The 282,288-nt window shown below is 46.3% G+C and overlaps 8 protein-coding genes, 1 non-coding gene and 5 pseudogenes across 25 annotated transcripts; 6 read left to right on the top strand and 8 right to left on the bottom strand.

Annotated features, from left to right (window-relative positions):
• Positions 1-366: 366 nt before the first annotated feature.
• Positions 367-27,768, bottom strand: POU6F1 (POU class 6 homeobox 1). Of its 4 annotated transcripts, none has more exons than XM_030835042.2 (11): positions 27,475-27,768; positions 17,426-17,518; positions 15,708-15,903; positions 12,051-12,172; positions 10,936-11,161; positions 10,162-10,415; positions 9,409-9,537; positions 8,581-8,784; positions 5,572-5,713; positions 4,829-4,997; positions 367-3,704 (listed from the first exon to the last, which is right to left on the bottom strand). In XM_030835042.2, exons 2-11 carry the CDS (start codon positions 17,471-17,473, stop codon positions 3,359-3,361), a joined length of 1,836 nt encoding a protein of 611 aa, XP_030690902.1. In that variant the 5' UTR covers positions 17,474-17,518; positions 27,475-27,768; the 3' UTR covers positions 367-3,358. The 4 variants fall into 4 exon arrangements, with proteins under 4 accessions (XP_030690902.1, XP_060161850.1, XP_060161851.1 ...); XM_060305867.1 differs by having other exon boundaries at positions 10,162-10,412; XM_060305868.1 differs by lacking the exon at positions 17,426-17,518.
• LOC115841307 (swi5-dependent recombination DNA repair protein 1 homolog pseudogene) lies at positions 18,946-21,085 on the top strand (annotated as a pseudogene).
• A 15,219-nt stretch (positions 27,769-42,987) lies between the features above and the next one.
• Positions 42,988-47,456, top strand: DAZAP2 (DAZ associated protein 2). 2 transcript variants are annotated; one of them, XM_030835047.2, is made up of 4 exons: positions 42,988-43,131; positions 44,120-44,238; positions 44,655-44,823; positions 46,011-47,456. In XM_030835047.2, exons 1-4 carry the CDS (start codon positions 43,119-43,121, stop codon positions 46,331-46,333), a joined length of 624 nt encoding a protein of 207 aa, XP_030690907.1. In that variant the 5' UTR covers positions 42,988-43,118; the 3' UTR covers positions 46,334-47,456. The 2 variants fall into 2 exon arrangements, with proteins under 2 accessions (XP_030690907.1, XP_030690906.1); XM_030835046.2 differs by having other exon boundaries at positions 44,655-44,900; positions 46,011-46,273.
• A 1,009-nt stretch (positions 47,457-48,465) lies between these two features.
• SMAGP (small cell adhesion glycoprotein) lies at positions 48,466-78,443 on the bottom strand. Its single transcript, XM_070046469.1, has 5 exons — positions 77,852-78,443; positions 75,214-75,320; positions 74,240-74,311; positions 50,103-50,183; positions 48,466-49,190 (listed from the first exon to the last, which is right to left on the bottom strand). Exons 3-5 carry the CDS (start codon positions 74,271-74,273, stop codon positions 49,012-49,014), a joined length of 294 nt encoding a protein of 97 aa, XP_069902570.1. The 5' UTR covers positions 74,274-74,311; positions 75,214-75,320; positions 77,852-78,443; the 3' UTR covers positions 48,466-49,011.
• Positions 78,444-79,641: 1,198 nt separating this feature from the next.
• On the bottom strand, positions 79,642-113,030 carry BIN2 (bridging integrator 2). Of its 2 annotated transcripts, none has more exons than XM_030835035.3 (12): positions 112,900-113,030; positions 105,830-105,910; positions 95,172-95,226; positions 94,781-94,875; positions 94,095-94,190; positions 92,711-92,818; positions 92,317-92,402; positions 90,756-90,831; positions 89,385-89,467; positions 84,685-85,435; positions 81,170-81,244; positions 79,642-80,344 (listed from the first exon to the last, which is right to left on the bottom strand). In XM_030835035.3, the coding sequence occupies exons 1-12, from the start codon at positions 112,978-112,980 to the stop codon at positions 80,315-80,317; spliced, it is 1,617 nt and encodes a 538-aa protein (XP_030690895.1). In that variant the 5' UTR covers positions 112,981-113,030; the 3' UTR covers positions 79,642-80,314. The 2 variants fall into 2 exon arrangements, with proteins under 2 accessions (XP_030690895.1, XP_030690896.1); XM_030835036.3 differs by having other exon boundaries at positions 84,685-85,432.
• LOC138842832 (protein DBF4 homolog A-like) lies at positions 103,312-103,879 on the bottom strand (annotated as a pseudogene).
• Positions 104,384-105,037, bottom strand: LOC132597942 (protein DBF4 homolog A pseudogene; annotated as a pseudogene).
• A 4,449-nt stretch (positions 113,031-117,479) lies between the features above and the next one.
• Positions 117,480-132,786, bottom strand: CELA1 (chymotrypsin like elastase 1). The gene is made up of 9 exons (XM_030835034.2): positions 132,747-132,786; positions 131,977-132,059; positions 130,908-131,060; positions 130,714-130,814; positions 129,573-129,698; positions 128,677-128,813; positions 126,601-126,746; positions 118,335-118,484; positions 117,480-117,594 (listed from the first exon to the last, which is right to left on the bottom strand). Exons 1-9 carry the CDS (start codon positions 132,784-132,786, stop codon positions 117,577-117,579), a joined length of 954 nt encoding a protein of 317 aa, XP_030690894.1. The 3' UTR covers positions 117,480-117,576.
• A 2,540-nt stretch (positions 132,787-135,326) lies between these two features.
• On the bottom strand, positions 135,327-173,219 carry GALNT6 (polypeptide N-acetylgalactosaminyltransferase 6). Of its 3 annotated transcripts, XR_009565523.1 has the most exons (13): positions 173,091-173,219; positions 165,845-166,087; positions 160,816-161,408; positions 158,679-158,851; positions 150,286-150,435; positions 149,026-149,260; positions 145,545-145,662; positions 143,738-143,938; positions 143,075-143,206; positions 142,359-142,460; positions 140,865-141,017; positions 137,725-139,607; positions 135,327-135,614 (listed from the first exon to the last, which is right to left on the bottom strand). XR_009565523.1 is itself a non-coding variant. In XM_030835030.2 (12 exons), exons 3-12 carry the CDS (start codon positions 161,304-161,306, stop codon positions 139,494-139,496), a joined length of 1,869 nt encoding a protein of 622 aa, XP_030690890.1. In that variant the 5' UTR covers positions 161,307-161,408; positions 165,845-166,087; positions 173,091-173,219; the 3' UTR covers positions 135,327-139,493. The 3 variants fall into 3 exon arrangements, 1 of the variants encoding a protein (XP_030690890.1); XR_009565524.1 differs by lacking the exon at positions 165,845-166,087 and having other exon boundaries at positions 173,091-173,145; XM_030835030.2 differs by having other exon boundaries at positions 135,327-139,607.
• LOC115841452 (U6 spliceosomal RNA) lies at positions 161,968-162,072 on the top strand. The gene has a single exon (XR_004034824.1). It is a non-coding gene; the product is annotated as a U6 spliceosomal RNA (small nuclear RNA).
• Positions 164,684-185,880, top strand: LOC115841267 (rabankyrin-5-like). The gene is given in 10 exon segments (XM_070046541.1): positions 164,684-164,745; positions 172,832-172,843; positions 173,104-173,131; positions 173,227-173,417; positions 181,567-181,711; positions 181,831-181,840; positions 182,396-183,051; positions 183,053-183,479; positions 183,482-183,602; positions 185,853-185,880. Coding segments are annotated over 10 exon segments (1,680 nt in total).
• Positions 185,881-192,853: 6,973 nt separating this feature from the next.
• Positions 192,854-195,313, top strand: LOC115841297 (small ribosomal subunit protein eS12-like; annotated as a pseudogene).
• Positions 195,314-197,334: 2,021 nt separating this feature from the next.
• SLC4A8 (solute carrier family 4 member 8) lies at positions 197,335-281,423 on the top strand. 10 transcript variants are annotated; one of them, XM_070046532.1, is made up of 26 exons: positions 197,335-197,559; positions 215,370-215,451; positions 221,503-221,542; positions 222,957-223,103; positions 223,631-223,766; positions 225,385-225,545; positions 228,069-228,257; positions 229,283-229,374; positions 230,306-230,463; positions 231,362-231,449; positions 232,454-232,600; positions 233,457-233,557; positions 239,596-239,770; positions 240,381-240,514; positions 241,303-241,548; positions 253,861-253,966; positions 254,557-254,718; positions 257,590-257,703; positions 260,083-260,244; positions 261,151-261,402; positions 264,142-264,210; positions 267,927-268,100; positions 270,406-270,543; positions 272,669-272,760; positions 274,640-274,735; positions 275,881-281,423. In XM_070046532.1, exons 2-26 carry the CDS (start codon positions 215,377-215,379, stop codon positions 275,891-275,893), a joined length of 3,267 nt encoding a protein of 1,088 aa, XP_069902633.1. In that variant the 5' UTR covers positions 197,335-197,559; positions 215,370-215,376; the 3' UTR covers positions 275,894-281,423. The 10 variants fall into 10 exon arrangements, with proteins under 10 accessions (XP_069902633.1, XP_060163013.1, XP_030690889.1 ...); XM_060307028.2 differs by lacking the exon at positions 197,335-197,559 and adding an exon at positions 197,779-197,916; XM_070046531.1 differs by lacking the exon at positions 197,335-197,559 and adding an exon at positions 197,960-198,087.
• LOC115841295 (THO complex subunit 7 homolog pseudogene) lies at positions 211,752-213,102 on the bottom strand (annotated as a pseudogene).
• Positions 281,424-282,288: the final 865 nt, after the last annotated feature.

Raw genomic sequence — 282,288 nt, 5'->3', positions numbered from 1 at the left:
GGGTTCGTGCCCCGGTCCGGGAAGATCCCACGTGCCGCGGAGCGGCTGGGCCCGTGAGCCATGGCTGCTGAGCCTGCGCGTCCGGAGCCTGTGCTTCGCAACGGGAGAGGCCACAACAGTGAGAGGACCACATACCGCAAAAAAAAAAAAAAAAAAAAAAAGGGCATATCCCCTTGACCCTGCACCCAATGAGGAGAGTCCCGGCTGGAGGGCCTGGGCAGGGAAGTAGGAGTTCAGGGCACTGATCCTCTTGCAATGGGATTTTCCCGGCCACAGACTCTGACAGCAAAGCCAGCTCCTCCCCTGGTCTCTGACACTGATTCCCTCACATCACCCTGAGAGGTAGAAGAGAAACAAGCAGACCAGTACAAAAGAAAAAATACCGTTTATTCCACACAACTACATCAAGTGCTTCTCCCCCATTCTCCCCTCCTGACCCCTCACTCCAGCTCTCAGCAGACTTTGTCCCACGTCCGGGATCAGTCAGAACCTCAGCGTCAGAGCCTGGCCTAGGAGACAGGAAGGGAATCTAGGCATCGGAAGGTGATTGGATTTCCAAGGACACAAAAATGTCAGGGTCTCTCATTCCAAAGTCAAATGGGTTCCTTAACCCATTGGACTGAATTCTTTCCCTGGACCCCACCTGGATAAAATGCCTTGATTAGTGCAGGGTCAAAGGCCCCAGCCAATTCATTAAGCCATAGAAAGTTTTGGTCTTTGAAACAATAACAAACAAAACACATGCAAACAGTTAAGCCATTTCTGCCCTTTCTCCTGCCTTTCCATGGTAAGGGAGCCACTGAGATCTGGCTGATAACCAGAAAGGTGCTTTCAAAACAAAATTGATATCAACTCCCTTCAGAACCTGATGCTACTCAAAACAAAAATATAAACAAAACAAAAAACCCACCTCAGGGCCACTGCTGCTCTCTGGGGGCCCTGTGGTAGGGGAAACAAGAGCAGAGATCAGGCCGGTGAGCTCTGGTTTGGGCACACTTCAGGGGCATCCTGTACCCCCCTGCCTGGGGAATTCAGCCTGCAAACATTCTGCCCCTGGACTTGTTCCTCTGAAAGACCGACTCGTCATTCCAGCAGAGGAAAAAATGCTTTAGTTCTAGCCCAGCCTTGGGAAGACACATTTAGATGCGGGAGGAGCTAAGAAAGCATGGCCAGGCCTAATTTAGAGCAGCAGTGCATCCGCTTTTTCCTGCCGTGTCACAGGACAGATGGTGTCCTCCCGCATATCCACTGCCACGGACACGCCCTGGGCTATATGCTACTCCCAGGGCACCAGCCACGACCCACCTGTCTCTCGCAAAAAAGAAAGCATATCTGAACACAAGGGCTTGAGGGTGAAAACCCATATCTGTCTAATTTATTGAACTATAAGTGACTGAATCCTTTACAAACTCTGGCACTACTTTATTCTTACTGAAAACTTGTTTACAACACCCCTCTCAAGTGAGCTCGTCATCTCATTGAGACAGGTTGATAACCCTGAACTTGAGTGCGGAGCCTTACCCTTGGAGACGTAGTCTCTCCCGGGAGGCTGGGGCAGACAAGGTGCCCACCTGCTTCCTCATCCTCCACCACACTCGAGCACGTTTCGCTGGTCAGGATGCAGTGGCGTGGGGTAGGCGGGAGCGGGCCATTGGACACACAACTGCCTTCTCACTGGCAGAGCTACCAAGAGGGCGGCCACACTGGCTTTGTAGGGCCTGGGAGGGGGCAGCTGCAGGCAGGAAAGGAAATACAGCATGCCAGAGGAAGCGAGGCTAGGCTCTGCACCAGTGTCTGACAGAGGTGGTGATGTGCCCTCGCCTGGCAGTCACCTCTTCAGGGTTTATTGTAGAGACCTAGAGACCTGGCTCTGTAAGGACAGGAGTTGTGAAAGGAGGGGGTGGCTCACCCCTGTGACTTGTGTGTGACCCTTTAAGTCTAGTCTACACAGCAAGTCTGGGCTCATCTCAGCAAACCTTGCAGTGCTCTCCTGATCCCCTACTGAATTCCAGGGGAGGCCCAGCCACAGTGAGGCTGGGAAACTCACTTAACAGCTCGGATGAGATGCCAACCCCCAATGTACCATAGCTACCCTCTCTGAAGGCAAACCCCAGCCTGCTCCAGGGGTATTCTTAGCTTAGAAGCGCACTGTGGGGACTGCTTACACAAACACGTGGTCTAAGACTCTGGACAAAGTTAGATTTCTCCTCCAGTATCCAAGACTTCAAGTTCCAAAGAAAATTAGAGTTAAGTCACTTTCCACAAAGAGACCTTCCAGGGCTGCCATCAGCTCTTTCTGGATCTTGGCTTTTTTTCCCCAGGGCCTTGCTGTCTGGCTTCTTGTTTAATTTGCTGCTTCTGAGAAGGGCCCAGGACTGGGGGGGCGGTGAGTGTGAGGACAAGAGAGAGTCAGCATTCCTTTCCTCATTTCCACCCCCCCACCCCCCAACCCAGTGCCTGCTTAGCTGGGCCGGAGGATTTTCCAGGCTGCAAGCTCTCTTAACCACACCATTCTGATGTGGAGATGGCCAGGGACAGAGATCAGATTAAAATCTGGGCAGATGGCCTTATTTACTAAGTTCCCAATCTGCTATAGACCCAGGTCAACTCCAGGACAGCTAGAGTTCACTGTTGCTTCCTTCCAACATGATTTACAAAAGAAAAGATTCTGTTTTAGGGCAATTTTCCACCCTCCCAAAGGAACCAGGGAGAGATGGGGAGAGGAGATCACATGTTCTGGCCCCAGGGCTGTGGAAACCTTCTGACCTTGAGGTCGAGGCAGACATGGCATCTGACCTTCTGAGCAGCGCATCACCCTTTTCAGAATTGTACGTGTTGGGTTCTTTCAGGGGACAGTGTACCTGCAGGCAGAGGGTGGGGGACGGGGGGGGGGGTGTGAGGCTGTGTTTCTGCTGGACTAGCCACCGTACCTGCCAGAGGAGCAAAGGAGGAGGGAGAGTGGAAAGAGAATGCTGTCGGAAACAAGAGCTAATGGCCAGTCGTCCTCAGAGGCTGCAGCAGCCCTGCCCCAGAGAGGGGAGTTTCCGGTTCCCAACCAGAATTCACCCTTCAAAAACCACATTAGCAAAGTGCTTCTTCAAGTGACACCACAAATCCCCTCCCTTGGCATGACCATGCCCAAGCCTGGAGGTCTCAGACGGGCCCCACTGCCCTCCCCAGGATGTGGACGATATGGGGGGAGGGGGAAGGGGCTGAAACACAGGCGCACAGTGTAGTCTCACGACCCAGGGCAAACACAGCCACGTGTGGCAGAATGACAGATGCCGCAGGGCGGTGGCTGCAGCCGGGTGCCAAGGGAAGGTACAAAGTGCTGGAACACAGGGCTGGGGGCTCAGCCCTAAGGGATCTGAAAGACATTCAGCTTGCTGGTGTTCTTGAGCGTCTGACGCCGGTTGCAGAACCAGACACGCACGACCTCCCGGTCATAGTTGAGCTCCTTAGCAATCTCGGTGATCTCCTGGCCTGTGGGCAGCGGGTTCTTCTCGAAGTAGGCGTTAAGAGCCTCTATGGCCTGGGGGGTAAAGGAGGTGCGGCGCTTGCGTTTCTTGGAGGGCTCGCCTCCCACAAATTCCATCAGGTTCTGCTGGCCTTCCTGGTTCCGGAGTTCGGCTTCATTCAGCCACTTCTCCAGCACTGGCTTCAGCTTCTGCGCGCTCTTGGGCGTGATGTCCAGCTTCTCAAACCTGTAGGTGACCCAAGCCCAGGAAGGAACAGTGAGAGTGTCTTACTCCCCACACCGGGCGTGAGCGCTGTCCACAAGGGGCTGCTCCTCTTGGGGCTGGTGGGGCTGTGCTCAGTGTTCCCCTCACCACCCCCACTAAAACGCCCTGGCTCGGCCAAGCCCAGACTCCTCGGACTGTCCTGTATCCCAGGTCATAACAGGGAGACCATTCCCATGGCCTCGGTTCAGTAGTGCGATGATAACAGGGCAACTGCTTTAGTGAGCACCATTCCAGAACTTTCGTATCCAAATTGGTGAGGTCCTCTAAGGAGTCATCTCGAGAGGCCTCCAGGGATGCCAAACGGATGTCGCAAGTACTGTCCTCCTCCAACTGCAGCATCTCTAAGACAGAATACTCTTTCTGGCTGAGCCCCGATGCGACTACAGAATTCCCAACATGCCACGGTAGTCTAATAGTCACTCTAGTCTAATCTATATAATTGGCGGGCAGATGAAACCTCTTGGCCATCCCTGAACCGTGTGTTTTTTCGTGTTTGAAACCCTCGGCTATCCTTCATTTCTTTTCTTTGTTTGTTTGTTTGGTTTGGGCCACGTAACGTGGCTTGCGGGATCTTAGTTCCCCAAACAGGGATTGAACCTGGGACCCTAGCAGTGTCCTAACCACTAGACCGGCAGGGAATTCCCTACCCCTCCTTTAATACCGGCACCAGAACCGGTTTGTACGCTGCACACAGAAAAATCAGCTACATCACTTTATAGTCATGCCTCGAAAGAGGGGGAGATGGGAGCATGATGGGGTGATAGTGGGTTAGAGTTGAGAACCAAGCCAGAACTGAAGTTCCCACTTTTGTGACTAATTTCGTAAGTTGTTCTCCTGTCCCTCTAGGATTCCTAAGTGGATCATGATCCTGGCTTTCCCATAAAAGACAATAGAAATGCTCAGGATTTGGGGCTAAACTTCAGAGGGCCCCCAGAAAGACTTTGGCTACTCGAGGTGTTCATGTCTACCCTTAGAACAGCTTTCCTTGTCCGGAAGAGGGCGGAAGCCAGGGAGAATATGGAAAAGGGCCGGATCACCTGGGCCCCTGTGAGTGCCCTGACCTTGTCCAAGGCAGCCTTACTCACCGGCAGATGGCTGACTGGCTGTAGGCTGGGCCTTCCGTCGCGGTCAGAGCCTGACCCACCTGGGTCTGCGTGAGGCCCAGGGATAGCCGCCGGATCTTAAAGTTCTTGGCAAACTCCCGGATCTCTTCTAAGTTGATCCCGTCCTCATCCAGACTCGGGGTATGTGGCTCTAGGCCAGAGGAAGGGGGCAGGGGTGTGTGTAAGACAGACAACCTTAACTGCTTATCTTGCCCATTGGCCTAGCCTGGTGCTGTAGTGAGGGATAAGGACATTTGACAAAAGACCTATGTACCCTTAAGACCCTCATCACCCCTGTCCCCAAGACATATAAAACTTGGGGGTAAGGGACCAGGACCAATGTGCATAGAGGTAGAGGCCTATTTTCAAGTTCTTCCAGCTCTAACTGTTGACCCTCCCCCATTCTCCCCAGCCTGGCCCCAAGCACACCTGTTGGCCATCCACATTCCTCAAATGCTGGGTGAGAGACCATAGGGGAGACAGCCAATGGCTTGGCTTCTCAGAGAAGCAGCCAGACAGCTGGCTAAGCAGCCTCCACCATCATCATGCATAGAATGCAGCTCCACAGAATGAGAATAAGAAAGCCAGTTCCTGGCAATGGGCCTGTGCCCTTCCCCTGTGGACTCAAGGAAGTTTATTAAGGAGAGCGTCATCTGGTGAGGTCATCTAATGAGGTCAAATAAATGCCTCTCCCCTTCTCCACAGCCTCTCTAGAAGCCACTTACTGGACACCAGCTGGCTGACAGTAGGGGTCTCTGAGCAGGTGATCGGGATAGGAGCAGAGGCAGCTGGCTTGGCCGCTGGGGCTGGGCTGGCGATGACCACAGCTGGCTGGGGCATGGCTGCCGGGGGCTGGATGGGCTGCACCTGCGAGGAGAAGCGCCAACAAACCCCACTGCCCGCCTGCCTGTTTCAGGGGGGTGGAGTCTCTGGTGGGGCCAGAGGCAGGGCAAAAGTGGGCATGGAGGGACTTCCCTGGTGGAGCAGTGGTTAAGAACCCGGCTGCCAATGCAGGGGACACGGGTTTGAGTCCTGGTCCGGGAAGATCCCACATGCCGTGGAGCAACTAAGCCTGCGAGCCACACAACTACTGAGCCCGGGTGCCACAACTACTGAAGCCGTGCACCTAGAGCCTGTGCTCTGCAACAAGAGAAGTCACCACAATGAGAAGCCTGCGCACTGTAACGAAGAGTAGACCCCGCTCGCCGCAACTAGAGAAAGCCCACATGCAGCAACGAAGACCCAACACAGCCAAAAATAAATAAATTAATTTTTTTTAAAAAGTGGGCATGGAATCCTCACTCACCCAGCACACTCCTACCTGTGCCCCACAAAAAGCAAGACTAGAAGCTACGCATTGGCACCCACCCAATGATAATGACCTCCAAAATAAGCATAGAACGTGCCCCACCAAGCCGGGGCCTTGTTGCTGCCTATGACCCGGGCAGGTCAGAGGCTCAGAAAGGTTCAGCACACCTGATCAAAGCCCCAACAAGTGTCCGCCCTTGAGATCACTGCTCTCAAATCTCTGCCCTCAAAGGAGAAACCTCGGGGCTTCCCTGGTGGCGCAGTGGTTGAGAGTCCGCCTGCCGACCCGGTCCGGGAGGATCCCACATGCCGCGGAGCGGCTGGGCCTGTGAGCCATGGCCGCTGAGCCTGCGCGTCCGGAGCCTGTGCTCCGCAACGGGAGAGGCCACAACAGTGAGAGGCCCGCATACTGCAAAAAAAAAAAAAAAAAAGGAGAAACCTAAACCTGATTCTAGAGCCTCCAGGCCCCAAATATCCATTAATAGGGAACTGGCAAATGACTTCTGAGACCTCTCTACATTAAGATACTGTGCAGCCATGACAAAGAATAAGGTTTGTCTCTTAACTGCTGCCATGGAAAGAGCTCCGAGTCACAGTGCTAAGTGAAAGAAAAAAAAGTAAGATGAAAAACAGTTTTTATGGAATAATTCCTTTAAAAAGACATATGAATTACCCGGAAAAAAAAAAATCTTGAGGCATATAAAGCAAACTGTCAACAGAAGTCATCTCTGGAAGTAGAGTTGAAGGGATTTTTACCTTTTGACATCACACATAATGTTAGAATTTTTATAAATAACATGTATCGAATTTATAATCAGGAGAAACTATAAATATATGAAATTAGTATTTTTAGTATGATTCTTTTTTGTTTTGTTTTGTTTTTGCGGTATGCGGGCCTTTCACTGTTGTGGCCTCTCCCACTATGGAGCACAGGCTCCAGACGCGCAGGCTCAGCGGCCATGGCTCACGGGCCCAGCCGCTCCGCGGCATGTGGGATCTTCCCGGACTGGGGCACGAACCCGTGTCCCCTGAGTCATCGGCAGGCGGACTCTCAACCTCTGCGCCACCAGGGAAGCCCTAGTATGATTTTTTTTTAAAGCTTCCTGAAAGTGCAGATTCCTTTAGGATGGGTCCTGTTCCCTGAATTCTACCTCCTGGTAGCTTCAAGTCATTCCCTCGTCATCCCCAGGGCCTTGTTCAGAGCTCCTTGTCTCTGGCTAGAATTGTTTAAGCTGTCTCCTAACAGGGACGATGATTCAAGTCTCACCACAGTCCAATTCTTGACTCCACCTGGATAACGGAGGGAATTTTTTAAATGCAAATCTAATCAGCCACTTCCCTGCTAAAAACCCTCCCGCGACTCCCCACTACCTAATATGAGTGATGACAATAAAAGCACCATTTTTCAAGTGCTCTCTGTGTACCAGAGTATAAACTGCCTTATGTGTAATCTATCCTTTAACATTCATAACCTTCTGAAGTTGGTACTCTTATCACCTCCATTTTATAGATGAGGCTAAGAGGTTATTCAATGAAGCTGGGAAGCTACATACCACTAACTCGTTAGGGATGTGAATTCTTGGACGCCACTCCAGACCTACTAACTCAGAGGCTCTGGGGTCGGGCCCGGGAATCTGCATCCCAGCAAGCCCTCCAGTTGGTTCTGCCGCACACTCCCGTTTGAGAACCTCTGCTCTGGCACACTGTACTTCCTGCAATTCTGTGGAGGTAGAACACTCTCTCATCCAACTCATCCCTTTAGATTCGTTCAGTGTCCTACTCTACGAAGCCTTGTCAAACTCCCCAGTCTGCTGAGAGCTCCCTTCTCTGGGTTCCCAAAGCACCTTCTCCTGACCCTATCACAGCCTTTGCCACGCTGACTTATAATTGTCTCTGATGCTGGGCTACCTAAGGTTAGGAAGGGCATCTTATTCAGCTCTACATCTTCGGCACCTGGAATATAGTAGGCACTCAAAAACTGCTCCTAGAATGAACACATAAATGAATAATCAATGCCACAGTGCAGGGCGGAGGGGTGGAGGGATGAAGGGGTGAAGGGGGAGAGGGTACAGAACGAACCTCCCAGGGCCTTTCGAGCGATTTGTTCACCCTGGAGCTGGCCGAGGCCCAGTTTACTTTGACCACCCCTGCCTGGCTTTCTCAGAGTGCTATTGACCTCTGAGGGCACATATACACATGCTGGGTGTGTGTAGGTAAGGGGTCAGGGGACGGTGGTGCTGTTTTTCCAGGCAGAGAATGCGTGGACTCGTGTGAACCTTCTACCCTGGAATCTCCCCCCGCTTTGGGGAGGTGCCCTGCTTTCCCAGGGGCTTCAGGAAATAGTGTCGTCCCGCTCACAGCCTGGAGGGAGGCCACCCATGCCAGACGGCACTGCCTGCCCCCATCCCCCAACCCAACCCTTGTACCTCACTCTTAGCGGGGGACTCAGGAGTGCTTGGCTTCCGGACAGCCACGGGAGAAGGCAGGGGGCTGCTGGCCAGGGCTGCGATCACCTGGCCCTGGGCGTTCAACAACAGCTGGGGGGTCACAGCCTGGACCTGCAGGCTTTGGGCTGGTGCTGGGGCCGCCATGCTGGCCGAGTTCACTACCCACGGAAGTGTTCCAATAACCTGGGGGGAAACATAGGGACCCCAAGTGTGAGGGCAGCGTCCAGGTCCACCCCCAACCCAAATCCCCACATTGGCAGGAAGGGACTGAGACAAATCACTTAACCCCTCTGGGCCTGTGTCCTCACAGAAAGTGAAGGATTCCCACTCTAGGGGCCGCTTCCTTTATTCTCTCTCCAGAGCCGTGGTGGGGCAGGAGTAGGTTTGCATGTGCATTCAGACAGATCTGGATGTGAATCCCTGCTCTGCCACATTTTAACGGTGCGGCTTAATTTCTCTGAACCTCAGCCTTCTCCCCTGTAAAACGGGAATAAAAATCTCCACCCAGTAGGTGTGTACTCAACAAGAAGTGGGATAATGTACGAGAAAGCACCTAGCACAGAGGCTGGTCACAAAGTGAGTGTTCCGTAAACGAAAACCCCCAGCTAGAGTGAGTACCACCAGGGCTGGATGGGGGCTACGCCCCTGCCTGGCCTCAGCATCAGCAGAGAGCTGTCACACAAGAGGTATGAACAGCAGCTCGTCACCCTAGTTGAGCTCCCATGACCCTCAGCCCACGTCCTGCCCCTCGTCCACAGCCAGCATCTCCACCAGTCCCCACCCCTCGGCCTGGCTTTGACCACTTGCCTGTCCCTGAGCGTTGGTGAGGATCTGACTGCTGATCCCCGGCATGCTGGGAACGGCGTTGGCAATGACCGGAGTTGCAGTGAGGGAGCCCAGGATCTGGGTCTGTCCCCCGAGGGAAGCAGCACTGATCTGTGGGTGGAGGAAGAGCCTTGCTCAGAGGCGATGGGGCGAGAAAGAGCCCAAGGCAGAGGGAAGAAGGCCGAGGGTACTGGGGCAGGGGGGATGGATGCTGGGCAGAGGTAAATGTGGGCTGCAGGCCCAAGTCCACCAGCTGAACAGTGTCCAGGGCCAGGGGCTGCAGGGGGTGAGCAGGGAAGGGCGGGGTCGCAGTCATGGAGGAGTAACTCTGGCTGACCTTTTGGGCTAGCCCTGGGAGAGTAGAAAGGCCAGACTGGAGGGGCTGATGTGACTCTAGTCACATCTAACAGCCTCTAACTCCACCTTAGCGACAGCTCACAAGTTTGCAATCCCCAGACATCATCCCACCCTCCAAGGCTGGTCCAGTGGTTCAGGTTCTGGAGGATTTGCCCAGCCCTCTTGGCAGAGGTTGTCTGCTCTTGTCTGGGACGGATGGGCTGGCAGCTGCAGGGGAAGGCCTCAGAAGGAGCCCATCTGTGCCGAAGTGTTGCAAGAGAGCCGTGTTCAGGGGGCTGGTCCTCTACCTCCTTCCTCCCCCGAGGGAAGGGTCAGGTTCACCCTTGGCCAGAGATTCGGTCCATCCCCGTTTAGCCCCTGGTGGGGGCAGCAGCTTACGATTCCTGGGCTAAACGCGAAGCCTGCAGGCTGAACGGTGATCTGTGGGGGGCTGTCCACTGGCTTGGGGGTGGGGGCAGTCGCGGTGGCAGCAGTGGGCTGCGGCAGAATGGCAGGTGTGGTCTGCAGCAGCGGCTGGGTCTGGATCAGCGTCTGGGGCTGGGCTGGCGGTCGGGGCCGGGTGGGCGAGGAGGCCTGGGCCGGTGGGGCAGCTTGTACAGGTGCCGGGAGAGCGGCGTTCAGCACGGCAGCTGCTACGGAGCAAGGCAGAGACAGAGGTGCTCAAACGCCTAGCCGTAGCCCAGGGAGGCTCCAATCCCAAGGGATCTGGCACGAGAACGAGGGGGGGTTGGGGCAGGGGGGACAGGCAGCTGTGATTCACTTGATCTTGGCGGGGGCGGCACACGCCAACTTCTCTCATCCCCCCTCCCTTGGGCCTGGAGAGGTGTAGATTGAAAACCAGAAGTTGAATCTTCTTGCAGTCCTTCTCAGGAGGCTGGTCACGGGGTGAGTTCTGGCGTAGGGGGGAGGGGTAGTCTCAGACAGTTGGCTGAAGGAAGAGAGGCCTGCTGGGCCAGCAGGGTACCATGGCCTAGAGTCCCAAGGTGGTGCAGCAGCTCTGTGGCTGGGTGCCTGGGACACCAGATCCAGACTCCAGGGCTGTCGCCCTGGGAGGGCCGCGGGTTTGGAGTCCAACATGGCAAGCACACGTGCAGGGATGGTAGTGTAAGGTGGTGGGGAGCCTGGTGCAGTCCTGGGGAGAGTTGCCGTTACCTTGGAGACCGGCTAAAGGTGGCTTGAAAATTCCCCCCGTGGGAGAAGCAGCGGTCAGTCCTGGGAGGGCAGCCACGGTTGCTGTAGGAATTGTCCACACGGCCAGCCCCTGCTGACCAGCCACTTGACCTGCAATACTGATGGGGATAAGAAGAGGTTGAGTAACTGCCCCTGCTGGAACCATAACTCCTGTCAGAACTGTGGCTAAGTTTTCCTGAGTCAAGACCTGCAAAAGCAAACGAGATTTCAGAAAGAAAAGAAAAAATACAAAATCAACATCGACAGCGCAAACACTGGGTCTCTCAGACCCAGCTGAGCACACACAAAGCATTCTGAGGGCAGTGGGAAAAGGCCGCGTGAGGGCGGGGAAGAGACAAGCCCTAGCTGGAGGCCCAACCCCGCCCAAGGGGGCACCTGGACTGGACTATACCGCCTTCAGAGAAGCAGCTCATATCAGGGACAGGGCCTAGCCCTGCTCAAGGGCCAGGAAGGGTCACAGGCCTCTCCCACCACGGTCTGGTGCCTCCCAAGCCTTCCCCAGGCCCTTGCCCACAGGACCAATGCTTTGTGGCCAGGAAGCAGGGGGCAGGGGCTGGTGGAACCAAGTGGTCAAGACCCACAGGGGCCTCCGGGAGGTTCTGATGGAGGACAATCCTGACGGATGCCTTGGAGAACTGTGCTTGCAGTGAAAGGTCACAGGGAGCTCAGCATGCCTGGAGGCCCCTGGAGACAGCTTCTCACTGAGCTGGGGCTGCCCCTGGCTCTAAATGAGGACCAAAAAGCCATGAACTCTTCTAGGCATCCCCTAGAGGGGCTGACAAGGGTATTCACTCACTTAGTCATTAGATGACTTGAAGGAGTTAATGTAATCTCTATAATCCTTCCTGAACCCAAGGAGATTACCTGGCAAATGCAGATCTACTTTTCCCAGGGGGCCTGACCTGGGGCAGGGGAGAGGCCAGGGGTACCTAGTAGGAGACTCCCTCCCTCGAGCCACAGCCCCTTCCCCGTCCTGCCTCATGAAGTTCCCAGATCCCACGGCCAGCCCATGTTGGCTATCCCATGCCTTGCTCCTGCCCACTGCCCTCTGTCCAGCTCCCTGGGGTGGCCCTTACCTGGGGGGCAGCTTGTACAGCCAGTGGCGTCAGGGTCTGCGATGCCTGAGGCTGGCATGGGGCTTGGCTGAAGGTGGCAACGGCAGGGGCAGGGCTCGGAGGCATCCCCGGGAGTGACTTCACTTCACGTGGCATTGGGACAAAGAGGGACAAGGAGTGAGCCTGGGTGAGCGTGAGGACCCTCAGCCCTACCTTGTATTTCTGCATAACCCGAGGCCAATCACTGGCCTTCCCTGGCCCCCAGAGGCAGCTTCCCAAAAGCTATGGGTACTGAGAATAGGAGGCTGGAGAGCCCGGTGCCAGACCTGGAAGGTAGGCCACCCTCTTCTCACAGGTGGATGAAGAAAATGCAGACCCAGGCACAGCTGGGTATCAGTCTCTCATCTCCTGGCTCTGTAGGATGCTAGGACCTATCACATAATCAGTAGTAGAAAGGAACACGTGTCAGGGAGAGAAGGAGCTAGAATCAATGGGATCGACTGGCTCATCCAGCAACTGGATCATTGTTCAACCTTCAGGCTACTTTTTGGACGCAGGTGCTGGCTTGGGGAAGGGGCAGGACTCCTGTAGGGTGAAGTCTTGGAAGTGACATGTCTTGGATACACTCAGGATTAACGGGGCTCTCCGGGCCAGGCAGCTTTTCTTCTTGCCATTCCCTGAGGTCTGAAGTCTGGGTGAGAGCTTCTAGGAAGTTCTAAAGGAACTTCCTATGCATTGGAACTTTTCACCCAGGTGAGAGCTTCCTCTTGCCACCTGGATTTAGTTAGGTACTGGGACCCGTACCAGGAAACCTCTTTAAAGCCACACAACAATGCGGAGAGGGGTTATTATTTAATATATGGTGAGACATTAAAGAGAATCTAGGTGTTGTGTGTTCGACCAGATCAGCGGTTTCTTTTTTAATTTTTTTTTTTATACAGCAGGTTCTCATTAGTTATCCATTTTATACATATTAGTGTATATATGTCAATCCCGATCTCCCAATTCATCACACCAGTGGCTTCTAAATACTGACTGGGTATAGGTTTCCAGGCCCTAGTCTAGGCCTACTGAGTCAGAATGTCCAGGAGTGGAGGCCAGGAACCTTTCATCTCTCTCTTTTTCTTTTAAGCTCCCTTGTGATACAGCATACAGACAAAGTGGGAACCACTGAACTAGATAACCTTCCAAGGCTGCATTCCCAGCCTGTGTTTTAATCTGGAAAGGCACCAACCTAACTAAGGACTAGACTGTTTACAGTATATAATTTAAAAATCCAGATTGCTTAAAGAATGAAAGAGACAAGCAACGACCACAAAAGCCTTATAAAATACTAAAGAAAACAAAATGGCAGATTTATCTCCACTGTGAAGGGGAGATACATTTCTAACTATTGAAAAAAAAAAATCAGAGAAGGATAATCTGAACCTCTGGAAATTTAAAAAATATTTTGCTTGACAAAGTGTAATGAAACCTAAAAAGGAAAGTGAGGAAATGGGAATGTGATAGACACGAGTGATGAAAGCTTACCATGTGTACAGTCATTTCGTTAGGATATGCTGTATTTCCAGAGTAGGACCATGGGCCCTAGGGTCTGCCTACATTTAGGGTTTTTGTAGCTTCCTGCTAGACTGCTTTTCAGGAAGACTGAACAAGTTTATAGCACCATCAACAATGTACCTGTTTCTCACAGCACCACCCAATTTAGGTTTTATCACTGTTTATTTATTTTTCTGGCTTAATAGGCATAGGTGGTACCTCATAGCCAATTACTTTTTCCCTCATTGACGGCAAGATTTTGTATTTTTCCGTGTGATGACTTCCTCCTATGTAAACAATTGGCTTCTCTTCAAAAGGAATTTGGGTGGACTACACCTCAAAGAAAAATAAAATTAAAGGGCCATTCAAAGCAGCACTGTTTATGACAATGAAAAATCAGACAGTTTGATAATAGCCAAAACCAGAATCAGATGAGTGAATCTGTCAATAAAGGACATGGAATATGAAATAATATGGTGGTAAGTGTCATGCTACTTAGCCTGCCCTCAGGGGCCACACCTATAAAAATGTGTATGTGTGACAAGGTTTGGGTAATAATTTAGAGTGACACAAATCACTAGATTCTTTTTTCATCCTGAAAGTTTCCTATTACTTAGTTTTATTTTGTTTTAAGAGGAAACACTTCTCAATATTACATACACAGAAACGTCCCATCAAAGCCACAGTTTAAGCTGGCAGCTCCTTAGGAGGTACCATCAACATACCACCCTTCCCTGCTTGACAATGGCTGAAATTCCTTTATAAAGAAGACTTTGGTGAAAAGCTTAAGTATACAAACCTCTGGAAGAAGATGCACACTATCATGAACGCTCATGCTAAGTTGTAAATAATTGATCTCTGATCAATTCCTGAGAGCAGGTTTTGGATAAGGAGCAGAATTAAGGCGCCAGAGATACGGAAGATGGATGAAAGGGTAAAAAAGGAAGTTAAGGCACTGTGGATAAACCCGGAAAGAAATGGAAAGGGTGGCCGAGATGGAGAATCCTTGTCTTTCCTGTCTGCTCACCAGGGCACTGGCCCATGGGAGCAGGTGGTGGCTCATCCTGGCCTCAACAAGGAAGCAGAACATTTCCAGGCTAGGGGAAAATGGTCACCTCTCTTGTCATTCCTTTACTCAAAAGGAGAAAAGATAACCCGGGTTACCAGGGTCCCAAATGGATCTGCACACTGATTTGCGAGTAGAACGAGGGAGGTGAGATCTGGCAGGGGTTTTGTTAAAGAGTTGCCTGTTCTCTTTGCTCTCTTCTTGTCTCCCCCTCTTGGCCCACACCCTCTCCCCCAACCACATCTCCAATCTAGGGAAGGGGCGAAGTTCAGCAGAAAGCAAGTGGAGATGAATCATGGCTTTCTGGGGGAATTGGCAAGAGAGGCCCCAGGCTTCCTGCAAAAGGTGTTAATAAGGTGTTAATGAGGAAAGTCAATGAAAGGGTGCCCTGTGCCCAGAGAGCAGTGCCTAGGACCAGCCCCAGCTTCTAGAACAGCCCAGGCGGTCTCACAGCTGTACTGCAGGGTCATCAGGGGAGACAGCGTGAGTCAATCAGCCACATACATTCCACATGCAGGAGAATCAAACTCATGCCCTGAAGTCATCTTTGGAGAATAAGAGCACAAATAAGCCCACCAGGCTAGACTCATGCCAGCCCAGCTGGGAGTGAGGGGCTGGGATTCTACAAGGCCCTCCCTAACACACACATCCTTAGTCCAAGGTGGGTGTGATGGCCTCCCATCCCCAACTCCTGGCACCGCCCAGCTCTACCACAAAAGGTACTGATTTGGAAGGGCCGTCAGGATCCTGAAGGCTTAGTCCTCTCCGCCTTGAGCTTGAGGGTCTGGTTTAGACCCGGCAGCCCTCTCTGAGGTTAATTCAATCCCCTCACCCTGACCCATCCCAGTTTAGGTCTGTAAGTGACTGAAACCAGAGCTAAAGTTCCAGGGACAAGGAGTGGCCTAGGAGCTGACCAACAGTACAGATTGTGACCAGGGGCTGTCCAGTGGACAGGATGACAGTGAGACCCTAAAGCCACCTAGCCCCCTCCGGCTTCGTGCTGGCTCTCCAGGGGGGAACACAGGAGGGGACTCAGGCGGAGCAATGCCACATGGGAGCAGGTAGCCTCGTACCAGTTGCCTCTGCGGAGGAGTCTGGGTTGTCTGGCCCAGCTTCACCAGCAGCTTCACCGGCTTTGGTGGGGCCTCCGCTCTGGGAGCCCTCGGCGGCCACACCTTCCAGTGCTTTGCCCTCCTCCTCAGCAGGGATCTGGGCATCCACTCCAACCTCCAGAACTCGGATGGTCTCATGGCCTGACATCACGATGACCTGCAAACAGAGGACGGGGACACTGCTGGGGGGAGGGACGGATCAGCCCTGGGGAACCGGAGCTCTGGGTATGGCTGAGGGAGAGAGGAGAGAGCATGTCAGGATGCAGACCTCCTGGCTCAAGGATTGTGTGCCCTGTGAGAATTCCAGAGCCTGGAGCAGACTGCAGCTCCCTGATTCCAGGGAAGGAGGTACTAGGAGAAAGTAGGCCCTGGTGACAGGGAGAAGGGCCTGACACAAGCTAGGAAAAGTCCCACAGAGTCAGACCACTTGGGGACATTTCTGTTTGTTTCCTTTCTTGGGTTCAGTTCAGGGAGTGGTAAAGTCCTCTCCCACAGCCTTGCAAGGTTGTCTTCTTGGCTGCTAGGATATTGGAGTGTGATTACGATGGCCCCTAACACCATATCCACAGCTTACGCTGGGACAAGAAGCAAATCCCTCTTCACGTCCCTTGAGTTATTATAGGAGTGGAAAATGAATGCTCCACGATACTGAGTAACTTTTTAAGCTCATGGTTCCTTTATTTCCAAAACTCTGGGGTACGGGCCAAGATTTCCCTCCAAGCCAACTTCCTGAAGCGAGGGTCAGGAATCCTGAAGACGTGGCCTCTCGCTGGCCCTCCTGGACTGGAGCTTTGTACCCTGTGGGCCTGCAGCTCCAGTGTGCCTTCTGCTGTGGGCGTGCTCCGACCTGGAGCAGAGCCCCCACGCCCAGCAATGCGTGGGCCTCCTCGGAACACTGGGTCCCCTTTCCTGCTGAAAGAGCCAGCACTCAGTGCTTTACCTCCAGCACTGACATGCTTCCAACTGGGCCATTCAAGAGTCAGGGACACCCGGTACATTAAAAAGCTCTGTGTCAGGCCTTGCTCCGCCTAGGCCTGAAGACACTCCCACAACACGCTCCTTAGGCCTGAAAACTGGATCCAGCCAGAGACTGCTGGAAAAAAGCAACACTGTGACCCATCAGGGGAGTAAGAGTGCAATAACCGCCCCCCCCCCCCAGCAGTTCCCTTTCTGACTCAAACTTGGCCTGTGAAGGACTTTACTCCCATCACATTTTAAGACATGTTAGTTAATCTTTTTTCTCCTTTTAAAAGTTACATAAGTCGGAAATTCCCTGGCATCTCACTGCCAGGGGCCTGGGTTCGATCCCTGGTTAGGGAACTAAGATTCCATAAACCACGCTCTCCAAAGAAAAAAAAAATTACATAAGTAATAAAAGGTCATTGCAAGAAAAATTAGAAAATGATATATAAGCAAGAAAAAAAATTAATTCCCTGATATCCAAATCTTTCCCCATGTTAACTTATACATATTTTCACATTTTAACTTCACTTTTTAAAGTCACAGCTTAAGTCCTCAAACCCAGCCCCTGAGAAATCCTAGCTGGCAACTACATCTGGATAGGTAAAGTGACGATCTGGACGGGTGTTTCTGGTAAGAAACAGATGAGGGGCTCTATGGAGTTTTCCTCCTTGGTCCATTACCCTCACTCCCCCACCTCTTCCTGCCCCAGAAGATACCTGCTCATTGACAGTCAGAGATGAGTCTGGCCCGGCTCCAGGATCCATGGTCACTTGTCAGGGTGGGGTGGGGCTGGCCCACACCTACACATCCTGCAGGGTGAGATGGGATGGGAAAAGCAAAGGCTGATGCGACATAGTAATAAAAGTTCCATGCCATCTCAGAAAGTCAGAAGTAGAATGGAAGGAAGAGAGAGAAGCTAAGGTCTCCCAGGTATGTGTAGAAGTAAAGGAAATAGGATTCTAAGGACTTTAAAACTAAAGTGTCTCACTTCCTACAGCATCCTAGGAGAACCTACACTCAAGAGGAGCGAGTGTGACAAGAGGAAAGAGGGGGCCAGGCATCTTTCCCTGGGAGTTCCCCAGTCCAGTGGGAAAGAGCAGACCCAGTAGAGCCCAAGGTGACTTTGACCCAGACTCTCAGAACCAGACACAAGTAAGGAGCACACTGGGTATCAGGGCATGTCTCAGGGGAGGGGTCTGAGTGGACTTCCTGGAAGAGATGGTAAAGATAGGAATAAATTACAACAGTTGTCTCAGACGAATGTGTCTGATTATCACCTGGAACACATCAAAAATGCAGGACCCCCCCACCCCGATTTCCCCAGACCAAACATCCCCAGAGTCTGATTTAGTAGGTGGGTGCCCCCAAATCAGCACTCAGGGGATTCTGTGGCAGTGGTCCGAGAACCATACTGGCCTTGACATGGGAGGCAGGACAACATCCCAGATGGTGCAGCAGCTGCCACATGCAGTGAGACAGAGTGAAACAAGCCCTTGTAAGAAACAGGCGGTCGTGCTGGAGCCACAAACCACAGTCACAAGAAACAGAGGTAATCAAGGGGACAACTAGTTTTAGGCACTTATATAGAAAAGAGTAAGTTAACCTCTATTCTGGGTGCCCACTGTGCTAAGCATTTTACGGAACACTAATTCACATCATTACTCGTGCCAGCTGGGGGATGGGAGCATTAGTATCGCCATGTTACGGATGAGGACACGAAGCTCGGAGAAGTGTTCCGGATTCCTCACCTTTCTCTTCCTCTTCCTCTTCTATCCCTGGGTCTGCTTCGTTTCTTTTCCTTTTTTTTTTTTTTTTTGTTATCTTATTAATTGAGGTAAAATTCACATAACATCAAATTTACCATTTTAAAGTGTATGACTCAATGGAATTCAGTACATTTACAATGTTGTGCAACGATCACCACTATTTAGTTCCAGAACATTTTCATCATCCAAAAGGAAATCCCATACTCATGAGCAGTGCTTCCCCTGCCAACCTCCAGCCCCTGGCAACCACGAATCTGCTTTGTCTCTGTGGATTTGCCTATTCCCAATATTTCATATAAACGGAATCATACAATATGGGGCCGTTTTGTGTCTGGCTTCTTTTACTTTGCAGAAGGTTTTCAAGGTTCATCTGTGATGCAGCATGTATCAGTGCTTCATTTCTTTTCACAGAAAAGAACTGTGAAAAAATTCCATTGTATGGGCTCTTGCACTCTCTGGGGAAGGCGGAAGCACAGGTAAACCAAGATTTCATTTCCAAGATGGAAAGTCCATCAGACTCAGCTGTGACTTTACCCAGCGCTCCACAGGTCTGTGCCAATCCAACACCTCCCCCACACGAATAGTTCAAGAAAACAATCTGTGAGTGCAACACTTAGAGAACGATTAAGGAAAACAAGATCTTCATTTAATTCCCATAATTAAATGGCGTGGTAAAGTGTCTTAAAGTCAAGAATGAAAAAAACAATCATTTTGACCCACCTCCTAGAGTAATGGAAATAAAACCAAAAATAAACAAATGGGACCTAATGAAACTTAAAAGCTTTTGCACAGCAAAGGAAACTATAAACAAGACGAAAAGACAACCCTCAGAATGGGAGAAAATATTTGCAAATGAATCAAGGGACAAAGGATTAATCTCCAAAATACATAAACAGCCCATGCAGCTCAATATTAAAAAAACAAACAACCCAATCAAAAAATGGGCAGAAGACCTAAATAGACATTTCTCCAAAGATGACATACAGATGGCCAAGAGGCACATGAAAAGCTGCTCAACATCACTAATTATTAGAGAAACGCAAATCAAAACTACAATGAGGTATCACCTCACACTGGTTAGAATGGGCATCACCAGAAAATCTACAAACAACAAATGCTAGAGAGGGTATGAAGAAAAGGGAACCCTCTTGCACTGTTGGTGGGAATGTAAATTTACACAGCCACTATGGAGAACAGTATGGAGGTTCCTTAAAAAACTAAAAATAGGGCTTCCCTTGTGGCACAGTGGTTAAGAACCTGCCTGCCAATGCAGGGGACACAGGTTCGAGCCCTGGTCCGGGAAGATCTCACATGCCTTGGAGCAACTAAGCCCGTGCGCCACAACTACCGAAGCCCGCGTGCCCAGAGCATGTGCTCCGCAACAAGAGAAGTCACCGCTATGAGAAGCCCACGCACCGCAAAGAAGAGTAGCCCCTGCTCGCCACAATTAGAGAAAGCCTGTGCGCAGCAACAAAGACCCAACGCAGCCAAAAATAAAATAAATTTAAAAAAGAGTTCCACTATAAAAAAAAAAACAACTAAAAATACAATTACCATATGACCCAGCAATCCCACTACTGGGCATATACCCAGAGAAAACCATAATTCAAAAAGACACATACACCCCAATGTTCATTGCAGCACTATTTACAATAGCCAGGTCATGGAAGCAACGTAAATGCCCATCAACTGATGAATGGATATAGAAGATGTGGTACATATATACAATGGAATATTACTCAGCCATAAAAAGGAACGAAATTGCGTCATTTGTAGAGATGTGGATGAACTTAGAGACTGTCATACAGAGTGAAGTAAGTCAGAAAGAGAAAAACAATATCGTATATTAACGCATATATGTGGAACCTAGAAAAATGGTACAGATGAACTGGTTTGCGGGGCAGAAATAGAGACACAGATGTAGAGAACAAATGTATGGACACCAAGGGGGGAAAGTGTGGGGGGGTGGTGGTGGTGCGATGAACTGGGAGATTGGGATTGACATGTATACATTAATATGTATAAAATGGATAACTAATAAGAACCTGCTATATAAAAATAAATAAATAAATAAATAAAAATTTTTAAAAATCAGATCTTTTCAGAGAAGCCAGCATCTTTAGCAGAAGAAAACTGGAATTTCAAGAAAATTTTAAACACATAGTGAGGTAGAAGAAAATACACATTTGAAAAATACTTTTAAGAATATCGATGCAAGTGAATCTAAATCACTGGATACTGGGTCACGCAGAGGTCTCCAAAATGATTTTGTGAATGAGAATTCTTCCCAAACAAGGATTAAATGAAGAAAAAGCAAAATAGGTGGAGATTCGGGAGAAAGAAGACCTTCTTCACAGGCTAAAACTAGTCAAAATGTATCACTCAAAGAATGACCTGTCCCAGTTACAGCTGTTAATAAGGAAGTGAAGAAGTTGTAGGCAGGTGTTACTCTGTGAGCTGCAATCAACTATGTCTGAAAAGAACAAGAAACTGAGCCTCACCCATTTGATAGATCACTGTGTGTAAGATGATAAATTGCTACACTCTAACAGAAATGAAGAAGAATTCCTACGAGTTTCATTCATATTTTTTTCTCCAGAGTATCTTTGAGAATGACAACATAATAAAAAAGATCCTTATATATTTTAAAGAGAAGGTATCAACCACTAGAGCTTAGAGAAAGGTATCCTGATGAAAGCCAATTTGGGAACTCTGTTATTATCTAAATATAAACCAAGTTCTAAAATGAAAATTCAGTATTTTGGATAAATTTGCTAAAGGAAACAACATTTAAATAAATATGAAAAATGTTAATAATGATTAAAAAATAATTTGGACAATCCTGGAAGTAGTTTTAATACATTGTTTATTGTGGTAAAAAAAAAAAAAAGTTTTATTGTAAATGTTAAAAAACAGTCCAACCAGGTGAATGTCTAAACCAAAATGGGTCTAAAAATGCCTGCCTCTCTCATTTTATGACCCTTGTTTCCATCCATTTATCACATATTTCCATCTGGCTGGTCTAGTAGATAAACTCATATGTCAAAAAAAAATTCCAACGTATAGATATGCCCTATTTTGTTTATCCATTCATCTGCTGATGGACGTTTGGGTTGCTTCTACCTTTTGGCTACTGTGAATAGGGCATCTATGAAACTTTGTGTACAAGTGTTTGTTGCAACACCTGTTTTCAATTTTGGGGTATATACCTAGGAGTGCAATTGCTGGCTCACCCTAGGGGTTTTAGGGTTTCCACCCCAATGACTGTGGTAAATAGTACGTCTGGATGGCCTCCTTTGAGCTCATGATGCCATGCAGTGCCCACAGCCTGACAGCAGTGAAGAGAGATGATCGACTGTCTGTTTTAAGAGAAGGGGCTCTTATGATCACCCCAGCAGTAGAACTCCAGTACACACATAGATGATGGTTAAAGCTAGGACAGGAAGCAGTGCCCAGACAGAGCCTCCTCCTTTGCCTTCTTTTTTTTTTTTTTTAATTTTTAATTTATTTTTGGCTGCATTGGGTCTTCGTTGCTGCGCGCGGGCTTTCTCTAGTTGCGGCGAGCGGGGGATACTCTTCCTTGTGGTGCGCAGGCTTCTCATTGCGGTGGCTTCTCTTGTTGTGGAGCACGGGCTCTAGGCGTGTGAGCTTCAGTAGTTGTGGCTCGTGAGCTCTAAAGCGCAGGCTCAGTAGTTGTGGCACGGGCCTAGTTGCTCCGCGGCATGTGGGATCTTCCCGGATCAGGGCTTGAACCCGTGTCCCCTGCATTGGCAGGCGGATTCTTAACCACTGTGCCACCAAGGCGGTCCCGGGATTCAGACTTTTAACTCAGACTCATTTCTGTGCTTTTAATCACTTTACACTTAATGTGTCTGAGGTTTTCAAGGTGTAAAGTACCTTCTCATTATAATCATTTTTGGGGGTGGAGAGCACTCTGCTTGTATTGAAAGAATGGCTGGTTAAGCTGGAATGAGTTTTACTGGTATTCACGGGAAAGAAAGTCACATTTGTTATGGGAAATTACCTTTCCAATTTTTGACATAATCCTCTCCAGCAAGGTTGTTTGTTGACATCAGCATCTCCAGCTCTACACCACATTTATATTTAAATTGTGCACCTACTTACCTCCTGCAGAGCTGCCATCTAAAAAGGCCACAAGGACAGGAAGCAGGAGATTAGTATAGATTGGTAGCTGGGCTCCCAAGACGGTCTCACCCAGTCTGACAACCACCAAGTCTAACTCTCCAGCTTAGACCTCACCTGGGAACTTCAGACTCATATATCCAACTACCTACTGACTGCTCACATCATCTCCTACTCAACATGTTCAAAACCAAACTCCTGATTTCTACCCCAGACCTGCTCCATCTGCCTGTACCCTTCCCCATCTCAGCAAACGGCAGCTTCATCCTTCCACAGACGCTCAGGCCCCAAGCCTTGCCATCATCCTTGCCTTCTCTCTTACATCTACCTATACATCTAATAGTAACTCCTTCAAATCGTGTTGGCTGTCTCTTCCAGTGCGCCCAGAATCCCCCCACTTCTTATCACTACCACCATGGTCCATGCGGATGTAGTAGCTGGTGTAAAGAAACATGAGACGGCCTCCCCTCCTGCTTGGCAAGCATCGTCTGCCTTGTTCTTAAGTCGTGAGTCTCCAGGCAGGTTGCTACCTCTTTCAGGTTTTCATTGTCTGATGGATTTTCTGCCTATCCTCCCACCCTTCTCCATTTCTGGCCCCAGGACATAGATTTCCCTTCCCACTTGCTGAAAAATAATCATCATCAATAGTTTATTGGTCTTGGGATAAACCATAATGGAAAGAATATAAAACAGAATGTATATGTGTGTGTAACTGAGTCACTTTGCCGTACAACAGAAATTAACACAACATTGTAAATCAACTATACTTCAATTAAAAAATAAATTTAAAAAATAGTTTATTGGAACCCAGTCCCTTTACACATAGTATTACAGTGAGCACTCTTTGGAGACAGACTTCTGGGTTCACCATCTCAGCTTTGATATTCACTAGCTGTGGGACTCGGGTCAGATGATTTAACCTCTCTGCCTCAGTTTCCTCATCTGTAAAAATGAGAGTACTAACACCTACTTCATAGGGCTATTATGAGGACTGAATAAATTAATGCATGTAAAAAGTTTAGATCCATCCCTGGCACACAGTAAGTGCTCAGAAGATGGTAGGTATTATAAAAATTTACATACATTATCTCATTTAAATTTAGTATAGCAGTTAGGAACCTAGGTTCACCTCTCAGTTTCACCATTTCTTAGCTGTGAGGCCTTGGACAAGGACCTAGCCTCTCCATGCCTCAGTTACCATATTTGAAACGGGGATAGCTAGCGTTGTAGTAAATTGTATAAGGGTTCAATAAATGTTAACTATTGTCATTCAGTTTTGACACCAGCCCCATGAGACCGCAGAGCAAACACATAGTGAAGCTTGACCAATTGTGTCACTGTCTGCAGGTGGGCGGATTACTCTCTGTTTTTTCAGGGATAAATAATAAGAGAGCTTATCTTGGAATTATATCGTACAAAGCACAAATAAAAATTAGCTATTACGATCCCCATTTTTATTGATGAGAAAGCTGATGATCAAAGAGAGGTAAGGGCATAGGCTTAGGATAAAAACCTAAAACAAATCCCAGCTTGGTCATGAAATAGCTGTGCCATCCTGGGCAAATGATTTAATCTCTTTGAAGTTTAATTTCCTTATCTTTAAAATGCTGATTAAATGGGCAAGACTTGTGGGGTTGTTATGATGATGATATGAGATCTGTAAGTAAAATGCTTAACATGGTATTCTTACTATGACTCTCATTTTTATCTACAGGAAGATGGAGGTTGAGAGAGGTCAGGTGACTTGCCCAAGGGCACAGAGAGTCTGTGGCAGATTCAAACTTCAAGGCCACATCCACCTGCTCCAGATTCCTGTCCTCCTGACACCACACTAAGCCTCCATTCAGGAAATGGGAGGAAGGCTGACGGGGGCTGCTCTGGCCCCCAAGGATCAGGACACACTGGAAAATGGAAGCTCTCAGTTCTGCTCCAGGCTTAATTTATTAACTTCCCTCCCCACACCCCGATTCATGGACAGAGATGACTTGCCAAGCTATTGGTAGACCGGCTAGGCACACACATGGGCCAGAAGGGAAGGAAAGGGCAAAAGATAGGAAAGTCGTGAACAACCTTACTTCTCCTTTCCCAACCTACCATTTGTAATCTTACACATATATAGTCAAACAGTAAAGTCTAGTTTAATAGGATAGATTTAGTTTCTGCCCCCATCCCCTTGTGCCCAAACTTGATTCACCCAGGCAGGGGGAAGGGAGGGGGCAAATGAAACGTGAACAATAACAAGTAGGTATGTTCCCCCACTAGACTGTAAGGACCAAGAAGGCATATCCACTTATCATCATATCCCAGAGTCTAGTATAATTCCTGGTACACAACAGAGGTTAATGAATATGAGAGGAAAACATAAATTATGATGTCGGATCATATCATTTAGCCTGCTCATATTTCCTACCTCCTCCTCAAAACACACAGCCTATTTCAAATTTTGTGCCCTCGTTCCCAATGCTAGGGCTGCTTAAAAACGATTTCAAAGTAGTATTAAGTTCTGGAGAACCCCAGTCACACTCGCCCCTTCCTAACGTGCCGGTCCAGCTCCTCATTCCCAAGCCTTCCGTCATTTGTCCAGTTTCTCCCGAGTCCCACTCCATCTGTGGCCTGACTGACCCTCATTTTGACACAGAAGGAGCTTGGGGTTTAAAGGCAGAAGACCCACATTGAGTACTGCTTCTGTTTCAGGTAACCCCTCAAAGCCTCAGTTTCGTTATCTATGAAATGGGGCTAAATTATAGTACCTACCCCATTGGCTATTGTTAAATCGATAACATTTATGGAAGGCTCTTAGAACAGGGCCTGGCACACAGCAAACACTATGTAATTGCTTTAAATTGAAGTAAAGCATGCATATAAAATGTTTTTAATTGTAAAGTGTTACAAAAAATGTGTAAGATTACTACTATGACTTTATAGTGAGTAAATCTTTGGGAGGGGGGGATATGATCTTGTCCCAAGTTCCTTCACAATGCAGAGAAACCTTAGAGAAGCAAATTTCTTCTATTTCTTTTTTTTTTTTTTGTGGTACACGGGCCTCTCACTGCTGTGGCCTCTCCCGCTGCGGAGCACAGGCTCCAGACGCGCAGGTTCAGCGGCCATGGCTCACGGGCCCAGCCGCTCCGCGGTATGTGGGATCTTCCCGGACCGGGGCACGAACACGTGTCCCCTGCATCGGCAGGCAGACTCTCAACTACTGAGCCACCAGGGAAGCCCTGACTCATTTCTTAATTGCTAGGTAGTAACTCCAAGAAGAGAATAGCCCATCTCTCTCTCTCTCTCTCTCTCTCTCTCACTCTCATTCTCTCTCACTCTCTCTCTCTCTCTCTCTCACACACACACACACACACACAGTATCACTCTATATTATCTTGTTTGTTTTCACATTTATGATCTGCCTGTCCCCACCTCCACTCCCAAACCGGAATTAAAACTCCAAGACAGGGGAAGTTCTGTCTGTATTGTTCAGAACTGGCACAGAGTGGATATTTTTGTTGCACTAATGAACAAATGGATGAAGGTATACCGCAGATATGCAAAGAAGTACCAGGTCACAGAAATACCACGCTGAGAACCAACCCGGACTTCAATCAAAATGGAATATACAGGGCTTCCCTGGTGGCGCAGTGGTTGAGAGTCCGCCTGCCAATGCAGGGGATACGGGTTCGTCCCCTGGTCCGGGAAGATCCCACGTGCCGCGGAGCGGCTGGGCCCGTGAGCCATGGCCGCTGAGCCTGCGCGTCCGGAGCCTGTGCTCCGCAACGGGAGAGGCCACAACAGTGAGAGGCCCGCGTACCGCAAAAAAAAAAAAAAAAAAAAAAAAAGGAATATACAAAATTATTCCTCAGAAGGCCCTGCTGGTCAATGGTGGCTGCCTTAGATTATCAAGAAAAGGGAGGTGGGATATTGCCTATGAACAATTGAAGACCAGCCTTCTACTTTTGGAACAAGGAATATGGAAGAGCAGATTCTAGCTCTCTGCAAAGAGCTTCTTTTCATTTGCCCACGAAGGCTGCCCGACCGCGTTTTATTTCCCCCCCACGCGCCCGCACATGAGGCTGTTCTGTGAAGATTTGGGGCTTCCAATGACAAATAAGTAGGGGATCCCAACGCTAAAGTGGAGGTTACAAGGCACCCTGGGGCTCCCCCGGCCTTGCCAGGTGAGAATGCCCAGGGAAGCACATATCAGGTCCATTATGATGACTATTTGTTAATAATAATATTGTCACTAAATATTTATGAAGTGCTCATGCTCAGCTATACGGTGACACTCCCACCACTCCGCCACCCTTCCCGCAGCACCCAGCTCCCTAACCCCGAGACCCACAGTCCTCCCGGTGCACTGTGGTTGGAGAGAATTGTGACAGGTAGCTCTGGCCGCCTCAGTTGACCTTAACTGCTGGGAACCCAGGCGTCCAGGTCCTCCAGTGGCGCGAGAATCCATTCGCGGTCGCCACGGGGTCTTGTAAAAACGTCCCCTTGGTCCGTACCCCACCTGGGCTCCAGGAGCAGAAATGGGGAGGGGCCAGGTCCAAGCTCCCCACGGGGTCCACCTGGCGGCTGCCCCCTCCTCTCCTCAGTCCAGACCAGCCCAGGCAGGCAGGCGAGGGCGCGACCCCCGGGGTCTCCGGTCCACAGCAGGCGGCCGCTAGCCATCCCACTCCCAGAGCTCCCCGCCGCTCCGGCCCAGCATCCAGGAGCCGCGGCCCCGCGGCATTTTTTCTCTTTATCATAAATATATAAATTATGCTAATTACGGGCATTGCATATTAACCAAACCCGAAACCTCCCCTGCCCGGCCCCCTCCCCCTCCGTGCAAACCCCTCCCCGCCCCGGACCCCGCTACTTACCGGAGCCCGAGCCGCCTTCGCCCCGGGTGCCCGGCGTCAACCGATTAGAGATTCATCTCACAGCTCGAGCCAGGGGGCCGGGGGCCGGGGCCGGGGCAGCCGCCGCCCTCAGACAAAGAAGCCAGTGCGGCTTGGCTGGGCTCGGCTCGGCCCGGGAGCCGGTCTGGACCCGCCGCCGCCCCCGGGCCCCCAGCCCGGGCTGGGCAGAGCCGAAGGGGACCCCGCGGGCTGCGCTGGGCGGAGAGGGGACGGGCGGGAAGCGAGAAGGGGGAGCAGTGTGGGGGGCGGTCAGGTATATATATATTTTTCTCCTCTCCCCCCCTTCCACGGCCCCCCCTCCTTTTTCTCCCCCCCCCCCTTTTTTCCCTCCTTCTGCTACTTGGATTTTTTTAGCTGCTGCGTCATGAGCATAATTTATGCAAAGAGCTTTGCCGCATGCTGCACCGCGCGCGCCAGCCGCCGGGGGCGGCGGGCTGGGCGGGCCGGCGAAGAAGGGAGGGGATCTGGGGAGGCGAGAACAAGCGATTGGGGCGGGGAGCCGGGGGGCTCAGACCCTTGCCACCCCGGAGGCCCCAGAGGCGCCCTCCCCGGACAGGAGTGGAAGGCCGGTGGGGCGGGTCACGCAGCTTCAGGTCGTTCCATTTTGGAAGGTGCGGGAGTGGGCGCGGGAGCACAGGAGTCCGGACTGGGGACCCTGTGCCACATTCCCGTCAGCCTAGGATTGGGGCCGTGACTCCCAGCGGCCGCCTTTCCTCTCTGGGTTAGTCAGTTGCCCTCCTCAACGTTGAAAGTCAAGTCCATGTCCATTCCCAAGCCCCAGGCCGGAACCTCACTGCGAGAAAAGGGAGGGAACGCAGACATCGCTCAGCCAGGGCCTAACCAACCTTTTGAGCAGCTGTGCCCCAGCTCCATCTCACGGAGGGGACCCTGGGCCTGAAAGCTCCCTCACCCCCACCTCAAGAGCAGTTGTGGGCTGTCTTGACTAAAGACAGCTTTCCTGCTTTCTTGACCAAGTAGACTAGGAAATGTAAAATATAGACAAAGTTCTGTGGCACGGAGAAAAAACAAGTTTCTGCTTTGGTGGTGGTGATGGCGAGGAGGGTTTGGTTTATTTAATAGAGGCTCTTGAAGGTATGGAAAGGGGAAGGAATAAGACGAGGCACCGTTTGGGGCTGAGGGCAAATGGACGGAGAAGTAGTTGACAAAGAAGCCTGTGCTCCGCCACGGGAGAGGCTACAACAGTGAGAGGCCTGCGTACCGCAAAAAAAATAAAAAAAAAAAAGAAGAAGAAGAAGGAGTTGGAAGAACAAAGGGGAAGAGAAAGAATGAGGGGAGGCGAGTTGGGGAGGAGGGAGCACTGTAAATCCAGTAAGCTGTGGATCCCAACGTTGAGGCAGCCTGCCATCAGCCTGGGCTGCTTCCCCTTTGCCCCTTCCTCCACTGCCACCCCTCCCCCCTTGTGATGAGCTAAGCATAGATGAGTTAGAGGTAGTGTGGGAATAGAGGTGGAGCCCTCAGCCCATTGCTGCTTAACGCCTCCTCCCATGGAAGGGCACTGGGAGGGGAGAGGAGAAGAGAGCTCTTCCACTAGAAGTTCAGGCAGGTAGTTTAACTTCTTCATTACTTTTAACATAAAGAGGGTGATACCTATAATCATTACTTCACAAAGTTAAGAAGTTTAATTGTGAGCCTGTATGTGAAAAAACTTTGGAAATATCTGTACAACAGTTTTAATCTGTTTTTTAGGCTCTAGACGCGCAGGCTCAGCGGCCATGGCTCACGGGTCCAGCCGCTCCGCAGCATGTGGGATCTTCCCGGACCGGGGCACGAACCTATGTCCCCTGCATCAGCAGGCAGACTCTCAACCACTGCACCACCAGGGAAGCCTCAGTTTTAACCTGTTATAACTGGCCTTGTGAAACTAATACATGACATGGTGGTATAGCTCTTGGGCGTTTTTGTTTGGTCTGTAGTCCCTATGGTCCTTCCTCTCAGACTGTAAATTCCTCAAGAGCACAGATTGTGACTTACTAATTTTCGGATTTCCTACTGCTCTTTATGTGAAGAAGAGGCTCAGTATTGTTATTGAATGTTGTCACACGAAGACAAAAACTCTTAGTCTATGTGACTTGGTTTGGTGCTACACACAGATAAATCAAATGCTTTGGATGACACGAACATCAGGGATAGTATGAAGGAAGAAATGGATGCGATCAAAGGGGTTCATGGACACATACATCAAAATGTTAATTGTGGGGCTTCCCTGGTGGCGCAGTGGTTAAGAATCCTCCTGCCAATGCAGCAGACACAGGTTCGAGCCCTGGTCCGGGAAGATCCCACATGCCGTGGATCAACTAAGCCCATGCGCCACATCTGTTGAGGCTGCGCTCTAGAGCTGGTGAGCCACAACTACTGAAGCCCACGCACCTAGAGCCCACGCTCCGCAACAAGACCGCAAAGAGAAGCCCACGCGCCGCAACAAACAGTAGCCCCCGCTCGCTCGCCACAACTAAGAAGCCCACGCATAGCAACGGAGACCCAACACAGCCAAAAGTAAATAAATTGATTATTTTTTTAAATGTTAATTGTGGTTTTCTTTGGGAAAAGGAAGCCTTAATTTTATATTGTATACACTTCTGCTTAAATTTTTGATGCTGAACATATACTACGTTTTTGTTGAAATTTTTTATTGGGGTATAACATGCACACAGCAAAGTACACAAATCTTAAATGTACATCTTGATGAATTATTTATATATATATAAAATATTATCTACATATATTACTTGCATACATCTACATATATAATAGATTACATATATTATTTATATATTTATTATAATCATTATATTTTATTATATCACACACATATATATATTTTATAAATATATACAAAATCGGGCTTCCCAGGTGGCGCAGTGGTTGAGAGTCCACCTGCCGATGCAGGGGACACGGGTTCGTGCCCCGGTCCGGGAAGATCCCACATGCCGCAGAGCGACTGGGCCCGTGAGCCATGGCCGCTGAGCCTGCGTGTCCGGAGCCTGTGCTCCGCAACAGGAGAGGCCGCAGCGGTGAGAGGCCCACGTACCCTCCCCACACACACACACTATATATATATATATATATATATATATATATACAAAATCACCACCCACGACATGATGTAGAGCATTTCCAACAGCTGAGAAGACTCCCCTGTGTTCCTTGTTAAGTAAACTTCCAGTTATCACCATAGCTTAATTTTGCTGGTTCTTGAACTTCATATAAATGGAATCAGACAGCATGTGTACTCTTTTGTGTCTGGCTTCTGTTACTCAGCATATGTTTTTGAGATTCACCCATGTTGTTGTGTCTAACAGTATTATTTGTTCTTTTTTATCGCTGCATATATTCCATTGTATAATTATACCACAGTTTATCCATTCTACTACTGATGGGCATTCGGGTTGTTTCTTTTTGTCTTTTATGAATAAAGCTGCTGTGAACATTCTTGCATAAGTCTTTTAGTGAATGTACGCACATATTTCTCCTGGGTAGATACTGAGGAGTGGGATTGCTAGGTTTGTGGTATATGTTTAACTTTTGTAGATACTGCTAAATACTTTTCCAAAATGTTTGAACCAATTTATATCCTTACTAGTAATGTATGAGAATTCTAGTTGTTCCACACCCTCACCAATACTTGCAATACAGTCTCTGTTTTTTGCAATATTGAAATATAAGATTTTTAGAATAAGTATATATTTTATAATCAGAAAAAAATGTCAACAGTACAGATATTTCCATGGCTGAGTTGGGAGAAGATGTCACTAGTGATATGCCATGCCAAAGAAAACTCATGAACAGTATCCTCAGCCCAGCACATTTTCTTTTTTTCTCCTTCACTCCACTTCCCATGCCTCTGAGCCTACAGTTATTCAACAAATATTTATTGTCTACTATGTGCCAAACACTGGGCTGGATGCTAAGTGTCCAGTGGTAAACAAAACAGACAGCTTTCTTGGAATTTATGGTCTTCCGGGGAAATAGATGTTAAACAAAAAATAAACACAGAAATATATCATTACACGTGATGATTAAGAAAACCAGAAGGTGATATGAGAGAGAATAACACTGGGGGCAGGGAAGGCCTCCCTGAGGAAGTCATATATAAGGCAAAGTTTAAAAGATGTAATAAGCAGGAGACCGAAGGAACAGCAGAGGCAATGAGGCAGGAATAAATTTGCTGTTCAAGAAACTGAAAGAGGATCAATGTGGCTGGAACACAGCAAGTGACAGGGGAGAATTGCACAAAATGCAGTTGGAAAGATAGGCAGGGCCCAGATCAGGAAAGCCTGGCCATGTACACCTCCAATTTTTCCATTCAGTTGGGTCCTTTTTTTTTTTTTTTTTTTTTTTTTTTTTTTTTTTTTTGCGGTACGCGGGTCTCTCACTGCTGTGGCCTCTCCCGTTGCGGAGCACAGGCTCCGGACGCGCAGGCTCAGCGGCCATGGCTCACGGGCCCAGCCGCTCCGCGGCATGTGGGATCTTCCTGGACCGGGGCACGAACCCGTGTCCCCTGCATCGGCAGGCGTACTCTCAACCACTGCGCCACCAGGGAAGCCCTGGGTCCTTTCTTTCTTTCTTTCTTTCTTTCTTTCTTTGCAAACTCTATTCAAGAGGTCTTCTTGAATAATACTGAATTGTTCTAATTAATATTATTATTTTAATTACATCATTGCTCCAATAACTTCATTATATAATTTGTAGTTAATAGGCCTTTCATTCTGTTTCCTGAGACTATATTGGTTTACCCAACAGGTATAGGACAGGGCCTTATGTTTCCTCTTTTACCCAGTCTCCTCCAAGCACCTAGCATATCACGGATGCTCTGTTGACAGTAAGAATCTCCCTTGGCCCCGTACTCTATTCCTAGAAAGCTCTTGGAATCTAAGTAGATAATCCTCAGGATCCTGTTTTACCTGGTTTGAGAACTGACCCAATTTCAAATCTTCAACACTTGCCCTGGAGCAACCACATTTCTCCAGGATCCAGGCATATTTTTCCAAACACCTTCCTTAACTGCGTAGTTAATCTTGCCCCTCCCCCCTCCAATCACCAGATTAAAGGCATCTCTGCTGTTGCTAAGGGAAGGAGGCTTGGGCAGGTGGTGGGAGTGAGTTGAAGGATGATACAGCAGGGAGTCAGGTTGGTCAGCAGGGAAAAAAACCTCTCAGCTGTGAGGAAAGACAGCAATGCAAATGCATTTTCAAGTGCTTCTGGGCCGGGTCCCGCCCAGCCTCCACCCGACCCCCGACCCCCACCCCCGCCCGCCATGTGTTTATCTGCTTGTTCTCTGAAAGCTTTTAGGACTTTCTTTTTTAAAAATCTCTAATGTCTTTAATTTTACAATGTCAATAGTTTGTGGTTAGCCAGCTTTCCTAAAACAAGGAAGCTATTGTCCACCTTGACTGGTTATATTGAAGTCCTTATGAGAAGAATGGGCCATCAAAGAAAAGGTGCTGTTAACAATACAGGGCTATTTAAGGTGAGAAGCCAGAGTTCTGAAAAATTTGCATGTGGCAAGGAGCGTGGCTGGGCATGCTCCATTTTTTATAGACTTCTCACCCTGAAATGCATATATTCTATTTACTTTAATTTTAGCAATGATGTAAAATTATTGCTGGGCTGCTGTCACTCTGACAGATCACCCTACCAGCTCAAAGGGTAAATAAGGTTTTTTTTTCCGTAATTTTTGTACAGTAACAAGGTGAGGAACATTTTAGCTCATAAATTATTCACCAAACCTCACAGGCATAATAGGCTGTGTGCATATTCATCAGGTTATCATCCATTATTCATAAGAAGTTCACTTCAACTGTTAGAAGAAAATGAGGTTGTTGATTGAAATCCTGAAGAAATGTGGGCTTTTATTCTCCCCCCTCCTTTTTCCCATCTGAGTAAGTCTGGAAGTTTCCATCAAAAAATGATATTGTAGGGGAAAAAATTTATTCCTGACATGTAGATGTGTAGATAAGAGGAAATAAAACTTGGAGTAGGAAATAAATTGGCAGGATCAACCATCATTCATTTAACTTGGCTAAAGGCCTCTGACTCCTGCTTCCACAGAAACTGTGTCCAGGAAGTGGCCAAAGGGGGTCCCCTTTCTTGCAGCAAAAGAGTAGCTTCATCAAATCTGATAGACTTAATACTTATATTAAGATCCAGGTTGCCTTCTACAGCCCAAGAAGTATTATCATTTATCTTCTTATTTGACCTTCACATCAAGTCTGTGAGATAGGAATAATTTTCAAGATGAGAAAACTGAGGCTCAGAGAGGTTGAGTGACGTATCTAAAGCCAAACAGCTGGTGAGCAGACCAGGACTGGAACCTACATTTTCTTCCATATTCCATGTTCCTTATACTCTGTCTTCCTAAATCCTCTGGATGATAAAACTCACCACTCCCAAGATAGAGGCATTTCACATTGTTTTCCAAGAACCATTAATTTTATTGTTTTCTCTTTTTATTATTTATTTATTCATTTTAAAATATTTATTTATTTTGGCTGTGTTGGGTTTTCATTGCTGCACGTGGGCTTTCTCTAGTTGCGGCGAGCCTGGGCTACTCTTCATTGCAGTGTGCGGCTTCTTACTGTGGTGGCTTCTCTTGTTGCGGAGCACAGGCTCTAGGCGCACAGGCTTCAGTAGCTGCGGCATGCGGGCTCAGTAGTTGTGGCACATGGGCTTAGTTGCTCGGCAGCATGTGGGATCTTCCTGGACCAGGGCTTGAACCCATGTCCCTTGCATTGGCAGGTGGCTTCTCTTGCACTGCACCCCCAGGGAAGCCCCTGTTTTCTCTTTTTAATACCTTTATTATTTCTGTGAACTACAGAAGCAATATAGGCTTGAAGGCATCAAATAAAACAAAGTTCTATAGAATAGAGAATAACAAATGGACAGTTTGCCACGATTGCCAACCTCCTTCGCCACAGGAGCCAGGAGGAGATATTATAATTCAGTCAGATCCACAGATCTGCGTTCAGATTTGATCATGGTCACTGACTAGCTGTGTAATTTGCGGCAAGATAGCCTCTTTAGGTTGTAGTTTCTCATTTGTAAAATGGGGATAATGCTTACTTCTAGAGTTTTTTGTGTTAAATGAGATAATGTATATGAAACCCAAGTGTCAGCATTTTCCTCCATTTTAAAGGTCCCCTCCTTCTAGCACAGTTGGCCCTCCAGTATCCATGGGTTCTGCATCAGAGGATTCATCCAATCAAGGATTGAAAATATTTGGAAAATAAATTCCAGAAAGTCCCCAAAAGCAAAAGTTGAATTTGCCTCAAACCAGCAACTATCTGCATAGTATTTACATTGTATTTACAACAATTTACATAGCATTTACATGGTGTTAGGTGTTATAAGTAATCTAGAGATCATTTCAAGTTACACATGAGAAAGTGCATAGGTTTTAGGCAAATACTATTTTACCATTTATGCAAATACCATCTTATGTAAGGGACCTGAGCATCCTCGGATTTTTGTATCTGTGAAGGGGAGGGGGTCCTGGAACCAATCCCCCGTGGACATGGAAGAAAGACTGTACGTTTGGGGAAGTGGAATGGAAGGTAAGGCTTGCCGCATGCCTGTCCCCCAAGTCTTTCGCTTGACCCTCTGTTTCATTCTGTTTTCGGCCACTCATTTGGCTGCCAGTCACCTGGTATGGTCCCTCTGCATGAAATGCAGCTGTAGTCACAGTGGGGCACAGCTGTGAATTCTCCCCAACATGACTACACAAGGTGGTTCTTTACTGAAGAGTTAGGGAAAAACTAAAGAGAATTCCAAAGAATAGAGGAGAGCATTACATTTTTTATTTTAACTTTCCCTATAATCCAAGTGAAAACCAGCTGAGAAGTTCAGCTTCATTAGTTGTGGCATGCAGGCTCAGTAGTTGTGGCTCACGGGCTCTAGAGTGCAGGCTCAGTAGTTGCGGCACATGGGCTTAGTTGCTCCGTGGCACGTAGGATCTTCCCGGACCAGGGCTAGAACCTGTGTCCACTACATTGGCAGGCGGATTCTTAACCACTGCGCCACCAGGGAAGCCCAAGGAGCATGGAGTCTTAACCACTGCACCACCAGGGAAGTCCCAACTTCCCTGGTGCAGAAGCACTAAATGATTCTGATGCAGGTGGTTTGGGATTTCACACGGAGAAAAATTGCTCAAAACCCGAAAAGAAGAGACGCTGCCCCAGGATTTACTAGGCTGCTGTAGCCACAGTGGAGTGAGGCCTTTACATTATCAGGCAGAGCAGTGTTAGTGCCTCTCCTACAAAGGCTCTCCAGCAATAAGAAAGGAGGATCCGGGCTTCCCTGGTGGCGCAGTGGTTGAGAGTCCACTGGCCGATGCAGGGGACACGGGCTCGTGCCCTGGTCCGGGAGGATCCCACATGCCGCAGAGCGGCTGGGCCTGTGAGCCACGGCCACTGAGCCTGCGCGTCCGGAGCCTGTGCTCCGCAACGGGAGAGGCCACAACAGTGAGAGGCCCGCGTACCACGAAAAAAAAAAAAAAGAAAAGAAAAGAAAGAAGGATCCATTTCTGAGTCATATATCTTGTAATCCTTGTTCCCTTAGTTACATAAAGACCAGCCAAAGTTTTGAAAAGGCTGCTTCAGAGCCTGACTGGATTCTTCCACAAACCTCCACACTCCCTCTTTGGGCTGGGGAATAGGAGGTCGTTTTGTTCTCTAGTTACACAATTGAAGAGCCCAATACATAGTAGGTGTTCAATAAAGGTACATTAAAAAGTTCTAATCAGCCTAATTAACTGGGACTAGGAGACCCTGCAGGAGGAGGCATGTCATTCTCTGAGTCCTCAGAGGACAGTTTATCCATCTCTACTGTAGCACTTACCGAGTTCTGCTGTAATTTTCTTTTCAGCATCCCTCTTGCCCAAACTCACTAAAAGAGTTCATTAGCCATCATCCTTGGCTATTCTCTCTCCTTCATCCCAACATTATTTTAAAAAACACCTTTATTAAGGCATAACTGACATACAATAAACTACACGTTTAAAGTGTACTATTCGATAAATGTTGACACTTGTACACACCCGTAAAACCATAACTACAGTCAAGATAGTGAACACATCCATGACCCCCAAAAGCTTCCCAAAGTCCATCTCTTCCCTCCTGTTCCTCCCCATCTCTTTACACAGGCAACCACGGCTCTGCTTTTTATCACTATGGTTTGTATTTTCCAAAATTTTATATAAATGGAATCCCTTAGTGTGCACTCTTCTTTTGTCTGGTTTCTTTCCCTCAGCATAACTGAGATTATCTATGTTGTTGTGTGGACCCGCAGTTCATTGCTTTTTATTGTATAGCAACACCACAATGTGTTTATCCATTGACCTGTGGATGGACATTTGTGTTGTTTCCAGTTTTTGGCTGTTACAAATAAAGCTGTAATAAATATCCATGGGTAAGCCTTTGTATGCCCATATTCTTTCATTTCTCTTGGGTTAATAGGAGTGGAAGGACTAGATCACATGGTATATATCTTTTTTTTTTTTTTTTTTTTTTGCAGTACGCGGGCCTCTCACTGTCGTGGCCTCTCCTGTTGCAGAGCACAGGCTCCGGACGCGCAGGCTCAGCGGCCATGGCTCACGGCCCCAGCCGCTCCGCGGCATGTGGGATCTTCCCGGACCGGGGCACGAACGCATGTCCCCTGCATCGGCAGGCGGACTCCCAACCACTGCGCCACCAGGGAAGCCCGGTATATATAACTTTTAAAGTCCTGTCATACTGTTTACAAAGTGGTTGTACCATTTTACATTCTTATCAGCAGTGCCTGAGAATTCTAGTAGTTCCATACAGTCTCCAACACTTGAAGCAGTCAGTCTTTTTAATGCTAACCATTTTAATAGGTGTGCCCACATTGTTTTAATGTTTTGAATTGGTAAGCATTCACATGGTTCAAAAATTTAAAAAAAATTTTTTAAGGTGTATAGTGAAAAGTCACTCCCACCTCTGTCTCCCCACCCTACCCAGTAACCACTTTTGTAGCTATCTTGTGTAATCTTCCAGAATTTCTTTACTCAAATACTAATGAATATAGTTTTCCTGCTCTTTTACACAAAAGGCATCATGCTAAGCACATGGTTCTGAACCTTGCCTTGTTTTCATTTATGAAATATTTTGGAGAGCTTCCTCGTTCTTTGTTACAGCCATGCAGTGTTTAATTATATGGATATACTAAGATTTATTTTATCAGTTCCCTATTGATGGATATATAGGTTATTTCTAATCTTTTGCTATTACAAACAATGCTGCAGTAAACAGCCTTATATACACAGTATTTCTCATGAATGCAAATATAACTGTAGGAATCATTCTTAGAAGTGGGGATGGTAATTTGTAATTTTGATAGACATTTGCCAAATCGGCCCTATAGGAGTTGTACTCCCACCATCAATAAATTAGAGCGTCCGCTTATCCACAGCCTCACAATTGAGGTTAGTAAATGTTTGGATTTTTGCCAATCTGATAATGGTATCTGTGTGGGTTTAATTTGCCTTCTTATTAAGAGTGAGGCTGAACATCTTTTCATATGTTTAGAAGCCATTTGCATTTCCTTTTCTGTGAACTGTCTGTAAATGTCATTTGCTACTTTTTTTTTAATATAAATTTGGTTAAATTTTTTCCCCAGTTTTATGGAGATATAATTGACATATATCACTATATAAGTTTAAGTGTACAACAAAATGATTTGACTTACGTACATCATGAAATGATGACCACAGTAGGTTTAGTTAGCGGATATCCGTCATCTCATGCTGAAACAAAATTTTAAAAAATAGAAAACATGTTTTTCCTTGTGATGAGAACTCAGGATTTACTGTCTTAAGAACTTTCATTTATAATGTACAGCAGTGTTAATGCTCTGTATCATGTTACATTCCCTAGTACTTATTTATTTATTTATTTATTTATTTTTTTGCGGTACGTGGGCCTCTCACTGCTATGGTCTCTCCTGTTGTGGAGCACAGACTCCGGACGCGCAGGCCCAGCGGCCATGGCTCACGGGCCCAGCCGCTCAGCGGCATGTGGGATCTTCCCGGACCGGGGCACGAACCCGTGTCCCCTGCATCGGCAGGCGGACTCTCAACCACTGCACCACCAGGGAAGCCCCCTAGTACTTATTTATAACTGGAAGTCTGTACCTTTTGACTACCTTCATCTAACTCCCCCTCCTCCCAGCTACTTTTTCTAATGGTTGGCCATATACTTATTGATCTCTAGGAGCTATTAATATTTAGGGGAATTAGCCCTTTGTGATGTAAACTGCAAAATTTTTTTCCAATTTGTCATTTTTCTTTTGACTTTATGGAGTTTTCATCCCTGACATTAATCCTGTTAATTAACCCTGGACATTAATCCCAATATTAGTCCAGCTGTTTTGCCTCCTAAATATTTCTGGAATCCCCCCACTTCTTTCTACCCAAATGCCACTTTCCTAGGCCAGTCTGCCATCATCAGTCGCCTAAATTACTGCATTGTATCCTAACTGTGTCTCCCAGGCACACCTCAACTCTTCCCCTTTCTAATCTATTTTACATTTGGTAGCCAGAAAGATATTTCTAAAATAAAAACATAATCATAAAAAAACCCATAATCATGTCACTTTTCTGCTGAAAACTCCTGGTGGCTAACTGGTGCCTGTAGGACAGACTCCATTATCTTAAGATAGAATCCTCCATGGGCGCCAAGGCCCCCTGCATGGAAAGGCACCTGTTTACCTCTTCAGCTTCGTCTCTGACCAGTCCTCACCTCCCATTCCATGTACCGGCCATACTGAACTGTTGTCACATCCTCCCTCTCCATAAGCCCTCCCACTTGTAGGCCTTTGCATACAGTGTTCCCTATTTGGGGACCCCTCTTCACTTGCTTAAATTCCACCCACCCTTCAGATTTCATCTCAGACATCACTGCCAGCATGACACCTTTAGATTAGATACCTCACCCAGGTGTTCTCATAACACCCCATACTGTCCTTATGGCAGCATTAATCACGCTATATTTTGATTATCTGTTTACTTTTCTGTCTCATCCATTAGGTAGACTAAGTTCCATGAGGATAGGGACTAAGTGTGCTTCTTCACTGTTGTTTCCCTAGTGTCTATTACAGGGTCTGGCACATAACAGGTGCTTGATAAACAGTTGTTAAATTAACTCAAGAAAGGATGTTTGATGACTTAATGACATCTTCATCTCATTGGGGGACCAAGGAGAATGAAGAAAACATAAAGGCTTTTGACGCCTGTTCAAGAAAGTAGCCAGATGCCCCTTAATCCCACCTGCCAGAGAAAACAGTGGCTTGTAGCCCCTTCTTTTCTGTTGTTAATCTCATTTGGCTCCACCCTGGCTTTCAGGAGACCCTGGTCCCAGCGTGTTAAGCAAAATACCTAACATCCTGTAGAGGAGGCACTGACCAATCTGAGGGCAGCTTGTCTTAGCTGGAGCTAGGTCCTGCAGGCTTCCTGGGTGTCAAGAGTTAACCCTTTAGGGACTTCCCTGGTGGCCCAGTGGTTAAGAATCCGCCTTCCAATGCAGGGGACGCGCGTTCGATATCTTGTTGGGGAACTAAGATTCCACATGCCGTGGGGCAACTAAGCCCGTGCACTCTAGAGCCCTCGTGCCACAACTAGAGAGCCTGCGCGCTGCAGCTACTGAGCCCGTGCACTCTTGAGCCCTCGTGCCACAACTAGAGAGAAGCCTAGGTGCAGCAACAAAAGATCCCGTATGCTGCAAGGAAGATCCCGACACAGCTAAATTAACTAATTAAAAAACAATTAAAAAAAAAGAGTTAACCCTTTAATTACCGGACCATGGAAAGGTCTGGGGAGGAGGGGTTTCAGTGGAGGGCTGGAGCAGAGGAGGGTATTTGGGGAGAGGGCTTGGGCCAATGGCTGTTTACCATCCAGTAGAAGTATTTGTACTTTTATCTAGGGCCTGATCAGAATTTACAACCTGATTATCAGCTTGGCCTACTTCCCGTCTGCCTTCTCAGGCTCCTCTTTGCTTTTTTCCTTCCCTAAAACAGAGTTTAGATTTAGAGCCTGAGGTGAAACGAGGGTCATGTGAATTTTCTGGCAGATGATGAAACTGAGACCTTTGGGAGGCAGCAGATTAAAAACAATGTAAATAGATTAAACAATGTAAACATTAGAAACAAGGCTTGTAAAATCAAGCAAAGCTGTGTTTGAACACCTGGCTCTGCAGCTGTATAACTTAGTTCAGCTACTTAACCTCTCTGAAATACAGTCCGCTTGCCTGCACTTTTCCTTGGTCTGCTATGGACACGAGGTGGATAATATCTGCAAGGATAGTGGTGCAGTATCTGATTTCTACATGACAAGGAATAAGTGGGAGCTGAGGAGACGAGGACCAAAGTAAGTTAGTTGGTGACACAGTGAGGTCTGGAACTCGCATCCCTCTCCTACACTCTCACTGATGTGGGCTGCTATAGTCATCACAATTTCAGGGTCCCTAACTGAGGGCCCAGTAAGAGAAAAAAGGTAAGTTTCCTTTCTCAGGTTCACTCCTTTATTTTCTGAGGCCCAGAGCACAGGTTAGGATGGGTATAGGTTAATGACCTCTCCAGTTTCAGGCTTTAGGGTGGAATCAGTTTAGGATCTGACTTGTAAAAGTTAGGTTACAAGGAAGAAGATTTGACTGGTCTGACCTCCAAGGATGTTCATTCAAGTTAACCAACTACTGCTTGCAAATTTCACACTAAGAAAAATGCAAGGCCCTGAGGGTAAAAGTCCACTAAAAAAAAAACCCAATGTTTTTCAAACTGTGAGTCCTGACTTGTTACTAGGATGTGAAACCACAACCAGAATTGAAAAAAGGAAATAGGAGAAAATAGAAAATATGACAGTGCATTGTACACAGAAGGAGGTATCAGATCATAAAATTTTCAGTTACGTATATTTATAAATGCGTGTGTACTGGGTCATGATTTAAAGTGTATTACTGTCAATTTGGGTCCCAAAAGTTTGCAAGCCCCTTTACCAGAAGGTTAGATTCAGGAGAGCAAGAGCTTTGTTTTGTTTTAGAACAGTGCCTGGCATTTGTAAGTGTTCTCTGAAGAACTGTTGAATGAGTGAATATCCAACACTGTGCCTGCCTTCAAGATTAGAGTCAGAAATACAGGAAAAGGTAAATATCATAGGCTTTAACATACTAATATTAATCTGAACTAAATAAACAATATGAATCTACTGAAAGGGAAGGAACCTAAAAGAACTCCAAATACAAATAGTCTTGGAAATTGGGCTTTTAGAGTATTTTAGCCATGATAGTCAGAGTGAAGTGATAAGAACAAAACAAAACTGACTTGGGAACCTGGGAACCAGGATACAAGACCTGACTTTGTAACCTGCTCACTGTGTGACTTAGGGCAAATCTCTTTAATCAATTCTCTCATTTGAAAAACAGGAATGATCAAACAAGCCCCGTCTGACACACAGGGCTGCTGTGAAGACCTGTGATGACCCCATAAAATCGTGCATTTTAAGGGTGCTCTGCAAACTGTAATAGGATACTGGAGAGAAAAACAAGGGATTGCTGAATTGAAGTGAGTACAGCTCTTTTCAGTGGTTTAAGTCATTCATCAGCAAGTATTTATCAGGCTTCTAATGTTTACTGAGGACTTTTCTTTCCAAAGCTTTCCCTTTTCAGATGCTTTTCTAATATTCTTCCTACAGTACAGAATGTAAACTCCATGAGGAAATAGTGTTGGGCTGTCTTGTTCAGCTCCATCTCTGCACTTGCACATAGCAAGCACTCAGCAGATATCTTAAAATGGAGAACAGAAGGAAAAACTTAATTGCTGCCTTAAAGGATGGCACCTTTGCCCTTAAGAACAATTAAGTTAGAAGAGAAGTGATAACACGGAGAAAATACACGTAAGATGCCGTACTGGTGCCTGTAACAGGTACCAAAGGAAGGGCCGGGCCACAGGCACTGCTTGGCTACCACGAGTATGCCAGTTTAAATGCTAGCTGCTGCGGGAGGGACACAACACAGCATACCCTTCTTTATGGTGAGAAAGCGACACAAATAAATACCGACTGTCCGCAGGACAGGCAGCGAAGATTCGAGTGAGGGGAACGCGTGATCGATAAATCAAGGGTTGGGGAGGGGAGCGTATCTCAGGCAGTTAGAGACGTTTGTAGAAATCTATGCCCCTTCGTGGAAAGACTGTCAAGGTGAGATGACCTTGAGGTGCTGTGCGTAGGTGGGAAAAGGTTCCGGAGAACAGTTTAATGGTACTGCCTCCGAGCGCCCAAGAGAGAGAAGTTCCTGTTTCGAGACAATACCTGTTATTTGGTTTTCTTCCAGTCGAGAGACAAGGGTAGGGGTTGGAGGACAAGACCCAGTGGGCGGGGCCAACACGAGCGGGCGGGATCACGTGGGCCCTCCCTCCAGCTATTGGAGGCCGGGCGAAGGGGCGGGGTTTCCGGTGGCAGCGGCATTCGGGCGTCGGGTGACGCTAGGCGGACAAATCGTCACGTGACACGGAAGTGACTACGAACAGGAAGAGGACGAAAAAAATAACCGTCCGCGACGCCGAGCCGAACCGGACCCGCAGCCACCATGAACAGCAAAGGCAAGGACAGGGGGCGGCTGAGGCCGCCGGGGGAAGTAATGCTGGCCCGGAGCGAGCGGGCCCGGAGCCCAGGGTCACTGGACGCCAGGCCTGGGGAGAGCTGCGCCGCGCTCCTGGGCCAGCTTCAGTGCCCGGGGCTGCGCCGGACGCCTTTGTCATTCTCGAACTACGGTTGCTTGCTCCCTCCTGGCCCGTTCCCCCTTAAACTCTGTGGCGCAGTTTGGAGCCGCGGGCTCGGGTTGGGGGGGCAGTGGGGGGGGGAGAAGGCTTGTCGAGATGGGCATCTGCAGGAGCAAATGGGGAGCTAGAGGTGAGATTTGGGTGGGCCAATGGAGAGCTGGCAGAGGCGGGGCGCCGCGCTCCGGAACCACAGGCAGGCCCCCGGGCTTAACTAGTGAAGTGCCGGCGCTGGTGAGCGGGCCAGGCGGGCCCGACGGGTCTCTTTCCCCTTACCCTCGCTGGCGGCCAGAACGTCTCCTGGTTCCTGTGTCAGGACATTCCCCTCAACCCCCTCTCCGATCTCAAGGTTCACTTCCACCACTCACTTTATTTGGAAGTCGACCTTGAGTAGGAACCTGTGAGGTCGATGGGCACAACCACTGTTACTCATGAGGTCTTGGTCAGTTACAGCCAGACCTTTGGAGACCACCCAGAGTAGAGAGACAGGACACACTCTTGAAACATCAGCAAGAAGGGGTTCCCAGAGCTGCCCTGCATTCTGGAAGGATCTTGGGCCCAGCTAGACTTTCCCCTGACACCAGTCTTCTCCTGGAAAGAGCTTTTCCTGTCCAGTTAGAATCTAGCATCTTCAGTTATAAGGGTGCAAAGAGGATGCTTATTTTCTTGGCTCCAGGGATCAGGCCCTTCAGGGCAGTCGGTCTGTTTGCAAATCTCTTTCTGCTCGTTCCGGCTAGGCTACCCAGCATGCCTTGCCGTATTTTGGTGACTCTGTATTCTAGGCAACATGCATTGTTTTCTTGTCTTCCAGGTCAATATCCAACGCAGCCAACCTACCCGGTGCAGCCTCCTGGGAATCCTGTGTACCCTCAGACCTTGCATCTTCCTCAGGCTCCACCCTATACTGATGCTCCACCTGCCTACTCAGAGGTGCTTCCAGTTTATTAGACTTTATTAATGGAATACTCTTGGATCACGTTTTCAGTCTTTAGCTAAGTCTGACTCCACACATTTATTTACTCTTCCACAAACAGGAAAGAATGCTCACATGAATAATCTAAAACATTGTATAGTTCAGCAATTTCTGTTGGGGTTGAGAATGCATTATCTGATTATTTTATGTTGTTTGGCACAGGCTGAGGTTAAGAAGATGAGTTTGCGTTCCTTGAGCCTAACATTAGCTATAGCAGGAAGTGATCCAGGAGAATATTTAGTGGCAGTGGAAAGGCAACTTGTGTAACTCAGAGTGTAATCTGCACAAGGAGAATTAAGAATTGACTCATTAAAGAGATCTGAAATACAAATGTCATAAAGTAACTAGTTGCCTTCTCTTCTGCCTCTTTTAGCTCTATCGTCCGAGCTTTGTGCACCCGGGGGCTGCCACAGTCCCCACCATGTCAGCTGCATTTCCTGGCGCCTCACTGTATCTTCCCATGGCCCAGTCTGTGGCTGTTGGACCTTTAGGTTCCACAATCCCCATGGCTTATTATCCAGTTGGTCCCATCTATCCACCTGGTTCAGCAGTGCTGGTGGAAGGAGGGTATGATGCAGGTGCCAGATTTGGAGCTGGTGCTACTGCTGGAAACATTCCTGTGAGTATGACTTTGTCACAAAAAACTCAACCCTTGGGCTTCCCTGGTGGCGCAGTGGTTGAGGGTCCGCCTGCTGATGCAGGGGACGCGGGTTCGTGCCCTGGTCCGGGAAGATCCCACATGCTGCGGAGCGGCTGGGCCCGTGAGCCATGACCGCTGAGCCTGCATGTCCGGAGCCTGTGCTCCACAATGGGAGAGGCCACAGCAGTGAGAGGTCCGCGTACCACAAAAAAACAAACAAAAAAAAACCTCAACCCTTGCGTATTTTAACTTTCTGAAATGACTACATAGTTATCCTTTCATCATCCCTGGGTAATAGTTGCTGGTATTGGTGCAAGCACTGACGTCCAGTAGTCAGGCAGAAAGCACTGGAGGGGGCAGAACTGTGGCAAGTCAGTAGCATCTGGCACATTCACTGGTGTCTGAGTTAATCAGATTCCTTTGTTTTCCTGTCCTAGGAGTCCTGCCTGCTGCTTTTCCAGTTCACTTTTGGTACTGGTCTAGTAACAACTGCTCATTCATTCCATAAGCATTTACTTAATATTTGCCATCTGTATGGCATTGTATTAGGAACCATGATGATTAAGGAAGTAGAATGCACAATCCCCATTAGATTACATTTAGAAAGATACTAGGGCTTTTAGTTATGTCTCCTGCTTATGCTAGGACCATCTACTCAATAACCACAGGCTAGGGATGAGGTGAGAATGCTGTCATCAGGTAGAGCTTTCAGATTATCCAGGGCCATTTGAAAACTGTTGGACCCTGTGACATAAGGCCCTGGACCTAGTACCCGCTCCCTGTATTTTAGAATGTGAGTAGGAGTGATTTTTTGCCCTGAAAATGCCTATAGGTCTGGACTACCCACACTCAGAAGGTATCCATAGGCTTTATCTTAGACCTGAAACCCTTTAAGTGAGTGGGTTTCCTGTTTATATCTTTGGGCTCACAGAGACTAGAGACCTGCTGTACCTGAATTGGTGGCATACTAGCTCTTTGAGATGCCATGGGTTAGCACACTGCCGTCTTTCTGACTGGTCCTCTTTCACCTTTGTCCACTTCCCTTCCACAGCTGCCCTGTGTCTAATCAACCTTGTCTTTTCCTTTCAGCCTCCTCCCCCTGGATGCCCTCCCAATGCTGCTCAGCTTGCAGTCATGCAGGGAGCCAATGTCCTTGTAACTCAGCGGAAGGGAAACTTCTTCATGGGTGGCTCAGATGGTGGCTACACCATCTGGTGAAGAACCAAGGCCACCTCTGTGCCGGGAAAGACATCACATACCTTCAGCACTTCTCACAATGTAACTGCTTTAGTCATATTAACCTGAAGTTGCAGTTTAGACACATGTTGTTGGGGTGTCTTTCTGGTGCCCAAACTTTCAGGCACTTTTCAAACGTAATAAGGAACCACGTAATGGTAGCAGTACCACCCTAAAGCATTTTGAGGTAGGGGAGGTATCCATTCATAAAATGAATGTGGGTAAAGCAGCCCTAAGGATCTTCCTTTAATTCCTCCGGAGTAATACTGTACCATACTGGTCTTTGCTTTTAGTAATAAAACATCAAATTAGGTTTGGAGGGAACTTTGATCTTCCTAAGAATTAAAGTTGCCAAATTATTCTGATTGGTCTTTAATCTCCTTTAAGTCTTTGATTTATATTACTTGTTATAAATGAACTGCATTAGTTATCTGCCTTTTCCTTTCCGTCCTTTGCTCCACGTCCTACCCTCAACCCTCGTCTTCCATTCCTTCCCACCGATCTCCATTGAATCAATGGTGCAGGACAGAAAGCCAGTCAGACTAATTTCCTTCTCTCCTTGCACTTCTCCCCACCTGTCATCTTTTAACTAGTCTTTCACAAAGGATCCTCTGAAACCCCCGTGCCCCAAGCACAGACCCCATTACTTCTGCTTTTGCGTCTCCTCAAGCAAAAGTGGAGGGTGCCTTTTGGACCCTCCTCGTAGGCTGTCTCTTCATACATGAACCAAATTTGCAAACCCAAATTTGCTTTGGTGCCAGAAAAACTGAGCTTTCTTTTAACAAAGGATGCAAACTGTTTTGTAAACAGCAGTTTGTTTATAATTTGAGGGGCAAGGAGGAGGATGCATTTAAAAGCCTGATGACTCTACAGCCAAATTAAGGGGAGTTTTCAGATCAAAAATTGGTTACCATTTCTCGTCAGTGTCTGATGCAGCCACTCATGGCTCCCAAGAATTCCTGAGCTGGGTTAATGGGGTCATATCGTGAATGCCTCACTACTAAATGACTTGAGTCCAGTGAAATCTCATTAGGGTTAAGAATATTTCAGGGATCCTTAATATTTTGATTTTTGTTCTCTAAAATTGGATTTTATTTTATTTTATCTTATAATTTCAGTTCATCTAAATTTTGTGTTCTGTACATGTGATGTTTGACTGTACCATTGACTGTTATGGAAGTTCAGCGTTGTATGTCTCTCTCTACACTGTGGTGCACTTAACTTGTGGATTTTTTATACTAAAAATGTAGAATAAAGACTATTTTGAAGATTTGAATAAAGTGATGAAGTTGCATTACACCTCACTTCAAGGATTCTTTACTCAGCTTGTTTTTAGATCTCTTCTGTATATATCTTCTTTTATATCCCACCTAGAATTCAGATCAGTGCTGCTGTCATTCTGGTTTTTTAAATGAAGCCTTTCAACTAAATGCAGGAATACAAGGCTAAGATTTGACCATTTTCATGAGTTCCATTCTAGATGTTTAGATGTTTAACTTTTCTTCATTTTACTTCCTAAGCTCTTTCAGATTCTTATGAGCCTATTATGCCAGAGGAATTCCGAACATAAACTTAGAAATAAGGGAACAGTTGATTCTAACTGGCCCTTAAGTTTGACTTGAGGAAGATGTTTTTTAGTATTTAACAGTTTGTGTAAGTTCAGGATGACCTTCAGTTTTTCCAAAATCCTGTTGAAGAAATACTGAAAACTCCTGGAACCTAGGTTGCCAAGATTGATCCCTCAACTCTTGGTCTCACCTTGGGTGGACTTGAGCTTGAACAATGGAGGCAATATATTTAAGACCTCGAAAGAGATACAGCTTAATTCCAAAGTAAACAATACCTGAAGAGCTAGTGATTTCTACCAAAACATTGTACCTTTTAAACATACCTCATTTTGAGACGAAGTTAGCTCCAAGAAGCCTCTCTGGGCTTGATATAAAGGGCACTGGTGGGAAAAGTGGTAGGTAGGTTGTTCCTGGTTCCCTCTGTGTGTACGCAGAATGGGTCTGGGAAATTCTGGCCCTTGCCAGGATGGAGGCTAAACAACTAATCCCCCAGGGTATGTTTCTAATGACACTTCTAGGACAAACTTCCCAGGACCATCTTTGTTTCAAGACCCTGAGATTGTTCTGGGAACTTCTGAAACTTCCCTGGGGCCCCCTTTGCTTGGGAGAGAACACAGGCAAAGGAGTTAAGTGAGCAAAAGAAACTGTCAAAGTTTAAGCAAAGGTAAAGTGTAAAGGTAGTTATTTCTTGCACATGAGAATCTGATTTCTGTATCAATGAAAGATTTTAATTCCGAGAAAAATAGCATAAGTCTGGCTTGCTGGGAATATGGAAAGGAAGGGCTCAGATTAAGGGATGTGGCACGTTCATCACGAGAGAGGTCTCCACAGTCTCCTGCCCTCCTGGCCTGGCCTTGCACTGTAGTGTCCGGCCTCTGGGAAGAACTTCTATGGGACACTATTTCCACTTGGGCTGTCACTAGGTGACCAGGTATGGGACAGAGGAGCATCCAGTGACCCCCAACTCTCCTCCTTCCCTTCGACCTGTGGAAAAAGTGAAGATGACTGGGCACATACTCCAGTGTTGCCTGGTACAGCTCAACCTCGGTGGTCAGCCAGAAGCACCGGCTGTATGACAGAGGCCTGGCTAGAGACGTCACGAGCAGCTTTCTTCGTGTCCCTGGTCCCTGGCGTCGGTGATGTTAGCACTTGTGCCTGTGTCCCAGAAGGAGCTCAGTTCTGCCCATATCAATCGATGCTTCTCACCGGTTTCAGATAAAACTTCCACCTAATAAACTGTATGTTAGCACTGAAGCCTGGATAAGCTCCTTGGGGTCTGGGAACCATTAGATGAAATATTCCTCCTTCTCCCTGCCCTTGGCTGAGTTGCTCTCCATCTGGAGGACGGCGCCGGGCTCGCCTTCTGCAGGTTCGTAGGTGACGTAGCTGCCTTTGTTCTTGTACAGGTAAAAGAAGATCAAGATCACGACTGAGATCAGGGTGAGGAAGACCACTGTGATAACAACTTGGAAAGGAGAGGGAAAATGCAGAGATGTTTCAGGATTGAGGACGTCTCAGTAACTCACAAGGTCCCCTGCATTAGACGATTCCCTCACTCCTGGTGAGGGTCCTCCTGCTGAAGTTAACTAGCGTCCACTTCCAAATCCATATTCTCCCACCAAGCCCGACTTCCTTGGTACATGACATCTGGAGTCTCTTTGTGCTTAGGGACACAAGGCTTTTGGTTTCTGACAAAACTGAATTCCCTCTCAACTAGTTCCTGATGATTATGATAGAAACAGGAAGGAGGGAAACAGGAAATCGCTTATCCCAACAGGAAGGGTTTTAAAATTCATAGCCTCGGGCTTCCCTGGTGGCGCAGTGGTTGAGAGTCCGCCTGCCGATGCAGGGGACGCGGGTTCGTGCCCTGGTTCGGGAGGATCCCACATGCCGCAGAGCGGCTGGGCCCGTGAGCCATGGCCGCTGAGCCTGCACGTCCGGAGCCTGTGCTCCGCAACGGGAGAGGCCACAACAGTGAGCGGCCCGTGTACCGCAAAAAAAAAAAAATTCATAGCCTCCTGTAGGGGTTTCTGATCCCTCCCATCCTCTTTCTCACCCACTCAACAAGCTGCACACATCCTTATCCCTACCCCCATACTCAACTGTAGTGCCCATATGCACTGCAGCTGTTTGTGGCCACCTCCCAACCGGTCATTTACTGGCAGTACCTCTACACGAAGCCTCTGAGAGTCTTTTATAACCTTGTGTGTGTGTGTGTGTAATATAACTTGCATGCCAAAACGAGCCCATTAATGGATTTGGTCTCTAATCTGTGGTGCTTTCCCATGTAGGGAAAATCCTGGTCTATCACATTGTCTCTGGAGCAACAGAGCCCCTGAGCTCAGAAGGTCCCTTGATTTGGCTCAGAGCCTGTTACCTGCAATGAGTGCTGTGCTGGCTTCAGCTTCTGGGGACAGGGCCTCAGTGGCCTGTAGGATTGGGGTGGCCATCAGTTCTTCTGGAAAATTTAGCAAAGTGGAAAAGGAAATGGGGTGAATTCTTTTGTTCTAAAACACATGTTTGTCCTTCAATTTCACTACCCCACCTTCTTCCCTATTCAGACTTTTGTCATTTAACTCCTATAGGACATCTGTATAGAAAAACCGGGAGAATAGAGGAGAAAACAAACCACCACCAAAGACGATAAACACTTTGATGGATTTCTCTCTAACATAGTGGTTAAAGTATGGGCTCTAGAGCTGACTGACGAGGTTCCAATCTGAGCTCTTTTACTAGCTGTGTGATCTTCAGAAAATTACCTAACCCCTCTGTGCATCAGCATCCTCATCTGGAAAACAGAGATAATAGTACCTACTTTATAGGGTTGTTGCGACATGTATTAAGTAATTCAATAAGGGTAAGCTATTATTAGGAATACATTTTTGCATAAATGAGATCAAATGATAAATGTATATACATGTATATATCAATATATTTATATTATATGCCACATGCATTTCTTCACTGTTTTTACAAACTCTTTGTAAACATTATTTTTTAATAATGAAATAACGCTCCTTCCCTTATGAAACCCTTTTCTACGCTTCCAGAGTAAGCCCTGCAATTTGAAAGGTTCTGAAATAAGGCCTCTCCTACCCTAAAATATATCCCATATCTCGTTCTGCTACTGGTCTATCTGTCCTTCAGAGCCTGAAAGTCCCACTCCTAAAGTCACTACCCAGACTCCTAAGTGTTTCCAAAAGAAGTCAGGAAGCCTTCCATTCTCTCCTAGTTAGCATTTTAGTGTAGGGGTTTGAAAAGGTTAGTTACTGCAGGACAGAGGTATCCTGGGGAAAGCAGTCTGACTGACCCTAAAATCACCCACAGGAGGCATCTCAGTATTCATTCAATAAATAACAATAGCAGCACTCATTAACTCTCTACTCTCTGCCAGGTGTGTTCCAGGCACAGTGGGGGCAAGCAGAACAGACATGGTCTACCTTCCCCGAGCTCAGCCTCCACCACAGCAAGTTCACAGTTAAGAACTGTGATACGTATGGCAAAGGCAACATCTGGGAGCTTAGGAGGGCATGTGGCAGAGGGGCCTGAGCTAGTCTTCCAGCACGAACAGCCTCCCCAGGAAGCAGGATTTGAGCTGGGGGCCGAAGCAGGGGTAGGAGTTTACAGAGTGAAAGGGGCGGGAGGTGGGGCACATTCTAGGCAGAGGGAAGAGCCTGGATCAAAGCTCCGAGATGAGAGGACCCAAAGGCCAGTGTGGCTGGAGCACAGGGCATGAGCCTGATTCCTGTCTCTCGCCTGACACCTTCAGGATGCCATCCAGGACAAGGGAAATTCAGTCACTAGCGGTGGTCTGGTGAGCCTGGGAGCAGTGCCAAGAGGGGTCAGCGGTGTTGAAAGACCTTCTCACACAGGCCAGGGGAGGCCTGTTGAACCGTCCTGGTCTTGCCACAGGAAAAGCAGATGTGGGCTGCCTGGATCACCACCCCGCTCCCAGGGCCAGGCCAAACCCTTCTCCACTCTTTCTTTAGGAGCAGTGATACAGTCAGCTACTTTGTGGCTTCGGGCAAATGGTTACATCTCCCGATTCATCCATCCATTCTCATCTGTAACCAGTAGGAACTATATTAACCAACTCTGCAGGGCTATTGCAAAGGCTAAATGAGAAAACGCACAGGCAAGCATCATTAAAAGGGAAAGCCGCTCTAGGTTTGAATCCTGCCCCAGCATAGTCCTAGGTAACCTTGAGGAAGTTACCAAACCTCTCCGAGCCTCAGTTTCTCTCCCATGCGTAAAACAGGAGTGTGGTAGGCAGCTTCTAAGATGAATCCCAATGGTTCCCACCTCCTGGTGTTTACATCCTTGTGTAAGCCCCTCTCCCCGTGTGTCGGCTGGACCCAGTGACTAGGTTCTAACAAACAGAATACAGCCAAAGGGATGGGCTGTCACTTCTGAGATTATACTGTGACTTCCATCAAAGACAAGGCCTGAAGTTTATCCACCTGATCACTGCTTCAGACTGCTGCCCCTCACCACGCATGCTTTCCTCCCCCAAATGTCCTGGGGCTGCACACCGTCTTCCCACCATTGATCTAGAGTTCTACACAGCTGCTCTCAGTTTTGTCTTTCTTAAACATTTGAGAACTTACGATACACAAAGCACCGAGAAGAATAATGTATGTACAGAAGCTTCAATAGAAAGATGAGTAAGATTCAGTTCAATCGATCAACAAGAATTTAGTTTGCACCTACCACGTGCCAGGGGCACTGTCATAGATGCTGGGCAAGCAGCAGTGATGAGGCTCACCAAGGACCCAACCATGGAGCTGAATTTTAGTGAGGCTTCAGAGAACAGATATGTATGAGTCCTCGGAAAGGGAATCCAGGAGGGTAGATGATTCCTAGTTGGGAAATTCTGCAAATAATCCCAATTATAACAGCTGCCATTGGCTAAGTCCCTGCTTTGTGCTGGGCATTTCGTATACATAATTATTAATCCTTAGAATTCCAATCACTTCACAGCAGGTGTTCTTATTTGCCCATGTGGACCCTGAGGCCCGGGAAGAGTTAAGTGATATCCCTCGTATTACACATGAAGGAACAGTGGATGCAGCCAAGATCTGAATCCAGGACTAGCCCCTCCAAAGCCCAAGGTATTTATACTAAGCCTTCCTACCACTGTCCTTTTCTTTTTTTTCCAATAGGGAAAACGAGGAAAAGGTAACAAAAGATAACTATGAGGCAGCACAACGAGCTTTCCAAAAGTGCGAGGTTTTAAAAGATACGGACAGTTGCGGAAGAAACACCAGAGGAGCACAATCAAATACAGACCGTTGCATTACAAAGAGCTCTCCTTTAATGTGAACTTGCTCACAGGCGACTGGGCAGCAGGGAATGATATCAGTCACGTTGGTTCATATGCAACCTCAAGCTTTCTACAACTCAAGAGTACATTTCATCAATAAGGACCTTAAGAAACATAAAATGCACTAGAAGTACCTTCCTTGGACGCAGTTATCAGTTGGTTTCCACTTATACTAAGCCATCTGGTGATGCAGTAAGTACAAATGAAGGAGGTACCAAAAAAAATTACTTCTATACAAAAACATTAGAAGAAGGCAGAGCCATGGAAGAAATTTACCTCTATATGAAATCTACCTCTATGAGAAAACACTAGAAGAAGGCAGATCCTACATCAGCTTTTTATTTTTAATGAAAATAATCTCTGTTGAAAGTTAAGTCTCTCTGGAACCAACTTCTAAAAGGAGGAAGCACACTCCCAGGGCACAGGGGGTCTAGGACAGACAGGGATTCAAGGTTCAATGTTGGTGGAGATTTAACTGCCAGTATTTTAATTCAGACTGTTGTATTTTTAGGGTTCTCATTACAAAGTTTCATAAGTTTTGAGTGTTCTGTCCCAATTCTGTCTTTCCTGTAAGACCATTTCCAGTAATGTGATTTCAGAATGTGAATCTTTTCGAAAATGCACATAAAGGTTAAAGGCAGAAACTTAGAAGAATAGTGTCAGGAAGCTCTGTACAGCTCAAGGTGGCAAACACATTGGAAGGACAATTTAAAAAGTGTTATATTTGGAGCAAAAACAAGGAAATGGGCCAGGCTTGCTGCCTGAGCCCGAAGCTAAGAGGTAGGAGGTAACAGAGAAACTAGAACTCTCCCAGCCCGTTTTGCCTCTGTCTCCTATCAAAGAGAATGATTTCTGCACTGAAGGAGAGCAGGAGCCTTGGTGATGTGGGGAAGTGAGCTCAAGAGAAGGGACACAACCCAGAAAGCACCAAGCTAATCTAAAAGGGATCCAGGCAAGTGACAGCCAAGGGCACCGAAAGAACATGTCAATGGGATCGCTCTTGGTGATACAGGAGCTTCTGAGAAAGACAGAGGGGTCAGGAGCCTGAAGGGCCACAGAAAGAGGTGGATTCTGTAAACAACTGGTGAAATTGATACAGTTCCTCAGCAAAATTCTAGAACGAGTTATAAGGAACTGCTTTGGGGGTCCTGAACTTGAAACCACAAGCATTAAGAGTTAATGTGAGACCGCTAGGAGCAAGCTGGGTCAGACAAGTCACACGGCCTTTTTTTTTTTTTTTTTTTCACACAGCCTTTTTAGACTGAGGTTCCAGTTTCACAGACAGAGAAATTAAAAGGCTAATTCAACAAGTATTTACAGAGTGCGTACTTTGTGCCAGGGTCCGTTCAAGGTCCTGGGCATAGATTAGTGAACACAACAAGCAAAAACTCATGCCTTCACAGTTCCTTAAACTACACAGAATTATCATAGGATCCAGGAATTTTACTTCTGAGCATCTATCCAAAAGAAATGAAAGCAGGAACTCAAAACAGATATTTGTACACCAATATTCACAGCAGCATTATTCACAATAACTAAAAAGTGAAACAACTCAAATGTCCATCAACAGATGAACAGATAGACAAAATATGGTATATATATATACACACACAATGGAATATTATTCAGTCTTAAAAAGGAAGGACGTTCTGACACGTGCTACTATGTGGATGAACTTTGAAGACATCATGCTAACTGAAATAAGTCAGTCACAAAAGGACAAATATCGTAGGATTCCACTTGTCTGAGGTACCTAGAATAGTCAAATTCATAGAGACAGACAGTGGTTATCAAGAGCTGGGAAGAGGGGAGAATGAGGAGTCATTGTTTAATGGCTACCAAGTTTCAGTTTGGGATGATGAGAAAGTTCTAGAGAGGGATGATGGTGATGGTTGCACAACAATGTGAATGTACACAATGCCACTGAACTGTATCCTTTAAAATGGTAAATTTTAGGATTGGTTCAAGATGGTGGAATAGAAGGATGTGTGCTCACTCCCTCTTGTGAGAGCACCGGAATCACAAGTAACTGCTGAACAATCATCGACAGGAAGACACTGGAACACACCAAAAAAGATACCCCACATCCAAAGACAAAGGAGAAGTCGCAGTGAGATGGTAGGAGGGGCTCAATCACAATAAAATCAAATCCCATAACCGCTGGGTGGATGACTCACAAACTGGAGAACACATACCACAGAAGTCCACCCACTGGAGTGAAGGTTCTGAGCCCCACATCAGGCTTCCTAACCTGGGGGTCCGGCAACGGGAGGAGGAATTCCCAGAGAATAGGACTTTGAAGGCCAGCAGGATTTGATTGCAGGACTTTGACAGGACTGGGGAAAACAGAGACTCCATTCCTGCGGGGCACACACAAAGTAGTGTGCGCACCAGGACCCAGGGGGAAGGAGCAGTGACCCCATAGAAGACTGAACCAGACTTAGCTGCTAGTGTTGGAGGGTCTCCTGCAGAGGTGGGGGGTGGCTGTGGCTCACTGAGGGGACAAGGACACTGGCAGCAGAAGTTCTGGGAAGTACTCCTTGGCATGAGCCATCCCAGAGTCTGCCATTAACCCCACCAAAGAGCCTGCAGCCTCCAGTGGTGGGTCACCTCAGGCCAAACTACCAACAGGGAGGGAACCCAGCCCCACCCATCAGCAGACAAGCAGATTAAAGTTTTACTGAGCTCTGCCCATCAGAGCAATACCCAGCTCTACCCACCACCAGTACCTCCCATCAGGAAGCTTGCACAAGCCTCTTAGATACCCTCATCCACCAGAGGGCAGACAGCAGAAGCAAGAAGAACTACAGTCCTGCAGCCTGTGGAACAAAAACCACATTCACAGAAAGATAGACAAAATGAAAAGGCATAGGACTATGCACCAGATGAAGGAACAAGATAAAACCCCAGAAAAACAACTGAATGAAGTGGAGATAGGCAACCTTCCAGATAAAGAATTCAGAATCATGATAGTGAAGATGATCCATGATCCAGGACCTTGGAAAAAGAATGGAGGCAAAGATCTAGAAGATGCAAGAAATGTTTAACACAGACCTAGAAGAATTAAAGAACAAACAAACAAAGATGAAAAATACAATAACTGAAATGAAAAATACACTAGAGGAATCAATAGCAGAATAACTGAGGGAGAAGAACGGATAAGTGATGTGGAAGACAGAATGGTGGAATTCACTGCCATGGAACAGATTAAAGAAAAAAGAATGAAAAGAAATGAAGACAGCCTAAGAGACCTCTGGGACAGTATTAAACGCACCAACATTCTTATTATAGGGGTCCCAGAAGGAGAAGATGGAGAGAAAGGACCCGAGAAAATATCTGAAGAGATTATAGTCGAAAACTTCCCTAACATGGGAAAGGAAATAGCCAACCAAGTCCAGGAGGCACAGAGAGTCCCAGGCAGGATAAACCCAAGGAGAAACATGCCAAGACACATTTTTTTTTTTTTTTTTTTTTTTGCGGTACGCGGGCCTCTCAGTGTTGTGGCCTCTCCCGTTGTGGAGCACAGGCTCTGGACGCGCAGGCTCAGTGGCCATGGCTCATGGGCACAGCTGCTCCGTGGCATGTGGGACCTTCCCGGACCGGGGCATGAACCCGCGTCCCCTGCATCAGCAGGCGGACTCCCAACCACTGCGCCACCAGGGAAGCCCGCCAAGACACATATTAATCAAATTGACAAGAATTAAAGACAAAGAAAAATTATTAAAAGCAACAAGGGAAAAACGACAAATAACATACAAGGGAACTCCCTTAAGGTTAACAGCTGATTTCTCAGCAGAAACTCTACAAGCCAGAAGGGAGTGGCACAATTATGTTTAAAGTGATGAAAGGGAAGAAGCTACAACCAAGATTATTCTACCCGGCAAGGATCTCGTTCTGATTCAAAAGAGAAATCAAAAGCTTTACAGACAAGCAAAAGCTAAGAGAATTCAGCACCACTAAACCAGCTCTATAACAATGCTAAAGGAACTTCTCTAAGTGGGAAACACAAGAGAAGAAAAGGACTTACCGAAACAAAAGCATAACAATTAAGAAAATGGTAATAGGGGCTTCCCTGGTGGCGCAGTGGTTGAGAGTCTGCCTGCCGATGCAGGGGACACGGGTTTGTGCCCCGGTCCGGGAGGATCCCACATGCCGCGGAGCTGCTGGGCCCGTGAGCCATGGCTGCTGAGCCTGTGCATCTGGAGCCTGTGCTCTGCAGAGGGAGAGGCCACAGCAGTGACAGGCCGGCATACCGCAAAAAAAAAAAAAAAAAAGAAAAAAGAAAATGGTAATAGGAACATACATATCGATAATTACCTTAAACGTGAATGGATTAAATGCTCCAACCAAAAGACACAGGCTCGCTGAATGGATACAAAAACAAGACCCATATATATGCTGTCTACAAGAGACCCACCTCAGACATAGGGACACATACAGACTGAAAGTGAGGGAATGGAAAAAGATATTCCATGCAAATGGAAATCAAAAGAAAGCTGGAGTAGCAATACTCATATCAGATAAAATGACTTTAAAATAAAGACTGTTACAAGAGACAAGGAAGGACACTACATAATGATCAAGGGATCAATCCAAGAAGAAGATACAACAATTATAAATATATATGCACTCAACATAGGAGCACCTCAATACATAAGGCAACTGCTAACAGCTATAAAAGAGGAAATCGACAGTAACACAATAATAGTGGGGGACTTTAACACCCCACTTACACCAATGGACAGATAATCCAGACAGAAAATTAACAAGGAAACATAAGCTTTAAATGACACAATAGACCAGAAAGATTTAATTGACATTTACAGGACATTCCATCCGAAAACAGCAGATTACACTTTCTTCTCAAGTGCACATGGAACATTCTCCAGAATAGATCACATCTTGGGTTGCAAATCAAGCCTCAGTAAATTTAAGAAAATTGAAATCATTATCAATCAGCTTTTCCGACCACAACGCTATGAGATAGAAATAAATTACAGGGAAAAAAACGTAAAAAACTCAAACAAATGGAGGCTAAACAATATGTTACTAAATAACCAAGAGATCACTGAAGAAATCAGAGGAAATAAAAAAATACCTAGAGACAAATGACAATGAAAACACGACGATCCAAAACCTATGGGATGCAGCAAAAGCAGTTCTAAGAGGGAAGTTTATAGCGATACAATGCTACCTCAAGAAACACAAAAGGGCTTCCCTGGTGGTGCAGTGGTTGAGAGTCTGCCTGCTGATGCAGGGGACATGGGTTTGTGCCCCGGTCCAGGAAGATCCCACATGCCGCGGAGCGGCTGGGCCCATGAGCCATGGCCACTGAGCCTGCGAGTCCGGAGCCTGTGCTCCACAACAGGAGAGGCCACAACAGTGAGAGGCCCGTGTACCGCTAAAAAAAAAAAAACAAAACACGAAAAAACTCAAATAAACAGTCTAACTTTACACCTAAAGGAACTGGAGAAAGAAGAACAAACAAAACCCAAAGTTAGTAGAAGGAAAATCATAAAGATCAGAGCAGAAATAAATGAAATAGAAACAAAGAAAACAATAGCATAGATCAATAAAACTAAAAGGTGGTTCTTTGAGAAGATTAACAGAATTGATAACCTTTAGCAAGACTCATCAAGAAAAAGAGGGAGAGACTCATATCAATAAAATTAGAAATGAAAAAGGAGAAGTTACAATGGACACTGCAGAAATACAAAGTATCCTAAGAGACTACTACAAGCAACTCTATGCCCATAAAATGGACAATCTGGAAGAAACAGACAAATCCTTAGAAAGGTATAACCTTCCAAGACTGAACCAGGAAGAAATAGAAAATATGAACAGACCAATCACAAGTAATGAAATTGAAACTGTGATTAAAAATCTTCCAACAAACAAAAGTCCAGGACCAGATGGCTTCACAGGTGAATTCTATCAAACATTTAGAGAAGAGCTAACACCCTTCCTTCTTAAACTCTTCCAAAAAATTGCAGTGGAAGGAACACTCCCAAACTCATTCTATGAGGCCACCGTCACCCTGATACCAAAACCAGAAAAAGATACTATAAAAAAAGAAAATTACAGACCAATATCACTGATGAATATAGATGCAAAAATCCTCAACAAAATACTAGTAAACAGAATCCAGCAACACATTAAAAGGATCATATACTATGACCAAGTGGGATTTATCCCAGGGATCCAAGGATTCTTCAATATAAGCAATCCAATCAATGTGATACACCATATTAACAAATTGAGGAATAAAAACCATATGATCATCTCAATAGATGCAGAAAAAGCTTCTGACAAAATTCACCACCCATTTATGATAAAAACTCTCCAGAAAGTGGGCACAGAGGGAACCTACCTCAACATAATAAAGGCCATATATGACAAACCCACAGCAAACATCATTCTCAATGGTGAAAAGCTGAAAGCATTTCCTCTAAGTTCAGGAACAAGACAAGGATGTCCACTCTCACCACTATTATTCAACATAGGTTTGGAAGTTCTAGCCATGGCAATCAGAGAAGAAAAAGAAATAAAAGGAATACAAATTGGAAAAGAAGTAAAGCTGTCACTGTTTGCAGATGACATGATGCTATACATAGACAATCCTAAAGATGCTACCAGAAAACTACTAGAGCTAATCAATGAATTTGGTACAGTTGCAGGATACAAAATTACTGCACAGAAATCTCTGGCATTCCTATACATCAACAACAAAAAATCAGAAAGAGAAATTAATGAAACACTCACATTTACCATCACAACAAAAAGAATAAAATACCTAGGACTAAACCTGCCTAAGGAGTTGAAAAACTTGTACTCCGAAAACTATAAGACACTGATGAAAGAAATCAAAGATGACACAAACAGATGGAGAAATACACCATGTTCTTGGATTGGAAGAATCAATATTGTGAAAATGACTACACTACGCAAAGCAATATACAGATTCAGTGCAATCCCTATCAAATTACCAATGGCATGTTTTACAGAACTAGAACAAAAAATCTTAAAATTTGTGTGGCGACACAAAAGACCCCAAATAGCCAAAGCAATCTTGAGGGAAAAAAAACAGAGCTGGAGGAATCAGACTCCCTGACTTCACACTCTACTACAAAGCTACAGTCATCAAGACAATATGGCACTGGCACAAAAACAGAAATATAGATGTTTGGAACAGGATAGAAAGCCCAGAGATAGACCCACACACCTATGGTCAACTAATCTATGACAAAGGAGGCAAGGATATACTATGGAGAAAAGAGAGTCTCTTCAATAAGTGGTACTGGGAAAACTGGACAGCTACTTGTAAAAGAATGAAATTAGAACTCTCCCTAACACCATACACAAAAATCGACTCAAAATGGATTAAAGACTTAAATGTAAGACTGGACACCATAAAACTCTTAGAGGAAAATATAGGAAGAACACTCTTTGACATAAATCACAGCAAGATCTTTTTTGACCCACCTCCCGGAGTAATGGAAATAAAAGCAAAAATAAACAAATGGGACCTGATGAAATTTAAAAGCTTTTGCACAGCAAAGGAAACTATAAACAAGACGAAAAGACAATCCTCAGAATGGGAGAAAATATTTGCAAACTAATCAGTGGACAAAGGATTAATCTCCAAAATATATAAAAGCTCATGCAGCTCAGTATTAAAAAAACAAACAACCCAATCAAAAAATGAGCAGAAGACCTAAATAGACATTTCTCCAAAGAAGACATACAGATGACCAAGAAGCACATGAAAAGCTGCTCAACATCACTAATTATTAGAGAAATGCAAATCAAAACTACAATGAGGTATCACCTCACACCAGTTAGAATGGGCATCATCAGAAAATCTACAAACAACAAATGCTGAAGAGGGTGTGGAGAAAAGGGAACCCTCTTGCACTGTTGGTGGGAACGTAAATTGATACGGCCACTATGGAGAACAGTATGGAGGTTCCTTAAAAAACTAAAAATAGAATTACCATATGACCCAGCAATCCCACTACTGGGCATATACCCAGAGAAAACCGTAAATCAAAAAGAAACATGCAGGGGGTCTTCCCTGGTGGCGCTGTGGTTGACAGTCCGCCTGCTGATGCAGGGGACACAGGTTCGTGCCCTGGTCTGGGAAGATCCCACATGCCGGGAGCGGCTAGGCCCGTGAGCCATGGCCGCTGAGCCTGCGCGTCCAGAGCCTGTGCTCCACAACGGGAGAGGCCACAGCAGTGAGAGGCCCATGTACTGCAAAAAAAAAAAAAAAAAGACACATGCACCACAACGTTCATTGCAGCGGTATTTACAACAGCCAGGTCATGGAAGCAACCTAAATGCCCATCGACAGACAAATGGATAAAGAAGATGTGGTACATATATACAATGGAATATTAGCCATAAAAAGGAACGAAATTGGGTCATATAGAGACGTGGATGGACTTAGAGACTGTCATACAGAGTGAAGTAAGTCAGAAAGAGAAAATCAAATATCATACATTAATGCATATTTGTGGAATCTAGAAAAACGGTACAGATGAACAGGTTTGCAGGGCAGAAATTGAGACACAGATGTAGAGAACAAACGGATGGACACCAAGGTGGGAAAGCAGGGGGGCGGGGATGTGGTGGTGTGATGAATTGGGAGATTGGGATTGACATGTATACACTGATATGTATAAAATAGATAACTAATAAGAACCTGCTGTATAAAAAAATAAAAAATAAAATTCGAAAAAAATAAAATGCAATAAAAAAAGGTAAAATTTTATTTTTTAAGGTGTTGGGGGTAGGATTTTATTAATTAATTAATTTATTTTTGCTGTGTTGGGTCTTCGTTTCTGTGCGAGGGCTTTCTCTAGTTGTGGCAAGCGGGGGCCACTCTTCATCGCGGTGCGTGGGCCTCTCACTATTGCGGCCTCTCTTTTTGCGGAGCACAGGCTCCAGACGCGCAGGCTCAGTAGTTGTGGCTCACGGGCCTAGTTGCTCCGCGGGATGTGGGATCCTCCCAGACCAGGGCTTGAATCCGTATCCCCTGCATTAGCAGGCAGATTCTCAACCACTGAGCCACCAGGGAAGCCCCAAAAAAGGTAAATTTTATGTTATGTATAATTTTACCACAACTTAAAGAAAAAACATTTTGTCATACAATTTACATCGTGAGGGGGGAAGATGGACAATGGACAGGTTAAAGAAGTAAAAGATATACTATATTAGACGTTGGTTAGTACCATACAGAAAATAAAATCAGGAAGGGGGATAAGGAGTTGGGATGTGGGTAGGGGTGGTCAGGGAGTGTCCCTGACGAGGTGACTTGAGTAAAATAAACACCTATAGAAGGAGAGGGAGGCAGCCATGAGGAGACATGGGAGAGGAACATTCCAGGCAGAGGGAACAGTAAGTTCAAGGTAGGGCCATCAAATAATATTGGAAAGCACCTGGGGCCGTCACAGGCTCAGCATGTTAAAGGTACATCATGGAGGTCACTTGGAAGGAGCAAGGGGGAGCGGAGGAGCAGGTGAAGTCGAGGGGGCTGTATAAGAGGGGTGTTGAAGGTCATGGAAGGCCTTTGGCTTTTTCAGTGAGTGAGATGCAACCATTTTAGAGGTTTTTGAGCAGAGACTGATTTACATTTCAAAGGGGTGCTTCTCAAACTCTGCAGTGCATAAGAATCTCCTAGGGAGCTTGTTAAAATGCAGACTATAGGGGCTTCCCTGGTGGCGCAGTGGTTAATAATCTGCCTGCCAATGAAGGGGACACGGGTTCGAGCCCTGGCCCGGGAAGATCCCACATGCCGCAGAGCAACTAAGCCCGTGCGCCATGACTACTGAGCCTGCGCTCTAGAGCCCATGAGCTACAACTACTGAGCCTATGTGCCACAACTACTGAAGCCCGCACGCCTAGAGCCCATGCTCTGTAACAAGGGAAGCCACCGCAATGAGAAGCCTGCGCACCACAACAAAGAGTAGCCCCCACTCACTGCAACTAGAGAAAGCCCGCACGCAGCAACAAAGACCCAACGCAGCCAAAAATAAAAAAATAAAATAAAAATAAAATAAAATAGTGAAAAAAAAATACATACTATGGTTCATTAAGTCTAGGGTGGGGCCTGAAATTCCAAAGACTGTCCTTTTGAAACACGGAGACCACTATGTTGTAAGGAAGACCAGTCTGGCTCACTGGAGGATAACAGGCCACATGGAGGAAAACTGAGGCATCCCCAGCTCAGCCAACAGCCAGTACCAACTGGTAGACATGTGATGGAGGTCATTTTGGACCTTCTAGCCCAGTGGACCTTCCAGCAGATTGCAGCTGCATGAGTGAGCAGGGGTGAAAACAGCAGAGGAGTGCCCAGCCAACTCCCAGAATGGTGAGAAATAATAAATTGCTGTTGTTTTAATTCACTAAGTGCTGACGTGGTTTGTTACACAGCAATAGGTAATTGAAACAGAAACAGAGTTTTAAAGGATCTCTTTGCGTGTGGACAACGGGCTGTGGGAAGGTAGAGACAGGAGAAGCACATTATACCCAGCACGTGGGCACAGCTGAATCCACCCATAGGGGGGAGTCTTTTTCTAGTTTGCACAAAGGCACTGGCTGGGTCTAGCAGCAGTCCCGTGAGAAAGCGGTGGGATTCTGGAGACTTCTCGGGTGGTCCAGTGGTTGAGAATCCACCTTCCAATGCAGGGGATGTGGGTACGATCCCTGGTCGGGGAACTAAGACCCCACATGCTGCGGGGCAATTACTGAGCCTGCGTGCTGCAATAAAAGATCCCACACGTGTTGACGAAGATCCCACATGCCGCGACGAAGATCCCATGTGCCGCAACTGAGACCCGATGCAGCCAAATAAATGAATTTTTTTTTTTTTTTTTTTTTAGAATAAAGTGGTGAGATTCTGGATATATTCTGAAGTTAAGGCTGAGGATGTGGGGTGAAGTCACGGATAACACCAAGGTTTGGGGCCTGAGTAACTGGAGGGAGAGAAGGCCTGCTGTTACCTGAGATGCAAAGCCTGCAGGTGGAACAGGTTTAGAGGGGAAGATCCAGAGTTCAATTTTGGACATGATTGCAGACATCAAGACTGGAATTTGGGGGAATTCACTGGTGGTCCAGTGGTTAGGACTGTGCTTTCACTGCTGAGGGCGTGGGTTCAATCCCTGGTCAGGGAACTAGGATCCCATGAGCTGTGTGGTGTGGAAAAAAAAAAAAAAAAGACTGGAATTTGGGGAAGAGGTCTGGATTGGAGATTTTAAAAGTCAGCATCTTTACAACCATGAGACTGAATGAGATCACCAAGGGAGTAAGTACAGATAAAGAGGACCAAGGACTGAGCCCAGGGAGGAAACAGCAAAGGAAGCTGAGCAGTAGCAGCCAAAGAGACCAAGTACAAGGACCACCAGGTTTTCCCACAGAGGTCATGAGTGACCTTGACAAGAAAAGCTTGGTGAAGTGCTAAGTATAAACCCCTGGTTTAGAGTGGGTTCAAGAAAAAAAGAAAGCAACCTGTCAATTGACAGATGAATGTATAAAGAAGATGTGGTATATATACACACACACACACACACACACATGCATGCACACACACACACAAACACACACAATGGAATATCACTCAGCCATAAAAAAAGAATGAAATAATGCCATTTGCAGCAACATAGATGGACCTAGAGATTATCATACTAAGTGAAGTAAGCCAGACAAAGACAAATATGATATGATATCGCTTATATGTGGAATCTAAAAAAACAAATGAACTTATTTATAAAACAGAAATAGACAGACATAGAAAACAAATTTATGGTTACCAAAGGGGAAAGGGGGGGAGGGGTAAATTAGGAGCTTGGGATTAACAAATACACACTACTATCTATAAAATAGATAACCAACAAGGACCTACCATATAGCACAGGACACTAAACTCAGTATTTTGTAATAACCTATAAGGGAAAAGAACCTGAAAAAGAATAGATATATATGTATATGTATAACTGAATCATTTTGCTGTACACCTGAAACTAACACAACAGGTAAATCAATTATACTTCAATAAAAAAAGAAAGAAAGAAAAAAAGGGAAGGAAAGGCACTGAAGGCAGAATATAAACTTTTTTTTTTTCTGTAAAGTTGAACAGGGAAATAGGGCTATAGCTGGAGGTGGAAGAGAGTTCAAGCTTTTTGTTTATTTTTGCTTTTTTTAGATGGGAGAAATGACAGCCTGTTTATGTACGGACAGGAATGACTCAGATGAGAGGGAACAATTGACAGCTGGAGCCATGTCGTTGAAGGGATGGGACCCAGTGCACGGATGAAGGGATTGGCTGCAGACAGCAGAGATCGTTCATGACTAATGTGCACATGGGCAGTAGGTACATGGGGGCAGTGGGAGCCTTTGACAGTTCTCTTCTGAGAACTTTAACTTGCTCCAGAAAATAGAAGGCCGTGTCATCAACTGAGAGTAAGCATGGGGAGGGGGTTAGATGAATTGAAGGTGCTGCCTGAATAGCCAACGTCTCATCCAAGAACCGTGATAGAGTGTTTCCAATATCCCTGTGGAGTAACACAGCCTGGCTTTATTAAGGACTAAGTTGGATAGGGATTTCCCCAGTGGTCCAGTGGTTAAGATTCCACCTTCCAATACAGGGGGTGCGGGTTCTATCCCTGGTCGGGGAACTAAGATCCTGCATGCTGTGCAGCGCAGCCAAAAATTTAAAAAAAAAAAAAAAAGGACTAAGTGGCGGGGAGTAACTGGCCATCAGGAAATGGAGTGATGCCAGTCTAAACAGAGCTTCTTCTTCCACTGGGATTTGACCTTCTTTTTTTTTTTTTTTTTTGTGGTACGCGGGCCTCTTACTGCTGTGGCCTCTCCCGTTGCGGAGCACAGGCTCCGGACGCGCAGGCTCAGCAGCCACGGCTCACGGGTCCAGCCGCTCCGCGGCATGTGGGATCTTCCCGGACCGGGGCACGAACCCGCGTCCCCTGCATTGGCAGGCGGACTCTCAACCACTGTGCCACCAGGGAAGCCCCTGACTTTAATTCTTATTGAATTGATATTATGATGTCAGACCATGCCAGGGCCAAATTAAGGCCTTTGTGTAATTCAAAATAAAAATACGGACTTCCCTGGTGGCATAGTGGTTAAGACGCCATCTGCCAATGCAGGGGACACGGGTTCGAGCCCTGGTCTGGGAAGATTCCCACATGCCGCGGAGCAACTAAGCCCGTGGGCCACAACTACTGAGCCTGTGCTCTAGAGCCCGTGAGCCACAACTACTGGGCCCACGTGCCACAACTACTGAAGCTTGTGCACCTAGAGCCCATGCTCCGCAGCGGGAGAAGCCACCGCAATGAGAAGCCTGTGCACCGCAGTGAAGAGTAGCCCCCGTCTCAACTAGAGAAAGCCCGCGCGCAGCAACGAAAACTCAACACAGCCATAAATAAATAATAAAAATAAATAAATTTATTTTTTTTAAAATAAATAAATAGGGCTTCCCTGGTGGCGCAGTGGTTGAGAGTCCGCCTGCCAATGCAGGGGACACGGGTTCGTGCCCCGGTCTGGGAAGATCCCACATGCCGCAGAGCGGCTGGGCCCCTGAGCTATGGCCACTGGGCCTGCGCGTCCGGAGCCTGTGCTCCGCAACAGGAGAGGCCACAACAGTGAGACGCCCGCGTACCGCAAAAAAATAAATAAAAATAAATAAATAAAATAAAATATTTTAAATAGATAAATAAAAATAAAAATACTAAATCACAAGACAGATATAAGAAAGTCCAATAATACATTTTCCTTTTATGGTAACAACTCGGCTTTTTTGCTTGTTTTTATAATATAGTGATGGAATTCCCTGGCTGTCCAGTCGTTAGGACTCTGTGCTCTCACTGCCGAGGGCCCGGGTTCAATCCCTGGCCGGGGAATCAAGATCCCACAAGCCAGGCAGCACAGCCGAAAAAAAAAAAAAAAAGTGAATATTAAATCCTTTGTGAGAGCTTTTGTTTGGTGTTCTGCGTTATTGGTGCCTTCCACACAGGCTTAGTGTGGAAGGGTTTAGTGACCTTTGGGTAGACCCAGGGAAGCTTCAACAAATCTGTGAAGGACTCCAAGTTAGAGGGGCAACTAGTAAGCTGATAAAGAGATTTAAAATGACTGGAGAAATTGGCCAAACTGAACAAGATGAGAATTCAATATACACCTTGCTCTTAGGTCCGGGAAATCAACTACTCACAAATAATGGGGAAGCCACAGCTTAGCAGCACCTATAAAAGACTTACAGTGGGATCACTAGAAATTCACCGACACTGGAAGGATAGAACCCAAAAGAGCAGCAAGAGTGAGAGGAAGGTCGTAGAATTTTGGATGCTTTTTATTTTCTTTCTTTTCCTTTACCTTCCAAATTTCTTATGATGATAATGACTTTTATAATCATAAAATATTTATAAGTTGCTGCTATTTTAGGCATCATGAACATAAATGTGGTCTCTACAATGGCATCAACAGTGCAGCCCTACTCTGCACTATTCCTAGACCGCTGAGTTGCATCTGGGTGCCAGTTTTGAGCTGAGCAGCCAACACAGTGAATGGCTTGGAAACCATATCAGATCAGGAAAGCCTGTAAGAGAAAGCTGAGTGAAAACTTAGTTGGGGATGGAGGGTTAGGACTTGAATGCTGTCTTTGAATATACCAACGATGACCCGTACAAGAGGACTAATGGCAGAAACTAATGGGAGATGGATGTCTTCCCCAGAGAACGGAGAGCAAAACTGGGCAGATGCTTCATGGGGAACTGGAGAGAGAGTTCCAGCACAGAACGGGTAGTTGAACTATCTGACCCTCAGGACCTTTCTCAGCCTTAATGTTAGAATTTTTATAAATTGAAAATGTTCTATCAGAATTCACTACAAAATCAAATTTTCAAACTGGTGAACTCTCAATGAAGTCTGTAGTTTAGTTAACAGCATCGCACCAATGTTGGGACTTCCCTGGTGGTCCAGTGGGTAAGACGACTCTGCACTCCCAATGCAGAGGTCTCGGGTTTGATCCCTGGTCGGGGAACTAGATCCCACATGCATGCCGCAACTAAGAGTCCTCATGCTGAAACTAAACATGCCACAATGAAGATCTCGCATGCCGCAACTAAGACCCAGTGCAGCCAAAATAAATAAATAAATATTTTTTAAAAAATAAATAAAAATAGGGCTTCCCTGGTGGCGCAGTGGTTGAGAGTCCGCCTGCCAATGCAGGGGACACGGGTTCGTGCCCCGGTCCGGGAAGATCCCACATGCCGCGGAGCGGCTGGGCCCGCGAGCCATGGCTGCTGCGCCTGCGCGTCCGGAGCCTGTGCTCCGCAACGGGAGAGGCCACAACAGTGAGAGGCCCACGTAACGCAAAAAAATAAATAAATAAATAAATAAATAAAAATAAAAAGAATAATGCATTAAAAAAAAACAGTATCATACCAATGTTAATTTCCTGGTCTTCACAAATGTATTGTGGCCATCTCTATCGACGTCAAATGTACCAAATGACATTTGAGGAAACATGGCTGAAGGGTATACAAAATCTCTGTACTATTTTTGCAACTTTTCTATAAATCTAAAATTATTCCAAAATAAAATGTCTATTAAAAAATCAAAAATTTAAAAGAATCTAAAAAAGAGTGGATATGTGTATATGTATAACTGATTCGCTTTACTGTACAGCATAGACTAATACAACATTGTAAATCAACTATAGTCCAATAAAAACTTTTAATAAATCAGGGGGGCTTCCCTGGTGGCGCAGTGGTTGAGTGTCTGCCTGCCGATGCAGGGGACACGGGTTCGTGCCCCGGTTCGGGAAGATCCCACGTGCTGCAGAGCGGCTAGGCCTGTGAGCCATGGCTGCTGCGCGTCCGGAGCCTGTGCTCCGCAACGGGAGAGGCCACAACAGTGAGAGGCCCTCGTACCGCCAAAAAAAAAAAAAAAAAAAAAAAATCAGGGACTTCCCTGGTGGTCCAGTGTGTAAGATTCCGTGCTTCCATTGCAGGGGGCATGGGTTCGATACCGGGTCGGGGAACTAAGATCCTGCATGCCACGCAGCAAGGCCAAAAAAAAAAAAAAAAAAAAAAAAAAAATCAAGAATTTGAATTCTACTCCACCCAGAAGAGCTTTTCTCAGACTAAAAGTCACAGGGTGTCCAAGCTAATGAGCTGGAAAGTATCAGAACGATAATCTATATTTGTGACTTACAGTTTGCAAAACATACATTATTTTATCTCTACCCCAAGAATGTGATGTAAGTAGGGTTGGTATTATCATTATGTACAAGCCAGAAAATTGAGGTAGCTCAGCAAGCTTCGTCAACCAGCCCACCGTCACTCAGTGGTTGGCCCAGCCAGGCTTTAAATCTATCTCCTCACTTCAAGGTTCTTTGCAACTTCTGGAACCATCCCTGCTCTGCCTCCAGCTAAACATTTTGTTGATGTGTCCACTGGGTTTGGTTCTCAGAGTTTTATTGCAGGATGGGTGTTCACTAAAGCACTGTTTGCAAGAGTGACACATATCTGAATGTCTATCAGCAGAGGAATGATTAAATAAATGACAGGTCATTCATTCTGGAAATAGTACACAGTTGTTAAAAAGAATGTGGTAGATCTGCAATTACTGGGACAGAATATATGGTTAGACGAAAAAAGCAAATTGCTAGGGCAGTATGTGTTATATGATTACATGTTTGTAAAAAAAAGTGAAGTAGGGCTTCCCTGGTGGCGCAGTGGTTAAGAATCCACCTGCCAATGCCAGGGACACGGGTTCGAGCCCTGGTCCAGGAAGATCCCACATGCCGTGGAGCAACTAAGCCCGTGTGTCACAACTATTGAGCCTGCGCTCTAGAGCCCGCGAACCACAACTACTGAAGCCTGCGTGCCTAGAGAAAGCCCACGCGCGGCAATGAAGACCCAACGCAGCCAAAAATAAATAAATAAATATTTTTAAAAAGTAAAATAAAATAGAACTATAAACATATATATATATACACACACACACATCGAAAAAGTCTAGAAGGTTATTCCCTGAGGGGCATGTAATGGCTTTGTAATGAAAGAACAACAACAGCGAAGAAAACTAAGTGCAGGAAACGTGGCATACAAGAGGGGAAATGGTTTACAGCTTTCCCCCCATTATCTCCTGTTCCTACCCCATTTCTCTCCTGTCTCCTCTTCCAAACAAAGGAGTAAGAATGTTACTTTGGGGACTTCCCTGGAAGTCCAGAGAGTAAGACTCTGTGCTCCCAATGCAGGGGGCCTGGGTTCGATCCCTGGTCAGGGAACTAGATCCCGCATGCATGCCTCAACTATGAGTCTGCATGCCGCAACTAATAAGTCTGCCCACCGCAACTAAAAGATCCTGCATGCCTCAATGAAGATCCCATGTGCCACAACCAAGACCCAGCGCAGCCTAAATAAATAAATAGATAAATAAGAAAGGCAATATACTAAGGAAAGAAGAAATATTAAAAAAAAAAAAGAATGTTACTTTGCTCCTTCCCTTCTCAGGCTTAGAAAGACTGTAGCACGCATTTTCTTTAAGGAGGGAGGCCTGGGGCTGAGGACCACAAGATTTGAGATTTGAGGCTCCACCCGAATCCTAACCTACAGCAAATGAACTTCAAGATCTATCTGGCTCACTCACCTTTTTTTTTTTGTTAACCTAGATACCTGTTGGTTTGTTTGTGGCCCTTGTTCCTGGGCTAAATCTCTTATCACTGAGGCATCAGATCCTTTGCCACCTGAGTCTGACAACCTATTTATTTGCTCTAGCCCTGCCCAGAAAAGGGCGGCTCCCCCAATTCTCCTTTCCATGGGAACCCGCCCTGGAATTCTCCTCCTTTTCTCCTTCCTTCTCTTTCATGTGCCCCTGCCATGGGGTAGAGTGGCTGAGAGCAGTATACCATGACGGAAAGAATACAGGACTTGGCACAATACCCTGCCTCTGCCATTAGTAGCTGCGTGACCTTGGGAGAATTTCCTAACCTCTGAAAATTTCTTAACTTCCCTGAACTTCAGTTTTTGCTTCTGTAAAATGAGAATGAAACGTGCTCACAGGGTTGTGATGAGGAATAAGCGAGATGAACAACACTGAGCGTCTATCCTAGAGTGAGGACAACCTAGGATGTAGCTAGTGTGACTACATGGCAAGGGATGGGCTTTACCCAGTGGGGTGGGCAGAGCGGACAATGCCTATTCCACCCCACTCTCCTTCCAAGAGGGCAACTTATGTACTAGGCACAGCAGGCAACGCGCCTAGGGTCCACCATACTTCCAGGGGCCCATGAAAATGTTTTTTAGTGATCTTAATTTCTTTTAAAATCAGAAGAAAAAAATTGAATGTTTATGTAAAGGAAATTATATTGTTATACCAATCAATTATAAATATAACCATTAATGATTTTATTGTATATTAATATTGTATTCTTCCTTATACCAACATAGTTGTAAAATACAATTTTTAACACATTACCTTTTTAAATGGAGGAATGGGCCCACAAAGGCAAAAGTGCCAAGGGCCCCTGAAAGTTCTAATGTGGCCCTCACTTTCAGCCCTCTTGAAGGATATCTCCTTTAGGAGATCTTTATAGATTGGGGCAAAGGGATGTGAGAGGGAGGTGGGGAAGAGACATGCAAGACCTTCAATGATCCCATTCTTCAAAGTACAAGTCCTCACCCTGTCTGTAATTTCTCCATTTCTGTCCCTGAACTTACATTTGCTTGGACCCAGTGGGTAGGGGACTATACGATATGTCCTAAAATACCACTCCACTCATGTCGTTTGTTGGGTTGAAAATGTAAATACATGACTCAACAACAACAAAACCAGACAATTGAAAAATGGGCAAGGACTTGAATAGACATTTCTCCAAAAGATATACAGTTGCCAATAAACACATGAAAAGATGTTCAACGTCACTCATCATTAGGGAAATGTAAATCTAAACCACAATGAGACACCATTCACACCCATTAGGATGGCCACTATTAAAAATCAGAAAATAGGGCTTCCCTGGTGGCGCAGTGGTTGGGAGTCCGCCTGCCGATGCAGGGGACACGGGTTCATGCCCCGGTCCGGGAAGATCCCACATGCCGCGGAGCGGCTGGGCCCGTGCGCCATGGCCGCTCTGCCTGCGCGTCTGGAGCCTGTGCTATGCAACGGGAGAGGCCACAACAGTGAGAGGCCCACGTACCGCAAAAAAAAAAAAAAAAAATCAGAAAATAACAAGTGTTGTCAAGGATGTGGAGAAATTGGAACCCTATGCATTGCTGGTAAGAATGTAAAATGGTATAGTTACCCTGGGAAACAGTATGGCAGTGCCTCAAAAACTTAAACAGAATTACCACACTTCTGGGTATATACCCAAAAGAATTGAAAGCAGGGACTCGAAGAGATATTTGTACACCAACGTTCAAGCAGCAGTATTCACAACAGCCAAAAGGTGGAAGCAACCCAAGTATCTATTGATGTATGAGTGGATAAACAAAATGATATACATTATATATATATAATATTATTCAGCCTTAAAAAGGAAGGAAATTCTGACACATGCTACAAAATGGATGAGCCTCGGAAATGCTATAGTGAAATAAGCCAGACACAAAAGGACAAATTTTGTATGATTACACTTATACTAGGTACCTAGTCAAATTTATACAGATAGAAAGTATAATGGTGGTAGCCAGGGGCTGTGGGGAAGGGGGAATGAGGAGTTATTATTTAATGGATACAGAGTTTCAGTTTGGGAAGATGAAAAAGTTCTGGAGATGGATGATGGTAACAGTTGCACAGCAATGTGAATATCACTCAAAATTTAATACCACTGAACTGTACACCAAAAAATAATCAAAATGGTAACATTTATATTATGTTTATCTTACCACAAAATTTAAAAAAGAACGTATATAGTTCTGCTTTTGTCCAAGTCCTAATTTCTCAGCTGCCCAAGCAAGCATCACTTCTCTTCCCTACAGGCAGGTTTATTCTGTAGGTCCTCTGCCCTGTCCCCCAGAATACCCTCCAAGGTAAGCACAGTCTCTGTAGTTTCAGAAGTGGCGGCGCTACCTTTATGTGGAATCCCTGCTGCACCCCTCTTTGCCTGTATAAACCTTACCCATCCTTCAAGAGTAAGGGCTCCATCCCTTCCCCACTCATGAAGCCTGTACTAACTAATCTAGACGGCTGCCCATTTCTCCCTTTTCTTATCTCCAGCAGACAACTAAGGATCTGAATTGCTACATCACCAGTCACAGAGGACACTGCCTTTGACTTCCCCTGGGGTTCTCACTCACCTGTTTCCACATCAGTAAAGCAGAGAATGTCTGTCCTAATGACAAATGAGACCGCACATGGAAACAAAGGTGTATAGACCAACCAAGGTTTTGTTCCTCCCTTACCCTAATTAACATGTAATGAAAACAACCAATGAATATCTGATGGTTTGTCCAGCTCAGCTTGGTTATGAAATGAAAGGGAGGAATCCATACTCATTCTCTTTTTTTTGGGGGGGAATCCATTCTTAACGTGAAGGGGAAAGAGGGGGATCCCTGACTGGGGAACAAGGGTAACAATAGTTCCGGGGAACAAGGGATTTTTGATGCTGGAGTGAATCATCAGAGGAGTGGAATTAGAAAGCAGGCAGAGGGACTTTCCTGGCAGTCCAGGGGTGAAGACTCTGCACTTCCAAAGCAGGGGGCACCGTGGGTTCGATCCCTGGTGGGGGAACTAAGATCCCACGTGCCGCAGAATTCCTTTCTAGGAATAGGTGGGCTTTTCTAACAAGCACCCAGTAATAATAACCAATGTTACTGAGTGCTTGCTAGATATGAGATACTGTGCTAGGTGTTTTACAGGGATTATCTTATTTAATCCTCACAGATAAGGTACTATTTCCCCCGTTTTACAAATGAGACTGGAGCTTAGAGGGTAGGTCACAAGGTCACAAAGCTCTAAGTAGTAGTACCAGAAATTGGTCCAGGTCCATGAAACTTCAGATTCAAACTGCACTAAAGTGTGCATGCTGGTTCCCTTCTGCTTCCTCCCAGGACCTTTCCTGGTATGAGGCAGGTGGAGAGTAGTGGGAGTCTTCCCACCTGGGCAGAGGGCTCAGGGAATTCCAGGACTGGGCTGGGGGGGGGGCAGTTTAAGTGGGAAAGGCCTTCACCTACCTCCTGGAGAAGGCGTGGTTGGGAGGCTAGTCATCTCGGCAGGTGGACGGGCACCTGCAGGGAGGTGCAGATCTGTAGGAAGAGGGACAAAGAGCGGGATGAGGTGGATGGGCCCATGCCTGGGGCAGAAGACGACTGGAAATCCCAGGAAAGCCTTTGGTGCCGGGTTTTCCTGAGTCCCTTCCCCAACTCTCCCCCCACCCCCACCCCCGCCCTATTGAACGTCTATCTGGGGATCCTTTCACTGGGCCACCACATTTACCTAGGAGGTTTCTCAAGGCCTGAGAAAGTTAGGTAAATGTACGCAAATTAGCAGCGGACCCAGTTTCACCCAGGCGCGGTAACAGGTCCCCAGTTCTCTCCCAGCCCGCAGTCTGTGGGGAGCCGTCCACTAGGTGTCAGGAGAGCGCAGGGAGGTCAGGCCCCCGGCCCAGGCTTGGGGCCGGCGCGGGGGCAGCGGCGGGGCCGGGCCGGGGAGCCAGGCGCCGGGCACCGGAGGGAGGGTCGTCAGGCGCCCTCAGGCCCGTCCGAGACGGCCGGTTGTCAGGGCTCAGCCCTCCGCCCGCAGTGCCCCCTCGGGCGTCCGCTGCAACGTCCGCGCGGTCCACCGAGCCCCGCTGGCCGGGCCCCCGCGGCCGCCCACTACCGGCCCGGCCGAGACTCTGGCACCCTGGGGCCCTCGCCGCGTCCGCGGACGTCGGGGCTCGATCCCGCGGCACCGCCCCCCGCGCCCCGACCCCGGTCCAGAGCCCTCCTGCGTTACCCGCGCCAGGCAGGGCTAGCTGCGCTCCGAGGGCGGCCCGTCCCGGTCACCGGTTCCGAGGCGCCGCGACAGGAGGCTCCAGCCGAGGCCCGAGCTCGGCCGCTCTCGGTTTCAGTTGTTGACGCGGCCGCGGCGGCTGCAGCGTGAGTGTGGGTGACCGGGCTCGCCTGGCCCTTCGGCCCTGCCCGGGTCCCCACCTCCGCGTGCTCACCTTACCAGTCGGACGGGCTTCAGGGGAAGGGCAGGCGCCGCGCGTCCGGCTCAACTCGACGGGGGCGGGAACCGCAGACACCGCGAGGACCCGCCGGGGACCCAGACCTGAGGAAGCAGCGCAAAGACGCTCAGAGTTAGCTGCCGAGGCCGGCCGGGGGCGGGGTGGGGGGGGGCGGCCGACTGGGTGGGACAGGAAAAGAGGAGAGAAACCGCCCTCTGCAGGTTCCCTCTGCCCGCCGGGCCGCCTCAGCTCCCCCGGGAGGAAAGGCTGCTTTTCCTTCTCCGATTGTCACTTTACTCTCCATCCGGAGCCGCTTCCTCCCCCGCCTGCCTCGAGGCACCGGAGGGCACGGGATCAGAGTGAGCCCGGAGCTAATGGGATCTGTCCGCTTTCCCCGCCATCGACGTTATTTGAATTTTCAGCAAATGTGGAAAATTACATTTACTTGCGTTTGCATATCACTTACGTAAATAGGTCTGTATCCAGAAGCTTGGAACATAAGCTAACTTAGTGGGCACACCCCGGGCCAGGGAGCGGGGTGTGAGGTGGGGAGAGGAACGTTGCCCCATTCGGATCTTCCTTGCCCGAATTCATCTGAGGCAGTGTAGTGTAGAGGTTAAGAGCGTTGTGGACTTCGGACTCAAACAGTCCCAGCCCCGCCGCTTCTTAGCTGTGTGACTTTGGGCAAATTACTTAACATCTCTAAAAGCCGTTCCCTCATCCCTGAAATGGGGGACTGAAAAATCATGCCATTTCATAGCGTGGTTCTAGCACCTGGGAAGCACATCAGTTTAACTACTAATTAATGCCATACTTTAGTCACCTCCTGACTCGCTTCTTTCTGGCAGGAAACGTTCCCAAATTAATGAGGAACTCAATGAGTAAGGATGTAAAGTATAAACACAGGTTCTGGAACCTGCTCTGCTGTGTGATCTTAGTTTTGTTTCATTTATCTGGGGCAGTATCTACTGTGGGGATGGAATGAGTTAATATTGATACATTTAAAGCATTAGAAACTTACCTGGCACACAGTAAGTGCTCAGTAAATGTTATCTTGGCTTCCTGTTTAGGGTTAGAACTCTTGTGGTTATTCTGTCTTCCCTCCCAGTGATACAGACTTCCCTGCTTCTTATTCCTGGGAGGCAGTCTCTAGGTTTGGGAATCAATATTTATATAGATCGATAGAGACAGGAATTGTGCATGTTCATTTGGGAGACAAAGAGTCTCAGAGAATGGGGGCACAGGGTGAGAAAAAAAGCAAAGAAAGAAAGATAGAAAAGAAGGGAGGGAGGGAGGAAGGGAGGAAGGAAGGAAGGAAAGAAAGAAAAGAAAGAAAGCATAGTTGCTTTCATTCCTAAAGATGTTATGTGGTTGGAAAAAAAATAACAGAAAAAACAGAGTAAATTAACTAAATTCATTTACTTGAATATATTTTTAAAGGCATAGCAGTTATCAGTGAGGAAGAAGAAAGCCCACGTGTGGGAAAACTACCAATCCAACCAAGAAAGGCAAAGAAAGTAACACGTAGGCAAGGTGGATGTAAGTTAATAAAAAGGTAAGGCTGGCCAGTCCTCAGATAAAAGAATACCCAAGAGAAAAGGGAATTCAAATCCTAACGGTTAAGTTGCAAAGGTGGACCACTGCTTGCATTTATTGACAAGCTGCCCATGAATTCCAAGAAAAGTTGAGATTTTTCTTGTTATCTGGGTCAGTCTCCCGCGTGGCATATTCCTTTATGTCTGAAGATTGTTAAGAACCACAGACTCTCGTAGGCCATCCAGCCCAACTGAATACTGATTTGCTGTGTTACTTTTACAATTTAATTTGACGGCTAATAGTCTCTCACAAGCATCTTTTTTGTTTAAAATGTAACCTTAAAAGTTTTGCTGGTACATGATTTTAACCCTGTAGGCACATGCTACTGATTTTGAAAGTGTGAACATGCAGAAAAACAGGATCCAATACGTACATGCTCAGCACCCAACTTAGCATAAAATAAGCAATACTGTAAGCAGCATGTACTCGCTCTTTGGAGCGTCCCATATATCCTGGATGTGCGCTGTTCCTAGTACTCTCTGGATATCTTACCTAGTCGGTCAGTACTGTCCTTCACATTGCTGGAAGGCAGGGACTGGGTGATGTTCCTGCAATTAATTCTAGATTGAGATGCATACAGGGAGATTATGGATGAAGCCTCAAGTGGTGGTGAGCTACCAGTGTTCTCCAAAGATTAAATGCTAAACTTCAGAAACTGGAACAGCCATCCTTGTGTTAACAGACCTCCAGGGGCCTCAGGGCAGGGGATAAGAGATATTCATCTCTGCCCAATTTTATCATCTTTCAGCCCAGTCTTGCACTGCTGCCAGGATGGCAGTCTTCTAAGTCCTAGTCTAATAAGTTCTGTTAATGCACTACCATTGGACCAACCACAACTTTACTATTTTGTAAATTAAACAATCTGGTCCCTAGCTGGGACTATCTACCCTAGATAAGCAAAATTATTACTCATGCCCAGCTTACTGGCCCTTTTCCCTATCTTCCTGGAGCCTCCAGTAGGGCCATATGCAAATGAAGTGTCAGTCTCACAGTTTAGTCAAATTTTCCACTTCATTTGTGCCTCTTTTGTAGCAGTTACCTTGAGTGCTTATCTCCGCACCACCAGACCATAAGTCCCCAGAAGTACTCTCTGGCACACTCTCCAAAGAGGATCAGTTTCCTAGGAGATGAGGGCCAGGGAAAGCCTGGTAAAGAAAAGGCCTGAACTGGGTTTTGCCTTGGGAGGGGTACTCTAAGCAGGTCCTGGAGGACCTTGGACAGCCAGGAGCCTGCATCCCTAGCATATCCCCGACCCTTCCATTAGCTCTGAGTATCACTGCCAGCAGTAACTGAGTGCCACGGGAGTGGGATGCCTTCTAGGAGAGGAATTAAAATACAGGCAGTAGGGCTTTTATAGGGGGATATGCAACCTCCTCTCCATTACAGCAGTAGAGATCCTTTGAAAGTTTTTAAATGGAAGAGTAATAGGATTAGATCTTAGAAAAATGACTCCTAAATACAAATATGCATTACCAGCTCCCTAAGGGACATGTCTACTGAAAAGTCATGCAAGTTCTCAAGCTCTTCGTGTCAATGTTTGTATGGGACACCCAATAAACTGCCCATAAAGGGTACAATTTGATCAGTTTTGACACAGGTATACACATTAAACTATCACCATAATCAAAATTAGGAACATTTCTATCACCCCAAAAGCTTCCTTGTGCTTCTTCGTAATCCCCCCTCCCTACTCCCACCCCATATCACCACCACCACCACTGGTCTTCCTGTCACTGTAGACCCTAACATGCCTCCCCCCAAACTGGGCCAGTCAGATTCTTTCTCCAGGGAATCTGCATCTGGAAAGGACACAGTGGCAGGAGGCAGCTGAAGCTGAGTCTTCCAATGACAGCTGCCTGGAGGGGCAGTCCACATGTTCCTGCTACAGACATCCGAGGGTTCTTTCTGCAGCCTGGTTGTTTTCAGTTCTATGAGCTGCGTAGTATCCTTCGAACGTATCCTTTACTGCTTAACTGTGTCAGTTTGGTGGTTGCAACGAGAAAACTCACATATAATGCACTTCCTCCTACAGTCACCACTTCAGGAAATGGCACCAAATTCTAGTCTCTCTCACTTAACCTAGAATAATTCCTTAAAACTTCAGTCTTCATCACGTCTCCTCTCACTCATTGCTAAATCCAGCCTGTCTGCTCCCTGCTCAGTATTCTGTGTCTATAACGTTCTTTTTCTCCTCATCATTATTTCTCTAGTACCTAGTACAGTGCTTGGCAGAGCACTCAATACATTCTTGCTGAATGACTGAATCAACAGTGACATCATCCATCACCCCCAGAAACAAAAGCAAAGATGGATGAGTGAGTGCTTGCATATGTGTGCATGTTTATCAGGGTGGCAGGACTTCAAAGTTAGTTTTTAATCTTTTCACAGAAGCACACGATAGGACTTGAATCCAAGACTTCTGACTCGAACTTCCATACCATTTCCATTATACTTTGTATCTATACCATATATCCTTTCCCTTCACTTGGAGTTCTCTTTCTTCTTCCATCCTGCTCAGATCCTTATTTACACTGAGTACCAAACTGTAGGCACTAGATACAGCTCTAAAATATAAACCCTTTCCAAGAATATTTGCTTATTAACCAAAGGGCGGGGGCAGGGTCAGGCAATAAAGCATCTAGATTGAGGAGAGGAGCCTGTGGCCCCTGGCATCATCAAAGAGTTCTAGCCAGGAGGCAGGGTGAGCTGGGGGTCAGGGATGTGACTAAAGCTTTCTGAACCTGGGGTAGAGTCAATAACCTTGCCTAAGTGAAGAATAGTTTGCTGGGCTGGAACAACTTCCTGTGTCAAACAAAAAATCCATACATCATCAGAATAATACTTTATTTAACAATCTGAAAATATGTTCTTTTGGTTTTAAGTCTTGCAAAATGAGTGGTAAATCAAAGATCTGTTCACGGGCTTCCCTGATGGCGCAGTGGTTGAGAGTCCGCCTGCCGATGCAGGGGACACGGGTTCGTGCCCCAGTCCGGGAAGATCCCACATGCCGCGGAGCGGCTGGGCCAGTGAGCCATGGCCGCTGAGCCTGCGCGTCCGGAGCCTGTGCTCCGCAACGGGAGAGGCTACAACAGTGAGAGGCCCGCGTACCGCAAAAAAAAAAAAAAAAAGATCTGTTCACTATTCTCTGAGTATGTGTGGTTATATGCCTGTGGGTGGACAAATGTCTATGTCTACAGATGCTTTTGCTTTTTATAGTCATTTTAGCCCCACTTCATTAGTATATAAAGTCTTATTATTCTAACAATGCTAAAACCTGAGTTAAATATTCCAAGTCTAACAGTCTCTTCTCCCAAGACTGCCTCCCTGCCTCCCCTAAGTCTGCTCCTCAGCTTCCATTAATGCTAGGTCTTTAGAGACCGCCAGCATTCATAGTTTGAGAAACCAGAAATGAATGCCGGATCTTAAGTCCCTCTGACTTATATCCTCTAGCTGAGGGGCCTTTCTGGGGAGGTGTGTGTGGGGAGGTCTTGGCAGTTCCTCTTCAGAGTTGTGCATTTTGAATGGTAGACACCTAGAAAGGAAACATGATTGCATTAGATGCTGACCTACCCTCCCACTAACCAATTAATAAGGGGGGTGTGTGTGTGAAAACTCCATTTTCTTGTCCTGAATTATATTTCATGTCATGCACTGGCCTGTATGGAGGTGGGGGCAATGTGAAACTGGCTGTTAGGATTATTGTAAAGACTTGTTGCAGATACTGTTCATTCTGTCATTCACCATCTCTTTATGAGGATTCGCAGAAGAGATTTCCTTTTCATCTTAGTAGCAGGAGTTGTTCTCCTAAGGAATGGGCGTCATAAATTGTGTGAACTGATCAGGTTTTTCCTCTTCTTCTTGGATGTTAGTCTGGAGCCAATTTTGTGGTCCATCCTTAGGAAGTCTATTTTATAGAATGCACATTTGTACTTGCCTAGGTCATGGCTCCATTTTATTTAGTCATTTATTAGTCACTCTCACTAATACACTTCTGAGTAACTTTACTACATTTCATGTGGGTGCCTGTATGTATTTACTTTTTGTATGCCTTTTGTAGCTCTTAACTCCTTTTTGAAGTAAATTCAGGTATAACTAAATAAATTCTTAGGAGATAGGGCTATGGGAAGAGGTCAGGAGGTTCAAAGCCAGTTGGGAAATGGGCACAAAGGAACCACAAAGTGCGGTCACTCTTGGTTCTTCTGGCTCCCACCTGCTTGACTTTTCCCTAAGGATACTGTTCACTGCTGGGTTCCCCTCACAGCCCACAGCGAGGATGCCAGCCTGTAGCCAAGCATCTGTCCATCCGCAATCCCAGTCTCACCACCCCTCCTGTTGTCTGCATATCTGGGCTCCTTACCTCTTCTTGAGGCTCGGGTGCTATGACGCTGCTCTCTTCTGGAACCGCAGAGACATGAAGCTGAAGACCTTGGTTCTACAAAAAGAAGAGTTCTGCCAGTGAGACGTGTCTCAACCTCCCAGCCTCTCAGCTTAGAAGGGTCTTTTGTGCCTTACACTTCATAAGGGTCATAGATAATACTAAAGGCAATCATACAATGTTGTTTCACTACAGCCTGAAAGCAACAGGGAAGGCTTTACTGCCATCCTCCCTCATATCAGTAAACCAAGATTTGAAGGGTGAAATGACTTGCTGGGACAGGAAGCCAGGTCTTCAGATTCCAGAGTTGTTTCCATGATTTGTGTGACATGGCATCTATACATATAGCTAGGTGAGACTCTGTAAGTGTATAAATATAGGTCTTAAAACCACGACCTATCACTTTTAGGCTAATCCTCCTCAAGAATACATGGCAGTTCTCACACTCAGATGATCCTAACCCAGAGCAGTTAGGAGAGGCAAGTGGGAGGATGGTTTCCTTGGGAAAAGGTCTAGGTTCTGAGATGGGAGCCCAAGGTGTGGAAAAAGCCGTGTTTAGTAACTACTAAGCCAGGGGAAGACCTTGGCACTCTAAGGTTTAGAATGAACTTTTTAAAAAAGACATTTATTTAACACACTATAAAATTCACCCTTTTAAAATAGAACCGATTTCTAACAGTATGACAGCCACTTGAAATTCTGTGATTTCTCCTTTCAGGAAAATTTCCTTCTTCGTACTCCCTCTGCTGATTCTAGGCCATGAACTACCTCAAAGGTAATACTATTAATACCTCCAAGAAGGTTATCAAAATCTTCATTTTCTCTCAGGTGAGTCAAATGCTGAGCAAGAACAGATTTTCTCACAGTTATCTTTTTTTTTTGCGGTACGCAGGCCTCTCACTGTTGTGGCCTCTCCCATTGCGGAGCACAGGCTCCGGATGCACAGGCTCAGCGGCCATGGCTCACGGGCCCAGCTGCTCCGCGGCATGTGGGATCTTCCCAGACCGGGGCACGAACCCGTGTCCCCTGCATCGGCAGGCAGACTCTCAACCACTGCGCCACCAGGGAAGCCCCAACATTTTTTTTTATTTTTTGTCACAGTTATCTTTTTATTTACCCGTTTTTATATGTGGTATGTCCATAATTCTGCTTGACAGAAAATATGATTTATGATGCATCTGTGAGGGAGATGAACAAATCTTATAGGAAACAGGCTTCAGAGGATTGATAATACTGATACACTAGGATCTAAGATGCTCTATTGCTTAATTCCATAGGAAAAAGATGTCTCCTTAGCCAGTGACCAACGCAATCCCACAGGAGAGGCTGCGAGTAAATCTCAAATATAAGGAGGTAGGGCCTCCCTGGTGGCGCAGTGGTTGAGAGTCCGCCTGCCGATGCAGGGGACACGGGTTCGTGCCCCGGTCCGGGAGGATCCCACATGCCGTGGAGCGGCTGGGCCCGTGAGCCATGGCCGCTGAGCCTGCGCGTCCGGAGCCTGGGCTCCGCAACGGGAGAGGCCACAACAGTGAGACGACCACGTAACGCAAAAAAAATAAGGAGGTAACCTCAGGGGAAGGAAGTTGTGTCCTGTACCTCATTTCCAAGGAGGACAGTGTTACTAGCCTGTTCCTCCAAATAGACAGCATCTTGGTTCCCATAATCCCTTCAGTAAAATTACTCCAAGAATGCAAACTTGTTTTATTATTCACCTGAGCCTAACATGTCATTCGATTGTTGTCTCTATACTAAAATCATATAACATATTACAGTCAAATTTAAATTAATTTTGGATTTTCCATAGAGTTGAGTTGCTCTTTTCAGTGGAGAAGTGGCTATACTCTTCATCTACGCAAAGTCCCACATTTATCTTGGGCTTATTCACTACCCACATGCCCTGCATATCTCTCACTCAGTGTAGCTACCTCAGACCGGAAACCAGACAAGGGAAGGTTTTATATTATGCTCTGTTAGGACCTTCAGTACCTCACGTGAATCAAGACTGGGGGCATAATACTGTTGATGACTCAGATTTTAGTATCTCAGGGGAGTCAACTGATATAAGTCTATTGTCCTCTTGTCTTCTACCTTCCTTGCCTTGCAAGACATCACACCCTTGTTCCCTCTGTCCATGTTAATTCCTCTCAGACAGCAGGAGGCTCCCGAGACAGCCTGGTCAACCTTCAGGTAGGCATATTCAGTAGTAGGGTGGTATGATCTGAGGGGTAACCAGACATCTCACACTCCCAGATATCCACATGGTTCATGCCCTGGCCTCCTTCATTGCCCAGATGTCACCTTCTCTGACCGCTCTGTTTAAAGCTGCAATTCAGCCCCCACTCCCTATGCCTCGCCCTGCTTAATTTTTCTCCCTAACTCATATCACCACTAAACTGTAATTTTACTTACTTATTCTGTTTCTTGTCTATCTCCCCCTCCACTAGAATGTAAGCAGCTGGAAGGCAGAGAATTTTGTGTTTTGTTCACTGTAATACCCCACTTCCTAGAAAAGTGCCTGGCACATAGTAGGGGTTTAATGAGTGATTGTGGAATGAATGAATGAATCTGGGTGCCACCTAGTCAGATGCTGCCCCATAATCCTCTCTATAATGCACCTGACAGGGAACCATATAGCCTTAGCTTTTAACATCAAGGAAGGGGAACTAGTTTTCAAGGTGGCCCAGCCCATTTTGGTTTTTGGATGCCCCTTGTGCCCCCTTTCCTCTGTATTAAAAAAAATGTTTTCCCATACCACTTCTTAGAGCTAATTGCTGAAAGTTCCTTATATTGATCCAAAATGTACTTAAAAAAACAAAAACACTTTACACGCAGGGCCTTTTTCTGTCCTCAGGAGTCTTACAGAACAAGTCAGATCTCTCCTCTATATGACAGACTTCCATGTAATCTGAATAGAATATGACTTGATTTCCAGATCCTTCACGGAATTGGTTGCTCTCCAGAGGGTCTGTGTCTCTATTTTAACAGAATCCTTTTCTCATCCATATTTTCACCTTTCAAAAGACCATCCCTTTTGCTTTACCTTCCCTTTGTGAGTTCCTTCTTCTAGGCTTCTCTCATCAAACAAGATATACCTTGGAAATTTGCTGATGCCATTTTGCTTGGGGTCTATTCACCATAATCACAAGTATGACAAAGTGAAGTGAGACCTTCCTCCCTCTCCCACATTAAAAAAGGAAAGATCAGGATCCAGTTGGGAACTCCCAGAAATTGGAGCAAAAGAAATAAATTAGTAAAAATCTTCTTATATTAGAGATAAGCCCTTTGCAGCAGTCAATTACCCTGGGAGTACAGGTCGCTAAATTAGTTGCTATGAAGATGTGCAATCCCCAGAACCAAAAAAGGTGTCCAAGAGTATCCTTGAAACTGTAATATAATGACATAAAGTCTTATCTACTGTGGGGCAACCTGACCATAGTAAAAATCATCCACATGGAGGTTATAAAAGGGAATAAAGACTCAGCCAGATCCATTCTCACCTGACAGATCATCAAGGCTGGGGCAGTACGAAGCTCTTCTGGGTTCAGATTATCGGTGTTTTCCTTCTCTCCGACCTCAGGAGTTCTTGCCGGCTTCTCTGGTGGCTGTGGATCAGGAGAGGCCTCTAAGGAGGCCCTAGGACTTGGAGTCTCAGCCCCCAAGGAGGCCCTAGGGCTGGTGGGTGAACTCGGTTCAGAGGCTGGAGGGCTGGAGGGCATGTTCCCTAAGGAGGACCTGGGGCTGGGAGTGGCTCTGGGTGGAGGAGGCCTACCGGGCGGTGCTGAGGCCCTCTGCACAGAGGCTCTCTTTGGCTGTTCAGATCCTTCGCTTGAGGTGCGGGTTCGGAGGACTACTTCTGGGAAAGGTGCGGCCTGCTCTGAAGGGATCAGAGCTCTGCCTGGTGATGGAGCTGGGGAGCAAGGGAGAATTTCCTCCTGGGACTCTCCACCCTCAGCGGTGGGTGAGGGCTGGGGCTGGGAGGGGCCGTTGAAAGCTAGCAGAGGCTCTTCCTCCTCAGAGGAGCTTGCTTCAGCCTCCTCCTCTATTTCCTTGTCTGTTAAGGGCTCTTTTTTAATCTCGGAGTTGTCTTCTCCCTGGGCTGGATCAGATGCCAGCTCTTCCTCACTTGCTGAGGTGGAGTCCTTCTCACTCTTCAAGGAAAGCGCAGAGGGACTGGTAGGTGAGGTAAGAGGGCTGGAGACTGTAGATGTTCGAACTGGGGGAGAGATGACTAGAGAGCGTCTGCTGCTGCTAAAAAAGGAAGGGCATTTAGATTCAGAAGAGCTAAAAACTGGAAGTAACCTAAATCCCCAAATAAATAATGATACATTCACATAATAATAAAACAGAATAAAGCAATTTAAAATGGTATTGGAAAGTCTGTATAATTTGTAGTAACGCTTATATTACAAAGTGAATTGGAAAAAGGCTATAAAATTTTATCCATATCATGATCTTGATTATCTAAAAATATATAAAGAAAAAGAAACTGGAAAAAAACTCAGCAATATATTAACAAAGTATTTTGGGGAAAAGATTCACAAGTGATATACCGTTGATCCTCATGGATTCTGTATTTGCAAATGCACTTACCCCCTGAAATTTATTTATAACCTCAAAATCAACACTCATGGTTCTTTTGCGGTCATTCACAGACATGTGCCAGCTGTGAAGAATGAGTGCCTGACCAGTACTTTCCCAGCTGAGGTCTAACAAGGCGAGCCTCTGCCTTCCTGTTTTAGCTCTCTTACTGTAAATATGTCCTGTTTGCCAGGTTTTTTGTTGTGCTTTTTGTTGGTGATTTTGCTGCTTAAAATGGCCTCCAAGTATAGTGCTAAAGTGCTGTTTGAGAGGAGAAAGTCTGTGATGTGCCTTACAGAGAAAATACATGTTAGATAAGCGTCATTCAGGCATAGTGCTGGTGGCTGTGAGTTCAATAGGAATGAATCAACAATATGTACTAAATGAGGTGTATTTAAACAAAAACACACACAAGAAAGGTTATGTATTGATCGACTGATGACAATGTTAGGACCAGGGGCTCACAGGAAACTAACCCTGTGTTTCCCCTAGGAGCAATGGTTCAGTATTCACTAATTCAGTGCTCATGGTGACTTAGAACAAAACTACCATGAACGTGGCTTCCCTGGTGGTGCAGTGGTTGAGAGTCTGCCTGCTGATGCAGGGGACACGGGTTCGTGCCCCGGTCTGGGAAGATCCCACATGCCGCGGAGCGGCTGGGCCCGTGAGCCATGGCCGCTGAGCCTGCGCGTCCCGAGCCTGTGCTCCGCAACGGGAGAGGCCACAACAGTGAGAGGCCCGCGTACCGCAAAAAAAAAAAAAAAAAAAAAAAACTACCACGAACAATGAAAACTGACTATAACATTTATCGAGTATGCTGGATACTGTGCTGAGTGCTCCTACAGCAACATGAGCTTGACTCCTACTCATCTCCTTAAGGGCCTCCCATGTACCATCCACTAACTGATTAAGCAACTCACAAATATTTACTTGACATATACCAACTATGTGCTGTGTCCTGGGTTCAAGAATGGGAGACGGTGACAGGAAGAGAAAGAGAAAAACTTAGTTCCAGCCCTGTGGGAGTTTCTGACATAAGCTAAGCTAAGTGCTATAAGGTTCTTTCTAGCACTAGCATTCTACGGGTCAGCAGGTTTAGAAGGCCCAGGATGTAGCAAGAAAAGACCAGATTTCCCTAAAAGGTTCTCGGACATCTTGGTGTAAATGATGGTAAGTTTCAGATGAATGGACACTTAGAGAGAACTCTGGTTTTCAATGCAGGGAAGAGGAGAAAAAGAGTTTTGGGAGTAAAAGGGAAGTCTATATTGGCCTGTTAGTGATTCTTTTTAACAGTCTGTAACTAACTGCTAAATGAGGAATAGAAACAACAAACTGAGACTCCCATTCTTCCTGCAAATCTCAAGCTCAGTTTCACCACCTCCTCAAAGCCTTCCCTGACCATCTATCTGCACACTGCAATTACTTAACTCTTTGAATTCCTACTGGTTTCCTCAGGCCCTTAGTATGTGCAATCTTATATTGTTCTTTGTTTCCTTAGGCACATTTTATGTCCTTCCAACTTTTTTTTTAAATTTTATTTATTTATTTTTGGCTGCGTTGGGTCTTTGTTGCTGAGCACAGGCTTTCTTTAGCTGCGGCAAGTGGGGGCCACTCTTCATTGCAGTGCACGGGCTTCTCAATGCGGTGGCTTCTCTTGCTGCAGAGCACGGGCTCTAGGCGCACGGGCTTCAGTAGTTGCAGCACGTGGGCTTCAGTAGTTGTGGCTCGCAGGCTTAGTTGCTCCATGGCACGTGGGAAGTTCCTGGACCTGGGATCGAACCCGTGTCCCCTGCATTGGCAGGCGGATTCTTAACCACTGCACCACCAGGGAAGTCCCCCTTCCAACTTTTGTAAATCACTTCAGGAGAAAGACAAGTCACCTATGTCCTTAGATGCCTAACTCTCAGCATAAAACCTTGTGTATAGAAGGAACTTAATAAAACTTCTTAAACAAAGGCATCAGAATAAGAAAATGATCACATTCTGAGGGACCAGTGAATTGCTTACATTTACCAGTATAAAGAATGCATGAAGGCAACAGACACACCACATACACACACACAGAAAAGCAAGCCATAACAGGTTAAGAAAAGATATTTGCGGCATTTCCCTGGTGGTCCAGTGGGTAGGACTCCACGCTCCCAGTGCAGGGGACCCGGGTTCGATCCCTGGTTGGGGAATTAGATCCCACATGCATGCCACAACTAAGAAGTCCACATGCAGCAACTAAGAGCCCGCATGCCGCAACTAAAAGCCCTCATGCTGCAATGAAGATCCCACATGCCGCAACTAAGACCCGGAGCAGCTGAAATAAATAAATATTTAAAAAAAAAAAAAAAAGAAGAAAGAAAAGATATTTGCAGGATATACCATTAAAGGATTAATATTCAGAATATACAAAAAACCCCATCTCACGTAAATCAGTTTTTTAAAAAGGGTAAACAATCCAAATGAAAAATGTGAAGGATAAACATGAAAGTCACACAAAAGGAACCTTAAAAGGCCACTAACACGAAAAGATGTTCAAGCTAACCAGCCATTGTGGAGACGTAATTAAAACTGCAAAAATTCCATTTCATACCCATTACCTTAGAAAAATTAAGAAGTCTGACAATGTCACATGTAGCAAGAATATGGAGCAATGAGGGCTTTTATTCACTTCCGGTGAGTTGTAAATTGGAACAATCACTGTGGAGAGCAATCTGGCAATGGTAATATCTAGTAAGGCTGAAGAAACCCAAATGCACAGACCCTATGACTCAGCAATTCGACTCCCAGTATGCATCCTGAAGAAACTCTTGATAATATTCACAAGGAGAAATGTGAAACGCGTTCACTGCATTATTTGTAACAGCATAAAACTATAAGACAACCCAAATGTCCACTAGCAGTTCAGAGAAATAAACTGTGAACTAGCCATACAACAGCATCCATAACAATTAAGAAAAGGAAAGATCAGAGCTGGCAACATGTAGCAACAAGGATAAGTTATCTCACAAACAATACTAAGAAAACAAAAGTAGTTGCAAAAGAACACATACAGTATAATTCTATTTAAATAAATTTTTAAACCATGCAAAATAATATTTTCTATGTGTGCATATATATGTATATAATAAAAGTAAAAAGACATGCATGGTAATGATAAATACTAAATTTAAAATAGTGGTTACACTTGGTGGGGGACAGGAAGAGAAAGTGAGTGGGGAAGGGACACTGGGAGATTTAATTATATATATATAATAGTTGATTTCTTTTCTTTTTTTTGGCTGTACCACATGGCATACAGGATCTTAGTTCCCCGACCAGGGATCGAACCCGTGGCCCCTGCATTGGGAGTGCAGAGTCTTAACCACTGGACCGCCAGGGAAGTCCCAATAGTTGATTTCTTAAATTTGGTGGTGGGTATATGACTCTTTGTTGCATTATTCTTTATACATTTAGTTACCACTAAAATATTTTGTAAAAATACTTTATATAGGGGTGTAGCACCAACAAAAAACAATATTATGTACATGAACAGAAAGGAAAGGTCAGGATTTGGGATTGGAGGTGAGAGTGTTGAATGTGTTCACACACAGGACAAACCAAGCAGAAATGAGTGTCAGAAGTGGCTCACCTTGAGAGTCCCTTCACCACAAAGACTTTGTCGGAATGCTGCTTCTCCAGTTTGCTCATCACCTCGTATAGATTGTGGTTCAGCTGGAGTAAGCAAGAGAGAAGGAGATGCTAGCCACGTGGGAACCTGAGACTGGCATATCCCTTCTCTCCCCAAAATAAAACCTTCCTACCCTTGATAAAATTCCTTATCCCTTTGCACTAGTGTCCAGGGTCCTGTCCCACTACCCCTTCTTCCTTTACTATGTCTAAAGTTCTGCCTCTTCCATCAGACTGGCAGCTCTCTCAAGGCTGGGTCCCTGGTATTTGATGTTGATTTGAGGTTCTAGCGTCTCTCAGGTGATCCAGGGAATGAAAACTCATTGTAATATTAACTAGGCAAATCATTATTTAGCCAAAGAAACTGTGGAGAGGAACGTGTGTGAATGTGGATGTGAATATAATTAATATTTTAACAGCAAAGAGTCTTGGAATCGCAGGACTAGAAGTGACCCTGTGAGGTCATGTTCTGTGGCTGCCCGTCATTGAATAGGATTGGCCCTATTCAAGACGAACTACCTGAGAAACTGACCTGTGCCTAAACACTGCCCTCTCTGCTCCCCAGCAACAGAAGATGGAGATTTAACTTGGTTCCCCACTTCAGCTGTTCCTTCCATAAGTCTAATCTCTTTTATGCATCTAAAGCCCATTTGGATGCCATTATTCAGTTGTTAATGGAGATGGAGAGGGCCCTCTGACATTACATAAATATGTGGGGTTTTTTTTCATTTTCTTCAGTGTATTCAAAACAAACAAAAACTCAGTACACTAGAAATAGGGAAGAATTCCTGTTAACTTATGAAGGGTATTTACAAACATTCTAAAGCAAACAGCATACCTAGAAATGAAACACTGAAAATTTTCCCCTGAAACTGGAAACAAGACAAGAACGTCCACTATCACCACTTCATTCTGCGTTTTTTGTTATTTATATTTGTGGGGGTTTTCCCATATAATTATTGATCATTTAGGTTTCTAGCTCTTACCTCACTCTGCTAGTTTGTCAGTAATTTGGTTTCCCTTTGCTAAAATCTCCTATGAAGATTTATCAATTTCTCCTTATAGGACCTTTCAGCTTTCTATACTATGTATTTTTTAACATCTTTATTGAGATATAATTCACATTTAAAATATACAATTCATCCTTTTTAAGTTAAAGTTGTGCTTTAATACGTTCAACACAGTCCATCAAGTGCTATTATTTCATCATGAGAAAGAAGTAAAAATTTGTGATGCCCATATGGATATCTAATGAGGTTATGTAAATTAGAGCGACCTTCATATTTATTAGAAAAACCCTCCTAGATGTCTAAATTGGCCGGATGTTTCTCACCTTGCTCATTTCCCTGTAGAAGACGTCTCTCAAGTTGGAAATGTTTTGGAAGATGGTCACATAACAGCCAATACGACTATCAAGAGGCAAAACAACAAACACGTGAAGGTAAGTGTTGGTAAAGGAAGTCTTTGAAGTACAAGGTAGGAGCGTAAGCCAAAGCCACTGCCGGCTCCGCACAGAAAAGCACCCCACGGCCTAGGCTCAGGACGTTCTGGGATCTGCATCCGTCAGAGCCAGGCCAGGGGTACAACTGACTCTCAGGAGCGGGAAGGCCAGAGGAGACACGACCAGCCTAGGCTGACACCAAAGTACAACAGATCTCTATGAAAGAAGTTATCTGATTCAGGCTCTTTAGGTTCTGAAGTAGATATGAGAGTGCTTTGAAGAATTTTTAAAGTGCCGTATAAATATAAGGCCATACAATTATAATTATTATAGTAAGCATTCTTTCTCAGTATACAATACTTGGAATTCTATGAAGCTGTATGTACATTAATGGAATTCTACCGTAAATGAATGGGGGAAGTTTACATTTAAAGAAACTCTTAAATTTCAATCCTGTTTAAATTAGGAATCACATAATTAATGTTTTAGAATACATGTAGTCATTAAAAAGGCTCCCTCATTCATAGACTAATATAAAGTGACAATACAAAATACTCTGACTACAATTGCTTTAAAGCATATCTTTTTTCTTTTCTTTTTTTTTTTTTTTTTGGCTGCGTTGGGCCCTCGTTGCTGTGCGCGGGCTTTCTCTAGTTGCAGTGAGCAGGAGCTACTCTTCTTTGCGGTGCGCGGGCTTCTCATTCTGGTGGTTTCTCTTGTCGTGGAGCACAGGCTGTAGGGCACGTGGGCTTCAGTAGTTGTGGCACACGGGCTCAGTAGCTGTGGCTCGCAGGCTCAGTAGTTGTGGCACACGGGCTTAGTTGCTCCACGGCATGTGGGATCTTCCCGGACCAGGGCTTGAACCCGCGTACCCTGCATCGGCAGGCGGATTCTTAACCACTGCGCCACCAGGAAGTCCCTTAAAGCATATCTTGTACAATGAAAAGGAAATAGGATACAAATAGAGCTTCTGTTCAGATTCCTCTTCCAATGTGGAAAATTTACATCTAAAACATTTTTACCTACTGTGAAGCAGAGACATCTTCATTAATGGAAATACTCATGCCATGGTGTATCTTCTACATGAATCCGGATGTTCACTAACCAAACTTGTTTAAAACAATACACGCTCGAGCAGAAAACCAGATACTCCTAGTATGCATGATGACAGCACTTTACTTGCCAAGATCTCTCCTATCCAAGAAGCATCTTATCTTTAAACCTGGAAAAGCTGGTAGGGCAGGGATGGTTATCTCTGTATTGCAGACAAAGAAACCAGGGTCGAGAGAGAAAGGTGGCTTGCCTAATATCACACAGCAAGTTACGAGCAGGGCTGAGGCTACATCCCACTCTTGGACCAGGGCTCTTTTCATGAGGACATGTTTGGGCTGCCAGGTGGCCTGGGACTCCACTGGCCCGAGGGTCCAGCCCTTTCCTGAATCTCAATCATTACCTATTATAAAGAACAGGCAGCTCCTCTAGTAGTTCCTGGTTCAGATCTTCAAATACAACCTGGGCTTTGTTGAACTCTTCCTCTGCCTAGGTGGTAAAAGAGACAGGACAATTCCCCTCATTCCTGAACCCAAAGCTAGAGGCTGCTTCCTTTATTCTCTGCATGTTTTCAGGGACGGGGCTTACTTGGAACCATGCCTCCCCTTCCCCAGACCTATGTCCTCCCCAGCCTCAAGTCTCTGCCCATCCTTAGAGCATCAGTGTCAGAGCAGACAGGATTTCCTTCAGGACACCGGAGGCTGAATTTGTCGTTTCCTAAACCCAGCTTGGCCCAGCCACTTGCCACCATTATGGGGAGAGGGAGGGCAGGGAGTTTTTACCAGGCTCTTCTTTACCTTGGCAGTCTTGGCCTCATCTTTCTTCTTGGCATTCTGTACTGCCTCCAGGTGGTGTCGGGCACTGTCATAGTCCACGAGTTTCCGGCCCCGTTTGGCAATTCTTTCCTAACCCAGAGTCAAGAGAGAGGGCCTTGATACTCACTTTTCGGTGGCCAGGATGTGGGTAACAGAGTATCAAACAGAGAAGCCAGATTCCTGTCCTAGTATCAAATTTTACTCTCTGACAGGGTTTTGTGCCAAAGGGATCTCCCTCATTATCTGGAAAGAATGGGAATTCTCAGGGGGAGAGAGAGTAGAGGGCAATTCTCCAGAGCACCTGGAAGCCTGCACTGAATTTTAATACATCCTGGGAACCCACTAGAAACTGGTTCAGCATCTGGAAGAAACGGCCTTGAGAATCCTACTAAACTGAAAGTCAGGCGTTTTGGGTTTTACTCCCAATGCTGCCATTTATTAGCCTTGTCACCTAGGGCAAGGCACACCTCTTCTGGAGCCTCAGTAGCCTCATCTGCCCTATAGTGTTATTTTAAAGATCAAATGCTGAATATAAAGGGCTTTGAAAAGCCTAAAGCATAATACAAATAGTAAATTATTATGAGCACTGAGAGAACATTTACTCAATCAACTACAAATTATACCAGGGAGAGGCAAACAATGTTAATGGCTTTGTCTTGTTCTCTCAACCACAGAATTTGAAAGGATCTTGGTGATTATCTAATCCAACTTCCTATTCAATACACAAAGCTTCTCTACAATATCCAAGATAAGAAGCAGTTCGACTTCTTCTTGAACAGAGAATAGAGAACTCACTATCTCACAGTATATTTCATTTCTTTTTTGGAAAGCTTTAGCTATGAGAAATTTAAGTGAGGCTTCCTTTAATTTCTTCCTCTATTAATCCAAAACCAGCACAGTGCCCAACAGAGTAGACGTTTAATAAATATGAGTTGAATGAATTAATGAATTCTAATTCTACTTTTCTGGAACAGTTTAGAACAGGTTGGATTCCTCTTTGATCTAATAGACTTTAAAGTATTTGAAGATAATTATTATAACTCCTCCAAGTTCCCTCTTCTCTACAATAAACATCTATAGTCCCACCAACTGTTTCTCACAACGAAATGGGATGCCCTGACCTGGATCTAATTCAAAGCCAGCCCAAATCTAGTTCACTGAAATCTAAGTCTAAATGTAACCTTCACACTACCTCTGACCCTCCTCCCTAACCTCTTGTCTAACCCTCAACTTTCAATCTTTTTCCTAACCTATCCAACTTCATTCCTAGCCATGGGGTCTAACTCTGCTTATACTTTTAACCCAACATGTTTTCTAACTTATATGGGCCACCCATAACCCATCCTTGATTCTGTAAATCCATTACCTTAATCTCGCTGAATTGGGCTACATAGTTTTCCATGGTCCTCAAAGCCTGGTCAGCTAGTTTCTCTTCATAGTCTTCCCAAAGGAGATCATTATTCTGTGGGATAGAGGCAGAGGGGAGAGGTGAGGGCTCCACTTCTCAACAGCAACTGCATTCCAGGGAAATACCCAAATTCTTCCTGCAACAAACTTCCTTTTTGGAGCACTGATATTTTTAGAATATCATTTCGGATTCTGGGGAAGAGTCAGATGAAGAAACAGCCCTTCCCCAAGGAACTGCTGTATAAGAGACTGGACATGCATTCAAGGGATTAAGAACAGGAACCGACGGTCGAGAGTCTTGGACTCTAGAGCTTGAAGGATAGGGAAGTTTGGGAGCAAATAACTGCATGAAATTGGTTTTCAAAAACAACCCATTGGTTTTGTGTGGGTAAAACTTCCTAAGTTTTTAAAGAGAGGAAGAGGGTAAAAAACAGAGGAATCCACAGATTACGGAAAACTTGTTTTTAACTTCATATAATATTTTCCTGTTACAGCTTTTTCCTACCACCTGTGATCACAGCTATACAAATGAACAGTGTGAACTGGCTCTTTGTTTTCCTATTTGCTTGGACAGACAAGCTGGGGTGAGGTTGAGATGAGGGTAGAGTGAGTGTTGAAGAGCTGTAAAGCCCAGAATACTCTTACCGCTACGATGGCCTTCAGCTCCTCATGACCATCCCACTTGCTGCTGTAGATCTCCTGCAGGGTTTCTGACACTCTCTTTGAACTTTCATGCATCACTGAAAGGAGAGAACTCAGTCCTACCATCAAGTAGTTTGGTATAATCATATGGGTGACAGACAAGTCAGTGGTTCCAATCCAAAAGGACAAACTCAAAAGGTTTGGGTTATCAGTCAGAGAAGCTGGATGGGGCTGGGATAGGAAAAGTTACTCTTCCTCGGCCCACAAATATCCAGCAGTCAGGCACAGGCAAGTGATGAAAAGCCTGAGTACGGTTGTTTTTTTCTCCATCCCCCAGACCTCTTAGTAGCTGCATAAACGCCCTCTGGATCCCCCTGTGCTCCCTGATACCCACCTTTGACTGCACTGAGGAAGTTCTTCAGGTCCTTGTATAGCTTGTGGCCTTCCGCCTGAAAGGGAGAAATGCCTTTGATGACTAAAGAGATATATTTGGAAAGATGCTCCAGAAGTCAAAGCTGAAAAGTAGGTTAAAAGCGAAATCAATCCTGGAATTTCTTCAAACATTTGCAATTGTTATATATTAGCCTCTACTCTCTTTACCAAGAAGTCGTTGGTTATCTCTTTTGGGGCAAATTTTAAGTTGGGAAATTGCTCCCATTGCACTGGCATGTCTTCTTTCCTCTGTTTGTTCTCCCTTCCAGTGAACTAGAACCTATAGTTCCTCTGTTGGAACTTGAGTCCTATGTGACACTATATACGTGATCCTTTGACTTACACCTTCCTCTCTGGGTAGAAAAACTGCTACCATTTTCTATAGACACTAGGCCCTCTTCTTCTCTGCAGCCTCACACAGGCCATTCCTCTTCTCCCATGCACTTCATTTTTTTATTTTTCCTGTATTATATGTTTTAATCAATAACACTCTTTACCAGGCCTAATTATAGGCAGGTCTTAGGAAAATTTAGGTTCACCATCATGAAACTAAATTGTGTCATCTCTAGGAAGATTTTGACCAATGTATAGGTTTTTTTTTTTTAATTAACTTTTATCAGAGTATACTTGATCTACAATGTTCTATTAGTTTGCACTTCATTTTTTAATAGCTCTATTAGAACTTCTGCCCATTGGTCTTAGGTTGGCCTTCTGTATTTGGAGCAGGCTAATTTCTCTTGCACACAGGTTTGAAGATGTCTTTCACATGGCTTGCACCGAGTCCTCTTTTTCAGAGGCTTCCTCAATTGTTCCTCACGGTGTTGTCTAAAGCACATTCCCATTCTGGTCTCTCTCCTCTATGTGAACTCTAGTTTCCAGTTGGGTGAGAAGGAATTTTGAGGCCAGGCTGTTGACATTGGAGCTTGACTACAGGAGCGTGAGACTGGACTGAAAGGTGCAGCCCACATCAAGGGTATCGTACAGGGCCAGTGATCCTCAGTTCAGATGATTTGAGCTAAGATCCATTTTGCAGTACATGATAAAAATACTTGTGAACTTGTTTTATTTGCTTATGCTCATTATAGGTAGGCTATTGAGCATACCAAAAGTATAAAAAATTTATGAGAGAAAAGCTGAAAATTCTAATAACTTAATTTTTTAATCTGTGCAATTCTTTGAGGGAAAAATCATTATTATTTAATTTTAGCAGCAGAAAACCCAGGTCTACTTGGTCAAGTAAACAAAGGAAACTGGATTAATTATTTTATCTATCTTCTTGCCTCCACAGCTCACCTCTGAGCCAGTCCAAACTCTTGACCATATGTCAGGTTAAAAGTCCTTTTCAAGAGGCTGAATGCCAGGGCTTAAGGGACACGAAGACACAGTCTCAAGGGAATCTAAGGCGCTGTCAAAGGGGTAGGAGAAGAACTGGGATCATAAGGTGTGTTATAGCAAATGAGGATCAAGACAGCATCCTCTGATGACTGAAGAAGGACCAGATACTTCAGAGAGGTTAGAATGCATGAAGAATCAGTAAATCACTGAACTTGGTAATTGGAGGTCACTGGTGACCTTGAGAAAGTGCTTTCAACAGCATGATAGAGACAGATTCAGTCAGTTAACAAAATTCAGAAACACTTAGCATTCACCAGGAAAGATGTCTCACTTCCTCTTTGCTTTTCATTCACAGAAAAAAAAGTTTAAACAGTCTAACATGTTAAATGGACATAACAGCTTTTAAACATGGATATGGTAGGTAGGTATAACTGAGAGTTTTGAAAATGTGATAACCATGGTTTGAAAGAGTTTTGGGGATTATAAATGTTAACAAGGATTTTAACTTCTTTCTTGAAAGAAAACAACATGGATCCAACTTCTTACTTCACCATGAAGATTTGGTCTCCAAAATACATGTTTGAATAACAAAAGCTGTTAAACGATCTTGCATAATTTCTTTTTCTTTTCTTTTTTTTTTGCAGTACGCAGGCCTCTCACTGTTGTGGCCTCTCCTCTCCCGTTGCGGAGCACAGGCTCCGGACACGCAGGCTCAGCGCACGGGCCCAGCTGCTCCGCAGCATGTGGGATCTTCCCGGGCCGGGGCACGAACCCGAGTCCCCTACATCAGCAGGCGGACTCTCAACCACTGCGCCACCAGGGAAGCCCGATCTTGCATAATTTCTACAAATGAAATTCTTAATCTTTTTATCCCACTAGATATTATATGGCCTGAAAAATCAGATCAGTGATCAAGGCTACCACGTATGGTGGTACAGGTTGTATGTACACTGTTCAAAACTAAGGGTACTATTTATACCACAGTCCGTGTTTTAGAATCAAGTCTTTTGGTCAAAGTTCTTCTTTTCTGCTCCTACTGTTTCCTTTGAGAGGAGGGAGAGAGAGAGAAGAGAGAGGAGAGAGGGAGAGAGGGGGGGAGAGAGAGAGAGAGAGAGAGAGAGAGAGAGAGAGAGAGAGAGAGAGAGAGAGAGATGGTGGTGGTGGTAGTGGTAGTAGAGGGTGGGGTGGTGGGATAGCACCTGTGTCATTTTATTCCTTTGACCTGAAATGCCTCCAGGCTGAATAATCCCAGCATCTTTCTTCTCTCCTGACAGATGTGACTCTCACAGTCTTAGCTTTCCACTGGTCTGGGAGTCAAAAACTTGTTTCTACTACCAACTAGCAAGTGATTCCACTTTTCTGGCTTTAATTCCCTCATCTGTAAATACCAAGTAAGACTAGCTCTAAATGTTAATTCTAGCTCTAAATGTTACGATTTTATCACTTCTGCTCTCTAAGTCCTTGCAAAATTCTTGGCAGTACCATAAGGAGTCTGTGTTAGTCCTCCCCATCCCTTATATTGATACAAAGTCCCAGCCCTCAGTTAATGAATCACTCACTCTGGAAGTGTGTCCTAAGCACTCAGGTAGCAGAGCTACCTCCTAAGAGACTGGGGTTCTGAGGATGGAGAAGAAGTGCCTGTCCTGGGGTTCCCAACTTGCTAGAGAAAAATGGACTCAGAATCCCAAACACTCAGCAAAATAAGGGCATGACCAACCCTGAGCAAGTGCTGACAGTTCTTGATCTAATCGAGGTCCAGAAGGGAAAGATGAAGCTCGATTGTTAGATGTGATTTTAAAGGCAATGAACTGGAAGCAGCTGTCACTACCAGAAATAAGAGATTAAAGTGTTGCTTTACGAAAATAATTCTTTCCCATTGGCCAAAAAGTTTGCTCGGGTTTTTCCGTAAGATGTTATGGAAAAATCAACCCAATATGTGTTTTGAGGAAAGGGAAAGGGGGAAGCAAGCAGAGCCCTCAAAGAAAAATTACTTATGGAAATTTGATTAAGAACCTAGGCAAGTGTCAAGGCCTTGAAATCTGACTGGGATGTTTGGAAGTGTTATTTATTTATTAATAAAAAGTTTACCTACAGGTGCTACCTGGTGGCACAGTGGTTAAGAATCCGCCTGCCAATGCAGGGGACATGCGTTCGATCCCTGATCCAGGAAGACCCCACATGCCGCGGAGCAACTAAGCCCGTGCGCCACAACTACTGAGCCTGTGCTCGAGAGCCCGCAAGCCACAACTACTGAACCCGTGTGCCACAACTACTGAAGCCCACGCACCTAGAGCCCACGCACCTAGAGCTCCACAAGAGAAGCCACCGCAGTGAGAAGCCCGCACACCGCAACGAAGAGTAGCCCCCACTCGCCACAACTAGAGAAAACCCGTGTGCAGAAAGGAAGACCCAATGCAGCCAAAAATAAATAAATTGAAAAAAAAAAGTTTACCTACAAACTGGTTGCAGGTGAAAGGTAGGGCACATGACCAACTGGTCCAACTTCTGGAATTCTTCACTTTCAATTTCCTTGACCTTGTCCTTTTTCCTCCTGTTCATCTCAGACACCTAGGTCCAGCTTCAGACCTGACTTTTTTCGCTGTCTTTCTCCTTAAACTGTGAGAGCCTTGAGAATAGGCATGTTGTCTTATTCAAGTTGAAGTCCCGGCATCTAGCACAGTGCCTGGCGTACAGCAGGTACTTATAAAATGTCTGTTAAATAAACTTCCCAAGCATGTTCAAACACCAGTTACTATGTGTATCATTTTCTCAGGAGAAAAGTTTTTCCTTATTCCTAGCCTAACTCCATTTCATTTCTCAAATTATTTCCCTGCCCAAGTGGTGTTTAGTTGGTAGGCTCACATAGGGAATTCTGAGGGGGTTGTCCCATCTAATCCTCTTATTCTCCTTCTTGTTTTTTTTTAAATTTTTATTTTTGGCTGCGTTGGGTCTTTGCTGCTGTGCGCGGGCTTTTCTCCAGTTGCGGTGAGTGCGGGCTTCTCATTGAGGTGGCTTCTCTTGTTGAGGGACGTGGGCTCCAGTAGTTGCGGCACACGGGCTCAGTAGTTGTGGCCTGTGGGCTCTAGAGCGCAGGCTCAGTAGTTGTGGAGCACAGGCTTAGTGGCTCCACGGCATGAGGGATCTTCCCGGACCAGGGCTCGAACCCATGTCCCCTGCATTGGCAGGCGAATTCTTTTTTTTTTTTTTTTTTTTTTTGCGGTACACGGGCCTCCCACTGCTGTGGCCTCTCCCACCGCGGAGCACAGGCTCCGGACGCGCAGGCCCAGCGGCCACGGCTCACGGGCCCAGCCGCTCCGCGGCATGTAGGATCTTCCTGGACCGGGGCACGAACCCGCGTCCCCTGCATCGGCAGGCGGACTCTCAACCACTGCGTCACCAGGGAAGCCCCCTCTTCTTGATGGCCCTTCCTTCATCTCCTACCCTTTCTACCCACACATCTGCCGTTGTAGGTCTATCCTATAAGGTAGAGAAAGGACTGAGGGACAGAATGGGCCAAGCGTCAGAAACCTTTCAAAGCAGGTGTCAACTTACTGATTCCTATCCTGGAGTTGGAAGTAGAACAGTAACTGGAGTTGTGAAGAGGCCCAGGGTGGCCTCCTTGTGAGGTAGAGGGGAAAAAGCACAGGGTTTAAGTTAGAATCCTAGCTCTGCAACTCTTATGGTATATTACCTTGATTATATTACTTCCCTCTCAATCAGATCCTATTTCCCTTTGATGGAGTTAGACTAGATCAGCGGTTGTTGCCAAATGCTGTTCTCAGACTAGCTGCTACATAATAAACATAGAAAGCTTAATGTAAAACACAGATTCTCTGGTTAATGATCACCTATGGTTAATACCACACAAAAAAGGAGATGACCAGATATTATGTGCCTCCAGATGGAAGACTATAATACCTATAATAACAAGTATTCTTGCCTCCAAAACAAGCAAAAACAAAAATCTGAATCTCATCAAGCCTCTAAATCTGTTAATTTACAGAAAATACGAGACAGAGTAACATGTTAAACAATACCATGGAGATGCAACCAGCAAAATTTAGAGACTGCAGGAAACTGCAGGAAAACAGCCCAGTAACATCAATAAATAAACTGCAAAAAGGAGGGATTAGAAACCTACAGATGAAGAGATTTATTAAACATGGCAACAAATTGCTGATTTAAACAAATTGTTAAAAAAATGACACAATTAGAGGAGTGTGAACACTGAATATTTTATGATATTAAAAAATTATTGCTGATTTTTAAGATATTACTAAAATTTATGTTTTAGCTGGATATTTAATCTGAAATATCTGAAAAGATATTTGTATTAAATTAAGTAAAAACGTCAAGTTACAGGCCTTCCCTGGTGGCGCAGAAGTTGAGAGTCTGCCTGCCGATGCAGGGGACACAGGTTCGTGCCCCGGTCTGGGAAGATCCCACACTCCACGGAGCGGCTGGGCCCGTGAGCCATGGCCGCGGAGCTTGTGCTCCACAACGGGAGAGGCCACAACAGTGAGAGGCCCACGTACCACCAAAAAAAAAAAAAAAAAAAAGTCAAGTTACAAAACCATAAGAATGGAACAGTCTCACTTGTAAACCTATTTATTTGTTGTGGATATATTTAGAGATCATACACATACATAGCAAAGTAATTGTAAGCATAAAAAAACAACAGTAGTTGTAGCATGGGAGGTGTGAAATCATTATTTTTAATTCACTTTTTTCTTGATATACTTTTTTTTGTTTTTGGCCATGCGGCTTGTGGGATTTTAGTTCCCCAACCAGGGACTGAACCCAGGCCCTGGGCTGTGAGAGCACAGCATCCTAACCACTAGATCACCAGGGAATTCCCTCTTGATATACCTTCTGATTTGTTGTAATGATTAAATGTTTCATAGAAAAATATTTTTAGGTGTGATAATGATTTTGTGGTTATAGTTTAAGTCCTTATCTTTAGAGACTGATAATGAAATTTTTATAGATAAAATGATACCTAGAATCTGCTTCGTAATGATCAAGGATGGGGAAAGTGGGTAGAGACATAGATGAAACAAGATTCCCAAGAGTTGATAAATTATTGAAGTTGGGTAATGGGTACCTGTGGATTCATTATACAGGTTTTTCTATCTTAGTATACACATTTGAAATCTTCCATTAAAACAAGTTTAAGATATAGATTCCCAAGCCCTACTACCAGAGATGTTGCATTATTTCTCAAATGATCCTGATACAGTCAACTACTGAATTAGATTATAGCTAATATCCTTTTAATATAATTTTTTAAAAATAAATTTATTTATTTTTTGGCTGCATTGGGTCTTTGTTGCTGCACACGGGCTTTCTCTAGTTGTGGCGAGCAGGGGCTACTCTTTGTTGCATGCACGGGCTTCTCAATGCAGTGTCTTCTCTTATTGCAAAACATGGACCCTAGGCGCACAGGCTTCAGCAGTTGCAGCATGCGGGCTCAGTTGCTGTGTCACACAGGCTCAGTAGTTGTGGCTCGCGGGCTCTAGAAAGCAGCCTCGGTGGTTGTGGCACATGGGCTTAGCTGCTCCGCAGCATGTGGGATCTTCCCGGACCAGGGCTCGAACCCATGTCCCCCACATCAGCAGGTGGATTCTTAACCACTGCACCACCAGGGAAGTCCCTAATATAATTTTAAAGAATTATTTTCCATATAATTCTTACATCATACCGTAAAGAATCTGACTGGTCTTTGGCCCTGGTTTCTGAGAAGTAACTTATAAATCCTTGGCATTTTGTTATTCATGGTGGGCCTCTCAGATCATACCTGTGTCTATGCTAAACAAATGACTCAGGAATGGTGGCTGGTCAGGTGGGAAAGGTGAACCAAGTGATTAGAGGGTTGGGGCTTTCATACAGGTGATATCAGTATGACCTCCAGAAAGGAGGGAAGTTAGAGATTAAGTTCAATCACACGGCCTATGAATGATTCACTATGTAATGAAATCACAATAAAAACTCTAGACACCTGAAGTTCAGGTGAGCTTCCCTGATTGGTAATCCTACATCAACGTGCTGGGAAGGTGACGTGTCTTGAGAACACAGAAGCTTCATGGTTGGGATCCTCCCAGACCTCCCCTTGCGTGTCTCTTCATTTGGCTGGTCCTGATTTGTACCCTTTATAATAAAACTGTGATTAAGTAGAGCACTTTGCTGAGTTCTGAGAGTCATTCTAGTGAATTACGGAAGATGAGTGGTCTGTAGGAACCCCCACATTTGTAGCCAGTTTGTCAAAAGCGCAGGTGGCCTGGGAACTTTGGAGGTTTACAGATGGTGTCTGAAGTGAGGTAGTCTAGTGGCGGACTATGCCCTCAACCTGTGAAATTTGAACTAACTCTGGGTATTTAGTGTCAGAGTTGCGTTGCAACTGGATATTCATTTAAGTTAATAACTAACTCCCTTCTATTATAAAGAGGGGATCCAATTTCCAGGACTCATGTCAGAATTAAATGAGATAAATGGGATGCCTGGCACACAGAGGTGGAAAGTCAATATCCTAAACCTCTGTAATCCACTTCTTTGCCCCCCTTTTTAAAAAATGAGCCACAAGTTTATTCTATAATTTTTCTGTAACAGGTAATGAATTCTGCAGAAAAATGCAAACATCACCTTTATTGTTAATATTTACATTTGGTTCTGTAAACAAACTTGGCAAAAAAAAAATAAGAATTTTTATACAAATTTTAAAAATTTCAAGAATATGATCTTCATCACTTCTGAAAGCTATTTATTTTAAGTCAAAAGCCAGTAAATATACAGGTTGAAAGGGAAGAGAAAAACATTGACAACAGATTATTTGAATTTCCCTCTTCCCAAGTATCTAAAATATCACATATACCACTGTTTTCAGCATAGCCTGTGAAATCTAAAAATTCTGACTTCACTAGTCTGAAATAAGTTCAGTAGAGATTGTAGTGGTGAACTACAGATTGTTTTCTTCTTGCGTAGTAAGAAGTTCAGTTCTCTTCTTATCAAACTCCACATTTGGTTCCAGATTTTATTTTTCTTCCTTATAATATTTTCACTCTCCAGTGGATTTTACCAGAAGGTAAACTACCTGTATTCTTGATGTCACATTCACTAGGTTCCTAGGAGGACTCTGGAATGGAGTCTTTGCCTGAATTGTTAGATGTTCCTGTAAACTGTTTATTGCTAACAGACTAGAATCATGACCAAATACTGAATGAAGGTCCTCTTCCTTCAGATCCTATGCTGGGAAATGCACAGCATCTGACTTTCGTTTTGGTTGAGATGCTCTTATCCATATTGAAATTAGAAATGTATATACATGTCTGTGGCCGACATGGATAGTGATCTACCCTTACTTCTAAGTCATTTTCATGTATAATTAATTTCTGTTCAGAAATGTCAGGAATGCATTCCTGCTCATTTTTATGTGGAGGTAGATGTGTAAAATTTTCTTTTATGTCATTTTCGGCTGGATTTAAAATGGAACATTTATTAGATGTTGTCTCATCAAGCCCTCTCAATTCACTGGAAAAGTAGGGAATATGTTCTGAAATAAACACATTTTGTTCGGGTTCCTGGGTTTCTTTATACAGGAAACTCTGCTCAATCACTTGTACGTTATTTTCCCTGAAGTCTGAGATGTATGTTGCGATTCTAGCTTTTCTTTATATTCAGGCTTTTTCAGGACAGTTGCAGTAATAGGAGAAATGGATCTAATACTGTATTTTATTCTTTCAGGCATGTCCCTTTCATATTCCACAAAATCAAAAACTAACTTAGATACAATACCATCAACAACTTGATAGTGATTACTCTGTGCAAAGTTTCTGTGCTGCTCACTTAGAATATGTGGCTCATATCTTCTACCTTTACAAAAGGCTTTTTGAGTCTACTTGTTCTTGCTTTTTGTGGACCAATACCTATTCTTTTCCCCACATCGTTTACAGAAGTGCTTGATTTCTTGAGTAAATACTTTCTTTTATTCAATGTAGCATCTAATGTCATCAATACGAAGAATTTTTACTCCCCATGACAAGGCATTTGATAATATACTATTTGAAGGAAAAAAATCATGGTCATTTCTAGCTTTTTCGACCACTAATTTTCCTCTGATCAAACACACTGAATCTGGAGACTCAAATGAACTTCCATCATGGCTAGAATAAGGTGAAGTGGTTTCTGCACTATACGCAAATTCAGGGCTTGGTACACGAGAAATTTGTCCTTTTTATTTGAAATAAGATAACTGATATCTTTACTGAGAAATTCTTGAACTCGCCGTCCCAGATCCTTAATGTCCTTTGGCAGTTTTTCAGATACAGTGACAGAAGGTAAGTCAATGTAAAATACTTTTCCCCAAAGTGGCTTACTTTTGGATTTTTCTGGTTTGTTATCAGTTTTCAGAGTTTAAAGATGGTTATTTTTTTCATTTTTGACATGAACTCCACCCTGGAAATGTCCTTTGCTGTAGATCCTCATGGCTCCGTAGTTCATGGCAGCCACCTGGCATTCATATGCTGGGTCTGGAGAGGGTGTCACGTCCAGCAGCTCTGGAAACACGGCTCTCCAAGGCCCGCTGACTGGCCAGCTGCCTCTCCCCTTTTGCAGGCCACCAACTGTTGTCCACTTCTTTTTTTTTTAATGTTACTATATATGAGTTATATATTTTTTCTTGTTCCAATTGCATGTGTACTACAGAATTTTCAGAGTTGGCTGCAGTGACCTGTTATCCACTTCTTAAAGTAAGTTTTCTACATAAAATTACCCATAACGTCCAGTGAAGACAGAAGGAACAGTGAGAACAGGAGGTTTGGGTGAGAATGACAGGTAAAAGATGGAGATATTGTTTTAGAATAAATGGCTTTGGTGAGGTAGATGCAGTGGACAAAGAGGCAACAAAACATGGGGCCACTGAGATGAGAAGACCCTTAGGGTGGGAGAGAGGCAGCCTAGGGAAGACAGTAAGCCAGAAACTAAGGTGACAGGGACTTGTTTTGATTTTGTCTAAGGACCTGGTGATGTCACTGTACCCTGGGGGAACCACCAAGAGAAAAGAAGAACACTCGTCTGTCCCCCTAAACCCAGAGTGAGCAGGAACAGGAAAGGTAATTTTCTGTGGTTCCCAGGAGAAGGATAAGCAGCAGGTCACCCTGTGGCCCTTACTCCTGGGGGGAGGATGGGTTACTAGGGATGCTTGCTGATTTGCAGAACCTGCTGTTCTTCTGCCAATCGGCCCTCATATCTTCTTTCTTCCTCCAAGCTTCCCTTTCCCACCCTCCAGATTACCTGTTGTTGGTAGAAGTTATTGGCATTTTGTTCAAACCGTTCATCTTTGGTTTCCACAGTTTTCCCCAACTTCTGCAGTACCTGGGGATATAAATCAGAGAGGTCCACACTGTTATACTCAAGTCTCTCTTAACTGTTGGCCTCATTTGACCCTGGCTTCTCTCAGAGTCTCAGGTGCAACTTAAGGGAGGTACTCATATCAGCCCAACAGAATTAGAAATATAGCATGTTGCTGAAAAATCAATCATGTTTTATGGTTCTTCTCAAATTGGGGTACTCCTGGGGATATGCAGTAGTGTACTAGGGGGTATATATAAAGACCAGAATAAATAAGGTATATGTTCCTGGAATGAAATTGTTATTTACAGTGGTTTTCGGCATGGGGGAGAGTATTATATTAAAACAAGAATTAATTAGAAGAATGTAAAATGTGCATGGCTTTTAAAGATAAAACATGAGGCTTGAAGACATTTTTTTACTTGAGAGACCCTCTTCCAGCCATAGCAGCAGATTCCTTTAGATAGATGAGGTCAGAGAGGCGAGCAGGAGACTCTCTTCTTCTGAAGGCCCTTGTGGAAAACTTTGAGAAGCCCTGATATAATGCATTTGAAACTCAGCTAGAAGTGAGGGCTGTCCATATTGATCTCCTCTCCCCTGGGACCGGGAGAGCCAACCATCATACTGATCTGAGTGCTCATGCAAAAGACATGGAAATGAGAAAGGCACAGCTCCTGTTCTCATAGGGGACACTCACTTCTAACAAGGAAGACCCTGACTCTTGTATCTGTAACCCCATTTTGGAAGGAGGCACCACCATCCCCCAGACCCAAGTCAGAATCAGGAGCTGCCCTCAACTACTTCTCTCACTTCCTTCATGGAATCCCTCACCATCTGGAAACCATCCCATGATTTCCCGTCTCACTGCCACAGCTTTAGTCCAGGCCTTCACTGTTTTCCACCTGGCCTGGTCTATCATGCTGCTGCTTAAAGCCTTCTGATGATTCTCCATTCATCTGCTCAACAGATTTTTATTAAATGCCCAATATGGGACTTCCCTGGTGGCACAGGGGTTAAGAATCCACCTGCCAACGCAGGGGACACGGGTTTGATCCCTGGTCCGGGAAGATCCCACATGTCGCAGAGCAACTAAAGCCCGCGCACCCTAGAGCCCATGCTCCGCAACAAGAGAAGCCACCGCAATGAGAATCCTGCACGCTGCGATGAAGAGTAGCCCCCGCTCGCCGCAACTAGGGAAAGCCCATGCGTAGCAACGAAGACTCAACGCAGCCAAAAAAAAGTATCTACAAGTTATAGTTCTAACTCTAGCATACATATGGGTCTCAATGATCTGACCCTTCATTGAGCCTCAGCTCTCAGCATTCCTTCTTCCTACCAGTCTCTCTCTCTCACACTTCTTTAGTTTTCTAATAAGCCATACTGTTGCTTGCTGTAGATGCTGTTATTTACAGTGGTTTTCAGCATGGGGGAGAGTAGTATATTAAATAAACCCATAACCCAATGCCCTCTTTCCAGAATGCTCTTCCTCACCGTATCGTCAGCCAACTATCTAAAAAGACCTAATTCATACTCTATATCCTTTGTGACACTTAATCACATCTACTTTATCCCATTAATCAAGCTAAATGGCTCCCTCCTAAGCAGTTACAACTTCTGTACCTGTATACACTTTTGTTACTGGTTTTTGTTTTTGTTTTTTTGTTTCTTTTGGCCATGTTGCACTGCTTGCTGTGTATTTTAGTTCCCCAACCAGGGACTGAACTCGGGCCCCAACAGTGAAAGCGCTGAGTCCTAACCACTGGACCACCAGAGAATTCCCCTATTACTATTTTATTATTTGCATTTATCTATGTCTCCTTCTAAACTGTGAGCTCCTTGAGGATTGGGCACTGGCCTTATCTGTATTTCTCAGTATCCAGCAAATAGATACTTAATACTTACAACAGGAAGCAGAGTGAGACTGATACAGGAGGGAACCAATGGACTGGGCCTTGAATTAAGATTTTGCTAGGGACTTACCCGGTGGTGCAGTGGATAAGACTGCGCTCCCAATGCAGGGGGCCAGGGTTCGATCCCTGTTCAGGGAACTAGATCCCACATGCATGCCGCAACTAAGAGTTTGCATGCCACAACTAAGGAACCTGTGTGCCACAACTAAGGGGCCTGCAATGCTGCAACTAAGGAGCAGGCAAGCCGCAACCAAGGAGCCCGTCTGCTGCAACTAAGAGCTGGTGCAACCAAATAAATAAATAAATATTAAAAAAAAAAGATTTTGCTAGACTGAAATAAAGTAAAAAGGGTGAGGATAGAAAGAGGATTTCAGGCAAAGATAACATCAGCAAAGTCACAGGAGTATGCAAATTCATGGCAGTTTCATGAGATGGTTCAGCATGACTGGTTTAGGGTGTGTTATGGGGAGTGATGGGTAAGGAAACTAGAAAGGGAGATTGGAGTCTCATTGCGAAGGGCTCTGAATCTTATGGAAGAGCGCCCAGGTCTTGGGCGTGAGACCGGCTCTATGTAGACTCTGACTAAGGTGTCTCCATTCTTAATCCTGGAGCTAACATCTCTCACTTCTGGAGCTCTCTCTATGGTGGTTAAGCTCAAGGTTACTGGAGTGAGACAGATATATGGCTTTTCCACTTACTGGCTATAAGCCTTTGGGCAAATCACTTCAACTCTAGAGCCTCAGTTTACAGAACTCCCTTTCCCCCACTAAGATAATAATATCTCCTGGAGTTGTTGGGAGAATTAAATGATATTATACACATAAATTGCTTTCACAGTGCTGCCCTATGGTGAGCACTTAATACAAATATTATCATTGTGTCTAGTTCCACTCCCTTCCCTATAAATACCTGTCTTTATTTCCTTTTCAGTTTAGCCGTATGTGTTTGTCTGTGTCTCTCTACTCCACCTCACTTGACAGCCGGCCCTGGGTGTGCAGAGTCGCTCATCTTCCCAGGCTCCACCCTCTGCCCCCAACCAAACACTGTCCTCTACCAGAAAGTTGCAACACCACCTTGTTTAGTGGTAATGGCAGCTCTCACTTCCTTCCTGCCACCCCTCCCTTCCTTTGACTGGGGCTTGGTTCTTCTGCTGGGGGTGCGGGGAGGGGTGCTGAAAGGAGAGAGGTGTCAATTCAGTCTAGAGTCAATGTGGCACACCCTGGAGCAGACCAATATCCCCAAACCCCAAAAGGCTCAAGGCAAAAAGGCTTGGAGGGTGTGGGAGTGTGTGTGTTGAGGGAACACTCCCACCTTCAACTCTGAAACTGAAAAGATGAGTATGATCACCCTGAAAACATAACCCAATGCCCTGGGCCCAAAGTATTTGTTGCCTTAAGCAAGAGGGCCATGTGTCAGGGCACCTACACTATGTTGTAGATGTTCCTCCTCAACTAGAGTTCCTTGAGGAAGGAGGATGTAGGGATGCTCTACAGATGTCTGTTGAAAGACTTAATAATTCTACCTTTGGATTATTTACTAATGAAAGCTCATATAATGCCAATCCTTAAAGTCCTGCACTGAGAATTTCACCCCAGTTTGCCTGGCCTAGCAGATGAGAAGTTAGAATACAGATTATTTAAAGAGAAAGAGCAGGGACAAGAGAGAAAGTAAATGTGGCAAAATGTTAACACTTGGTGAAACAGGTGAAGAATATTCCAGTGTTCATTGACCTATTTTAATTTTTGTGTAGGTTGGGGTGGAAGTATAGAGCTTAAAAAAGAAATCACTGCAGACATGTTTTATATTTTAGTTAATTCTGTCAATTGGAGTAATTTGAAGAGGGGTTGGATATTAGACATTATGGAATTTTGTTAGAAAATTTTTTCTTAGATGTGATAATACTGTAGTTATGTAAAAAACCCTTATTTTCAAGATATATTCTAAAGTAGGCTCTCCTTAATATGGCCCTAATATATTTTCCAGCCTTTTCTCCCACCACTCCCTGAGCTCCAGCTCAGCTGCATTTTTCCCTATTCCGCCTAAAAGGATTTCCAGATTCCACACCTTGCTCATGCTGGCATTCCCCAGCTGGACTGCTCTCTCACCACTTGCCTGAGGAACTACTAATCAGCCATAATTCCTATCTCAAATTCAGCCTTCACTACAAAACCTTCCTCTATTCTCAATTCTTCTGCCCTCTCAATTTCCCACAGACAAGCAGATCTCTCAGGTCACTTATTTTACTTTAAACAAACAAACAAACAACAACAAAGAAAACCCCAACTAGACTGTAAGCTTCTAGCAGGCAAGAATGCCTCTTGCTTATCTCTAAATTCCCTCCCGGGGTCCAGCCCAGTATCTCGGACAGAGGAGTTTTTCTGTAAATATTGCTGATTGAACCCTCTGGGATACAAGCTGAGTAAAAGTCAACAGATGAAAAGACCAACAAAGGAGTGGTAAACAATGAATGCCCTTTCTTGGGGGAGATCTGAGAAGTCTGCCACAGAGAAATCACAAACAGATGGTGAAAGTATTAGTTTGAAACGTGAAGATGTATCATACTGTAAAAACACAATAAAGCCAGACTCCTGTTGAGTCTGAGTAGGAACTGGAAAATAAAACAAGAATGCTTCATCTCCACTGTGTTTAACAGTCCCCAGACCTTCACTCCTAGGTTTGCTCCTTCGAGATCAGCAGGAAGTGGGCAGGCACAGGAGGAAGTGGGGAGACACAGATGTTAGAGTGGTTTTTCAGGAAACTTGTAAAGAGAGCAGCCTGCGATTGGGATCCTAAGGCAGGACACCTGAGTTTCAGTGATAATTCTGCCACTTGCCAATCTCTTTTGAGACTCATTTCCTCATTTCTAAAGTGGGGATACTAATAGCATGCTTAAAGAGTTGAAAAGATGAAGTGAGATCATATCACAAGAATGTGGGCTCCATAAAGGGAGATATCACGTCCTTCTTATATTCCTGTGCTTTGTCCATAGCAGGCACTTGATATTTGACACATTAGTTGTTACATATTACTCAGATGATTACAGTCAACTGCCTATAGTAAAACTGCAGTGTCCCAGTGAGTCCTTTCTTTTGACGATAACATTCTCCCTCTTTATCTTGCCTTCAATAACTTCCCAAGACTCAAAAACTCTGGCAGGCTTAGCTGAGCTCTTTCTCCCAAACCTAGGCCATTCCCATTCTATCCAGGCAACATCCACTACCCCTAGGGTGCCAGCGGTACAGCTCGAAGTTCAATGTCTGCCTTTGTGTCTAAGTCTGGGTTCAGAGTATCTCTTTGTTTTCTGCAACAACCTGGGAGTTCCTCAGGGCAGATTTGAGTTTGCTCCTCTCTCTGCCTTCTCAGGGTTCAGACTAGGAAGAAAGAACAGGGTGTACCTGGGCAGCTGGTTCTCTTTTTGGGAAATACTTGACTCTGAGGTTTGAGGCGCCCTCTCCCCTTCTCACTTTGGTGTCCTCACCAAACTGAGTTTCCAAATCACTGAACATCAATTCTCATTTTACAGAGGCAGAATCTGAAGCTCAGAGCAGGGATGTTATTTACCTGAGGCTTCGGAGCCCATGCTAAAAAAGGAAAGAAATCTTAAAGCAAGGGCGTAGTGTTGATAGGCTAGATGAGGACAGGTGAAAGCGTGAGGTAAAATCAATTGCTGTGTCTTTTAAACATAACTATTATCCACGAGTTTTTGGTCTTCGGCGATTTCTTTTTGTTTTTCCAACCCATAGAGTAGCTGGCCTTCTCTTCTCTAGTACCTCCTTTTCCTCCACAAACCACTTCTAACTACACCTTCCCACAGGCTCTGATCACTATCAGATTTGTAACTAGACAGCCTTTGGAGAGACTGAAACCATGATCAAGGTGAAGTTAGGGTAAAGTAACAAAGTCTAGCCACACAAAAATCTTTTCCTTTTCCTCTGCTCTTTCACATGACCCCAGCTTCCTCAGACAAAGACCGGGGGAAAAAACACACACATTCCCCCTACCCTTCCACTGTGAGTCTCTTAAACATAGGCACTACATCTATATTCCATCAATTCTCTGTTGATAATCCCACTTGGGAGAGCTGGCTGCCTTTAATCCTTCCCAGCACTCAAGCTAGTGCTCCTCTTTTGGAAGATGATACAAATATTTAAATTCTTAAGCATATGGTGTTCATTCAAATGCTTCTAAGACCACAAAGTCTTAGAAAACCAAAATTCTCTCCCAGGTCCTTATCGCTCTCTCCCTCTGGTTTTTCTTCTAGCCTATTCATTTACCCCTACCATCTCACCTACCAGAGTGTTGGTGGGTGGAGAGCAGGGGTTCAGGCTAGAAGCAAAGAAAATACTCTGAACGGGTAGAAACAGTAATGCCACTGAAGTGTGTGGAGCAGCGTCCACACCGTCTCTGTAGGTGGGCAAGTTATAGACGGACGTACAGACAGCCTACCTAGATGGAGCAGGGCCACCCACCGCTACCCGAGGATACAATGCAAAAAGAAGTGCTCTTTCCCCACCCTGAACAGGGTACTCTCCAACGCCAAAGCGAGGCCCAGGAAGCAGATACGGGCTTCTGCTTGCATCAGCTTAAGCAACACCCCACGGCCAGGCCGGGTCAGGTACAGAGCGAATTGGGCAGAATTCCTCTAGTCCTCCTGGCCTCCCGGTCCCAGCTAACGGGTGATGCTCGCTGGCAGGCCAGCTGGTCAGTACTGTCTTATGACTCTGGGAAATGACCCTCTTTGAACCTTCAATTTCATCATCTGTAAAAAATACCACCTTCGCTGGGTTGCGAGGCCAAAATTTGCTACACAGTAGTCACCAACGTTAGTTCCTTTCTTTCCCCTTTTCTGGGTCAGCTTGGGCGTTGTTTAAGGTTCCTGAGAGAGGCCGTGGGAAGCGTCTCCCAGCTTCCCCCATCCCTGCCCAAGACCAGGCAAGGCTCTGCTTTCTCTCAAATCTGCCTGTTTCAATGGAAACCCAGTCCCCGCTCGCGTTTCCCGAGGTCAATCGGATACCCCTGAGGGCGGCCCAGCCTCCCGGCCCCGAGCGCCCTGCACGCCCTGGTCGCCCCGTGGAGCCTCGGCCTCGGCTCCCGGCTGCCTACCTTCTCCTGGGCTCTGCTGAACTTCTTCTGCACCTGCTTGGCGAAGAGGCCGGCGGCGCCGCTCGCCCTGCCCTCGGCCATCCTGCCAGCTCCCCAGGGGCAGCAGGCCCTGGCCCGGAGCCCTGTGGTTTTCTCTGGGCCCCTGAGGAGGAAGCGAGGTTCCCGGCATGCCTCGCATCCGGTCGGGCGGGCGGGCCTCGCGGCGCACACCCCGCCCCGCCGCCGCCGCCGCCTCGGGCTCACCCTGGGCTGCCCGAGGCTGCCTGAGGCCCAGGGCGCCCGGCCCTCACGGAGACCCTTGCAAGGCCCACTCGAGGCCCAGCCGGTGGCGCCCCGGGGCCCTACCCCGAAGCCCGTCCGGCTCCCGGGTGCGGCCCGGGGAGGGGCCAATGGGGCACCTGTGGGGCTCAGGCGGGGGCTGGGCCTGCGCCTGTTCCCAGGAGGCGGGAAAGGCGGGCCTGCCCTCAGGCGGCGCTCCAAACCCTCCGGCCCTGAGGTAGAGGAACACCAGCCCCGTTGAAGAGTTTGCAAACGTGCGCCAAGACTCAGTGTTCCCCGAGAGCTAAATTAGCTGTAACCGATTAGCGGCAGTGTGTGTGTGTGGGGGATAACTGAAACAAGGGGGTAGAAAATACTGCGATTTCCACTCAGCAAGAGGGTTGTATAAGGGACTTCTCTGGTGGCGCAGTGGTTGAGAGTCCGCCTGCCAAAGCAGGGAACACGGGTTCGAGCCCGTGTTTGAGCCCTGGACCGGGAAGATCCCACATGCTGCGGAGCAACTAAACCCGTGCGCCACAACTACTGAGCCTGCTCTCTAGAGCTGGTGAGCCACAACTACTGAGCCCCATGTGCCACAACTACTGAAGCCCGTGCGCCACAGCAAGAGAAGGCACCGCAAGGAGAAGCCCATGCACCGCAAGGAAGAGTAGACCCCGCTCAATGCTCTAGAGAAAGCCTGAGCGCAGCAGTGAAGACCCAACACAGCCAAAAATAAATAAATAAATAAAAAGAATGTTGTATGGGAAAACGGGTTTGACTTACATGGGTGTGTGTACTGGGTCACCAAGTAAAGTTTCTTACTCCGGGGTGCAGTTTTTAAAGATGGAAACCCTCTACCAGAGAGGAGGTTGGCGCTGTCAACTGAAAAAAAAAAAAAAAAAAAAAAAAGCACAATCTAAAAGTTGAGAATTACGTTTTATTTGGCGGACAAAACCGAGGACTTAAGCGTGGGACACGGTCTCTCAAGTAGCTCTGAGAGACTGCCGGGAAGAGGTAAGGGAGGAGCCAGGGTATATAGGAGTTCTTGCAACAAAGACCAGGTTGTCAGAACATCAAAAGATTATGGTTAATTAAAGAAAACCAGATATCTCAAGTTAAGGAATTTGGCACTTTTCTATTTGTGGGAAGATGCAAGAGTCTGGGCTCACTGAAATCACTCCTTTGATATGCACCTCAGCTATCTGGGGCCAGTACGCTGTGTTTTCTCATCCTGAGTCTCCTCAGGGTAAACTGTTGGGGCTGGGGTGGCTTCAGTGGCTGATGGCTTGATGGTCAGCATCCTGTTTCTATCCTGAGTTCCCTCAGGGCTCACCACTGGGGGAGGGGGTGCGGTAGTGTGATGGCTTGATGGCTGCAACATCCTTTGTTTACTGATACGGCAGGCAACATTCTTTCACTCGCAGCTCTAAACCTAGATCTGGTAGGGGTAGGCTGAGCAAAGGGGACAGAACTCCACATCTGGACCTGAAAGGGAGGAACAACTGAGCTAGAAGTAGAAACAAGGATGCTTAGGAAAGGAGAGGACCTTTATTGAAAAAAGGCTGAGGATGAAGGTATGGAAGCCTGTGCTGGGGGTGGGGAGCAGATTTTTCTAGCTGGAGGAACTAGTACAGTGTACTAGATGGAGAGAGGATATCAATTGTGTAACTTGGGATGGGACTGCTCAGATTATAACAGTTTCTTCTCTAGGTAGTAGGTCTCCAAATGAGTTACTCCCTGGGACTTCCCTGGTGGCACAGTGGTTAAGAATCCCACTGCCAACGCAGGGGACGGGTTCGAGCCCTGATCCGGGAAGATCCCACGTGCCGCGGAGCAACTAAGCCCATACGCCACAACCACTGAGCCCATGCCACAACTACTGAAGCCCACACGCCACAACAAGAGAAGCCACCGCAATGAGAAGCCTGCGCGCCGCAACGAAGAGTAGCCCCTGCTCGCTGCAACTAGAGAAAGCCTGCACGCAGCAACGAAGACCCAAAGCAGCCAAAAATAAATAAATTAATTAATTAAAATAAAACTCAACTTAATTTCTAATGCAGAGAGGACCACATTTTAAAAAAAAAAAAAGAAAGAAAAGAAAAGAAAGTAACTCCCTGACATGTTTGAGGGGATAGCTGGGAATTAGGACTCTGGGTTTGGAGGAGCTGCTCACTCAAGGATTTTATAGTACAAGTAAAATGCCCCGAAAGAAAGGAAGAGGGACAAAATACACTTCCTAAGGACTGGCGAGGGAAGCTGGAGGTCTGAGACAAAATTGGAGGGCCTTCTCTGCTATTGTTTTTCAGGTCATTCCCCCAAAAAGGCATATTGCACTCAGGGTCAACCATGTGACAGGCATTGCTGAGTGTTGGAGAAGCCAAGAATAAATTTTAAAAATGTGATCCCTGGGCTTTCCTGGTGGCGCAGTGGTTGGGAGTCTGCCTGCCAATGCAGGGGTCACGGGTTCGTGCCCTCGTCTGGGAAGAGCCCACATGCCGCGGAGCGGCTGGGCCCGTGAGCCATGGCCGCTGAGCCTGCGCGTCCGGAGCCTGTGCTCTGCAACGAGGGAGGCCACAATAGTGAGAAGCCCGCGTACCGCAAATAAATAAATAAATAAATAAAATGTGATCCCTGACTTCAAGATGCTTAATGTCTGGAAGTTGAGGTAGGTTGTTAATCAGATGTTTATAATGTTATGTGCTTAATTCATTTCTAGAAATGGATACAAAAATTTCAGGTAATAGGTCATTAGGGTTTATTCTGTTATAACGCTAGCTGTGGGGATGGTCTAGAAGAGGCAAAGTGAAGAAAATGGAAGGACTTCACGGTGGGTGGGGAGAAGTGGGGGCAAGTGGGAGGACTGTGGTGCTGTGGGAACACTGAGGAGAGATGGCGATGACAACAGGTGTGTCACTAGCAGAAGGAGGCTGATACCTGGGTCACTGTCAGGAATCCTCAGCAGTGCAGCCCAGCCACTGCTTCCTAAGAAACCGTCTTCAGTGCCAATCCCTTGGGAACTGAAATTGGTCGTCACCAAATCATATAGTATTATTAGAGCAGGAAACATCTTTAGAAGTTAACTAGGTAGGGAAACTGAGTAACAGAAAGGGCTGGTGACTTGCCCAAGGTTACCCAGTTCCTCAGTGGCAGTGAATTGTGAGTTGGGAATAAAGGTGTCCTGTCTAGCCCAGCTTCTTTTGGTGTATACACCGTTCTAGAGGCCTCTGCTGACACAGCAGCCTATAAATTGCAAGACTGGTCTTAGCCAGTTTCTCCTGCTGTAATGTTAACTCTCCCGGTACCTCTTGTCTGGTCCTCAGCGATCACTATGAAAAGCTACTTGTCACCCTCTTAGCCTTCTCCTTTCAGTTCCTTCTTCACTCTATCACAGGCCACTCTAACAGACTGAGCCCTGGCCAGGATAGGACAGAATTATCAGCTTCCCAGTTCTCTGTGGTTTATAGAACCCCGGATCTGTTGCTTATTTTTGTCCAGCCTTGAAGTGCTGACTCATACTTAGTTTGAGACCACATATTATTTTCCCCTCAACCCTTTCCTTTCTTTGTTCCTTATCTTCTTTTCTCCTTTTTTCTATTCTTTCCTCTCTGTCTCCTTTCTAATTTGTCACTTACGTTGTCTGCTGGCATCTGACCTACCACCTAATCCTGTATTCCTATCTTTAGTGTATCCTTGTAGTTGCCATGACTCAGAACCTTGGGGTGAACACTGTTCTAGGCACTGAAGGGAGAAACAAAAGAAGGACAAGCCTACAGTCTACTTGGGAGAGTCAGGGCACATTTCGTCACTCAGGAACATTTTAAAGCCCTCTGTGCCTTTGACTATAGCAAATATGTTTGGGAGGAGGGACAGATGGGCAGATTAATGGATGAGTAGGTCCTAACATAATCCAAAAAGGACAATGTAAGACCACTCTCACTTGACTTAGTTTGTGAACTGATAGAGATGGCAGCAAATGGAAGAACGAGCCCAGAAATGTGGTGAAATCCAACTCAGGCCCTGTAACTGCATTTCCACTAGAGGGCTTAATTACAAATAAAAAGACACAGGGGGCTTCCCTGATGGCGCAGTGGTTGGGAGTCCGCCTGCTGATGCAGGGGACATGGGTTCGTGCCCCGGTCCGGGAGGATCCCACATGCCGTGGGGCGGCTGGGCCCGTGAGCCATGGCTGCTGAGCCTGTGCATCCGGAGCCTGTGCTCCGCAACGGGAGAGGCCACAACAGTGAGAGGCCCGCGTACTGCAAAAAAAAAAAAAGACACAGGGTAATATATATATTCAATTTTATTTGCATTTCTGCATCTGGCTCAGTAGTCTGTTAGAATGGTTTTTCCTGGATGGCCTCAAGTCCTGCTGTGGATCTAAGAATCATCTTGGGAAGGCCGTTGGACCCAAGAAAATGTTCAGTTGTTGGCAGTGACCTGAACGAAAAACCAGTTATATCCAGTCAGTAACTTCTGCCCACCTCCTTTCTTTTCCCTTCAGGGCTCCCAGTTGAGCATGGCCCTGTACTGGGTTTATGGGGGGGGGGGGGTCAGGAAGTAGTTCTCAGCTGTGTCAGGGCAATTCAGTGTTATAGGCACGTACTCAAGACTTAGTGTCAAGGGTAGACCTTGAATCGGTTGTGAGTCAAGGTTCATACCACAAGACTCCAGAATGTGTTTGAAGACTGGAGGGTATAGGTGTGAGGCTCTACCACCAGGTCAGTGTAGGTATAGTCTCACCTAACCCTCAAGCATTGTTTAAGGTGGTAAAACCTCTTGGCAAAGGGTAGAGCAAATTCCCATGATGCCCTTAGAAAGAACTGGTGGAGGAGAAGGTTAGTGCCTCTTCCCTCGCCCAGGAGAGGGAAGCCATTTTCCCCTTGGCTTTGACTTTGGACAGCACTGATATGTACCTGGTTCAGATCTGCTGTTGCCACCACCCACCTTACCCTAAGCAGTAAACAGTACAGTGAAGCATTCTTAGTGGGTATGTGAAGTGGAACTCAGGACGGCAACGTTATCGAGCGAAAGTACACTACGGAGGAAGGGAAAGGAGTAAACATTTGAATGCGGTGAGGAAGAGGATGGCTTCCCCTGCTTAACTTTTGCTCCCCAACCCAGCCAGTGCTTGGGTCTCCAGGTAACCCTATTTCAAACCATCATTTGAGAGGACTCACGTTATTTATCCAAGAGATGTAAGCAGAGACCCGAGTGAAGACTGTGGGCTTCCTGGAGACATTACAGCCCAGGCTGGACACGAAGCTGGTCACACCGTGGACAGTGTACTGGCCATTCACCAAGCAATGAAGGGGACCCCCAGAATCACCCTGTGGAGAGGAGAAGCAGTGTCCTAAAACGCCACATCTTTTGATCTTTGGGCCTTTGTTTCTGCTTACACCCACCCACCCCCATCTCTTTGTACAATCCTGTACTGTTTAAAATCTCCAATTAAGATCCCCACTTCCTTCATATCCCCTCAATCAAGATGAACCTCCTCTTCTTTCTAAACGACCATAGCACTTCTTCCTTTCTTTTGTAGCACTCATGTCATGTTCTGCCTTGTGTTTTGGTTTCATAATTTGTTTCTATCTCCCACGCTTATCTGTGAGCTTCTTGAGACAGGAACTGCATCTTACTGATATTTTCCTCTCCACGATGCTAGCATAGAACTTTGAACATCTTAGGCTCAATAGCTGTTACTGACTTAAATTGAACCTGGGGTGAGGGGAATAAGTTGTTCTAATGATTTATTTATCCCCAGCATTCAGACCAACGGGTCTAATTAGACTTAGCCTTTAGACACAGGGTAGGTAGTCAAACCATGTTAAACTAAACCGGCGTAAAGAGAAGAGAAAGTGATGTATTGGGTAGTGGTTACGTGCTCGGGCTTAGAATCAGACAAACCGGAGTTTACAGACTGTGACCTTGACACTCGTTTCCTTACTCAGTTCCCAGAATGTCAGTTCTGTGATTCCAGACATAAAATTGGAAGGTATTTCTTTGGAGAATCTGATCAGCACAAGAGGGAAGATCTAAAGATACTAACATTGTAAGTCCCCCAATGAAATGGCCTAGCCAGATCCCCTGACAAAGCAGTTCACTATAGATGAACACCACCTAAGGCTCAGAGCTACCTATCAGCTCTTCACTGTCCGACTCTGAAATAAGAGCATATGGTCAAGGATGACCAAACATCTGAAGAAAGCCTCAATTATAAAGATCAAGGGGCTTCCCTGGTGGCGCAGTGGTTAAGGATCGCCTGCCAATGCAGGGGACACATGTTCGAGCCCTGGTCCAGAAAGATCCCACATGCTGCAGAGCAACTAAGCCCGTGTGCCACAACTACTCAGCATGCGCTCTAGAGCCCCGTGAGCCACAACTACTGAAGCCCGCACGCCTAGAGCCCGTGCTCCGCAGTAAGAAAAGCCACTGCAATGAGAAGCCCGCGCACCGCAACAGAGTAGCCCCCGCTCACCGCAACTAGAGAAAGCCCGTGTGCAGCAACAAAGACCCAATGCAGGCAAAAATAAAATAAATTTAAAAATAAATAAATTTAAAAAGTTAAAACCTCCTTATTAAAATAAATAAATAAAGATCAAAACAAAGAAATAAAAAATGAAGGCAACCAAGATTATGCAGGGAGAAGAATATAAACAACAAAACTATGATTAATATTGCATCCATGATACAAGAACAGCAAGCTATTAGAGCATTCAGAAAACAAAAAGAGCCTTTGGAAATTATGATAGTAGAAATGAAAGACTGGGTTAGGAGATAAAGCGGACAAAATATATAGAGAGAAAATATGAAAATAAGAGGACCAATTTAGGAGGTAGATGTGTGAATAATGGAAATTCTAGAAAGAGAAAATAAAAATGGAGGGGAGGAAATGATCAATAAATAAACATTTTCAGAAGCAAAGATCTGGAGTTTCCAGAATGAAGAAACCCACTAAGTGTCCCTCAAAATGAATGCAGATAGACCCATACCAAGATACAGAACAAGAGAAGATAAAATAGGTCACTTATAAATTAGTGGAGAGTTTGGGGCTGAACTGGTGATAAATTGAGTATACATTATGCAAATTTAAAAAGACAATTATTAACCCCAGGGAAAACAAAATTATGCAGGGAATAGCATTTTACATAATCATAATAAATACTAAATGTTAATTTAACCAAAATTATTTGGGGAGGTTGTGGGTGCAGATAGAAAAGTTCATGCTGGGGGCAAGTATATATGTGTAAAAGGAAGAGAGGTTGCACACCTTGCATAATGCCTGAGCTGAAAAATTAAGTGGCAATATAAGTATATGCTTTTAGAGAGGTGGAAGGAGACACTGAAAGAAATCAGCTGAAGAGTTGACAGTGGTCCCCTCTAGGGAGGGAGAGCTTGAGGTGGTAGAAAGAACACTATGACTGTTCTTTCCCACTATTAGGCCTCATAGTTTTACTGGCCACCTTAAGCAGTTTAATACACATAGCTTCAATAAAAATTAAAACTTAAAAAAAGAAGAACTAGGGAAAGAGACCAAAAGTTCAAATTGCGGATAACTCTTTTAAAAAGGAAATAGCTGTACCCCATCCCAACTATGTTTAGGAAAAGAAGATGCTTCCTTTAGACTATTGTACTCAACACAAAACAAAACAGTTTAAATATCTTCCACTCAAATTCTAATAGGGGTTTGATAGTATTTCTAAGCTAGAGGAATGGAAGGTAATTGAATTGTATATCATACGATTTTCTTATGCTAATTGACCTGAAAAGAAACAAAGACTGTAGCGATGGGGGTGCGGCTGAGGGTATCGGGGCAGAAGGAAGAGCTGGGAAAGAGCTCGGTGGGAGACGGTGGATTGAGGTGAGAGGGGCTTAGTGAATCCACTCTGAGGAAAAGGGCTGGGACCCAGAAATCTGAAAGCCCAGAAAACAAAGACACAATATTTGGGAAATTCCAGTGGGAAGAGACCTGGTGACACAATCGCTTCAGAGAATTGCCTATCTGGAGTGGCAGCAAGAAGAAAAGTACTCTTGTTTTTCAGAGTTCAAGGCCTTGAGAGAGAGCAAAGTGAATTAAACTCAGAAAGGTTAAACCTTAAGAGGTTGTAGGTGAAGGTGGCTGGTGAGGACCTGTAAGAGCTTGACTTATGTGTTCATCTTTTTTTTTTTTTTTTTTTTTGCCCCAAGTTGCAGGTAGGGTTCCCAGGATATAGGACTTCTAAGTTTTGACACTGGTGTGGACAAAAAATGTTGCCTGCCATGTCAGTAAACAAAGAATTTTGCCTTCCATTCTGGGAAACAAGGAATGTTGCCTGTCATCAAGCCACCAGCCACTGCAGCCACCTTCCATATCCTGAGGGGATTTCAGGATGGAGAAAAATGATACTGGCCCTAGATAGTTGCGATGCATATCAAAGGAATGATTTCTGTAAGCCCAGAGTCTTGCATCTTCCCATACACAGAAAAACACTAAAATCATTCACTTGAAATGTCTGTTTCTTGTTATTAGCAGTAATCTTTGATGGTTGTCTCCATGTTTTTTTTTCAGCAAAAACTCTAATATACCCTGGCTCCTTCCCTTACCTCTTTGGAACAGTTGCTCAGAGCTGTCTGAGAGGCTGTCTCCCCGGCTATAGTCCTTAGTAAGATCACTGAATAAAACATAACTCTCAACTTTTAGGCTGTGTGGTTTTGTTTTGTTTTCATTTGACACTGGGGAAGTCCTGGGAAAATTGGGATGAGTTGCTCACCTTACTTCCGTAGTTCTAAATGCTTACCAAAAAAAAAACCCTTTAGGGACTTCCCTGGCGGTCCAGTGGTTGGGACTTAGCCTTCCAGTGGTTGGGACTTAGCCTTCCAGTGCGGGGGCAGGGGTGTGGGTTCGATCCCTGGTTGGGGAGCCAGGACCTCACATGCCCTGCGGCCAAAGGGCCAAAACATAAAACAAAAGCAATATTGTAGCAAACTCAGTGACGACTTTAAAAATGGTCCACATCAAAAAAAAAAAAAAAAAAAATCTTTAAAACAAACACATAAAAAATCCTTTAATCTTTGATTCTACTATTTCAGCCAGCCTACCAGCCTCCTTCTCCACCTAGCTTGGAGCTTGCATTTGATCTGCGATCTTGTCTTTATGTCCCAATAATGCATGAAAACCCAGCCCTGGATTAATCCATTCCCTACAACTAGATCTTTGAATGGAGTGAATCATATATCCATTATGATTATTGCATGGTCTCCAACCTCAGCCTATACAGTAACATCATGGGCCAGTCTTTCTAAACCCATTCATCTTAATCAGTCCAGACACAAACAACCCTTGTCCCTTCATTTTCAGCATTTAATCTGACTCCTAGTTCATGAGTAAATAGAAGCAAGATTGCAGAACACCTGTCAACTTCCAGCTACCCAGCCTGCACTCTCTTTCATGTCCATGCACATTTTTGTATCCCTCTTCTGTTCAAGGCCAGCTCCACCTGTGCTCTTGGTTCATCTCTTCCTTCTCCTCCGGGATCTTGTGTCATCCATTTTTTCCCTCTCTCCAGCTCTACAGGATCCTTTCCTCTCTGCCCAGAAACACACTTAATTTTCTTCCCTCTTAAAAGATCCACCCCCTCCATGACTGTCATCCTCCTTAAAGCTACCAGACTTGTAAAATTCCTCACTTTCATCCAAGATTCTTGAAAGAGTATTCTACGTTCTTTGCTATGTTTCTTTCTTTCTTTCTTTTAAATTGGAGTATAATTGCTTTACAATGATGAGTTAGTTTCTGCTGTACAACGAAGTGAATCAGCTATATGTATACATATATCCCTCCCTCTTGGACCTCCCCCCCCATCCCACCCATCTAGGTCATCACAGAGCACTGGGTTGAGCTCCCTGTGCCATATAGCACGTTCCCACTAGCTATCTATTTTACACATGGTAGTGCATTTATGTCAAACCTAATCTACCAATTCATCTCCCCCGCTCCTTCCCTGCCCCATGTCCACACGTCTGTGTCTCTATTCCTCCTCTGCAAATAGGTTCACCTGTACCATTTTTCTAGATTCCACATATATGTGTTAATATACGATATTTGTTTTTCTCTTTCTGACTTACTTCACCCTGTATGACAGACTCTAGGTCCATCCACATCTCTACAAATGACCCAGTGTTGCTTCTTCATTCCTTACCCTTCAATCAAGCTTCTGCCCTCACCACTCCACCGAAACTGTTCTAGCTGTAGTTACCAGTGACCCATCAACTGTGGAAGTAGCCACTTTCAGTTATCCGCCACCGCTCCTGGCTGCAACGCATACTATGGGATGATCTATCAGTATTTCCTGAGATTTTGTGAAACCTTTATTTACTATGCTTTTCTCTTATCTCTTTTTTAGATCCTTACGGGTCCTTTGCCCTCCAACTATCTCTGAAGCACTCAAATATTTATGTTATCACAGTTCTTCCCCCCAGCTCACTGTTTTTTTTTTTTTCCTCATTCCACCACTTTTCCCTGGGGGAGGTGGGGATGGGGGGTGGGGGACTTTGAGGGATCTTATTTCCCGTTAAGCTTGTCTCTAGCCTAGCTTTCTCCTTCAGGCTCCACTCTCTTTATATATAGTTTCTTACCAGTTAACTATAACTGAATGTCCCACTGGGATCTCAGACTCACCTTGTCAGACTCAACCTGCCCTCCAAAATCCTATAAATATTGTCTCATAGAGGCAACAAACACCTCCCCCAGATCACTTAAATCAGATGCCTGGAAGTCATTCTTGATCCTCCTTCCTCCTCTCCACTGCCCTAATTCGGGCCCTCAGATTTTTTGCCTAGATAATTGCAAGAGTCTCCTAAGCAGTCTCCCTGCTAATCTTGCTCTCTTCAAAAACATGCTTAGGGCTTCCCTGGTGGCGCAGTGGTTGGGGGTCCGCCTGCCGATGCAGGGGACACGGGTTCGTGCCCTGGTCCGGGAAGATCCCACATGCCGCGGAGCGGCTGGGCCCGTGAGCCATGGCCGCCAAACCTGCGCATCTGGAGCCTGTGCTCCGCAATGGGAGAGGCCACAACAGTGAGAGGCCCGCGTACCGCAAAAAAAAAAAAAAAACATGCTTACCTTGTCATCAGAGAGTGCTTCTAAAAGGCAAATCTGATCATGCTGTTCTCCGGTTTAGAACTCTTCAGTGGTTTCCCAGTGCCTAAGATAAAGGTTCATGTCCCCAGGCATGACATTTGAAGGCCTAAGTCGTGTGGCTCCTACCTGTCTCCAGTGTCATCTCTTGACATTCCCTAGTATGGTAATAGTTTATGTTCTAGCCCAGAGGTCAGCAAACTTTTTCTGTAAAGAGCCAAAGAGTAAATATCTCAGGCTTTGCAGGCCAGTCTCTCTTGCAACTGTTCAACTCCGTGAAAGCAGCCGTAAACAATACGTAATGAAGAAGTAAGGCCGTATTCCAATAAAAGTTTTTTTTAACGAACACTGAAATTTTATAGTTTTCATGTGCCATGACATATTATTCCTTTCTTAATTTGTTCCCAACCATTAAAAAATGTGAAAAACATTCTTAGCTCATGGACCACGTAAACACAGGCAGCAAGCTGGGCTTGGAGGCTGTGGGCCCTGACCTCTGCTCTAACGGTAAGGAATGCCCTATAATTCTCTATGTGTTCCAGGTTCTTGGGCCATGCCTTTCTTCATGTTCCCTCTCTCTGAATATCTTTTCCTCTTTTTTTGCCTGGCTTTCTCCTATTTAAGCTTTATGACTCAGTACAGCCTCTAGTTTCTCAGGAAGGCAAGTCTTTTCCGACACCAACAGGCAGAGATAAGTACCTATCTTTTGAACTCCCATATCACCCTATGCATATTTTTGTTATAACACTTAACCACATTGTATTACAATGTTCTGTTCTATGTCTGCTCTTCCCATTCTTCCACTAGACACTGTGTTTATACTTATCTTTGTATCTTTCGTATCTTTCATACAAAGATGAATCAAACACAGTGCCTAGTATTTAGCAGATGATCAAGAATATTTGTTGAACTGCATTAAGAAATCTGCAAACTTATGGTCACCAGAGGATAAGGGTGGGGGAGGGATAAATTGGGAGATTGGGATTGACATATACACACTACTATATATAAAATAGATAACTAGGGCTTCCCTGGTGGCGCAGTGGTTGAGAGTCCGCCTGCCGATGCAGGGGATGCGGGTTCGTGCCCCGGTCTGGGAAGATCCCACATGCCGCGGAGCGGCTGGGCCCGTGAGCCATGGCCGCTGAGCCTGCGCGTCCGGAGCCTGTGCTCCGCAGTGAGAGGTCCGCGTACAGCAAAAAAAAAAAAAAAAAAAAAAAAAAAAAAAAAATATATATATATATAGATAGATAGATAACTAATAAGAACTTGCTGTATAGCACAGGGAACTCTACTCAGTACCCTGTAATGGCTTATATGGGAAAAGAAGCTAAAAAAAAAAAAAAGAGTGGATAAATGTATATGTATAACTGATTCACTTTGCTGTACACCTGAAACTAACACATTGTAAATCAACTATACACCAATAAAAATTAAAAAAAAAAAGAAATCTGTAAGATGGTGCATTGGTGATTGATCTTGTCTAAATAGAAGATGATTTATATATATACTATTATAAAACTATTTTGTGCACTTTCCCCTACCATATTCACCTGTATACATTCTGCTAACAATAATATTGGGTCAAAAGGGTGGTGGTGGAGGAGCTATAAGAAAAATTGGGGTTGATGGGAGGGGAGCTAACTTATACACAGTTACAACCACCACTCCAGGCCTAGCCCCATGGCAGCCATTAAAAATCTAGGGCACAGGGGCTTCCCTGGTGGCGCAGTGGTTAACAATCTGCCTGCCAATGCAGGGGACACAGGTTCGAGCCCTGGTCCGGGAAGATCCCACATGCCGCAGAGCAACTAAGCCCGTGAGCCACAACTACTGAGCCTGCGCTCTAGAGCCCGTGAGCCACAACTACTGAAGCTCGCGCGCCTAGAGCCTGTGTTCCGCAACAAGAGAAGCCACTGCACTACAAGAAGAGTAGCCTCCACTCGCTGCAACTAGAGAAAGGCCACACATAGCAACAAGACCCAACGCAGCCAAAAAAAAAAAAAAAAATTTATTAAAAAAAAAAATCTAGGGCACAAATAACTTCTAAAGAACACTCACATATACCAACACACAAATGTTGGGCCACATACAAACTTTTGAGGTGGGGGAGGGCAACAGGCAAGATGAATTTTAAGGTTCCTTTAAACTTGGAGATTCTGTGAATATAGACCTAGTAGCACAGAATCATTCTCCTTCAGATGCTAGAATACAAAGGTTAGTCTGTACATAGGGGTGGGAGTAGGTGTGAAATAGGTGAGTAAAAGGTGGGGGATGGGAAACAGAGAGGGGAGGGACCTGGGGTGAGACTTCTGACACTTCCCGCCTGTGTTCACCTGGCATCCAGAGTGAACTCCGTCTCCTCCAGCGCACACCATGGTATTCTTCACGGTGGAGCCCCAGTAAGAGGAGCTGGAGCAGGTGGCGTAGTCCACGGTGGGCAGGTAAGCCTGCTGCAGGGTCTGGGCCAGCTGCCCATTGGCTGAACAGGACACACAGCATTGGAGGTCAGCCCCAGCTGCTATCCAGGGAAAAAAAACCTTCCACACCCGGCTAAACCTTGCCAAGTTCTGATGAAAGCTGAGGTCAGGGCAAGTTCCTTGTCTCTGCCCATTGCATGTCATAGATCCTCCTTTTGTCTCTCTTTATATAAAAGCTACAGGCATCTTCCTTTAAGGAGTCATCCTTGACTACTGTTCCCAGGTTCCAGACCACTAATCCTATGCCTGCTTTTTTTTTTTTTAATCTCATGAATACCTTAATTATGTAACTAGAATGGTCTTATTTGTTAATAACTTATCTGTCCTGCTTCCTCCTTACACTGTAAACCCTGTGAAGCAGAACTGGGACTATGCACCCTTGTTTCCATTTCTTAAGAGCTTTCCTTTATCTGCAATTTTTTTTTTTTTTTTGCGTACGCGGGCCTCTCACTGTTGTGGCCTCTCCCATTACGGAGCACAGGCTCTGGACGCGCAGGCTCATTGGCCATGGCTCACGGGCCCAGCCGCTCTGTGGCATGTGGGATCTTCCCAGACCAGGGCACGAACCCGTGTACCCTGCATCGGCAGGCGGACTCTCACCCACTGCGCCACCAGGAAAGCCCTATCTGCATTTTTTGACTTTTCAAAGGCTTTGCACATGAATTATTCTTTGGATACTTACAACAATCCTTTCATGTTATACATAGATCAGGAAACTGAACTACAATGACATTGAGTGAACTGGGAGCAGAGCTGGATTACAAGCATGTGTCTCTCTCAGCCCCAGGTTTCTCCAGTAAGACTGGCTGCTCCCAGCAAGGCCTTGCCTCCCCTCCAGAGCTCAGATCCTGTCTGATGGCTGACAGCCTTCTGTGCCAGGCCTGCTGTCTCTATCCTTGTTAACTATCTCTGCTCATAGCCTCTCCCACCTTTCCATGTCATCTAATGACTTTTCCTTCCAGAAATCTTCCCATGATTGACCAGAAGAAGCTGAGGCCTCCTCTGCCTCGACTCCTCTGGACCTGCAGCCACCCCTGGCTCATTCACTCCAGCCCACAGCCTATAGACTGTCTATGAAGGCAGCGCGATGGTGTCGTGACCACCAAGGCGGAAGCCAGGATACCTGCCTTCTGGCCCCAGCTAACTAGTTACTAACTAGTCATGTGATTTTTTTTTTTTAATATTTATTTATTGTGCTTCCCTGGTGGCGCAGTGGCTGAGCGTCTGCCTGCCGATGCAGGGGACACGGGTTCGTGCCCCGGTCCGGGAAGATCCCACATGCCGCAGAGCGGCTGGGCCCGTGAGCCATGGCCGCTGAGCCTGCGCGTCCGGAGCCTGTGCTCCGCAACGGGAGAGGCCACAACAGTGAGAGGCCCGCGTACCAGAAAAAAAAAAAAATTATTTATTTGGCTGTGCTGGGTCTCACTTGCAGCACATGGGATCTTTGTTGTCGTGTGAGAGATCTTTGCGGCATGAGGCATCTTTTAGTTGCAGCATACAGGTTCTTAGTTGTGCCGTGCCCGATCTATGTTCCCTGACCAGGGATCGAACCTGGCCCCCTGCAATGGGAGCGCAGAGTCTTAACTGCTGAACCACCAGGGAATTCCCTGGTCATGTGATCTTGAACAAGGTCTTTAATTTCTTTGGGCCTCAGTTTCCTTATGTGTAAAATGAGAGGCTGGTAACAAAATACTCTCTGAGGTAAGGTGTCTATCTTTTTTTTTTTTTTTTTTTTTTTGGTTATAAGAATCTGAGAATTTCTGACTTGACTATTCCATGGCCTGTTCTTAGCTTGATTTCATGAACCAGTTATTTTATCTCTGGTTCCTGGTCTTTGGCTCTGAACACCTAGGACCACAGAAAAAGTGCCCCAGAAGCTCAGCTACCTAATCAAGATCCATGTGGTGGATGGTGCCAATGTAGGCGACTTACTCATGGTCCTGCCCCAACCTGTGATGTAGCAGGGGCTGTTGTTAGCCAGGATGGTTCCCTCCTTTGGCAGAACACCCAGCTGGACATAGCTGTTGAGGGTGACGTTCTGGGCCAGGCGCAGCAGGGCGATGTCATAGCTGCGGGAGGAAAGGAGACGGCTCGCTTGCAGGACCAGGCCTTCCTTTAAGTCAGCACAGGGACAAGCCCTCCCTAAGCCTTGTGTGCCCACGGAATTGGAAACCTATGACTTCGAAGAAGGAGGGGACTGACTCGCCAAGACTCAAATTCGAGGAACTACGCATTTGGATTGTAGGATATTCTACGTTTAACAGCGGCCCCTGCTGGTGACGTCTCAGCATTGTCGCCTAGCTCTGGTCTGCAACCCAGGGGGGAGTGGAGCTCGCTTCTTTCGTTGTGAATGGGGACTCGGAAAGGAGCAGAGTGCTTTGATCTTCGTAGCAGAGAAGAGTTCTCAGAGGAGAAAGATGTCAAATGCTCTGCAGAAATATCCGAATTACTTGAACCCACGCTATAGAATTGGCTACCATCTTAACTAGTTCCTTTCCAAAAGTTTACAGCTCAGTCTTGCAGGACTTTTCTCATTGTGAGATTCATTTTAAGAAATCTACTTTTGCTGATGGAGTCTATTCCATAAAATGAATAATAACTAACAATAAAAACAGGAACATTAAACTCTGCAGAGGAGATTCAGGGGATCCAATCATGCAAACCAGCGTAGATCAAACAAATCCCCAAAGATCTTCAAACATTCTCAAGTCCTCCAACATCTTAATTCTCAGAGTCCTCCTGGATGAATGTGAAGGAAGCCAAGACCCCATGGCTGGCCAGTCAGCCCTCCACCTCCCAGCCCCAGGCTAGCCCCGCCTTGCCCCTACCCTGCAGCCACATTATTGCTGTTCCAGTGGGGATGCACCTCGATCCTCTGCACTCTCACGAACTGCTCGGTGCCATCGTTCTGGCTCAGGTTGTGGTCTCCAACCACCACACGGAAGCTCATTTGTCTGGAGGGAGAGAGGGGAGCCCTGAGTGATCCTTCTTTTTCCCCTCTTAGAGAAAAGTTGGGAAGCCATCTTACATCTCATCTTTAGGACAGGAATCCAGCTTATCTGGCCCAGGCAGTGGAAGGATGGAAGACCCTGGAAGGTGAGGAAGTAACCAACCCTCCCATCCCCAATTTGCTAACCTGTGGAAGTGACAAAAACTACCATCAACTTCATGTTCCCAATTTACTAAGCTAAACATCAGAGGCTGAATATCTCATAACTTGAGAGAGGTGTGCTTAGCATAAATGAAATAATGGCTCTCAGCCCATAGAGGGATTTCGAGGGACATATAAACTTCTAGACCAGTAGTTCTTTTGTTTTTAAAATTTTTTTGTCCACACCACATGGCATGCGGGATCTTAGTACCCCCCGACCAGGGATTGAACCCGTGCCCCCTGCATTGGAAGCATGGAGCCTTAACCACTGGAAGTCCTAGACCAGTAGTTCTTAAAGCACGGTCCCTGTACCAGCAGCATCAATATAACCTGGAAACTTGTTAGAAATGCAGATTATCAGGCCTCAACCTGGACCTTCCTATCAGAAACTCTACTGGGCTGGGCCCAGCAATCTGTGCCCTGCAGGTGATTCTGATCCACGCTCAAATTTAAGAACCACTGCTCACGATAAACATGAAAAAATGGTTACCAGTCAGGCGTTGACTAGGCACTTAAATATTTACCTACCTAATTCTCACAATAATTCTACAAAGTAGGTAGAGATAAGGAAGGGAGAGCTTGGAGAGCTAAGTAAGCCATCCAAGTTCACATAGCTAGAAGAAGCTGGGACAGGAGGTGAACCTGAGTTTGCCTGACATTATAGTTTGTACTTTCCATTATATCCTACTACCTCCCCGCAGGCCCCCCAACACCTCCTTAAAGTCTTGCCCTGAGCGGTCAAACATACATATTCCTCCAAAAGGACCAGACTCTTCCCCTCCCAGGGGCTCAGAAAAGCTGGTCTTTGTTTTTCTCACTTGTCCACACAGTGAGCAGCTGTCATCACCCAGTTCCGTCTGATGAGGGTCCCTCCACAGATGTGAAACCAGGAACCTCCAGACTGGTACTGGAGGGAAATCTAGATGGGGAGAGAAGAAAAGAGGGATAGGTTGGTGATTCTTGAAAGGCATTGACCCCAGCCATGTGTTACCTCCTTAAACTCCTGCCATACCTCAGAACATTCTCCAACTTTCTGGGCTAGAGATGGCGAATTGTTTTCATTTGACCTTTTGCTATTGAGGCTACCTGGAGTAGTGGTGAGAAGGGGCGTGTAGATGCCCCTGGGACCAGCAGAAAAGAGTGTTCCGTCATTTGGTGATGTTTGCTGTGTACATGGAAGGGGGAGTAAAGACATACACACACAGTGCATTCAGCATCGTTACCCTATATTATTGCAAAGGGCCAGGAACCCAGGTCCTTCTACCTCCATTCCCTCTTGGGAAGGAAATGTAGCCATGGAATTGCTCCATCACCTAAGCCACAAACTTAGGTCCCCAGAACTCCCCTCCGAAGTTTTGAAGATACACCCTGTCCCCTCACCCCAGCAGATACTTAGAAACACCACCGGAGTATTCATTTTTATCAGTTCATTCCTCCTCCTTCATTGCCTCATATCACACAATAGCTCTACCCCTGAAAATTGGGGCACAAACTTCTGTAAATTGAATTTAATTCTAATCGCAGTGATTTCTCTCAAAGTATGGCCATTCACCAGTGAATTTGCCAGTTTTACACTTTTAGAATTGCTTAAATCACAGCCTAGCTGCCCTATTTTGAAAGTGGAAACTCTTTAAATAGCCAAACGAGCAACGTGTTCCATTTGGGGGCAGAGGTGTGTTTGCATGTGTGACACGAATTGCGTGGAGTGGGATGTGTGTGTGTGTGTGTGTGTGTGTGTGTGTGTGTGTGTGTGTGAAGGTGTGTAGAGTCTGACGTGTGGGTCTGGCACACAGTCTTGCTAGTGTGGCACAAGAGGTATTGCTGGGAGTGTAAATGTGGTTTGTGTTTGGGTGTGTGCCTGGGAGAGTGAGTGTGGTTGGTGTTTAAATCCTTTCCTCCAAGCCTTTTGCACTTAGAAAAAAATTCCTAAGCCTCGTCCCATTCATCTTTTAAAGGTAGAATCCAGGCGGCTGGAGAGCTTCCTGTTGATAAGGATATACACAAACATACATAATATTGCATATCAGGACACGGGCAACTCTTATTTCATTGGCAGTCTGGGGCTGTGAAGGAACACCCACCTGAGAGGGCCAAGAATGCCTCCGGGCCTCAGTCCCTCCAACTACCCGGGCGTTGGTTTCTGGAAAGTCCTGGGCACTATGTCCTTTGTGGGGCAGAAGAAAAGTGAGTGATGACTAAGCATGGGGTCAGCTCAGGGTGGGAGGGCGGGTGGCAGTTGTGCTTTGTCTGCAAACTCACAGTTCCTCCCTAGCAAATGAGGGGCCCGGCTGTGAGTTCTCTGAGCCCCTTTTGAAAGCAGATAAGTCTAAGTGCCTTCTGCTTTTCTGCTTCCCCTACGTGTCCCCAGAACCTTGGCATGTTACAAGGACCCATCTCACACTGCCGTGCCAGGCCCCAGAGGTTCCTCATGGTCTCAGCCTTGCTTAGGGTCACCCATTGGCCTGAGGTGACTCCCCGCTCCCTACCCCCCACCCCTGACCCCCCTCCCCCTCCCACACACAGTGCTTTGGCGGGATTCTCCAGGGGGCAGGGACAGCAGTGCACATGCCACCAGATGCCCGCTGAGGATGTCTTCCTGTCAGTGGGGTTGGTGGGGGAGCCCAGGGCTCTGGAAGAGGCTTCTCTCTGCTTCATGGCTCAGGGACCTTTCAAGCAGAGGCCCCCGACCTTTTCTATCATGGGCTCCAGGAGAATAAAGTTTTCGCTAGACTCACAGGCAGGGTCTCCTTCCCATCCTGGGATAGAGAGCAGACCTGGGCTTAAGGAAAGCTTTCCAACCCTCCTGCTCAATCTCCCTCCCTACAGAACTCCAGGCAGATGACCCACTTACCACGAAGGACCAGAGTGGTGAACACCAGCAAGCGCAGCATGCTGCCAGCAAGTAGACCACTGCCCCCTTGCCACGAGCCAAGCCCTCTTTAATCTCCGCTTATCAGCAGCTTTGCTGACCTTCCTGTCAACTGGCAGGGCCAGTTGGAAGGCAGGGAAAATCACAGGTGATAATGGAAACAGAAATGAAAAGGTTTCTTTTTAAGTCAAAGAATTTGTCTATGAACAAAGACAGAACAAGGTCAGGGCTGAATTAATCATCTCTTTCAGCTGAAAAGCATCCAACTAAGTCTTTTTCAGCAATAAGATGGAACAGCACAGCGAGATCAGCTCGGTGCTTTGTGACCGCCTGGAGGGGTGGGATAGGGAGGGTGGGAGGGAGGGAGGGAGGGAGACGCAAGAGGGAGGAGATACAGGAACATATGTATATGTATAACTGATTCACTTTGTTATACAGCAGAAACTAACACACCATTGTAAAGCAATTATACTCCAATAAAGATGTAAAAATATATATATAAAAAAAAGAAATTAGATGGAGAGCCAGGACTGGCATTTCCCTTGGGATGCTCCGCTTGCTGGTAGCCTGCCACCGTCTCACTGCCCTCGGGGGCACTGTCAGTGCAGAGACCTACCCTGTGCACCAGGGGCTGGAGGCATGGGGGGCTGGAGGAGAGAAGTGTGCAAGGAGAGCAAGAAGAAAGAAGAGACAGCAAAGAGGGAAACGGCACGTGCCCCCAGGACGCAGACAGTGGTGTAGATGCAAGGAGACAAAAGCAGAGTAGCTGCAGTGGAGAGAATTCTGATGGAAGAAACCGTGCACCACGGGTTGGGACTTGAACCCACGCGGCTGGGCCTCAAACCCGGCCAAAACCCACAGTCTGCCAACTGAGATCACACACCTGGTTTCATGACTTAATGAAGCTCAGGTTCTCGATGTCTTATTGCAGAAAGGATTCAGTGAGAGATAAAGTGATAGGTAAGAAGTGGATTTATTTAGAGAGAAACACACTCCACAGACAGAGCGTGGGCCTTCTCAGAAGGCGAGAAAGGCCCCAGAGTATGGGGTTGTCAGTTTTTATAGGAGTGGGTAATTTCATAGGCTAATGAGTAGGAGGAGTATTCCAACGATTTTAGGAAGGGGCGGGGATTTCCAGGAATTGGGCCACTGCCCACTTTTTGATCCTTATGGTTGGTCTTGGAACTGTCACGGCACCTGTGGGTGTGTCATTTAGCTTGATGTGTTACAATGAACGTATCCTGAGGCTTGTCTGCCGTCTTGGACCCATTTGGTTCTAATAAGTTTATGTCGTGTCCTCTGGGCTATGTCATTCTTTCAAAGGTTGTGCTCTGCCCCCTTCCCTCTTGCTTCACTAGGAAACAGGTTTGGGGAGACTCATCTGGAGAGCAGATAAAAGAGAGCTCCCAGAGAAGGAGAGTGTCGGTGAGAAGAGGAAGCCCTCAGGATAGGGAGCTAGTCTGCGTGCTATGAGGGTGGAGAGCAGGGCAGGAGTGTCCTGCAGGAGATGAGAGGCTCTGGCCATCGGAGTCGGGAGAGGGGGACGGAGGGAGGTGCCGCGGACCTTGCGGTGGGCAGAGAACTTTGGGTTGGGAGGTCCCAGAGCAAGGACTGTGGGTGGACTTAGGCTGAGAGAAGCCAGAAGCCCAGGGGGAGGCAGGCAGGAAAGTATGCCAGTTCACCTGGGGCTTTTGTTGCCTAGACACTCCAGAATTCAAGTTTCAAACCTGCAGGTGTGGGAGAGGCCTGGAAAAGGCTGAGGAAGGAGTTCTGTACAGACGGTCACCTTTTCAGGTCCTTGAGCTGGGGAGGGGGTGTGGGGGGTGATGGGTGGGAATTGCACTAAGGACTCCCTCTCCAGCCCCACCCCCAACATTCTAACCCAAAGGAGACCCCGGGGGAGGGGGGGTGGGGGAAGAGTTGAGCTGGCTGGGGAATCCGGGCCTCCTTTGTCATTCTCCACCCGCTCCCCCACCGCCACCCCCCGTGGCCTCCTCTGGAGAATAGGGAGACGGCTCTAGCCCCCAGGATCAGGAGTCCAAGCGGGGGCTCAAGGGCCTCTTAAAGGTTACCCCTCCACATCACAGACTCCAAAGTGAGCCCTTGAGCGCAGGGTCAATATCACATCCATCGCTGCACCCTTGGCGAAGCCTTATCTGTATTTGCTTAAAAACCAAACTGTTTAGGATGGCACTCAATGCTCCCAAGCCATTGAGTGATCTGCACACCCAGCCTCATCTCCCACGCTGGTCAGACTCTTTTCCTCCTCTTAGGGTGAGGTGTAGAGGAGGGCTTTGGCTTTCATTCTGAGGCACTGCGTATTTTCCAAGAGGAATGTATCCTTTTGAAATAAACACGGGCACAAAAATAAATGTACAACGATGTGGGTTCTAGTGTAGTCTGTCACCAAACTTTGTGTAGTTTGTCATAAAGTTTGTCGCAAAATTGGGAAAAACTCAAGTATTCATCAATAGGGGAAGGTTAGAGAAATTGGGTTTAATCATATTAAGGAATACTACCCAGCTTTAAAAAAAAATAAATTTATTTATTTATTTGGTTTTAATTTTGGCTGCATTGGGTCTTCGTTGCTGCGTGTGGGCTTTCTCTAGTTGCGGTGAGCGGGGTCTACTCTTCGTTGCAGTACGCGGGCTTCTCATTGCAGTGGCTTCTCTTGTTGTGGAGCATGTGCTCTAGGAGCACGGCCTTCAGTAGTTGTGGCTCGTGGGCTCTAGAGCGCAGGCTCAGTAGTTGTGGCGCACAGGCTTTGTTGCTGCACGGCATGTGGGATCTTCCCGGACCAGGGATCGAACCACCAGGGCTTCACCACCAAGGAATCCCAATACTATCCAGCTTTTAAAAAGAATGAGTTAGACTTAAATGACCTGACATGAAAAGATGTCCTTGGTATATTAAATGAAGACATCAAGTTTCAAACAATATGGTACTCTGTGTGTGTGTCTTTATATATTATGTATATTCATAGAAAAAGGGTATAGAAGGTTTATACCTGGAAATTATTACTTTTCTAGAAGTTACTACTTCTAGAGAATGAATCAATAGGTATGGCAGTGTCGTGAGGATCAATTTCACTTTTTCTTTTTTCGTAATTTTTCGGCCATATCGCATGGCTTGCAGGATCTCAGCTCCCCGACCAGGGATTGAACCCGTGTCCCCTGCATTGGAGGTGAGGAGTCTTAACCGCTGGACTGCCAGGGAAGTCCCTTATTTTTGTAATTAAAAATAAGAATATATTCGGGGACATTTATCCATTTTGGGCAATGGCGCCAATACTCTTCAAGTGGGAAACAGATCCCCAAAGGAGATGAGCCATGCAGTTCTAAAGGGAGAGAGGTTCCTGGAGCCAGGAGATAGTAACACAGGGCTAGTGAGCATCAAGCTTTTAAACAAGACTTGGGCGTCCCTGGTGGCGCAGTGGTTAAAAATCCACCTGCCAATGCAGGGGACACAGGTTCGAGCCCTGGTCTGGGAAGATCCCAAATGCTGCCGAGCAACTAAGCCTGTGAGTCACAACTACTGAGCCCGTGAACCACAACTTCTGAAGCCTGCACGCCTAGAGCCCATGCTCTGCAACGAGAAGCCACTGCAACGAGAAGCCTGCGCACCGCAACGAAGAGTAGCCCCTGCTCGCCGCAACTAGAGAAAGTCCGCGCGCAGCAACGAAGACCCGACGCGACCAAAAATAAATAAATAAATAAAAAAGATTTTAAGCAGGACTTAAGGTTTTAGGTTAGCCTGAGAATGGTCAGAGGGGTGGATTTTAATAGTGCAGATGTGGGGTTAGGGCAAGGCCATCCTCGGCTAAGGGGAGGCCAAGAAGCTGGTTTCTTGAGTCCTCCCACCTCCCTGTTCGTGCCCTCTCCCTCTTCTTGAGCACCTCTCTTCCCTAGTCCTCCCTTCACCCCCAAACCTGCTGCATCTCTCAGTCCCTGTGGGTTACCCTTAGCTGACCGCCCTTGCAAGATGCTCTGCTGCTGTGTGGTCGGGGTGAGGAAACTGAGCACCACAGCAGGGCTCCTCAGTTAGGCATGCGTCATGAGATCGGGCTGGAGAGCTCTTGAGTGATGCTACAGAGAGTATGAGCGATATTAGGATAAATAGCAAACAAACAGTGCCTGGTAAATGTTTGGATGTTGAATGCAACCAAGAGTAGGGCTAAGATTGGAGTTAAGGACTAAGGCTCCCTAGGATTTACTGGACTTACTAGCATGGCATTCAAAGCCTTTTCAGTTGGGCCCCAAGCCACTGTTCTACAGGGCCGACTAACCCAGTAAGCACAGCAGGTACAGTGCCTGAGGCCCACAATACTTTTTTTTTTTTGCCGTACGTGGACCTATCACTGTCGTGGCCTCTCCCGTTGAGGAGCACAGGCTCTGGACGCACAGGCTCAGTGGCCAAGGCTCACGGGCCCAGCCGCTCCGCGGCATGTGGGATCTTCCCGGACCGGGGCACGAACCCGTGTCCCTTGCATCGGCAGGTGGACTCTCAACCACTGCGCCACCAGGGAAGCTCCCACAATACTTTTTAGGCCCACAAAAATGTTTCCGTTTCTTTTAAAATCAGAATACAATCATCCTGGATTATATTCGTTGTTATATCAATGCAGTTATAAAACATACTCTTTACCACTTTTTTAATGAAGGCACAAGTGCCTAGGGCTCATGAAAGCCATAATGTGGTCCTGACCTTCTAGCTTCCACACTCACTGCGCCCCCACCCTTCAGTCCTCCTGGTTCCCTGCATCCACATGTACTGTTGTCCCTCTGCGACTTTTCTCACACTTGAGACCTTTGCTTACTGAGCTCTTCCTACCTGAGGATCCATCCTTTGAGGTCTAAGGTCAAATGTCACCAACTTTGTGAGGCTTCCCTAAATGGAAGGAATTGTTCTAAGTCATGTAGCACATCTCTGAACATCTCCAGGCTTGGCATGACTTGCTTACCTCTGTTTTCCCAGCTGAAGTATGAGTTCCACAGGGGAAGAGCCTTATTACCTCCTCATGTCTACATGTGCTTGACACAGCGTGGAGGCTAAATTGGGGGGCCAGAGGATATTTGGAGACGAGACAGTGGCTGTGACAGAACTTTTCAGATGTGTGTGATTCTTCACAGCTTGAATCAACTGATCCTCCAAACGGATCAGCTAAGGGGCATAGCAGGGGAGGAGGAACCCAGTGCAAACTTCCTTTACCAATGCCGTAAAACCTTTATTTCCAGTGGGATCTCATGTGCAATTCTCTTCTCTTTCTGGGAAAGAACTTTTCCCTTTCCCCACTCCAGGACACGTCCTGGCCACTCTCTCCTCTCCCTTTGGCTGGGCTACCCCATGGGACCTAGGAGACTTCCTGCGGCGGGGAGTTGCGTGGGAAGCAGAGGCAGCTGTGGTCCCACGGCACCCTCATGTGGTGCTGTCCAAGAAGACAGCCTGCTACTCAAGTAGGAAGCCTTCCAAGAAGGAATGAGTCCTCTGGGCAGCTGGGCTCTCTACTTCAGGCAAAGCAGCCATGCGTGGTGGGGGCCAACTTGCTTGGGGAAGAGCTGACACGTACGGCAGGTCTGCTCTGTGCGGGGAGTTCACGCGAGAACCGCAGACGAGGCGTCGCGCAGTCGTGCTCCACACTACCTGCTGTCCCGGCTTCTTCAGACTTCCCAGGGCTCTCGTTAGCCTTATCTGGGTCCTAGCCTCAGGGCTGCCGATACGTGGTTGTGTGGCCTGGGGCAAATAACTTCACTTATCTGGCCTTGGTTTCATAATATGAAAATGATAGGGCTGGACTAAAACGATGATTTTCAAATTGTGCTTGCAGACTTTTAGAAAAGTTCAGGGGCTGGTGGGCAATGCCCTCACCCACCCTCATTTTCATCCGTGGCTATTTTGCTTCTGAACTACATTATACATGGAGCGCTGTAAAAAGGTTCCGGGACTTAAACCTGAGAATCACTGGCTCCACAAGTTTTCTTTCAAAACGAACATCTCGGGATTCCTAAATATGGTCTCCCTCACAGCTACCTGGCTGCACTGCTCTAGGCTTTATGGAGACCAGCCAGCCAGAAATGATCAGACTGGAGGGAAGAGAGAGTGGGGAGCTGATGGCTAGTTGCCTAGTGTTCTTGTGGTGTGGTGGGAGGAGCCCGGGTTCAGGATACAGACCAGCTCCTTTACTTCTCTCTGCCTCAGCGTTCTTGTCTATAAAATGGGCACGGTGGTTCCTGTCTTTTTCACGGGACTATCGTGCAGATGAAATAAGATAAAGGATTCCTGTCAAGAAGCTTCAGGTAATGTTAGCAAGGGAGACTCTTAGACCTCTAATTCCTCTGGTAGAATATACCGTTTCACTGGATTCTGTGGGTGTTCTAGATGATGAGGGATTCAGGACGTGGCTGCAGAGGTACTTTTCTTGAAATCAGCATTGCTGCCCTGGGCTCTAGCCCAGCTGCCTCCTCTGCTTTGCAAGTCTGTTTCTAGGGCAGAAGGAGAGCTCTAGGTAACGTATTATGTGTTCTAACGGTCTCTTCCACCAACATGGAGGAAAGAAAATGGGCCCATTGTTGTTGCAAGGAGGAGGAAGGTCCTGCCTTGATTTGCATTGAGTTTGAAATCCATCTTTAAGGCCGACAGGGAACTGATGATCAGGTTCTCAAACATCAGGTTCCCCCAAATCCTGTTTCCTAAGAGGTTTGTGGGATTTCCCACAGGGGGGTGATCCAGGGCCTAGATGAAGAGCCAGTGCTGGTAGGGATCACTGGGATTGCAGGTGGCCATGGCTGGCTTTTCGTCTTTGGATGTCAGACAGGTACCAGATCCTGAGTTCCTGATGAGTTGATCCTAAAAAGATGACACGGCAAACGGTCAGCCTGGGCCTCAGACCTCTGACAGTGCTACTAGGGGGCAATGAAATAGGGGTCAGTAGACAAAAGGCAAAGGAAACCCAATGAGGCACAGAGAGGGCACTTCCAAATTCCTTTCCTTGGATGCCAGATACTCTGATGGGATGCCTTCCTGAGTTTCCACCTGTGCATGGTACCAATTCTCCACCCCCAGCTTTAGCATGAATGGCTGGAACAGAGGAAGGCAGGACCATGGGCTAACTGAAAAAGGCTTTCAGGACCACCCCCAACTCCAGATGGCCAGTCTCAAAGACCTGGGCCACTGCTGCCCACCCGCACCTTCTGCCTTTGATCGTGTTCAGACTCCTCCCTTCCCTGTAGCTCCAAGGTTAGGCTCCTCTTTCCCCAAGCCAAGGACTGGGGATTGGGGTGGAGTGGGGTGTGGAGGCTCACTGGGGGCTGCTGGTTTGGGCCCAATCCTGTAGAAGTTACATCGTTTATCCCGAGGCAGTGTGGTATAATGGAAAGAACCCATGCTTTCGAGTCAGATTTATCTGGATCAGAACCCCAGGCCCACCATTTACTAGTGAAGGGTCTTGGGCCAGTCACAAACTTGCTGAGCTTCGGCTGGCCCATCTCTAGTGGTGGGGACACCCCCTACTTGGAAGATTAACCAAACCAATGTATGTGAGTGCACAGCCTTGTGCCCGGCACACAGAGGCCAGGCAGGAACCACAAGTGACTCTTCAACTTCATCCACTGTGTTCAGCCTATAAATACGTGAGCTATGACACAGCTGGTCCTGGACCATAACCCCGACCCCATCTTTTTTTTTTTTTTTTTTTTTTTAGTATGTGGGCCTCTCACTGCTGTGGCCTCTCCCATTGCGGAGCACAGGCTCCGGACGCGCAGGCTCAGTGGCCATGGCTCACGGGCCCAGCCGCTCCGCGGCATGTGGGATCTTCCCGGACCGGGGCACGAACCCATGTCCCCTGCATCGGCAGGCGGACTCTCAACCACTGCGCCACCGGGGAAGCCCCCGACCCCATCTTTATATCAGGCAGAACCAGCCATCACCAAACCTTACTTAGGCCCTGAGAACCCTGCCTGTGACCAAGCCCACATTCTCCATACTTCCTATTGTACATTGTCCGGATCCACCCCGTAGTATCTCAGGCAGAAGATGCAGAAGGAAGGGAGGGGGCAGTTGTGGTCTCAGGCTCTTGATTCTGAGCTTTCTGGGCCGCTGACTCACCTGGGTGAATTTCCATTCCTCATCCTCGGGCACCTGGCTATTCTTGCCCGTGAAGTGGCAGCCCCTAAGGCCCAGAGTGTCAGCACCGGCATAGAGACACAGCTGCTTCGCAATGTTGTGGCGAAGGTCCCTCTGGGTCGTGTATTCAAAGTACTAGAACACAAGATAAGAGGAGGTCCTGAGGGGCAGGCAGAGAGTTTGCCCACCATCTTCCAAAGCCAACTGCCTTGAGATGCCAACCACAGATGGCCTCCTGGGGAGGAAAGTGAGTAGGTGTCAAGGCTTTAGTAATTCATGTGCCACCGCATCTGGGTGATACTGGAATGACAGATAATAGTTACTAAAGGTTTTTTCTTTAGTTAAAAACTTAACTTAGGGACTTTCCTGGCGGTCCAGTGGTCAGGACTCCAAAAAAAAAAATTAGCCTCATTTAAAGCATTATTGGTGAAATTATGTGCTAGTTCTTTTTTGCTAATAGATTACTATTGAAAAAATGTTCATCAGTGTACCACCTAAAATCACCACGCGGGCCAGCGGTACAGGAAATTGCTCCAGTGACTTAGTCTTCATTTGAACATCCTGTTGGCATCCTGTTCAGTGGCCCATGCCACTCCTTTCCTTGTTTCAGCTGTTTTTTTTTTTTTTTTTTTTTGTGGTACGCGGGCCTCTCACTGCCGTGGCCTCTCCCGTTGCGGAGCACAGGCTCCGGACGCGCAGGCTCAGCGACCATGGCTCACGGGTCCAGCCGCTCCGCGGCATCTGGGATCTTCCCGGACCAGGGCACGAACCCGTGTCCCCTGCATCAGCAGGCGGACTCTCAACCACTGCGCCACCAGGGAAGCCCTCAACTCTGTTTCAAGTGCCTCTTACTTACCAAATGCTGGGCATTCAGGGTATATTGAGGGGCTGCGTCCAGGGAGGTTATTAGTTATTCCTCAGGGAAGAGCTGGGCATTGTAGGGCATGGGGGAAATTCCCAGGATGCCAGGTAGCTGTGAGATGTCAGTAGCTAGGTGGTTGTTTTGGGGTCACTGATGGGTGCTAGGATCATAGTGGTAACTTCTGGGTAGGGAAGGCATTGAAGATAGAAGTTGAGTGTAGCCGAGGGGCTCAAAAATTTTCCACAGTCACCCTAAAACACCATGCAGCAGCTGGCATCCTCCAGGAAGCCTCCTCTGATGAACAATCCTCCCCTGCCAGGGTGGGGAGTGTGGGAAAACAAAACCCCAACCAAAAAACAATCCTCCCCCCCAGCCCCTCTCTAGCAGCCGGCACTGCTGCCCACTCCTCTCTGGATGCCCCGGTCCACACTTAAGACCTTGTCTGTCGGTATCATGCATTCCCCCTCAGACTGGGGGCAGGGCTGGTATCTCCCCCTCTCTCTGGATCTCCCCTACCCTAGTCCTCAGGAAAGGACGATTATGAGCGGAGGAAGGGGGCCTGTGAAGAGAGAAGAGGCCCCAGAGACAGGCTCGCCTCGGGCTGGGCTCCGTACCTGGTTGCCGCCAAGGCCATGGCAGGTGTACATGATGAGGGGTTTTCCTCCATTGTTATTCTCTCCCACATCCAGGCAGTGATCCATGCCGAGGTTCTTGAGCTGCAGAATGTTGAGCAGAGAGGGGAAGCAGGGGAGCACAGTTAGGAATTTTTCGGTTTGTGGTGTGGGATCCACCTGGAATAAATGTGCACGGCTGGATTTCTCCTCTGTGACTTTCCTCCTCTGCTCATTCAGGCAGACGCCTGAAGTGAATAGTAAAGTGAGGTGCAGAGCCCAGGGGTTGGGCAAGGTCAGGGTGGGCAACCTGCCAGGTCCCTGGGAGAAGCCCTCGGCATATGGGAATGTCCTTAAGAGCAGTGGTTCTCAAAGTGTGATCCCCAGACCGTCAGCATCACCTGAAGGCTTGTTAGAAATGCAAATTTTCAGGCCCCGACCCAGTCCTCCTGAGTCAACAGCCTGCGTCTTAACAGACCTTCCTGGTGATTCTGAGGCCTGTGAGTATTTGAGAACCGCTGCTTAGGGGTTGTTTCCTCCTTACAAGGTTTTTAGCTAGCTCTAGAAGCCCAGGGTGGCCTCTCGGTCCTCCTCCCGGATAAGGGAGCGTGGAGAGTAAAAATCAGTTGTTTGTCATCCAGCTGCGGGGTCAGTGGTCCTGAACTTTTCTCCCGGGGGTTCTGTGATGATGGGCGGGCACATTGGTTCTCAGGACTCACAGCTCCGTAGAAGATGGGCTTCAGGTCAGGAACAAACATCTCTGGGTAGATGTTGTGCAGGAACCAGGAAAAGTTGCGACAGTTCAGTCGTTCCCTCAGCTGCAGTCGCTCCGAAATGTCCCCGAAGGATTTCTGTCAACCGAGCCAGCCCCCTCAGGGTCAGTTCCACAAGCCTTGACCTTCTTTTCTGGGTGGAAGCAGCCCAGAGTTTCTGGGACTACTTCCTCCCAGAGCGGGTCTCCTGTTCATTCCTGCTCAGGACCAGTTGGGCCCCACATCTAATCCCAACCCCCCTGCCTCGGCTTTGGGACCCGCACCCACAGCACCACCTGCATCTCCTGTGAACTCCCACTTTTCTCCCAGTCCTCAATTCCTAGTTTCTCAGAGTAAAGCCATTCTTCCCGTAAGAGGTTCTTCCTCCAAATCTTTTCTCCCTCCCCTCCTAAAAGATACTGGGGCTCTCCAGGCAGGGACAACAAAGTCTCCTCTCTTCATGCTCTAGCCTCCAAAATACAGCCTGGGCTCTAGCTCCCAAGGTCTGAGGGGTAAAGGCACCAGGTGGTGGAGATGCGTGGGTCTCTGTCATCATTAAGCTCCTGACTAGGGGCTGGGATTCTGCCCTTCTATTCATCTAAACACCTCCTGAGCACCCTCCCCGCTCACCTCTTGGGCCATCTTTGCTGCCTGCAGATTCCTCCTGTAGAAAATCTCCTTGTAGCTATCCATCCAGACCTCAGCCAGGCGCACTTGGTTGCGAGCAATGACACTGATGCCCTTGGGGAAGGTGTGAGGGCTCTTGGTACGGAACACGTGGCCGACCACAGAGCAGGGGATGATCTCCAGTTGGCCCCCGCACTGCCACACCTGCCGTAAGAGGATATGGGATGGGAATTTCAGGGGGTGGGTGGGAAAACCTCCCCCGCAAGCAGCTCTGTTCCATTCCCAGGGTGCCAGACCCCAGGTCCACGGACTCAGGGAAATGCTGCGCTGCGCTCTCTCGCTGGAAAAAAAGACACTGACCAGGCTTCTTCCCAGGCCATAACTACACAATCTCTGGCTCTCTGATGTTGGTTCACTCTGATTAAAGCAAACAGAAATTTGCAGGGTCCTGAGGTTACCAGGGCCCACTTTGGAGAAAAGCCACTTGGCGAATTTTATGTGCATCTCCCTACTGTGAGCTCTGGACACCTGGCTTTTTTTTTTTTTTTTTTTTTTTGCGGTACACGGGCCTCTCACTGTCGTGGCCTCTCCCGTTGCGGAGCACAGGCTCCGGACGCGCAGGCTCCGCGGCCATGGCTCACGGGTCCAGCCGCTCCGCGGCATGTGGGATCTTCCCGGACCAGGGCACGAACCCACGTCCCCTGCATCGGCAGGCGGACTCGCAACCACTGCGCCACCAGGGAAGCCCCACCTGGCTTTTTGACCTGGAAATGTGATTTTATCAGCTCACGCAGGTGTTACTGGAAACTCAAGCTCCTCCAAATCGAGATCAACTTGTGACCTAATCAAAGCATCAATTCATTAATTAATAGCTACCATCAGGTGGCTTGTGGTCACCTGGACCTTTGGCACACTAGCTTCCTTGCAGAGAGACTGAACACAGGTCAGAGGCTCATGGACGAGCCTAGGATCAGAACCATGGGAGTTATGGTGACTGAGCTGGTGACCCTCCTCTGTCAGAGGGCTGGTTTACAACATCCCTTCCACCTGCGTCTTCTCCTTTTTTCAGGTTTTAGATTGGGAGGTATGTTGTCATTCATTTTAGTATAAAAGCAACAGAAATACATAATCATAGCCATAGTAACAGCAGGTATCAATGATGTGCTTGTATGTGCCAAGCACTGTGAGAGATGACTTCATAAACAAGCTCATTCGCTTGTTAATTACTCTCCCCTGGATGGGGATCTGTGTAGATTTCATGGAGAGGCAAGCCCTTCTTCCAACCTAATCCTGATTTTCCTTATTCCTGAAATCCCTCGGTTCTGGGGCCCACCAGAATTTGGCCATCATCTTCTCCTACGGTTATGAAGGGCTTGCTGAACAGAGGGGGAGGGAAACTCCTAAGGCTACCAAGGCGTGAGGTCTCTGACCTGGAAAGCAGAGCCTGATTTTTCCAGAAAAAGGATAGTGACTGCTTACTGACCTGTTCCACCTTCACCCTAACCCTTTTCCAACAGACATCATGAAAGATGTCACCAGTCCCCAGATGTCTGGTTCCTATTACCTCTATTACCCCTTCCCTCTGAGGAGTTCTGCCCAGTAATTTGTTCTCAAGTTGTCCAATCTGACTCCCAAGCCCCTACTGCCATGGACAGGGAGGGGGCAGAGGGAAGGTGGGGCCATGACGGGAAACAGCCACCCTTCCAAGTTCAGCTGAAGAACTGATATCCCTGGCACTGCCTAAGAGACAGGTTCTCAGGCCGTCCCCTGGGCCGTTGTGGTTCCCCCGCGAAGCCCTCTTCACTCTCACCCGGAAGGACATTTCCACGTTCTCCCCTCCCCAGATCTCCATCTGATTATCATAGGTACCGATGTGCTCAAAGTAGGACTTGGAGATGGAGAAGAGGCCACCAGCAAACGTCGGGGATCTGGAGAGACAGAGGGAGAAGCATGTGCATCTTCTGGGGGGAAGAGGGGCCAGAACCTGGCGTGGAAAGCTGTGAACTCACCGATGACGCCTCCTGAACTCCCTCCCTCCTCCTTTCCTCTCACCTGGGATATGCAGCCCCTCTTCCACTAGCTTATGCACTTAGCAAATGTTTATTGAGCTTTTATTATGTTCTCTTCACCTTCTAAGATCAGGTTGAGGAGAGACGTAATTATCATTACTCTCTTCTAAAAGGCATTCATTCACTCATTCATTCAACCAAGGATGTGTTACACACGGGCTTCCAGGGCCTGTGCTACGTGTTAGTCGTACAGAGTAAAGAGAGACAGATCTTGTCCTCTGAGAGCTCAGTGTAGTAGCTGAGGGAAAAGCCACAATCGTTTGCTTTTTGGCAGCAAAGTTCCTAAAGCACAGTAGATACTCGGTTATCAGAAGCTATGTGAAATTGTTTTTGGACATCGGTGCTCCCAGAAACAGAGTAGGAAGCGAGGTGAAATTAAGCTCAACTTGAACTACAGGGAGCATTTGGGGGCTACAACAAGATTCTGGCTTTCAGACAAAGGCAGGGAGGCACAGACCCATGTTTAGATTAATTGACAAAAACATCTAGAACTTAGATACCACGTTGCTCATGAGAGGGGCTGGGCTAAGGGCTGGAGGCGGGGGTGGCAGACAGGGCAGGAGTGCACAGAGATCATTAGCTGTTGGCCTCTGTGCCACGCCAGGCTGGCTTGGATGGGGCTTTGCTGCCCTCAGTGGGTGGCTCCATGTGGCACAACCATGCAGAAACCTTCTCTGTCAGCCCAGAACCGGTCAAGGTGCTTCACACACAGCAGGGGCTCAATCAGTGTTCACTGGACTGACTGGTCAAGGCTATTACCCAGGACCTTGGCGTTACCCTATGGCTGTTGTCGTCACCCTGAAGTTGGCTCCTGCAGCCACTTTCTGGAAGGAATTTCGGTTGGGAAACCCTCAAGCTCAGGCAAGCTTTCTGTCACTGGTTGTGGCCTCTCCCAGGGGTTCTAAGCCAGCCCAAGTAAGGCCAGGAAAGCCTCAGAGAGTCCTGGGATTCTAGATGAGCATTCTGGAACTAACCTGCTGCTTCCTTTTTTAAAAAATAATTTTATTTATTTATTTGTTTTTGGCTGCATTGGGTCTTCGTTGCTGTGTGCGGGCTTTCTCTAGTTGTGACGAGCGGGGGCTACTCTTTGTGGCGGTGCGTGGGGCTTCTCATTGCGGTGGCTTCTTTTGTTTCAGAGCACGGGCTCTAGGTGCACAGGCTTCAGCAGTTGTGGCACATGGGCTCAGTGGTTGTGGCTCATGGGCTCTAGAGCACAGGCTCAGTAGTTGTGGCGCACAGGCTTAGTTGCTCCGCGGCATGTGGGATCTTCCTGGACCAGGGATCGAACCCGTGTCCCCTGCATTGGCAGGTGGATTCTTAACCACTGTGCCACCGGGGAAGTCCCTAACCTGCTACTTCTTCAGGGTTCCCCCAACCTGGGCCTGTCTCTTGGCTTTGAGAGGTCCCTCTGACCAAGAAGCCACTGACAAATTATCTCTGAGGATAAACTCTACACGGGGAACTTTGCTGCAGACCCACAACCAACAGGCAACCTCTGGAAACACTCTGCATTTCCTGGCCTGCTTCTCAGGGTCCCCTGGGCCCTCACCTCTCCTCCTGGCCTCCCGTTGACTTTGGGAATGGAGGAAGGGAGGGTGCTGCCTGCAGGCCTCCTGGTGGGTCCTATGCAAGTGCCTCAGGCAAGCCCTGCACACCACCAGGGCATTTGGACCAGGGAGCAAATTAATTCCTCAAACACTGGAGCTTTGTCTTCCAGCTGTATGGTCCTCGGACATCAGAGCGGGGGACGTCAGTGATGGGTGGGGGCCAGGTGCCCTGTCTCTGACTGTGCCACTGTGTGCCTGGCCCCCAGCTTGGGGGAAGGGGGTTTTGTTGATGTACATCTCAAACAAAAGACATCTATGAATCAAGCAGAGGGTCTATAGGGAGTTCTAATTTCTTTTCTCTCTCCTGCCTTCTCCTTTCCCCTCTGCCCCTTCTAAAGGACACAGAGCGGCTGGCTGTTCAGGACCGTGGGATTCCTTCCCGTGGCCCATCCGAGCCCTCCCTACCGAGGCTCTGGGCAGCATTTCTTAGGATTTGGGCATGTGCATGGGTAGAAAGCCTTCCCTTTTATCTCTGCTCACCGTATCCCCAAACTCTGCTTCCCTCCATCCCTGGTATATATATTTTGTTGACCCTTCAGTTTCCTGACCAGTATAGGAAAGCAATGGCACAGATGATCCGGAAGCAGAAGGTAGCTGAGACGGTTTAGCTGAGACGTCTGTGGTCTCTAACAACACCAATAGGCAATCTGGAGAGGGAGGGGCAGGGTGGGTGCGTGAGGGGAAGGCAAACCCAGCTGGGCAGCAAACAATGGATACACTTTCAAGCATCTGCCCTCTAGCTCAGGGGCTGGCAGACTGTGGCCTGTGGGCCAAAGCTGGCCTGGCTTTCTAAGGTTCTGGCAAAGAATGGTTTTTACATTTTGAAAGGGTTATTTTTTGTAGCTGGCAAAACCTAAAATATCTGCTATCTAGCCCTCTGCCCGGAAAAGTTCAGGGCAACTGCAACACACTGTAAACGGCAGGACATTTGTCTATTTTCCTTTAATACGTTCTCAGTCTCTTCAAAGACGGTGACCTGGGTGCACACACCACCCCCTCTTATTATAATGGCTATTTTACAGTGGCCTCTACCCTCCATCTCTCTGAAAGCAGCAGTCACACCCTTCTACATGTAGGGAGGAATAAATGGGATAAGGTGTGGAAAGCCCTTAGCCCAGGGCCTGGCACACAGAAGGTGGTGAGTGAGAGCCAGCTGCTATGGTGAGAGGTAGGACAGAGCCATGATGGGGACACGGGCTTGGGGCCAGATTGGCGGGATGGGCATCCTGGGTCCACCGCTTTCTAGTGTATAGTCTGAGGCCAGCTGTCCATCACCAGGAGCCTCAGTTCTCACCTGCAAAGCAGGCTGATCACAGTACCTACCGCATAGGGGATGACGATTAAAGGCTAATCACAGTACCTACCGCATAGGGGATGATGATTAAAGGCTAATCACAGTACCTACCGCATAGGGGATGACGATTAAAGGCTAATCACAGTACCTACCGCATAAGGGATGACGATTAAAGGCTAATCACAGTACCTACCGCATAGGGGATGATGATTCAATATGTCAAGTGCTTCACAGAGCACCTCATAAATGCTGACCTGAGATGGCCCAGGTCCCCGGGACCATGGAGACCAGGATGTGGGCCCACCAGGCTTCAGTACTTACTTGATGGGGTAGGTCTCATCCTTGCGCCTCTGCTTCTCATGTGAAGGTATGGTCTCCCAGCCGAAAGTCAAGCTCCAGTCAAAGTTGCCACGACTCTGGACTCGGCCCCTCTGGACAGGCTTGGAGAACTCAAAAGTGTTCAGGTCGATAGTGACAATGTTGGGGCTCACCACCACCGTCTCGTCCTCGGCGATGCGAGCCAGGAGGGGCTCCAGCCAGCCATGGAAGCACTCACCTGCAGGTCGGCACCAGGACGTCAGTCAGGGTCCTGCCCACAGCTGAGCCCGTGCCCCCCACCAGCGGGGAGCCCCAGGATGACAAGCGCTCACTCCCTAGCTGTGGACAGGGAAGCACGTGCAAGCTCCACGGCCACAGAGAGTGGACAGAGATCTCCCAGGACCCTCCTACACCTGCCCTCTCCCCCCAAAAGAGGCAGAGGTGGCTTTGGAGGGGAGAATGGAGGTCTCAGGGGAGTAACATGGTGGACCCAAAGGCACAGGGAAGGCCCTGGAGGGGTGTCTTCAGGGTCTGTAGCCTATCCACTCAGTCGGCCCTCCCCACCCAAGTGTGGGTTTCACCGGGGGGTGTCCCCTCTCCCAGGGATCTCTGCACCTCACGCTTCAGCTCCAGTTGGAGAATAATCATCCCTTGGGGATTTTCGAGGAACTGCATGTATGACTTGATTTAGCCTTCATTTTGTTGGTGAGTAAGGTTGGCATCCTCACCCCACTTAACAGAAGAGAAAACTGAGGCCTGGTTAGTGGCAGGGCCAGGACGCAAATCTAGGGCTTCTGACTCCAAGGCTATAGCTTCTCAGAATTTGTATCACTGCTTTTAGGGAACATTTCTTTCCCTGACAATGGTGGGGAAGTGTTTTGCTTTGGGGCAAGAAGCAGGCCTTCCTGGCCCCATGTGGCCCTGCAGGAAAGTGCCAACCAGTGCCCAGTGGCGACAGGAGGCGTCTCCGGGGGCTGAGCTCAGAGTGAGGTTCAGATGTTGGCGGGAGAGAGGAACGTCTGGGGCTCCAGAACGCACTCCCAGCAACTGCGGGGTTGCCAGTTGTTTGGGGCTGTGGGTGCCTCCTGATAGCCATCCTTGGCACTGGGGTGAGAAAGGGGTAGAAGCAGCTAGGGGAGTCCCAGGCCTGCTTCGATCCTGGGACAGCAGAGCTGAAGGTGCTCTGCTGAGGCCATGGTCCCAGCTCTTCCTTCTGCCAGGGAGGGAAGGGGGACAGAGCCAGGCCGGCCCTCTTCTACTCACAGTGGGCATCCAGGAAGGTGAGCACCTCCGCCTGGGCCACGCTGGCTCCCAGCAGCCGGGCGGTGATCAGCCCCTTCCGTTCCTCCTGCCGCACCACCTTCACCACCTGCAGCTGCTTCACGTACTGTTCCAGCTGCTCCTTCAAGTACTCTGGAAGGGACAGGGTCATTGTCGCCAGCTCACCAGTTTGTTGCAAACCTAATCCCCCATGTGCACCAAGTCTGGGCGTTCTCAGGCCTCCAGCAGGCCTGCATTTTAACCCTCCCGCCCACACTGCATTGGGCAACTCCACAGAAGCCCAAGGTCGGGGGTGGTGGTGGAAGGACGAGGTCCCCTGTGTGGTCCCACTGCACGTGGTCGCCTTGCCAGGACATTCCACCGGCTCTGTTGGGCCCATCCTGTGTCTGCGTACTGGGGCGCCTTCTCTAATGTCTGAGACAGGACCTCAGAGTTGTTTCTTTGGTCTCAAATCAAGTATCAACTTCTGACAAAGGCTCTCAGATGCCCCTCTTGGTCTCTGCACCCTCTCAGCCCCCATCTTTTCAGAGCTAGGCCTTGGGCCTCCCCTCCTTTCCACACCTGCAGGTTGTGGCAGTCATTTCTCCCTGTCTGAGTCCCTGTCTCCCAGGTTCTTCAGAGTAAGTCTGACAGGTAGAGCGGACACAAGTATTGATTTCCGGCTTCTGGGGCAGCAGCAAGAAGTCTTACTCTAATCCTCTTTTTTAAAACGTAAATTTATTTATTTATTTTTGGCTGCATTGGATCTTCGTTGCTGCGCGTGGGGTTTCTCTAGTTGTGGCGAGTGGGGGCTGCTGTTCATTGCGGCGCGTGGGCTTCTCATTGTGGTGGCTTCTCTCGTTGCGGAGCACAGGCTCTAGGTGCGCGGGCTTCAGTAGTTGTGGTTCGTGGGCTCAGCAGTTGTGGCTCGCAGGCTCTAGAGCTCAGGCTTCAGTAGTTGCGGTGCACGGGCTTAGTTGCTCCGCGGCATGTGGGATCTTCCCGGACCAGGGCTCGAACCTGTGTCCCCTGCATTGGCAGGCGGATTTTTAACCACTGCGCCACCAGGGAAGTCCCTCCTCTAATCCTCTTTATTACCTCCTCTGCACATGGAATTCTTTAGGAAGATGAAAAGATGCTGAGCGGCTTTTTAATTACATTTAAAAACCATGTACCCAGCACCTCCATGAGCTAGGCACAGTGGTGTGCCTGGCCACCCAGGGAACGGGCCACGGCAGGGTAGGTGATGAGTGACCGGCTAGAGGTGGTGCAGGGCTGGGGGAGTCTCCAGGAGGGGCAACCATCCTGAATTGGAGGGGGTGGGGAAAGCGCTTTGAAGGGAAGGGTATCTGCTGAGATCTCCAGCCCCTTCTGAGAGAGGGCTCACTTCATGACTCTTGTTATTAGTCGGAAATCCTCAGAGCATTAAATATAGCCCTATTCTGAAGCAATGCACCTTGGAACGTAGTCCAGATCTTAGTGATGTTTCAGTACCTGCTGTTTTGGTTTATCTGTGCCACTGTTCTGTTCCCCGCTGTGCAGAATGGAGTTGCCTGTGGTTTCAGAAGTGGCGGGGCGGGGCGGGTGTGGCAGCTGACTGTGTCCTTTCTCTTGAGGGCTGTGGAATCGGCCCAGAGCTTAGGCCTCGCTCTCAATGCAGTGTCACACAAACTGGGGTCCGAAGTCAGTTTTGTGGAGGCGTGACTGATCTCTCGCTCTACTCGTTTTGTTTTTCTTTTTGGCCACACCGCGTAGAATGCGGGATCTTAGTTCCCCCACCAGGGATGGAACCCGGGCCCCCTGCAGTGGAAACTCGGACTCTTAAGCACTGGACCGCCAGGGAAGTCACTCTCTCTCTACTTTGACACACTCACACACACACACACACACACACACACACAGCCCAAATACCTGAGCACTACTATGTGCCACTCATGGAACTAGGTGCTTCCATGTTGACTTTTTTTTGCTGTACGCGGGCCTCTCACTGTCATGGCCTCTCCCGTTGCGGAGCACAGGCTCCGGACGCGCAGGCTCAGTGGCCATGGCTCACGGGCCTATCCGCTCCGCGGCATGTGTGATCTTCCCGGACCGGGGCACGAACCCGCGTCCCCTGCATCGGCAGGTGGACTCTCAACCGCTGCGCCACCAGGGAAGCCCTTAACTTTCTTGTTTAATCTTCTCTGTGAAGATTAACGCGCTATGAAATAGGCAGTACTGTCCCCCGTGTTGATGAATCAAAATTAGCCTCATTTGGCCGCTTCAGCCCAGCACTCCCTTAGCAAACACCTGTGAACACGCTGCCAGGTGCCAGCCACCATCCTGGGCAGGGAGGCCGGGGTCTGGGTCCTGCCTTCACGGAGCTCCTAGGCTCATTCTCCAAGTACAGCCCCGAGTGCTGGCTCTAACAGGGAGGTGGGAGGATCCCCGTGCGCGAGTCTCACCTTCTCGGCGCGGCTACCGGCGGACATTTCCCCTGAGAACATAACTGTGCTTACAGGAAGTTCATGGTGGTGGAGATAACCCAGGGACAAAACATCATAGAAAGTGGGTTTTGTGGTAAGAGCACGTCAAGCATTGAGCTGTGAATGTCAGGGCAGCCTGAGCTCTATAGAGCCCTTCCCCCACGCCTTCCCTCCAATCTCGGGGGGCTGGGTGGGACCTGGGAATTCTGCGCGTGAGCCTCAGGCCCTTTGATGGGGGTGCGATAGCTCTCCTAAGTCAGGCCCCTCCCTGCACCCACTGGACATAAACCCAAGAGCGGAGTGTAGCAGAGCCGAGTGTGGAAAGACAGACGGTCCCAACCGTTTTCCCTTATGTCCCCCAGACGAGACCCTCCTCGTTTAGGTTCAACACCACCCTACCCCAGCCCGGCTTCATTCCTCACGGCTGGAGTCTATGAGACTCCTGTGACCACCCCCCCCACACATGCCATACTCAGTGCCATGTCTGAAATACCATCTATATGCAGATGCTCCTGGGCCTCTTGTCCTGGCCTTGCCATCTTCACTTGGATGTCTAACAAGACCACAAACCTAACACGCCTGAAATGACGTCGCAGATTTCTTCCCTACCTGCCCTCCCAGCCTCCCCCCATGTAAATACATGGGACCAGCATCCCTCCAGCTGCTCTAAACTAGGAATCGTGCTGGATTCTCCCCCTCACCCCCTCCACAAACAGTCCCTCAGCAAATATGGCCAGTTCTCTCTCTCCATCCCCACCGTCACTGCAGCAATCATGTCTTGAGTGGTCTCCCGGCCTCTACTCGACACTCCTCTTCCCAATCTATTCGTGACATTGCAGCCACAGTGAGTTCTCTCTTAAAAGTATAAATCACATCATGGCACCACGGTGGTTTAAAATTGCACTTAAAAAACGAATCCAAACAGTATGATGGTTCCTCAAAAAATTAAACAAAGAACTACCATATGATCCAGTAATTCCACTTCTGGGTATACAGCCAAAATAACTGAAAGCAGGGACTCAAAAAAATATTTGTACAGCCATGTTGATAGCAGCATTATTCACAATAGTCAAAAATGTGGAAACGATCCAAATGTCCATGGGTGGATGAATGAATAAACAAATGTGGTCTACACAAACAATGGGGCACTCAGCCTCAAAAAGGAAGCAAATTCTGACATGTGACAACATGGATGAACCTTGAAGACATTATGCGAAGTGAAATAAGCCAGACACAAAAGGTCACATACCGTACGATACCACCTATACAAGGTACCTCCAGTAGTCAAATTCATAGACAGAAAGTGGAATGGGGGCTGCCAGGGGTTGGGGGGCTAGGGAATGGGGAGTTATTGTTTAATGGGCATAGAGTTTCGATTTGGGAAGAGGAAACAGTTCTGGTGATGGTTTCACCACAATGAGAATGTATTTAATGCCACTGAATAGTACACTTAAAACCGGTTAAGATGGTAAATTTTATGTGTATTTCACCACACACATTCAAAAATCTAAACACTACACTACTGCTTAAAAAGGTCTCGTGATTCAGTTCTGCTCACCTTTGTAAACTCACTTTGTATCAGTGCTGTTTCTGCTTCCTTGCTCGCTTCCCTGCAGCCATGCTGACCTTATTTCTGCCCCATTAACACACTAAGCCTCAGGGCCTTTGCGCTGGCTGTTCCCTTTGTGGGGAGCGTTCGGAGTAGCCTTTCTTGGCTACTCTGACTAAAAAAGCTGCCTAATTCCTGAGTAGCCCATCACCTGCATTCTTATTTTTCTTCTAATTTAATTTCTTCATAGCACTTATTATTATCTGCAATTATTTATTTTCTGTCTTTCCCATTAAAAAAGTAAGCTCTAAAAAGACAGACACCTTGTTCAACTGTTCACTGTTATACCCCTGGAGCCTGCCCAGGGTCTGGTGCTCAGTAGGTACTGATAAATACTTATTAAGCACATCAGTGAACCGCCTTTATTTATGCTTCTCTTGTGGACTCTCCCTCTCTACTTTGGCTGCTGAAAAATCTAGAAAAGAGAAACAAAACAGAAAGCCCTTCTTGTAGGGAGGACTTCCTCTCTTAACTTTTCCTCTCTCATTTTATGCTGTTTTCATTTCATGCCCATCTATACTCTAGCCAGCCTCAAATCGAACTGCAATGCGGAAATTTTTCTTGATTAACCCTTTTGCAAGGAGAACAGGAGAAAGGAACGAGTGTAACACCCTTCGGGCGTATTCTACAATCCTCCTGCCCAGATGGAACATTGAGACACTGGGCTATATTTTCGAACCCAAATCAGGACTCATTAACGGCCTCTTTCCATCTCCAAGCGTGAGGATTAAACTGGCAGGTGAAACTGACATGTGGGAATAGAATTTCTTTATGGCGAAGAAAATATTGAATGGAAACTTTCCTAAAAAATCCAGGACATAGAGTTACTACAGAGACATCTTCCTATATTATTAAACAAGGAAAGAGGTAAGAGACAGCAGTAATAAAGCAACTTTACTTGTTAGAATAGACACTGGAAGTTGTAATTCAACTAGAATTGGAAGCTTTGAATAATTCCTAACTTGCATTACTGGAGTCTCTTAGGAGTTCAGGGGGCCACGAGAGGAACTGCCACTCACTTCAGTCCTGACTGGCCAGGGGAGATGGCAGTGGGGGAAATCGTGGGCTAATCCAAAGTGCTCCCAATGTCTCCTCCCCTGCGTTTCTCACAGTGTGTTTCCTGACTTCAGGAAACACACACCTCCTCTCCTTTCCTCTCCCTGCTGATTCCTCTTCCCTTCCTACAGCCCCTCTCCCAGGCCAACCCCGTCTCCCCACTCCTCCTCTCTCCTTGGGGAACTTGCTCACAGAGGATCCTATTCATATCTCGGCTCTCTGGGTCCTTGGTAAGTGTCTGATTTCCTCCCAACCATCTAGCGAATTCCCACAGGAGGGAGGCATATGTTCTCCTACTCAGCCTCCCTGCCAAGGGCTGGGAAGGGCTTTGGACAAGGGGTTGCCGTGTCTGGGGCGTGGTAGACGGACAGTCTTGGGGGGGGGGCAGGTTTTAGGAGCTTGTGGAACGTGCCAGACCAAGACTGGCCCTCGGTTGCTGACCTGGCCATGCAGGAGGGAAGTCTGTGCCTGGGGACGGACTGTGAAGTGGGAAAGAAAAAGTTCCCCAGCCTGGCACAGGGCCTCTTTCTGATACCCGCCCCCCAGTATCACATGCCCGTACACTTGTGGTCAAACCGTGCTGCCGGGCACCTGGATAGGAGGACAGAGAGCAAAGACATTGAATTTCAGCAGAGACACGTCCATTGTTTGTGTGTGTGTATAATGAGAGCCAGGTGATCTGATCAAATGGTCAAACGTGTGGGAAATTTTATCCCACCGTGGACTGCAGAGACTTCTGACCATGGATCTGAGGGTTTTTTCTTTCTTTGCTGAACTGAACATTGCTGAAAGTACCTCTAGAGTCCCAAAGCCCTCAAGGTAGGGTGGTTCATCCCGGGGTCCGCAAATTCCCTGGAATTACAGGCACAAATGTGGGTCTGTGCACACTTGTGGCAGCTGTGCACGGTTCTAGAGAGAGGGGCATAGATTTTAACAGGTTGTCAAAGGAGGCCAGGACCCAGGAAACTAAGAATGGCTGGTTTCGGTTTTTCAGGCAGGTGATTCCGAGATGCTGGAGTTGACTGTATGAGAGAGTCCAGGGCAACAAGGGAGAGGCCACCAGAAGGAACCGGAACAGGTCGGTGGCCCGAGAGGGGCAGGCTCTTTGCCAAGCCCATCTTACTAGGCACAGGCCACTCTGCCCTTTCAAAGGTGTCCGTGGCAGCCTGGCACTACGTCACTGGCTGGCCTGGTCAGAGGAACTGCCCAACTGTGCCTTAGGGATGTACGCAATTCTGAGTGACAAGCTGAAACTGTTTAGAGCTTCTACCACGTGGGACTCAAGGGAAGAAGCTTCTGAGGGATGGGCCGCTCAGGGTTGTGGGGAGAAGGGTTATGAGAGAGCCCAGTTTGAGAGGAAGGGCAGCTGATACATTGGTTTCCACTCCTTACAAACAACCTGCTGCTACTGAGATTCCTCGGGGGCCATTCTCAAGCCCCAACCCTCTGCGCCAAACTCCTTGCCCTCCCTTTCCAGAAGCTAATCGCTCTGCTCCTTATCTACCAGACCCTTTCACTGCATCCCTCGTACTTGCCTGCTTTTGTTTTCTAAGTGCTGCCAGGTGTCTGTCCTTCCCAGGGAAATGTGAGCTCCCTGAACAAATGGACCAACAGTGCCCATACTCAGCTTCTCCTCGCACTGCCCTCCGCGGCCCTAGTCCTCTTACCCAGAGGGCAGGAGGGGGCTGGGGGAGAGGAGGGGGCGTCAGCAGCTCCACTGGAGGGGCCGCACAGTTCCTGCCCTCGATACGGGAGCATGGGCACAGGAAGCCAACCCGGGAGAGCCCCAGCCCCCACGCGCCACCTGGGAGGAGGGCTCAGCTCCTGGAGGACTCCAGTCTACCGATGCATGGATCCCGCAGTCCCTTTCCTAGTTCTGGCCTCGGCATCCCATGCTCAAGTGATTTATGAACTTCCTCTCTGGACTCGGGGTCCTCTTCCTCTCTTCCTGACAATTACCCTCCCCAAAGCTGCCATCCTTCTGAGATAAGGTCACCCTCCAGCTTAAGCACCTTCAATGATACCTCGTTTTATTTTCCCCCCCAGATAAATACTTTTAGCACGGCATGGATTTCATTCACAAACACACAGCACAAACACACTGATGTTTTTTTCCGGAAGGTCTCTCTTCCGGGACTGCCTTTCAATACCTCTTCTCTCCCTAAACACTCGGGCTTTCAGGCGCCGCTCTAACCTGGCCTCCATGGTGGACGGCCCCAGCCATGCCACACAGAAATAACACCTCCCATAGTGTCTTGCTCCCATACAAAGAATAAAATGAAACTAATGCACACGGAGCTCTTACGCAAGACTTAAGTACTCTGTAGCGCATGAATGATCTAATTTACCACCTATCTCTGAGCCCTCGGCCACCACTGTCTTCATTTTTAGAGGAGGGGACTGAGGTTCAGAGAGGCTAAGTGTCTCGCCCAAGGTCACAGAGCTAGGAAGAGTCAGAGCTGGGACTTGAGTTCCTGGGTGTCAGACTCTCAAGTCCATGCCCTTTCACGTCTGTTGGGGTGTGTTACAGGCCACACCATTGTGGTTGGTGCTGTTAGCAGTCATCTGACTACGGGAGCTGTTAGCCTACTCAGGACAAGAGGTCTCATTTGTCATTTGTCTTTTCTTTTGGCCACATGGCACGTGGGATCTTAGTTCCCCGACCAGGGATCGAACCTGGGCCCCCTGCATTGGAAGCGTGGAGTCTTACCCACTGGACCGCCAGGGAAGTCCCTCACTTGTCATTTTTCATACTATCCCCTATGCCTAAGTCAGTGCCAGGCACATAGTACTCCGTAGATGTTTCTGGAATTGCTTTGAATGGTGGAAGTTTGGCAAGCAACCTCACTTGTCTATTACCAACTATAGCAAAGGGCTTCTGAGGTGGAATCTTCAAGAGCAAGGGAATGGTCCGTCAGGTAGGAAACAGAGGGAAGGCCGTCCCCACCCTCTGCCCTGCCCTGACCTCTCCTGGCATTTCTAACTTGGGGTTGGGCTTGGTAGCTCTAAGGGAGTCCTTGAAGCCAGAACTGCTAAGCTTTTGGAGCTCTTGGGGTAAAATGTGAACGAAGCTTGGGCTCTAGAAATGCGGTCTACCTGCCCCCTGGCCCCCATCTGCCTTCTTCCTGCTCCCAGCCTCTATGATGAGCTGTGATGCCAGACAACAGGCCATGAGGCAGTGCCTGCTCCCTCAGGAGCACCTGCCCACTTTCACAGAATACCAGGGGAGACCCCAGGCCTCTCCTTGGGGGGCCCCCTAGCCTCACCTTCTGTGCTGGCGTCATCCACCAGAATGATCTCCTTCAGCAGGACGGCTGGGGTGGTGTGCAGGACACTGTACACCGTCCGCAGCAGCGTGGACCAGGCCTCGTTGTGGAACACAATGATGACGCTGGTGGCAGGCAGTGGGGGGCAGCGCCGGAACTTCTGGTTGACACATCTGCAAGGATGAACGTGTAGATACAGCTCTCCAGGTCCCTGGGAGTTCCGGGGGCAGGGAGGGCTCGGTCCACAGATTCCTATAACCATCCTTTGCTCCTTGGATCCCCCAGCCTCCATTCCCCATTGGAGCTGGTAATAGCTGCTCCCTGTTTCCAGCTTTCCCACCATTTGCCACCTACTCTGAGCCTCTGCACAGGTCCTAACCAAGCCACTCCAAAACCTGTCTTCCCCAGAGCTGGCTCGGTGCCCCAGCGGTGATGCCGAGGGCATCCCCCTCACTTCTCTCATCTGCTCTAGGAGTTCCCAGGGCTGACTCTCTCTTCCTCAGTGATATGTGTGATGCATAAAGTGTAATCCAACCCAGAGGTCCCAGAGAGGAAGTAATAAAAGGCAACTCTGACATCTGAGAAAAGTGACTACAATTTCCATACTCAATAAGAGGAAAAGGCTTTTCTCTTTATAATGTACAGTTTCTCTCTAATCCATTTCCTCATGAATTCCCTGGAATCTGATACTATTATCACAAACAATTTCCTGTGACCTTTTCTCTATCCTCATCCACTCCAGCCACCCTGTGGCACTTGGCCACACTGCCACCATCTCTGACACGCCATCTCGGCTGGGGGCAGGAATGTGTGAATGCTGGATCTCAAGGAGTCATGTGGCCTAATGACGTTTTTTTTTTTAATCATTATAGTTTTTAAAAATATATATTTATTTTATTCATTTATTTTGTTGCGACAGGTCTTAGTTGCGGCTTGTGGGCTCCTTAGTTGTGGCACATGGGCTCCTTGGTTGCAGTAGGTGGGCTCCTTAGTGGTGGCATGCGAACTCTTAGTTCTTAGAGAGAAACTGTACATTGTGTGGCATACATTTGGGATCTAGTTCTTAGTGTGGCGTGCATGTGGGATCTAGTTCCCTGACCAGGGATCAAACCCAGGCCCCCTGCATTGGGAGCATGGAGTCTTAACCACTGCGCCACCAGGGAAGTCCCTTGATGCCCTTTCTTAACCCCCTCTGCTGATCAGAGAGATTTCTCAGCAGCCTTCCAGAGGAGACCCCCAGACTTCCTCCACTGGCTGCCCTCACACCCACTGCCCTTCCTTGCTAGGAGCCCTAATAACTTGGGGTGGTTCCATGTTCTAGGCCTCCAATACTAGGTCCTAGTCTGAGGAACCCCAGGTTCGAAGTCCTAAAGAATCATGAACTCCAGGACGGGAACTGCCATGTGAGAAAAGGCCAAAAAGGGTATTACTCTTGAGTTGGGAATGACAAAGTGTACATGAGAAAGACACAAAATCTTTGATGTGAGGACAGTATGAACACAGACTGAAGTGGCTACGGCTCAAAGATCTAAGAACTGGTTCACTGCCTGGGATTGAAAGTACAAACAGCTTCAAATAAAGATTGGAATGAATTCTTGGCCCTGTGAGTCTTCACTGAAAGAAACCAGGAGGTGTGGGGATAATCCTGACCACCAGGGCTGCTGTTGGGAAATGCCCTTGGCCAAGAGCTCAGCAGCGGAGTCCTGCAGTCTCTGGGGCAGGCCTCAGCATGGGGCAAGGCCACCGAATATGTGGCCTGCAGTCAGGCCTTCCCAGTTACCCCTAGGCCACGTCTGGTCCCAGCCTGGACAGAGGTCCTTTTTCTGTACCCTGTCACCTTCACAATTGTGTTTCACTCTCACAGGTCTCCCTGAGCCTCTGGCCTGACCATAATACGAACCCCACACAAAATCTCTGATGTGAGGATACAAAATCTTTTTGTATCAAAAGATACAAAATCTTTTGTGCCCTGGGATAAGGGCAATTGATTAGGAAAAGTGAAGGCTTAGAGAAAATCCTTGCCCATACTCAAAAATCCCTGTCAGCCCTTTACCTGGTCCTCAGCCCGTGGCCGTGGCCACACCAGCCACACCTTTGGCAGAGCCCTGGCCTCACCCCAGGACACGGCGCTACTTACTCAGGGGGTCGGGTGTCCGGGCCCAGGGCCCTCTGCAGGGAGATGCGGTCGCTGGCAAAGGCATTGAAGCAGTGCTTCTTATAGCCCTCTTTCTTTTCCTGGGTCTCCTGGGGCGTCCACTGTTTCTTCTGAAATGCTTTCCCATCTGCCCCAGGGCCATTGGGGTCCTGTGGTGGCCGTTCCCAGAGGGGCTTCAGCTCAGCTGGGGCATAGAACTCGGGGAGGCAGGTCCGGTTTGTGGAGGCCAGTGTCTGCTGGGGCTCCGGAGCCCTGATCTGGAACCTGGGCATCGAATCCCTAAGGTTGTGCACGGCCCCCAGCATGAGGTCCAGGACGTGATCCTTCTGGCTCACCAAGGATTTCAGCCATGGTTTCTCTGTGGCCTGCTCCCTGCCGCTTACATCCCTCTGCAGGATGAAGAGGAAGAGCACGAAGGCGCTGCCCACCATGGCCAGGCGCACGGCCATGTGGCGTCTGCGGAGCAGCCTCATCCTCTGGAACCAGTGGAAACCCCGGCTGGGTCAGCTCCAAGCGCTGGCCCGGCCCTGTAAATAGCCTGATGGGTTGTGGTGGCCACACCCTGGGGCCTCGGCCTGAGAAGGGGGGATGAGAGAGAGAAATGACCCAAGGCAGTGGTGGGGAGGGAGTCGGGGGATTCGGGGTTTGCGTCCAGGCTCTGCTGCTGAATGGTTACATCACCTTAGCCCAGCCACGTCACTTTCCTGCACCTAAATTTCCTCCATCCAGAAAAAGGAAAATGGACTCTGTTTCTTTTCTGCCCTAAGATTCTGACATTCATGGATCTAGAGTAATTGGAACACTGAAACTCTACATGAAGAGATTTAATCAACTTAACCACTTTGAGAAACAATTTGGCATTCTCTAGAAAAATTTAAAACGTACATACCCTATGACCCCACAATTCCTCTCCTGGTTTTATATCCCAGATAAACTCTGGCACATGTATGCCAGGAGGCATGCACAAGAACGTTTCTAGCAGCACTGACGAAAAAGGCAAAAATCAGAAACAATCCAAATGTCTGTCAGCATTATAATGAATAAATAGCGTGAAACATCCACGGCACAGAGGACTGCACAGCAGTGACAAAGAATGAGCCACTTCTACATGCCACAACTTGGATGCAATGTTGAGTGAAAAAAATCAGCACATAGACTAAAATTGTAACAATACAGAGAAGATTAGCATGGCCCCTGTGCAAGGATGACACGCAAATCTGTGAAACGTTCCATATTTTTTGCAGCACTATTTACAACAGCCAGGACATGGAAGCAACCTAAGTGTCCATCGACAGATGAATGGATAAAGGAGATGTGGCACATTTATACAATGGAATATTACTCAGTCATAAAAAGAAATGAAACTGAGTTATTTGTAGTGAGGTGGATGGACCTAGAGTCTGTCATACAGAGTGAAGCAAGTCAGAAAGAGAAAAACAAATACCATACGCTAACACATGTATATGGAATCTAAACAAACAAATAAAAAAGGTTCTGAAGAACCTAGGGGCAGGCCAGAAATAAAGATGCAGATGTAGAGAATGGACTTGAGGACACAGGGAGGGGGAAGGGTAAGCTGAGATGAAGTGAGAGAGTGGCACTGACATATATATATTACCAAATGTAAAATAGATAGCTAGTGGGAAGCAGCTGCATAGCACAGGGAGATCAGCTCAGTGCTTTGTGACCACCTAGAAGGGTGGGATAGGGAGGATGGGAGGGAGATGCAAGAGGGAGGGGATATGGGGATATATGTATATGTACAGCTGATTCACTTTGTTACGCAGCGGAAACTAACACACCACTGTAAAGCAATTATACTCCAATAAAGATGTTAAAAAAAAAAGATACATCCAGTATGATTCCATTTATAGAAAATTTAAAAACACATAAAACTAAGCAACGTATGTTTTATGAATACAAAAATGAATATGTGTGGGACTTCCCTGGCGGTCCAGTGGTTAGGACTCTGCGATTTCACTGCCATGGGCCCAGGTTCAATTCCTAGTCGGGGAACTAACGATTCCCGCGAGCCGAGAGGACTGGCCAAAAAAAAAAAAAAAAGAATATGTGGTAGAGCTACATATAAAGAAAACTAAAGAAACAGTGAAACCAAAGTTTCTGAAGAGGGAGGAAAGATATGGGAATAAAGGCATACAGGTGACTTCAAAGTGAAGTGATTTTTTTTTAAAGCGGATGGTGGCGGGACTTCCCTGGTGATCCAGTGGGTAAGACTCCTCGCTCCCAATGTAGGGGGCCCAGGTTTGATCGCTGGTCAGGGAACTAGATCCCGCATACATGCTGCAACTAAGAAGTCTGCATCCATAACTAAAGATCCCTCATGCCGCAACTAAACAAGTTCCTGCATGCTGCGACTAAAAAAGATCCCGAGTGCCTCAACTAAGACCCTGAGCAGCTTAAATAAATGTTAAAAAAAAACAGTGTATGGTGGTTGCTGGTGGCACTGCTCTTCTTTGTACCCTACACGTATTTTATAAATATTCTGTATCTGCTCATATTTAATAAAAAAAATCTTTTTAATAATCTAAGATTCTAATGATAGCACCTTCTGGCAGGAACATGGCTTCCAGCATGTACCCCCACGTACGTGGTCCCAGACCTCAGAGGAAGAGTGATTGTAAAACTTTCTGTACACAGCTCTGCAAGTATAAGGCTCAGGGGTTAAGGACTAGACATCAGTGGCAACAAACCTGGGCACAAATTCTGGATCTGCCGCTTCTAATAATAACAACCTACTTCTTAGGGTTGTTTGTTGTAAGCGCTAAGTTCAACGAAATAATTCATGGAAAAAGCTTAGCAGTCTCTGCACCCAGTAAGTGCTCTAAAAGTGTTAGTTTCTATCAGTAGCAGCTGTGTGACCCTTGGGCAAATGAGTTAATCTAAGCCTCAACTTCCTCATCTGTAAAGTGGGGGTAACTAATACCTAACCCACAGGGTGGTGGGAAGGATTAAATCAAGAATAATGTATGTAAAGCACTCGGCAGAGCGTCTGGCACAGACTCAGCCTTCAATTAGTTCTATTATTATCATTAATAAATCCCTGCTCAGTTTCCCAGGAATTATCCTTAAACACCTGGTCCTTGGCCAAAGCCACACTCCTTACTCTGTCGTACTTAAAAGTAACTCCAGCTGAGCTGCGCTGTTATTTAAACATACAAGCTGCTGCCTGTGGAGAAGCCTGGTGTTCGGAGTCACTTGGATCCACTTGGGGCGCACGTGGCTGTCACGATATCAAGGGGGAACGGGGTCACTTTGGGTGGGGGGGAGACAGGTCATTTTCTTTTAAAACGTCAGATGCAGCAGCAGAAGCAGCAGCAAAGATCCAATCAAATCAAATCTCTTTGAGTGTCTATTTTATATTAGGCGTTGTCTGGGAGACAGAAGAGATTTGTTCATTGTGCCAGTATTGACTAAGCTCCTGCTCAGGTGAGGTGGACTGAGCATCTGCCAGGTGCTCTGTCAGATGGAGGAGATACAGAGACGCGCAAGCCCAGCCTTCAAGGAGCGTACGGTCAACTGGGGGAGTCAAATTTTAAACAGAGATCACCCAGTGAGAAGACAGCATGACAGAGGCACCCTCGGGGGCTGAAGGAGAGAGGATGAGGTCATGTCAGCCCGTGGGGGAGGGGGATGTTTGTGAAGCCCCTCAGGGGAGAAGCTTGGGCTGAGCACTAACACACAAGTAGGGGTTGGCCAGTGAGGTGAGCACATTTCAGGCAGAGGGAACAGAACACAGAAAGCCCTAGAGGCAGGAGACAGTGTGGCCCATCAGAGAATTCCAAGTAGTTTGGTTTGGTGGGAGTGTGAAGCCTGATGGGAGTAGCAAATGATGGGTCTGGAGCGGTGGCTGAAACCAAGCCATCGTGGCAAGGAGTTTGCCCTTGACCTGAGGTATGGGGAGCGGTAAAGGATTAGTGGGAACCCAGCATTACAGGAAGTGTAGTAGGACAGCTGGTGGAGCGTGTCCACGAGATGGACCTAACTGGCCGCTGGAGGGCCAGTTAAGAGGCGCTTGGGGGTCTGACCCATGAGAGCAGCAATACAGATGAGGAGGGAAGATATGGTGTTAGGAAAACTCCCGTGGGTGATGGGGTGGGACAATACATCCCAGCTGGGACACAGACGGACAGAGAGAGGTGTGAGACCATCCCTCTCCCCATGGGATTTTAAAATCTAGTTAGAGAACAAGAACCGGTAGCACCAGGTTCAGGTGGCACCCGTCCAGGGAGGGAACAGGAGTAGGAAAAAGATCTTTCACTGAATACCCTTTTGCACTTTGAACCCTGACTACATTACCTATTCAAAAATCAATAAAATTAGAACTGAAGAATAGCACAGACAAGTTGACAACGGTAGAGTTCCCTGTGGGCTTGAAGAAGGCTTCAAGGGGGAAATGGAGATTCAGTGTAGAGGTGGTGTCCTGTCCCAGGGGTTGCTGGGCCGGCACAAGGGGTTCTGCCCGACACGGACACCTCATCAGTTCTGCAACTGCCCCAGCTAAGCAAAGACTGAGGGCCGCAGAATGGGGAAGTGTTCGCCATGACACTGTTGAACCATCCTGCAGGCTGCATCTTCCCTGATACTTTGTCTACCTTCCACTCCAGCAAGAAAGAGGGAGCACAGTTAGAAACAAAGGCGTGGTACAGGCATATCTCGGAGATATTGTGGGTTCAGTTTCAGACCACTGCAAGAAAGTGAGTCACACAATTTTTTGATTTCCCAGTACATATAATAGTTACGTTTATACTATACTGTAGTCTATTAAGTGTGCAATAGCATTACGTCAAAGAAAAAGGAAAAAACCTTAATTTAAAAATAACGCTGTTGGGAAAATGGCAGTGACAGACTTGCTCAACACAGGGTTGCCACAAACCTTCAATTTACAAAAGAACCCTGCAGTATCTGTGAAGCAAAATAAAGCAAAGCACAATAAAACGAGGTATGCCTGTAAAGCTTAGTTACCAGCTGTTGCCAAGTGCTTAAGACTCACCTCTTCCAGGAAGGCCTCCCTGACTGACTCACACAGAATCACCCAGGTCACTCCAACTCCCTCATCCTGGCATTGCCTTGTAGTCCCTTGCAGTGTGGTTTCCCTTTGTTCCTTTTTTTTCCCTCCTGGAGAGAGACTTGGGGTTAAGTTGAGCGCTTCCCAGGCATCTGCTCTCTCGATCCAACCTGGCTGTCTAAGGCTTTCTCTCTGGTGCCTGCAGTTCCTCAAGGTACTAACCAAATCCTAAAATGAAACAAGACACCTGTGATTAGCCTTGGCAGTAAGGGACTCGGTCTCTGGTTTGTTTGCTCAGCATGCGAGAGATGGGAGAGTCCCTTAGAATGGACACATAATCTGATTCCGATGGAAGTCAGAAGACTTTGGGTTTAAGGATTCCTGCTCTCTGAGTAAGAAACGATTCCCAGAAGTGTGGCCGGCAAGGTCGGGGAGGTCACCAGCCTTTGGGAAGAAACTGCCCCTATTGAACACAGTCCTTTGTCAAGAGCAGGGCTTCACATGGTCCTCCCCGCAGTGTAGCTCCCTCACCTTCAGGCTGGCCACCAGGTCCACTGGCAAGTATGCCCATTGGCCCTCACCCACTCATGCCCCACCTGCTGCTGCTGGGTGTTCATTCCTAACTCTTTTTCCTCCAGCCACCCTTGGGATTGCAACACATCAGACCATCTCGGTTTTAGTAGTGAGATGACGCCAGAAATCCTCTTATTCTAGGAAGACTTCCTAGGCTGAACAAATTGGACCTGTTTTCCTGGCCTCACCAGTCAGAACACAAATTTACCTTCTGTCCCTGGTATAAGGGAACTAAGGCTTCACCCAGTGCATTGTCTATCAAACTGTTGATTGCAACTCATTATAGGATTGTTAAATAAATTTAAAGTGTTGCAAGTCAGCATGAAAAAAAAAATTCTTTAAAAGATCAGACTAGGGCTTCCCCAGTGGCGCAGTGGTTAAGAATCCGCCTGCCAATGCAGGGGTCATGGGTTTAAGCCCTGGTCTGGGAAGATCCCACATGCCATGGAGCAGCTAGGCCTGTGCGTCACAACTACTGAGCCTGTGCTCTAGAGCCCGTGAGCCACAACTACTGAGCCTGCGGGCCAGAACTACTGAAGCCCACACGCCTAGAGCCCACGCTCCGCAACAGAAGCCACCACAATGAGAAGCCTGTGCACTGCAACGAAGAGTAGCCCCCGCTTGCTGCAAAGCCTGGGCGTTGCAACGAAGACCCTACGCAGCCAAAAGTAAAAAAATTAAAAAAATAAATAAATGTATTAAAAAAAGAAAAAGATTAGACTAGACTAGAACAAAAAAGAAAATACCAACTGCCATTACATCACATGTAACATGGGTAAGTATTGTTTCGTTCAAATTTCATTTCAGTTATTATAAATACATATATAGAGTGTACTGAAAGTTCAGGTAGCACCCAAACTTTCAGTACCAGAAACCAGGTAGTATGGTTTTAAGCTTCAATAACTTCAGAAGTATAAATGCTACAGACTTACAAAGAACATCATTTGAAAGTTTTATTTAAATTTCTTTCACCTTATTTTTATGAATTTTGAATAATAAATTTTTATTTTAATGTTTGTCTCTGTCCATTGAAGATGATAAACATTTCCTGATACAAAACTAAAATGAAAAATTTGTTATTCAAAATTCACATAGGTAAAAGAAATTTAAATTATTACATTTTCAAATGATGTTTTTTGTTAGTTTGTAGAATTCATACCTCTTATGCGATTAAAGTGTAAAACTTTTCTAAGGATATTCCCTGGCGGTCCAGTGGTTAGGACTCGGCACTTTCACTGCTGGGGCCTGGGTTTATACTTCTACTTTGGCCTTACCACAGTCTGTCCTCTCTCACACCTTTGTGAACTCCTGGACCAGAGAGGACAGGTTATTTTCACCTTTTTAATCACTTGCAAAGTCTAGCACAAGGTTCGTATGTAGCAGGTATTCCATAAACCCTTGTTAAATGAGATGAGGCCGGTAGGGTTAACATGGCCCCTTTAAAGCTACAAGGGTGAGGGCTGGCTTCACTAAATGATGTTTTTTTTTTTTTTTTTTGTGGTATGCGGGCCTCTCACTGTTGTGGCCTCTCCCGTTGCGGAGCACAGGCTCAGCGGCCATGGCTCATGGCCCAGCCGCTCCGCAGCATATGGGATCTTCCCGGACCGGGGCATGAACCCGTGTCCCCTGCATCGGCAGGCGGACTCTCCACCACTGCACCACCAGGGAAGCCCTAAATGATGTTTTGAATGCACTTACACCAACAAGCATGTGAGTTATATGATCTGCTGTTACACACCAGCGTGGCACTTAGACTAGGTCTGAGTCCACTACTCTCATTTGACAGTGAGGCCAGAGTGGTTAGGTGACTTCTCTTGTGTCACACAGCTCACAGCTCTCCCAACTCCCAGGCCACTGCTCTGTTCCCACCCTCCTACCTCCCCCTTGGAGGTCACCTGGGGAGTTTGGGGACCAGGTTTGGCTCTCCTGAGCCTGGGGCAGGGCAATTTTCCAGAACCTCCCAATTCCACTCATAGACAACCTCCCCCCCCACTCTACCCCTCCCTCTTCCCCTCCCCACTCCTCCCACCACCCGCCAGGGCTTGCCCTCCTCCAACTCCCACCTAGGACTACAAATGCTTTAAAGATGCCGCAAATCAAAGTCCCAGGTAAAGTTTCGCCTTTTGTGAAAGCCGGGGTGGGGGTGGGGGTGGGGGTGGGGGTGGGGGGGTGTTAGTTACCAAGAACGTGCTCTTGCTGGCCAGGTGGCCTCTTGTAACAAAGTTTCTTTCTGTTTATCAGTGGAGCTGCTGACCTCCTGGAGACGTGGGGACCAGGAAGTTAGCAGTGGCAACACCACCAACAGGGATGTTTGCTTAGGTTGGTCAGACTACCGTTCAATTACAGGTTTATTCTTTGAAAAGTGATGACTGTTGCCGCTCTCACTGGGAGCATGTGTGTGGAGGAGCTAACACCACGCTGGGGGTGGGGGGACGACAGGTCAATTTCAAGCTACTGGTTGGGGGGAGGGAGCCAAGAGGCTGTTTTAGACAAACGATTCTCCGTTTCTTCCCTGCCAGCACTTTCTGGACATCAAACCCTGCCTACATTTCACTTCCTCTGTTCTCATGCTGTGAACAAAGTAGCAAACTATCTGGTCCAAACTCCTCCTCCCACCTCTGACCCTTTGAATTACAGAATGCTGGGAGGTTTTCACTTTTCTCCATAATTACACTTTGAAGACACTTCAGCTTTCCCCCAAGACTAAAGCTGCAGTACGTGGTTATTTTCCCAGAAAGATGCACTGAAAGTTGTTTCAGTAGCTAGTCTGTCAGGTTTTCTCCCTGGTAGATGCAGGTTTATGTTTTGTTTGCATAGCATTTTAAGCTTTAGTTACCCAAACAGATTTTTCCATTGAAAAACCCAACCCAACTTTACTCACACTGTACACCTAGAATATGCTTGGCATATAGTAGGTGCTCAGTAAATATTTCTTGATTTATTCCAAGTTTGTAAAAGTCACTGAAAATCAAAATAATATGTGACCAAGCAGGAAGTTCAACAGCTCACAGGTTTTTGTTACTGGATGGAGGACCTCCAGGCCCTGCCAGGTGAGGCAGGGATGTGCAACTATCTCAAACTGAGCCTTGAGACTCCTTGGAATCCAGGGATAAAGAAGGACCCCAGGTGGGTATGAGCTGGGATTCCCTAATTATCTAGGAACCCTGGTGACAATCAGGCTGGGTTTGAGAGAAGGCAAAAAAAAGAACTTGGATTGAGTCTTATCATCCTTTGATTGTCAGAGGAAGGGGAACGGGTGGGGGAGTTTAACAGGAGGGGTATTCCTGCAGGCTTGCGCTGGTCTCCAGATTGGGGGGCAGGTGATGGTGAGGACAGAACCGAAGTTTTCCCTTCTGTCCTCACCGCACAGGGTGCTCCTGGCAGTAGGACTTCTGCCTAGGGCCACTGGATACTCAACGTGCCACACCCTGAACTCAGTGTCTGTGCCCTGCCCTCTAAGCTAGCCAGCCTTCCCAGTTTCCCCACTGCTGCCAGTAGTGTCGAGATCCTGGAAACAACTCTTGGCCCTGCTCTACTCCCAGGCACGGAGTTTCTAAACAGTTTTCAACATCAGGTTCACTCCATGCCCATGCCCAAGTCCTGCTGATTCATTCTCTGCCTCCCAGATCCTTCTCTTCCTCTCCACTTTTAAAAACTGTCATCTGAGACTGTGCTCTTATCGCCCAATATCTGGAGAATCAGCAGACGCTGCCTGCCAGCGTCCTCTGCCTCAGGCCTCTCTCTCTTTCACAAATCAGAAGAGCCATATTCATATTGCTTTAGTGCCATTTGATTGTAGCAGAAACATGGCCTGGGCAGTCTGCTTCCTGTTTGCTACTCACCCTCACCGTCTATCTTTTCCTCTTCGAAGTGTTTCCGTTATATTCTTGCTAAGCTAGCCATGTTCCCTTTCTCTCAATTCTTACCTGAAACTCCCCTCCTCCGAGGAGCCTTCTTAGACTAAGGTGCATCTTACTGCCCTCAGTATCTGGGTGTATTTGTTTCCAAGTTTCACTGCCCATGTTTCCCCACGTGGGACTTCCTCACTAGATTTTTAGTGGGGAAGGAGAACCAACAAGTCTAGACGTTGCGCCACATAGATTCTGTTTTCTTTCTTCTTCCCAATCCTTAACTCCTCGCCCCCAATCTTTTGCCTCTTGTACGCTTTTCCCTACCAGTTCACCCAGCTTTCTAATCCCTGCAGCATCCCTCTGTCCTGAGGTATTTGGTTGTTAATTCCACTGCCCTGATCTGTCTGTTCTTTGTTTTCTATCGTATGCAGAGCTGAGGGTGAGGATTGGGTTTCCTCCTTTCTTCAAATCTCTACCTAGGGCTCAGGACCAGGTTGCACAGGGCACAGGAGAATAACCTGACCTCCCAGGGCTCTCAGGTGCCACAAAAGAGTCTTATAACAGTCCTTTTTCTCCCCAGACTGAGCCCATCCTTGTTCACTGGGCAAGCCTTTTACACAGCACAATTACAGCTTTGAGCTCAACACAGTGACAGGCAGTGCCCTGCACTTGACCTCCCATTTATTCAAACCCTCACTCTCATTCCCATCAAAAGAAAGGACATTTTGGGCCTTCCCAGAGAGGGGCAGAGGGGTGTAGGAGGAGCCAGGTTCGCCCAAATCTTTGGCACAGTCACTGGGTCCCTCTGGTACACAGAAAGCCACTTTGGCCTTCAGCTTCACTTCTAGGGCTGGAGATGTCAGAACACATCCATGGAGCCAGAGGAGGTTCAGGACAATACCACCGCCATTTTTAATATTACTACTTACCATATCAACAAACAGTTGTCTTTTCCATTTTACACATAAGGAAACTGAAGCACAGGGAGGTTTAGTAACCTCACCAAGGTCACAGAGCTAGGAAGTGGCAGAGGCAGAATTTGCTCCCAAGCACATGTCTTTCCAAAGCCCACTGTCTTAACCATGACACCAAGTGCTGCGTTGCACTTGGAGCGTTGCCAAAGCATTTTCATATACTCCTTGTCATTTGCTCCCACCCAGGGAGTGTTCATGTGATCTGGCCAAGGCTAGACAGCTAAATTGGTGACAGAGCTGAGCCAGCTCTCTGCCTCCATTATACCCACTGCCTCTGCCCTAGGGTGAGCTGCCCCTCTGATTCCTAATTTCTGTTCTAGACAATGGCTACATGGGCTAAGCCCATGGTCACATCTCCTGTTCAGTTTTCTCCCAACTGAATTTGGACTAAGATGTTTTTGATCTCAGAGGGCATTTGACATTCCTCAGGACTTCCCCTTTTCAGGTGTGAGTTCTTCCCTTCTGCTGTGGGTAGGAATCAGCTGTTCTGCTAACTGTGGTTAGTGATTACCAAGGATGAGGCCATCTCAGGCAGCCCAGTATCCTTCATGGTTCCTTTGACAGACCTGCCCTGCTTACTGCCCTGGTGCCCCTGAAAGTAGTTTTCTCTTGTTACCTCTGGGTGCCTAAAGTGAATGTCATTGTTGAGAAACAGGAGCTAGGGAAGCACCTGCAATGATACTGGCTTCTGCTGGATAATTTGAACTAAAGTATATTTCAAACCCCTCACATTAGCTTGTATTATCACACGCATTTGCCTGTCTAATCTTTTCACCCTTCCTGTGATGGGCAGAGACACAGCTCATCGTAGGAGAGGAGAATGAGGCGGGGGTAGTGCACACACATCTCTGGCAAAATGAGCCCCAGGTTCCTTGGTGTGTCCAGAGTTGTTAACTTCATGCAGTGTCTGTAAACTGCATTTGTGGGTCTGGCAGTGCACTGAGAGGGCAGCATTAAAATCCTCCCTGTGAATGTTGCAATGGGTGGTTGGCTAATAGCGGGGTCTGTTCTGCGCTTTGCTGGCAAATTGACACCCTCCCTCCACCCCCATACACACAGGAGAGCCCTGTCCTACCCGCTGCCAAGGTCGGGGTCTGGGATGACACGGTCTGGGATGAGTGGCTCTGGGGACAAGTAACAAACTATTTCTCCTTTCGGTTAGCCTGGGGTTTGGAACAAGTGACAGGGAATCAGGAAGTTGGTGACAGTCACAATCATGAACACCCATCAGACTCCCTCCCCACAATACCGTGTACACAGCTCCCGCCCCGCAAAGGCCCAAGCCTCCAGAGGAAGAACATCTGAGGCCCTACGCCCACCGGGAGGCTTCTCACCGCTAGCCCCTTCTGCTCAGGGGCAGCGTGGCACCGGCAGGAGGAAACCTCTCTGAAAGATTTTCTGTAGCGGAGAACAGGGGGTGGCCCAAAGTGGGGAGATGGGGCACAGAAGGGGTGCGGGGGGATGGGTGGGTGAAGGGCAGAGGCCAGAGGGTCCCGAGAGAGTGCGCTGTCTAGTCCCTCTTCATCCTACCCCTCCAGGTCCCAGAGACCTGAGCTTTTCTTTCGTCCTTTCAGGAAGGCGCAAAGGTAGAGGGGGTCCTACCGAGGCAGGAGCTAGAGGCCACCACGACAGATGGACCAGGCCGGTCCTGCCCCTTCATTTTACTGTCGGGGGGTGGCGAAGAAGAACAGGAGGAGTAGAAGGTGGGCGGAGGGGGGAGGTGGTGAGCAAGGACTTGGCAGAAGCGAGCTCGACTGGCGGGAAGTCGCGAGAAGCAGGAGAGCTCTGGGTTCCAAGTCCAGGGGAGGGTCGCGGGCTGCTTCTGCCGCTTACCTGTCGCGCCCAGGAAGAGCCACAGCCGCGCGGCCGTGCAGGTCGCGGGTTTCCCGACGGGAAGTCCTGGAGGGCGGGGCCGGGGCGGGCCCTGCACTGCCGCTGGGGCGCGTCCTCCCCGCCTCTCCCGGGCCAGGTGCAGGCGGCCATCCGCCGCGCCCCCGAGCGCTGCAGCGCGCCGCGGAACGCCCGGCTGCCCCGAGGTCGCGCCCGGCCTTCTGCACCCAGCCCGCCGCCGCCGCCGCTGCTGGGAGCCCGGCTGCTCCAGCTTCTCCGGATCTCAGCAGACCCCGGGGGGCAGCCTCCGTGGCCAGGTTCTCAGCGCCGGTAAAGATTGGAGTCTCCTAGCTACCCCAGAGACGACAGGCATTAGCCGAGCCGCCGGCGGCGGAAGCAGCTTGTTTATGGAACCGCAGCGTGTGGCGCGCGGGCTGAGGGGCTGCGCTGCCGGAGCGCTCAGAGCCGGGCAGAGAGGCGCCCCTGGGCTCGTCCCAGGTTTGCTTCTCATCGCCGGGGTGGTCCCTAGCAAATGACTCCTCCCCTCCATCCAACAGTGAGAGCAGGGAATTTGCTGTGTGCCCCGAACAATGCTAAAAAAAGCCTTCATGTGCCAGGTCTCAGGTAAATCCCAGCCCTAGCAAATACCTACGATTATTGTGGAATATACATGGGAGGCGGCTGATAACACAGCTAGCAAGTGCTCCTCAAAAGTGTGGTTCCTTGACCAGCAGCGTCAGCGTCATCGGATAATTTGTGAGAAATGAAGATTCTTGGGCCCTACCCCAGACCTAAATAATCCGAAACTCTGGGGATGGGGCCCAGCAATTTTATCTTTAAAAGCCCTCCGGGTGATTCAGGTGCATACTCGACTTTGAGAACCACTGAACGAGTAGAGACAGAATCCAAATAAGTAAGTTCAGTTCCTACAGCCACGCTCTGAATCATCCGCCTCGGGCTGCTCACCGGTTCAATCCAGCTCTAAGGTTCTGTGATGTAACCTTTTGGGTCCTTGTCTCAGTAATAGAGAAGGACCACTCCAAATAGCCGATAATTTGGAAATTTTCTGGCGTAGAAAGTTCGACCACCAATTCTGGTTTTCTTCTGTTTTGATATTTAAACGCGTTTGTGTTTCTAAGTCTGTAAGACCTGGGAGCAGGGGCGTGGGTGGGTAGATCTGAGCAAGAAGGCAGTTGTGACATGAACTGGGAAGGGCAGGGGAAGCTACTGGGGATTAACAGTTGGATGGAGAGAAGTAACCTTGTTTTCTAATCTGGGACCCCAGGGTAGAATTGAGCTATTCAGAAGGAGGCCAGAGTTATTCCAGTGATGGATTCTGGAGAGAGGAGGCCAGTGGGGCATGGAGAAGAAGATCTTGCCTAGCCACACTAGATCAGGAAGCAGGTGAAGGATGGACATTCCCAAAGGGGTAGAAAATGGAGGCATCCACTCACTCTCAGCCTGGTCACCTATCTCCTCCCCTAACACCAAGCATCTGAGTAATCCCACCTCCCCCCCCCCCCAACTCCCTTCCTTTCACATTAGAGACTCTGTCTGGGGTTTAATCCCTAAACAGAGACTTTCTACAGAGTTTGCCTTGATCATCCGTTTTGGTTCCTTTACAGACCCTCAGGGTTCATTCTCGTTCCCACTGCTCCATCTGCCACCCTTGTCACTTGCCTGATTCCACAGCTATTTTTCTCAGAATAAGGGCATTTCCTGTTGAAGACTGTGGGATGCTGCCCTTCATTTCTCTCTTTCCGGGGACTTGACACTCCTGTGCGCGTCTGACCCTATAGTCTTTGCACCACCCTTCCTCTTGATCCTGATCTGACCCTTGAGCCTTAGTCAGGACCCAGCCTGACCTGAGGGTGATGGGCTCGTCTGGACTCACAGCCTCAGTTCTTCCCCAGGACAGAGTCATGACTGCTAACCCCATCCCGGAGTCCCTGAGAGGCTGATGCCCAAGGAAGCAGCATTGGTCTGTGTTGCGTGTTCCACATTCTGGAAGCAAATTACTCATTCAGTTTTACTTTACCTGACTCTGATTTTAAACATGACTTTGAGTCCTCAGAACAATGAGCTGCCTGATTTGGAGGTGCATGTAGTCCACAGGATGTGTGACCACACTGACTGAGCTGTTCTTTTTTAAAACAATTAATTAATTAATTTTTGGCTGCGTTGGGTCCTTGTTGTTGCACACAGGCTTTCTCTAGTTGTGGTGAGCAGGGGCCACTCTTGATTGTGGTGCACGGGCTTCTCATTGAGGTGGCTTGTCTTTGTTGTGGAGCATGGGCTTTAGGTGCGCGGGCTTCAGTAGTTGTAACACGTGGGCTCAGTAGTTGTGGCGCACGGCCTTAGTTGTTCCGCAGCCTGTGGGATCTTCCTGGACCAGAGCTCGAACCCGTGTCCCCTGCTTTGGCAGGCAGATTCTTAACCACTGCGCCACCAGGGAAGTCCCATGACTGAGCTGTTCTGTCCTCACAGGAAGGACTGGAGGCGAGCCACACAGAATGACTGCATGGCAGGCCACTTAAAAAATAGTTTTCTTTAATTGAAAACATTATAAAGGCACCTGGTTAAAAAAAATTCAAGCACTAGCAAAAGGTATACAGTGAAAGATACATTTCATTCACTCCTCTCTGGAAATCATCTGTGCCTACTCATGACCGAAACTTTCCATCATTAAACTCTTCTGCAGGGCAGGCTTGGATTCCCCACTCCTCAAGAAGTCCTGTGAATTTCTTTCTTTCTTTCTTTCTTTTTCTTTTCTCAGAATCTTATTCTTATTTCTTGCCATTTTAGTTTCTGTTTTTGGGTGTTCTGAAGTTTCGCTTTTCACAGCAGTGTACTTCAGGGGTTTTCCCCCAGAAAGGCAGGAAGTGTGGTGGGGAGCAGATCGGTGGAAGCAAGCGAGACAAGAACAGCTCTGGGAGGCTATTGACATCAGCCTTGGTCCTGGCGACGGGATGCCCACCTCCGGCTGGGGCAGAATGAAGGAGACCTGACCACCAGGAGGAGGTGCTGGCTTCACTTGGGAGGGAAAGTTTTGACGGAGAAGCTGCCACGAGCACCCCAGGGAGGTCAGGAGGGAAGGCAGGCCCACCCACCCTGCCCCAGACTGTACCCCTCCCCCACCCTCTGCAGGTGCCTGACCAGCGGAAGGAACCTAACACGTCCCTTGAACATCTTTAGTCTCAGTTTCTCATCTGTAAGGACTAATGATGCCTTAGGGGTGGTTGTGCAGGTGGAGCTGAGAACTGATGCGAAAATGGCATAGTTCAGGTCCTCTGTTACATCCGTTTATCTCTTTTCTCCCCCTATTTCCCCCTTCCTCTTTCTCATCTCATTCCCGTGCTCTGAAGAGAAACCATCAAAGCGAGAAATGTTTTAGGAGCCCAAGCAGAGCTGTTCCAAGTTCTGCCGTAATCACTCATGCATCACAGTTCACTCTGCTCTGCGGGCCTCAACCTCCTCATCCGTAAAAAGGTATAATATTATTTTTACTGTTGAGTTGTTACATTAAATAAGTAAAACGTTTAACCCAGTGCCTGGTATACAATAAGCACACAATAAATGTTAGGATGTCAGTCGTTATCACTAGCTGTTGTCCTTCTTCCCTTGCTACCTTCAACAATACCATGTTAGCCCACCATGCTTTAGCTCTGTGCTAGGTATTGAGTAGGACCAGAGACACGAAAGTAAGCAATCTACTTCCTTCTCCTCAGGACACCCTTAACCTAGGAAGGGAGGTTGATAGACGTAAAAAGGATTAGGACAGGGCAGAGCCAGGACTCTAAAGCGAGGCAAGTGCTTTGGGTTTAAAATTGAAGGGGGCACCAGAAACTCAGTAATCAAGTAGTATATAATGTAATATTTAAAAACATCAAAATTAGTGCAAAAGATATCGATGATGAACAAAATATGAACAATTTAAAACAAAGAGTAGTGCTCTGCTGAGCCATATTGGAGCCTGAGGTAAAAGAAAAGATGTGGACCCCATGTCCATGCTTTTTTCCTATTAATTTTTTTTGGCCTCGCTGCACAGTTTGCGGGATCTTAGTTCCCCAACCAGGGATCGAACCCAGGCCCTCATCAGTGAAAGAACAGAGTGCTAACCACTGGACCACCAGGTAATTCCCCCATTTTTCTTTTATATAACTGAAGCCTCCTTATATCATACAATGAATAATTGTTTACTCTCTTGGGAAACGTGGGAAAGGTGCATTATGACTAAGGACACTTCTACTTAAATTACACACGATTTTCTTCTTAAAAGCACTCAAGATACCCAGGATCTGTGTGTACTTTTTAAAAAAGAGAAATTTAATAATTGTGAAGAACATCTACATGCTTGCAAGATTTTGCTATGAGAACTCTTTCTGCTGAAAATGATGATATATTATTTATTTAATTTTTGATGGTATGCAGGCCTCTCACTGTTGTGGCCTCTCCCGCTGCGGAGCACAGTCTCCGGATGCACAGGCTCAGCGGCCATGGCTCACGGGCCCAGCCGCTCCGTGGCATGTGGGACCTTCCCGGACCGGGGCACGAACCCATGTCCCCTGCATCGGCAGGCGGACTCTCAACCACTGCGCCACCAGGGAAGCCTGATGATATATTATTGTTTAATAACTTTTTTTAAAAAAGAAAGAGATATGCACATTGAACCTTCTGAAACAAAGGTAATCGTATCTCAACCTGACAAAAATATAAGAAGAAACTCTCCACCAGAGCAAACTCTCCCCCAGCTAACTGCAAAACCTCTGTTATCTATCCCTAAAAAATAAGAGAGGAGGTTCCTATCTTCTTAAGTATTTGAACAGACGATACATTTCCTTACAGAAGGTTGAAATATATATGATGGCACTGGAGTGTTGTTTAATATTGTTTCAGATTGACAGTAAAGGAGAGGTGATGGAATAACTCAATGGCAGGTCTAATGTCCTGATTTTTAATGTCCCCTTAGTATCCTGAAGTTTTTGCCTCACTGCTTCTTAATTCCCATGGAATCTTATTTATTTATTTTCAATAGGTAACGTGCGTATGGCACAATGATCAAAAGTTCATAAGTATAGTGAACTACTCCTGTCCCTGGTCACCTAGTTTTCCTCCCCAGAAGCAGCCACTGTTAGCAATTTCTTTTGATTCTTTCTAGAAACATAGCCCAGAGAAGGAGTCACCCTGATTTTAGCAAGTACCTTAAATAGTAGCTTTTTTCTTTTCTTTTCTTTTTTTTTTTTGCCACACCATGTGGCATGTGGAACTTCCCTGACCAGGGATCGAACCCGTGCCCCCTGCAGTGGAAGCCTGGAGTCTTAACCACTGGACCACCAGGGAAGTCCAACTTTTTTCATTATATTGTCTGAAGTGGTTAAAGTTATTTTAAAAGCAATTAACTTACTGAGCGCTCTTTGTGCCTCTGATAGATTTCCAGTGGACTCTCTTGGGTTTTCTAGGCAGACAGACCTATGAACAGCATAGGATTTTGGCAAAGTGAAAACGGTTTTGGAGTGAGACCTGGGTTGAATCTCTGTCTGATTTTAAATCCAGCCTTTAAAAAATGTTGGCACTCTCAAAAAAAAAAAAAAAAAAAAATAAGTTGGCACCCTCCAAAGGCATCATGCAAGTACAGAGTGGTCCTTCCCCACAGGTGTGGTGGGTAGAGTGGGCAGAGGCCACACAGAACCAAGGACTGCTCCTCTGCCCTCTCCTGGGTTTGTTTGACCTGGATCTGCATAGATCCAGAGGGCTTTGATCTTGGGGATTTCTAAACAGCCAGTGACCAGGAGGAGAGACTGAAGGGGAAGCCCTAAGCTACCTTTTCTTTCTCCACGAATGGAATGTGAGTTGTGTTTGCTGAGAGCAGATTAAGATAGATTCTATTGTTTGAAATCATGGATTTATGGCTCTCTAAAGAGCTGCTAATTATCAGCAAGACCTACAACCTCAGCCCACCCCCCATGTAGTAGTGGGAAAAAACAGTCCAGCACATGGGAATGGGTACAGGTCTTCTCACAGATGGGACCCACTGCCAGACAGGGAGTTGGTGGTATTGGGTGAGGAGTGGTACTAAGAAACACCTATAGTTGGTGAGGAAAAAACCCACATTCTTACTTACTCATGGAATTTTATCAATTTGAAGGGATGCCCCAGGACATCTCTGATCCCTTTATCCACTCCATGGAAAAGATGACTGGAGATGTGGATTATCTAGTTTATTTATATCACATAATTTTTTTCAACAGGACCTCAGAGGAGCATGAATGAACTCCTTTATATCTTACACTACCAGGAAAAGACAGACCTGAGGTGGTGCCTTGATATAAGTACAGTCCTCCAGGCTGCAGTAAGATGGGACAGCATTACATTGTCATAACGAGGGATGAGCTTAAACTTTGAAAAGGTAATTGGCCCCACTTACTAATTATCAAGACTTAAGATATCATGGGGTTCAGCAGTTATGCGAGGTTTACGGAAAACTATACCAGGCTTGCCAAACTACCAAGTGACTTACCAGGTACAAAACAAGGATGCCTCGCGAATAGAAGGAGGAGCCCCACTGTGGGGAGCTGGAGACAGACTTAGGACCCTGATGGGCTCTGTAACGTGTTATCCTGTCCTGGCGTTCAGTACCCTGAGGAGCCCACAGGTGCTGAATTTTTTTTTTAATTAATTAATTTTATTTATTTATTTTTGGCTGCATTGACTCTTTGTTGCGACGCGCGGGCTTCTCGTTGCTGGGGCTTGTCTCGTCGCGGAGCACGGGCTCTAGGGGCGCGGGCCTCAGTAGTTGTGGCTCGTGGGCTCTAAAGCGCAGGCTCAGTAGTTGTGGCGCACGGGCTTAGTTGCTCCGTGGCATGTGGGATCTTCCAGGACCAGGGCTTGAACCCGCTTCCCCTGCGTTGACAGGCGGATTCTTAACCACTGTACCACCAGGGAAGCCCCAGGTGCTGAATTTGAAGGCAGTAGTGGTCAGGGTATTTGACCTCCTGGCATTTTTGGTCCCTTGGCCATTAGCTCAATATGGTGATCTCCTTGCCAGTGATGGGCAAAGAAGTGTGTCTACTGGGGGCCTGCGGGAAAGCTTTCCATTCCTTTGAATGAAACAGATACAAGAATAAGACAGCCTCTTAAAAGCCTATCTGAGAACAAAGCCCACACAGTGACAAGGTGGAGCAAAGGGATGACAGAACCTGGGCCACCACTGACACTGGTTTTTTTTTTTTTTTTTAATTATTTATTTGGCTGCGCTGGGTCTTAGTTGCGGCACGTGGGATGTTTGTTGCCGCGTGTGAGATCTTCATTGCCACGTGCAGGATCTTCATTGCTACATGTAGGATCTTTAGTTGTGATATGTGGACCTTTAGTTGTGGCATGCGAACTCTTAGTTGCGGCATGTGGGATCTAGTTCCCTGACTAGGGATCGAACCTGGCCCTCTGCACTGGAGCGCAGTCTTAGCCACTGGACCACCAGGGAAGTCCCCACCACTGACACCACTGAGCTGGAGCTTATACTGCTCATGGGGACCATCCTATCCTGGTATCTGTTATGTGAGATAACTCAGTGGGCTGTTCTGGAGCCAAGGGAAGGATAGGGGGCACCAGTCCAAAGCGACCCAGACCTCCTCTAAGGACATTCAGATTTTGCTTTGAGTGTACAAAAACTAGAATTTTCTATAGAACCTGGAGCACAACAGTGGAAACAATCCTACCTGGGGAGTCAGAGAACCTCAGAGCTGATATGACCCTCATCTTTTAACTCCCTGGCGAGGAAGCCACGTCTGAATGGGAGCCTTAGCCTGCTGCCTACGTGAGCAGCTCCTCTGAGCCCTCTCAGAGGAGGGAAGCACTGGAGCTGGGACTCATGCACCTCTTGCCTTCGGGACCAGAGAGTAGGAGCCCAGGGAACGTTCTGGAGGTGCCAGGTCACCTCGCCCATTCTTCACAGGGTTACCCCACAGTCAGATGCTATGGGGGAGGCACATCTCAGTATATGGGGTGGGAAGCCCTGATAGAACTCCCCCCAAGCAAAGGAAAGACTTGGAGAGTGACGGCATGGGGTCCCTCAGTTAGCTGGCAGTTCTGTAACCGTGGGCAAATTGTTCAACCTCAGTTTTCTCTTTTTAAAAAGAAGATATTGAGGTGGGTCTGTTGTCGAATTTGATGAGATAATGTATGTAAATCACTTGTAATGTGCTCAGAATATAATGAATGGCTTTCCTGGTATGTGCCCATAACTCCTCCAGAAAGCCTCACGTGCTTGTTTTCAGCGTTTGGGCAGGAGCCACACAGCTTTTTGATGAGCTTGGCTGACTGTGGAGTTTGGTCTGGGTTTGAGGCTGGGCAGGAATGACCACTTGGATCCAGTTCAGAGTTCTTTCGTGTTGGTTTATTCCCCAAGGAGCTGAAAGCAGTCCAAGGGATAGAAATGAGACCAGGGTACATCCAGGTGGCTCCCCATGGCCTCTTGTGTCAGTGCCCAGAGAAGCATCCCTCAGAGTTTGGTGACGTTGGCAGCCAGCGGGCAGGAAGACGTCTGCCAGAATGGAGGAGTGCAGAACTGCAGGTTGGCTGCCTTTGGACCCCGGGCACGGCACACCCAGAAACAACAAAAATACCTCGTAAGGCAATCATTCTGTTACTCAAGCCAGGTGACCCGGGTCTAAACTGCAAGCCTTGAAATGCTTCCTGGATCAGCCTTGGGGCAGCCTGTCTCCCCTTATCTGTCCCTGTGCTGCAGGTAGACAGCTGTTAGTCCGTAAAGAGCCTTATGAGTGGTGAGCAGGCGCCCCTTCCTCTGGGCAGGCGCAGACCTGTGTCAGGGCGTGGCTTGGCAAGCGAAGCGTGAGCCGGGTGCAAGCTACACAGCCACCCGGAGCGGTCTCGGAGTTCCCATCTCTGTCCACAGCCTGCCTCAGTGATCTCTGCCTCAGAGGCAAGGGAAGGGGCTTCACTCAGGGTGAAACCAGACTCGGGGGCAAACTCTAGGAATCTGCCTGCTTCGCCACTGTTGGTTTGCTGTAAGAGTAGACGCAGATCTGATGTCAGGAGCTGCGTGGAGGAGACTGATGACTACTTAGGACCCGAACTGCCTACTGAGCATGAACTTGTCAGTCTGTGAGGCTGACTCCTGACCAAATGCAGGAGAGCCTGGGGAGCTTGACTATGTACGGGGACAGACGGAGACTGGGACAGGACCGGTCAAGGGCAAAGGACCTTCTTTCTTCTTTGTCTAGCATGTTTTCAGGGAACCACCTTTGATTCTTAGTCCATGGAGTTCAGATGAGGCCCACCTCACTCCCCAGTACCAAGGGTGGACCTACAGACGGAGGAGGGCCCTGCCTTGACCTCGCCCCGCTCAGCGGACAGCAGCGTCTACCTGTGGACACCACTGCACGTGACGATTGCCTGTAATCATCCGGATGTGGTGTCTGTCATCCTGGAGCAAAAAGCTAATGCTCTTCATGCCACCAACAACCTGCAAATTATTCCAGCCTTCAGCCTCAAGGATTCCCGAGACCACACTGTGCTGGGCCTGGCATTAGGGACTGGCACGCACACAACCGCAGCCCAGCTGCTGGGCTCCGGGGCTTGCATCCACGACACCATGTCAGACGGGCAGACCTTGCTGCACACGGCCATGCAGCGGCAGGACGGCAAGAGCGTGCTTTTTCTCCTGGAGCACCAGGCGGACATAAACGTCAGAACTCAGGCTGGGGAGACGGCTCTTCAGCTGGACGTCAGAAATCAGCTTCCCCTTGTCGTGGCTGCCACACACACGCGAGGAGCTGGCACATCTGGGCCAGATGAGAAGGGGAACGCCCCACCGTGGCTCGCACTGGCTCATAATCTGGAGGACATCGCATCCACTCTGGTCAGGCGTGGTTGTGATGCCACGTGCTGGGGCCCAGGACCTAGTGGGTGCCTTCGGACACTGCTGCACAGAGCCGTTGATGAAAACAAACGAGTCCATCGTCTGCTTTCTTATTCGCAGTGGCTGCGATGTGAATAGTCCCAGACAGCGTGGTGCTGATGGAGAAGGAGAGGAAGAGGCCAGAGGTGGGCGGACCCCCTTGCATTTGGCAGCCTCCTGGGGGCTGGGAGAGACGATACAGTGTCTTCTGGAGTTTGGTACCACTGTAAATGCACAGGATGCGGAAGGAAGAGCGCCTGTCCACGTGGCCATGAGCAACCAACGTGGCGTCGCCATTCAGCTGCTGATTTCCCACCCTGGCATCCGCCTGCATGTCCGACACAGGCAGGGCCTGACCCCCTTTGCCTGTGCCAAGACCTACAAGAACAACAAGGTGGCCGAGCCCATCCTGAAACGAGAGTCCGGGGCTGCTGAGCAGGTGGATAGCGAGGGCCGGAATTTTCTTCACGTGGCAGTTCAGAAAGTGTGCTGTTCCCGATCAGTGTCTAGGCTAACGTGAATTCCGGAGTCCAGGATGCTGCCAAGTTGACCCCTTTGCACCTTGCTGTCCAAGCAGGCTCAGAAATTCATATAAATATGTATATTTATGTATATCATATGTATGTGCAAAGATCCTCTGGCCACCGTGATTAGTTTAGGGTTTAGCACATTACCCAAGCCAGGCTACTCAGAGCCTTTCCTGAGATATTTCCTGGAACTAGCAAAAAAGATGACCCCCTCCCCCCAGCCCCACACCTCTGATCCCCTACCCCACGTGACCACTGATGGAATACTTAGCTGGGAAGGTGACGTAAGTTCAGAGCAGCTAATGGCCATCTTTGCTATTACATGAGGAAGGAGAGTCAGCCTGAGCATGAAGACAACACTAAGAAAGCAAAGAATAAAGGTAAAGCACGAGAGGACCCTAACGTTACATTTTGTACTCCTGGATCCTGCTCTACCTGAAGGCGTTTATTCCTAGATTTCTCCCTTCTTCCGCTTTCTCTTTTTCTCCTTTTCTTTTCCATTTTTTCCTTTCCTTTACTGTCTCGCCCTCCCTCCCTCCCTCCCTCCCTCTGTTCCTGTTCCCCCTCTCTTCCTTCCTTTCTTCTTTCTCGTTTTGGTTGAAATTTGTTTGAGTGTGTTTTTGTTACTTGCAACCCAAAAAATCTGACCAGGAAACAATGTGATGCACTGAATTAACTTACTGCTCTGGGAGAGAGGTAAAAGGCTCTCTATGTTCATTTAAAACCAGGCCTGGCAGAGAGACAGCAGAGGGAAACTCCTAATAAAAACTTAGGAAAGGACACTTCTGGCTCTCCAAGGAGCAGAGAGAGTTGAGTGGTAACTCATAGTGTGGCAGGGTATGGGGGACACTTACAGATTGGGAGGGATGGACCACCCATCCTTTTAGGCTTTAACCTGTGAGATATACTCGAACCAGACAATTTCCCAGGTATGACTTGGGAGATAGCTGGGAGACCAGGGAACTGGAGGGCTTCTGCTTGGGAGACGTCCCCAAGTCTAGAGAGGCAAGAGGCTGTTGCAGGGTCTGGCCTATCCCTAAGCCCCTCAGGACCTGGTATGCCTCAGACCCTGTTAGTGCTGGGTGAGCAGAGAGTTCACCATTTCTCCACTTCACTACTACATTCGGTTCAGGCCTGTTGACGTTCTGTGGCCAACCATGTCCCCCATGTTTGCTTTGGAGAGATTGTACCGAGTTCCCTAGTGAGGTCTTCCCTGTTGCATATAAAGAGTGCCTCTGTAACCTTCCTTTGTGCAAATCTTTGGCCATTTTCCTAGGGTTACCTGCTAGAAGTGTAACTTGCTGGGTCAAAGGCTATGAACATTATTAAGGTTTTTGATTCTTATTCCAGGAGGCACTATTATCCATTACGAGAAAAGAGATGTAAAAAGTCCCCACCCTTGTTGGCTAGGAGAGGGCTGATGGCTAAATAACTAGAGTAAGAGGTGACCTGTTTTTCAGAAAAACAGAGCCATATCACAATGTCTATAATAAATGGAATTAAGACCGTAAAATGTGGTGTGGGTGCAGCAGATCACATAGCATTAAACAAATTGGACTGCCTGGTTCCCTGAAGATACATGGCTCAGAAAGCACCAGAAAGACCTAATGGGGTTATCAGGGTGCTTCCTTGAATATAAGAAGTGTCGGGACAGTAACAACTGAAGTTGCATTTACTGAAGGTGACTTTTGTGTAAACAGGGTTAGGACCGGAGGAGGGCAAAGAACTAGCATTTCTCTCTCAGGGAGCTCTTTGTTGAATGAGAGAGATCACCAGCTACAAATCAAATTATCCCAGGAGGGAAAGTCTGTCCTGGCGTAAGCAAGAGCGTCCTAACATTCTATCCACAGTTGGAATGGTTAATGCACGTGGAAGCTCCGTGGAAGCCGTAAAGCATCGCTGGCGTGGGGTGCAGTGGTAGGCACTAGGGGATCAGAGATGAAAACTCAGTCCCTATCTGTGAGGAGATATCAGTCTACTGCACAAACCTTCTAGAATGAGATAAGACCCATACTGTAATAGAGGGACGTTATGCAGGAGGTCCAGGATGGCACAAAGGAGGGAATGATTAACTTCCCTGCTGGAGGAAGAGGCGAGGTGACCTGGTTTGCGAAGAACGAGTAGAAGTTTGCCAGGTGGGCAAGTGGGGGAGACACAAATAGAGGGAGGGGCATACGTGTGACCTGGGTGGCCCCCAGAATTTGGAGTGCAAATAACATGCCCCAGCTTGTCCCCAGAATTTAGTGCTCTAGGTCCCTTGGCCTGCCAGAGCAGATCCAGAAGCTTAGCCTGGGGCCCTCTGAGGCTCCATTCTCTCCCCAGCATCCCTGTGGTCACTAGTGTTGAGTAGCGGCAGAGCTAGAGGGGTGCGGGGTAGGCGGGCTTGTTGCAGAAGGGGGCCAAAGTTAACGAGGAGGAGCCAGCCCCAGCCAGCTGGTCCTCAGGGCAAAGTTGGAGGCATGTGAAAGGACGAGGGTGCTGCAGCTATGTCTTGCCCTGAGAGGTCATTGCACTCCTGGCTGGACTGGTCAGAATTCCCTGTTTAAAACTCTTTTGGCTTTTCCACTAGGCCACTTCCAGCGGGTAAGCAGCCTCCTGCCCTAGGGGTGTGGAGTGCACAGATTCTAATTGTAGACGTCTGTATCTGTTTCTTATGACTGCTATGACAAAGTACCACAAACTGGGTGGCTTAAAACAGAAATTTATTGTCTGACGATTCTGGAGAAATCTGCAGGGTCATGCTCCCTCTAAAACCTGTAGGGGGACCCTTCCTTGACTCTTCCTAGCTTCTGGTGGTTTGCCATCCATCTTTGTCATTCCCTGGACTGGAGACACATTGCTCCAATCCTCCATCTTCACGTGGTGTTCTCCCTGTGTCTCTCCGTGTCTTCACATGGCTGTCACTTTATAAGGACACCAGTCATATTGGATTCGGGACCTCTGCTACTCCAGTGTAACCTCATCTTAATTAATTCAACCTGCAGTGATCACCTATTTCCACATAAAGTCCCATTCTGAGGTCCTGGGAGTTAGGACTTCAACACATCTTTTTGTTGCTGTTGGTTGGGTGGAGGCATAATTTAACCCATAGCAGCGTCTCTCAGACACACGGCAGAGCTTGCAGGTGGTAAGGAAAGTCTGGCAGCTCCCGGGGCTCTGAAGTGCAGCTCAGGGGTGACAGCCCGGGAACACAGTGTTTACGTTTTTTTGCTTGCAGAACCAAGGCTGCCTGCAGTTGTGGCTACAGGAAGGTGTGGGCTCCAGGGAGCTGGGGCTCTGCCACACCGCAATGATGCTGGGTCTGGAGGAGGTTGTAGAGTTGAGTCCCTGTCAAGGGAGCCATTTGGGGGCTTTTTCACAGCCATTCTTCAGGGAAAGAGGCCCCCAGTGTAATACTCACTCCAGAGCGTTTTCCTTCCAGAACAGGTAAGGCGTGAAAAGGGATCTAACTGGAGACCCAGGTTTGTTTGTTTTTTTCCCAGAGTTTTCCTAGATATTTTTGTTTGCCCATTAAAAAACTAAACCTTGTTGGTAATTTTATTGTGATGTCCTGTAATTTATAGATGAATAAGAAGAGGATTAACAGCTTTAATAAAATCGAGTTTTTCCTACCAGATGCAGCGTGTGCCTTTCAATTTACTCAAGACTTCTTTTGTGCCACTCAGTAATAGTTTTCATATTCTTGCATGTTACTTTTCTGCTTGATCTCTTCATCTCTTCGCTATGACTGTAATGGGAATCTTTTCTCTCATGCTATTACCTCATCAGTTGTGCTCTGTGTTATAGGGAAGCTATTGAGTTTTGCATAATAATCTTGCACCCAGCCACTTTTCTGATGCCTCTTGTTTGCAATAGTTTTCAGTTGATTCCCTTAGGTTTTCCAGGTTTACAATGATATAATTTAGTCTATTCCTTCCTGATCATTTATCTATTTTATTTTTTTCTGTCGTCGAGGTCTGTTGGCTAATTCCCGCCCTATCCATTAATACTGGTGACTGTGGTCATCTTTAACTAGTTTCTGACTTTACTGGGAATACTTCTATTGTTTCCCTGTTAAGAATGGTGCTGGCTTTGATTGTTCCAGTCAGAGTCACCCACAAATGCATCTGCGCTTGGATTTATTAATCTTTTTTTCTTTTTTAAAATAAATTTATTTATTTATTTATTTAAGTTTGGCTGTGTTGGGTCTTCGTTGCTGCGCAGGCTTTTCTCTAGCTGTGGTGAGTGGGGGCTACTCTTCGTTGCGGTGCACAGGCTTCTCATCGCAGTGGCTTCTCTTTGTTGCGGAGCACGGGCTCTAGGTGCGCGGGCTTCAGTAGTTGTGGCTCGTGGGCTCTAGAGCACAGGCTCAGTAGTTGTGGCACACGGGCATAGTTGCTCCGTGGCATGTGGGATCTTCCCGGACCGGGGCTTGAACCCATGTCCCCTGCATCGGCAGGCGGATTCTTAACCACTGTGCCACCAGGGAAGTCCTGTTCATCTTTTTTAATGGAGGGTATTTCTTTGAAACTTTCTTGTCTTTCCTTCCCCCATCCATGGTTTGGATTTTCTATGTCTTCTAACAATCTTTCTTTTTATAGAGCATTTGCCATTTAATTGAGTTTTTCCGTTACTTACACAGAATTGAGTACATATTCTTTGCATCAGTGAGGTTATTTATATCATCTCTTATTTTTCACACTTATGCTTTTTCACTTACCTGCCCCTCCTCACACTATGATTTGGTTAACTGATAGTTTATCTTTTTTTTTTTCTCTAAAGAATTAGTTTTGAATATACATTTTCCCAGATTTATTGAGGTATATTATTATATTGACGTATAACATTGTGTAAGTTTAAGGTATACAACATGATGATTTGATATATATGTATATTGTGAAATGATTACCACAATAAGGTAATCCATTACATCACACAGCTTTCAAGTATATAGTGCAATATTTTTAACTATAGTCATCAGCTGTACATTAGATCCCCAGAACTTATTCATCTTATGACTGGAAGTTTCCTTCTTTTTTATGACTACGTAATCTTCTTCTGTGTGTACACATCACTTTTTTTTTTAACTGAAGTATAGTTGATTTATAATGTTTCAGGGGTACAGCAAAGTGATTCAGTACTATATATATACATTTTTATATATATGTATATATATATTTTTTTCAGATTCTTTTTCATGATAAGTTATTATATGATATTGAATACAGTTCCTTGTGCTATACAGTAGGTCCTTGTTTATTTTTTTATATACAGTAGTGTATATCTGTCAATCCCAAACTCCCAGTTTATCCCTTCCCCCTTTTTCCCCTTTGGTAACCATAAATTTGTTTTCTATGTCTGTGAGTCTATTTCTGTTTTGTAAATAAGTTCACTTGTATCATTTTTTAGATTCCACAGATAAGTGATATATGATATTTGTTTTTCTCTGTCTGACTTACTTCACTTAGTATGATAATCTCTAGGTCCATCCGTGTTGCTGCAAATGGCATTATTTCATTCTTTTTTATTGCTGAGTAATATTCCACTGTATTTATATTCCACATTTTCTTTATGCATTCATCTGTTGATGGACATTTAGGTTGCTTCCATGTCTTGGCTGTTGTAAATAGTGCGCTATGAACACTGGGTGCATGTATCTTTTCGAATTAGAGTTTTCATCTTTTCTGGATATATGTCCAGGAGTGTGGGATTACTGGATCATATGGTAACTTTATTTTTATTTTAAGGAAACTCCACACTGTTTTCCATAGTGGCTGCACCAATTTATTGTACATTCGCACCAACAGTGTAGGAAGTTTCCCTTTTCTCCACACCCTTGCCAGCATTTATTATTTGTAGACTTTTAGATGATGGCCATTCTGACCCCTGTGAGGTGATACCTTATTGTAGTTTTGATTTGCATTTCTCCAGTAATTAGAGATATTGAGCATTTTTACATGCCTGTTGGCCTGTCTCCTTTGGAGAAATGTCTATTTAAGTCTTCTGCCCAATTTTTGGTTGGGTTGTTTGGGTTTTTTTGATATTGAGATATATGAGCTGTTTGTATATTTTGGAAATTAATTCCTTGTTGGTCGCATTTTTTGCAAGTATTTTCTCCCATTCCGTAGGTTGTCTTTTCGTTTTGTTTATGGTTTCCATTGTTGTGCAAAAGCTTTTAAGTTTAATTAGGTCCCATTTGTTTATTTTTGCTTTTATTTCCATTACTCTAGGAGGTGGATCAAAAAAATATAGCTGCGGTTTATGTCAAAGAGTGTTCTGCCTATGTTTTCCTCTAGGAGTTTTATAGTTTCCAGTCTCACATTTCGGTCTTTCATCCATTTTGAGTTTATTTTTGTATATGGTGTTGGAATATAGGACTTTTATGTCCCTTCCAACAATTCTCAGAGAACAGGGACAAGAAGTTCTGGAGAGATGCCAACAGATATCTAGATTATAATCAAATTGTTGGGACTTTCCTGGCAGTCCAGTGGTTAAGAATCCACCTTCCAATGCAGGGGACGCAGGTTTGATCCCTGGTCAGGGCACTAAGATTCCACATGCTGTGGGGTGACAGCCCGTGTGACGCAACTCCTGAGCACTCGAGCCACAACTACAGAGCCCGTGTGCCACAACTACAGAGCCCATGTGCCACAACTACAGAACCCATGTGCTCTGGAGCCTGAGCACCGCAACTACTGAGCCTGCTTGCCACAACTAGAGAGAAGCCTGCACGCTGCAACGAAAAGCCCGCATGCCGCAACGAAAAGATCCTGCATGCCACAACGAAGATTCCACATGCCACAACTAAGACCCAATGCAGCCAAAAATAAAATAAATAAATAAATATTAAAAAGAAAACAAAACAAAAAACAAATTGTAATGGCCCTTGTTCATTTTGCCTACCCCAAACAAAGCTGAGTGTTTCTATATCTGCTTCAAGGCTGGATTTTTTTTCTCTGCTATTCATTGACTGACCATCTCATAGTCCTCGTTGTTTGTGGTAAATCTAGCAAATACTCTTTCTTTCTTATATTGTATAAGAAAGGACCAGAGAAACTCTACCTTCTTTAAAAAGGAGGCTGGCCTTTTCAATTTGGCAAAAGATTAGAGGTAGAAAAAGGTAAAACCATGAGATACATTCAAATTCTATGTCTAGCCCCTTTTGCCCCAGCCCAAATGCTGAATAGGTCTCTTTTCTTTTTTATTAACTGCAAAATAAAAGGCCTCAAGGGGTGTTTCAATGCGAGTAGAAGTAGCTCGGGTTGAATTTATATCTATGTCAGATAATATGTTTCTAGAGATAAGAGGCAGTAATAGTTATTTTCAGAACTTCATGAGAGTTTGTTCAGTAAACTAATGAATGGGTATCACTGACAAGCTTTCCAAAGTGGAAATTATATGAAGCTGTAATCTGATGGGAAAGGGTAACAGAGGGGAAGCCCTTGGTTTCTGCTCTGGGGAGTTCATGTCAATTCTAAAGGAGATTCACAATTCACTGTTCAACTGAAGGCAATTCAACTTTATGCAGGAAACGGCTGAATGGAATTATATTTCTAGGAATCCGCACAATGAAGTGGAAAGCCTGAGTAGTTCTTGACCCAGCTCTGCTACTAACTGGCTTGGGCAAGTCCCTATTTTAGGCACATTTCAGCTTTCTAGTCTGTGGAGTGTTCTGTGTACAATTACAGACCCGTTGGAGAGAAATGAGATAAGGTGATAAAAACACTGAGCATATAGAATTATACAGATGTGCGGTATTGAATTTGCAGCCACCTTAAGGATATACTAGGCCTACTGGCTACAAGTGAAATAAGAACTTCCCTGCTTAGCATAACAAGCTCAAGAGGTCTTATCCCCAAGAAGATAAGATATGGAATGAAACCACTGTAAACAGGCTTGATTTCTAAGCAGGGCGAGGTTTGGTTAGAAATGGATAAGATAAATGTATTTAATGAATACAAATGTGTTCAAATCTGATATCAAGGACTTGGCAAGTGGTCCTTGGTTAACACCTGTTTCTCCTAAATTCCTGAATGACTTCCTTCCTATGTGGATCTGGAAATCCCAAAGTTTTTTTCTTCAAGGCCTGCTTTTCTGTTTTGTTCTGATCCCTCTATAAGTCCTTTCCTTCTGCCTCTGTCCAAATATCTCAATTGTGATTCCAGAGAAAACAGAACGTAGGTTTCTGCCAGTTTACGTGGGTTCCGTCTACCAGAACCTTACTTTAGTCTGGAACAAGGTGTAAATGAGTACAGTATAGGAAATTTCTTTTATTCTTTCTTCTTTTTTTCTTTTTTTTTGGGCTGTGTGACTTTCAGGATCTTAGTTACCCGACCAGGAATTGAACCTGGACCCATGGCTATGAAAGCACCCCACACTGGACCGCCAGGGAAGTCCCCAGTATAGGCAGTTTCTAGGATGATGATGACAAATGGAGGGAGAGTGATTTTCCCAGTCAAGAGTCAGTTTTTGTGGCGCTTCATTGTTCTTCCCTATGATGTGTGGTGTCCCAGGATGGCAGCGTGCTGTGAACAAAGAAAATCGTACTCCGTAGTCTCTTTAGATATGCTGTGACTTGGTAAGAGCTGAAGGCATATCATGTACCTGCATACCTTTTCAGCTTGACAAAGAATAGTGTCTCTCTCCCCCGCCCCACTCCCTTCACAGGAAATGCTCCCAGACAAACGCACAGCAAGCCCTAATTAAGTCTTTCCTCGGATCCTGACGTCTTTTCCTCCAACATTTCCTTGGGTGTAGATGTATAAGTAAGAGGAAGCAGGAGAAAGCAAATCAGGTATAAGATGCAGTTGGGAATTGGGAGCTCCCTAACGGTAAGAAAAGACTAGAACCTCTGCCCTGGCGGCTCTTTTTTTTTTTTTTTTTTTTTTTTTGCGGTACGCGGATCTCTCACTGCCGTGGCCTCTCCCGTTGCAGAGCACAGGTTCCGGACGCGCAGGCTCAGCGGCCACGGCTCACGGGCCCAGCCGCTCCGCGGCATCTTCCCGAACCAGGGCACGAACCCGTGTGTCCTGCATCGGCAGGCGGACTCTCAACCACCGCGCCACCAGAGAAGCCCTGGCGGCTCTTTTGACAGTTTAAACAGGGCAAGAAATATGGTAAGTTGATGGAGAAATTAAGATGCTTTAGATGGAAAAGTTGGTTGCAATGATGTGAGAACACTTTTCTCAGACCTTCTGAGTTTCTTGTGTTTGCGCCTTTTTTGTCTCTGAATAAAAGAATTTCAATGTTTCCCAGCCAATGTTTAAAAATAATGTAGGCGCTCTTTCCCTGCTTCGCGCGGAGGGGGAAGCTCGGGTGCGTTCAAGATTCGGCTCCACCTGTAACCCACCGCCGTGGCCGAAGAAGGCATTGCTGCTGGAGGTGTAATGGATGTTAACGCTGCTTTGCGAGAGGTGCTGAAGACCGCCCTCATCCACGGTGGCCTAGCCCGTGGAATTCGCCAGGCTGCTAAAGCCTTAGACAAGCGCCCAGCCCATCTTTATGTACTTGCATCCGACTGTGATGAGCCTGTGTATGTCAAGTTCGTGGAGGCCCTTTGTGCTGAGCACCAGATCAACCTGGTTAAGGTTGATGACAGCAAGAAACTAGGGGAATGGGTTGGCCTCTGTAAAACTGACAGAGAGGGAAAACCCTGTAAAGTGGTCGGTTGCAGTTGTGTGGTGGTTAAGGACTACGGCAGAGTCTCAGGCCAAGGATGTCATCGAGGAGTACTTCAAATGCAAGAAATGATCCAATAAAAAAACGGGGCTCTTGTTCCTCATAAATTAAAAAAAATAATAATCATATAGGTAAGGTGCCTAGTGGAAAATTTGGGGCTTTTTTACTTACCTGAAAAGAGAGTCCCACAGACTTTACCATGTCCCTGGGGGTTCAAGACCTAACCTCTCCCCACCAAAGTCTAAGAACACTGGTATTAGAGAAGGAAGGATGTAGAGACAAAGTTGGAAGGATAGCCACATTTGGAAGCCACGAAGAGAGGGTGGGAGGCTACAAAAGTTAGGGAAGGACAAAAGCCCAGGCAGCCCCGTGGGAGGCAGTAGGTGGTTAAGCGTGTGCACTCTGCAATCAGATACATCTGAGCTGAGAGCTCAGCGTCTCCATTTATTAACTGTGCTTGCTGCGTGAACTGGGGCAACTTACATCTCTAAGCCTCAGTCTTCAGTGTTCTCATCTGTAAAATGGGATGATAGAACCTACCTCATAGAGTTGCTGCAAGCCTCCTTGCTTCCCTGTGGTGTGTGTGTGTGTGTGTGTGTGTGTGTGTGGTCTCTGTCTTTACCCATATTTTGCATTTTCCTGTCCATTTTATGACTCCTTCTAGGCCAAGAATGCTGTTTTTTCTGCTTTCTTTAGAAGAATAATCAGTGTGAGGTGGTGTCCTTGGCTGAAAATCCTCCTTCTAGCTCCTCCCACGCCTCTTTGCTGGCCAGGCTGAGAGCAGCGTATCTGCACTTTTCCAAGCAGTGTAGGGAGCAGTAGTGGCTGGAAGCCTAGAACCTGGACCCTAGAGCCAAGCGAGCTAGACTTCTTTGGGAAGGAGAGACCAAAACAGCCCTGGGAGGGGAGAGCCTATCTGCAGCGCTCCAGAGAGCAGCTGCCTCAGGGCAGCCTAGTTCCTTTTGTAATTTGCGCAATAGACCAGAAGATGGGGCTCTTGACCCTGAGTCAAGGGCCAGAGGCTCAGACTTTTTCTACATTTGAACTGGAGGAAAATCAGATCCACTAGAGCTCCCAGGAATCCTCTACCTCCTCATTCTCCCTGCCCTGACCACTCATGCCCACTCTCATGAGAGTACCACGGGAGCTGGCTTTCTAGGGAGTGGGGAATGGAGGACACATCTTCCCTTTGGTTGCCATCCTTGGCCCCTCCTGAATTACCACGTTACCAGAGTCCGTATAAATGACCCCCTGCCTCACGTTTCCCCCTCTAACCCATCTTGCCCCCAGTGGCAGATTTCAGCAATGGTACCATTTATATAGGACAGCGTTGCATTGTGGCCAAGAACTCTAGAATCAGACAGATTCATCCTTGACTCATCTCATCAGATGAGACTCTCCTCACCTCCTCAGAGAAGCCCCCCTGACCACCCCATCTAACGTAGCTCTCCCCACCCCCATGCCCATTACTCTATCACATAACTTTGCAATTTACTTCACAGCAGCTCTTATAACCTGTAATTGTCTTGTCTTTTTACTTGTTTGCTGTCTCCCCACTAGACTGTAAGGCTCAGGAGGTCAAGACCCTGTTTGTTTTATTGCTGTTTCCCTAACACTCAATGCTGAATACACAGATTCTCAGTAAATATGTTCTGAATTAATAAATGATCAAATCCCAGCTTCATGACTGCTTAACCTTGAGAAAGCTGCTAAACTTCTCAGCCTCAGTTTTCTTACCAGTGAAATGGAGAAATAATGGAGAGTTAGGAATATTAAATGACACAGTGCATTTAAACCCTGGGCCTGGTGCATGGAAGTGTTCTTTAAAATTTTCAGCAGTGTCCTACTTTCTATCACATGAGAGAAAAAAAAGTCTGAACTAATTAGCTGGCTCTCTATAATTTGGTCATAGTTTTTCTTTACCACAATTTTTACTTCCTACTGCTCTTCTCTATAACTTTCTGCTTTGGTCCAAGTTGTGGCTATCCTGAATGGGTCATGTGCATTCCTATTGTTAAATCTTTGCCCAAGAATTGAGATGCTTGCTCTCCTTACCTTGGCTCGACTGTTTTCAGATTTAGCCCAAACCCATGTCCTCTGTGTCATGTTCCTAAAGTGTCCCAAGTCATAAAGATCATTTTCTCTTCTGAATTTTTATAAACTTTGTTGTTTATATTACTCATATGACTCTTGTTTTATGTTCTATTATCTTGTCATCATATTAACATATATACTATTTCCATGATTAGACTGTAAGCCCTTTGGAGATATGCATTTTATTTTATTTTTTAATTAATTTTTATTTATTTATTTTTGGCTCCGTTGGGTCTTCGCTGATGCGCGTGGGCTTTCTCTAGCTGCGACGAGCAGGGGCCACTCTTTGCTGCGGCGTGCAGGCCTCTCATTGTGGTGGCCTCTCTTGCTTCGGAGCACGGGCTCTAGGCGTGTGGGCTTCAATAGTTGTGGCACTTGGGCTCAGTAATTGTGGCTCGTGGGCTCCAGAGCACAGGCTCAGTAGTTGTGGCTCACGGGCCTAGTTGCTCTGCGGCATGTGGGATCCTCCCAGATCAGGGCTCAAACCCGTGTCCCCTGCATTGGCAGGCAGACTACCAACCACTGTGTCACCAGGGAACTCCCTGTATTTTATTTTAGATTTCTCTGCATCTTCAGTGCCATTTGGGCTTGTCCTTAGTAGGTGTTCAATTTGTTTTTGGTTAGACTGAATTAAAAGCACATATATTCACTTATGTATTTAGAAATTATGTATATATATTTATACAACTTGTATAACTTACATATTTATAGCTATGTTCTATGTGCCCAGCATTCTTTTGAGGCTCTGTGAAGTATACAGAAGGGCATAGGAAAAATAATTTTGCCTTCAAAAACTTACAATATTATAGTAAGCTAAAGTCAACATTTAATGAAAGTACTTAACCACAGCATGGTAACTGCTATAAGAAAGTTATGGGGTGCTATGAAGATTCAGAGGAGGGAGTGATAACATCTCTTAGGGGTGTTGGGGAGAGTTGAGGTTTCTTGGAAGAGGTAGCCTTTGAGACTAACTTTGAAGGATGATTAAGATTTAGATGGGCAAAAATGGGGGTGAATTCCAGATTCAAGGGACAGGATTAGTGAAGTGATGAATTAGGGAAGAGACTGTGGCAATGAACACTAAGAAACAGGACCAAGGCCTTAAACCAGAGACCAGGAACATGGTTCTGCCTCAGGGACACTGAAGCACAAACTTGTTTCAGATTTTCGGGCCAACACAAGGAGTGGTATGCAGGGGTTGAAACTTTAACATGCACCAACCATACTATTTTCCCCAGATGTAGCTTCTTTGGAGGCTGATTTGCAACTGTTCTTTTTCCTTTAATAATGTGGACTCACCTACAGTCTGATAGTGGACATAAAGCAAAAACCCCTTTTTCCTCCTCTTGGGGACAGAGAATTGGCTGGATCATGGCCAGCCTCTCTTTTCTTTTAAACCCAAATCAAACTGAATGTGTTACTCATGGGTTTCTAACCTTGCCTTAGATCAGTAGTTCTTCTGTTGTTAAATAATTTGCCTTAGATCATTTCTCGGAAAAGCTGGAAGCATTTCTGTGGCATTATTTCAACAATCATCCTTAGCTCAACTCTGTGCTTGTACTGCCAACCTGAGACCCAGGGAGAAGACCTAAACTGCAGTGAGTCCATGGAGGGGATCGGATCACTGCCTGCCTGCTTCTCGTTAATACTCTTTAAGCTGACCGCTAGCTCGAGGATTAACAAGTAATTTTAGAAGGCCCTTCCCCCTCACCCTCAGTTCCTTCCTTCTGCAACCCCAAGGGATGGTTCCCCAGAATTTAAAAATCAACACCCAAAGAACAAAATCACGATAGACAAAACCGACACTTTCTCAGTTTTCAAGGGTCAGGTGCATCTACAAATAGAACCACGAAATTTTCAATCTCTAGCAAGCAGTCGGAAGGACCTTCAAACCCAGAGGCCCCTGAAGGGAGGGAGGCGGTTTCCATGGCAACCGGGCCCCGGAGCGGTTGGCTCTCCCGGCTCCCTCCTCCTCCTCCTGGTAGTCCAGGGTACCGCCGGACAGCGGCCTCCGGTGCTCCGCGCCCTGATTGGCCGCACAGGCCGCGCGTTGATTGGCTGCGGCGAGGCCTCGCGGGCCGGCGGCTATGGAGGAGGCGGCCGCGGTTGATGGTTGACTGCTGGCTCCAGGGTAGGGGTCGCCGCTCGGGCGATCTCCTCAAACCTGACCAGAGTGCTTGGACTGCTGACGTTCGGCCTGGAGCCCGCGGGCGAGACCTAGTTGGGCTCCGCCATGCGGGCCGGGAGTAACGAGCCGGACGGCGTCCTCAGCTATCAGGTAGGGCCCCGCCTCCCGCCCCTCCCCGGGGCTCAGCCTCCTCATCCTCTGCCCACCCTCCTTTCTCTGCCCCCGAGTCGGGGCTCCGCAGGCCACTCCCTGAGGGCGAGGGGAGGCCAGCTCGGGACACCAGGGGGCGCTCGGGGCGGTCGGGGATCGGGCCCGGGCTGCGAATGGGTGACCTTGGGCCAAAAGGGGGAGCCGCATCCTTTGCGTGGCCGGCTGAGGAGCCCTGACGGCCCGCGGCCGGTGACCTCTGTTCTCCTCGGATCCTCCTTGCTGGGAAAGAGGCTGGCTTCTGGCCTTGCCGTGTCCTGCTGGAACGTGGCAGAAAGGGTAGCCAGGGACCTTGCTCTGGTGAGGCATGTCTCCTCTTTGTGTTTTTCTTTCAGGGGGTTTCTGGTTCCTCACTGGCTCAGAGGAAGAGCTGGAAAAGACTTGAGGCTGAGACCAAACCCTAACCCTTGTCAGTGTGGTCAACTTTATGACTCCCTCCATCCCGTTGCACAGCCAGCTGTCAAGTTCTGGGTAGGGAAGTGGAAACGGGCTGGGGAAGTATTAAGGGGTCAGGAACAGGTGTTTATTTAAAGGAATGAGGAAACTAGGTGTAAGTAGCTGATAACCCAACTGTTGGGGTGGCTAATGTAAGGTAAAGCATTGGACTAGGGGTCAGAGACTGTAGGTTCAAATCCTACATCTGCCTCTCACAGGCTTTGTGACCTTGAGTAAGTCACTTGCCTCTTTGAACCACAGTTTCCGCATCTAGCAAAATGGGAATGATATTATCGGCTTTGCTTACCTCACAGGGTGATTTTGTGGACGAAATGAGGTGCTGTTTGTGAAAGAGCTCTGTAAAATGATGTTTATTGTGTGGCAACCAGTATAGGAGTGGGAGCTCATTGAATTCTCACTCCCCCCTTTCCTGTGCCCATCACGTGACGATGTGGTTACTGCTCTGGAAAGAGGTGTTGAAGGGAGGTCAAGTCTGAAGTGGAGGGCTGTGAAGAGAATGATGGACCTTCTCAGAAGGATGACAGGTCTTGAAACAAGGGTCATGTTGACGTCAGGATGGTTTCTGTAAAGAGGCAGAGAAAACTTGAGTTTGTAGCAAAATGGGTATCACTGACTCACTCCTCTTCTTCCTGGTAATAGTTTACTACTAGATGATCCCATTGAGTGTGTCTGTGTGTGTTTGTGTGTGTGTGAATAACCATTTTAATCAGTCACACAAATAAATGTATTATTTATAAACTGTGATGCGTGCTTAGAAAGGAAGATATGCAGTGCTGTGAGTGTATATCACAATGGTTCCAGCTTTGGTCTCAGATCACAGATTTTGCTAAGGAAGAAAATTTGGGCAAAGATCTAAAGAATAAGTGTCAACTGAGGGAAGAGGGAGATCAAAGGGCTTTGGAGACAAAGAACAGCAGAGGAGGCACATCTGGTTAGAAGACCTGAAAGAAGGCCATTGTGGATGGAGCCATAGGGAGCAATGAGGGGAATGGTGTGAGATGTACTCTGGGGTCATAACATAGAGAGAGAGAAAGAGAGAGGAGCCAGAGAGAGAATGAGAGCTAATGAGATCATGATTACATTCTCCTCCTGAAAGATTTCTCTGGCTGCAGCAGGGAGAACAGGCTGGAACGAATGTGAGGAGACAGTGTCCTTAACATGCAGAATGTGTTCCAGTTGTATTGTCAAGATCATAATAACCCCCAGGCTTCTGTTAGTGCTCTGTGAAAATGGTAATTCCTGAGTGCTTCTGGGATAGGACAGAAAATAATTATCTCTTTTATATCTAGTTCATGAAACTTTTGTGGGCAGTGGGGTGATGAGAGAGCAAAGAATAGAGTGGAAACAGCAGGACCTCGTAAAGGCTGAGTCAGGTGATGGGCAAATGGGTACTTGAGATATAGGGTGGAAAAGAAACAAGAGTAGAAGGAGGAAAGGAAATGGGGGTGACTTGGGGGAGACACAGTCAATCGATTGAAAATTACCAACTAAGCCTCCTGTGTGCCAACTGAGCTGTGTGGAAGGGAGCGGGCGTTGCAAAGTGAGCAGACTGTGTAACTTGGTGTAAACTGAGATTCCAGGCATCACATCTAAATAACCTAAGTCTAGGCTGTTTTCTCTGGTTTGGACTACTGTGCTGGCTCCTAACAGTTTCCTTCTGCTCTTCCTTCTACAGTCCACTTGCCCCATGGCAGCCAGGGAGAGTTTTTTTTTTTTTGGCTGTGTCGGGTCTTCGTTGCTGCGTGCAGGCTTTCTCTACTTGCGGCGAGCGGGGGCTACTCTTTGTTGCAGTGCGTGGGCTTCTCATTGAGGTGGCTTCTCTTGTTGTGGAGCATGGGCTCTAGGTGCACGGGCTTCCGTAGTTGCAGCACGTGGGCTCAGTAGTTGTGGCATGCAAGCTATAGAGCACGCAGGCTTCAGTAGTTGTGGCTCACGGGCTCTAGAGCTCAGGCTCATTAGTTGTGGCACAAGGGCTTAGTTGCTTTACGGCATGTGGGATCTTCTCAGACCAGGGGTTGAACCCGTGTCCCCTGCATTGGCAGGCGGATTCTTAACCATTGCGCCACCAGGGAAGTCCCAGAGAGGGCTTTTTTTAAAAAAAAAATTAACTAATTAATTAATTTATTTTTGGTTGCGTTGGGTCGTCATTGCTGCCTGCGGGCTTTCTCTAGTTGCGGTGAGCAGGGACTGCTCTTCCTTGCAGTGCGCGGGCTTCTTGCTGGGGTGGCTTCTCTTGTTGTGGAGCACGGGCTCTAGGTGCGTGGGCTCAGTAGTTGTGGTTCGCGGGCTCTAGAGCACAGGCTCAGTGGTTGTGACACATGGGCTTAGTTGCTCTGCAGCATGTGGGATCTTCCCGGACCAGGGGTCGGACCCATGTCCTCTGCACTGCCAGGTAGATTCTTAACCACTGCGCCACCAGGGAAGTCCCCCAGAGAGAGCTTTTAAAAACACAAATCAGATGTCATATCCTATCTGGAAACGCTTCAGTGGCTTCCCAGTGCACTTTAGAATAAAATCCAAACTCCCTATTGTGGCCTACCAAGCTTCATTGTGACCAGGGCCTTGCCTACCCTCCCTGACGACCTCTCCTCCACTCTCTCACCACGCACCCCTGCACTGGCTATCTTACCGTTCCTTTAATATGACCAGCTCCTTCAGGCCTCAACAGCGTTGTTCTTGTCATTCCTGTGGACATTCATCTACCTGGGCCTTCTCGTGACTCAACTCAGATGCCCCCTCCTCAGGGTGGCTTTCCTTGGCCTCGACTTACAGTTAATCTCGTTCATATGATTCTGCTTTCTTTTCTTAATAGTATATATAACTTATCTGGAGTGTTCTTGTTTTGATTTCTTGATTACTATCTTTTCAAATAGAAGCTTCATGAGGGCAGGGACCAGGTTGAAAATCTTGTCATCTGCACAGTGCCTGGTATAAAATCTGTGCTCAGTTGCTGAGTGAATGAACGACTCTCTTGTATCCAAAGTCAATGTACTTCTCTTTAAGGCGCTCCTGGTCTTGTCAGTATCAGCCCAGAGCCTCAGACGGCCATTGCTCTATTACACGGAAGCTCTCCTTTCCCTGCTGCTGTGCCTTCGCTCAGGTATTCTAGCTGGAAAACTTTTCCCCGCTTCTCCACCTAGAATATTCCATTGGAATCTTTAACGTCTGGCTCCACGTCATCATCAGAATTTATCACTCACTCTTTTTTGCTCACAACCACCACCACGTGCTATAACTTCTTCCATCCCTTACTTGTGGAATCTACATGTTCATCTCTGCTGCTAACCTGCCAGCTCCCTTTCATGTTGTTGGTTGTGTAACTTGTTTTGAGTGCTTGCCACGTGCCAGGTACGCTGCCAAGTGCTTTCCATGCATTGTCTCCTTGAATTCTCTCAATAACCCTGAAACTTACATGCCCTTATTATGCTTATTTTCCAAATGAGGAAACCAAGATGTAGAGTGGTTAAGTAACTTCTAAGAAGTGGCAGAGCTGGCCGTCTCTAAAGAAGTGTCCTTCATCACTCTACATTACCGTGGCTTGTGTCTCTGACACCTGGACCGGTGACTGATTAAAAATGAGCACTTAAACGTGTTTGGGAAGATACGTGTGGCAAGGTGTACAAAGGATGTATTAGAGTGGGAAGAGCTGGAATGAAGGAGGCCAGCTAGGTGGCTATTGGTGGAGTTTAGGATGAGTTAATGAAGGCCTGCATTATTGAATTTTTTTTTTTTTTTTTTTTTACGGTACGCGGGCCTCTCACTGTTGTGGCCTCTCCCGTTGCGGAGCACAGGCTCCGGACGTGCAGGCTCAGCGGCCATGGCTCACGGGCCCAGCCGCTCCGCGGCATGTGGGATCTTCCCGGATCGGGGCACGAACCCGTGTCCCCTGCATCGGCAGGCGGACTCTCAACCACTGCGCCACCAGGGAAGCCCTGCGTTATTGAATTTTGATGAGATCTCCGGAGGTGGTTATTGCAATTTTAGGAGTCGGTGAGCTCTTAAAAGGGATAGTAAGAGTGGAAGGAGATCAGAAAGCTTGAGGGAGAGCTCCTAGTTTGGACTGGAACTAGGGACAACTTGTAGCTTCAAAATTCTCCCGATCAGCACTTTCAGAACTGAGCAGAAAGAATTTTTGGAAGAGAAGGCTGGAGAGGTTGAAACCAGAAGCACTTGAGCCAAGTGGTGCTGGGAAGCGCAGGGAGGTTCAGAGAGGGTGCAAGTGGTGGAGAGGGGAGCAAGTGAATTTGGGCAATTACTAAGGCTTTTATGTGAATCAGGCCGGCTTAGAACGGGAAATTTTGAAGAAATCTTCAGAATAACAAATCCTGGTGAATGACTGATAACTGGGAAGCTTGGCAGATGGGAAGAGAGTCACACTTTATGTTTTAAAGTAGACCTGAAAAACTCTCAGAGGCTAGTGCTCAGCGGCCCTGGCACGTGTTTGTGCTCAATAAATATTTGCTGAGCGAACGAATGGCTCTGTAGAGAGCGGATAACTTTTCTGAGGGTCATGGTCAGTTCATGGGAAGCAGTCAGTATGTATTTGCTGAATGTTACTGAACAAAAGTATCAATCAGAGCAGCTTCTCCTGTTACTGCCTTGCAATGTACAATCCGTCCGCCTCCAGCCCCTCCCCACGCACTAGGTGTTCCTTTCCTGTGTGGGAATTGGGGAACATGTGAGCATTCTCTTTATCTGGCATCACCAGTTCTACTGGGGAGCTTCAGTAGGAGAGGTGTGGACTTTCCTGCCAAGCAGAGAATTGAGGCAGGCTGGGGGGACAATTCAGTTTGCAAATTTACTTCCTTCTGAACTTGTAGATAATTGTCTTAGCTCATGGTTTGCCTTGGCAGGGTAGACAGGGCTCTCAGTTAAGCCTGCCACAGTGGTAATCAGGACACAGAGGAGCAATGTGTTCTAAATCTGCTGCTAGGTAACAGCAGCAAATCTGAGATAATGGAGAGGTTGGTTGTGTCCTGTAAGGTAGTAACAAGTTTACTCTGGTTTTGCTAGTTAGAAAGCCATTAATGTATGTATTAGTGTCTATTGCTGCCCTAACAAATGACCGCAGATTTACTGGCTTAAAGCAACACAAATTGATTAGCTTACAGTTCTGTAGTTCAGACGTTCAGCACAAGTCTCACTGCGCTAAAATCAACGTGTTGAACGGGGCTGTTTCTTTCTGGAGCTTCTAGGGGACAATCTGTTTCCTTAATTTCTTCAGTTTCGTGAGGCTGCCTGCATTCCTTGGCTTGCAGTTCCCTTCCTCCACAGTCAAAACCAGCAACACAGCATCTCTCAGACCCTGCTTTTGTCATCAAACCTCGTTCTCCAGCTGCACTCTTCTGCCTCCCTCTTCCACTTTCAGGGATCCTCGTGACTACATTGATCCCACTGGATAATCCAGATAATGTCCTTATTTTAAGGTCCACTGATTAGCAACCCTGTTTCCGTCTGCAACCTTAATTCCCCATTGCCGTGTAAGGTAACGTATTCATAGGTTCCAGGGATTACGATGTTCAAGTCCTTTGGGGGCCGTTATTCTGCCAACCACGATGTGCTAGCTAGTAAGTTGTATGGAACAGGAGTGACTCCAAGTAGGGTTCAATAAAAAAGTCACTGAGAAACCAGAGCCACTTTGGAATTTTAGGCCCCTAGCAGACTGCTGAAGTGTCAGAATAGGAAGCTCATGGATGTTCAGGAGCTCACGGCCACTGAGAGGGGGTCTAGAACAGCTGCATACATCCTCATGGAACCCCTTTTTCTTGCTATAGGTTGGCAGCGTTCATTGAGGAAGTCATGAGGGTATTAGAGAGTTGGGGATCTTTGGGTCAGATTCAGTGATGGGCTCTACAGGGGGTCAGAACTCATGGGCTTTCTGGATGAAGAGGGAGTTGGAAGTGAATAAGGAGATGGAGAAGTATTGGAATTCTGGGCAGTAAAGGCAGTGTGAAGTACAAGGATTTAAGAAGGTAATAATATGACGATCTTGAGCTGTTTTCACTGTGGACATTAATCCATGAGTAGGTGACCAGAGCTCTCTAAAATGACCAGGTTCTTTGCTTTTGGCAATGTTAGTGTATGATGTTAATGCATTGTAGTATATAATGTTAATACAGAGAGACTTGAGTTGACGTTCCTCCTATCTCACTTAACTCTTGTGAGATCTTACTTAGCCTTGATTTAGGACTGTTGTGCGGATTAAGTGAGGTAAGATGTGTAAAGCACAATGCTAGGTATACAGTAAGTGCTCAGTAAATATTTGTTCCCAGTACTAATTGTGGTGACTTAGTTTGTTGATTAGAAACCCTGGAAGTCACTTCTGTATTTGTTGATTTAAAATGATTGTATATCAGAACTCAATAAGTACTTGTTGTTGTTGGGTGGGTGGGGTAGGAGGGTGTTACCTGAAACCATTGGATAAAAGATGAAAGGGTGGGACTTCCCGCGTGGCGCAGTGGTTAAGAACCCGCCTGCCAGTGCAGGGGACACGGGTTCGAGCCCTGGTCCGGGAAGATCCCACATGCCGCAGAGCAACTAAGCCCATGTGCCAAAACTACTGAGCCTGTGCTCTAGAGCACGTGAGCCACAACTACTGAAGCCCGCACACCTAGAGCCCGTGCTCCGCAACAAGAGAAGCCACTGCAATGAGAAGCCCGTGCACCTCAATGGAGAGTAGCCCCCCGCTCACCGCAACTAGACAAAGCCTGCGCGCAGTAACAAAGACCCAACGCAGCCAAAAAAAAATTAATTAATTAATTAAAGAAAAAAGATGAAAGGGGCTTTGGAGGTGAAAGAGTCGAGACTGCTTGCAGGAAGGGAGGCTGAGATGAGCCTGGCAGTACTACCACCCTGCAGGTTCAGAGTGGAGCCGCAGCGGGGGGTCAGGGAGAGGGCTCAAGGTGGGCTCCACTGCCTGCTGCTTCTCCCTCTCCTGCAGCCTCTGTGTCTGCTTCAAGGATCTGGGGCCATTATGTAAGACTCAGCCCCACCGGTGCCTTTTAACTTGTCCATTAACTGTAAGTGAGAATCTGGTCTGCTACTCAGCTATAATTCATTCATTTGTCAAGGCTTATAACAGTGCTTTCTTTCTCATGATGTGCCTTGCAATTTCAATGTTTTAATGTGTATTTAACCCTCTGAGTTCTTTTTATCTTACTTAGTCCTTCCGGTAGGCACCCAAGTCAATACACATTTACATAGTGGGTCATTCTCATGAGCCAGTGAGACATACAGAAACAGGGTCTTTTCTCTAGTTCATCCTTCTTTCCCTTTCTCTTTCCCTCCCTCCCTCCTTTCCTTTTTCTCCTAAACTTATACAGTGTGGTTCTTATGATTCTAATATTTTCTGAGTCACAAGCTCCCCTGAGAATCTGATGAAAGTTATGGACCCTCTCCCAAGAAAAATGCACCCTCACACATAATCTTCTGAAGCCCATTCATAGGAACCCTGGAAATCCATGGTTAAGAAATCCTCTCAGCCATAAATAATGACGGTATCAGAGGAAGTAATAATCAACTGGTGAGGAATCTGCAGCAAGCACAGACCAATGAGCCTTGATGTTCCTTTCTTTTCATTTTTTATGATTTTAAGCAAACTTTAATATATTTGAAATTTATGGAACATTTTAAGCATATACCAAAGTAGAGAGACTTGAAGTACACCATGACCTGGCTGCAACAATGAACAAACAACCTATCTTGTTTCGTTTATGGGTCTACCCATTCTCCAGATCCCAGACATCATATAAGTAAGTATGTATCACTTGAGATTAAGGGCCCTTTTTTTAAAAAAATGACATAATCACCATATTACAATACAGGCATACCTTGGAGATATTGCAGGTTCAATTCCAGACCACCACAATAAAGTGAATATTGCAATAAAGCAAGTTGCACAAATTTGCTGGTTTTTCAGCACATATAAAAGCTATGTTTATACTATACTGTAATGTATTAATTGTGCAATAGCATTATATCTAAAAATGTACATACCTTAATTAAAAAATACTTTATTGCTAAAAAATGCTAACCATCATCTGAGCCTTTAGCAAGTCATAATCTTTTTGCTGGTGGAGGAGCTCGCCTTGCTGCTGATGCCTACTGATGGGCCAGGATGGTGGCTGCTGAAGGCTGGGCTGGCTACTGCAATTTCTTAAAATAAGACAACAATGAGGTTTGCCACATCCATTTACTCTTCTTTCCAAGAATGATTTTTCTGTAGCCTTCAATGCTGTTTGATAGCATTTTACACACAGTAGAACTTCATTCAAAATTGGAGTCAGGGGCTTCCCTGGTGGCGCAATGATTGAGAGTCCGCCTGCCGATGCAAGGGGTGAGGGTTCGTGCCCTGGTCTGGGAGGATCCCACGTGCCACGGAGTGGCTGGGCCCATGAGCCATGGCCGCTGGGCCTGCACGTCCAGAGCCTGTGCTCCGCGACGGGAGAGACCACAACAGTGAGAGGCCCGTGTACCACAAAAAAAAAAAAAAAAAAAAATGGAGTCAGTCCTCTCAAGCCCTGCCACTGCTTTATCAACTAAGTTCATGTAATATTCTAAATCCTTTGTTGTCATTTCAGCAATCTTCATAGCATCTTCACCAGGAGTAGATTCCATCTCAAGAAACCACTTTCTTTGCTCATCCGTAAGAAGCAACTCTTCATCTGTTCAAGTTTCATGGTGAGATTGCAGCAATTCAGTCCCATCTTCAGGATCCACTTCTAATTCTAGTTCTCTTGCTATTTCCACCACATCTGTGGTTACTTCCTCCTCTGAAGTCTTGAACCCCTCAAAATCATCCATGAGGGTTGGAATCATCTTCCTCCCAACTCCTGTTAATGTTGATATTTTGACCTCTACCCAAGAATCAAGAATTTTCTTAATGGCATCTAGAATGGTGAATCCTTTCCAGAAGGTTTTCTATTTACTTTGCCCCTACCCATCAGAGGATTCACTATCTATGGCAGCTACAGTCTTATGAAATGTATTTCTTAAATAATGAGACTTGAAATTCAAAATGACTCCTTGATCCATGGGCTGCAGAATGGATGTTGTGTTAGCAGGCATGAAAACAACATGAATCTCATTGTACATCTCCATTAGAGCTCTCGGGTGACCAGGGGCATTGTCAATGAGCAGTAATATTTTGAAAGGAATCTTTTTTTCTGAGCAGTAGATCTCAACAGTGGGCTTAAAATATGCAGTAAACCATGTTGTCAGCGTATGTGCCGTCATCCAGGCTTTGTTGTTTCATTGATAGAACACAGGCAGAATAGACTTAGCATAATTCTGAAGGGCCCTAGGATTTTGGGGATGGCAAATGAGCATTGGCTTCAACTTAAAGGCACCAGCTTCATTAGCCCTTCACAAGAGTCAGCCTGTCCTTTGCAGCTTTGAAGCCAGGCACTGACTTCTCCTCTCTAGCTATGAGAGTCCTAGATGGCATCTTCTTCCAATAGAAGGCTGTTTTGTCTACACTGAAAATCTGTTCTTTAGTGTAGCCACCTTCATCGATTATCTGAGATAGCTAGATCTTCTGGATAACTTGCTGCAGCTTCTGTAGCAGCAGTTGCTGCTTCACCTTGCACATTTATGTTATAGAGACGGCTTCTTTCCTTAAACCTCATGAACCAAGCCCTGCTAGCTTCAAACTTTTCTTCTGCAGCTTCCTCACCTCTCTCAGCTTTCATAGAATTGAAGAGAGTTAGGACATTGCTCTGGATTACATTTTGGCTTAAGGGAATGTCGTGACTATTTTGATCTCCTATCCAGAACACTGAAAGTTTCTCCACATCACAGTAAGGCTGTTTTGCTTTCTTATCATTTGTGTGTTCACTGGAGTAGCACTTTTAATTTCCTTCAAGAACTTTTCCTTGGCATTCACAATTTGGCTAACTCTTTGGTGTAAGAGGCCTAGCTTTTGGCATATCTCGGCTTTCAACATGCCTTCCTCACTAAGCTTAACCATTTCTGGCTTTTGACTTAAAGTGAGAGACGTATAACTCTTCCTTTCACTTGAACACCTAGAGGCCATTGTAGGGTTATTAACTGGCCTAATTTCAGTATCGTTGTGTCTCAGGAAATACGGAGGCTTGAAGAGAGGGAGAGAGATGGGGAACTGCTCGTCAGAACACAGACAACATTTATCGATTGTTTGCTGTCTTAAATGGGCATGGTATGTGGTGCCCCAGAACAATTACAATAGTAGTATCAAAGATCACTGATCACAGATCACCATAACAATATAATAATAATGAAAAAGTCTGAAGTATTGCAAATTACCAAAATGTGACACAGAGACATGAAGGGAGCAAATGATGTTGGAAAATGGTGCCAATAGTCTTGCTTCATGCAGGGTTGCCACAGACCTTCAATTTGTAAAAAATACAATATCTGTGAAGTGTAGTAAAGTGAAGCGCAATAAAATGATGTACTCCTGTATTATTATTTTACTTAAAAACTGACAGTAATTCTTTAATATAATCATACACCCATCCAGTTGATTAAATTTCTGTTAGCACCTTATAGTTTTTTAAAATAGTTTTTTGAACCAGGATCCAATCAAGGGCCACACATTCACATTCAAGCCTGACCTTTCAAATGCTGTGGCTGATGGTGTTTGACAATGGCTCTGTTTTCTTTGGCAGGACAAAGAAAGTGGATGAACATTTATTCAGTGACTTTAGACTGTGATTAACCAGTCTAAACTAGGGAAACAAACAACAAGTTGATTTTCAACCTGAATATTTTAGATGATCGACCTTACTCTTTATATTTTGCTTTTATAGTCTTAGAGTCAAGAAATCAGTCATCCCTCCCTCTGCACCACAGCCCCGCTCCAGATTCCTGCTGTGTTCTATGCTGTGTGAGGTGTCTGTGGACAGTACTAAGCATTGTAATTAATTGGTCCCTGCCCTCCAGATATTACAAACCTGTGGGGAAGCCAACATGAAAAATTACTCGTATATACGTACATAGGTATACATATATGTGAAGTTTTATGAGGAAATATATGATCATATGAGAAAGAGTTAAAAAAACTAATAAATATTTACTCATCAAAATGTATTGGATACCCACCACATACTGGACATTGTACTAGGTGCTAGGTACATAGTGGTGAACATAAGACACAGTACCTACCCTCCTGTAACTTATAGGAGCACAGGCTACTTACAGTGGTAAGCTACTGTATTAGGCTCTAGGAGAACAAAAAGATGAAAATATGTGACTCCTGCTGTCAGGAAATTCACAGATAACAAATAAGTCTAAAATAAAGGTAAGTTTTTTCCACCTAAAAGTTATTCTTTAGAAAGGACTTGACTTATTGTATGAGAGTCTTTACAACTTAGCTGGAAGTGAAACTGACATGCTCTGGGAGGTTGACTCAAAGCATCTATGGTAATGAGGAAAACATTGATGTTAAAGATGTATCTGACGATTTTGAATAACATTACTTTATAAAATGTGAGAAAAGTAGTATTTCTAAGTTAACATATTGTTTTATGTATCTGTAATCGTTTGTAAATATTTCAGTATGAATACTAAAAGATAAGGATTCTTTAAAAAAATAAGCATAGTACCACCTAAAGAGAAAATAATTTCTTTAATATCATAAAAGATAAACATTTCTGATTGTCTCAAATGTCATAACTTTAAAAATTACTTTATAAATAACTAAAAATTATTTTAGTTAGTTTAAATCAGTATTCAAATTAAGTCCACATACTGAGATTGGTTTGTTGTCTCTTTTAACCTATTGGTTTTGCCTTCCTCTCTCTCTTTCTCTTCTTGCAATTATTTATTTTAAAAAAGGTGGTGGGGAGAGGATTTGTTCTATAGCTATAGTTTTCCACAGTCTGGATTTTGCTGATTATACTCCTGTGGTATTTTTTTCCCACTGAACTCTGTTTCTTTGTATTTTCGGTAAATTGGTATTTGGATTTAGAGTCTTGATCAGATTCAGGGACAATTTATTTGGTGAGATTACTTCATGCGTGGTGATAAGGTCTCCCATTAGGAGGCACACAGTGTCTGGTTGTCTCTCTTTTTGTGATATTAGTGGCCTTGAAAATCAATGCAGTCCATTAGGGATTGCAAAATGGCGATGTTCTAATTCTAACATTCCTTCTTCACTTATTCTTTTCTATAATAAGAAACTTCTCTCATCTACTCTATGGTACCACTCTATGGTACAATTTAAATAGGAAAGTCGGGATAAATTTTTACCATTTTGCAAAATAATGAGTTGGTTTGCTAGTATTATCCTCCAATGTTGACCAATTAGCTAATTTTTAAAGTGACATGGTGAACTCATGGATTTAAACATATTTGATATATTCAATCTGTTACAGTTATTACCCTTACTGATGTTCACATTGTCCTGTTTTTGGCAAGGGACCTCTCTAAGTTGGATCCTGAGCCCTTTTGACACAACCCTCGTTGTCTTTGAATGTCTTTTAAGAGAAAATGGCATTTTAAGAGACCACAATCTAGGTGCTAATGATACTTATTACTATTGGCTGATCATTTTTTCTAGGCCTTTAGTCTGGACGGAGCTAGGAAATATAAATTTACAAATTTTAAAGCATTTAAAGATATATCATTGTTGATACTTCCAGTGCTTCCAATTCAAATTCAGGACTATGTGTCCTGCAACCGTATCTGCTTTCACACCTTCTGAGAACCCCAGGTCTCAATCACACTGAGAGTGCCAGAAAGTTCACATAATCACTCATTTATTTTATCTCACAGTACACAACAGTCTCAGAAAAATAACACCAACACTACAACCAACAATATGACAACTAAAAAGCAGTTTAAGATCTTTTCAAATGCTTTTTGTCCTTAGGATATATGTCACTGAGAACGTTCTTAGGATATATGTCACTAAGAACGTTCAGTGAGTTATAACTTTATGGTATAAAGTTACTTGGAATAGTTATGCCATCAGTTTGGCACTTGTTTTCATTTTGTTTTTGATTCGTGGGAATTGCTTTTTAAAATGTAAAATTTTGGGTTTTTTAAAATTAATTAATTTTGTTTTAAAATTATGTAAAAAATGTGCAAAATAAGTTATCTTCAAAGAAATTTAGTTTCTATCCTTATCTTCTTTACCCCATTCCCTCCCTCCTCTGTAGGTAACTATTTAAAAACATCTTTTACGGCTCGCTCATTCTTCCTATGTATGTTTTTAAGTGTAAGCAGATGTTTTTATTCCAACACCCTTTGTTAGATAAAAGTTAGCAAATTAAACAGTTTCCTCCACCTTGCTTTTTATTTAGCTTTTAAATTTATTTATTTATTTATTGTTTTGCGGTACACGGGCCTGTGCACTGCCGCGGCCTCTCCCGTTGCAGAGCACAGGCTTCGGACGCGCAGGCCCAGGGCCATGGCTCACGGGCCCAGCCGCTCCACGGCATGTGGGATCTTCCCGGACCGGGGCACGAACCCGCGTCCCCTGCATCGGCAGGCAGACTCCCAACCACTGTGCCCCCAGGGAAGCCCCATCTTTTTAAGTTTTTTAAAGATACGAGTTTGTATTAAAATTACAAAAATGTAACATTATTAAGGTATGATTCATGCAAAGTGCCATGTTTCTGAACTAAAATAAATGGATAAGAATGGAACCTAAAGAAGTATTAGACAGTAATTCAATACTTAAGACAATTACAAGTGATTCAGATTTAGTTTAATTTTTCAAAAAGATCATGAAATCCTTTTTGCAAGACTCTTGAAAATGACTCCTACAGAACAAAACGATAGAGAGAAAACATTTCAACAAAACATTTAACAACCACATTGCTCAAGTATTAAGGACAGAGATCTAGAAAGTAATACATATTGATTTACTTTGCATCTTGTAATTACCTCTGCTATCAGTGCTTCTTACTATCATGGAAACTCTCCCACAATAAGCGTACATCACAAACATTTTGTACTTAATTTCACAAGGTCACAGCCCTCCTGAGAGCCTATTCATGGACTTCATTTTCAAAAGTGGTAACGATTTCCAGAAATTGACTCATTTTCTCATATACATCCTAGAAATGCCACCTTCTCACTATCTTCCACTTATTTTGTGACCAAAAACTACCTAGAATACCAACGAGCACTAACATATCTGGCTTGAAAACATTAAACATTTTTGGATGTTGCTTCCTATCTTTTAAGTACAAAAAAGGCATTTCAATAAAAACAAATATATAATGAAGTCATGTTCCTTTGTGTGAAGAAATATGAATGAACTGTGCATTAATATTTAAAGGCAAAGTAGTTCACTGCCAAAACTTTAAATGTCTCACTTTAAATGTCTCAAGAGCACAACAAATTCTGAACACACTAAGATCATGTTGCTACTTCAATATTCTTGGGAATGGTGAGTGGTCAGTTGGTCTGTGGTTTAGGATCAGTTTCCATGCTTGTTTCTTGAGCTGCTTCTACCTTTGCGGGCTTTTCATAATTTTCCGTTGTTTGATTAAGTTCATGGAGGACAGTAAGAAGAACGTAAAACTGTTTCCTTCTCAATTCCAGCGTATCTTCAACACCTTCTTTAATATGTGAAAGATGCTCTAATTCTTTACGCAGAGCCTCTAGTTCCTTTAATGTCTCACACCTGTCTGGATAATGGTGGATCACTTTTACCAATGCATCATATTCTTGGTGATTTTTTCGTATTCGTTTTGCTTGAAGAATTTGCCTTTTGCACTCAGCAATTTTTTCATGTGCTTCAGCAATGCTACATTCTATTTCTTTGTAAATTTTTTCATAATTTTCCATTTCTCTGAGATTCATATCATATACCCGCAAAGTTTTGCGCATTGAAAATTCACATTGGGACAGCGTGAGCAGCATACGTTGGTACTGGCTGTAGTCCTCTTCCTGGGATCCAGAGTAGCACCATTTAATGAAACTTTTCACTAGCAGATTAATTCTCCGATCATCTCCAGCGCCATCTCCATCAATTAGGAGACGCTTCCGTATGATTTCGTCGTCAGTCACGGACCCCATGGCGTGGGCGGCGGCGGCGGCGAAAGCTGAGGCGGCGGTTGGCGGCGGTTGGCGGGCGACGGAAGTCGAACTCCCACAATGCAGCGGGGTAAACAGTTATGGAGGCGGCGGCGCGTGCGACCGTCCGCTCACACGCCGCCGCCGCCGCCGCCGCCGCCGCCGCCGGCGGCAGCGGCGACCCTGCGCTCCCCGAACTCCCCAGGGGGCGGCCGTTCCACCTTGCTTTTCAAACTTAATATTATATCTTGGAGATTATTCCATGGTAGTAATAATATATAATTTAAAATATGCCTATAAAACTAAATTGATAAATAAAATACTGTAAATTGACATTTGACTATTTTAGCTACTTCCCTAAAAGTTTGGCCTCGAAAACTGTTCTTGAATCTTTTCATTGGGAAAATGGATTGCTTTATGTTCAGGGTTGCCTTATTTGGGAGCATAGGTGGGCAACTATAAAACAGTACAATTGGAACCGGAAGTTGGAAATTTGAGCAGGATCTACAAGGATGGTGAGGATTTGGGTGTGCTGGAGAGTTGGGGAAGGACCTGCTAGATGACCAGACAGTGTGGAATGTGTATGGTGCCTACGGGATCAGAGAGCCTGGCTAGAGCTGCAGGTTTGGTAAAGGAAATTGATTGTCAGGGAAATAATTATTTGAAATAATTCAGGATCTGGTGAGGGTCTTGATAAGGTAGATGCCATTATCTTTGTTCTTTTAACAAAGATTTATTGAGCACCTACTTTGTGAAAAGTCTGCAGGGTGCTGGGGAAACGGGGAAGAAAGATATGGTCTCTCCCTTAAGGAGCAGAGACATTTCATTACTAAGGAGAAATACAGTGTGCTGTGGGGGCATACTAGTGGGAGGTAGTCAGGGAAGCCTTCTAAGGAAGTGCGTTTAGGCTGAGATCTATGGGATGATGAATAAGTGTTAGCTGCTGGTGATGGACGTGGGAGTAGCAGGGAGAGGGTGATAGTTCTAGGCCGAGGGGCAGCCCTCAGGGAAGAAAATGAGTGTGGTTCCATAACTGAAAAAATGTCCTCTGTGTTTGAAAGGGCTGGACAGTGGAGGATAGAGAGGATCAGAGATGAGAATGAATTCGAGAGAAATTGCAAACGAGGACTTGATAAGAAAAAGGAACTGTTTCCTGGAAGGCATATGATAGGCACTCAATACGTGGAATGGATGAATAAATAAGCTTGAGATTTCAAATGTGGACTACGAAGTGATGGAGTCATGGGTAGGAGTAAATAAATGGGCACAGGGTACTAGTTTGGAAGGCAGATTAGTTGGGTTTTAGACACATGGATCTTGAGGCGTGACATTCTGGCCGCTTGTCAAATACCAATCCTCACAGCTTCAGGCTACTGTTGAAATTGTAAGGCTCAAGTGTGGGAAACAAAAGATAGAGTGCTTTTCCTTGGGAATTATGGTTAGAAGAAGGAGATGAGACTTAGGGTGGGACAGAGGAGAAGGGTGGAGAATTTCAAGGACAGAGTGGTAAACAGAGGTCAAGGACACCAGCTTGTACCAAATGAGACAATCTGGTTGACACCACTTGCAAAATGCCAACATGTTATACAGACATATGGGTGGAGTGGGGAGGGGTGGGAAAGGCACGGGATCTGCAGTCACAAGACCTGGACTCAGTCCTCGCTCTGCCTTTTACCATATTTCTGACCTTGGGCAGTAATTACTTAAAGTTTTCTGAGTATCCGGCTGCTTATTTATGAAATGAGAAAGAATGGCTGCCACGTTTGCATCTCAGAGATATTGTGAGATTGAAATTAAAAATATCTGTAAACTTGGGCTTCCCTGGTGGCGCAGTGGTTGAGAGTCCGCCTGCCGATGCAGGGGACACGGTTTCGTGCCCCGGTCCGGGAAGATCCCACATGCCGCGGAGCGGCTGGGCCCGTGAGCCATGACCGCTGAGCCTGCGCGTCTGGAGCCTGTGCTCCACAACGGGAGAGGCCACAACAGTGAGAGGCCCGCGTACCGCAAAAAAAAAAAAAAAAAAGTAAAAATATCTGTAAACCATTGGGTTTTCCCCCTCAGTGTTGCATAAAGGGTGTGGCATACACACGGTACTTGAGTGAGTGCTTGTTTGTTTTTTTGGGGGGGCCGCGCAGCATGCGGGATCTTAGTCCCCCAACCAGGGTTCGAACCCATGCACCCTGCAGTGGAAGCGTGGAACCCTAACCACTGGATCGCCAGGGAATTCACTTGAATGAGTGTTTGAATGAATGTAGGGGTATTACTGTGGCTACTAATTTATGTTTCAACAGAGACCAGATGAAGAAGCTGTGGTGGATCAGGGTGGGACCAGTACAATTCTCAACATCCACTATGAGAAAGAAGAGTTGGAAGGTAAGCACTGCTGTTCTGTGTACCGAGGGAAATCAGCAAGAGGCAGCCTGGCGTGGGAGGAGCAGCTTTGCCATCAGGAGACGTGGGTTGGAGTCCTAACTCTTCTTCACTAGCTGTGAGACCTTGGGAAAAAATCACTTAATTTCACTTAGCCTCATTTTCCTCATATGTTAAATAAAAGTAGGGATAATAATACCTGTCTCACTGTTAGGCTCTAGTAGACAGACAGCTTGTGAGACAGTACTTTCAGCACAGTAAAGTCCAATATAAATATTAATAAATGACCTATTCCTTGAGAATGTGAAACACTCAGATCAGTTTATTGATTCTTGACAACTGCTTGGAAATATAGATACAAATTTACACAAAAGAAAATAAAATACAAATAGTTTTAAAAACTCAGTTTGGCCATAAGACCCTGTTTTTACCCCATTTCCAATGTATGCTCTTCCCATTCTAACAATACCCATTTCTGCCTGGTGTTTTCATCTAAACAAGAAAAGGGAAAACACACACGCACCTATAACATATTTGGTGAGAGTTCACAGCATAGAGTTGTATAAAAACCCACTGAAGTGGAAGGGAAGGAAGAGGCCTTTTAATTGACCTGCTCTATCTAGTTTACCTTATCAAGGCTCTTCTTCCTTTCTCTCCTCTCCCACCCCCACTCCCCCCATGACCCTTTTGTGCTGTCCTTCTGCTTTCCTTTTTCCCACGGAGCCTAGTTTCCTGATAATGATGGCAATGCTCAGTTTTATTAAAGAAAGGCTCGCGTCCTCTATAGCTTGAACGAGAACCCACATTTGGCTCAAAAGCCTTTGTGCAATCTCTGCAGCATCCCCTGCAACGTTGAAGGCTATGATGCAGTAACTTTCTAATGACTGAGACAGCACGTGAAGTGTCTCTCTGTACTGCTTGTTCCTGTGCTGTTTTTTTTTTTTCCATCAAAGTTGTACAGTCCCCAGAGAAAACTCGTCCTTTGGATGGGAGAGCCAAAGCTGTAGAGGCTGACTCATCCTCTGGGTCTGTTACCATGAGAACTTACGTGGGTGGCTCTGTGGAGGTCAGTGGAGTTCAGACATATCAAGGTCGAGCTTTCGAAGTTATTTTGACCAGATGGAAGAAGAGCCAGTGTGGGTTTCAGCAGTTGGGAGAAAGGGGAAGAAGGAGGGGTGTGGAGGTGGGAGGCTAACATTTGTTGAATGACCCTTGTGTGACAGGCATTCGATTAGGCACTTTGCACAAGTCGTCTTTTTAATCTTCACAGCAACCCAGGTAGGTAGGCATCATCCCTATCTTACGTGATGGGGAAACTGCTCAGGGTCATCTAGCCTAACAGCAGGTGAGGCTGGGATGGAATTCTGCTCTTTCCACTCTACCACACTGCCTGCAAGGGAGGACGGTACCCAGCATTAACCACCTAACCTCAGCTTCTTGCTCCATCATATGAACATTTTTATGTGTTGCCCCACCCCTCCTTCTGGCCTGATAATCCTATTGCCTCCCTACCGTCTCACTGTACCGTGGGGGTACTTTTACTTTTAGTTTAGTTGTCTGGGCCCACTAGACCTTTGCCCTCAGCAAAGAGGTAACCATTTATGAACACTCTTATCTACTTGGGAGTAGAATAATAAGACTGGGCAAACACTCTTGGATCCCGAGGACTGGGTTCCATCACAGAGGTCAGCTGAGTAATTGGCAGTAGGAGCATCTTCTCAATATGACATCATCTATTCCTTACGTAGTATCCATTTTCCTGTAAAAGAAGGCCGTCTGTGATGATGGCATTGCTAGGGGAAAACAGTCCTTTATACATAGACCTTTTGGAAAACTAGAATCTTATTTATGTTATAGCACTTAAAAAAAAAAAAGCACTACAGGCAACAGAGGACTTGGAGTGCCCACGCCTCAGGCCTGATGTAGTTCTCAAGCAGCTCTGGAGAGGAGAAGAGGAAGTTGGGATTTGCTGGAGGATCGGCTATGCTGTGGGCCCCGCCCTAACTCATCCCTAGGGCAGCCCTAGGGCTCAGTGAGGCTGCACTCAGGGAAGTGCTGTCTCTTGAAGGCGTGGAATAAAATCAGTCCCACTCTGATGGAAGACAAGTAAATTGTTCTAACTGTGTTCTAATTTGCCATGTGTGCCATGATACAAGGTTCTGCGGCAGCAGATAAAGCTCTGGGTCTTCCTTCCCCTATGTTCTATACCCTCTACACCACGTGACATAAACCACTTTGAGAACTACTTCTGAGAGGTAGTCTCTGGACATTGTTAGAGACTTGTAAACGTGGTTTTTTTTGCAAAAATTAATTCCATCAGCAGGAGAAGGTGCATTAAACCATAACATCGCTTTTTTTACATACATGGGAAGAATCAAAAGCAAACAGTAGGACAGATTTCCGAAGAGAAACTCGCAAAGAGCAATAGTCCATGATTGCTTCAGTGGACTCTCCCAGTCCCGGAAGAACACCGAGCAGTGGCTTTAATTAGAGGAATGGCTTTTTCCGTCTTTTCTGGCAGGTCATTATTCCTGATTAACTACTAGACTAATGAATCCTAGAGTAAGTTTGGTACCTTCTAATAAGTTTTCAACAGAGGTAAGAGCCATTTGGCCTTAGTTATAAGTTGAAAAAAAAAGGCTTGCATGTGCTCCACATGTTAGACTCCCCCCGCGGTTCCTGACTTTGTGTCAACTTGAAGTCCAGGGGTTGGGACACCCGTCTGTCCGTGTGAGCTAGCGAGCTCTGTGCATGCTTAATAAACAGTGTGCTCGGAATGTACTCCGCCTCGGAAGGTCCAGGTTCCATCTGCAGGGTGGGCTCCCCCTGTGATTTCTGTCCTGCTCTGCAAGGTTCCATCCCAGTTCACTAATGATTGCTCTCTGTACGTGTGTGCATACTTATTTAAAAAATAAATTCTAAAATTACATCTTCTAATAATTTTTTACTAAATGAATACTTGTATTTGCACACAGTCCCCAGAGAGGAGGTTTGACAATAACTGGAAAAAAGACTGGAAAGAAGGCAGAATTTAGGTGAGTAGGTAGGTAGATGAGGGGGATGAAGACTGTGTGGGCAGGAGAGCAGTTGAAAGGCCAGCAAAGAGACCACAGGATTGGTTTAGTAAAGTCGTTGGGCTGCAGAATCCCGTTAGATGGACTGGATTTTATTGGTGCTGTATTCATTTCCCAGTGTCTATTTGTTTGTCTTCTTTTTTGATTTCACTCAGAATATCCAAGTCCCTGCTTCCAAGTCTCCAGCCTAGAAACTGATGCCTAGTTTTCTGATAACCACTCGGTCATTCTTAGCTCTGTGTCCTGCTGGGGCTTGTTTTCATTTTTGCCTGTCTCTCTGGTGTTTTCAAAAGGCAGGTGCTGTGGTTGGCTAATGTTTGTGGGAACTGATTGGACCAAAAAAATTTCTTAGAGAAGGAAAAGTCTTCCTTGCTAACTCTTTCCAAAAGTCCCCTTATCCAGGAACTCTTCCTGGAATACGCTCTCCATCCTCAGGCTGGCTAGGACCTTCTCAATCATCCCATGCCCTGGTGAGTATTTCATCCACTCGAAACACATTCACTTTGGTTACATGTTCCTGTTGTGACCCCTTTCAGATCAGAGGCCTTCTTAGTTCAGGTTGTGTACTGCTGAGGGGATCCTAAGGGGTTATGTTCCTGCTGGAGGCATCTAGGAGGTATTCCATTTTCTGAATATTTGTGGAGTAATGACCACGTGGAAGATACCGTGCTTTGTTATGTGAGGGATTCCAGAAGGAAGAAGGTCTGACCTGGGACTTGGAGAAGCTTGCAGATGAATAGCGGGAGAAAGACTGATAGATGCCTAACTTTAATGCAAGGCATAAGATAAGTTCATAAGAGAATGCTAGCCAAGGACTCAGGGTTGACAGGAAAGAGGCAGCACCTCTGATCAGGGGCATCAGCAAGAATACCAAGAAGGAAGGTGCATTTGCAATGGATCTTGAAGGAGTGAGACAAGTCGGTGTCCGAAAGCATTGGTGCATCTGTGGAAGAGCAGTTTGGTTTAGGTGGAGGGGAGTGTGAGGTGAGGGTGGGAGCGTCAGCTGAGGCCATGAGGAGGAGACGGAGTCAAAACCAGGCTGTGGGGCTTCCCTGGTGGCGCAGTGGTTTGAGAGCCCGCCTGCTGATGCAGGGGACGTGGGTTCGAGCCCTGGTCTGGGAAGATCCCACATGCTGCGGAGCAGCTGGGCCCATGCGCCACAACTACTGAGCCTGTGCTCTAGAGCACGTGAGCGACAACTACTGAGCCCGTGTGCCACAGCTACGGAAGCCCACGTGCCTAGAGCCCGTGCTCCGCAGCAGGAGAGGCCACCGCAATGAGAAGCCCGCGCACCGCAACTAAGAGTAGCTCCTGCTTGCCGCAACTAGAGAAAGCCCGCGAGCAGCAGTGAAGACCCAGTGCAGCCCAAAATAAATAAATAAAATAAAATAATTTATTAAAAAAAAAACACCAGGCTGTTCTCTTGTTGTTGGTATAGATGCAGAAGGTGTACATCTCTAGATTTTTTCCCCCCAGAACATTTATTTGGTGTGAGCATGTGTGGGATTTCCACTTTGATCTCTCTTGAGATGATCACTCAGTTCTTTTAGAGAGCTTTCCCTTTGTTTCCCTGTTGAATGTATAATTTGTTCTAGAGAAAGAAAAAACTAGAAAGGAGGCTGGGGCCCGAGCATGCTGGAGCATGAAGGGTCCCGACTATAAGAGTGAGCTGTGATCAGAGCAGTGCTTCCGGAGGATTTGTTTGTAGGATCGAATTGGTGGGGGAGGCAGGAAGGAGGCCCCTGCTGTTGTCAAAGTGGGAGGAGAGAAAGACTTGACATCTCTAATCTATGGGATGGAGTGCTGAGGGGCAAGGTGGAAATCCAAGGTAATGCTGAGGTTTCAAGCCTGGAAAGTTGAGAGAATGCCATGAACAGAAACATGGAAGAAGCGAGTATGAGTCTGATTTCAGGTGGAGGATGGTGAGTTTGCTTTGGAACATATTGAGTCACTGGAGATAAAGATTTGGGGATCATTTGCAGAAGTAAACTTTGAAATCAGGAGAGCAAATATCACTAAAAAGAGAGAAGAAAGGGACCAAGGACAGAAACCCGGGGAACTCTCCTTTGGTGGATTGTGGTAAGGCTGGAGAAGCAGTCAGAGGAGTGCAAGTGAGCCAGGGAAGGCCGTGGTACAGGTATGGGAGAAGCCCAGACCACCAAGGGGAGGAAGTAGTCAAGGGATGGGGCTGCCGCCTGGAGCATGGTGGGCTCTCCAGAGAGTCTTTTGAATTGAACTGAGAGAGACGTAAGATGATAGAGGTTTGGTGATTTAGTGGCTTTGGCGTCCCTGATGAGGGCCGTTTCAGTGGAGAGCGGCCACGTGCAGAGGCTGTGGAACAAGGGGATGGTGAGGAAAGGGAGCTAGGTCGGCACACTGTTCTTGAACATGACTTAATGGAGAAGGGAAGGGGACAGGCAGAGACTTGGGAGAATAGCACTGCACTGGGAGCATTTCTTTTTTATTTTTATTTTAAAATATTTATTTATTGAATGAAGGATTCTTTAAATTGTTATAGTGTGCAAAAGTTTCACACATACGATTTTATATAATCCCATAATAACCCTTTTTTCTCCCTACTCCTATATTGCCTATCCCTCCTCCCCGCCCCCCACCACTGGTAACCACTGGTTTGTTCTCTATATCTGTGAGCCTGCTTCTTTTTTGTTTTATTCACTAGTTCATTGCATTTTTTAGATTCCACCAATAAGCGATATTATAGAGTATTTGTCTTTCTTTGTCTGATTTATTTCACTTAGCATAATGCCCTCCAAGTCCTTCCATGTTGCTGCAGATGGCATTATTTCATTCTTTTTATGGCTGAGTAGTATCCCATGGTATATATGTACCACATCTTCTTCATCCATTCATCAGTTAATGGACACTCAGTTTGCTTCCATATTTTGGCTATTGCAAATAATGCTGCTGTGAACATTGGGGTACATGTATCTTTTCGAATTAGTATTTTTGTGTTTTTCAGATCTATACCCAGGAGTGGAATTGCTGGGTCATATCATATGGTAGGAATATTTCCTTTTTAGGTAAGAGGGACTTGAGAAACCCGTGGAAGGGATGGATGGAAAGGAGAGACTGAGGATAACTGATGAAGTGGGACCCAGTGGGGTGGGAGGCGGTGCTCATTAGCCTGGAAAAGAGGAAAAGCTGGAGGAGGAAAGTGAGCCTGACTGAGAATGGAGGGAGTTCCCAGGACAGGGCCTGTCTTTTCAGTACAATATGAAGCAAGGTCACCTGCTCAGAGGAAGTGTGGGTGCGGTTGTCGATTTGAAGACAGTGACTAAAGACTGTAACAGCTCCCGTGGTGGAAGATGTGCGGGGGCAGCCTGAGATCCAGAGTGTCGAGCAGCAGTAACTGGGCAGAAATGGGGGAAGATCACTGCTCTGTGTATCCAGGTGTAGCATCCCTGCAGCTACTGCTTCTGGGCTCCAGGCTCACCAGGAAGACCGGGGAAACCAGGTGGAGGTGAGAGAGGCCTGGAAGTCTGGCACAAAACAAAATAATGTTTATGGATGGAATGAGAGAGCAGGAAGGAGGAACTAGAGAGGAACACTATGGGATCACTTACTTTCTTGTGTTCCCCTCTTTTTGTAAAATATTTAATATCTCTCCCTCATGCTCCCAGCCTTATGCCCCTTATGATTTGTAACTAGTCTCTCACTGTTATTCTAGATGGTGCAGAAAAAATATAATGGAAACTGATCCTGGAATTTACTGGCTGCTAAAATTGATTCCAGGCATCGTGTTAAGCATTTTATGTACATTTCTTATTTGCTTCTCACAAAAATCTTCTGAGTTTAAAGAATAAGCTTCAGTATTCCTTTTTAAAGACAGTCACAGAGGGCTTCCCTGGTGGCGCAGTGGTTGAGAGTCCACCTGCCAATGCAGGGGACACGGGTCCGTGCCCTGGTCCGGGAAGATCCCACATGCCGCGGAGCGGCTGAGCCCGTGAGCCATGGCCGTTTGAGCCCGCGACGGGAGAGGCCACAGCAGTGAGAGGCCCGCGTACCGGGCAGGTTGACCTGAGCGCTTAACCACTTTCTCAAATGGAAGTGGCCTCCCTGCCGAGACCTGCTGTAGGTGTCATGGTGTGACTGCATCACGTTTCATCAATTGCTCAAATCGTTGTAGTAGCAACAACTAGCGTTTGTTTTGGACTCTACAGTTTGCAAATCATGTTCACGCCCATTATTTCCTTTGATCTTAACAACATTCCTGTGAGGTTTGCAGCCACGTACAGGACTGAGACCTTCAACTCCCCCATCTCTACAGCTTCAGTCCTGGAGGTCTTTGAAGTTTTGTCATTACAGCGTTGTGACCAGGCCAAAGGACTGTACTCTTTTTCTTCTCCCCTCTCATGTATACTAGCCTCCTTTTCGTGAAGGAGTTCTCTCCACAGACCTTCTGCTTCTTTTCAGGTCATAGGACTCTGTACGTGGGGGTCCGGATGCCGCTGGGGCGGCAGAGCCATCGGCACCACCGAACCCATGGCCAGAAGCATCGGAGACGAGGGCGGGGCAAGGGAGCCAGCCAGGGGGAGGAAGGCCCCGAGGCCCTGGCCCATGGTAACACCTCGGGAGGGAGGGCGGGTGGGTGTCCACGCGGGGAGGTCTGGTGAGGCCGAAGGGGTGTGGGATGGACGTGGAGCAGGGGGTGGGCTTGACTCTCTTCCATAGACTTTCCCCAGCTTGCTTCCAGGAAGAAGAAATGCCTCTGAGAATCAAAAGTATCTTCCTGAAAACTTCACAGTTCAGGCCCCCCAAATCAATATCATAGAAGGTGAAATCATTTGCTAGAGGATTAGCCATTCTTTTTGATCAAATTCATCAGATTTCTAGTTTCTCACGGGATTTCTAGTTTCTTATCATTTCTTCAAATGGTCTTATTAATAATTTTTTTCCTCCTATGAAACTGCTTCCAAAGCATAGCTTTTTTTCTGGGAATAAAGAAATCTTTTTGACCGGAGTTCAGGATTATCTTGTGTATGTTCCTGAAGTTGTGAGGCCCCCCAGGTGCGCTGAGTGTGGCAGGATGCTATTTCTGTTGTAAGCTGAGGCTGGGAGCAGACCTTTCTCCGTGGCTGATTTTCCAGACACGCCATCTCAGCGTGTTCAGTTCATTCTTGGCACTGAGGAGGACGAAGAGCATGTGCCTCACGAGCTGTTCACAGAACTGGATGAGATCTGCCTGAAAGAGGGAGAAGATGCCGAGTGGAAGGAGACAGCCAGGTGAGGCCTTAAGATCGCCTGGGTCCAGATTCGCTTGGGCAGACAAATGTGTGCCTTTCCGTGAGTGACAGGCCCGCCTGCCTTTTATTTCTTCATGGGAGACATGACGACTGACACGGGGACTGACGTTCTAGGGTCCTCTGGGGGAAGCCTTGATGCTGGCCTCTTGGTCACGTCTGTGGTAATACCTATGTCAGTTGACCTTGAGCCCGGGATTGGTGACGGAAACACAGAACGTTAAGGGGGTCCTCGCTTACTAGCTCCTGGGCTCTTGATATTAAAGGTCTGGCTTATAAGATGCCTGAGGGGGCCGCCTTGGTTTAGACCTCGCCCAGCAGACATAGCATAGGTCCAGCCTTTTCCTGCGCATGAACCATAGCATCATTTGGGTTTTAATTCACTGGAAATTCCAGAATTTTTGAGACATCCTATTGGACAGTCCAACTTCACAGACACCTTTGGGATTATAGCCAGCTTGACAGTAGGCATCCCTGGATTAGTTGTAGAGTGACTATGCTTGTCTAAGGCCCAAACCCCAGAAGAGCCCTCAGATTGACCAGGGCCATGTCTAGAGCTCCTGCAGTGACTGACAAGCGAGGCTTCTGGGTGATACAAAGCTGGTGTGCCTGAGCCTCGGGGAAGGAGATAAGGTGGGTAACCAGCGAAGCGTGGCTCCACCTCTCATTGGAACAGCGCTTCCTGGATACCTGCTGTATCCGTGGGTGTGTTTCCTGGGTAGAGAGGATTAAACAGGCCAGTCAGCCTGGTACCAAGCAAGGAGGGAATTAGCCTTGTCATTCTGTCTTTGCCAACGTCTGAAAGTCACACAGATAGGCTTTTTATTTTTTTTAATTAATTAATTTATTTATGGTTGCGTTGGGTCTTCACTGCTGCGCGCTGGCCTTCTCTAGTTGTGGCAAGCGAGGGTTACTCTTCGTTGTGGTGCGAGGACTTCTCGTTGCAGTGGCGTCTCTTGTTGTGGAGCACGGGCTCTAGGCGCGCGGGCTTCAGTAGTTGCGGCTCGCGGGCTCTAGAGCACAGGTTCAGTAGTTGAGGCACATGGGCTTAGTTGCTCCGCGGCATGTGGGATCTTCCCGGACCAGGGCTCAAACCCGTGCCCCCTGCATTGACAGGCGGATTCTTAACCACTGCGGCACCAGGGAAGTCCCAGATAGGCTTTTTAAAAAGATAAATATATCATTTTATTAATGTGATTTGTCAACGTATCCAGATGATATAGATTAGATCTGTTATTTTTTTAATTGCATAGGCAATGCATGCCCACTAGAGAAAATTAGAAAATAAAGATAAGCAAAAAGAAGACGAACATTACGTGAAATCCTACCAAGCCAGGGATAATGAGGAATATAACATTTGATGTCTTATACATGTGTGTGTTTGTATTTTAAAATTTTTCTTTAAAGAAAAATGGAATCAGTTTTGCACTGTTTTATAACCTACTTTGTTCACTTACAAGTGTACCCTGAACGTATAGATTAGATTACAGTGTTCAATATGATTATTTGGGTATCTTTTCTTTGTGGCTTACGTTAAAAACTCTCTCCTGAAAATTCCTCATTTTCTGTCTTTAACATCTGGTTGTTTGTAATGCTTCCAGGTGGTTGAAGTTTGAAGAAGATGTTGAGGATGGGGGAGAGCGCTGGAGCAAGCCTTACGTCGCAACCCTTTCACTGCACAGTCTCTTTGAGCTAAGGAGCTGCCTTATTAACGGAACGGTCCTTCTCGATATGCATGCAAACAGCATAGAAGAAATCTCAGGTAAGTTTAGGTGAGAGAAAACAGAGGAATGTTTGTGTCAATTAGGAAGAGTGGTGTAGAGGAAAGAAGAAAGTGGCTGTGTGTCCTTGGGCAAGTCACTTACCTTCCCGACCTCAGCGCCCTCAGCTATGGGATGGGTTTCAAACTAAGAAACTACCCTACCTATTCCGTAGGCTTATTATGGGATACAAATGACATGGTGTGAAGTCTTCCATTTGTCTGTTCATTTGGCAGACGTTTATTTTGTATCTATTAATGCTTGATAATGTGCTAGGCACAGGGGAATGAAGATAAGATACAATTTCTGTCCTCAAGGAGCTCCCCTTCTAGTGGGGAAAATAGCCATGGGTGCAAGAAAAGAGCTCTGGTTTGGTAATAATTAGAGAAAAGGGCAACTGGGAGTTGTGCAGAGAAAAGGGGGTTAGAGTGAAAGAAAGATTTTAAAAGATGGCAGCTAGGGAAGACACGTATGAAGTTGAGCCAGAGTACCCCCACTTCTTCAGCAAGACGTGACGGGGAGGTGTCTGATGGAGTTGCCTGGTACAGGTGAGTGTAAGTTACTATGTTTTAGGAATGGAGTTTGATAAACACCTGGGTGCACGTGAGGATTTTCCTCAGCTTGGCTTTGTTTGGCTGGACAGGTTACATAAAGATTTCTCCAAACTTTTCTCCATTTCAAGTATCCAAGTAATTCTGCCTCTCTGGGATCACATGGGGACCCAGGGAGGGGTCAGTACTGATGGGATCTGGTGTCACCTCCGAAGGCCCTAAGGGAAAGTTATTCCATGCTTCTTCCAGTTTCTAGTGGCTCTAGGTGTCCCTTAGCTCATGAGTGCATAACTCCAATCTGCCTCTGTCTTCACCTGGACTTCTTATCTGTGTCTCTCTCATAAGGGTATCTGTCAGTATCATCCAAGATGCTCTTATCTTGAGATCCTTAGTTACATCTGGGAAGACCCTTTCCACAAATAAGATCACGCTCACAGATTCTGGGGGGTTAGTACATAGACGTATCTTTTGTGGGGGAGGCGCCGTTCTACCCACTACGGAAGCCAAGAGAGGAGAGAGTTTCAATTCATCAGTGTCAGATGCTGTAGAGAGGTCAGGTTAGGTAAGGACCAGAGACATCTGCCAGATTTAGCAACTGGAAGGTTGTTGATGATTTTATTAAAAGCAATTTCATTGAGGCAGCCAAATTGCAGGGGGTGAGGAATTTTTCTTTTGAGAACTTTAAGAGATAGGGGAGAGAGAGAGAGAAAGAGAAAGAGAGGGAGAGAGGAGGCAGTAGATAATGGGAGACCTGGGGTGGACATTCTCCTTCTTTTTTTTTTTTTCCAAGATGAAGGATCCTGAGGCATGTTTATAATATGGGGCAAGGAACCAATCAATATAAAGGTTAAAGACAGAGAAACCTGGATCGTCCACTTAATATTTGAAAACAGATTTTCTTTATTTATTGCTTCCAGCACTTGGATAGTCATGGATGGAGTTGGAGTTGAAGATAGGTTGGAGTTTTGGGGAGGTGGGGGAATGGGTATGTAGGGTTGAAGTAGAACTGCTGTGGTTCTTCCCATCAGGTACCTGAGGTATTCGTGTTAGTGATAAGGATGAGTAAACAGTCTCAAGTGTTTACTGTGAATGAGCACTTTATACGTCTCATTAATTTTTTATAACAGTCTTCTAAGGTAGGTGATAATATTAGCTCCATATTACAGATGGGGAAACTGAGGTACAGAGAGGTTATCACACAGAAAGTGGTAGAAGTGGGATAACTGTGGACCTTTAGCGCTAGAACCCATGCTGTTAACTGCTGTGCTGACTGCCTCTCAGTAGCAGGTATTGGGATTTTTTCCCCCTCAGTTCTGCCAGGCTTGGCAGGTAAAGGTTGATGCTTGGTGGTAATCACGTGGGGTACTTAATCAAGAACAACTTAATGATTCTTGGAAGTTCCACTTTTACGTAGTCATTTGGAGTTCTACAGTTATAGTTTCTCTTGACAATCACAGCAATGTTAAAATCTCTGAGAAAGGGAACGTAGAGGAACTTTGGCAGATGACAGAACAAAATGGTAATAATGTGGATTTTTGAGTCAGACAGTCTTGGGTTTGACTCCCAGCTGTGCAACGTACTAGATGTGAAACCTTGGGGAATTTTGTAATGTTCGGGCCTCAGTTTCCTGATCTGTAAAAATTGTTATAATGCCACCTAGTTCTCAGGGTTTTTTATAAGGATTAGATTAGATAATTATGTAAAAAGTTCAGAGTGTCGTTCCTGGCACATGTTAAATGCTCAATAGTTTCCATTTCTAATAATAATGATTTGTTACGTGAATAACATATAATGTGTCACAGCTGCTATCATCAAACAGCTCTTTCAGGCACTGAAGCGGAGACTGTACATCACTGACCCTGGTAGAACTGCCTCTCCTACTCCTTGTCCCTTGCCCCTCACCCCACTTGCCCTTGGTCTCTTTGGGTTCACTGACCATCAGTTTGAGTGTTCATGTTAGCACCTGCTTTCCAGACCTGATCCTGGACCAGCAGGAACTGTTCAGTGACCTGAATGACAGCATGAGGGTTAAAGTACGGGAAGCCCTTCTCAAAAAGCATCATCATCAGAATGAAAAGAAGAGAAATAACCTCATCCCCATTGTTCGCTCCTTTGCTGAGGTTGGCAAGAAACAGTCTGATCCACATTCAATGGATAAACATGGTAAGATTATTAGGAGTAACTGTTTTCTCTTTTGATTAATAAGACATTTAGGAACTAGTTGGAGATGCTAAGTTACTAGAGGGTAGGGGCTGTATTTCTCTAATATGCTTTCATGCTCACTTAGACACAGTCCTTTTTGGTGGATAGGCACGATGGGTGGCTGGGGCTGGTGACGGTCATCTCTTGTGGCACTAGGGATGCATGCCTCAGATAGATCTCAGTGGACCCCGGGGGAGAAGATGGTGCCCCAGAATGGCCTCAGAACTGATGTGGCTTTGGGGAGGTAGCCACATTAGGGATAATTCGGGGCCAGAGAAGTTCCACTGGAGCTTTTTAGAAGTAAACCAATGTCTTAGATTAGGGAGGCAAAATGCAGTAGTGTCAACTCTTGAGTCAGATGTCCCGGCTGGAGATTCTGACTTCACCTTTTGCAAAGTGTGTGACCTTGGGCAACCTCCGAAACCTCTTTAAGTCTTACTTTCTCCTCTGTAGAATAAGGATAATAGTGAGATCTGCTTCCTCAGTCTACAGTGAGACTTCAATAAATTAATCCATGTAAAGCCCTGGAGCCAGGTGCCTGGTGGGTTGTAAACATTCAGTGAATTTCAGCTGCTGACTAGTTTCCTTTTCTGAGGCCGAATCTATGCTGGTCTCCTTGTCCCCACATTTACTGAATCACAGTGTGCAGGGGATGTGCCTGGGAGTCTAAGTTTTTGAAAAGTTCTCCCTAGGACTTTATGGTGTGCACTCCTGGTTAAGGATTACTGCCTTTAATAGAGGAAGAAAAGAGGATCACAGATGGTTCAGGAAGAGGGTGCAGGAGTAGGAAGACCTCTGTTCCTCCCTTTACTGCTAACTGGTAGGTAAGGAGATAGGTGTGTGTGGGTCCTTGCTTCATAGTCATTTGGACCACTTCTCTGTGTGGACTTTGCAGGAGATAGTCATAGCCAGCTGATGATGGACGGGGCGTGTCAAAGGGGGAAAGGGCAGGACTCGGAGAATTCTGTTTGATTTTCTCCAAATAGGTCAGACTGTGTCTCCTCAGTCCGTTCCAACTACAAGTCTTGAAGTAAAAAATGGAATGAATTGTGAACACAGTCCCGTGGACTTAAGCAAGGTGAGCAGAGACGTGGAAGTTGGCTTACAGGCCTAAGCAGATCTCTAGTGGAACCCAGAGTCTCATTGCTGGAAGCTGGATAAGCTTTGGCATTTCAACACCCTTTCTCCAGGACCAGAGCCCCTTCTGCAGAAAAGGAGGCCCATCTATCTGCTCATGTCTTCTTCCTTCTCCAGCCCAGACCTCTCTGACTCATCAGCTTGTTCCCCAGATTCAACATGCTGAAACCCACTAGCCACTAATAATCCTCCCTGCCACACACCTCCTGGTGTTTCAGAACTATTTTCTGATACCTGCTCTCCAGTAGCTCCTTCTTAGCCTCCAAGGGTTCTGCAGAAGCAGTATCTTTGCTACTGTCTCCTAAAACTACTTTGTGGTTGAAACTCTTCTTGGGGACTGTGGCTTGGTGTCCGAGGCCTCCCGCAGGAGCAGGGCCCCCTGCAGCTTCCGGCTCAAACCGTGATCTCCCTGCCGCCAGCCTCTCCTTGCTCTGGTCTCTCCCCGACGCTGTCCTTCCAAAATGCAGACAGTGTCACGTCACTTCTCAGCTCATAAGGCTCCCTGAAACCTCCGACAAAGCATTCCAGTATTTTAAAATGGAAACAATTTGACCTGGAGCTTCAAAAACATTCTTCTTTGGGGAGGCATGGTGTAATGGAATTCAAATCAGAGCCCCTGGATTTAAATTCTCTTAGAAGCTCTGTCGTCCTGGGCAAGTCAACTTCACTTCTCTGGGTCTCAGTGGCTCCATTCATTTTTTAAAATAAAAAGTGAGGCTAATTAGACCTTACAGAGCTATTGTAAGGATCAAGTGAAGTAGTATGAGAAAACGTGTTAAATCAAAAATGATTTATGAATGTCAGTTATGAGGAGGGTGATGGATGCGTGAGGTGATGGCTCCCACACTGTCAGGGGGTTCTTGGATTTTCAGGTCGACCTTCATTTTATGAAGAAAATTCCCAGTGGGGCAGAGGCCTCGAATGTCCTGGTTGGAGAGGTGGACTCTCTGGGCCGCCCCGTTGTCGCCTTTGTGAGGCTGTCTCCGGCAGTCCTTCTCTCGGGCCTGACAGAAGTGCCCATCCCAACAAGGTAAAGACCTGGACCGCAAAGCTCAGTGCGTTCCGTCTGGTGTGCAGGTTTGTGTGTGCTCTGGTGGAAGAAACCAGCTAATGCCAAAATGGAGGATTAATTAATTTGGGGAATGCTGTTTAAAATTCAGCAATGATCTCAGAAAACTGGGGTATATTTGATCAACCTCTGTGCGGAAGAATTGTAAGACTTTTAAGGCTCTGACGGTTCAGTTTCTATGACCTTGGAAATGGAGAACCAAAGAGTGTTCAAGGGCCACTTGCTTGCTGGGATGGGAAGCCTGTCTTGCTCTCCCTGTTCTGCCAAGCTGTATCCCAGGGAAACGTCTCTGACCAAAGGTATTGATGTCTCTTTCCACAGTTCCGGCAGGATTTGTTTGGTTTGCAAGTATGTCCACATTTGTTCAAAAGGCTATTCATGCGCTCTGAAGGTGGTGATTCAGGTGATTCAGGGCCCCATTAATTACAGAGTATTCAGATGTCCGGGACACAATTTAGACTCCTCTACAGGGCTTGATCATTTCAACTGCTTTATCCCTCTCCTCTCCCCATCATTTTCTTATTAGAGCAATGAATGAGATTCAGATAACCCTGAATTTGCACTACAATGCCACGTTTTGAAAAAATGTCCTTCCTATAGTAAGGAATTGTGTCTACGGAAACCCTGAGAATTATAACCACATTATTGAATGAGTTGTACAGGTGGCTTCCAATGCCTACAGTGGAGCTATTAGGTCAAGGCTACTCGTATTGCTCCGTCATTAGTCTGTCTCCTTTTATTGAAGGTACTGTGATGATTTCTGTTTGATAGGAAAGAGAAATGTTCTGCTGTTCAGAGAGGAAAGATGCCACTTCTTTATATTTACTTACATAATTTAATCCTTTTTGTGTGTTGCCAGATTTTTGTTTATCCTACTGGGTCCAGTAGGGAAAGGTCAGCAGTACCATGAGATTGGCAGATCCATGGCCACCATCATGACAGATGAGGTACGCACACCCCTTCTGCTTTTCATGCATTCGTCTTGTAGATGTTTATTGAGCATTTACTCTGTGCCAGGCATTGTGCTAGTCATTGGGGATAAAATAATTATAATCGTGATGTTTGCTGGAAAGCAGTACAGGTCACGTCTCTGAGGACCAAGCCCTCTGGGGGATTTTTCTTCCTCTGTCATCTCTCGCTTTTTGAATAATCAAGGATGCAGAGAAATCTTTCTCTGGGAAAATTATTTTTGCCAAGTAGGATACCTAGAGAGAAAGATATTAAGGCTGACTTAACTTTCTAGATCTAGAAGATGGTTAATTAAATACATCCAAGCTATTTACATAAGGAAACCTCACCCCCATTTCACGTAAATGAGACCAGTTAGTATAAAGGTCAGGGGGATGCTCTCGGGCACTGTCATGTGAATGTACCAGGGTGACTAGACGCTTCGGCTGCCGTGGTCCTGAACCCCCACTGCATCCCTGCTGAGGACTGTGCTGCTCAGGTAAGTTGCAAAGTAAGGCCTTGAAGAGGCCTCTGTCTTAGCAGGCAGAGGGGCGTGGGCTGTGTTTTATCAGCTGTCTTTGGCTCGGAGGCATATTGGAGGCATATGAGGAACCTTTCTGAGGAATTCCATGCAGTTTTTTCTACCCATTATGATCAGGAAAATTCCTCATGCATCTTGGCTTTTGTTCCATTCTTTCTCATGCATCTTGGCTTTTGTTCCATTCTTTGAAGAGATAACAGAATTATAAAACTTTCGAGTCATCTTATCTCTTTCTATACTAATAGACATATATTTAGTTCTTTTTGACTCATCTCATCTTTAGATTCTTTTTTTTATTGTTTTATCCTTGCACTTCTCTAAGTGCTAACGTTATCTACATTTCAGATCCCCATGACAGAGATAAAAATCAAGAGGTTTTATTCATCTTTCACCATCTCCACTGGTGATTGTTTTAAGTAAAGTGACTTTTAGTTTTCCTGAGGACATTTTTCTTCTCTGTAGATTTTTCATGACGTGGCATATAAGGCGAAAGAGCGGGACGATCTCCTGGCGGGGATTGACGAGTTCCTAGACCAGGTGACGGTGCTGCCTCCAGGGGAGTGGGACCCCTCCATTAGAATTGAGCCACCCAAAAACGTCCCTTCCCAGGTAATGTATGCACATGAGCCAGTGGTGGCTTAGTGTCGCTTACTGAGTGCACACCATGGACAAAGCAGAGACCGTGAGGGTGTATGCTAAATAAGTTGAGATGTGGTTCTGTTTCTGGGCATCTAGCATGTCAGAACAGTAATAAAATATGAATGTGCAGTAACATAGATTGGCTCAGGTGTGGTGGGGCCAGTCAGGATTACCCTGGGATGAATTTTAAGCCAACTTTTGAAGGATTGATGTAGAATGGCAGAGAGGAGAGGAGAGGACATTTCTTGGGAGCATATCATGAATGAAGCCATTAAATGAAAAGAGGTAGTTGTATAGAGAGAGCAAATAGAGTCCCTCACACTTTTTTTGAGAGGTTAAAGATGGAAGGGAACTTCTACTGTACACTAGTCCCCAGGCCAAGTGCTTTACATATGCTAATTCAACCTCCCGGTAACATCTCCATATAGGTATTGTTGTTCTTTGTTTTACAAATGAGGAATAAAAAAACCATCTTCAAGGTTTTAAGGTAAAGATTACACACAGATTTGAAACTTGAACTTAGGTCACATCTGATGCCAAAGCCTCCACTTTTCCGTCTCTGGGTGAGACAGTTAGGTATCAGCAGAGAGGAGGAGAAATTTTTTTTTTTTTCCAGGAAAGTCAGTAAACGCCTCCAAATCAGTAAATGCATTTGAAAGCTATAACAAAGAATTGGCTATTTTGGGGCTGCTTTTGGATTTTCTCATCACCAACCCCCACCCCCACCCCCCACCCCCACCCCCCACCCCACCCCCCACCCCCGCCCCCAGCAGGAAAGACAGAATACAGGGCTGAGTTTGTTAATTTTGCGGTCTTCTGTTAAAAGGAGAAAAGGAAAATGCCTGGAGTTCCAAATGGAAATGTTTGCCACATAGAACCGGAACCACATGGGGGCCACAGCGGGCCAGAACTTCAACGCACTGGGCGGTAAGTTCTGGAATGTTTCACAGCTGATACTGCTTACCGGACAGAAGTTGTATAAAGGAATGAGGCATCCTCTTTACTTTCAGCCTTCTTCTCTGTAGTATCTTTATTGGCTGGGAATTACTTTTCAAATGGAACCACTGACTATAAGTATTACAAATATATCAAATATTATATTCATTCATTCAAATTTCTCAAACCACCTAACATGTTCTGTCTCCCCTCCTGGCCTTGCCCCAGGAGGGAAGACAGAACACGTTCCCTCTGATTTGAACACTTGTCCCCTTCCTCATTTCCTGGCTGACTGCTTCTTATCCTTTGACGCAGCTTAGGTGTCACTTCCTTTGGAGAGCCTTGCAGGACCCTCTTTAGAGGAGGTTAGGTGTTCCTGCTAGGTGGTGTCCCAGCTTTGAGCTCTGTCCCTTGCCTACCTGCCACCCTCCCCCCAGCCACCTGTTATAGTCCTGATCATGCTTTATTACTATTTATTGATTTGATGTCTTTCCTGCCAGAATGTTTGCTCCATAAGGGCAGGGACCCCATTATATTCCTAGCACCCAGCACAGTGCCCTGCACAGAGTAGGCACTCTATTAATATCTGGTGAATGAATGAATGAGTAAATGAATGCTTTTAGAATGATGTCTGTTCTGTAGCATGAATGGACAAGGTATGGATAAATATTGAATGGTTAAGTTAAGAAACCCCTTGAGGTGGGGAAATAGGTACTATTTTAGGTGTGTGTCTCAGAATAGGCAACCTACTCTTTTGGGCCCAGATTTTAGGACAGATGTCCAAGGAGGAGGTTCTCCATGGTAGGTGAGGACAGCAGGTTCCCAGGCTGGGAGGCTTTATATTCCAGGTAGGGAGGCAGTAGAAGAGGATGGTATTTGGGGTTGGAGTGGCATCCAGAGGTGTCCCCCAGATCGTGGGAGAAGGTTCAGTCTATGGCTCTGGCTCTGTAAGTTGTGCTTATGTCTAAGAAGGATCTGTTGGGCGGAGATTCCCAGGACAGGACTCAGATGATGGAAAGGAGCTTTCACTGTCCTCTATTCTATTGCTTTCACCTTATTTTTTCCTCCTTGCTTGAAGTTGCTTTCCTTATTTCCCTATCCTCAGTGCCCTGCCTAATGGAAACTCAAGGTTGTTTTTTTTTTAATTGTGGAGAGCGATTTAGTTTTGCATTCTTGGAAATTCAGGGAGAGAAAGGAGAGGAGACTGAGAAGCAGGAGAGAATGGCACTTAACCAGCAGTGTCCTGATGGGGAGTATGCATCTGGTGGAAGGAATGTATTAGAGGGCGGGGAAGGATAACTGGGCTCTGGGGAGGGATCACCGGAGGAAAGGAGGAGCCTTTTGATGGAAGGGGTCACTGAAAAGAGGGAGCAAGCTCCAAGAGTAAGTTTCACATTTTCTTTACAGTTGGAAGGGGTCCAAATTGGATGGGGAGGCCTGGTATTGAGAAGCAGTTCGAAGGAAGCATCTGTCTTTAGAATAGTTTCCAGGATTGAGACTGTCTTAGATGAAGTGGTGTTTTTTTAAAATTTATTTATTTATTTATTTTTGGCTGCGTTGGGTCTTCATTGCTGCGTGTGGGCTTTCTCTACTTGCGGCGAGCGGGGGCTACTCTTCGTTGCAGTGCGCAGGCCTCTCACTGCGGTGGCTTCTCTTGTTGCGGAGCACGGGCTCTAGGTGCGAGGGCTTCAGTAGTTGTGGTTCGCGGACTCTAGAGCACAGGCTCAGTAGTTGTGGCGCATGGGCTTAGTTGCTCCGCAGCATGTGGGATCTTCCCGGACCAGGGCTCGAACCCGTGTCCCCTGCATTAGCAGGCGGATTCTTAACCACTGCACCACCAGGGAAGTCCTAAGGTGGTGGTTTTTTTTTTTTTTTTGCGGTACGCAGGCCTCTCACTGCTGTGGCCTCTCCTGCTGCGGAGCACAGGCCCCGGACGCGCAGGCTCAGCGGCCATGGCTCACGGGCCCAGCCGCTCCACGGCATGTGGGATCCTCCCGGAACGGGGCCTGAACCCGCGTCCCCTGCATCGGCAGGCGGACACTCAACCACTGCGCCACCAGGGAAGCCCAAGATGGTGTTTTTTAAGGGAAGGGTCTTGGGTTTGGATTTGATAGAATTTCAGAGTTATGATTTATCCTTTTGACTGTAAAGCCAACAGCTTTCCTTCAAACACATAATCCATGCAGAGGTGAGATCTCATCTTTCTTTCGGTGTCAGAAAGAGGAGAATAAACTAGGCGGGCAGTCACTTATAGTCAATTCCACATGGGGGTTTGGGAGCTCATTAGATTGGATCTCAACAGTTATAGAATCTTGGAAATGGTGCCTGTCATCCCAAAAGAAAATCCCGTAGAGCCAGGACTGACATACACTTAATCAGCAACCCCAGGTACCTTTACTCACAAACTCAAATGGGGTTTGAGGAAGTTCTCCCATAATGTTGAGTGAGGAGCTGCTGGAATTGACAAAGCTGAAAGGAAGGGTCATCTGGACTCAGAGCCTCACTCGGCTTACTGTGGGAGATGCTGCCTCTTCCTGAGCTCCGGAAGTTTTCCTCAGTCCTCAAGACACATGACCTTCCTCCCCTTGTAGCCTTTTAGTCCAGGTGACCTAATGCTCATATTGGGGATCATAGTTCATGCCAGCTCTGGCTCTTTTCCCAATCTCAAATTACGTAGGGGTGAACGTGAACCTTCCCCTGCAGGTGGGCATCCTAGAATTTTCTGGACCTTCCTGGACTTCACCGAGTAAAGATGCGTTAGCCTGGGCTTTATAATTCTTCATACCTTTAGCTGTGTTTCTCTGAGGTGGGGCACAACCTGGGGGTACCATCCTTGTCGGATGGAGAGGTATTTAAGATGCGGTAGTGTAGGCTCTAAGAAGATGGGAAAGGAGGCAAAGTTGAGAACGGTCTGAGTTGTGTATGATCTGACCTGCCAAGCCAGGGCTGAGACAGTGTCTTGGGCCTCCCTGATGTTGACATAGGCCATGATGCCAAGGCATTCCCACATAGAACGAAGAGGAAAGTCTGACTAGAGTGTTCCGAGGCCAGAAGCTTCATGGCAGAGAGGATACTGTGCAAAGGGGTTTTCCAAGGTAGATTTGTGTACCTCACTGGGGAGGCCACGTCTGGGAAGGGTTGATGAAAGAGAAGAATCAGGAGCTGCTATCTCGATGATCGCCCCCCACACTTCAAACAGGTTTCTTCCAAAGCACAGCAGACAAATGGATGGCTGGCCTGTCCCTAAAGCCCTCCTGAGAGGGCTTCCTAAGTCAGTGCACCAGAGCCTAGGGACCCTCTACACGGGTAAGTCCTTTCTTGCATCAAGCTTAAATTCATATCCCTGTGTGCCTCCTGCCCATCCCCCCCCACCCCAACTTGAACACCAAGGGTAGTGTTGAAAGGGAAAGGGAGTCCCAAACGTGGAGGGAAGCATCCGTGTCTGATTACTATCTGTGCTAGATGTGCTGTTACGGTCTGCGTGAGTGAGGGATGAGGCTGACGCCATAAACAGTATTCGGAAATCATTCTGTTAATTTATACCATCAATAGGAGCCTCAGATCTTTTCTCTCTCCTTTCAATCACTAGGCAGACAGATGTCCTTCCTTTCTGTGGCTTCTCATCCGTCCGTTTCACATAAATCTTTTGCCCGTTACTCACAGACACTCCTCCCTGAATAATGAGCCTCCCACATCCAGGAGGACCAATCATGGCAGCATCGTAGGGTGAGGCTCATTACTGTAGAAGGTAATTCTCCCAGAATAACACCCTTCAGAGGAAGGTCACTGGTGATTGGGAGGTGATATTCACACGGTACTAAAGATGCTATGTTGGCTAAGGACCTAGAAACACTTGAATCTTGCCCCAGACTAATCACGGTTGCCCGTAAGGTCCTTGAGGGGCTATCCACTCAGAGGAGAAAGCAGGACCAAGTGACATTTTATTACAGACTGTAACCTTGGTCCCAAACCCTGAGGCGGAACGCTTATGCTCTAGGTTAGACCCTATGGATGGCTCCTTACCTCAGGTTTGCTAGACAGGCTAAAACCAAAGCAGGTCACAAGGCTGGCTTTGCCTTTCTCCCCTAAACCCAGACCCAGATTGTGATGTTACTGCTGTAAGGTGAAGAAGGATGAATCCCAACTGTGCCCCTCAAACCAGAGGAAAAGAGCAAGTGGGTCTAACAGAACAGCATGTGCTTTTGAATGGAGAAAGAGAGCTGCCTGGGCCTTCTCCCCGGGCATACAGGTCCCAGGCCTTGTGTGACACAGGGCAAAGAGAAAGAAGGAGCTAGCCAAGCCTCCTTTCATGAGAGAGTAGCTCGGTTTTCTGTTTTTGTTTTTTTAGTTTTTTATTATAGAAAATTTCAAACATAAACAAGAAGAGAGGACAGTGTAATGAACCCCCCACGTGACCATCAATAGTTATCAACATTTTGCCAATCTTGTTTCATCTATTTCTCCCGCACTTAATTGTTTTGTTTTTGTTTTCTAGATTATTTTAAACCACATCACCAGTAGCATGTCATTTCCCCTGTAACTACTTGAGCAGGTATCCCTGTCCGATAAGGACATTTTGAAAAACGGCTATTATGCCATTATGAAATCTAACAAAATTAACAATAATTCTTTAAATTGTCTCATGCTCAGTCCATATTCACCTTTTTGTGGTTGTCTTAGCGACATCTTTTTAGAGTTCATTTGTTTGGCATAGGATCCAATGGAGGTTTGCATTTGGTTTTTATGTTCCCATTCTGTAACAGCTCTCCTCCTTTTTCTTCCTATGTCATTCATGTGTAGAAGAAACTAGGTAATTTGTCCTGTAGAACGCTGAATGGCTCTCTTTGTTACTCACCTAACAGCTTTTACCCTGGTGCAGCGATTCCACTCTTAGCAAAAGTGCCCCAGTCTGGGAATACTCCTCCTCCTTGGTGTAGGACACCTTGCTCTCGATCTGTCTCATGCTTGGGAAGTGGAGAGGGGTCCTGAGGTCCTGCCACCAAGTCCTGTTAATTCTGCCTCCTGATTAGCCCTTGAATACACACACTTCTCCTCTTTCCAATCCACAGCCTCCTGTCTTGCCCTACGTTCCACTCATTACACCCCCATCAGAGGGATCCTTCCAGAATGCCTGCTTACTTACGCTGCTTCCCTGTTTACAGTCCTTCAGTACTTGACACATAATTGGGATCAAGTTCTAATTCCTTTTTTACAAGGCCTTTGTGACCCAGCTTTTCCAGCATCTCCAGCTTTGTCTATTGGTTTTTGCCCCTCACACTGTCTTATCCAGCCATAACTCAGCACCTTGAGCCCGCCATGCGCTCTCATCCCTAGGTGTCATCCATGCCAGCCCCGCTGCCTCATCTGGCTAACTCCTGGTTCATTCTCCAGTCCCCACTGCAATGCCCGTCCCTGTTCTTTGCTGCCATTTGCTCCCTCACAACACTGCCTGTCCCCTGCACTAGATTGTTGGTCCTAGAGAGAAGGGCTGTGTTTGCCTTGCTACTGCTGCATCTCCAATACTTGGCACAGTGCCTGGCATGAAGTATCTGCTACTACTTGTCAACTGCATGAATGAATTATTATGCTAATTTCTCAAGAGTAAGGTGGGTAGTTTTTCAGAGTAAGAAAGTGCATGTGATAGGGGCTTTTTATCTAGAAAATGTATAATAAAACTAACAATTTTAATACCCTGATGCTTTTGTACCTTTCTTCCTAACATCTCAGAACTTGAAGTTTGAAGCTAATACTTAATTTCCTGTTGAATTTTGGGAACTGTTTACTGAATGGGTAATATGCACACCCAAATTAATTCCTTTTATGCTTGGGATAATCATTCGAACTCATGCGATTGGTTGCAGATAGAATCCGTGCTGGCCCCAGAGAGATCTCTTGAACTTGGGGTCACATTGAAGCCAAAATATTACCTCTAATTCAGAGCACATCTGAAGTGCTTTCAGATGTGTGCTGTTGACACGCTTTCCTGGGAGAGGGACTGCGTTAGAGGCCTGTCTGCCATGTTTCCGCAGGCTGTTTGGGGGCTTGGTGCTGGACATCAAGCGGAAGGCCCCCTGGTACTGGAGCGACTACCGGGATGCACTCAGCTTACAGTGTTTGGCCTCCTTTCTGTTCCTGTACTGTGCCTGCATGTCACCTGTCATCACCTTTGGGGGATTGCTCGGAGAAGCCACTGAGGGGCGCATAGTAAGAACTTTTAACCACTTCTCATGGTCCCAAACAAGAGTAAAAATTTTATGATGGCAGCCAAGTCCACTGGGGGGGGAAAGTTCCCTGGGCGAGGACTGAGGAGATTGGATTCTTCCTACTGAATTACTGTGGTCTTCTGACCTCATGCCAGCCAGCAGCACAGCTCTCCCTTTAGAACAGACCCTCTTCTGCTTGAATATCAATTTCAGTAACTGATTGCCCAGTTGCATTGCCCATTGCCCCAAGGATGGAAAATGATATATCAATGTCATATGCAAATAAGATTTAAGGTGACTCTGTATGACAGCCCGTAGTGTGAATGGTATCATTGTGCTTTTCTATGTATATTTATAAATACTGAATTGAGTCATGCAGAACAGGACTTAGTTAAGGAATCACATGTGGATGGATTTGGGCACCTGAATTATCAAAGTGGTATCCATTTACAGGAGGATTAGACTGTGTACACATCACTCTTGCTAAGACGAAATGCAAGCAAATGGCTTGTCAGGCACACCGGAGAGCTGAGTTGGGGCTGCACATAAGCCTGCATCACTCACTGCAGACGGGCTGTGGACTCAGGGATAATCTTTTCTTCCCCTCTCAGAGTGCAATTGAATCCTTGTTTGGAGCCTCCATGACTGGGATTGCCTATTCCTTGTTTGCCGGACAGGCTCTCACCATCCTTGGAAGTACTGGGCCAGTGCTTGTGTTTGAAAAGATTTTGTTCAAATTCTGCAAGTAAGACATTTGGTTTTCTGAAAACTCTATCTGGATGTGTTAGTGTGCTGTTAGGATTGAATGTCAGGGTCCTAGGTGAGTGTAAGTAGGCAAAGAGCATTGTTTGGTCTGTTGCCCTGCCCCCAGGTAGGACCATGCCTAAAATAGCAGATCTCTTGGCCTTAAAGAGCTTTATTAATGTCCTTCAACCACTATTGAAGTCTTGACTTTTTATCTTTAAAAACACTTTCCCTAGCTAATCCAAACTCCTCCATTTCCATTTCCAGTCCATTTTTTTTTTATTTTATTACTTTTTATTGGAGTAGGGTTGCTTTACACTGTTGTGTTAGCCTTCACTGCACAACAAAATGAATCAGCCATGCGCATACAGATACCCGCTCCCTTTTGGACTTCCCTCCCATTTAGGTTACCACAGTGCATTAGGTGGAGTTCCCTGTGCTATACAGTATGTCCACAAGGGCCAGCTCTTTTTTCTTAACTGCAAGAATAGGATCTTAATCACGTCGGGCAGTGATGGCAGAAGTGTGTGGCGGACAGCTTCCACCTCCTCCACTGTCTCTGTCCTTGCTGTGGCAAATACCACCCATAAAGCAAATCTTTGTCACGCCATCCCAGGGCAGCCTTCAGGAGTGAAGTGCAGTCAGAATTAGGGACAAACTGGGTTGCAGTACTGGAAGTGATAATAAGAGATGAACTAACCACGTTTCTGACCCTTTGCCTCCAATGCAATGGGTCAGAATGTAATGCCATCCACCCCTGATTTTTGATGAACTTTGGTTTTGTTTCAGAGACTATGCTCTTTCATACCTCTCCCTGCGAGCTTGTATTGGACTGTGGACTGCCTTCCTGTGTATTGTCCTTGTGGCAACTGACGCCAGTTCCCTTGTCTGCTACATTACCCGCTTCACTGAAGAAGCGTTTGCCTCCCTGATTTGCATTATTTTCATCTATGAAGCAATAGAAAAGCTGATTCACCTGGCAGAGACCTACCCCATCCACATGCACAGTCAGCTGGACCACCTTAGCCTGTATTAGTAAGTATGCTTTCTGCTGCTTCTTTTTTTAAAAAATAAAGTGAAGGACCTGAGTATAATGGCTGAGGTAGTGTGCCGGGCAGTACTTGTAGCTTCTGTTAAGGAAGTGTCTTGGCCCTCTGGGAAACAGAGCTCAGACATGACGTGGAGACCTGGGGGCCTGCCAGAGGAGAACAGTCAAAAGTGATGAAGGGGAAGATGGATTAAGAGTGAACCTCAGAGGGGACTTGAGAAATGCTTTCCAGGGCATGTCTTTTGGGTCCAGGCATTAAGACAAAAGTAGGCTGCAAATGTAGCAGGGAGAATTCAAGTTAGTTGTTGGGAAGAACTTCTTTTGCAAGGACTTGTGAGGCCTTGGACCACATCAAGATCTCTCTAAGTATATATAGGCTACTCTTACGCATTATCAGGTAGAGAATATTAATAATTCCTTACAGATCCACAGGTCTCTTACTCTGTATGCTAAAGATCTAGAAATCTACTTATTTACCTAGATTTCAACTCAAGAGATTGTATTTTGTTCGGTTATTCAGTATGGTTTGGAGCATTTGGAAAAGGGACAGAGTATTTGGCTGTGTTTTCAACCCTCTAGGAGAGTCTGGTCCTATAAACATTTCTTCTCTGGAATAGTCTTCTCCAAATTATGATTAAATAGAATTCTCCTCATCCTTTAGCTTTGAACATCAAGTTCCCTCCTTCTCGCTGTACCATTCTGATGTGGAAGGTCTGGTTGTGAAGTGAACAATGTCAATGTGAAACTGCCTGAGCAGAAGGCACACTGCATGGAAGTGCCTGCCAGCCAGCCACAGATACACTTTTCTAGATTCTAGCTATCCTTTCATTCACCCTTTAAAAATCAGGACTCATAAAACATGCATTAGAATTTAAAAATGATTTTATTACAGAATAATCACCATTAGGGAGTATAATCTTTGAAGCTAGTGGATTGCCCATTGGCATTGGAGTAAGGTTCATTCTTTGACCTTTTTTAATCATTCATTTATTCATTCATTTAACAAATATTTGTTGAGCACCTACTATGTGCCAGGCACTGTTTAGGCTCTGGAAACATAATGGTGAACATGACAGACAAAGGATCTACCCTCATGAGGCTATATTCTAGTGGGAGAAGACAGACAAAAGTGACCAGCTCTGGACTGAGTAGACTTTGAATCTGGATACTGTAGTTCTTTGTTAATAAAGCTCAAGATGGTATTTTTCTTATATTTCCATTGCATTCCACTGTCGATTCATATAGAGCTGATATGAAGCTAGAACTCCCCAACTCTTCAAGTGATTTTATGTTAATATGTGTGGAACTGATTTTTTTAAATAGACTTAATTTAAAAAAAATAATAAATTTATTTATTTAGGCTGCATTGGGTTTTTTTTTAACATTTTTATTGGAGTATAATTGCTTTACAGCAGTGTGTTAGTTTCTGCTTTATAACAAAGTGAATCAGTTATACATATACATATATCCCCATATCTCCTTGCTCTTGAGTCTCACTCCCTATCCCACCCTTCTAGCTGGTCACAAAGCACTGAGCTGCCCTCCCTGTGCTACGCGACTGCTTCCCACTAGCTATCTATTTTACATTTGGTAGTGTATATATACCGCTCTCTCACTTTGTCCCAGCTTACCCTCCCCCCTCCCGGTGTCCTCAAGTCCATTCTCTAGTAGGTCTGCGTCTTTATTCCCATCTTGCCCCTAGGTTCTTCATGACCATTTTTTTTTTTAAGATTCCATATATATGTGTTAGCGTATGGTATTTGTTTTTCTCTTTCTGACTTACTTCACTGTGTATGACAGACTCTAGGTCCATCCACCTCACTACAAATAACTCAATTTCGTTTCTTTTTATGGCTGAGTAATATTCCATTGTATATATGTGCCACATCTTCTTTATCCAGTCATCTGTTGATGGACACTTAGGTTGCTTCCAGTCCTGGCTGTTGTAAGTAGAGCTGCAATGAACATTGTAGTACATGACTCTTCTTGAATTATGGTTTTCTCAGGGTATATGCCCAGTAGTGGGATTGCTGGGTCGTATGGTAGTTCTATTTTTAGGTTTTAAGGAACCTCCATACTGTTCTCCATAGTGGCTGTATCAATTTACATTCCCACCAACAGTGTATGAGGGGTTCCCTTCTCTCCACACTCTCTCCAGCATTTATTGTTTGTAGATTTTTTTTTTTTAATATCTTTATTGGGGTATAATTGCTTTACAATGGTGTGTTAGTTTCTGCTTTATAACAAAGTGAATCAGTTATACATATACATATGTTCCCATATCTCTTCCCTCTTGCGTCTCCCTCCCTCCCACCCTCCCTATCCCACCCCTCCAGGCTGTCACAAAGCACCGAGCCAATATCCCTGTGCCATGCGGCTGCTTCCCACTAGCTATCTACCTTACTACGTTTGTTAGTGTGTATATGTCCATGACTCTCTCTCGCCCCGTCACAACTCACCCCTCCCCCTCCCCATAACCTCAAGTCCGTTCTCTAGGAGGTCTGCGTCTTTATTCCTGCCTTACCCCTAGGTTCTTCATGACATTTTTTTTTTCTTAAATTCCATATATATGTGTTAGCATACGGTATTTGTCTTTTTCTTTCTGACTTACTTCACTGTGTATGACAGACTCTAGGTCTATCCACCTCATTACAAATAGCTCAATTTCGTTTCTTTTTATGGCTGAGTAATATTCCATTGTATATATGTGCCACATCTTCTTTATCCAGTCATCTGTTGATGGACACTTAGGTTGCTTCCAGTCCTGGCTGTTGTAAGTAGAGCTGCAATGAACATTGTAGTACATGACTCTTCTTGAATTATGGTTTTCTCAGGGTATATGCCCAGTAGTGGGATTGCTGGGTCGTATGGTAGTTCTATTTTTAGGTTTTAAGGAACCTCCATACTGTTCTCCATAGTGGCTGTATCAATTTACATTCCCACCAACAGTGTATGAGGGGTTCCCTTCTCTCCACACTCTCTCCAGCATTTATTGTTTGTAGATTTTTTTTTTTTTAATATCTTTATTGGGGTATAATTGCTTTACAATGGTGTGTTAGTTTCTGCTTTATAACAAAGTGAATCAGTTATACATATACATATGTTCCCATATCTCTTCCCTCTTGCGTCTCCCTCCCTCCCACCCTCCCTATCCCACCCCTCCAGGCTGTCACAAAGCACCGAGCCAATATCCCTGTGCCATGCGGCTGCTTCCCACTAGCTATCTACCTTACTACGTTTGTTAGTGTGTATATGTCCATGACTCTCTCTCGCCCCGTCACAACTCACCCCTCCCCCTCCCCATAACCTCAAGTCCCTTCTCTAGGAGGTCTGCGTCTTTATTCCTGCCTTACCCCTAGGTTCTTCATGACATTTTTTTTTTCTTAAATTCCATATATATGTGTTAGCATACGGTATTTGTCTTTTTCTTTCTGACTTACTTCACTGTGTATGACAGACTCTAGGTCTATCCACCTCATTACAAATAGCTCAATTTCGTTTCTTTTTATGGCTGAGTAATATTCCATTGTATATATGTGCCACATCTTCTTTATCCAGTCATCTGTTGATGGACACTTAGGTTGCTTCCAGTCCTGGCTGTTGTAAGTAGAGCTGCAATGAACATTGTAGTACATGACTCTTCTTGAATTATGGTTTTCTCAGGGTATATGCCCAGTAGTGGGATTGCTGGGTCGTATGGTAGTTCTATTTTTAGGTTTTAAGGAACCTCCATACTGTTCTCCATAGTGGCTGTATCAATTTACATTCCCACCAACAGTGTATGAGGGGTTCCCTTCTCTCCACACTCTCTCCAGCATTTATTGTTTGTAGATTTTTGATGATGGCCATCCTGACCGGTGTGAGGTGATACCTCACTGTAGTTTTGATTTGCATTTCTCTAATGATTAGTGATGTTGAGCATCCTTTCATGTGTTTGTTGGCAATTTGTATATCTTCTTTGGAGAAATGTCTATTTAGGTCTTCTGCCCATTTTTGGATTGGGTTGTTTGTTTTTTTGATATTGAGCTGCATGAGCTGCTTGTAAATTTTGGAGATTAATCCTTTGTCTGTCGCTTCATTTGCAAAAATTTTCTCCCATTCTGAGGGTTGTCTTTTCGTCTTGTTTATGGTTTCCTTGGCTGTGCAAAAGCTTTTAAGTTTCATTAGGTCCCATTTGTTTATTTTTGTTTTTATTTCCATTTCTCTAGGAGGTGGGTCAAAAAGGATCTTGCCGTGATTTATGTCATGGAGTGTTCTGCCTGTTTTCCTCTAAGAGTTTGATAGTGTCTGGCCTTACATTTAGGTCTTTAATCCTTTTTTTTTTTTTTTTTTTTTTTTTTGCGGTACGCGGGCCTCTCACTGCTGTGGCCTCTCCTGTTGCAGAGCACAGGCTCCGGACGCACAGGCTCAGCGGCCATGGCTCACAGGCCCAGCCGCTCCGCGGCATGTGGGATCTTCCCGGACCGGGGCACAAACCCGTGTCCCCTGCATCAGCAGGCAGACTCTCGACCACTGCGCCACCAGGGAAGCCCTCTTTAATCCATTTTGAGTTTATTTTTGTGCAGGGTGTTAGGGAGTGTTCTAATTTCATACTTTTACATGTACCTGTCCAGTTTTCCCAGCACCAGTTATTGAAGATGCTGTCTTTTCTCCACTGTATATTCTTGCCTCCTTTATCAAAGATAAGGTGACCATATGTGCGTGCGTTTACCTCTGGGCTTTCTATCCTGTTCCATTGATCTATATTTCTGTTTTTGTGCCAGTACCATACTGTCTTGATTACTGTAGCTTTGTAGTATAGTCTGAAGTCTGGGAGCCTGATTCCCCCAGCTCTGTTTTTCTTTCTCAAGATTGCTTTGGCTGTTCGGGGTCTTTTGTGTTTCCATAGAAATTGTGAAATTTTTTGTTCTAGTTCTGTGAAAAATGCCAGTGGTAGTTTGATAGGGATTGCACTGAATCTGTAGATTGCTTTGGGTACTATAGTCATTTTCACAATGTTGATTCTTCCAATCCAAGAACATGGTATAGCTCTCCATCTATTTGTATCATCTTTAATTTCTTTCATCAGTGTCATAATTTTCCGCATACAGGTCATTTGTCTCCTTAGGTTTATTCCTAGGTATTTTATTCTTTTTGCTGCAATGGTAAATGGGAGTGTTTTCTTTTCTTTTTTTTTTTTTTTTTTTTTTTTGCGGTACACGGGCCTCTCACTGCTGTGGCCTCTCCGATTGCAGAGCACAGGCTCCGGGCGTGCAGGCCCAGCGGCCATGGCTCACGGGCCCAGCCGCTCCGCGGCACATGGGATCCTCCCGGACCACGGCACGAACCCGTGTCCCCTGCATCGGCGGCGGACTCCCAACCACTGCGCCACCAGGGAAGCCCCTGAGAGTGTTTTCTTAATTTCACTTTCAGATTTTTCATCATTAGTGTATAGGAATGCAAGAGATTTCTGTGTGTTAATTTTGTATCCTGCTACTTTACCAAATTCATTGATTAGCTCTAGTAGTTTTCTGGTAGCATCTTTAGGATTCTCTATGTATAGTATCATGTCATCTGCAAACAGTGACAGCGTTACTTCTTCTTTTCCGATTTGGATTCCTTTTATTTCTTTTTCTTCTCTGATTGCTGTGGCAAAAAATTCCAAAACTATGTTGAATAATGGTGGTGAGAGTGGGCAACCTTGTCTTGTTCCTGATCTTAGTGGAAATGGTTTCAGTTTTTCACCATTGAGGATGATGTTGGCTGTGGGCCTGTCATATATGGCCTTTATTATGTTGAGGTAAGTTCCCTCTATGCCTACTTTCTGGAGAGTTTTTATCGTAAATGGGTGTTGAATTTTGTCGAAAGCTTTCTCTGCATCTATTGAGATGATCATATGGTTTTTCTCCTTCAATTTGTTAATATGGTGTATCACATCGATTGATTTGCATATATTGAAGAATACTTGCATTCCTGGGATAAACCCCACTTGATCATGGTGTATGATCCTTTTAATGTGCTGTTGGATTCTGTTTGATAGTATTTTATTGAGGATTTTTGCATCTATGTTCATCAGTGACATTGCCCCGTAGTTTTCTTTTTTTGTGACATCTTTGTCTGGTTTTGGTATCAGGGTGATGGTGGGCTTGTAGAATGAGTTTGGGAGTGTTCCTCCCTCTGCTGTGTTTTGGAAGAGTTTGAGAAGGATAGGTATTAGCTTTCCTCTAAATGTTTGATAGAATTCTCCTGTGAAGCCATCTGGTCCTGGGCTTTTGTTTGTTGGAAGATTTTAAATCACAGTTTCAATTTCAGTGCTTGTGATTGGTCTGTTTATATTTTCTATTTCTTCCTGGTTCTGTCTTGGAAGGTTGTGCTTTTCTAAGAATTTGTCCATTTCTTCCAGGTTGTCCATGTTATTGGCATATAGTTGCTTGCAGTAATCTCTCATGATCCTTTGTATTTCTGCAGTGTTAGTTGTTACTTCCCCTTTCTCATTTCTAATTCTATTGATTTGAGTCTTCTCCCTTTTTTTCTTGATGAATCTGGCTAATGGTTTATCAATTTTGTTTATCATCTCAAAGAACCAGCTTTTAATTTTATTGATCTTTGCTATCATTTCCTTCATTTCTTTTTCATTTATTTCTGATCTGATCTTTATGATTTCTTTCCTTCTGCTAACTTTGGGGTTTTTTTGTTTTTCTTTCTCTAATTGCTTTAGGTGTAAGGTTAGGTTTTTTATTTGAGATGTTTCTTGTTTCTTGAGGTAGGATTGTATTGCTATAAACTTCCCTCTTAGAACTGCTTTTGCTGCATCCCATAGGTTTTGGGTCATCGTGTTTTCATCGTCATTTGTTTCTAGGTATTTTTTGATTTCCTCTTTGATTTCTTCAGTGATGTCTTCGTTATTAAGTAGTGTATTGTTTAGCCTCCATGTTTGTATTTTTTACAGATTTTTTTCCTGTAATCGATATCTAGGGTCATAGCGTTGTGGTCGGAAAAGATACTTGATACGATTTCAATTTTCTTAAATTTACCAAGGCTTGATTTGTGACCCAAGATATGATCTATCCTGGAGAATGTTCCATGAGCACTTGAGAAGAAAGTGTATTCTGTTGTTTTTGGATGGAATGTCCTTTAAATATCAATTAAGTCCATCTTGTTTAATGTATCATTTAAAGCTTATGTTTCCTTATTTATTTTCATTTTGGATGATCTGTCCATTGGTGAAAGTGGGTTGTTAAAGTCCCCTGTTATGATTGTGTTACTGTCAATTTCCCCTTTTATGGCTGTTAGTATTTGCCTTATGTACTGAGGTGCTCCTATGTTGGGTGCATAAATATTTACAATTGTTATATCGTCTTCTTGGATTGATCCTCCCTTGATCATTATGTAGTGTCCTTCTTTGTCTCTTGTAATAGTCTTTGTTTTAAAGTCTATTTTGTCTGATATGAGAATTGCTACCCCAGCTTTCTTTTGATTTCCGTTTGCATGGAATATCTTGTTCCATCCCCTCACTTTCAGTCTGTATGTGTCTCTAGGTCTGAAGTGGGTCTCTTGTAGACAGCATATATACGGGTCTTGTTTTTGTATCCATTCAGCCAGTCTGTGTCTTTTGGTTGGAGCATTTAATCCATTTACATTTAAGGTAATTATCGATAAGTATGTTCCTATTACCATTTTCTTAATTGTTTTGGGTTTGTTATTGTAGGTCTTTTCCTTCTGTTGTGTTTCCTGCCTAGAGAAGTTCCTTTAGCATTTGTTGTAAAGCTGGTTTGGTGGTGCTGAATTCTCTTAGCTTTTGCTTGTCTGTAAAGGTTTTAATTTCTCTGTCAAATCTGAATGAAATCCTTGCTGGATAGAGTAATCTTGGTTGTAAGTTTTTCCCTTTCATCACTTTAAATATATCCTGCCACTCCCTTCTGGCTTGCAGAGTTTCTGCTGAAAGTTCAGCTGTTAACCTTATGGGGATTCCCTTATGTGTTATTTGTTGTTTTTCCCTTGCTGCTTTTCATATGTTTTCTTTGTATTTAATTTTCGATAGTTTGATTAATATGTGTCTTGGCATGTTTCTCCTTGGATTTATCCTGTATGGGACTCTCTGCTTCCTGGACTTGATTAACTATTTCCTTTCCCATATTAGGGAAGTTTTCAACTATAATCTCTTCAAATATTTTCTCAGTTCCTTTCTTTTTCTCTTCTTCTTCTGGGACCCCTATAATTTGAATGTTGGTGTGTTTAATATTGTCCCAGCGGTCTCTGAGACTGTCCTCAATTCTTTTCATTCTTTTTTCTTTATTCTGCTCTGCAGTAGTTATTTCCACTATTTTATCTTCCAGGTCACTTATCCGTTCTTCTGCCTCAGTTATTCTGCTATTGATCCCTTCTAGAGAATTTTTAATTTCATTTATTGTGTTGTTCATCACTGTTCGTTTGCTCTTTAGTTCTTCTAGGTCCTTGTTAAACGTTTCTTGTATTTTCTCCATTCTATTTCCAAGATTTTGGATCACCTTTACCATCATTTTTCTGAATTCTTTTTCAGGGAGACTGCCTATTTCCTCTTCATTTGTTCGTCTGGTGGGTTTTTACCTTGCTCCTTCATCTGCTGTGTGTTTCTCTGTCTTCTCAATTTGCTTAACTTACTATGTTTGGGGTCTCCTTTTCGCAGGCTGCAGGTTCATAGTTCCCCTTGTTTTTGGTGTCTGCCCCCAGTGGCTAAGGTTAGTTCAGTGGGTTGTGTAGGCTTCCTGGTGGAGGGGACTAGTGCATGTGTTCTGGTCGATGAGGCTGGATCTTGTCTTTCTGCTGGGCAGGTCCACGTCTGATGGTGTGTTTTGGGGTGTCTGTGACCTTATTATGATTTTAGGCAGCCTCTCTGCTAATGGGTGGGCTTGTGTTCCTGTCTTGCTAGTTGTTTGGCATAGGGTGTCCGGCACTGTAGCTTGCTGGCCGTTGAGTGGAGCTGGGTCTTGGCATTGAGATGGAGATCTCTGGGAGATTTGTGCCATTTGATATTACGTGGAGCTGGGAGGTCTCTGGTGGACCAATGTCCTGAACTTGGCTCTCCCGCCTCAGAGGCACAGCCCTGACACCTGGCCAGAGCACCAAGAGCCTTTCATACACACGGCTCAGAATAAAAGGGAGAAAAGAAAGAAAGAAAAAGATAAAATAAAATAAAGAGTTACTAAAATAAAAACCAAAAAATAATTATTAAAAATTTTTTTTAAGTAATTAAAAAAAAAGAAAGAAAAAGAACAACCAAACCAAATTCACCAATGATAACAAGCATTGAAAACTATACTAAAAACAAAAAACAAAAACAAACAAAAAAATGGCCAGACAGAACCCTAGGACAAATGGTAAAAGCAAAGCTATACAGACAAAATCACACACAGAAGCATACGCATACACACTCACAAAAAGAGAAAAAGGGAAAAAAAAAAAAATATATCGTTGCTCCCAAAGTCCACCTCCTCAATTTGGGATGATTTTTTTGTCTATTCAGGTATTCCACAGATGCAGGGTACATCAAATTGACTGTGAAGATTTAATCCGCTGCTCCTGAGGCTGCTGGGAGGGATTTCGCTTTCTCTCGTTTGTTCGCACAGCTGCTGGGGTTCAGCTTTGGATTTGGCCCCGCCTCTGCATGTAGGTCGCAGGAGGGCGTCTGTTCTTCGCTCAGACAGGACGGGGTTAAAGGAGCAGCTGACTGGGGGCTCTGGCTCACTCAAGCCGGAGGGAGGGAGGGGTGCGCATGCGGATTGAGCCTGCGGCGGCAGAGGCCAGCGTGACGTTGCAGCAGCGTGAGGCGCGCCGTGCGTTCTCCCGGGGGAGTTGTTCCTGGATCCCGGGACCCTGGCAGTGGCGGGCTGCACAGGCTCCCCGGAAGGGAGGTGTGGACAGTGACCTGTGCTCGCACACAGGCTTCTTGGTGGCGGCAGCAGCAGCCTTAGCGTCTCATGCCCGTCTCTGGGGTCTGCGCTTTTAGCCGCGGCTTGCGCCGTCTCTGGAGCTCCTTTAAGCGGCGCTCTGAATGCCCTCCCCTCGCGCACCGGGAAACAAAGAGGGAAGAAAAAGTCTCTTGCCTCTTCGGCAGCTCCAGACTTTTCCCCGGACTCCCTCCCGGCTAGCCGTGGCACTCTAGCCCCCCTCAGGCTGTGTTCACGCAGCCAACCCCAGTCCTCTCCCTGCGCTCCGATCGAAGCCAGAGCCTCAGCTCCCAGCCCCCGCCCGCCCTGGCGGGTGAGCATTCAAGCCTCTCGGGCTGGTGAGTGCTGGTCGCACCGATCCTCTGTGAGGGAATCTCTCTACTTTGCCCTCTGCACCCCTGTGGCTGCGCTCTCCTCCGCGGCTTCGAAGCTTCCCTCCTTCGCCACCCGCAGTCTCCGCCCGTGAAGGGGCTTCTAGTGTGTGGAGACCTTTCCTCCTTCACAGCTCCCTCTTTTGTCTCTGTTTTTTCTTTTTTCTTTTGCCCTACCCAGGTACGTGGGGGGTTTCTTGCCTTTTGGGAGGTCTGAGGTCTTCTGCCAGCGTTCAGTGGGTGTTCTATAGCAGCAGTTCCACGTGTAGATGGATTTCTCATATATCTGTGGGGAGGAAGGTGATCTCCGCGTTTTACTCTTCCGCCATTTTGAAGCTCCTCCTCGCTGCGTTGGGTCTTAATTGCTGGGTGCGGGCTTTCTCTAGTTGTGGCGAGCAGGGGCCACTCTTCTTTGCGGTGCGCAGGTTTCTCATTGGGGTGGCTTCTCTTGTTGCAGAGCACGGGCTCTAGGTGCACGGGCTTCAGTAGCTGTGGCCCGTGGGCTCTAGAGCACAGGCTCAGTAGTTGTGACGCACGGGTTTAGTTGCTCCGCAGCATGTGGGATCTTCCCGGACCAGGGCTCGAACCCGTGTCCCCTGCATTGGCAGGCGGATTCTTAACCACTGAGCCACCGGGCAAGTCCCTAAATAGACTTAATCTTTTAAGAGCAAGTTTTAGAATCACAGCAGAATTGAGCCGAAAGTACAGAGAGTTCCCACACACCCACTGTGCACACACGCACAGCCTCCCCCACTATCAACATCCCTCACCAGAGTGCCATGTTTGTTGCAGTCAGTGACACATCATAATTACCCAAAGTCCAGAGTTTACATTAGGGTTCACTCTTGGCATTGTACATTCTGTGGGTTTTGACAAATGTGTAATGACATATCTGCCACTATAGTGTCCTACAGAATAGCTTCCCTGCCCTAAAAATCCTCTGTGCTCTTCATATTTATCCCTCCCCATCACCCCAGCCCCTGGCAACCACTGATCTTTTTACTCCATAGTTTTGCCTTTTCCACAATGTCATATAGTTGTGATGAAACAGTACGTAGGCTTTTCAGATTGGCTTCATTCTCTTCGTAATACGCATTTAAAGGTCTTCTGTATCTTTCCATGGCTTGATAGCTCATTTCTTTATTGCACTGAGTAATAGTCCATTGTCTAGATGTACTACAGTACATCCATTCACCTACTGAAGGACATCTTTGTTGTTTCCAAGTCTGGAATTGATTTTTTTATACCTAAATGTAGGACTTTATGGCTTTCCCTAGTTTCATTTTGTTGATTTCCTCCTATGGTTATTACCTATTGAGATCTTTTTGAATTTTAATTCTGTGATGCTATATCCTTAGAAGGCATGCTCATTAAAATCAGAGATGAAACAAAGTTGGTGGGAATGGCTGTATCAGTTGAGTATACTGGGAGGCAGTTCAGGAGTGAAGCATGCTGGGACTAGGAAGCAACATGGTGGCCAGTGGGACAGGTCTGGTCTGCTCTGGTTTGGATGCAAGACGAGGCCGGGGGAAGCCAGGGAATGGTCAAGATAGTGGGATATTACCAGGGCTAATGTAGCTTCTGTCTTATATAATTCCAAGAGGCTCTGATTTTTAGAGCAAGAATGTGATGCAGGTTTAAGGAGCAAGATACTTAGGCTTGGGGACGCTGTTGAGAGCTGAACGGCGTATCCGGTCCTCCTTGCCATGTAGAGTGAATTTCATAGGAAGAGGCTAAGAGATACAAACTAAGCAAGGAAACTACCACGTCAGATGCCAAACTTGGTTGTCAGCACAATTTAACCCAAGACCCGCATGCCGACTTGAGCCCAGTTTTAGTAACGATTGACTGAAAAATCAGGGTATGGTTGGGTCTCAATGAATAGGACCAACCTCAGGGATCTGAAGTGGGCAAAGGAGAAATAATGTGGGCTTTGGCAGTGCCTGTAGCCCTGTCATGACTAGAAATATTTAATTGAATACTTGGCTACTTCCCTTAGGAATCTTTTTTCTTCTCCCCTCAGCTGCAGGTGTACTCTCCCAGAGAACCCAAACAATCACACCTTACAGTACTGGAAGGACCACAACATCGTGACAACAGAAGTCCACTGGGCCAACCTGACTGTTAGTGTAAGTCTGGGTGCTGCCAGGCGGCTCGGTCTTGTGACCACCAGGTTTAAGGGGACCTTCTAGGTAGGAGTGGGGTAGCCCTTCAGCAAGCTCTGGCATTTACAGAAATAAAGCTTTTTTTAAACTATTCTTACTGACTTTCCTTTCCCCTTCAAAATTCTCTCTGCATAAAGGGAAAGGAGGACTACCTCTCTCTTCTCTCCCACACGATCCCACCCAGTGACCCTGCACTCAGGATGTGGGCGGATGAAATCAGAGAGGGTAGGGGGCCACATCCAGGTTTTGTGGGGCTCGAAGAACATTCAAGTTTGGAAGTCCTCTGTAATAGAAATAATACAGATTACTAGGGCCCTCCTAGAACCTCGTGTTTTCTTGAGACAGTTTGGTTTCCTTTACAAAAGTGTTTTAGTTAGGACTCTAAGTAGTCACCCTTACCTGCAAGCAAGAGCCCCACAACTACATGGAGGGCAAGTAGATGCTGCAGGCAGCCTGAGCTTCCCAGCAGCCGTGGGATGACGGTGCTGGTGGACTCAGCAGCTGTGTCCTCCCTCCTGCCTGCCTTTCATCACCCGGAATGCCTGTTCCTTCAGGAGTGCCAGGAGATGCATGGAGAGTTCACGGGCTCTGTGTGTGGCCACCATGGACCCTATACTCCCGATGTGCTCTTTTGGTCCTGCATTCTATTCTTCACCACCTTCATCCTCTCCAGCACCTTGAAGACATTTAAGACAAGCCGCTATTTCCCAACCAGAGTAGGTAGCACGCTCTTGCATTTCTTTCGTGTTAGACTTCTAATATAACAGAGCCTGTTCTAGGCCTCCGTGGTGCTTGTGAGTGGATTGGCAGGCGCCGAGCTCCAAATGACCTGATTTTGGAGGGCGTGGCCTTCTCTTCTTCCTGTGTCCAGCAGCCTCTTTCATAGATGTGTGGTGTGGGATGAGGGGTTAATACTTAAGAGGTTTTGATTGAAAAGTGTCAGGTGAGTTTAAGGTGGTCATCGTGTTCTCTAAGAGTGATAAGTCTCATTTCCAGCCTGCTGGGGCAGGTAGCGAGCAGCAGCTGGAGCTGGCTCCTGAAGATAGTAAATTGGGATGATTGCTTGAGGTGTGTGTAGGGGACCCTAGAGTCTCCTCCCTGGGATGGCTCTGGCAATAGCTTATGAAATCGCTGACTTGGTCTGCATGACGGTTTGAAGCCTCAGCCGTCTCTCCCTGACGCAGATGGCATTATTTGTGTCGTGACTCGTTTGGGCAGGGTGGAATTAGAGGCCAAGCGTAGAGTGGCTAAAGGGGTCTTTGCTTTGAGGAGGAGATCAATCAGGAGGAAGTGGCGGTTTTTCTGCGTGTGCGAGTCTTCAGTTGGGCGCCTTTGCAGAGCAGGATGTGTGAATGGGTGAGGGCTCAGTGGCTGAGGCATTTACTGTGCACACGTTCACGATGAAAACACAGACGTGTTTTCATCAGACGTCAGTCAGCCTGCACAGTGGTTAAGGGAGGCACGTATGGAGTAAGTTCTGGGGCGTGTTTCCGGTCTGGACGAACTGTGAACAAGTGGCAGCTGTGTACTGACTACTTGCTCAGGCCCGGGTCGAGTGCTACGGGGGATGCAGAAGAAGTTTAAAATATGACCTCTGTAACATACACGCTACTATATACAAAATAGATTAAACAACAAAGACCTACTGTAGAGCTCAGGGAACTCTACTCCGTATCTTGTAATAATCTATAACGGAAAAGGATCTGAAAAAGAATATATATATGGAACTGAATCACTTTGCTGTACACCTGAAACATTGTAAATCAACTCTCCTTCAATAAAAAAATAATAAATAATAAAACAAACTGTAAAACATGTGAATTGTATCTCAATAAAGCTATTATATGATTTTAAAAAATATATGGTCCCTGCCATCAGATAGGAAAGGGAAACCCATGAAGCAACCATGCCCATAGGAGACAGTAGTAAATAGTTAGATGCCATAAGGGCCATAGGAGTTCAGAGGAGAGACGGGCCCTGGGCCCCAGGCTGGTCAGGATGGGCTTCACGGTGGGGCAGCTACATTTTCAGAGAATTTATGTAACATTCAGAGGAGAACTAACAAAACCAGGGAAAGGGAGCTGGAAACCTCAGGTTTCAAAGGAAAGCAAAGTCAGATGAAGGTGTCAGTGATGTTACATGGGGCTAAGATATATTTGGTTCTGTCTCGTTGGAAGTTCGGATTAAGGTGGGCACTGGGCATTTGAGGGGCATTGTATTTTATTAAAGCTACACTAAACTGTAGAGTGGGAGAGTCAGTCCCCTAAGGGACAAAATGGTGATAAGTGCTATGGAGAAAAATAAAGTAGGAAAGGAGTACAGGAAGTGCTGGGATGGAGGGTGGTGACCACTTTTAAGGAGGAGCATCAGAGAAGATCCGATGGGGAAGGTGATATTTGAGTGAACGTGAAAGAGGGAGCTACCCACAGGGTTACCTGGAGGGAAAGCAGTTGAGGCAGAGGGATGAGCAAGTATAAAGGCCCTGAGGTGGGAGTGAGTCTGGCGTGAGTAAGAAACAGCAAGGAGGTCTGTGTGGCTGGAGCAGAGTGAGTGAGCCAGGGAGCGTGGGGAGCTGGGTCAGAGCAGTAAAGATGCCAGTGCATGCGGGCCTCACAGGCCAAGAAGGGCTCTGGGTTTTTTAATTCAGTGAAATGAGGAGCCATTTCAGGGTTTGGGTAGAGGAGTGATGTGATCTGACTTGTGTTTTGAATGATCACTCCAGCGGCTTTATTTTTTTTCATTAATTTTAAAAAATTTATTTATTTATTTATTTTTGGCTGCATGGGGTCTTCGTTGCTGCACGTGGGCTTTCTCGAGTTGCGGAGAGCAGGCTCTAGGCGTGCAGGCTTCAGTAGTTGTGGCGCGTGGGCTCAGTAGTTGTGGCTCACAGGCTCCAGAGCGCAGGCTCAGTAGTTGTGGTGCCCGGGCTTACTTGCCCCGCGGCATGTGGGATCTTCCTGGACCAGGGCTCGAACCCGTGTCCCCTGCATTGGCAGGCAGATTCTTAACCACTGCGCCACCAGGGAAGTCCCTCCAGCAGCTTTAAATAAGGACAGGGGCAGGGTTAGGAGTCTGCTGCAGCTATAGAGACAAGAGTCGCTGGTGCCTTTGATCTGGGTGGAAGCCGTGGGGGCAGTGAGAAGGGCTCAGATTCTGGGCATGAGCTGAAGGCAGAGCCAACAGGACTTGCAGATGGACTCGATGTTGGGTCTGAGAGAGAAGAGGAGTGGTGCTGCTGTGAGGTTCTCAGCTGGCACAGCTGGACCTTGCTGGTCCCAGGAAATCTAATCCCAAGTTCTCAGAACTATTCTCTAACTGCTTGGCCTAGATGCTCTAAACAGAACTCCTCAGAGTTTGGAGTGGGTTCCAGTAGAGTTTGTCAGAGGATTCATTCTCCCCCGTCCTATCCACACTTCGGGGATGAATTTGGGCATGTTAACAGTGTCCTGTTGTTTAAAAATGCTTGTATTAATTGAACCATAAAATTAAAGCATTCTTCTGAGGATGTTTAAGCCTTTTACAACACCTGAGTCTTTTCTATCATATTTAACCTACTGAAACACGTCTCCAATCCTTTCTTGTGCCAGGTCCGCTCCACGGTGAGTGACTTTGCTGTTTTCCTCACTATCTTCACAATGGTGATTGTTGATTTTTTGATTGGAATCCCATCACCAAAGCTTCAAGTTCCCAGTGTGTTCAAGGTAAACAGATCTCAGGGTACTTGATGCCCTTACGGAGTTTCATAGAATCTGGTCCCAAGTTATTTCAGAGGCCTTTCCCCATCCTGATCATGAATTGTGTAGTCCTCTAAACCTGAACGTTGCTCTCCTGCCTCACCATTCAGAAAAGCAAACTCCTCAGGCTTGGCCGAGTTCAAGTCAGAAAAGTCAGAACATCTAACGTTGTTTAATGAGTGAAAATTATTATTTATTTTCATTAATGCTACTTATTGTTTTTAATATGTGAAGATTTAAAACAATGGAATATGTGTATTTACATAAATATATGCCAGAGACTGTGGAAATATGGGTCTCTGGAACACGTCCGGTTAACAGCACTTCACTGAGCATCAGCTGTATAAGGGTATCAGGAAGGATGAAAAGGCTCTTTGCCGGCCTCGGTCCCGCCCCTCAGGAATCTTGCCCTACGAGGAGGTGAGCTGGCCCAGGAGCTTCATTCTCAGTCTAGGGCCCCCACCAGACTAATCGTGACATCTCTTCAACCCTCATCCATTGTTTGTATATCTCTCTATAATCTATACTGTTTATCCAAAAACCAATACAAAAAAGTAAAACAAATGATCAAAACATGGGGACTCCAAATCTATTTCAATTTGGGGGCACTAACTGAGTAAACTGAGAAGATGGAAGAGCTGAGCTCAGTTCCGTAGGTCCCCGCAGGGTGGAGAGGAGAGAAAACCTGGGCGTCCTCAGGGACCAGAGAGGAACCAGGAGAGGAGAGAATGGGGGAGGCTGGGGAGGAGGAGGGAACTGGAACGTAGGCCTTTATCTTGTAAACACCCGGCACAGTTGGCCTTGTCTTCCCTTTCTCTCTCTCGCTCTCTCTGAAGTAGGCCTGGTTAAAAATACCTTTTTCCATATTGCTTGAAAAATTTTAATTTTATTTTGTTGAATTCACTGAAATGCCACCAGTTAGAAATTGATGGATTAAAAAACACCCTCTTTGAAAATATATACGTCCTAGAATATGGCATTCTCACCTTTGTGTGAACGAGTGCAGTCAGCTTTTTCTCTAATACCTGGCTGAGGTTGACCCTGCGGGAGGAATGGATTTTGTGTAAAAATAACTAATCTGGGAGCATTAAGAAGTCCCTGGAAATGTTCCCTGATGGGTAGGCTTAAGACAGTCAGAAGACACTGAATTTCTGGGACATCTGGGAAGAAGGCCTCTGCGAGGTAGGAGAGACGAGAGGGGAGATGGGAGAATGTCAAAGAAAGTGTTCCTCATTGGCAGGCCTCACTTTCAGGAAGCAGAGAAGAAATTTTCTTCCTTCTTCTCTTCCCTATTACACCACATGGCCGCCAGTGACCAAGACCCAATCTGAAGGCTAGTACTAGTACTGATGGGGTAATGTCAGTCAGGGTTTAATAAGTTTTTGTGTTGACCTAACAATTTACCTACCACTTAGAACATTGTTACTAAGGAAACACAGATTCTGTAAACTTTCGGAACCTAAGCTATTCATAATTTGGGACTTGGTGACATTATTGAAGAGTGTTTGAATCCTAGAGTCATAACCAATATGGAACCAAATACTTTGGATGTGATAGTCTTTGCTTTGTTCATTGAGTTTTGGTGAATTCTGGGCCAATTTGTACCCCTGGCCTTTTATCCTCCATCACTACTCGCCAAACAAAGTGAACTTTTCTTCCTCAGAGTACCTTAGCATTTTTTTGAGATCTAGGAGAGTTTAGGAATTTTACAAACACCCAAATAAGGTTTATGAACAGTAGTCTTACAGGGACATCAGAGAGAGTCCTAGATCACACAAGTCCCCAAGTTCAGCAGTCTTGGGCTCCTTTCTCAAGTCTCTAGTGCCTGGACCCCTGTTTCACTGCTGATGGGAGGAGGTCCTTGGACCAGTCCCCTGAAATTCCATGTAACTGGCTCTATGTTGCCTTTATTTGTTCTGTAGACATACATTATACGGCTTCTGGAGGGGAGCAGTGAGGAGGATAATCAAAGTTATTTATATTTGTCTTTGGAAGTCACTAAGTTCTTTTTTGACAACAGATTTTGTTGTTAATTATATTTTACTTGGGCTAATGTTGAGATAAAGTCACTTTTTCTGTACACAGGGGTTTGGAGAGTAGGGGAAGGAAGTGAAGTAGTAATGAATATTCCATAAGAAGTTGACAGTTGGGGACCGAGTCTTTCAAAAGGGGATTTGGAACAAGGCCATAGATTTCCTGTGTTTCATGCTTTTTTTTATTTTTATTTTTATAAGGATTCTCATTCAGGAATAAAAAGAATTGTGCTTGTTGTGATTCCGTTTGATCTGTTTTGCCCTAATGACTATAGTTAACTTGAAATACAAAAATCTTGTTTTTTCCCTTTAGCCAACACGGGATGATCGAGGGTGGATTATTAGTCCCATTGGCCCCAATCCCTGGTGGACTGTGATAGCTGCAATTATCCCAGCTCTTCTCTGCACTATCTTGATATTCATGGACCAGCAGATCACAGCTGTCATCATTAACAGGAAGGAACACAAGCTCAAGGTAACAAGAAGTGCTGACCTAGGACTCATAACGGCAGCCTATTATATTTTTTAAAAATTTAGGGTAAGCCTGTTTAGGTCAGGAACTGTAGAACCTGGATAAAATCAGTCATGGGAGGAGCTCATATGGGGTTTCCAGGGGTTTCCAATCCCTCCATTAATGACAAAGATTGGTTTGGAGATGAAACTAGGGTAGAGCATGATTGTATGATGTGAAGGAAGCTTGGAGTCCATTACTCTTCTCTCAAACCTGTGAGGGAGGTTGGTGGGCAGAATTCCTGGTGGTCCCCACGTAGCCACATGGTCTGGGTCGGGCTTAGGTTCCTGATGTTCAGGTCAGGGCTTGGGCCACTGTTTCCTAGAAACAGGTATTCTCTCATTGATGTGCATTATCGAGGTTTCCAGACTGAACCTTGAGCCCAAGGATTCTAGGAGGCAGGGTTGGTGCCAGTACATTTATTAGTGAGAGGCTTCACGCCTCATCTCTATTCCTTTCTTCCCTAGAGTAGGCAGCATCCGTATTTGGCAAGGAATGGGGAGGGTTTGTGGGAACCTGTTTATCTCCGACTCCTGTAGGGTCTACCCTCTAGAATGGTCAAGATGTGGCTTGGTCTCTGCTTACTCTGTCAAGAAAGGATGAATCTTTGAATATGTGAGACTCAGGGTGAGATCTGGGGGCACTTGAATAAAAGTCGGATATTGGCATGTGTAAGACCAGCTAAGGTTTCTCTTTCTTCTCTGTTCCCTCCACACCAGGAGGGGCTGGAAGACTCTGCTGGAATCTCTGGACCCCTTCCTTCTTATCCATACACTCCTTCCTGCTTTGGGCCTGAGACTCTTAGCTCACTGTCCTATGTCCCACTACAGCCAGCCCACTGATGGTGACGGAGACTCTGTTTCCCTACAGAAAGGATGTGGCTACCACCTGGACCTGCTGATGGTGGCCGTCATGCTGGGTGTCTGCTCCGTCATGGGCCTGCCCTGGTTTGTGGCTGCAACTGTCCTGTCCATCACACATGTGAACAGCCTCAAACTGGAATCTGAGTGCTCTGCCCCTGGAGAACAGCCCAAATTCTTGGGTATCCGAGAACAGAGAGTAACAGGCCTTATGATCTTTGTGCTGATGGGCTGCTCAGTCTTCATGACAGCTATATTAAAGGTAACCGTTCATTCATTCATTAGGTAAATACTGAGTGCCTGATTTGTGCCAGGAATTCTGTTAGGTGCTGGGAATACAGCACTATGGCAAACAGATACACGTACAGATACCTGCCCTGAAGGAATTTATTCTAGTGGTATAAGACAGATAAGATGTAGTTAAGAAGGTTAGTTAAGAAAGCAAACACGGTAATTACAGAATATGATGTGGGATAAAAGGAAATATATGGGACTCTCTGTAGTACTATAGAGAATTAAGGGGAGATGTTTTAGTTACTATGGTCAGAGAAGGCCTCTCTAAGGAGATGGTATTTAAGATGAGATGGAGCCAGCCATGCCATGGATGGTGGGAGAGGGCGTGGGGGAAGGGAGAAAAGCAGTCTAGACAGGCCCTGAGGTGGGAAATGATGATATGTGTTCTAGGAGATACCAGGGCTCAAGGGTGTTGAGTTAAGGCAAGAGCATTGAGATGAGATTGAAGAGTGGGCAGGGGCAGATCACGCAGGGCCTTGCTGACACTGGTAAAGGTAACCTTTGAAGGGTTTTAACAGGAGAGGGACATGATCCATTTAGTATTTTAAAAAGATCTCTCTGGCTGATATCTAGAGAGTAAGTTTTTAGGGTTGAGGAAAAATAGAGGCAGAGAGACTGGTGAGTCTGTTACAGGTGAGAGAGGATGGTGGCTTGGATGAGGAAGTTGGTAGTAGGGATGCATAGATATCTCAGAGGAGATCCAAAGGTCTTGCTGGTCGACTGGATATGGAATGGGGTGAGGAAAATGGAAGCATCAAAATGCCTGCTAGGTTTCTGACTTGACCATCTGTGTGGAGAGTGATGGCATTTAAGAGGGAGAAGACTGTTATGAAGGAGGAAGTGATTTTATAAGGGGTGGGCGTGGTCAGATTTGAGTGAGATGTCTGGGAGGCATCTGAGTGAAGAGGCTAGAGGAGGCTTCTGGGCTAAAAATATAAATGTGGGAGTCAACAGCACGTCGGTGGTATTGAAAGCCAAAAGAGTGGATTGAGGGAGAAAGGTAGATATAAAAGAGGAGGACTAGAGAGAAGAGCAGAGTCTAAGGAGAGCCGATATTTCGAAGTTGGGTAGAGGAGGAGATAGCAACAGAGGCTCAGAGGAGCTGCTGGCGGCGGAGGGGGGACACCAGCAGGCTGTGATGTCAGGGAAGCCAAGCAAGGGGAGTGATTGGTCAGAGACTGTCTGGAAAGATGAAGACTAAATCAAGGCCATTGGGTTTGGCAACATGGAGGCCTAACGGGACTTGACAAGAGCAGATTCATTGGAACAATAGAGCAGAAGCCGAATGACAGGGGCCGGAGAGTAAACAGGTGGTGAGGAAGTAAAGGGCATGTGGGCAGACAACTCTTTCAAGAGGTTTTTTTCTGTGAAGTGGAACAGAAAAATGGGCAGTGGCTGGTGTGACATGTGGGGTGAAAAGAGGATTTTGGGACAGATGGAGCCACCTTGAAAATGAGAAAAAAAATTTTTTTGTGGGTGTAAGACCTGCATCTGGGAAAAATAGAATCAAAAGGAAAGCTCTGTCTGCAAGCCCCAACCATTCCGGAGCACTTACTTATCTCCTTTGCCTCCTTCTCCCTCTTTTTGATGAATTGTCAACCACCTCAGCCTGCACTGCAAATGCTATTTAAGGGTGAGAAGTGGGAGAGGAGGGAAAGGATTCTGAACCATCTTCCTGTCCCCTTACCTTCCACTTAATCTTGCCACCTCTCCTCATGGCCCTGCCCCCTTCTACTGTCTGTCCCCAGCCCTAGGTGCCTCTGGTCTAGGTGCCATCTGGAGGAGCCCAAAGGTCGCTGCTCGTCTGGGAATGTAACCATGAAGGCCTGGTGGTGGGCACTGCCTGGCCTTCCTGTAACTGTCTCAGGGGGATTCTTTTAGGAAACCATTCAGTAGTTCTTCCAACCAGGTTAGCACCAAATTGAGATGTCTACTCGCTCTAGAGCTGGAACAACGTAAAATCCAATGGGGATTTTCTGGTTCAAAGAAGAATTATGTTTGGGAATGTTCTTTAGCCTCAGAATAAAAGCAAGTCGAGTTTAGTCTTTGCAAAAAGACTTTCCTTGCCTTGATTCCATAGGCCTCATTACTCTACCTCATAGAGTTGCTCTGAAAATTACCTAGATTGATATAATGTGGTAAGTATGTATAGTCAAATGCAGTAGAGTAATGTTGATATTTCTCCCCAAATTATTCCTTCTCTGTTAAGATAACCTCCCCACTCCTGCCCTCAAGTCTCTGGTTAGTAAAAAAGCAAATGTTATTAGTCTATATTAAAATACACCAAATCCCTGAGGAGATGATTCTGCGATTAGAAAAGATTTAAAACGTTTCAGTTCCGTAAAAGAGATGTGTGTGTGTGTGCGTGTGCGTGTGTGTGCGTGTGCGTGTGTGTGTGTGTGCGCCCATTTCCCTGGAGGAGGAAGAGCCAGATGGGGAGAAGAAGATGTGAGACCTATGATTTAACCAGGACCAAATTACACTTACGTGTAATCATTTCATTTCCGAACAAAATGATTTTTTATCATTGTCAGCGTCTGTTTTTGCTTCTACTTCTAAGTCACGTAAAGGCAGCAGAAACGAATGCAGCATCTATGCAGTGATTTTGTGACTTGGCTTCCTTCTTGGAGATTTGGAAGTTTATATAATCTTGAGTGTGCTATGATACCAAATTTAATTTCTGGCCTTTCTGCCCTTTCGTCTTCAGTTTATCCCGATGCCGGTACTCTACGGAGTTTTCCTCTACATGGGAGTGTCTTCACTACAGGGAATTCAGGTATTGCATGGTTCAGCCAGGCAGTGTCTTCTCTTGTTGAGCTCACCTGTCCTGACCAGGGAAAGACAGCCTCCCTAGGGGAGCACAAACCAGTTCTTGAGAAACCATTTCCTAGTCTTGCTGCTTCAGCTGTTTTAGACATTTCTTTGGGCATTGGGCAAAATAGGGTCATGTTGGCATGAGTGCACAGAGACTTTCAGGGTGGCCTGATTCAATGTCATGGTTCCAGTCGTTCGTCAGTTATTCAGCAGACAATCATCAGGCATGTATTAAACACATTTTGTCAGATGCTGGTAAACTTAGATCTGAAAGGTTGATCAAGAATTAAACTGGCTTCCACACATGGACAACACTAGGTTTAGTGCCAGGCTAAAGTGTGAGGCGGGGGGGGGGGCGGGTTTAACTGGGGGTACATTGGTGAAGAGATTGGGGAGTCGTGGGAGCTGCTCCAAGTAAGCAGGTATTACTTCCTGTCACAGTCTGCCTTTTCCCATCCATCAACTCATTCCTCTGAGTCCTTTGAACAGAGAGAATCAGGAGGTAACTTGGGTACCCAGATAATTTGATAATTTAGCCACTTCTTATACTGGTGGCTCGTTCCTCTTTGTTATTTTACAATGTCTAGTGGTCACTGTTATGCACGGAGTTCTAATGTGACTTTGGGCAGGTTATTTATTTATTTAAAATTAATTTTTATTGGAGTAGAGTTGCTTTACAATGTTGTGTTAGTTTCTGCTGTACAGCAAAGTGAATCAGCTATATGTATGCATATATCCACTCTTTTTTAGATTTCCTTCCCATTTAGGTCATCCCAGATCACTGAGTAGAGTTCCCTGTGCTCTACAGTAGGTTCTCATTAGTTATCTATTTTATACGTAGTAGTGCATATATGTCGATCCCAATCTCCCATTTCATCCTACCCTGCCACCCCTGGTAACCATAAGTTTGTTCTCTACATCTGTGATTCTATTTCTGCTTTGGAAATAAGTTCATCTATACCATTTTTCTAGATTCCATATATAAGCGATATTATACGATATTTGTTTTTCTCTTTCTGACTTACTTCACTCTGTGTGACAGTCTCTAGGTCCATCCACATCTCTGCCAATGGCACTATTTTGTTCCTTTTTATGGCTGAGTAATATTCCATTGTATATATATATATACCACATCTTCTTTATCCATTCCTCTGTCAATGGACATTTAGGTTGCTTCCGTGTCCTGGCTGTTGTAAATAGTGCTGCAGTGAACATCGGGGTGCATGCATCCTTTTGAATTATAGTTTTCTCCAGATATATGCCTAGGAGTGGGATTGCTCGGTCACATGGTAGCTCTATTTTTAGTTGTTTTTTTTTTGTGGTATGCGGGCCTCTCACTGTTGTGGCCTCTCCCGTTGCAGAGCATAGACTCCGGACATGCAGGCTCCGGACACGCAGGCGCAGCGACTGTGGCTCACGGGCCTAGCCACTCTGTGGCATGTGGGATCTTCCCGGACTGGGGCACGAACCCGTGTCCCCCGCATTGGCAGGCGGACTCTCAACCACGGCGCCACCAGGGAAGCCCTGTTTTTAGTTTTTTAAGGAACCTCCATACTGGCTGTACCAATTTACATTCCCACCAACAGTGCAGCAGGGTTCCCTTTTCTCCACACCCTCTCCAGCATTTATTGTTTGTAGATTTTTTTTTTTTTTTTTTTTTGCGGTACGCGGGCCTCTCACTGTTGTGGCCTCTCCTGTTGCGGAGCACAGGCTTCGGACGCGCAGGCCCAGCGGCCATGGCTCCCGGGCCCAGCCACACCGCGGCATGTGGGATCCTCCTGGACCAGGGCACGAACCCGTGTCGTCTGCATCAGCAGGCGGACTCAACCACTGCGCCACCAGGGAAGCCCTATTGTTTGTAGATTTTTTGATGACGGCCATTCTGACCGGTGTGAGGTGATACCTCATTGTAGGTTTGATTTGCATTTCTCTAATAATTTGTGATGTTGAGCATTTTTTCATGTGCCTCTTGGCCATCTGTATGTCTTCTTTGGTGAAATCTCTATTTAGGTCTTCCGCCCATTTTTTGATTGTGTTGTTTGTTTTTTTGATATTGAGCTGCATGAACTATTTGTATATTTTGGAGGTTAATCCCTTGTCAGTCGCTTCATTTGCAAATATTTTCTCTCATTTTGAGGGTTATCTTTTCGTTTTGTTTATAGTTTCCTTTGCTGTGCAAAAGCTTTTAATTAGGTCCCATTTATTTATTTTTGTTTTTATCTTCGTTACTCTAGGTGGTGGATTGAAAAAGATCTTGCTGTGATTTATGTCAAAGAGTGTTCTGCCTATAATTTCCTCTAAGAGCTTTATAGTATGTGGCCTTACATTTAGGTCTTTAATCCATTTTGAGTTTATTTTTGTGTGTGGTGTCAGGGAGTCTTCTAATTTCATTCTTTTATATGTAGCTGTCCAGTTTTCCCAGCACCACTTATGAAGAGACTGTCTTTTCTCTATTATATACTCTTGCCTCCTTTGTCATGGATTAGGTGGCCACAGGTGCGTGGGTTTGTCTCTGGACTTTCTATCCTGTTCTGTCTGATCTATATTTCTATTTTTTGTGCCAGTACAGTACTGTTTTGTTCATTGTAGCTTTGTAGTATAGTCTGAAGTCAGGGAGCCTGATTCCTCCAACTCCTGGGCAGGTTATTTAATCTCTCTGGGTCTCTGTTTTCCTTTTTATAATATAAGATGGTCATTTTTTCTATATGCAGAATGTTATGAGATTTCATTTTTTAAAAAATAAATTTATTTATTTATTTATTTGTTCTTGGCTGAGTTGTATCTTTGTTGCTGTGTGCAGGCTTCTCATTGTGGTGGCTTCTCTTGTTGCGGAGCACAGGTTCTAGGCGGGTGGGCTTCAGTAGTTGCGGCTTGTGGGCTCTAGAGCGCAGGCTTAGTAGTTATGGCGCATGGGGTTAGTTGCTCCGCAGCATGTGGGATCTTCCTGGACCAGGGCTTGACCCTGTGTCCCCTGCATTGGCAGTGGATTCTTAACCACTGCGCCACCAGGGAAGCCCCATGAGATTTCATCTTTTTTTACTTTTTAAAAAATATATATATATTTTGAACATTTTATTTATTTATTTATTTGGTTGCACCAAGTCTTAGTTGTGGCAGGTGGGCTCCTTAGTTGTAGCTTACCGGCTCCTTAGTTGAGGCACGTGGGCTCCTCAGTTGTGGCACACAAACTTTTTAGTTGCGGCATGCATGTGAGATATAGTTCCCTGGCCAGGGATCAAACCTGGGTCCCCTGCATTGGGAGTGCAGAGTCTTAACCACTGTGCCACCAGGGAAGTCCCTATCTTTTTACTTTAAATAATCAGTAAAAAGCTCCAAACTCCTCAAAGAACAAATAAGAGATTTGGTCTTTTAAGCAGAAAGATACCACTGCTTATTTTGTTTTCAACACTCCCTGAGAAAGATCTGTCTCAGGAGCTAGAGTGTGGGAGAGGAGAGAGAAAGCTGAACCCAGAATTAGAAGAGATAGGTTCAAATTTTGACTCTGTCACTTACCAACCTTGGTCAAATTACCTGTTCTCTTTGAGACTCAGTTTCCCCTTCTGTCAGGTAGAAACGGTATTACCCACCTTTCGGAGCAGGTGATATTAAGAGATATGAATGGGATTAACGAGGCCCAGAGAAACCACCTGAAAATAAATGCCAGTTCCCTCCTTTCAGTTCTTTGATCGTCTGAAGCTCTTTGGGATGCCTGCAAAGCACCAGCCAGACTTCATCTACCTTCGTCACGTGCCGCTGCGCAAAGTGCACCTCTTCACCCTCATCCAGCTGACCTGCCTCATCCTGCTTTGGGTCATCAAGGCATCTCCAGCTGCCATTGTCTTTCCAATGATGGTGAGTTTAAAAGGTATTATTCTTTATTTTAAAAAATAGTGATAAAATATACATAACGTAAAACTTCCCATCTTCACTATATTTAAGTGTACAGTTCAGTGGCATTAAGTACACTCACAATGTTTGTGTAGCCATCACCACCATCCACCTCCAGAAGGTCTTTCATCTTGCAGAACTGACACTCTGTACCGATGAAACAATAACTCCCCATTTCTCCCTCCCCTCAGTCCCTGGAAACCACCATTCTAGTTTCTGTCTCTGTGAATTTGACTCCTCTAGTTACCTCATGTGAGTGGAATCGCAGTATTTTTCCTTTTGTGACTGTCTTGTTTCGCTTAGCATAACGTCTTCAAGGTTCATCCATGTTGTGGCATGGCAGGGTTTTTTGGATAACAGCCATCCTAATGGGTGTGAGTTGGTATCTCATTGTGGTTTTGATTTCCCTAATAATTAGTGATGTTGAGCATCTTTTCATGTGCTTATTGGCTATTTGTATATCATCTTTGGAGAAATGTCTATTCAAGTCCTTTGCCCATTTTAAAATAAAGTGGTATGTTTTTTTGTTGTTGAGTTTTAGGAGTTCTCTATATATTCTGGATATTAATCCTTTACTGATGGTGAGTTTTTGTTTTTTGGTTGGTCTTTGCAGGAGCAGCATTATTTTGAGGACCTTGAGGTGTGGAAGCATGTGTGTAGTAGTTTACTATGTTTACTTTTAAGGCTACTAGTCTGCCTGTCTGTCTGTCTGAATTTCTTTCTCTCTCTCTCTCTCTCTTTCTCTCATATATCTGACATGGAGAGGACTCTTCATGTTTGCAGTAACTTGCATATTACCTCAAAGCAATATGGTTCCTATTTAGAATTTACTGCAATCAGAAGTGTCTGTAGTGGTGGAAATGCACCATTTCAAGCCACTGGGAAAGAGGAAGAGGTTGGTCTAGCACTGATAAGTGACTGGGACATCCTTGCCTCTTTTCTGACTGAAGCAAGTGCTTTGGAAAGGAGACCAGGAAAGCTGAACTGTGTGGTTCAGCAACAGGTGACAACCTGTTTTCTAAAACTAGGGTGATGATGAAATTCTTGCCACCTGACCACCTCACTGTTCCATCTTGTCCTCTTGAGGGCTTCCTGTCTCTGGCTCACTCTGTGTCATGAGGATGCTGAGATTTCAGTGGACTCTTTGAAAGTTACCCAAAGGGTGGGCCTCAGAAGGGAAAAGCCAATGAGGGTAATGTCTGGTACTCAGTTAGTTACTTTTGAACTCTGTCTTACTGGGAGAATATTCAAGGGTGAGGAACCTTCGGGGTCCTTTTCCCCTAATCTCCTAGATATATACCCTCCTGATGGGTGTCTCAATTTTGTCAGAATACATGTAGGGTTCTGCATTTGGGTGTTATGTTCAGGGCTTGAGTGTTTGGTTAAAGAAATAGCAAATTCCTGGCAACTCCTGGAAGGGATACTATGAATTTTGGCTTTATTGGGAAAATAGTCATTGAAATTAGGGAGAAATGAATTTAATTAGCCTGATTTGCCCCATGCCTGGTCCAGTCACCAAATTTAGCTGGTGAATACCAGTCAGTCCAGGCAGGTCATTCTGGGTTATTATTGGTTCTCCTTTGGCTGAAATGGCCCTCATGGGGAGAAAGTGGAGCAGCAGTTGAGATCCCTGGTCGTTTCCATGGAGGAAATTAGCTGTCAGATTTTAGGTGAGTCACTTTCTCTCCCTGGGCCTCAGTTTCCTCATTTATAAAATGAGTGTCAAGCCAGGCCAGAGGGCAGAGACAAAAATCGCTCGAGATCCATGCCGCAGGCATAAAGCAAGGATTTTGTGAGTAAATGTGTAGGCAGAGGATCCAAGGAAGTCCAGACGGTCCTTCAAGGCCCTCTCACCCCCTGGTGACCCATGTTTGGTTTGAGCTTGGCTGGCCCCACCGAAGCCATCTCCTGGAGAGGTTCGCCACCCCCAGGCTGCCTGGTAGCCCTTCCTGCTGGCCTCAAGCCAGGGGAAGGCAGCTCTTAGAGCTATCTGCTGATGAAGGGTTCCTCTTTTCAATAAAGGAATTAAATTAGTTCAGTTAGGGCATCAGTAAGTTGTAGGGTTGTTATGATGAGAGTTAAATAAACTATTGTATAGAAAACACTTAACTTAGTATCTGGTTCAGAGAGCCTCAATAAAGGCAAATATTATGATTATTATGAGTTTGATTCTGCTTGGCATGTTCTAGTCTGCTGTGAAAATAAGACTGCTTTTAAACTCCAGGGAGGAAATGAGCCCCCCTAATTCACTTTCTTTATTTTTCTTCAGGTTTTGGCCCTGGTCTTTGTCAGGAAAGTCATGGATCTCTGTTTCTCTAAGCGGGAGCTGAGCTGGTTAGATGATCTCATGCCGGAAAGCAAAAAGAAGAAGTTGGATGATGCCAAAAAGAAGGCCAAGGAGGAAGAGGTCATAGTTCTTGCACCAACTGCAGACTTTGGGGCAGCTTCAAATTACAGAACATAGGAAGGGCCACATGAAAAGTCAGCATGTCTCGAATCCCAAGGGTTATATTTAGGAGGGGGGAAGATTACTCCAAAGATATTCTTAGCCGATGTCTGTCCTTCATCGTCAGATTTGATAACCGGTTGTTTTCCCTCTGTTTGTCTACAGTCTACTCATCAGGTTCACACTTAGAGTATGAACATGGAATCCGCTCTTATTATCAGATCAAATGGTTCATGTTCTCCCAAAGGTCTAATTTGACAAGTATAAAAAACCTACTGTTTTCCAAGAGTATTTGTCACGTACCTAACTGCAGATGTTGTTGTGGTTCGCAAAGATAACTTGCATAGGACTTTCTGTCCTTCCTCATTTCCCTCAGCACTTGGCATCTGCCATCCACACAATGGACCTTCAATCAATGGCCTATACGTGCAAAGAATGGGTGTGTAGCAAAATGAAAATACCAGGCCAAGAATGAGCCTGAAAGTATTTCCAAATACAGTTAGTGCCTGAAATAGTGTCCTTTGAAATTCTTTTTTTTTTTTCTTTTGTGGTACGCGGGCCTCTCACTGTTGCGGCCTCTCCCGTTGCGGAGCACAGGCTCCGGATGCGCAGGCTCAGCAGCCACGGCTCACGGGCCCAGCCGCTCCGCGGCATGTGGGATCTTCCCAGACCAGCGCACGAACCCGTGTCCCCTGCATCGGCAGGCGGACTCTCAACCACTGCGCCACCAGGGAAGCCTGGACTTCATTTTAAAGGAATTTTTTTCCTAAAATCTTGAATTTTAAAAATCTTGTATTTTTTTTCAAGCATTATTGAGATATGACTGATATATAATATAGTGTAAGTTTAAGGTGTACAATGCAATGATTCCATATATGTATATACTGTGAAGTGATTACCACAATAGGGTTACTTAACACATGTATCACCTCACATACTTGTATTTGTGTGTGTGTGTGTGTGTGTGTGTGTGGTGAGAAATTATAAAATCTAATCTCAGCAATTTTCAAATATATAATAGAGTATTGTTAACTATAGATAGCAATCTGGATATTATATCCCCAGAACTTATTCAGCTCGTTGACCACCTTCACCCATCCCTGCCCCCTATGCCTGGCAACCACCAGGCGTTCCTGCTCTCTGTTTCTATGACCTCAGTTGTTTTAGTTTCCACATGAAAGTGAGATTATACAGTATTTGTCCTTCTCTCTCTGACTTATTTCACTTAGCATAGTGCCCTCAGATTTCATTCATGTTGTTGTAAATGGCAGGATTTTCTTCTTTTTTAATGGCTGAATAGTATTCCATTGTGTGTGTGTGTGTGTGTGTGTGTGTGTGTATTCTATTGTGGAACATTTTAAATATACACAAAGGTAGAAAGAACAGTCAGTATTCATCGTTCCCTAATTGCCTTATTATTATTTTTAAGCATCCGTTTGAATCAGGATCCAGTAAGGTTCATATATTGCAATTGGTTGATATATTTAAAAAATTTCTTTTGGGGTTCCCCTCCTGTCTTTTTTTTTTTTTTTTGCGGTACGCGGGCCTCTCACTGTTGTGGCCTCTTCTGCTGCGGAGCACAGGCTCCAGACGCGCAGGCTCAGTGGCCATGGCTCACAGGTCCAGCCACTCTGCGGCATGTGGGATCGTCCCGGACCGGGGCACGAACCCGTGTCCTCTGCATCGGCAGGCGGACTCTCAACCACTGCGCCACCAGGGAAGCCCCCCCTCCTGCCTTTTTTGTCTTTGACATACAAGATTTCCTGCCATTTAGATTTTACTAAATATAACTTTTGGTATCATTTAACATGTTCTCTGTCTCCTATGTTTCCAGTAAATTGGTGGTTGTATCTAAAGGTTTACTCAGATTCAGGTTCTTTTTTTTTTTAAAATACTATTCCATAGGTACAGATATTGGGTTGTCTCTCTTTTTGTGGTGAGTCAGATCTATGAAAGAACATAATTATACTTACTTATAATAAATGGAGAGAAAATCAGGTAGAAATTATGGTGATTGAAAAATGGGCTGGTGTAGACTATTGGTTTCATTTGATCCAAGATAAAGTAATGTCTCCTTTTCTTGCAGGAGGCTGAGAAAATGTTAGAAATGGGGGGAGACAAGTTCCCCTTAGAGAGCAGGAAGTTACTAAGTAGTCCTGGAAAGAACAACAGTTTCAGGTAAAACTCCCCCAGCCCCAAGGAGTTGACTGTTTTGGTGGTTGCGTAAATGTTCTGGCTCTGTGATGGGGGATGTGTCACAAATACAGCTGCTGGTATAAACAGCTAAACATTCAGCCTCCCGGTTCCAGCCTGTGAAAACACCTTTCCTTTCCCGGTTTTCTGAGGGCCTGCCATGCATTGGGCACTATGCCAGGTTCCGGGAATCACAGGAGGACAGAGCTACGGGAGCCCATGCGTTCCCCAAACCAGTGGTCCTTCTGTCTCTCTCTGCCACCTTCCAAAGGTGAACAGGATGTAGTCTTTGCTTCTCAGCCTGGTGGGCATGAAATTCCCATGCTTAGGCAAGCCGTTGGGGGCTGGGCAGAGACAGCCCCTTCCAGCTTGGCTCATGGCGGCTGCAGTCCTGGGAGCCAAGGGGGAACCGAACTGGGATTCCCCAAATTCCTTACTTCTGCCAGCGATCTTAGCCCTTTGATGTATTAAATCTGTTGCTCACCACAAATCACAGGAAGCTAAACTGGTCCATTTGCGGTTTCATTCCTGGTGTTTTGTTTCCGCTTTGGAAGAGGAACACAGAAGCTGAAAGAAGCTCAGAGGTGGAGAGGGTACAGAAGAGGAAGAGAGAGGGGATCTGGGTTATCTAGATGCTAGATGACTTACTGCTGAGTTACTGAATTGATTGTGGTTTATACTGAGGGGGAGATGAGGAAAGTCTTTTCTTTGGTTATTTAGTTATTTATGACAACTAAAAATAGTATATATTTAAGGTGTGCAACATTATATATATATATATATATATATAAATATATATGTAAAATGATTACTACAATTAAACTAACAACATACCCATCACTTACTATACTTACCATTCTTTTTTGTGTGTAGTGAGAACACTTGAGATCTACTTTCTTAGCAAATTTCAAGTGTACAATACGTTATTATTAACTATAGTCACCATGCCTTACATTGTCTGCAGAACTTACTCATAACTGAAAGTTTGTACCCTTTGATCAATAGCTCCCCTTTTCTCCCACCCCCCAGCCTCTGGTAGCCACCATTCTCCTCTCCGTTGCTATGAGTTCAATTTTTTTTAACTTACCCCAAAGAAATGGAATCTTTGATCTTTAAGAAACTTTCTATAAGTTGTCAGGGAAGGAGCCATAGGCTTTGCATTCTCTACGGCAAAACAGGAATCATGTTCCTTCTCTAGCAGATGCTGCCTCCCCTCTTGGCCTTTTAGAAGGAGAGTCTGGCATGTGGAAAAGTTTAGAGTACTGGCGGGGGCGGTGGGGGGGGTGGGTCTAGGAGACCAAGGACTGGATTCAAGGTCTTGATTCTCCACTTACTGACGTCTGACCTTGGACAGTCTCTTAACCCTATGAGCTTTGGTTTCTACACATTAAAAATGAGGATGTTAATAATCTCTGATACTGTGAGAGTTAAGATAATATATTGTAACAGTCCTTTGTAAACTACAAATGGAAAAGATCTGGCCACGTAAATGAGAAAATAAACAGAGTGCTTAGCTCCATGCCTGGCACACAGCAAGCGCTCACTAAGTGGTAGCTCCTCATGCTGCCACTTCTGGCCTCATAGCGCTGTCACCAGCATCCCCAGAGGGGCCCTTCAAAGGAGAGCAGAACTGTGGGGGCAGGGCTGGCCGCTAGCCGGCACCCCGGCCCAGGCCTCAGCTCTGACTCACGGGCCACCTTGCTTCTCGACATTCCGACCATCTGGTTCCCAGTGCTACCGAGAGCTGTGAGACAAGCTCCCTCACGCCTCATCTTTTCCCTTCTGGTGGGTAGTGGGTATCATAGACTGAGATGTAGACCTTATTTGTATGTCTGACATTGACTGTCCTAAGCATTGATTTCAGATGTGACCCCTCTGAGATTAATATATCTGATGAAATGCCTAAAACCACAGTCTGGAAAGCTCTCAGTATGAACTCTGGAAACACAAAGGAAAAGAGGTATAATTGCCGATTTTTATTTCTGACTTTTAAAACTAGCAATCATGTTGAAAGTAAAATATGTTTTAGTTGTAAAGTTGAATTTATCCATGAATAGCACATCTAACATTGTTGCTAACCCCACAGAATAGCTATAAACCTAAGAAAAGGAAAAATGTTTTCTAACTATTTGAGCAGATATGCTGGTTTGAGCTGCCCATTTACCCAGGCCCAAAGTCAGGATGGAATTATTTTGGAATGTAAATTTGCTTTATCTGTTTTGTTCCCTTAATCCTCCTTCTAGTTCCCATTTCAAAATCTGTAGAGCATCTCTTTGGTTCTTGCAGCCACACAAACTGGAAAATCCTTAAAATATTTGGGTAGTGTTGATAGTATTGATACAGACTTTAACCTATTTAACTTATTCCGTAATGAGAATAATTGTCAAGGAAAGATTTTGAAATATTAAATTGTAACCGTTTTCTTATTTTGGAAACTAAATTCTGAGTATTGTTTGTCAGTAGCATAGATCAATTTTTAATCTGGTTAATGAAAAAAATGGAAAGACTTGAGGCATTTTTGCTTACATTGAAGTAGGCTGTGTACTCAAATTACATGAATAATTTGGTCCAAACACTAAGTCATCAGATAACCGAAAGTAAAATCTTAGGTCTTATTAAAGGCAACTTTTCTAGTTAAAAAAAAAAAAAAAAAAAGCAGTAGGGTAGGTTAGGAGACTTGGCGTAGCTGTTAGTTCCATGTGTAACCTGGCAGACCACTGTTTCTGGTACTCGGTTTATTCAGTTGTGAAATGGGGGTAATAATAACTGTCTCACTCATAAGGCTGCTCTGAGGAGAAACTGATGTGCTTTGGAAAGCCACAGCCACCAGTGGGTGGTAGTGATGGGCTATTTCATCAAATGGGTTAAAAGAAATCTGTACTGAATGTGAGTGAAATATAGAATCTTGTTTCCTTCAGAGGAAAATCCAGGCAGCTGTCGAAATGTATAACGCACACGGTTATTTTTAGTTGAGAACTAGTCTCCTTGTAAATGAACTTAAAATACAGCCAGATCGAAATTGTGTTGACATCTTCAAAGTATTGTGTTAAAATCAGGAATGAATCATGTGTTCCCTTTTCGTCTAATTGTAACACTTTTATTCAGTCTCTTCAACTAAAAGTCTTTGCTGGGATGGAGGATGTGGGCCGTGAGGTGCCACAGGGAAGTTCTGGTTACAGAGAAGATGACGAGTGTCTCAGAGAAGAAGCGAGCCCAAGTCTGGCCCTGTCCTTGGTCCTGTCGAAGCCACGCGAGCATTCAGTTATTGGTGGTGTGCGTCGGAGGGCACCGCCTGGTATGAGTGTGGAAGCAGAAGACCACCTCCCGTTGGTACTTCTCCTCTTCCTTCTCTTTCTCTTCAGAACTGCCACCGCCGAAGACCCAGCTTCCCATTTGCCAGACATCTCCTCCGAAACCCTCTGCTGGCCTGCTGAGCCGTACGGATCCATTCTGCCACTGAGGATTTCCTCGGTGAGGTCCCTCTTGCTCAAGGACAGGGTGAGGATGTAGGAGGAGAGCAGAGAGGAAAAGGAAGCCCCTCCAGTCCCATAGTGGCCGCGGGCTCCTGGGCAGCCCCGGGCCTTGGTCTGGTTGCCTGCTCTGGGGGATGCTGGCGAGACCCAGAGGCCACCAGGAGGGTCTGCTCGTAGGAGGGTCAGCCCTGGGCCTTGGCAGTGCTCACCACCACAGCCAGAAGATGCCTCTGGCCTGGTGCGTCTTCATCGCTCCCTAGCAGCAGTCTGCATAACTCAGCAAGAACCTTGGATGATGAAAGGGCCAAGGGGGACATTGAAGTTGCTTAGCTCAGACAGGAAAAGGCCTGGGGGAAAATCAGTGATGGTGAGTGAGGATGAACAGCTTCTCCTAACTCCACTGATAGGGTAAGAGAACAAGCTTCAGTGGCTACAGAAGGAATTAGTTTAGACACCAGGAAGGACTTCCTAGCCTGAAGATTTGTCATAGTGTCTGCTTTCTAGATATCTGGGAAAGGTTTGACTGTAGTCGTTTGTGAGTAGAAAAGGAGATAAGGTGTTCTTAATTGGCCATGTTGTGGAAACATCCATGTCCTGCTGCTGTCTCTTGAGGACACACTCTGATTCCATTCCTGGAGAGATCCAAGTGCTTACGTAATGTCTCCTTAGCTGCCTTAGTAGCAAACCATCACCAACTCAATGGACCAGACCACCTTCATCATCCTGGATTTTTTTGTTGACAGATGTTCTGACTTTCAGATGTAAAAAGCCACATTGGGAAATGAACTGTAAGTGGTGAAATTAATTTTGGTATTTAGTTTAAAACTATATTTATGGTTTCTGTCTCCTCTTCTCTTTTGCAATGAATATCGAGGGTTTGGGCTCCATTGTGTATAGACTTTCCCTTCCTTTGTGCACAGAATGTGACTAGCAAGCATGTCGGTACCCAGGGGATCTGATCAGTTCAGTTTCCCTCCTGGAAAATATTTGTACGGTGGGACCGTCCGTCGGTGTGCTCTCCTTTCATAGGTGAAGAGTTGGCTACGTAACTTTATTGAATTTTGCATTCCGTAGACTCATAAATATATTCAGGTAGTCTTACTCTAAGGACCTTTGATACTGAAGGAATCCTGCCTTTTTCCTATTTCCCTATCTCTTAGAGTCAGTCCTTTTAATACACAGATGATTTTCAAAATACTTAACACCTGGTACAGAATGGGCACCAACCACTCAGAACGGATGCCTGCTGTAAACAAGCAGTATGTATGGCCATGCCAGTGCCTATTGGCTGAACGTCACCGGGCTTTCAACTATTAAAATGACATTCCTTTGAATTGTGGGTATTGTTCCTGGCTTGTCTGATTTCTACTCACAAGGCTGTTTCAGGGGCAGCCTCGGCATCCTTTCATATGCTGCAGACAGGAACAGGCATGCTTCTTTGAACTATATGGGCATTAAAATCTTTGAGAGCCAAAGCTTCACATTTTGTCACGTTAGGATAAATGTAATATTGTACCCATCTACCTACCTAATTTAGAAAAATCATAAGGCAACCTGTCATTGGGAAAAGCTTTCTTGCTGACTTTCCCTGTCCCTCTCTGCTTCCGTGAGCTTTATGCCTCCTTTTTCATCTTCTCTGTTCCCTGAGGACATCCACACACACACACACACACACACACCGCCGCTTTTCTTCCCCCATCTTGCCCCGCCCATCTTTTCCTGCCACTTGTGTATAGGGAGGGTGGTGACCGCTTCACCTGTTCCCCTGGCCTCGGCGTGGCGTTGAGGAATACGGCAGGGAAGAGTCCATCATGCAACAGAACTACGTGGCAGAGTCACTCAGAAAAACCTCTCTACTCACACTGACGTCTTGTGATGCCCTGTGCTGGCAGGCTTCCCGAGAGTGGGGAGCCGGTCTTTGTTAACTCTGTGTAGTACGCTTCCTGAGCCAGACCCTCCCAGCTTACCGCGCCTTCGGAACGTTAGCTACTTTGGAAGGCTGTGCCAGTCTTTTTAGGCTATTAGATTTTCTTCAAACAACAGCCAGCCTCGTTTGTGCTACATCTCAGTGGTAGGAACCATTCCCTACTCTTCCTCTCTTATCTTTCCCGAGTCCCACCCATCCCTCAGCCCCAGTCCTGGCTGCTTCCCTGCTCAGTGGCTGGTGACTATGGGTTGCAGAGTCAAGTGGGGGGGGGGTGTTTAGGGTAGGAGACTGGGACTGGTGGTGGAGCATCAGCCACGTGTATGTACCTGTGTGTGTATGCACGTGTGTCTACCAACAAGTGAGAGTGTATCCATGAGATTTCATTGCTGCTGCTAAACAACCTCGTGCACCTGAGCTGTGGGGACATCAAAAGAATATGGTCATTCTCCCTTCTAGCGCTTCCCCTCTCTATTCTGACAGAATTGCCTGAGGGCAAATACAGGTAGATTAGTCTTAGAAAAAGGTGTTTAAGCTCAACATTAATGAGAAACTGATTTAGGGGTAGAAAGCAGGTAGTTAGGTAATTCCCATGCCCAGGCTTGCTTGGGCCAGAGAAGTAGTCCACCTCTTTTCTGACAAGGGTAAATTCAGGAGTCGTTTGAGTGTTGGCAGGGCAATGCCTGATAGGCTAGCAGTGTACAGGAGGAAGGGAGGGAGGCCGGAGATTTAAGAAAATGATGGTGAGTGGACTCTTGCTTCTAAACAGAAGAACTGGCATCACTAAGTGGGTGGGTTACGTCCTAGCCCATGACTTACGGAGGGGGTTGGTTTAGATAGGAGGTGAAGGCCAGCAGAAATATGCTGTGAAATTGCTCAACACGTCTGGTTGCAGGAAATGCAGGCTAGTTCTTTGTAGCTGTATATGATTTCAAACTTCTGATAATGGGATTGTCAAGAGAGCTGGTCTTTACTGCACACAGCTCCTATCCCCCTCTCCTTGTTGGTATAAATTTGCCTTTGGGGTAGAGAACCATATATTTTCAAAAGATGTTATAAATAGTTGCTATTTCTATTTGTCTGAGATGTGTCTGGCTTTTAAATTAGTCATAAATGTTTGATAAAAATCTGGCATATGCTAAGTCTTAGGTTTTGTTGACATATCAGGCTGACAAGAGGTCAGACCTTCAGAGGTCTCTGGTTTGGGGAATCTGGTTTCCGGTCATTCAAAAAAACACAATTCCCAGTTCGACTTTATTTTCTACCTACTCAGTGCTCTAGTCTTCTCTCTTAATAGAGGAATCAGTAATTCTCCCTGCAGCTTCTCTGTCAACTTCAGTGTCCACGTTTGGAGTCTCCACATTTTCCTGATGCATAGGAGAAGGCTTGAGCCCAGGGCCCGTGGCTTTCATTTTAACCAGCGTCAGACATGCTATTAAGTATGTTCTCTCTGCTACTTAATCAGCTTCTCTAAGTGTCTTCTTTTGCTGGAGAGTTAGTGCCACCTTCTTACACCTTCCTCAGACTTCTCAGGTTCCCAAGCCATATCCTGGCAGGACATTCAACATGCATCGGATGTTCTCAGGCTTCTTGACTTTCTTTTAGTTGTAGCTGCCAGGACTCCTAAGGTAGAAATCCTTCCTGTCGGCCCTGACTGGCCAAATGAGACAGCGTCTAAGCTCTTCCCCCTTGTACTGACTCAGCTTTTTCACATACTCCTTCCCGTCCTTTCTGCCTTTTCCTCAGTCTGTCAAGTTTTCCTTGGAGGGAGGAAGTTCTTGGTCAGAGGTCCTAACCACCACGGCCAGTTAGGGCTGGTGAGAGGGGGAGGAGGCTGGACGGTTCTGGGGCTTCTCAAAAAGGTGAGACTTACGGTTATTTGCCTTATTTAGGGTGAGGGACTAAGGATTCTCAAGCCCTCAGGGCCATCCATATTTCGGTGTAAATAGAAAAAGACATTCCAAAACCAAATAGAAGGGATTTTTCTGCCAAATCTACTCTTTTTTTTTTTTGCTGCGGTACGCGGGCCTCTCACTGTTGTGGCCTCTCCCGTTGCGGAGCACAGGCTCCGGACGCGTAGGCTCAGCGGCCATGGCTCACGGGCCCAGCCGCTCCGCAGCGTGCGGGATCCTCCCGGACTGGGGCACGAACCCGTGTCCCCTGTATCGGCAGGCGGACTCAACCACTGCGCCACCAGGGAAGCCCGAATCTACTCTTTATAATTCTTGGTGCCCTTGGGGTCTTGCATTAATTACAGAGAATGGGTAGTTGACTCAGCTCACATTTCTTTATCGGAAAGGAGGCTGATTTTCACCACCGAAAGAGGTGTGAAGTAACTATATGATTGCCTGAAGCTTGGAAAGAGGAAAGGAGTGTCACGTGAATCTTTTCAAGAGGAAAATTCAGAAAGTGGCATGATTCATCCATTAAGCATAATTCTTTTAGAAGATTCTGTGCTCAAAGGGAATGGAATGGTTTCTGATCCTTCTGGAAAGAAAAAGAATAGCATTTTCTTTAACCCACTTTCAGCATTGGAGAATACAGAAGTTTTCTTCTAGCTGATGGCATTAATATTTCTGAGAGAGAGCGAGCCCACTCACAGCCCTTTCCCGAGCCCAGCAGAAATCAGCAGAGCTTGGGTTCTCTTAGCAGGTTTGCAGTTGACTCCAACATGCAGGTTTTTCACATGTGCAATAATGTTGGAAACAGAAGTACCAAACTGAATATGCAATTAACTCCTTTTGCAAAAGAGGCCAAAATCCTCCTCCCCATGCCTCTCTCCCATATTCACTCCTCCAAGACGATAAGCCTCCCCCTCGTTGATCTGTGTCTGTCTGTCTGATTGGTTAGATATGGCTGCCCTCCCAAGCACATGGTGTCAGGTGGAGAGCAGAGCGACCTTCCCACGGAAGGGGACGGCTTGAGGTGCTGGTACATTTCCCTCGTTTTCTGTGTTCTTTCTAGTAGGTCTCCTGTAGAGATAGAGATATTTTTGTTTTAGAGATTCCAAAGTATATATTTTTGGTGTAAGAAATGTACCCTCTCCACACTCCCTGGTGTAAATAGGACTGAGAACAAACGCGTTGCCGTGATAATTCCATAGCGATCTGCGGGAGGGGTGGGACCCCTGTCCCTCACCACCGAGTCTCACGGCCTGTGTCTGTGAACCAGGGGAGGTGATGGTGACGCCTCTGCCTGCCCAGACCTTCCTGTGCTCAATGGGTGAAAAATAAAGTCTGTGTAACTGTTCACACCTGTGGTGTTCTTTGAGCTCGAACCGCGGGGCTGAGGCGAGGTGACCACCTTCCAAACTTGGGAAGGAGAGTTATGACGGTGGGGGAATGCGTGGGGTCTGCTGAGCGGGCCTGAAGAGGGGCTTGTACACCTCTGGGTGCAGACCCTGAGCAGTCCCTAGGCAGAGTCATGGAAGAGGCTAGAGGGCCCTTTCTTTGGGGACCACTTCGATTTATGTTTGGGTGAGGGGACAGGACAGCATGAAAAGAACGCCCACTTTGGAGATACAACCAGGCTGATGAGACCAATTGCTAATGTTTAAGGACTCAACCACTGCACAGAAATCCAGATTTTAAAAATCTACTGTCATTCCACATAGTTTTGGTTTGGGGCGGGGGGTGGGGCAGGGGTGCTCCATTTCTCTTCCTCTCAAATCCAGTCACTGGAGGGATGGAGAAAAGGAAATGAGGGAAGCAATGCCGTAAGAGTAGAGAGGTGAGTGAGGGGGTGAAAGGCAAGGGTGGGGGGAGAGCCAATCAGCCAGCTTTGTGGAATGTGGCTAGGAGGGCGTCCGCTGGGAGCATCCTGAACACCAACCCAGTGTGGACCTTGCAGTAAGGAGAGCCAGGGCAAGTGGGCTGTGGACAGCGGATGAGCCAGCTTTGAGGCCTTTCGTTCTCTTTGGCTATATACATGTTAGGTCACTCCGTCTCACAGAGACATGCTCATATTGCATTGGGTAGTGGGTGGTGTATGGGAAGGTGAGGGAATGGAGCCAGCTTTCATCCACTGAGACAGCGGCCCCCAACCTTTTTGGCACCAGGAACCGGTTTCACGGACGACAGTTTTTCCACGGACAGGCGGTCGGCGGGGTGTGGCTCA

The sequence above is a fragment of the Globicephala melas genome, chromosome 10, assembly GCF_963455315.2.
Source record: "Globicephala melas chromosome 10, mGloMel1.2, whole genome shotgun sequence".
NCBI classification, from domain to species: Eukaryota; Metazoa; Chordata; class Mammalia; order Artiodactyla; family Delphinidae; genus Globicephala; species Globicephala melas.
The sequence above is the reverse complement of the archived record's forward strand: the minus strand, read 5'-3'. Positions and strand labels throughout refer to the sequence as shown.

Bases quoted from the DNA above. Each gene is read 5' to 3' on its own strand.
- POU6F1 (XM_030835042.2), bottom strand. From the start codon at position 17,473: ATGGATCCTGGAGCCGGGCCAGACTCATCTCTGACTGTCAATGAGCAG. The intron at 15,904-17,425 runs GTATCTTCTGGG...CTCTGTTTGCAG, and splicing joins CTCTGACTGTCAATGAGCAG to GTCATCGTGATGTCAGGCCA. The intron at 5,714-8,580 runs GTACAAGGGTTG...TTCTCCTCGCAG, and splicing joins AGTCCCCCGCTAAGAGTGAG to GTGCAGCCCATCCAGCCCCC.
- DAZAP2 (XM_030835047.2), top strand. The intron at 44,239-44,654 runs GTGCTTCCAGTT...TGCCTCTTTTAG, and splicing joins CTCCACCTGCCTACTCAGAG to CTCTATCGTCCGAGCTTTGT. The intron at 44,824-46,010 runs GTTCAGCAGTGC...TTTTCCTTTCAG, and splicing joins TGGTCCCATCTATCCACCTG to CCTCCTCCCCCTGGATGCCC.
- SMAGP (XM_070046469.1), bottom strand. From the start codon at position 74,273: ATGACTAGCCTCCCAACCACGCCTTCTCCAGGAG. The intron at 50,184-74,239 runs GTAGGTGAAGGC...TAAATTTTCCAG, and splicing joins AACCACGCCTTCTCCAGGAG to AAGAACTGATGGCCACCCCA. The intron at 49,191-50,102 runs GTAACAGGCTCT...CTCCTTTCCAAG, and splicing joins CAGCACAGCACTCATTGCAG to TTGTTATCACAGTGGTCTTC.
- BIN2 (XM_030835035.3), bottom strand. From the start codon at position 112,980: ATGGCCGAGGGCAGGGCGAGCGGCGCCGCCGGCCTCTTCGCCAAGCAG. The intron at 95,227-105,829 runs GTAATCTGGAGG...TCTCCCTTTCAG, and splicing joins ATAACTTCTACCAACAACAG to GCGGAAGGCCACAAGCTATA. The intron at 92,819-94,094 runs GTAATGGATTTA...ACTCTGGGTTAG, and splicing joins CCCAATTCAGCGAGATTAAG to GAAAGAATTGCCAAACGGGG.
- CELA1 (XM_030835034.2), bottom strand. From the start codon at position 132,786: ATGCTGCGCTTGCTGGTGTTCACCACTCTGGTCCTTCGTG. The intron at 130,815-130,907 runs GTATGGCAGGAG...CTCCCCATCTAG, and splicing joins AAGTTGGAGAATGTTCTGAG to ATTTCCCTCCAGTACCAGTC. The intron at 129,699-130,713 runs GTGAGAAAAACA...CTCTCCCTCCAG, and splicing joins GCTGCTCACTGTGTGGACAA to ACAAATGAGCTTCCGTGTGG.
- GALNT6 (XM_030835030.2), bottom strand. From the start codon at position 161,306: ATGAGGCTGCTCCGCAGACGCCACATGGCCGTGCGCCTGGCCATGGTG. The intron at 149,261-150,285 runs GTGAGTAGAAGA...GCCGACCTGCAG, and splicing joins CACCTTCCTGGATGCCCACT to GTGAGTGCTTCCATGGCTGG. The intron at 141,018-142,358 runs GTACGGAGCCCA...CTTGTGTTCTAG, and splicing joins ATGGCCTTGGCGGCAACCAG to TACTTTGAATACACGACCCA.
- SLC4A8 (XM_070046531.1), top strand. From the start codon at position 198,044: ATGACTCCCTCCATCCCGTTGCACAGCCAGCTGTCAAGTTCTGG. The intron at 232,601-233,456 runs GTAATGTATGCA...TTCTGTTAAAAG, and splicing joins CCAAAAACGTCCCTTCCCAG to GAGAAAAGGAAAATGCCTGG. The intron at 254,719-257,589 runs GTAGGTAGCACG...TTCTTGTGCCAG, and splicing joins GCCGCTATTTCCCAACCAGA to GTCCGCTCCACGGTGAGTGA.